This window comes from Anabrus simplex, chromosome 1 (genome assembly GCF_040414725.1).
Source record: "Anabrus simplex isolate iqAnaSimp1 chromosome 1, ASM4041472v1, whole genome shotgun sequence".
In the NCBI taxonomy this organism is placed as follows: Eukaryota; Metazoa; Arthropoda; class Insecta; order Orthoptera; family Tettigoniidae; genus Anabrus; species Anabrus simplex.
This window is the reverse complement of record NC_090265.1, coordinates 335,963,777-336,208,472: the sequence shown is the minus strand read 5'-3', so window position 1 is coordinate 336,208,472 and position 244,696 is coordinate 335,963,777. Positions and strand designations below refer to the sequence as shown.

At 40.2% G+C, this 244,696-nt stretch overlaps 2 protein-coding genes across 2 annotated transcripts; both read right to left on the bottom strand.

Moving 5' to 3' along the window:
- Nucleotides 1-1,137: 1,137 nt before the first annotated feature.
- Nucleotides 1,138-197,818, bottom strand: LOC136865932 (GTP-binding protein Rit2). Its single transcript, XM_067142483.2, has 6 exons — nt 197,541-197,818; nt 173,075-173,335; nt 138,182-138,417; nt 40,100-40,191; nt 26,104-26,296; nt 1,138-5,842 (listed from the first exon to the last, which is right to left on the bottom strand). The coding sequence occupies exons 1-6, from the start codon at nt 197,603-197,605 to the stop codon at nt 5,496-5,498; spliced, it is 1,194 nt and encodes a 397-aa protein (XP_066998584.1). The 5' UTR covers nt 197,606-197,818; the 3' UTR covers nt 1,138-5,495.
- On the bottom strand, nt 197,658-198,760 carry LOC137498565 (serine-rich adhesin for platelets-like). Its single transcript, XM_068226398.1, has 2 exons — nt 197,744-198,760; nt 197,658-197,663 (listed from the first exon to the last, which is right to left on the bottom strand). The coding sequence occupies exons 1-2, from the start codon at nt 198,758-198,760 to the stop codon at nt 197,658-197,660; spliced, it is 1,023 nt and encodes a 340-aa protein (XP_068082499.1).
- Between the last annotated feature and the right edge of the window lie 45,936 nt (nt 198,761-244,696).

Here is a 244,696-nt window from a genome sequence, read left to right as displayed (position 1 = left end):
GATTTTCGGCGACGCAAGGACGGAAAAGGGCTAGGATTGGGAAGGAAGTGGCCCCAGCATTTGCCTGGTGTGAAAATGGGGAACGACGGAAAACCAACTTCAGGGCTACCGACGGTGGAATTCGAACCTAACATTTCCTGAATACAAGCTCACAGCTGCGCGACCGTAACCGCACGGCCAGCTCGCTTTGTGGTCCAATACATTATTACCGCTTGTTAGAAAGCTCGAACTGAAGGAAAAGGCGCATCGCGTTGCGCCCACTATTCCCACTTACGCTTAAATTGAGTATGTTGTGAGTGTTGTTAAGGATTCCATGAACCACCTTACCCGATCTTATTCACCATCATTCATTTCATCTTCATTACCTCCTCAGCTGAGGTTGGAGTCACGAAGAGCATCCCGACGGAAAAATATGTCATAATATATAATCTCACCTCACCCACGATCCCGTATCAGGAAACGGGACTGACACTTGCCCTATCGTAATCAGATACAGGCTGCCCAGTTGCTGTCTTTACACAGCTGTAATGCAAAACCGGTAGTGAATTGGACTATACGTCTAAGCTTTGTTATCTTCCTTATCACATCCCGAATCACTTTCTTGTTTGTTGCCATTGTTGCCTCTGAAGAGGGACTCACCCTGAAGATCTCAATATATATTGTTACGTGATAGATTTGGAAAACATGGGAGATGTAATATTGTGAAATAATATGCTATTGGAAGTCAAATCTTATTTTCAAGGTGTAGTTTAGAACTATGTTCTTCTATTGTTATATATGCACATGGGTTTCCGTTTTCAAAATCTGAGTTTAGGAAAAGCCTAAAAAAATTCTGAAGACCAGGAATGGGAGAATATTATGTAGGACTAATCGAAATATTATCATCAGAAAATAGTTAATCTCAATATGTCAAGCACTTTGAAATACCTGCCGCAAATGATCTTGCAGCTACGTGCACAAAATTGAATTTTCAAACAAGTATAATATAGAGAATCATCGTTCTTCGGCAACCAGTTTTAAATTACGTGTTTAAAAATTCATTCCATTATTTCTATGTAATCAATGTTAATAATCTGACAGTTAGTTTAAGTTACAAGTCCAGGAAATAAACATTTATATATTGTTTTATTTATGCATACGTATAAAAATTGATCACAAAGCATTGGTGTCAAGATCATTTGATTAAGTCGAACGATTTCAAAAAGGAGAAAACACACTTACGCGATTTGAGAAAAATGTACTGACATCTGTTCACATATAAAATAATATAAAGAACTAACAAAGTATGCACATATACTATATGCAATTGTAGAAAATGAAGTAAACACCTTAGCAAAATACTGGCTGTTTGAAGTCCATGTAATTACCCATATGAACCTTTGCAGACAGCTCTTAACATAATAATCAACATTATAGGCTATATTATAAAATAGCTGTCATGATCTTTAAGATTAATACGCTTCAACGATGAATTGTATTACATAGCAACGGTAACAAATCCGGTAATAAAGGTTTTCTTGAAAATGAAAATGAATATACACATTCTGTTTCCAGTTATTCGACCAGGTCAGGAATGGAAAGAATTAAGCTCCCATCTAGCGGCGAGGATAGGAAATGTGCCGGCTGCCGAAGCCTGTCGCATTCCTATGGGGCAATGATAAATGACTGCCAGATGAAATGTTAATGGAGAGTGTTTGCTGGAATGAAATATTACAGGGAAAACCGGAGTATCCGGAGAAAAAGCTGTCCCGCCTCCGCTTTGTCCAGCACAAATCACATATGGAGTGACCAGGATTTGAACCACGGTATCCGGCGGTGAGAGGCCGGCGCACTGCCGCCTGAGCTACGCAGGCTCAATAAAGGTTTTCTTAATCGTCTAATTCAAGCTGAGCAGCAATTCGCAAATTTATTAAAATTGCTAGTAATTTACATTAAAATGTTTGTATAATATCTATCATAACAACGAATGTTGGAAAATAGTCAAATGCCGTGAGAAAAAATATATGTTATGTACCAATTGTATGTTAGCCAATAAACAATTGCCATGAACATAATATTCTCAATTTGGAATTATATTAATAAATTGTCTGTAAATGAAGGGGAGAGCTGCCTACAATGTACATGGACTTTTACTTTTTAACATCTGTGTAAGTTTACACAATGAATAGAAAACATGAATAATTAAAAAAGGAATAAAAAGTGAAATTTTTTAAATGATGTTAACATACACATCTATAAACAACTGAATTGTTATAATTCTTATATACCGTATAACAAATTGATGATTTCTCAAAAAGTGTGCTATGAGAAGAATTGTCTTTATGCATTACACTTAATATTATTACCTTGTACTAACCCTACAGTTTGGTCATTTTATCTTAAACATATAGTTAGCTCACATTATATATAAAATCTATTCTAGAGGAGGAATTCAGTGCCATGGAAATCATCCCTTTCTGGCGAGAAATCCTTTGCTCTTTACAGCAGAACATTTCTCGTCTTATAAAAGTAGCAAATTTCCAGTTTTCAATTCTTATAAATACGCAACGCAAAATATGTTTTCAAAGGATGTTACATGCAGTATTTTATTTAACACAGAATTTTATTAAGCATGAGATCATTTTCATGGTGGACTTAACTTCAGAATTATGAGTACAAAATGCATCCGCACTTTTCTTTTAGAAATCCTGGAACAGTGAACTTCCTTTCCTTTCGAAGACATACTTAGCTTTGCGTTATCTTTCCTTACAAACTAAATCTTCTCGGACGAGAGCCGGAGACTTGATATTGTCACATTATAAATATATTTTCTTAAGTATTCCTTATACACCAGTTAATCAAGAAATACATGCGACATTTCATCACTTCAATGAGTTCAAATTATAGGTAGAATGTATACGTTACAATCTTGCTCCCATAAAATTTATTACATTTTCTCAGTCTCGTCTAGGAAACATATTTACTGCCCGAATATTTGTGCTGTGATGTTGCTTCTTGTTGCTAATGAGTGACTTCCTTAATGCTGAGTTTTTCAGTAATCAAAACAAATGGTTCTTAAAAAACAGCCGCAGCTTTCCTCTACCACGAAGCCCATAGTCAAGTTAAATATTTTCAACACAAATATTTAGGTAGTAAATGGAAAATTAATTTGATAACTTCGAATAATATTTTTCTCTTTTCTCGTCCAGAAACTACTGAGATCATTTTTGAAAGAGTATCTCAATACTCTTAAATCATTATTAGTACCACACTTAAAGACTGCCTTACAAAACTAATATTTTAGATTTAACATAAAAGTTTGATACAAAAATTGACAAAATATAAACTTAGGAAATGAATAAGTAAACAACAGATAAGAAAATAAATAAATTGACATTTTTCCTGAGAATAATGTAATTAAAATTAAAGTGAGTTTCTTTAATTCAACATATATAAAATTACATTGGTGCTTCATGTATTGTTATTTTGAGCTTGGACGTGGTATAGCTGACTGAAATTCTTATAGCAATATACTAGAATGAAAACAGGTATAGCATATTTGTGACTAAATAGAAATATTTATTACTATTATTATCATTATTATTATTATTATTATTATTATTATTACTATTATTATACGAGAATGTGTGATTAAATCTTTTTGATTGCTTATTTCTACATATTTTTAAAAATGCCAGTTTTACAAATCAAATGGGGTATTCATAATTTACTATTTTAGCTTAGGCTTCCTTAAGTCCTTTACCGTGCAAGCTTCTCTACGCTGACGATGTCATGTTGGCCTCTGAGACCCAGCTTGATCTGTAATGTCAAACTTAAGAATAGAGCGATCGGCTGGTGCAATATGGCCTGCGTCTCAACGAAAGGAAGACTGAAGATATGACGTCAGATCCATTAGCAATCGGAACCATTCAGGTAGATGGCGAGAGCACGCCACGAATGTCATATTTTAAGTAGCCTGGATTCTCAATCACTGATGGTGGCCGACTTGTCGAAGAAGTCAACGCAAAGTTAACTGCAGCCTGGATGAAATGGCTAACAACGACTCGAGTCACTTCTGAGCGGAAGATAAAAAGATTGTCTCAAAAAAAAAAAAAAAAAAAAATCTGCTGTACTGTTGTCCAACCTGTTGCACTGTTTGGCTGTGAAAGTTAGTCTACTGCGGCTGAGTTAGATCACTGACTAGGTATAATGGAAACAAAGGCGGTGAGGTAGACAGCAAGTGTCAGTAAACTGGATCGCATCTCCAATGAAACTACCATGGAAATATTTGGCATTACATTGATTCAAGATAAAGTGCACGAAAGCCTTCTGCGATGGTTTGGACATGTACAAAGGACAGGAGCCGAAACTTTAAAAGTCGTCGATAGGAGACCAAAAGGAACGATCAGAATGGATTAGGACGGCAAATTAAGCTAAATGGAGACAAGGAATCCATGTTGCAGACCCTGCCATCAGGCGGAACAAACGCTGAAGCAGAAGAATATGTAACCATCGTGCGTGTAAGTCACTGTAGATGTTAAATAATAACTTCAGCTTGACAGCAGAAGCTGGTGAAACAGTTTCAGTGGCTTTATAGTAAGATAGAATGTTGAAGAGATTATAAAAGCACGTTTCACTAAACCAGAGTCACTGTTTGTGAGACTAGAAAATGAAAAAGTACATATTTGAAAATCAAATTAAGAGAAATTGTCATTCAATCGCACATTAATTGTATCGATTTAAGATTAGATTATGTTCAATCGTGACTTGTATTTTGTTTGCCTATAATTAGTTGAATTAACTCCGTTGATTTAATTGCAGATAGGCTCAAATATGTCTCAAAATATTAACACCATTTGTTTTGTGAAAAATAGGCTTCGAAACAGTTAGTCTCATATCGCCTAATTATCCTTAGGTGTTTCCTTAAACTCCAGTTTGTACGTCGTGATTTTCATCAAAGATTACGAATAATATGACAGCTCTTCTCTGTAAAGGTTGAAATAACGACAGACAAGCTTACTCATATTCTACAAAATGGTAGGACAATTTTGAAAATTATCTGATAGTTTTTAGACATAAAGTATAAAGCTATCCATAACAGACAGTAGCACTTTATACCCTTATGTAATTCAAAGTAATGAATTTAAATACATCTTAGGTGTAGATTCACTTAACCCCACTTACCACATTTTAACCTAACCACGAAATGCACAGGATATCTAACTTTAAAAGTGATAAAATTAAATATCTCTATTTAAGTCAGTCTCCATTATCCTCCTTTATTACAAATTTACATTTCCTTCAAGGAAGACCCAGGAGTTAAAATTACAGTGCGGTCCAAAATGTTATTGTTCAGATGAAAATATAATCATTTTGGTCTGGAAGAATTTAAACTTTGTATGTTTTCTTGTTTTGATATGGAAAACATTATTCTCAGTTGAATGTCACCATAGATATATAAAAAAATGTCTTTGGCAAAGTATCACTTACAGAGAGGGAATACAATTACATGTTTCCTACAAGACGTGAAGATTCTCACACGACTTAGATTTGGAATCTCTCGACCACACTTTCCCTAACAGTCCCTTTACTTTGAGACTTGTAGATGTCCTGGAGCCCCTGTAGGGTTTATGTCCTCCCGCGGGTCCAGTTCCAGCTGCAACGCCCCCCAAAGGTGATTTGTTTCTGTTCTTCTTACGAGAGCAGCTCCTTTTCCTGAAGAGATCCCTCGCACGTTCTGGATTCTCCAGCTTGAGACGGATCTGAGTCAGGATGCCAACGAGCAACTCGTCAACGTTGTGGTTGATTCCCACTGAGGTCTCAATGAACTTGCAGTCGTATGAAGTTGCCATGTTCTTGCCCTCTGTAAAGAAGCAAATAATTCCTTTGAAGAGTGAAATAACATCATGTTTCTCTCCTTAAATATTATCAAATTATTTTAGCACATTTTAATCACTACGTTTACGACCACATCTGCGTCGTTCCATTTTAAAACGACGTATTAAAGTTGTAACGTTAGCAGTCATTTTGTTAGAGAATCTCTGAATATATCACTACAACGATAAATACAAATTGATTGATTCTTTAATGTTCGTGATCATTGTTTGTGACGGGGGGATGTAGGGTGTTCTTAACAGCCTGCCCATTAATATACGCCAGAAAAATTTGGCGTTGGAGGAGAATGATGAGAATTCCATACTCATCACAGCAAAAGAATTGATCAATTTTAACCAAACTAAGAATAACACACTCTTTATCATCTCCGGTAGTTAAACTAGAAAAAGTTACAAGGAACGTATCCAGGAGGTAGACTGCTGATATCAATCATCTTTATGGAGTGTGGCTGATAAATTCAATGATGAAAACGAGGATGTGGAGTTTGTCGAGTTTAATGCATTTATAACAAGACATTTCAATTAAAAGACACAACAATGAACAAGAATACATGTGGGAAGAAGAGAAAAATAGAGAATAAAAGCGCATGTAATTTTACAGTTTCAATTGAAATGCTGGACACAGTAGGTGAAGAATATGTATTATTATATTATTTTGAAATGTTATGTATCTGTCTTAATAATATTTTCAAGAGCTCAGTACATCACTTGTTCAGACACTCGTGTGGTAAAGTGAAACTCCAAAACATTAGCTCAATGATGCAGCAATTTCCATTTTACATGATTCCATTCAATAATTGAGAAAATAATAAACTTAAGGGACCCAGATTCATCTCTCAGTTATTTATAACACCCAACCATATATTTTATAAATTGGTTTGCCCATAATTAGAACTTAAATTCTCTCAATTGTTGCTTCCTAATTTCTAGAGGCTTCTTTGACATACTGGCATTATTTCTTGATTTCTTGAATCTCGAATCCCACGAAGTTCTGATTTTTAATTTAAATCTAATTAATACTTGCGTAACGAATGATCAATTTTGTGTATGAACTATGACTTATCTGCAGAAAAAACGGATATTTGTTATGGTATGTAACAAGCCATTTTTGCGTAATTATGTACAAGGTAAAGAAATATGTTTTGGATATGAACTATTATTTGTCCGCATACACAAGCTATTTCAGTAGGAAGTTATTCACGTTATGTACAATACAGTTCAGCATAAAAACGAAGAACAATATTTTGTTGTCGAGAAGAATGAATTCATTTTAATCAATATGTATATATTCGTCAACTTGCACTCTAACATCAAAGGTATTATTCGATCAGCCGTCTGATTAAAAAAAGGCAAGCTTGTGGTTTCATGTAACACTCTATACTGTAATAATTGCCATGGGACCTCCAGTTTTCCATGGAATCCGAACCACAGGAGCAAAATTTTCGTTTCGAATTTCCCTCATGCAATCGCCAGGGATTTGAAATGCGACCAGCGAGAAGCGATATAACGCATTTAAGTCCCTTTAGCTGTTCGATTCTTAGAATATAACATTCTATTAACTCGTTTTTCTTTGTTTGCTATTGGATTTACGTCGCACCGACACAGATAAGTCTTATGGCGACGATGGGAGAGGAAAGGGCTAGGAGTGGTAAGGAAGTGGCCGTGGCCTTAATTAAGGTACAACCCCAGCATTTGACTGGTGTGAAAATGGGAAACCACAGAAAACCATTTTAAGGGCTGCCGACAAGGGGTTCGAATTCACTATCTCCCGAATACAAGCTCACAGCTGCGCTTCCCTAACCGCACGGCCAATTCACCTGGTTTATCAATTCCTGTTAGGAGATATAAGTCGAGTAATTCAACTATTAATTCCTCTTCAGACTCCGATAAGGAAAATATTTTAATATTTTATTATATAAGCTAACAGAAGATGTTGCTTTCGTTATCGAAATCCGGCCAGTTTTTATCTGGAATTATTTCGTTAACTTCTTCGTTTGTAGGAAATACAATGAATTATTGACTGTTTAATAAACGCCGCATCTAAGGAATACACCTCCATCTTGTCAGTTTCAAGCCGTTTATGTCGATTTAATTAAATGTTAATTTAGTTCCATCTTGTATAATGTTCTATGCATGAAGCAATTTCTCTAATTAATGTCGCTAACTAGCATCGTTAGTGAATGAAAGAATTTGTAACATTTGTTCCCTAGACACGAGTAACTCCCAATTAATCTCTTCCAGGCCAGTGGGGATGAACATACTTCAGCAGTCTGGCAAGAAGCGGACCGCCACACAGCTACGATACCCAATAAACTTCAGTAAGTCATTACAGATTGGCTTTAGAGTGAGCTATACAATTTCCGGAACATCAAAGTAAAGAGAGCTTTCCCAACATCCTTTTATTTCTTCATTTTATGTCTGTTACTACCATCCTTTCTTTTTATTTATTCAATTATTTGTTTCCTTCAGGAAACGATTTCGTTTAATATAATATGATTATATAGAAATTATTGATTGATTGCGTCGGAAAGTTACGTACGATTCAATACTTGAATCGATATATCTCTACAACAGCGGTCTTGAATTATTTTTACCTGGGGTCTGGAATGATTGTAATAATGCAATAAATGGGGCTCTGGGGTCCAAATATTTGGCTGATTGAGACAGCTGCTGGTCTTACTTACAGTGTTTTGTTATTCCATGTTCGAAGCCCACTGTAGGCAGCCCTGAAGATGGTTTTCAGTGGTTTTCCGTTATCACACCGGGTAAATGCTGCAGCTGTACCTTAATTAAGGTCACGGCCACTTCCTTTTCACTCTAACCGCACGACCAACTCGCTCGGTAAATATAAGTACTTGACCTCAAAGACTATCCAGGGATTTTCTAAGCCGCGCTATCGCGTTGTATGTGGGATTTCCTACGAACAAGCCCGACACTACATAGGAAAATGGGTACAAAAGAAACAAATGGAAAACTGGAAAAATACTCCAGGATGCAGGTTTGCAAAGGAACTGATAAAAGGGCCAAACAAGAAGCATACTAAAGAACTGTTTGAAACTCAGCAGAGAAAATATAAGATGGGTAGTAGGACTGTTGATAGGACACTGCCATCTGAAAAAACACCTACATAGAATTGGAGTAATAAGAGACAATATGTAAGAAATGCAATGAAGCAGAGGAATCAGCTGAATACATACTTTTTGAATGTGAGGCGCTGGGTAGAATCAGACTACGACTACCAAGTGAAGCGAGAGAAAAAATCCAAGAAGATCCAATAAGAACAGCCTGCAGCTTTGTGAAGGGAGCAGGTATATCTAGGTGGGAATGAAGGAAAAACATGGTAGCAAAAGATCTTAGAGGTCGACGCTAATTATGAAATAATATTTAGAGGCCCCATGAAGAAAAGAAGAAGAAGAAGAAGAAGAAGAAGAAGAAGAAGATGATCGCGTTGTATTCTGATATTTTATTGACACTGGCAGATTTAAATCTACCTGTAATTGATAAGAAATATGTTGCCATTTTTATTAGTTCGGTAAACCTTTTTGCCTTTTAGTTCCGTCGTCTATTCCATGCTTTAAGGCTTTAAGTTAACTAAACTTTTCATAATGAACAATTTTCTACGGAACCGGTGATTTCCGATTAAAAGAAGATCTTCTTCACTATGATGTGATCTACTCCAGTAAAGGATACAAATTTAGGTTCTAATTCTGAAAATTTTCAGTACGGCGTTTTGTACACTCATGAGCAATTGAATTAGCTGCCGCAGTGGGGAAATGGTGCTGTGATCAACGATCAACCTGCCATGGCAAGTAATAGCGAGGACGTCAGACCTCGTACGAGCTGTATTGAGTAACAGTTGACTACAGACTGGTTAAGAAACGAGACCTCAGCGTATTTGAACGCGGCCAGACGTATGGGCGACTCTATTTTTGAAGTCGTGCAGACACTGGGCTCTCCAAAGGCCTCACTCAATATTAAGAGTTGAGTACGTGGATTCGAGCAAAACCAGCACCGCCAAGGTCAAATCTCATGATGTACGACGCGTTGATGATAGGTGTCGCCGTAGGCTAGCTCGGCCCATACGAACGGGCAGACGTCCCACAATGCAACTGATCATTCATCAGTTCAATACCGGACAACAACGACGTGTGAGAGGGCCATACCATCCAGAATCATCTCCTCACCATGGGGCACAGAAGCAAGCGTTCCACGAGGCTCAACATCCGCACAAGGAACTACGACTGACATGGGCAAAAGAACACCGCAATTCGACGCTCGATAGGAAACCGTCGCCTGGACAGATGAGTTGAGGTACCACTTGGTATATACCGATGACCGGGTAGAAATGCGTCACTAACCATATGAGACAATGGATCCCTCTTACCAGCAGGGTAGAGTTCAGGCTGGTGATGGTGGTATCCTTGTACGGGAAATGTTCGCGTGGGATGAAATGCGACCCCTGGTCCCTCACCGGCGAACAATACAGGAACCTACTGGCAGAATATGTTCTCCCCTTTTTTCGCTTTCAGCACTCTGCAGGTGACATGTACCCATTTGTGTGAAACGCACACCGTATACATAGATGGAACATCTCGCTATTGCTTTAAGTTTTCATATCAAATATTTTGAATTTATGGATTGAAGGACAATTTTTACAATCCTTCGGTATTTTGTGCTCCACCTAACGAAAGTGTAACAACGAACATTATTTTCTTCCAGGTTATTATGGATTAGTATGCTTCCTGCAACATGGCCTTTAATCCATCATACGTTCTAATACACTTTGACAAGGCTGCTGTGACTGCTATGATCAAAACATGTGAGTGCACTACTCTTGTAGGTTGTAGATTCCATCTTAGGGTACGTCCAAGATGCGCGCTGGTTGTCTGAGTCAGACAGTCGGCGCTGACTGTCTGACACCGAGCGGCAGGTGGGATGTGGCCATTATGAAAGCTAGTTGTCAGCACAGACAGAGCTGCCACAAAAGAAAAGGTATGCAATACAACTGATCAGTGTAGCATGGAACTAACAACAGAACAGGCTGCAGCTCTATTGCTGCTAAGTGACAATGTTGAAACTAAGTTGAAACGAATGAGAAGTAATATACATCCAATTAATGAATTGTGATCTATTTACTGGGAGTACAAACACCTTTTTCCACAGTTACTTGCCGACGAAAACAGATTTTTCGAATATTTCAGAATGAGTTCGGATACGTTTTATTTTATTTTGTTAAAAATTGAACATAGACGATGTTCCTATTGGAATGATCTTTAATTCGCTTATCCCATATCGGAGAATTAAGCTGATCTTTTGAAATCAAATCCTCGATATCCATCGTTAACAAAATGTGAAACACACTCAACACGAAAATCAACAGGCTGCGCGGCAGGTTGTCTGAAACCAGAATGAACGAATCATTCCGGTAAACATCTGAGTCAGACTACCAGTGCGCAGGCTTCCTGCGCGCAGGTGCATTATGGCCAGTCCCGTTTAGCAACAAAGGATATACTTATGCCGACTCGGCGCCGACTGTCTGACTCAGAAAACCAGCGTGCATCTTGGACGTACCCTTACTCAAGCATGCTGGCGGTACAATGTGCTGGACTAGAGAAAGAGTACAAATAAGACTGTAAGATTCGTCGTTGGCTCATGTTAGCTTCAGGAAAAATTTATTTGAACCAAGAGGATGTAGGGGATTTCTTCGCGTTGGAACTGGCTGAGGTGCAACAGACATCCAGAATTGTTGAATTTGTAGATCTTTAAGTGGAAGAGTACACGTACATATTGGAGGATGCGGTTTTCCCTTCCGTACAGGTGCATGTGTTCCGTGCACAACAAGTGGTTGTGAATCATTTCATAAACATTTTAGTTCTTACTTTCACACCAGTCACCCGACATTGTGCACGTTTGTTAAACAACTTCTGAACAAAAACTGAGATGTGCATGACATTTCTGAGCACTGACGGAAATAAACGACATGTAGGCCAAGTAAAAATACGGCAAAATGTAAAAAATATATAGAAAAAATAACTTAATTGTATCGAGATAGTTAAATATCTCGTTTAAAATATGTTTAAAATGTGCTGAACTTCAGTGGTTTCCATGAACCTGCAACGCAAATTTCAGGGTTTTAAAGAACATTTGTTGTACTTACGAGTATATCTATATATATAAAATAAGAGTTTTGTCTATACATTGCTCAGAATTTGAAAAGAAAGGTATTTTTGTATCGGTCATGTCCACAGTAACAAGGAAATGCACTATTTTACTTTTCCGCAATTTCTGTCTGTCTGTCTGTCTGTCTGTCTGTCTGTCTGTCTGTCTGTCTGTCTGTCTGTCTGTCTGTCTGTCTGTCTGCCTGTCTGTCTGTCTGTCTGTCTGTCTGTCTGTCTGTCTGTACACGCATCACTAGCAAATGGCTAAAGAGAATTTAATGAAAATCGGTATGCGAAGTCGGAGAATAAGTCGCTACAATCTAAGCTATAAATAATTTTATTTACGCTGATAGAAATGGTAGTTTAGGAGAAGGCCTAAAATTTAATGTTCAAATATATATGTTATTAGTGGTCTTATCTTAATAAAAATTGGTATGCGGAGTCGGGAAATAAGTCGCTACATTCTAGGCTATAAAAGTATTTAATTTACGCTGAATGAAATGGTAGTTTAGGGGAAGGCCTAAAATTCCTTCTCAAATATTTATATTATTAGAGGTCGTATCGATAAATACTACAAACAAAGTTATATAGAATTAAATTTCCGACCATTTATACCTTAATACATTTTTACCGTACCGGCTATGATAACACAGATATTAATGAATTTGTATTTTTGTTGCCAAGTCCATATCAGCGCCGAGCCACGGGAAAATGGGTTAACATAATTTAATGAAAATCGGTATATATAGTCGCGGAATAAGAAACTGCAGTGTAAGATATAAACAATTTTATTCACCCTGGATGAAATTGTAGTTCAGGGGAAGGTGCCTACAATCTAATTTTTAAATAAAAGTACTACATAACAAAAGTTACAGAGAATACAATTCCCGATCCTTTATATTTTATTCAGTTTTACTGTACCGACTATGATAAGAGTGATATTTCAGAGTCGGAAGAAAACTAAATGTGAAGGCCTACAATATCGAAAGCGCGTAACATTGATCAACAATAACATTACATTGACCATTGTTAGTTGTGATGTTATTTGTCTCCTATGCTGCCTCTCAACTCCGATAGATGGGATTACTGCTGCGTACCGAGTATAATAGCCTGACTGAATATTGGCGGGAAATAGCCGGGGAGTTAGAAAACTTTCTACTTTAGCTTGCCATTCCTCTCGTTCATACATTTTCTGATACAGCTGGTACGTAACACACTTCTTCTTCTTCATAGTATTCCAGTTATTCGATCCCTTCTCTGACGCGCTGTTTTCAATGAGCAGTGTGCATACTTAAGGCAGAGGCTGACTTAGCAGTAGTATGGCCTGGTCTAGAATAACAATTTAGGCCTATTCCAAATTATAGCACCACAATTCACTAAATAACTCGAAATTCAACCCTGAAAAGAGCCGTTTCTTAAGGAAAGCTTCTTCCGGTTCACTTTAATTAAATTCGACATTAATTTTATTCCAAATTATCAGTGAAGAGGGGGTTTGTCCTCTGGCTTGGAGGGAAAATTTGCCTCCAAGTCAGTCAGATTTTTCCGCCGCCAGTGTAGTGAAGTGATATTTTCCGATTCATCGGGTTCTCCTAGGAAGCAGATTAGTAAAAGGGCATACTTTTTGACCTGCGAGTCTCCACTATTCGACCTTCTCCCCGCCGAAAAAAGACGAAGAGTGTTCACGAATCACGGCTGTCTGCGGCTTGGTCATTCCAGCTCTGGAACTTTGGACTGTTAGATCGGCAGTGTAGTCCTGTACGGCTCCATGGCTAAATGTTTAGCGTGCTGGCCTTTGGACACAGGGGTCCCGGGTTAGATTCCCGGCAGGGTCGAGAATTTTAACCATAATTACTTAATTTCTCTGGCAAGGAGCTGGGTGTATGTGTCGTTTTCATCATCATTTGATCCTCGTCACGACGCGCAGGTCGCTTACGGGAGTCAAATCAAAAGACCTGGACCTGGCGAGCCGAACTTGTCCTCGGACACTCCCGGCACTAAAAGCCATACGCCATTTCATTTTTTTTCTTCAGTGTAGTCCTGTTCATTAAAAGTGGGAAAATGTGTGGTGTTTCATTTGATCGAGTATTTCATTTGAAAGCATTGCTTTTAATCGCGCCATTCCTACTGACGTCATTGTATGTTCATTTCAGTTAGGAAAACCACGAATACAGTCTTTCTGATGATGCAAAAAGGCAGATGGAGAGTGAGTGTCTACCATTAAGTTATAATGAAAACTCACCAACCTGATTGTGACTGATGGTATGCAAGCGGGTCTACCATTACAGTGAAAATTCCCCAACTTAGTCGTCATATGAGAAAATATGTTTGGTGATTTCCCCGTCGCGTTTCTAGGGTAACGTTAAGAGCTATGCAATTTAATACAATCTTGCTCACAAGGTGTACACTAGAATTCCGTATACAATGTAGAATTTCGTAGCGAAGCACGGGTACATCAGCTAGTATAACTCATAATGTAGACGTTTTAGAGAGTATGAAGTTCATTACTTAAGAAATGCAGAGTTAAATTAAATTTCCCACACATAGTCTACTTTGGGTGAGCAATATCCAGGTATGAAGACCGGCTCCTCACAAAACAGTGTGCAGTTTCTGGGTTGGATTATTATACCTACAGAAAATTGGTGTGCCGTTTCCGTACGAAATTGTGGGGTTACTGACATCGAGCAAAATTGAAGACAGATTTTATGGAAGTGAGGTCAAACTAAAGAATTAACAAGAACGACAGCACTAAAGGAACTTGGCCAAGAATTCGTCACTGTCTTAGAGACTAACAGTGAAACACTACAACATGAAACATTCTTATCTCACATTGAAACCAAACGGTTCACATCTCTCTTTACGAGCATAAGAATGCCGACAAGGCAGAAAGAAAAACTCTGTATTGTAAACAATAGAATGTCGTAATGCCAAGAACAACAGGGATATATTTTAACTGAAGAATTTAATGTCTTCCCTGGGAAAGATAAGAAATTAAAAGACTAAAAGATTGATATTATAATTACTACTATCAACAAACTTTTATTGACATACACGCATGTCTGAATTAGCACTATATTCTTTTTAGTGTGCATATCAATTTACGTACTCGTGCATTCGTACGAAGTTCCGAATTAACGCCGATCTGGAGAACAACGATTCGATAAACAATCGGTATAGTGAATAGAGTGGCCAGTTTAAATGTTATAAAATAGAATTAACCACTTGAGATTAAAATCCCCGACCCAGACGGGAATCGAACCCGGAGCCCTCTGAACCGAAGTCCACACCGCAGATCATTTGGCCAAGGAGAGGGACAATACTTAAAATAATAATAATAATAATAATAATAATAATAATAATAATAATAATAATGCCGGGCTGAGTGGTTCAGACGGTTGAGGCACTGGCCTTGTGATCCCAACTTGTCAGCTTTGATCCTGGCTCAGTCCGGTGGTATTTGAAGGTGCTCAAATATGTCAGCCTCGGTAGATTTACTGGCATGTAAAAGAACTCCTGCGGGACTAAATTACGGCACGTCGGCGTATCCGAAAACAGTAAATGTAGTAAGTGGGGCAAGAAGCAAACAACAACATTATTATTATTATTATTATTATTATTATTATTATTATTATTATTATTATTATTAAGACCAAGGGGAAGTTGTTGAAGAATTTCACACCGGGTCGTTTTCTAGCTTTCGTATGAGCATCTATTAAGGTTCATATTTCAATCACCGCAGCGTCTTGTGTACATTTCTTCCCAAGCCTTCACGTGCCCCGCTGTTACCATGGTAGGTTTGTCAACACTCCAGTTAAGACCTAACTACGCACGCACACACACACAGACACGAGAAGCAAGAAGCATGTTTCATCCTCTACAGAGCAAACACGAGCGATACGGATTCGATAGAGATTTAGAGTTGATCTTGTGAATAACAGACGATAGATTAACTCACGTGACATTTACTGGAGCCTCGCTAGTGGTTTTACTAAACAAGATTAACCCACCAGGTTGTGAGCACACGTGCGCTACATAATTGCACTAATGAGTTATAATAGCATGTATACTGTGTGTGTAACTAACAGCCTCTGTAGCTTTCGGATAGAAACACCGTAATCTAATTTATGTTCCAGGCCATGTGATTAGAATACTACCGGGCAAGTTGGCCGTGAGGGTAGAGGCGCGCGGCTGTGAACTTGAATTCGGGAGATAGTGGATTCCAATCCCACTGTCAGCAGCCCTGAAGATGGTTTTCCGTGGTTTCCCATTTTCACACCAGGCAAATGCTGGGGCTGTACCTTAATTAAGGCCACGGTCGCTTCCTTCCAACTCCTGGCCCTTTCCTATCCCATCGTCGCCATAAAACCTATCTGTGTCGGTGCGACGTAAAGCCCCTGGCAAAAAAAAATAAATTAGAACACTGAGTGAGCAAGCTAGTTATAAGTAGTTTTGTATTTGAGAGATCGTGGGTTCGAGCCTCGTTGCCGACAGCCATGGAGACGGGTTTTCCATTGCTTCCAATTTACACAACAGGGTGTACCTCAATTAAGGTCACAGCCGCCACATACTTATTTCCAGCCGTCTCCTTTTCCATAGTCGCCGAAAACATTAAAACTTTAGGGCGACGTTAAACAGGTGGGCCCTAAATGAAAATGATAAGAACAGTCGTAATAGGATGTGATTGATGAACAGTTAATAATAATAATAATAATAATAATAATAATAATAATAATAATAATAATAATAATACCCGTGTGGGGATTTACCGGTTACCTCCATCGGGCGCGTCCCATTGGAATTGGGGAAGCTCGCTGGCTCTGCCGCCAGCAGAGTCAGAGGGTAGTAGGGAAATAAAATACCACCGTGAAAAGAAAACTGGTCCCTTGCCAGGGTTACGGCGAAGACTGGTAAATGACCAGAAGCCAGAAAACATCTTGAGGCAACCTCTAGGGCCAACAACCCTAGTTGTAAAAGGATGGGTACCCGTCCAAAGCAAAGTCAAGTCAAAAAGCATGATGGCACAACATTTCAAGAAACATACCCCAGGGGATAAATCTTCGGATAAATCCCTCGTCATGAATGCCACGGCGCACGTCTCGTTCGGATTCTCGGGGAGACTCGACATCATGCAAGAGACGAGTCGGAGCGTCTCGGTGTACCCCGAAGAGTCAAAAACTCAGGCCAAAATCTAAAACCTTTCTAGCAACTTTCAACATAAATTCACTTACACAAACTGGCAAGCTGAAAACCCTCACCAAAGCTCTTCACGAAAATCAGATATCCATAATGGCTCTACAGGAAACAAGGTACCCAGATGAAGAGATTTTTGAATCCGAAGGCTACCGATTTTTCAAGAGCAAAGCGCAAAGAGGAATCCTCAATGGAGCTGTGATGCTTGGAACCGCGTTTGCTGTTAGAACCAAGATCCTTAAATCGGTTGCAAATTTCGAACCTGTGAATGACAGATTGTCTATACTCACAATTAAATGCGCGAACAAAACCTACGCCCTAGTTAACGCACATGCTCCTACAAACGATAAGAACAAGTCTGATCCAGACGAAGTTGATAATTTCTGGGACCTACTGGATGAAAAATTAAACAAAATTCCCAAACACCATGTCAAGCTTCTTTTGGGTGACTTCAATGCCCAACTAGGTCGTGAACAGAAGTACAAGAAAGTTATAGGAAATTACCCTGCTCACAAAAGAACCAATCCCAACGGCAAAAGACTGGTGTCCATTTGCGAAAATCACAACCTGCAGGTCATGTCGACCCACTTTCGCCATCTACCCAGAAAGCAAATGATTTGGCGTTCTCCCGTCCAAGCTCTCGGAGAGTTCCAAATTGATCATGTTGCAATCTCCAGGAGAAACAGTCCTGAGATGATGAATGTCAAGGTAAAGAAAGGCATCAATGTGGCCTCAGATCATTATATGTCTCTTATCAAATTCAAACCAATTCCCGCAAACACAAGGAAGACAACTAAACAGATCACACGCTTCGACAATGATAAACTTCGGCAAAGGGTCGAGGAGTTCCAGGAGAAGGCTAGACCAAATGACTGTGACTTTAACAACGCCAAAAGTCTCCTTGTTGAGGCCGCCAAAGACGTTGCAGAAATCAAGAGAAGCAAAAAGCATGCCTGGTGGAATAATACCTGCGAATCAGTCCTCCAAGAAAGACTCAATGCGTGGAAACAGTACTACTCTACGAAATCAGAAAATGATTGGGAAATCTACAAAATCCAACGTGCCCAAGCAGCTAGGGTATTCAGAACTGAGAAACGTAAATACGAAAAATCTCTCATTGAAAAGATAGAACAAAACTTTAGAAAGAATGAAAGCAGAGAGTACTACAGAGCCTTCAAACGCAAACTCACTGGCTATAAACCAGCATCTCTATGCTTTGAGTGAAAGGACGGCACACTGGCGACGTCAAATGAAGAAAATTGCAGCATTCTGGCAGATTACTTCAAGAATTTACTTAATTGCTCTAAACCTCAAAGCGCCATTGACACCAAGGAACCCTTACTCAGGTACCCAGATTCCAGACCACCCGACAGAGATGAAATCAAGCGCCACATTGCCCGTCTCAAAAATAACAAAGCGCCGGGGGAAGACTCAGTAGTAGCAGAACTATGGAAATATGCCCCAGAGGAATCACTCGATATCTTGCAAAAGCAAATAGAAGAAATTTGGAACAAGGAGACCCTACCCGAAGATTGGAAAATAGCTTTGATCCACCCATTACACAAAAAAGGCAGCATGAAGAACATCAACAACTACAGAGGAATATCTTTGCTACCCGTGACTTACAAAATTCTATCACTTGCCATCCTGGAGCGTTTGGAAGCACAAGTCGAACATCAAATAGGCGAATACCAAGGAGGGTTCAGAAAAGGTCGTTCAACAGCTGAACAGATTCAAAATCTCAAAACGATCATCAGATATTGTACACTAAGGTCCAAGCAGTATGTGTCTGTCTTTGTGGACTTTAAAAAAGCGTACGATTCCATTGACCGGGAAGTCCGGCTAAACATCTTAAATGAATTTGGAGTTGATTTGAAACTGCTGGCGTTAATCAGAGCCACCCTGACCGATACAAAATCCAAGGTGAAGTTCTACGGATGTCTCTCGCATTCCTTTGACATCAAAACAGGAGTCCGACAAGGTGATGGGCTATCCCCGATACTCTTCAACTGTGTTCTTGAAAAGATCATCAGAACCTGGCGGGTGAGATTACAGGAAACCAACTACAGTCCATTGAGAATAGGAACCAAATCCAAGGGGATCGCAACAGACTGCTTAGCATTTGCCGATGATATTGCTGTTCTCTCAAACGACATAGAAACCGCTAGAGCTCAAGTTGGAATTTTAAAGGAAATTGCCGAACAAACTGGTTTGCAGATATCGTTTGAGAGAAAATAAGTAATGACTAACATCAAAGAGGCTCCACCAAAACTCCATACAAAATACGGGGACATCACCCGAGTAGACAAATTCAAATACCTGGGTGAAATCATCATGAAAAATGGACTGGACAAAGAAGCACTTCAGGAGCGAGTACGCAAACTGGAAATAGCCTACCAAACATCCCGCACAATCTACAACAAAAAATGCCTTTCCCAAAACACCAAGATACGTCACTATGAAACAGTTCTGAAGCCAGTAGTTCTATATGCAGCCGAAACCCTGTCTCTAAATGCCAACAAAGGACTCCTTGAAGAACTGGAGAAAAGAGAACGGAAAATTGTGAGAGGAATCTTGGGATCAAAGTACAGAAATGGAATCCATCAAAAGAGATCCAACAAGGAAGTCTACAGCAAAATAGAGAAAATTACCGACACAATCAGAAAAAGACGGGCACGATTTTATGGTCATCTGAAAAGAATGGACGGAAAAAGTTAACTAAAGAAATCTTTCACTTTTTTGATTCAAACCCCAAAACCACAATTCCCTGGTTTAGAAATACCAAAGAAGACCTGCAAATGCTACATATCTCAGCTGAAGACGCCCTCAATAGAGATCTCTTCCGCAAGAAAATATTGACTAACGGGCTAAACCGAGACGAGCAACCGAAGAGAAGACAAGGTGCCCCTTGGACAGAGGAGCGTAAGCAGGCCCACTCACAAAGAATGAGGGAAATTTGGGCTCTAAAGAAGGCCAAGTTCAGTGTCAAATGCAACAAGACTTAACGTGGTCCTTGATGGCCCCAGCGAATTATATATAATAATAATAATAATAATAATAATAATAATAATAATAATAATAATAATAATAATAATAATAATAATAATAATAATAATAATAATAATAATAATTCTTTTCTCGGCATTTACCGTCTCAGTGGTGACTGATGGATTTGGTAGTAAAACTCTTCATCTACCAATTAAGCACATTTAAATGCCAGGTTATTTTTACCAAGAATGGATCTCTTGCCCTTGAGCCTAAGGGGCCAGGGCTTGAACTACTGTGCTGTATGCCCCTCGATTATTATTATTATTATTATTATTATTATTATTATTATTATTATTATTATTATTATTATCTCATTGTTGAGTATGTAAGACGAATAAATTTTAGAGTCAATAGCAGCTCTGTTGTAGTGTTATTGTTGCAACGGACAGCGTGACTGATAAGTGAAGTTTCTCTTTCTTGCAGTCGAGGTGATTGGTGCAGCATAAATCCTTACAACTCCGTAAAAATTGAGAAGAAACAAGAGGAACCCCGCCAGCCAAACATAACTTAGTGCCGGCCCCGTGGTGTAGTGGTAGCGTGCCTCCCTCTTACCCAGAGGCCCCGGGTTTGATTCCCGGCCAGGTCAGGGATTTTTACCTGGACCTGAGGGCTGGTCCACTCAGCCTATGTGATTAGAATTGAGAATTGAGGAGCTATCTGACGGTGAGATGGAGGCCTCGGTCCAGAAAGCCAAGAATTACGCCCGAGAGGATTCGTCGTGCTGACCACACGACACCTCGTAATCTGCATGCCTTCGGGCTGAGCAGCGGTCGCTTGTTAGGCCAAGGCCCTTCACGGGCTGTAGTGCCATGGGGTTTGGTTTGGAATTAAATTAGTAACTATACTAAATACATGGATAAAATGAAATATAGAATTTTCTTCTACTTTTTCTACCGTTTTTCCCACACCTGTGCAGTCGCGGGTGCGAACTGCGTCGCACGTGTGGATTTGGCCCTGTTTTACGGCCGTATGCCCCTCCTGACGCCAACCCTATATGGAGGGATGTAATCACTATTGCGTGTTTCTGTGGTGGTTGGTAGTATGGTATGTTGTCTGAATATGATGAGGAGAGTGTTGGGACGGACACATACATCCAGTCCCCGAGCCAGAAGAATTAATCAGAAGCGATTAAAATCCCCGACCCGGCCGGCCGGGAATCGAACCCGGGACTCTCTGAACCGAAGGCCATTACGCTGACCATTCAGCCAATGAGTCGGACAAAATGAAATATCGAATACAGAAATATAAACACTTCCGTAGAAGACTGGTGGCCTGTAGTAGCAAATGCTGCTTATCTTTATGATTATTAAAAAAATTCAACCAAGCAATGAAAATAAAATAAATATGCATACCTGTTGCTTTATAAAGCAGAATCTTACAGGAATATTTCTTTATAAGGAATGTTTTAGTGTATACGCTACAATGCCAATATTTTCACCTTGTTGACATATTTTGATAACAACAACTTTAGCATTTCCTGGATGTTTTACGTGACGAAATGCTATGGTCGCTCGTCTGTGAACACTGGTTTTGGAAGATAGATTCCTATTTTCCTGAAAGTCTGTCCTTGGGCTTTGTTTATTGTCATTGTCAATGCCAGTCTTAACGGGAACTGCAGTCTTGTCACGGAGAAAGACATGTTGGGATCTGTAGAAACTAATTTAATTCTTGGCATGAAAACAATGTTTCCCTTTCCAGAACGCTTAATAACTTCTAATTTTACAGACCATTCCTTTCTGTCACGTACTACAATGCGAACTCCATTTACTAATCCTGGACCCATGTTCATGTTTCTGATGAGCTTAGCAATTGCACCAACTCCTTAGGATGAGTATGTGTTGCACCCCTGAACTTGTAATGGAGTTTAAAATGCCTAGCGGCATGTTTCGCGTCTCCATTGTGATGACTGAGTAGATATTGCAGTACACCTTGAAATCTCCAGGTATTAAACATAGCATTCCATTGTTTATTTCCTAACAACTTTCATTGATAGGACGCATAATAGCCCGGTTCGATTACTCATCTAAGGAATTAGGATTAATGGAAGTACCAAATATCAATTTGGCGACAGAGTTTTCCTGAATATAAAATTGTTTGGAATGTTGACGCAATTTCCTCCATGGTTAGACTGAAATGATACCAATTCCAGTAGCCATTTAGAAAATGCATGTTCATTTTCATTATCATGGATACTTTTGTTATTCAACCCCTTAAAAGCCATTCCTCGCTTAATATCGAAGGCGCAAGAGAGCAACCAATTGATGTACGAAGTTTTGACCAAGAAATTGATGTACGAAGGTTTTTATTTTAAAACTTTGTACACCAATTGATTTCGGAGGAATGAATATTTTTTGATTTTGGAGTTAAAACCCATTTAAACCGCTCAACAATGGAATGCTTGAGGATTTCTCTTATTTAACATCTAGGAGCAAACATTACGTGAATTTTCAACTGTTAATGGCAAACTGTTTTGGGGGAATGAATATTTTTTAATCCTCATTTTAGTCTCTTAAGGGTGGAATTTTTCGAACATTCTTTTTGATCGCCAAGCAACTTCCTACATTAGAGGGGTGTCAGTGACGTGGTGATGAGTCAGTGAGTGGTGTTTAATTGAACATTTATTTTAATTTTCGAATATTTAAATTTATAAACAAAAGTTCTGAGTTTTTAGCACGTATCCGCACTTCTTGAGTTTATAACGAATCGAACGAGCCATCTCACATGCTTACAGGTGCTGTGGTACTCCCACAACTTCGTGAAAACGATATGTATTGAAATGTATAAGACACTGATCCTAGAACAATATTAAAGCACATTTAGCGTATGAAAGGCATTTGCCGGGTGAGGAACGAAGAAGCGCTAGCGAGGGAGGTTTCAGTTTAGCACGCCAGGCTCACAAAGGAAAAGTTTGGACAAGTAGCCGGAGAGGAAGAAACGAGACATGGTGAGGGAGACGGAGATGTTTGAATTTGTTTTGGTAGTCTCCGAGCGCCATCTGAGGTCCGACAATTATGAGGGATTGCAGTAGTGAAACTCTCTCGAAAAATGCTAATATTTCCATTATCAGACCGTTTGGAGCAAATCTAGAACAAGGAAAATTTCATGAAGCAATTTCGGCCTACAACCTGTGATAATTGTGCAATTCTTAAAGAAATAATGAGAGACTATATGGTTTTACAGTATTTGTATCCGAGGAATTTTATTCCTTTCATTCTATGCCTTACTTTTAATAAATATATTTTACCTCTCTTTGTCGAATATTTCTCATTCACATTTGTGTATTCAGATTCCTGTCAACCTAGATTAAGATTTATTAGCTAGATTTAGAGGCCCATCCGAACGTTCCACAAACCTGAACCGATGATTTTAGCCAGGGATACTTCGGGACTGGCGGTCGGGTACAATATATAATATAGATACAGGATTATTAAATACCAGTACCTGTAAGAAGATGCGTATTATTTACACTCATTAGTGGGAAATGAATGGGAAAGGTAACCACGTCATTCTCACTTTCCATGCTAGAAGTTTAGAAATTGGTATATCAACCTAGTTCACAAACCCAGCAATTGATTTCACTAATTTTACAATAGCGTGCCGCGCTAAGATTACTATTTAAGATTTGAAAGTCACAAGTTTTATTGAACACTTGTTTAATGTGCTTCTACGGGTTCCTGCATCCTTATTTTCTGGTTGGAGATTCTCAATAGTCACCAGAATTAGAGACGTTGTCAACTGAGTGGCAGTGGAGATGATGGCTTCATTAAATATTTATTGTGATGTAGTGTTATACTCAGTCATTTAATTAACTCTTTCCTCCCCAATATATATTTTGAGTGGTGTCTTGAACATGGTGTTACAAATATACTTGGCTTCACCCTGTGGTGTTCATCGTACAGTATGTCTGGGTGTATATCGGAGCTGTAACTTCGCCGACATTAGCCGCGGTGAAATGGTACGTGTCATAAAAGAGGATCATAAAGCCAGCTCTAACAGAACCTTAAGGTCGTAGTGCGATATGAACGATGCATTGCAGCAAAACATACTGCAGATTATTTACCGTGAAAGACACCTGTTTCTTCCCACTAGCAGATCGGTGGCGCCGACTGCGCTAAACCTCTTTACGGACGACTACGCAGGCGGAACGTTGGACTGTAACAGGGACTGTCTAGAAAGGTCTTTATGATTGCTGTCATCTTAAACTCATGATTGAAGGGGATTTCACAATTTACGTCATCTTAAACTCATCACTGAGCAAACATAATGCGTTAGATTAGCTTCAATGTCGTAAAATTGAGTGAAACTCGTAACTTGGTGCAGTTTCATTTTAGGACTGTGGACCTAAACCACATACCAGCGCCACTGTGAATATTAAATATTTGACAGGCCAGAAATCGAACTAGGGCCTCCGAGGGTGAAGATAGTAGCCCTTATCAATACCCTACTGAGGTGGTAGTTGGACTATAAAGTTCGAAACTTTTTAAAAATTGTGCTATAGCGTTAAACTCAGTCATTTCATTAATAATTTTCAACCCAATATAGTTCGAGTGATGTTATGAAGTATTTCATGAAATGTCATTAAATTTTGCATCTTGAACATTGTGCTACAATTACTTACTACACTCAGCCTTTCTAACGTTGAAATATTCAGGACGTTGCACGGCATCAATAAGCTCATTCAACATAGAATCTTATTAAAGTTCTTCAATTATGTGAAAGAGGAATATAATTTTAAATCCATTAATCAAAATGTCCTAAGAGTATGATTGGTTTTAGAACATGTATAGAAGCAGAGGAAATTGATGAGATAAATCATGATACAAAAGATACGAAAACACACAGAAAAATCACAAAATCTAAGAAAATCAGAAATAAATTAAAGAGCCAGGAGATGTAAGAAGAAATTGTTCTTTGGCTGCCTCATATGAGTGTTATGAAATGATTTATGTCCTCAGTTAAAGTACTGGAAAAGTAAATGAACATAAACGAACGATACTTAACCATAATTCTTTTTCATTCTGACAAAATACCATGTGAATATTCAATATAATTTAAAACAGTATAGGATTTTAATCTTGTAAATATAAATCTTCAAAAACCTGATGAACCCACTACTACACTGGGGAGAAACTCCGGTAATTTCGCGATTGAAAAAGCCTAAAATCTTAAGAGATTAAATGTTTTTAATCATAAATCTTGACAACATTTATACAGGTGTCACGTGGCATCGTTTGGTGTTATAATCCAGAAATATCATGATATCATATCGATGGCCTAGAATGAAAACCTCGTATCTCACAAAGTTCTTCCTATCCATTATTTCCCTTAAGACTGGTCACGCCTCCCAGCCACACATGAATATGCAGTCCATCAGAACAATGTTCGTTGTGTTCTTTATTCTATGCCGACGTGTGAAGGAAAATGAACCTTAGCGTACCGTACTATAGGAAGGTATGTCTGCGTGACGTACTTACTAACTCCTAGAGATAATTTTTATAAGGTTCATTTTCCTTTACGCGTCAGCATAGGAAAATAAACCCAATGAACATTGTTCTGATGGACTGCATATCCAAATGTGGTTGGGAGGCGTGACCAGTCTTAAGGGAAATAATGGATAGGAAGAACTTTTTGAGATACGAGGTATTCAATCTAGGCCATCGATATGCCATAACTGGGCTGTAAAGGGTTTTAATATAATGTATGGAAACATGATTTTACACGGTTAACAAAAAAATTATGGTAGTTGACCGTAATTGTGCTGTAAATTACAACTTACTAACGAAGACACACATAGGAGGAGCAAGATAAGAAAGGAAGGAAATAGTGAGGGTACATACCTTCAGTTGTGACGGTCCGACTGCGTACCAGATCTGTCTTATTGGCCACGAGAATAACGGCCTTCGAGCTGACAGAGTCACTCTTCCACAGACTCTGGAGGATCTCTTCTGCGCAGAGCAGGCTGGCCCGGTCGACTGTGGAGTACACCACACAGTAAGCGTGGGGTTCATACGTGGTGATGCAGTTCTCCGGCTGCAACAAGAAAAATGACCAACATGTTCGGAATCTACTTGATCTCAAAACTATTTTTCTTTATTAATTTATTACATTTCTGGTGTTAATGTGGAAATATTCGAGGCCAATGTCTACCAACAATTTTGAGTACTGTTATATCGACTAACAAATGGACGAATATGTTGTAAAACACATCACATGGTGAAAATGTCTACCAAAATGGGTTAATAATTCACTGAAAACAGTGATATTTGAGGTTTGGTGTAGAAATAGTCACTAACAAACTTTTAAAACCTCGGCTACGATGGAATGGTCACGTTCTTTGCACCGGGAGCAATTCTGTTTCTAGAAGAGCACTGATCTGAGCCTCCCTGCTATCGACTGTGAGGTTAACCAAAGAAGCGTTGGCTATACACGCTACGTGATGACCTGATCATGGTAAGACTTGAAAGACGCTGCCGATATTCTAAAATGCAATTAACGGTGGAAACAAATTGATCTTTACTAAGGTGGAATTAGCGTTAGGAAGGAGAATACCAACACCGTTCGTAAAGAAGTATTATTAACTCAGAAATACTATTATAAGGACAAAAAGTCCATGATAGTAGTGATACTACTCTACTAGAAAAAGACCTACACCAGGCGTCTCCGAAGTGAAGAAAAGTCTTAGCAAAGCAGACACACTTGACCAGTAAGCACATGCACACAGGGATTTGGAAATCATTTGCAATGTCCTTTGTTTGGAACAAACTGTTTTATGGAAGTCAAAGCCGGACGTTAGGAGAAAGCAAAACAAGATAGCCGTCTTGAAACGGTAAACTTGTGGATATGGTGCAAAACGACAGGAATGACGTGGAATGACTCCAATTAGAGAAGTAAACGAGGTTAGAATTAAAGAAGTAGAAATGGGAGTTAGGAAAATTTATTGGACATATCATTATACACATCATTTTCAGATGTTTTTAAAGGCAAGGTGTTGGGGAAGAAAAGCGTACGACGAACGAAAAAGTCTCTCTGTAACATCAACAGCAGAATAGGGTATGAAATATACACAAGGACGAAAGGAGCTGAGGAAGAAGAAGGGTTGTGTCAAAAATTCGCAATCTTTAAAACAAGAATGAATGATTCGTTGAAATATATTTAACATCATATTTGGATATTTCAAGCATCACTTATCAGTAACAAAAAATAGGAGTCCTTCCAAATGAACCCAAAGCGTCTTTCCACAGTGGATAAGTAGCTCTCTATTAAAAACAAAAAATAATTTGAAGAACAGAAAGACGTGAGACAGAAGGGGCCGAATACCAAATACCTTCTTGTGAAACTCAGACCATTGTATAGTTAGGTTTGGACTAGAGAAAGTTTGCTATATACCTTCATCAATCTAACCTTCGGTTTTTACAGTATGATACTGACAACTATGAGCGATGCTAGTAACACAACTCTTTACGCAGACAGTCTCTGTTATGAATGGTCTGAGACTATGACTTTAAGAGTCGGGTAGTACGAAACATACAGACGTTGTATTTGTGTGCAAGACTGGTAGATTTTATGAATCCAAGTTGGCAAGTCGATGCTGGATCAGTATGGCGGTATTTGAGAGAACCCGAATATCCCTGCACGCAAAAGGACTCCTTTGGCACAAAATACGGGACCTGGAATCTCTCAAAATCCGTGACGTAAAATCGAGACGATTATTATTATTATTATGAAAGAAAAACATTCAGCGAATGGAAACTCAAAATTTATACTAAGGAAACTAAAACCATGGCAATATGTAGGCCCAGTGAAACACACGCATCAGATATCAGGATAGGCAAAGAAACCATTAAAGTAAACTAGTTTTTCTGCCTTGAAAGTCTGATCATTTTCAGAAGTTAAAAGGATAGTAATGGGTAAGAAGGTTCTTCAAAATAAGGATTTGCTGACCAACAAGCATAACTCATAGAAAAATCGGAAGAACTTCGTAAAAATGCTTATTTTGAATGTGCTTCTCTACGGGAGTGAAAGATAGACATTAAGTAAACGAATAAAAGGCAGGCCAGAAACAATAGAAATGTGGATATGGAGGAGAAACAATCGTATAAGCTGGACAGTGAAGTACTGCAAGAAGTAGGAGAAAGAAGAAACCTCATTACTAAAATCGAGAGAAGGAAGATAAAACCCATTGGTCACATCGTACGGCACAGTGACTTCCTCTGCAACATCCTTGAGGAAAGAGTGGCTTTGTAGAGAGAAAGCAGACGGCCAAGAGGGAGCTAATTTAGCAACTTACTCTACAGGATAACCCAACGGCCGTAGCCGTGTTGAAACACCCGATCCCGTGAGATCTCCGAAGTTAAGCAGCATTGGGCGTGGTCAGGAGTTGGATGGGTTGCCACGCGCTGTTGGTGCGGGGTAAGGGAATGGAGGAGCGGAAAGGAACTGGTCACCCTACCGCACGTAAACTCCGGCTCAGGAACACCTCTGCGGAGGTTCGTACCTGCCTTCGGGAAGAATAACCCTTACCTTACTCTACAGGATGAGTTGTAGATATTATTCCGAGCTGAAAATACTGGCTCAGTACAGAAACATATGACTGACGCGGCAAAAGGCTTGTCCTTCAGATTATTATTATTATTATTATTATTATTATTATTATTATTATTATTATTATTGTATTTGTGTATTCTTAGAAGTGAAAAATCTCCCCGGCTACAAAAATAGTCTCATGAGATCCCCCTTCAGCAAGTATTTCAGTTATTTTATTTCTTGAGTATTGTATTAGTGGGGCCAGTTTTTATTGTATCAAAATGTCACTGACCATGACATATACAGTATATCTGCCGCACTTGAGGAACCAATGGTACGCACCGAAGTAAGACAAATACTCAGACAACGTTCTGTTTACTTAGAGACACTCGTTTACGACTCTGAAATTGAAATCTGTTCCCATCCATCCTAGCAAGAGAGCGCGATGGCAACCAATTACCAATATCTAATGGAATCGCTTATTCTGTTTGAATTCAATTGTCTTTGTAGACATTCTTCTTGAAAGTCTACAAGACCAAAGGAGCTCTGCGTCTGAGATTTTACAATCTCGTCTGTAATTATGAAGCAATTATCTGAAACAAGAGAATACTCAAGGACTGCGTATACAGAATAATGACTAATATTATATGCAGCAATAGTAATCAATGAAATTTCTGTTCTCACGAATGGTTCATCTCAGAAGTTGCAAAAGTCGATTGGCCATCAACCCTATTTGGTTAAAGGGACCAGTACATATTTCGCTTAGTAATAATAATAATAATAATAATAATCATAATAATAATAATAATAATAATAATAATAATAATAATAATAATAATAATAATAATAATAATAATAATAATAATAATAATAATAATATAATCTCAGCTGCGGTGTGCAGGCATCTTAATTTGAAGCCAACTGGCTGCCTGTTCGTCAATTTCGACGTGTTGTTTTACTCTAGGCCTATAAGACGTCAAGACGTCATAGTAAATCGAATCTCCCTCGGACGTCTATGGCTGAGTTTTTAATGAATTTTGTCGGGTAAACACCAGATGTGTCACTAGAGAACTTTTACATGCCGACATCGCATGATATGGAGTGTCGAATGGACGTTTTTCTGCTCTTCAAACTTCCGACTACCTCTGACGGATAAATCCTGTATATTTTGTTTTGTTTTACTATTTGTTTTACGTCGCACCGACACAGATAGGTCTTATGGCGACGATGGGAGAGGAAAGGCCAAGGAATGGGAAGGAAGCGGCCGTGGTCTTAATTAGGGTACAGCCCCAGCATTTGCCTCGTGTGAAAATGCGAAACCACGGAAAACCATCTTCACGGCTCCCGACAGTGGGGTTCGAACCCACTATCTCCCGGATACGAGCTCACAGCTGCGCGATCCTAACCGCACGGCCAGCTCGCCCGGTAGGTAGGTAAATCCTTGCCAGGGCTACAAATTCTAAATATCTGGCATTGTGCTCAAGCTTTTTGTGTTGTCGTGATTCACAATAGGTCTCTCTAGTTCAGAAACAAACGTTCGAATCTCAGTGATAACTTCGGTTGTACTGGGTGAAGTTTCTCATGGTGTAAATTTACTCAATGAATTTTCTTATTATTCTTTTCTTGTTCTTCTTCTTAGGCTGGGGATCCGTAAGCCGACATTCTACCACTTGTTTTACTCGAAGTAGTCCACCTCCTGCATTCAGACACCCTGCATGTTGACCTACTCATTTAAACAAATATATGTATCCGTCCCGTAAAATCAGTCCTGTGAAACCAGTCCAGAGGAAGCGCATCCTGTGTCCTCGGCCTAAAGAATTTATACTTGGGCACACTACTATTTACAGTTGAAAGACGGTAGCTAATTACTATGCCACTAGCAGCACAATTTGAAGGTGTGCTCCATAGACATGTTTTGGTTTCTTCCGCGAGAACTGTGGGTGGTTGAGAACTTAGTACCTGCTATACACATATTGCTTTGGTCTCATTATTATTCTATGCTGAAAGTTTCGTTGCTAGTCTTGCCGACAACTCTGCAATCTTCCCTTGTTAGAATACATTTACTCAGGGTACTTTCAAAGATGAGACTTCTTTATCTCCTTCAACAAACTATGCAAACCTAAATACAAGATTTATCCTAAACTCTGACAGTGTCAGCCTACATGATTACAACTGAGGAGCTATCTGACGGTTAGATGATGGCCCTGGTCAAGAAAGTCCATAATAACAGCCAAGAGGACTCGTGCTGACCACACGACACCTCGTAATCTCCAGGCCTTCGGGATGAGCAGCGATCGCTTTGTAGGCCAAGGCTCTTCGGGGGGTGCTGATGCGCCATGGGGTTTGGTTTTGGTTCTGACAGTGTAATTGTGTGAAATTACAATCGAGATCGATCACTGAAACTTGAAACACAATTATGAATACATCGCTCCACTAAGCGATGGCGTCGAGGTTGTCCAACCCCAAAATATGGGCTAAATCCACCCGTAGTTTAAACCTCAAGGAACTGGGGGTAAAGATTCATTGAGTAATGTGGACAATCTTGGAGAGAAACTTCATCCTGTACATGTCATTACCGAGATTCGAACGTCGGTTTCTGAACGAGACAGACCTATTGTGGATCACGACAACACAAACCTTGAGCAAAATGGCAGATAATTAGAATTTGTACACCTGGCAAGGATTTACGTTGATTCTCTCTTAATTAATACATGTATGGTTTTGTATAATTGAAATGTAAAAGAGCAGCTATTTTAGCAAAACCTTCGTCACAGCGAAGACTTATTATTATTATTATTATTATTATTATTATTATTATTATTATTATTATTATTATTATTATTATTATTATATGCTAATTGCTTTACGTCGTACTGACAGAGATAGGTCTTATGGCGACGATGGGAGAGGAAAGGCGTAGGCATGGAATGGAAGTGGCCGTGGCCTTAATTAAGGTACAGCCCCAGCATTTGCGTGGTGTGAAAATGGGAAACCACGGAAAACCATCTTCAGGGCTGCCGACAGTGGGGTTCGAACCCACTATCTCCCGGATGCGAGCTTACAGTTGCGCGTTCCTAACCGCACGGCCAACTCGCCCGGTACGAAGACTTCTAGTATTGATATATTATAAATAGGAGAATTGTATAAAAATGGAAGTTCTTCACTACTCCATTTAAACTTACTTCGTTCGATAAAATTATGAAATAAGATGGAAGACGAAATTTACAATGAACACCAGTGGCGCCCGGTGTAAAGTGGGCAATCTGTATTATTGAAGACGTACATTGGCGTTCTGTTACTGATACTTGGCCTGAGTAAAACATTAGTTGGTATAGTTGGTTAGTTTGTTAGCTAGCGTATTCTCTGTTTCTGAGACCTGCTACTTTTTTTTTTTTTTTTTTGCTAGGGGCTTTACGTTGCACCGACACAGATAGGTCTTATGGCGACGATGGAATAGGAAAGGCCTAGGAGTTGGAAGGAAGCGGCCGTGGCCTTAATTAAGGTACAGCCCCAGCATTTGCCTGGTGTGAAAATGGGAAACCACGGAAAACCATTTTTAGGGCTGCCGATAGTGGGATTCGAACCTACTATCTCCCGGATGCAAGCTCACAGCCGCGCGCCTCTACGCGCACGGCCAACTCGCCCGGTACTGAGACCTGCCACTGATCATCAACTTATCCCGGTGTCCGGTACCTTGGTTAAACGCTCAGCATACTGTTCTTCGGTTCAGAGAGCTCCGGCTTCCATTCCCAGCCGGGTTCGAGATTTGAATTTCATGGTGGTTAATTACATTGTTTCGGGGACTGGATACAGTCGAACATCGATATCTCGAACCTTCATTGCTCTAATTTTTAGTACCTCGAAGTAACTTCAAATTCCCGACCGTTTGTGCTATTCTTCACGTGTGTTTATGTCTCTATTACTCTAAATTCGGTTACACGATTTTCTCGATTTCTCGAAGCAAACATTTCCTCCCTTGGAGCATAAAGTACTATGTAACTCGAATTTTGTACAATTTTCACTGTGCAATACAGCATTTGTAGTTTGTGAGGAACACTTAACAAGTAAAGAAAGGGTTACAGTGGCGTTGGTAGCTAATATGACGGGAACCGAAAAACATACTTCTAATGATCGAAAAATCTGCGCAGCCTGGGTGTGAATTCATTATCGGTCACGCAAGAAAACAACCCCAGAAGTCGTGAATGACGAGCTCGATTTACGAATCTTCGCTGCGTGGTTTCGAACCTACATACAGAGTCAGTCGAATATAAATGATAGTGTTTCTCACAGCAATAAATGTTGTTGAAAAGTATGTGGAAGAAAAGAAAGTTAACAGTAAAAATATAAGAGAATTTTTTTCCAACGGTGTTAACGGAGGTATATTTCTTGTTTCGCTACTGTATGTAGTGTATTCTATCTTCTAAAAGTTATTTTAATCATCATCATCATCATCATCTGTTTACCCTCCAGGTTCGGTTTTTCCCTCGGACTCAGCGAGGGATCCCACTTCTACCGCCTCAAGGGCAGTGTCCCGGAGCTTCAGACTCTTGGTCGGGAGATACAACTGGGGAGAATGATCAGTACCTCGCCCAGGCGGCCTCACCTGCTATGCTGAACAGGGGCCTTGTGGAGGGATGGGAAGATTGGAAGGGATAGGCAAGGAAGAGGGAAGGAAACGGCCGTGGCCTTAAGTTAGGTACCATCCCGGCATTCGCCTGGAGGAGAAGTGGGAAACCACGGAAAACCACTTCCAGGATGGCTGAGGTGGGAATCGAACCCACCTCTACTCAGTTGACCTCCCGAGGCTGAGTGGACCCCGTTCCAGCCCTCGTACCACTTTTCAAATTTCGTGGCAGAGCCGGGAATCGAACCCGGACCACCGGGGGTGGCAGCTAATCACGCTAACCACTACACCACAGAGGCGGACAGTTATTTTAATAAAGGTCATAATTAAATCGTTACCGTAAAATACGAGTTTGTAAGAATTTTTTTAAAACTGTAAAAAATACTGTACAAATGCAGTACAAGCCCGTAGATACATATAATTCAATTATGCGCTATATATGCTCAAAAACGGTATTCTCTACATCTCGAATATTTCGTTAACTCGAAATATTCGATATATCGAGGTTCGACTTTATTTGTAATATCCCTGCAACTCACACACCTCGCACAACACTATCCTCCATCACAATACCACGCAGTTTACACGGCAGATGCCACCCACCCTCATCAGAAGGTCTGCCTCAGTAGGGCAGCGCCAGGCTAGAAGAAAACACACGAAATGATTATGTTATCCAGGTAATATCTATGTTTTATGGATTTTGTTGTGGATTGCCCTTTTGGTGAATATATGACTTTTTTTGCCTCAAGTTGTAGCAGAGTCTTTTCTGCTCATTTTGTTGTATCATTTGTTAAATTATGATGGATATACATATTTTAAAAATAATATTGAAAAGTAGCTTACATTGATTCATTTTTATCTCTGAGGCACACCATACTGCAACACTTTTTTTATAAAGCTTGTCTCAGAAAGTATTTTATGTAGAAGGTATAGACATGGTATATTCATTTATTTTAGCTTGGCAGGATTGCCAAAACAGGTGACATGGTATATTCATTTTAGGTTGGCAGGATTGCCAAAACAGTAATGGAGGATATTTTTTTATATTTGTCGTAATGAGTGTGCATCTTCTCAGTATTTTTACTTTCAATATTATTTGGTTGTGGTGTGAAATATTTATAAGTTACTTAGATTCGTATATTATACAACAATGACTAAACCAAAGGGAGTGTTCAAGAATCGGCATAATAAAATCCTACAGGAACTTGGTGTTTGAATAGGTAAAAATACTGTCAGATGTTTCGAAGACCTGGATCGATTACGGACACAAAAGGCAGAAATTGCAGTTCAGAACATGACCAAAAGAGCTAGGAGAGAAAGAAGAAACAATAAACTTGGTGTGGAAGATAAGAAACAGGATCCAGACTGTGGAGCAGGGTGCTTCTAGTAATTGTATGAACATTTATTACTATAATCATGTGTGTAAGTTTTAAATCCTAATTTCTGAAAAACATGTTTTTCTTGTACAAATGAGCCATTCTCTCAGAAACTATAACAGATAGACACTTGAAATCTTCAGATATATCTAAGTAACATCTGTTAGTACAATGGATCTACACTCATGTAAATTGCTTTGATATCTTGGGAGTTACATAAATAAACGTTCCAAAATTTTGGAAAAAAAGTAATTTGTAAAAAAAAATAATAATTGAAATACATTTCCCAAGTACCTGTAAGCTATCATATTGAGTGTAGATCAGTGAACATCATGAGTACTCAATAACCTTCAGTAAAAATTTCAAATCTCTACCTGAACTAGTTTGTGAGAAAATGGGTCATCAATATGGTAAATTTAACATTACTGTATACGCATAGGGCTTTTAATCTCCCCTTAAGGACGTAAGTTTAACCCAGTTCGGTTTTCTATCTTTCGATTTTAGAGAATGATGCTGGTGTTCCACCGAGAGCGGAATAACGGGTTCACGACTTCGTAAACTTTGTTGGAAGTACCTCCTCTCTGTTGCCCAACTCTGGAACTTGCTCATAGGACTCCATTGAGCCATGAAAGACGTTCTCAAAACTTGGATCGTTTGTTGTTAAGGCAAGAAAGTGATTTTTATATTCTCCACATTCACGCAGCCATGTAACATGTTACTGCTGTTCAAGTTCTCAGGTGGATAGTCTCAGCTGTAAGAGACGTGGCTTTGTCTAACTGTTGCAGGATTGATGTCTGAACAGCACACACTAGAAACAGAACACTTCAACCAGAATACTAGTTTCATCGATTAATAACGATATTCTTTATGATTAAATATAATCTCTCTATATAAAAATGAAATTACAACTATGTGTCTGTTTGCCTTCTGAAATGATATCACGTATAAACCGCTGGGCAAATGTTCTTATAATTTCAAAACCAATCACGAGCGCTAAAACCTCCAAAACTTCTCAAACGTCCGGGAGAAAAGAAATAGAAATGCATGTCTTTTGTTATATTTTTAGTTTATCATTTTAAAACATAATAATCATTTGAAGGTCAGCCTCTGTGATGTAGTGGTTAGTATGATTAGCTGCCACCCCCGGAGGTCCGGGTTCGATTCCCGGCTCTGCCACGAAATTTGAGAAGTGATACGAGGGCTGGAGCGGGGTCCACTCAGCCTCCGGAGGTCAGCTAAGTAGAGGTGGGTTCGATTCCCACCTCAGCCATCCTGGAAGTGGATTTCCGTGGTTTCCCACTTCTCCTCCAGGCAAATGCCGGGATGGTACCTAACTTAAGGCCACGGCCGCTTCCTTCCCTCTTCCTCGTCTATCTCTTCCAATCCTCCCATCCCTCCGCAAGGCCCCTGTTCAGCATAGCAGGTGAGGCCGCCTGGGCGAGGTACTGGTCATCTTCCCCAGTTGTATCTTCCGACCCAGAGTCTGAAGCTCCAGGACACTGCCCTTGAGGCGGTAGAGGTGGGATCCCTCGCTGAGTCCGAGGGAAAAAGCCACCCTGAAGGGTAAATTTGAACCATGGTACATTCAACTTGGCTAAATTTGGAAAATAATGTTACCAATCACTTACCTGTAGCACTTACTGTATAATACCAGTTGAGCTGAAGAATGAAACGGCGTATGGCGTTTAGTGCCGGGAGTGTCCGAGGACAAGTTCGGCTCGCCAGATGCAGGTATTTTGATTTAAGCCCGTAGGCGTCCTGCGCGTTGTAATGACGATGAAAAGATGACGAATTCGACACGTACACCCAGCCCCAGTGACAGCGGAATTAAACCAATTACAGTTAGAAATTTTCGACCCTGCCGGGAATCGAACCCGGGACCCCTGTGACCGAAGGTCAGCACACTAACCATTTAGCCATTCAGCCGGACTGATACCAGTTTAAAGCGTTGGCTTACCATTTGGTATACTCATCTAGCAAAGAATTGCCTCTCATTCTATCGGAAGAAGCTGTCTTTACCAGAAGAGTTGGCCGTGCGGCTAGGGCGCGCAGCTGTGAGCTTGCATCAGGGGGATAGTTGGTTCAAACTCCACTGCCGGCAGTCCTGAAGATGTTATTCCATGGATTACCATTTCCACACTAGGCAAATGCTGGGGCTGTGCCTTAATTTAGTAATTTAGGCCACGGCCTCTTCCTTTCCTGTCCCATCGTCGCCAAAAGACCTGTCTGTATCGATGCTATATAAAACAAACTGTATATAAAAATATTTTTGAAATGCAAAATAATGTAAAAATTAAAGATCCACTGGCTATAATTATGATATCAACAGCCACCTAAAATTATTTTTGTATTCCTTTTCTTTTTCTACTTTTCGTCTTATTATTATTATTATTATTATTATTATTATTATTATTATTATTATTATTATTATTATTATTATTATTTCTTGTATTTTATCAATTATCTGGGGTCGGCATTTGCCTGAATTGAACCCAGATTTCCGGTCGGATGTCCTTCCTTACTCCAATCCTGTGTAATGAGATGTTTTCACTTATGCGTTATTTTGTGGTGGTTGGTAGTGTCTTATAGTGTATGTAAATGAATATGTGTATTAAGACAATCACAAGCACCCAACCCGCGAGCCTGGTATGAAAATAGGAAACCACGGAAAACCATCTTCAGGGCTGCCGACAGTGGGGCTCGAACCCACTATCTTAGGATCAAAATATCTTCATTCATAATTGAATTTTCGAGCTCTCAATAGAATGTGATGCATTCTCCTGCGAAGCCATATTTCAAATGCTTCATTTCGGCTGATTGTCGCTGCGTTTTGTGTTCTAGCGTGACACCCGTATAACACTACTGACTACTGTAGTTACGCGTTGCTTGTTTCAGTTTCAAATGCAGAATTTTACAGCGGAACAAAAACCTTTGGCACGCACAACCTATTAAGGGGCTCGGCCTGCCAAAGCGACTGTTGCCCAATGAGATGATCTGAAGGTAATGGAGTTCCACATAATCAGCTTGGTTTTGTTGACCGGGTCTGCTGCTATTCAAAACAAACAACTCTTCAGTTAAATTCATGAGGTCATGCGAGCCAGTCTAGGATTAAAATCCTTGGACAAACTGAGGCCCGCAGGTAAGAGGCAGGTACGGTATACCTACACCACGGGGCTGGGATATAATAGGTAAGAAACATCCTGTTGTCAATATACTGTATGTTTGATTTTTATCCACTACATAAAGATTTTCATAGTCGAAAAACAAATTAAAAACTGCAGCTAAATACAGAACTGTATAGCCTTTCTACGTTCATCAACAGACGTTGCCCACTACATTGAAACTTACCGAGCTCGACAGCTGCAGTCGCTTAAGTGCGGCCAGTATCCCGTAATCGGGAGATAGTGGGTTCGAGCCCCACTGTCGGCAGCCCTGAAGGTGGTTTTCCGTGGTTTCCCATTTTCACACCAGGCAAATGCCGGGGCTGTACCTTAATTAAGGCCACGGCCGTTTCCTTCCACTTCCTAGGCCTTTCCTATCCCATCGTCGCCATAAGACATATCTGTGTCGGTGCGACGTAAAGCAAATAGCAAGAACATTGAAACTTATGAATAGCTCTTAAACGAACGTCTCGAAGTAAATCTGAAGAGTGCATTGCTTCACAAAGTTCTTTTCAGAGGCGTACTGATCTTTTTGAAATCCATTTCAAAGGTATACAATACCATGCTCATAGTTGGTATGTTATACAATATGAAATCGATTCTTGGATGTTCGCATATTGGTACCATGAGATAAGAAAAATACCCATAGAATGCCAGAGGAGAATAAGGATAAGAAAGTACACGCCATCAACGAAGTATCGCTTCGTACTGAACTTGTAAAGAGAAAACACTAGGGAACTCTGAAACAACAATGTGGCTAGAACCACAATTGTGCTGGTTTACAGACTCGGCCACAGTGTAGTTAACCGCTGACACGTCTCTCAAGTTTATTTCACCAACTCTCAAGAACGTCAGTGTCAGTGGAACTAAACATACAATCTGAATGACGTTAACCTCATCTCAGGAAGCATTATCTAGAGAAATTGCTATTATTTTTGTTGCTCATTTTCGCGTTATAAAGTTACTCGCTTCCCACCAAGGTGGCCGTAGTTCGTATTCCAGCTTCTTCAGGTGTGTTTTTGAAATAAAAAGGTGTTTCTCACTGGTTTGGATTCCTAATAAAACTGAAGGTCCCGGACTTATATTGGAGGGGTGACAGAAGTTTCGTTATTGTCGCTTACCGGGACTATCCTCTGTATTTTTTCCTCTCATTTTTTCACAGTTAGGATGCAGAAAGAACATGCTTGGATATTACCGTACATAAATTATAAGAACCCTAATCCAGTACCAACAGTAAAAACGGATATGAGGGGCATTGGCTTGAGGCTAAACGACGTTCATGAGCGTGCAGAATGGCGTTTGACGACTCCACCTGCGGGACAACGCGAAGTAAAATGAAAATAATAATAAGAAGAATGTAGAACCAGCTAGTTACTATTTCAAACTCCGGCGATGGCACAACAACTACACGGGTTATCCGGAAACTTCTGTAGCCACATGTAAACAGAACTGATGACTGAGGATGTTATAAAATAATTGCATGGCCCATATCAATACCTCAATCGCAGTCCATGCTTCCGGTCTGAGCACAAGCGATATACCAAACAGGAATACTAGAAGCGTGATCTACAGGAGTTTTCACACTGGCAGAATCTACTTATTACCATTTATTTAATTTTCCTGTGACATCCATAATCCATTATTTGTATACCTAGGTACATAGGGTGTTCCAGAGGGAATGTTTTGGATTTTGAAGTATATTCTTTGCGATTATCCTAATGTTTTGTATTTTAGAAGGCAATTTGTCTAAAGGTCAGTGAATTAAGACCTTATAACACATATTTTCCCACGTCCATTTCTCCGGCAGAGAGGCACCAGACTGAAGTCCTTTCAGTATAAAATGTTGCCATCTCCCCCGTCCAGGATTAACTCGTTTTGGTTCATTAGATGACCGAGACTCTTTTAGCATGAGCCGATTCGATTGGTCTTTCGGTACCATCAAGGGGTATAAAATTCAAAATAAAGAAGTAATTTCTCAACGCAGTTGTCAATTATATAAGCAGTCACAAGATTTTTTTTGCTATTTGCTTTACGTCGCACTGAAACAGATACAGTAAGTTTTACGGCGACGATGGGACAGGAAAGGTCTAGGAATGGGAAGGAAGCGGCCGTGGCCTTAAAACACCAATTATGAGAAGTTCACACTTACCGACATCTCTGCACAGGGATGGTCAATGAAGGTAAGTTCGGATTCTTCTCCATCTAGTAGTACTGATACGGACTTCTCTCCGAACTCGTCATCTAAAACAAGAAATGAGAGCAACATCAGCAAAAGACACCTATTAGTTACCAATCATCAACTAATTAACTACATAGTTGGTTTACTTCCTCGTCCAGTTTATCCAGAACGCCCAATCAAAAATACTGACATTTCCAGACTCAGAAGACATAAACTCGATTTAATGTATGTATGTATGTATGTATGTATGTATGTATGTATGTATGTATGTACGTATGTATGTTGGATATTCAGCCCGAAGTCTGGTTTGATCCTCCACAGCTCCGCAAACAGCTGTCATAAGTAGCCTACGTATCACTGTAGAAGCATACTAGGGAAACGAGGTGTGATGTTTCCCGCTGCTTTCCTAACTGAGCCAGAAGTTGCTATTACATATCAATCTGCCAAACCCACTGGAATACATGCATCAACCTACACTATGAGCGACATTTTCACACCATTCAAAACAGGGACTGGCTGCATAAGGAATGGTATTATTGGCATCACTCATACCCGGGTCTCTTTGAAATATTGCCAAAACCAAAGCTGAGACAGGTCAATGAAAGTAACAAACTTGTTCTAGCCAATACCAGAAGACATAGTGCACTGTAAACACCACATTTCGCCAGCAAAGGCATAATATCAAATTATTATATTTATACACGCTAATATAGAAATCAGGGGCTGCCTGGCCGAGGCGGTAAACGCGTGGGTTCGAATCCCCGTCAGGTAGTCGTAAAATTTAAGAAATAAGATTTCCACTTCCGGAGGTGCATATGGCCCTCAGATTCACTCAGCCCACACCAAAAATGAGTACCAGGTTAATTGTTGGGTGCAAAGGTGGCGGGGTATAGAGCTAACCACTCTACCCCATCACGTGCCGAGGTTAACAATAGTGGAAGCTTTTTCCTTCCACTCCTCCAAGGGCCTTCATGGTCTGTACGGAGGTGACTTTGCTTTTAATATAGAAATCACCATTACGCAGTAAAATAAGGGGACATCATCCCTCTTCTCGTAAATGTCCAACTGGACTCATCTCCAGCTACAATGTTATAAATCTGCCTACAAAGGGCAAGGTGTCTCTTTTCTATAATTTATTCTAGGGTTCTGTTGTATTCCTTACTGACTTTAGAAGTGTTAAAGCTTAAAGGACAACAAGAAATTCAAATATCCTCAGCGTGAATTTTTTTTCACGAAATGAAGACTATGCTGTTTCGAAACTGGTGAACAGCAATCCTTTTTATAATACTAGTAAATCTTGTGCATGTAATTGCATTTATTTTTATTTGATGTACCTTCTGCGTGGGTGGTGAGGGGATGATAGTCGAGAGGCAACGTCACTGGCTTATCTCAGTGACCACGGCAGCACTTGGAATTATCGAAATAAAATGTAGTGTCTCTGATATTCGGATTCCATGTGCGATCACGATATTAGCAGTCCCGTAAAACTAGACGTTTGCTCATTTGCTTTTACCTACAACTATTATTGTAGGTTGCCCTAAAGAGCGATTCTTTAACGTGCCAGTAGATCAACTAAGACGGCTAACATGTATATTCGCACTTATGAATGTCAGTCGAGTGCGCAGGTGTTCAGTACCACATATATCAGCATATAAGGCAAACGCCTATGGAACCGAACTATGCAACTGCTCTTGAATTTTAATTTACTATCTCACAGTACTGACATTCTGAGAGTCGAAGCGTGGAATGTTCGGAGTTTGAATCGTTGTTAGAGAATCTGAAAAGGGACATGGATTGGATAAAGTTAGATGAAGTCGGTATAAATGAAGTACATTGGCAGAAAGAGCAAGATTTTTGATCAGGCGACGACACAAAATCAAACATGGGAATTGTAGAAGTAGGTGTAATAATTAAGAAAATATAACAGCGGGTAAGCTACTATGACCAGCATAGCGAACGGATTATTCTTGTCAAGACTGACACCAAACCAATGTCCATCACATTGGTACTTGTCTTAAGCCTATCAGTTCAGCGAATGGTGAAATCGAAAGAACATGATGAATACATTATTCAAGAGGAGATGAGAATCTAATTGTGTTGGCAGGCTGGAATGCAGTGGTAGGCCAAGGAAGGGAAGGTGGAGAAGACATGGAGACATTGGGAGATATCAAATAGACTCATTATGATTAGGCAGAGATTCAACAATCAGGTGTTGGATTGAAGGAACTTCCCAGGTGCAGTCGTGGACTCTAACCACAACTTAGTAGTCATGAAATATCATCTGAAGTTGAAGAATTTGAAGAAAGAGAATGCAAGAAGATGAGATCTAGATTGTTTCAAGAAGCATGCTGAACAAGGACTACATGAAAAGGCTGAAAGAAACACAATAGACGACAAGGAGAACGTCCAGAGGAATGAGATTATCAGGGCTGCTGGAGAAAAGTTAGAAAGAAAGGCAAGATCAAGTAAGTATTAATGGACAGCTCAAGGGATTCTAGACCTGACTGACGAACGGAAAAAGAATGTAAAAGAAAATGGGCAGGGCAGAAAATAATACAAGGGATTACAGAATGAAAGAGATAAATAATGCAGGACAACTAATGGAGAATGGTTGAAAGAGAAGTGCTAGGATTTTGAAGATTTTTATGACTGTAGGGATAGGTAGATGCTGCACATAGGAAAATCAAGGAAACTAGGTGCATGAATACGGAGAGATCAGATGGAAAATCACTTTTAGGGAAAGAAGGCAAGACAAAAGATGGCAGGAACATATCCAAAAATTGTATCAAGGATAAGAAATAGGTGATAAGTTTCTGGAACAAGAAGAAGATGTAGATGCTGATGAAATGGAAGACCCAGTCTTGAGGTCAGAATTAGACAGAGTTTTGAGAGACCTTATTAGTAACAATGCACCTGGAATTGATGACATACCCTCATAATTTCTGACTGCTTTAAAGGCGAGCTTATTATATTTATGTGTATATGTAACAGGAGAAGTGCCATCCAATTTTACAAATAGTGTTATTATACCTGTTCCCAAAAAGCAGGTGCTGAAAAGTGTAAAACTACCTCACCATTAGTTTAATATATCACGCCTGCAAATTGTTAATACTCAAACAATATCTCACAGTATACCACTAGAGAAATGCATCCTGCGCATGTTGAGCACAATACATAATGATTTGAAGAACAGTAGGAAATAGATGCTTATACCAAAATAATGTTTGGAAACTATCTCACTTCTTGTCACACTTTGTATGAATTATTATTCTTGTAATCACATAACCTTTTGGTGGGACTTTTCAGGGATCCGCCAGCCTACAGTCTTATTTTTTAACAGTTAAGGAGCCAAAATAATACAAGTATATAGTAACATAAAATTGCATTTTGAACTAAATAGAGGAAAACTACGTACAATTGTAAAACTAATAATTTGGAAAGTTATATATGCTGTAATCTAATGCTAAGAGAAATGCACACTTCCTCAGATAAAATCGGAGCTGTGTCAAACACTGTATTCCTCATCCTATGCTTATGGTGTTTTGTAATAAATTATTATTTAAACACACATCTGCTGAATACACATTTTTCAGTAAACTTGTGTAGTTATGCAAGGAAAGTGACAAGCATCGTTTAGAGCAACCTTAACGAAACTTCTAATTTAAATTCGTTCTGACGAACAGAAGGCGAGCTGCTTTATGTTGCCACGTTAAGCGAGGAATTCGAACAGGTCGTCTGGGTCGTAAGTTCCTTCCGCGTAACTTACTGTAAATCGGATACCGTGACTCCTATTGTTCTTCAGAGGTCTTGTTGCGGTAATCGGGCACTGCGGTACGACGACGCAACACAGAAATGACCAGATATCGTTCGTAAAGGTTGGGTTGGAATGCGCCGAGTAGCCTGTCCAATCCGCCAAGTGAACTGACCTGTCTCGTTGTATCGATTCCATAACATGGCAATACGACGAAAAAATTCCACCCTTCCTGGATCAAGGTGACTGCTGTTCCAACGTCATTATGGTGTCACAGTATGTGCTCGAACTGTTCATATGACAACTTCATCCTGTTTACCTCGCTACGACACATCTACACATGGGTGCTCACTTTGTTTTGAGGGGTCTCCCAGCACTGCACTGCTAAGACGATAGAGACAGTATGACTCAGATATCACCTGCTTTGAATACACAAGGTCCAGTCTATGCAATAAGACCACTGGTATCAATTGTGCCAAGAGTACCGTAACATGCCAGACGTTCAAAAACATGTTCCCATAATTCTTTTGGTCAATATAGACACGTTACAACGACACAGATACGTTTTATGGCGATGGTGGAGCAGGAAAGGGATAGGGGTAGAAAGAAATCTACCATGGCCTCGATTAAGGTACACCTCCCGCATTTGCCTGGTGTGAAAATTGGGAATCCCGGAAAAACCATCTTCAGGGCTGCCAACAGTGTGGCTCGAACCCACTATCTCCCGAATTCAAGCGGTGCAGCCACTCGTTGAGTAGTGCAATCTTTGGTAATAGGTAAGCAATAATGATAACCGACATCGGGGGTCAAGTGGCTATTGTTCTAGCCTCATTTACTTAAGGTTGTGGGCTCAATTCCGACGGAGGTCGACGGGTTTTTTAAGGTCAGAAAATCCGCAGTGCGCTATACCATTTATGCCCGCATGTAGAAACACACTAAGGAACACATCAAGTGTTCAGTAGGCAAAATTCCTTGGGCATTCTAATTTATACGTATAGTTCCTACTCCACAGATAGGAGCGCTTAATGCAGTTAATTACAGTAGCAATCTGGTAGTGAGAATATAACATTGACACACGAGTCGCCCCGGTGGCAACAACTCAGAGGAGTTGTATTTCGGCAGTTGAGATAATACTTTATTATTATTAATAACAATGCAGTTAAATACTTTGTAATTAGATTTATGGTGTTCATTACGAAAAACAATAAATAAAGATACAACAGAATAAAATGGCTACTTGTCATGTGATGAGATGGAATTTTTAATCTGTGTATTATTACCGACGATATGCAAATATTAATGACGAAACTGTTATCTCTATTATGATTCTACGTACAAAAAATGCAATACGATTACTTCAATTTATAGTTCTTGAAATTTATAACTGAAGCTTCCTCCAAGTTGTTTCCCGCAGTGCACAACATCTTGCCCTGATTTGGTCCATCACAGAAAAAGAATCAATGTTCTACTACCAGAGATCCTGTGGGAAATATCTTTCAGATCTTCATCTAATCTGAGCGCTGCTTTAATACGTGTCGTTTATTTCCTAAGAGATTTCTTGCACAAAAATCTTGTCTTCATCACCTCCACAGTTATTACAAGCACGGCCTATTTTTTTTTTCATCAGACGCGTCTTTATAATTTGCCCCGTTACATGCCGTTTCCTTCTAGATTACTCACCACAGTACAATATATTGTCTTATTATTTGCTGTATTCTTCCTCCCAGGGTACAGTAACACTTTTATATACTATAATATATACCTTTATTTTCTCCAGATCTGTAGTTACTGAACCTAATGATCTCTACGGAGAAAATAAGAATACAAATAAAAACAAACTAAAATACAAAAACGAAACAATGGCAATATGGCAAACACCGAGCGAGTTGGCCGTGCGGTTAGAGACGCGCGGCTGTGAGCTTGCACCCGGGAGATAGTGGGTTTGAATCCGACCGTCGGCAGCCCTGAAGATGGTTTTCCGTGGTTTCCCATTTTCACACCAGGCAAATGCTGGGACTGTACCTTAATTAAGGCCGCGGCCGCTTCCTGCCCATTCCTATCCCTTTCCTATCCCATCGTCGCAAATAGCAAAAAAGAAAAAAATCTGCATTAATTGTTAACATGAATATTTCCCTCGCGCGGCTCTGAGTATGAGGTATTCCAAATTTCCTTTTATTTCCGATGCTTGGTTCTTGGGCGACCTCAGCTCACTAAGGGGTGTGCATTAAGTAAGTTCAAATATCACTTAACAAGCATCTCGAACCAGAGTCTACTCGTGGTAGAGTGGCCATTTCCTTTCTTTTCCTGCACCAGCCGACAGAATGCCGTCAAACTTCCTCTTGACCACACCCAGTCTCGGGGGAGATCCAGTGTTTAAACACGATTAAGTTGGTGATAATACACCATTTGATGACTAAGCAACAGCTCGTTCGAATGAATTTCATGGCTAACAACTACAGAAGTCATTTCGGACAACAACAACAATAATAATAATAATAATAATAATAATAATAATAATAATAATAATAATAATAATAATGTTAATGTCCGCCTTCGTAGCGTAACGGTTAGTGTTATTAGCTGCCGGGTTCGATTCCCGCTGCTGCCAGAAATTTAAGAATGGCAGGAGGGCTGGTATGTGGTTGAAATGGTACATGCAGCTCACCTCCAATGGGAGTGTGCCTGAAAAGAACTGCACCATCTCAGGATGAGGACAAGAGTTTACTTTATTATTATTATTATTATTATTATTATTATTATTATTATTATTCGGCCGAATGAGTTGCATTCGGGAGTTGGTGGACACGAATCCCCAATGGCTTTCCGTGGTTTTTCTAGGAAAATGTTAGGGCTGTAGCCTACGTTAATTAAGGCCATGGCAGATACCTTCCCAATCCTAGCCCTTTACCATCCATGAGCTAGAGCGTGTTAAGCAACTTGCAAAGTAAAACGCACAGTAATTTTCGCCAGCTGATATGCACTCTAACATTCTGGGACCGAGAGGACGTTGACCATGTTCGCTTTCCGCGTACAAGTTTCACTGTTGGAGATAATCCCCAATATCTGCGGTTTCTATTACACTACAGTAATCCTGTTCCATACAGCAATGTATCAGCGGACTGTGGCGACAAAGTAGCGAGGTGTCCCTTGTGCTTACTAGCGTTGTGGGCTTAGTTGAATAAGTTAACCTGTATCCTATTAGCCTCGAGTTTAATTCATTGTGAAACTTCTCCTTACTAGATTTTATTTTAGACGTTTTGAAAGGTTCATCTCAAGCTGTGTTAATACAAGTAATTAGCTTGACCGAATGAGCATCACTAGTTGTTTAGACACATGCCTTTGTTGCGGAACATTGCTGACTCGAATCCTAGTAGAAGTGTTGGATTTCTATATTTTGCTTTACGTCGCACAGGCGCAGATAGGTCTCATTGGTAACGATGGGGGTAGGAAATGGCTAGGAGTGGGAAAGAAGTGCCATGGCCTTAAATAAGGTACAGCCCCAGCATTTGCCTGGCGTGAAAATGGGAAACCTCGGAAAGCCATCTTCAGGGCTATCGACAGTAAGACTCTAACCAACCATCTCTCGAATGGATGTTCACAGCTGCGTGACACTAACCTCACAGCCATCTGTTGAACATTTGAGAGTACTTAAATTACAAAAAACTCAACATCGTAGCCATACTGCAGTACTGAATCCGGTGATATGACTGAAGTCACACCGACGTATTGTAGGCTGGAGGAAGTGCACGAAAGAACTGCCATACTGAAATACTACATCCAATGAGATGTCCGAAGATAAACACGCATCCTGTTTGTTAGAGGAGCGGGCCACCCTACAAAATGTAAATTATGGCTCAGAATTTCCAATGATTGAGTCTTGCCTAGCTCGGCGTGCCGGTCTCAATAGTTCAGACGGTAGTGCGGTGAGCTCAAGTTGGCGGGTTCGTACCCGACTCAAAGTCCCATAAATTACCACTACCTCAGTACATTAGGAAAGAGGCCAGGAAGAAAAACAATGTTATTGGACTTAGGTCTCCACCACACGAAATACTTTTACGGTTTTCCGAGACTCTAACATGCCGGACTTAAAACGCTCAGAAAGCTCGAATGTTTTAACATTTGCAGTCGATGGAATTAAATTACGATTTCCTTTTGGGAACTTACATTTTGATATGATTAATTAATTTTACAAAAAATGTTACTACACTTTGTGGACGGCAGATGAAGAAAGAGCAAGCCCCACATACACAGAAGTGTCCCCGTCTCTGTTTATTAAATATAAGATCATCATCATCATCATCATCATCTGTTTACCCTCCAGGTTCGGTTTTTTCCTCGGACTTAGCGAGGGATCCCACCTCTACCGCCTCAAGGGCAGTGTCCTGGAGCTTCAGACTCTTGGTCGGGGGATACAACTGGGGAGTATGACCAGTACCTCGCCCAGGCGGCCTCACCTGCTATGCTGAACAGGGGCCTTGTGGAGGGATGGGAAGATTGGAAGGGATAGGCAAGGAAGAGGGAAGGAAGCGGCCGTAGCCTTAAGTTAGGTACCATCCCGGCATTCGCCTGGAGGAGAAGTGGGAAACCACGGAAAACCACTTCTAGGATGGCTGAGGTGGGAATCGAACCCACCTCTACTCAGTTGACCTCCCGAGGCTGAGTGGACCCCGTTCCAGCCCTCGTACCACTTTTCAAATTTCGTGGCATAGCCCGGAATCGAACCCGGGCCTCCGGGGGTGGCAGCTAATCACGCTAACCACTACACCACAGAGACGGACCATTAAATATAAGATACTGTACATAAAAAATCTGACGCCAGGAAGGGCGATCGTTCGTAAAAATAGGCCAGATACACATGCACTGCCGACTGCAAATAATTGGGAAAAGGACAGGAATAATAATAATAATAATAATAATAATAATAATAATAATAATAATAATAATAATAATAATAATAATAATAATAATAATAATAATAAGGAGAATAATAATAAGAAGAAGATGAAGAAGAAGTGAGTTAAGCACTAAGTTTGACGATCTCAAATTTTGCTGTCGTTGACACCAGATAAATCATTGATTCTTAGCCAACGATTTGATTCACAGTCAGCTCAGTATAAATGTAGTGACAACAGCCAATAGTTTTACATGAAAAGCAAACCATAACGAGGTGACTCTTTATTTCAAAAATCCCATCAGTATTCATCGCGATACGAACCGTGGCCACCGTAGTGAGAAGCCAACGACAATGGCCTTGGCTTTTATTCCCAAGTAACGAATTTAGTGAACCACCACGTACCTAATGGTTTATTAGCATTTAAATTGAATAATGGGATTTATTCTGGTATAGTAAAACGTAGCCACGATTTCACTGAGCTACCAGGCCCCTCCCCCCCCCCCCCCCTACCGGATCATTAGCATATAAATTGAATAAAGGACTTACCCTGGTATGGTATATTAAATTGGCAAGTTGGTCTGCAGAAAGATATCTGATATGTTATCATTATCATAAATAGCAGTGGTGCTGATAATCCAGTAATGGGAAAGAACTTCATAATGCTTGTTTGAAAGCTGAATAATACCCTAGTTTCCTTTCAACTCATCTGCCATTTATAGTGTTTGTTCGAGGACTGGGCAACCTTCCAGCAGACGATCGATCCCCGAGGCTCAATTGCAATGTCAATAATAAACACTCCTAATTACAGTGGATGGATGTGGATCCATAATCCTGGCCTCACCACTGATCTCAGTAACTCGACGGTCTGGAAATAGCAGGAAGCAGACTACGAAATGCTATAACTGGTACTGTTTATTATAGGAGGAATTGCAGTAATCGTTTTCTTAATTAAGATAAACTTTAATATATTGGAGATTTGTCACAGTAGATATACCGGCACGTAAAAGAACTCCTGCGGGATAACATTCCAGCACCTCGGCCTCTCCGAAAACCCCAACAGTAGTTAGTGGGACATAAAACCAGTAACCTTATTTATTATAACTGAGATTCTGTTTCTATGGCGCTCGAAACAAGACAAATAAGCTAATAATAATAATAATAATAATAATAATAATAATAATAATAATAATAATAATAATAATAATAATAATAATAATAATAATAATAATAATAATAATAATAATAATAATCTACCACTATTCTCCCACACCCTGTTAACGACGTGGTGCAGTCTGTCATACATGTGGACTGGCTCAGTTTTACCGGTGGAAGCCCTTCCTTACGCCAACGATATGTGGACATAATTATATATTCGTAATTGCACGTTTCTGAGGTGTTTGATAGTGTCGTGTTTTGCGTGTGAACGAAGAAGTGTGTATTTTAAGATGAACACAAACCCACAATCCCCAAGCCAGAGGAATTAAACAGACGTGGTTAAAATGTACGACCGGGCCGGGAAACGAAGCCAGAGCCTTCTGGACCATAGTTCTCAACGCTGACCATTCAGACAAGGAGCCGGATAATAATAATAATAATAATAATAATCATCTTCATTATCATCTACCACTTTTCCTCCCATACCCTGGTGGCGACGTGGTGCAATCTGTGTCATACATGTGGACCTGACTCAGTTTTACCGGTGGAAGCCCTTCCTGACGCCGGTGATATGTGGAGAGATATATTCGTTATTGCACTTTTCTGAGGTGTTTGTTAGTGTTGTGTTTTGCGTGTGAACGAAGAGGTGTGTATTTTAAGACGAACACAAACTCACAATCCCCAAGCCAGAGGAATTAAACAGACGCTCCTAAAATGTACGACCACCGGGTGAGTTAGCCGTGTGGTTAGGGGCGCGCGGCTGTGAGCTTGCATCCGGGAGATAGTGGGTTCGAACCCCACTGTTGGCAGCCCTGGATATGTTTTTCCGTGGTTTCCCATTTTCACACCAGGCAAATTGTGGGGCTGTATCTTAATGAAGGCCACGGCCGCTTCCTTCCCACTCCTAGGCCTTTCCTATTGCATCGTCGCCATAAGACCTATCTGTGTCAGTGAGACGTAAAGCAAATAGCAAAAATAAAAAATAATAAATAAATAAATAAATAAATAAATGTACGAACCGGCCGGGAAACGAAGCTGGAGCCTTCTGGACGATAGTCCTCCTCAACGGTGACCATTCAAGCAAGGAGCCGGATAATAATAATAATAATAATAATAATAATAATAATAATAATAATAATAATAATAATAATAATAATAATGGCCATGTTGCAAATTAAAGGCTGCTTCGACAATTTTCTAAACTTTGTCAAACGTAATTCCTATCCCATATTGATTATCTCTTTAGCAATAGATGCCCTACGCACCATTCCAAAGGCAAACTTTTAATCGTTCCCCTGTGGACAAGGTTTTCAATTAGCAGTAGGTGCGGGTCGCTTTAAATGATATCAAGAGCAATGCGCATTTTTGACCTTGAAATAGAATGAGTTGTGCTGCGATAAAATGTTTCGGGTTTCAATGGTTGAAAGGGAGTTTATTTTCCACAATTCTAATTTAAATCACCACAGGGACTGTCTAAATGAGGTGATAATAGGTGTGCTACGTTCACCCTGAATAACTTGGGTTTGACTTTCCGTTATAAATCGAAAAATTTTGAAACGAGATTTCCAATTCAGGTGAGGGATATGCTCCTGAGGTTACTCAACCTACATCAAAACTGAATATCCGATTAATCCAGGACACACAGGTGGCCAGGCATACAGCTAACCACTCTGTCCTATTGTTTACAAATAGTGGATCCCTTGACCCTTTCCATGAGCCTACATGGCCTGTGCAGAACCTACACAGATATTAATAACAGGGAAAAGTTGGCAGAACACACAGTTATCTAACCCACCAAGTGTCGAAGTTACGAATAGTGGAAGTCTTTACTCTGACTCCTCCAAGGGTCTTCATGACTGGTGTGGATATTGCTTTGTTTTTACCTTGCTTTGCCTGCATTGAAATGCAAATCCACAGTTGTTTCCAGTCATTTGACCGGGTCAGGAATGTAATGAATGAAGCCCCATCTAGCGGCGAGTATAGGAAATGTGCCGGCTGCCGAAGCCTGTCGCACTCCTCTGGGGCAAGGATAAATGAATGATTAATGAAATGAAATGATATTGGAGAGTGTTGCTGGAATGAAAGATGACAGGAAAAACCGGAGTACCCGGAGAAAAACCTGTCCCCCAGTACAAATCTCACATGGAGTGACCGGGATTTGAACCACGGTATCCAACGCATTGAAATAAAGGGAGATATATATTACAACTGTGTCGCAGAAAATTTGCTCATAGCTGATGTTGAAATATTCTAAATAGTAACATTGAAATTACCTTAAGTAGCTTAGTAGCTTGAGTCGTTATATTAAAGTCCCTATTCTTATTTTACGGAAATATGGAATGGATCCCAATTGTTTGTAATGAATGTAATAGAACGTCGGTCGTAGCTGATAAGACAGGAAGCGTACCTACCTCCTATAATTTAATAAGTAAAAAAAAGAAAGAACAGGAACATCATGCTATTTAAGAATTCAATCTCTTCTCGTCCAATATAAAATGACAACTTTTTCTTCTTCTACACTCAAAAGAATTGAAAAGTGAGCTTGGCGGTTATGAATATTCCTCCCTCCTTTGATATTACTGTAATTCAATATACCGTCATAAATTCTACACAGTGATAACCCGTGCGGAGCTCGTGAATCAGGAATGAAAAACCGAAGAGTGGGAAAAGCAATATGTGTATTTCTTTTAATAATAATAATAATAATAATAATAATAATAATAATAATAATAATAATAATAATAATAATAATAATGATGATTCCAGGTGGAGTAGCTCAGGTGGTAAAGTGCCGGGCTTCTGAGCTCAAGTTGGCAGGTTCGTACCTGGTTGAGTCCGGTGTTCTTTGATTGTGCTCAAAAACGTCAACCTCGTGTCGGTAGATTTACTGGCTCGTAAAAGAATTCCTCCGCGAAAATATCCGGCACCTCGTCGTCTTCGGAAATCAATAAAGTAGTTATTGGGACGTAATGACATACAAGTGATTAATAATAATATTAATAATAATATCAATAATAACTTTTACTGCTGCGGTGTAAATCATCAGTTGATGTACTGGTGGTAGAGAAAGTACAACTGAGCAACCATCCTCTCAGTCGATAGACTCTCTCATGCCATCCTATCCTGTGCTAACGTTTTCTTCTTAAACTTCCGAAAACGAGTTAGAAATGTATAGTTTTTTTTTTTTTTGACAGTTGCTTTACGTCGCACCGACACAGATAGGTCTTATGGCGACGGTGAGATAGGAAAGGGCTAGGAGTGGGAAGGAAGCGCCGTGGACTTAATTAAGGTACAGCCCCAGCATTTGCCTGGTGTGAAAATGGGAAACCACGGAATGAGCAAGAACTTAAAGTTCTTTGAAATAAACAGTTTTTTAATGCTATTTGTTCGGGGCGTCGACTCATGTGGGTCTTTTGCTCCTACTGGCACCATATTGTATGAACCTGCGTGTAATTGGAATGGCGGTAGTGTGGAATGTTGTGTGTTTTGTGTAAGGAAAGGAAGATTAAGGACGTCACAAACACCCAGACCCCACGCCAGGGATATTAATCATTACAATTAAAACCCCCTGACCCGGCCGGGAATCGAACCCGGGGCCGCCAGGTGACAGGCGGACGCGTTGTCCCATCCACCGCGGCGCCGGACGAAATATGCAGTTACTCTCAGACACTGAAAGTCGTTTAAGTGATATAACTAGTGATTAAATGAGCTGATTGTATGACTTGTACACTATTCCAGAGTGTAGGCATTAAGCAACAAAGCATTACTCATTATTCCATAGAATACAATGTAAACAGGCATCTTAATATTTCAAAATTTTCACAGTAGACTATAATCTAGTCCGCCTCTGTGGTGTAGTGGTTAGTGTGGTTAGCTGCCACCCCCGGAGGCCCGGGTTCGATTCCCGGCTCTGCCACGAAAATTTGAAAAGTGGTACGAGGGCTGGAACGGAGTCCATTCAGCCTCGGGAGGTCAACTGAGTAGAGGTGGGTTCGATTCCCACCTCAGCCATCCTGGAAGTGGTTTTCCACTTCTCCTCCAGGCGAATGCCGGGATGGTACCTAATTTAAGGCCACGGCCGCTTCCTTCCCTCTTCCTTGTCTATCAGTTCCAATCTTCCCATCCCCCACAAGGCCCCTGTTCAGCATAGCAGGTGAGGGCGCCTGGGCGAGTTACTGGTCCTTCTCCCCAGTTGTATCCCCCGACCCAAAGTCTGAAACTCCAGGACACTGCCCTTGAGGCGGTAGAGGTGGGATCCCTCACTGAGTCCGAGGGAAAAACCAACCCTGGAGGATAAACAGATTAAGATAGATAAGATAGATAGACTATAATCTAAATTGTCCTATTGCGATCTACGGGAATATACCAGATTTTCTTCTCGTAAGTGCGCATTACTCTAATATTAATGCTAAGAGGTAGGAGTTAAAGTACTCGTAACTTTAGAGAGACGTGTATCTGTTTTATTCCAAGACGAAAGATTCCTACACTATCGCCCACTTTTATAAACCTGGTTTTGTGGAGTAGTTTAGTTTATGATATGATGATGACATGTCTTTTTCTAGCCTTCAATGGTGGTAATATGCGGTTGCCGATGTAAATTTCCTGATACAGAAGTAATTGGCTGAACTTACGTAAAGTCCATGAATACAAGTGCAGCAGAAAGGAAGGACACGTTACCAGTGAGATTTTTGGATGATGAATACACGAAAATGTTTCTATACTATTCCAAAAAAAGGGTCCACTTCGACGATTTTAGAACGAGTTTGAATGATATTCGCTGCAAATTGTCCTAAATGATGCTTGCCAATTCCTGGCAAAATAGAACCATTCAAAATCAAAACAAGAAATATTCTATTACGAAGGACGACATCTCAGGAAGAGGTGCAAAGTTTGACGATGATTCTTGTATACATGAATTAACCGAGCTTTTATGTCAGAAAATGTACCCAAGTCCGCCTCTGTGGTGTAGTGGTTAGCGTGATTAGCTGCCACCCCCGGAGGCCCGGGTTCGATTACCGGCTCTGCCACGAAATTTGAAAAGTGGTACGAGGGCTGGAACGGGGTCCACTCAGCCTCGGGAGGTCAACTGAGTAGAGGTGGGTTCGATTCCCACCTCAGCCATCCTGGAAGTTTTTTTTTTGCTAGTTGTTTTACGTCGCACCGACACAGATAGGTCTTACGGCGACGATGGGACAAGAAAGTGCTAGGAGTGGGAAGGAAGCTGCCGTGGCCTTAATTAAGGTACAGCCCCAGCATTTGCCTGGTGTGAAAATGGGAAACCACGGAAAACCATTTTCAGGGCTGCCGACAGTGGGGTTCGAACCTACTATCTCCCGAATACTGGATACTGGCCACAAGCGACTGCAGCTATCGATCTCGGTCATCCTGGAAGTGGTTTTCCGTGTTTCCCACTTCTCCTCCAGGCAAATGCCGGGATGGTACCTAACTTAAGGCCACGGCCGTTTCCTTCCCTCTTCCTTGTCTATCCCTTCCAATCTTTTCATCCCCCACCAAGGCCCCTGTTCAGTATAGCAGGTGAGGCCGCCTGGGCGAAGTACTGATCATTCTCCCCAGTTGTATCCCCCGATCCGATGTCTGAAGCTCCAGGACACTGCCCTTGAGGCGGTAGAGGTGGGATCCTTCGCTAAGTCCGAGGGAAAAGCCAACCCTGGACAATGAACAGATTAAGAAAGAAAGAAATGTACCCAAATTTATTAAACTTCATCAATCTTTGTCCGTCTACATAAACATAAATTTCTTGTGACTTTTTTTTTTCGCAGGAGACAACTATAATTGAATTTAATTAACTTCAAATGTTAAATTATTTAAACTCATTAGGTCTTTTCAATAATGAGTTTACCAGCGTTTCTCCCCAGTCTGGTAGCGGACTCGTCATTTGGATTGTTAAACCTTTCCAAGAAGCTGGCGGCTAGCGCGCCGTTGAGAAACCACAACAAAGTTCCTAACTCCACTTGAACAAATGCCTGCCTTGGATATATCAAAAGTTTCCTGAAGGAACTCATAAGTTAAATGATGAAATTGTGATAATCCTTTGCTTTTTTTTTACATAAAAAATGTTAAGTTCCTCTAGAAACCCATACTTGATGAAATTCAATTCAAACATTTGGATTATATCTCAACATTTTCCAGAAGGAAACCAGAACTGAATTTCACGAATTACGAGTTTCTTCTTGGAACTTAATTTACGATATAAAATACCAACGCCAACGGCCGTAGCCGTGTTGAAACACCGGATCCCGTGAGATCTCCGAAGTTAAGCAACATTGGGCGTGGTCAGGAGTTGGATGGGTTGCCACGCGCTGTTGGTGGGGGGTAAGGGAATGGAGGAGCGGAAAGGAACTGGCCACCCTACCGCACGTAAACTCCGGCTCAGGAACACCTCTGCGGAGGTTCGGACCTGACTTCGGGCAGAATAACCCTTACCTTAAAATCCCAAAGCAGGCTTTTATACAAGTGGAGTTATATATCTTCCCTACTGAACCATCATTTTATTGTCCTATTTAAAAGGCTTGCAGTGGTGTCCCAAAGGCGAACTAGCTACCAGCGTCTTGAAAAGGTGTGGAGATCCAACTGATGAGCCCACTGCTACACTGAGGTGAGACGCTGATAAATTCACAATTGAAAAGGTTAAAGAGCTTGGATATTTCAGTAATTTATTACTCAATATCATCACCAGTTCTTACAATCATGTCCTTCTCATGATAAACTTAATTTTGATCATGCTTTCCCTTAAACTTGCAGTTATGAATCCATTCCGGACTACAGCACGCTACCTTCCGTGTACTGAAGTTCAGAGGTGACAACAAACTAATCCTGAAAGTCATTTTAAGTAACTTAGAGTGTATATTATAATAACTTGTAACCAAGAGCATACCCAAGTATAGGCCTAGTCAACCTTCTGCTTGAATTTCCCTCAGGAATAGTGGTGGTTAACCTTCTCCTTTAGCGCTTGCTGCTTTTAATACTCAAAACTTCACCAACGGGCAACCTGACCCAGAGAATATTTATTACATTCAATAAAAACAACCAGATCTATCAATGAAGAGTATTTATTTGCCGTTGTAGACGTCAAAAACTAGAAGTGATATTGATAGACCAGGTGTTCGAGAGATTCACAGAATATTCCAAAGAAATGTTTTTCTGTCAGAAGGTCAAATGAATGAATCCGTGGGGCTAATTGAGAAATCAAATAACGGGTTGAAATTAGAGGACAAATTATTAGGCCTAATAGAAGAAATTTTCCATAATTTTAAAGATATACTTGTGAACAGAAGGAGATAGCCTACCTAATAAGTTTTAGGAAGAAGTGATATCGGTACTTGTGAGTTATTGAATGAAAACAGACTTCGCCTCGAATAACAAAAAAGGGGGGGAACTGCTCACCCCGGGTTCTACACACTGAGCTAGTTGGTTACGCCATACGGGTCGTGTAACGATAAGCTTAAATGAAGTTTGAGCATTATCGTTGACAGCTCTGAAGATTTTCCGCTTTTCCTCATTTTCATACTAGAAAATAAAATCTCCAGCTGTACCTTAATTTATACCATGGTGGCTACATTCCCTGTTCTGGCCCTGTTCTTTACTGCCGTCACTTAAACCCTTAAGACGTTATTGAAATGTTAAACACCTAAGAATGGACTTTTCAGGGTTAAGTCAAGTTAAGTTGGCTTACGTGCGTAAATCATTTTGAAAAGTAACTTCAGGACACAGAAGATGAAGACGAAGAATGACCTTATGAGGTGATAATTGTTCATATATCATCGGTGGATCTGAAGAAAAATGTAAGGCAAAATGGGGGTATTAATGTGCTCACATCTGCCACTGACATGAAGAGTGCAGGCACCGTCATCAACACTGGCTGACTGATAACGACCTTTGCTGCGTTATCGATGAGAAGTACTTAGATACCTCGGAGGATGAACGTATGCGGTTGTGAAGCTGAAGGAGGAAACATGAAGGGATAGTGTGAAAAAGCATCGAGGTCAGAAGGTAGTACTTTTTAAACGAAAGTGGAGCGGAGGGGAGGGAGTCAGGCAAAATGAAAACGTTGAGTCATATAATATGTAATGTGAGCCATAAAAGATGACCTAGAATATCCTATATAAATATTTTGTAATCCTTCTGAGGTATTAATTAATGCTGTAATATAGAAATAAATAAAATGTGAAAGGAATATAGCAACGTAATGAAAAAAAGCAATATTGAAAATATGGTATAATTTTAAAGACGTAACGTACACACATCAAAAGGAGCCTTGCATCATCCCTGTGTCATTTAAATACGTTGTTGTCTTAATCTGTCCTATGAAAACAGAAAAAACGACCTTTAGGATATTTGCCAACATACTCACAACTGCACCACTATTGTGGTAGCATTGTGTGTTTTAAGCAGTGTAGTGAGTATCTACGATGGTGCGACGTGCGATGTCCACAGATGAAAGTGTTTGCATAATCACATTTTGCCAAGAGTGGTCAACAGCGGCAGTTTCTCGATGTGTGGGCCGTGGTTCGAACACGGACGCTGTACAAGGAGGCATTGCCTTCGAATTTCAGCTGGAGGCACCCTGAATGCAATGCTACCTTTCTGAATAATGATCTTCGGGCAGCAAGACGTCGCCACGTTTCAACTCAAACTGGGAGAAACAGGTTGTACAAGGCACAAGTTCAGTCTCGACGCCCATGTTAAGGCCTAGCTCTTAGACATACTGTAGACATCATGGCGAGCAGTAGAGATGGGCCCAACATTCTTCAGAATTATCATCAAGTCCTTTTCACCGATGAGTGTTGTATACGCTTCCTTCTTGACGATCGTCAGTAATGTGTTTAGAGGCTATCTGATCAGGGGTCAGGTCTCAGTATGTGAAGCAAGATGGTTCTTCACTGGTGGTTTGGGGTGGGGACACCCTACGCCACTCCTTGTCGTGCAGAGTTATGCCACAGTACAGAGATATCTTCCGACCTATAGTGGTACCAGCATTGTGGTTCTGGTTAATGACTTTCTTCGTGATCACGATATTGCTCGACTAGAATGGCCACCTATTACCATGGACGTGAACCCTATCGATCACGATATTGCTCGACTAAAATGGCCACCTATTACCATGGACGTGAACCCTATCGAACATGCCTGAGTTAAAGAAGGTTGTTTATGGACGTCATGACTCGCCTAAACTCTGCGAGTTCTACGCAGTATCACCATTGCGGAGTGGAACAATGTGGACCACCCTTACTTTGATAAACTAGTGACTGGAATGAAAAGACGAATGCATCAATGCAAGGGGATGTGTTATCTGGAACTGAAGGTACTGGCGTGCGGTGTATTCAGTAACACAAACCAAGAAAGCAAAGTTGGATCTTGTAGAGGCACTCATTAGTTGTGTTGTTGGGCTAAAATTAACGCTGATATGGTATCTCTGTACATCTCTCCTTTCTATGTCCGGCTCCATGGGTAAATGGTTAGCGTGCTGGCCTTTGGTCACAGTGGCCCCGGGTTCGATTCCCGGCAGGGTCGGGAATTTTAACCATTGTTGGTTGATTTCTCTGGCACGGGGGTTGGGTGTATGTGTTGTCTTCATCATCATTTCATCCTCATCACGACGTGCAGGTCACCTACGGGAGTCAAATCGAAAGACCTGCACCTGGCGAGCCGAACATGTCCTCGAACACTCCCGGCACTAAAAGTCATACGCCATTCCATTCTTTCTATATTTTTTTGGCAAGGAGTCAGGAACTCTTTGGTCGGAGTTGACGGAAAACCTTTTTTTGATGTGTGTAAATTCTGATTTTGTAACATTCATGGTCAAATAGAGAGATCATTAATACGGAAAAATGCCTGAATCACTTATGAAGTATAGAAATGTTTTATCAGTTCCTGCATGTAGAAGGTGTTTAGCCGAACATAAAGAAGAGAGTAAACATTTAAGTAAACCCAAACCCCATGTTACTACAGACCTTGAAGGGCCTTGGCCTACCAAGCGACCGCTGCTCAGCCCGAAGGCTTGCAGATTGCGAGGTGTCGTGTGGTCAGCACGACGATTCCTCTTTGCCGTTATTCTTGGCTTTCAAAACCGGGGCCGCTATCTCACCGTCAGACAGCTCCTCAATTCTAATCACGTAGACTGAGTGGACCTCTAACCAGCCCTCAGGTCCAGGTAAAAATCCCTGTCCTGGCCGGGAATCGAACCCAGGGCCTCCGGGTAAGAGGCAGGCACGCTACCCGTACACCACGGGGCCGGCAAACATTTAAGTATACATTCTTACAATGGAATCAAGATCAGTGGGAAGCAATGCAGGTGACGTGATAATTACTGAAAATTTAGAAGACCTTCAATTACCTTCGAACAGCATCAACAAAGTAAACAGGAAGTTCGGACAAAAAGTCAACATTCATGGGAACCAGTGTCTGTCTGCTAGGTCATCAGCCCAGAAGCTGGTCGGATCCTCAAATAGCACCACCAAAGGCTAAGCATTTATAGGGAAACTGCAAAAACCAATGGCAGAGCCCAAATGAGGCGTACTAGGCAAGATGAGGAGTGAGGTAGTTTGCCATTGCTTTCCTCACTGGGCCAGCCGGTGCTACTGCAGCACGACTGATCCTATGAGCAACACCTTTCATAACACTCAGACACTAGTTGTGCCCCAAATGCCATTACTCAGCAGTAGAACCAGTAGATAGAAAATAACGAACGCTCTTATCACTCTTGGCGGAAACACCATCGAAAGGGTGTCACATTTCAGTTACCTAGGATGCTAGCAAAATAAATGAATGGGATTGGGATGTATAAGTCAAAGACATAATAAGCATTAGATGAAGTGTGTTCCTGAAGCTAAGACATCTTCTGTACAACTGTGACCCCTAGTTCGAAACTCGTCTGTGTCTTGTGAAGTGTCATGTGCCATCGAGTTATTTCATCTTAAGGTTAGTCCTGTGGATTGGAAAATATATGGATATATCTTGGAAAGAGGCAATGACATAGTATAGAGAAGGTGAAAGCATTATATTTAAAGAAAGTGCTTTGCCTATGAAAATACACTCCATCACGCCTCGTATACCAACTGTCGAGGGAATTATTCTTTGTGGAAGAGTTGCGTTTGAAACTACTACTCCCGGCCACCCCAGCGTATAGGGAACTCTTATAAGAGCTTCAACAAAAACGGGACAGCATATGATGGTACTTTTACCTATGTGATGCGATGATCAACCGCAACTGGACTCAGGGAGGCTATGAGTTGAGACACGTTGTGACCAGACTCTCAGTCCATGGGTTTCACCAACGTCTGTGTATTGAAGTGAGTTTCCATGAGCCAAGTCCGGACTGCAGGTGTAAAAGATGCGGCAAACTTTGTGAACGCTATCACGCACTTACGTGTAAACTGAGAATAGAATCCTTAACAAAATTCTGTACAGACGATTGTTTATAAGAATTTTGTTAATGCACATCTGTGCGTAATAAAACATTTATTATTATTTATTATGAGTTACCGGTGCTGTTTTACGGTGTCAAAGGCTTAATCAACGAACCGACCACAGACCTTTGAAATGTGAATGTATCGCAATATATTGAAGAACCCAAGGGTAGACCGAGTCGCCAACAGGTTACGTCATGCGCGGCATTACGTGAAGATTTAATCCTGGTTGACCGAAAGAAAGAAGCCTATTTCTGTCACATAGTCAGAATTAATAAGTACTACTCATTGGCTGAATGGTCAGCGTTGAAGCCGTAGCTTCAGAGCGTCCCGGGTTCGATTCCCGGCCGGGACGGCGATTTTAATCACGTCTGATTAATTCTTCTGACCCGGGGACTGGCTGTTTGTGTTTGTTCCAACACTTTCCTCTTCATATTCAGACAACACACTACAGTACCAACCACGAAAGAAACACGCAATAGTAATTACATCCCTCCATATAGGGTTGCGTCAGGAAGGCATCCGGCCGCAAACATGGCCAAATCCACATGTGCGACACAGTTTGCACCCGTGACCCCACACATGTGTGAAAAGTGGATGAAGAATAAGAATAAGTCAAAACTGACGAATACAGCCTGATACTACTTATCACGGAGGGTAAGATAGATTGGGAATGTGGATGTCGTCAGAAAAGATTATCCAGGAAGCAGACCTTCCTAACGTGGTTCGACATTCACGATACGGAAACTTTGATACGGGATACATAAAGAAGGAAAAATAACTTTTCAGTAAGGATACAGCAATATATATATACGTACATACTAAACAGAGCAATCAATCGTGATTGGTTACCTGTTGAAAAGTTCAAGTAGGAATACAAAAGAGATCGTTCCTTCAATCTCACCCTCCCCCAAACTCGCATTGTGCCCGAGAAGAGGATGATGTGTTCAAGGGACGGAAATGGGATTGTGTGTACCTCGCAGCAAGAGGCGCTTCCAAAAGAAAATTGAGAGCTCAATCATAGAGAGATGCGAGAAAAGGAATTGTACTGCGCACTTACTGGAGTGTCCTGATGACTTTTTTCCCCCTTAGGTGACGCCTTCGTGCTCACAACAGCTGACATTTACAGCGACAAAGTATTCCTGTAGTTTCACGTGAGCTTAAACTCGGCTACCGTACTCCATAATTGAACAACTAATTGCACGAGAATATTAATCCTAGTTATTTTGGATCTAATTAAAAAAAAACAGTGAGAGTGTATTTACAAGTACGGAGCCAGGCATGCGGCTAATATATTTTATTTTTAAATATAATTATGGCAAATGAAATGAATTGCAACATTTGTGTAGTTGATGATAGTAAACACAGGACCTGCATATGAACCTCAGAGACGCCCTTTCATTTCTTAAATCACACCTTACATTATTCGGTATTCAGGCTGCGTCTCTCCGCGAGGAGCCAGTAACAATGTCATGAGGTTACGATGCTTCGTAAGACTATTTGGACTCCTTCAACAGTTTGGTTCCTGGATCTTCCAGTTTATTTGGAACATGTTCAACCATAATACGCCTGAAAAATTTACAATAATGGTAATCAAATGTGAAATTGAACGTAACAGTGTTTTTGAATGTGGAACTCAATAATGGTTCAATTAAATTTCCAAGATCAATTTCTAGCCTTTTCCTGGTAATTTAAAACAGACCCTATGATACTATTCATAGTGGATTACCTACGTTCGTATTGTTGGTGAATACATATACTATATAACCTTCCGAAAAAAGAGACGGTTTGTGGTATATTCTGTGGAAGTAACAGGTAGATATATAAGGGTTAACTTTCTGATACAGAAGGCACTACGCCTTTACCGTCTGGAATAGGAGATATATTAATTTCTTTTACTCAATAAAACAGCGCTCTGCCTATTATTTACATTGTTTTCGGTAGTATCTTCGCGAATGATTAGTAGAACTTATTGATCAACACTGGTGGAAAATGAAATCCCAAAACCAAAAAGGAGTTGTGCTAGATAAACGAAATTTGGGCGGCGTGTTTGCACATCTGAAAGATGACGGCTATTCAGATTTGCGTGCTAGTCGATGAAGAGTGGTGCTAGTAGCGCCACTATGACCTTGGAAAGCAAGTTTGCTTTAAATACTTCGTGAGCGTTAGTCATCGTCTGGTGTTGACGTTGTGAGGCGGGTCTGAGATAAATATGCATTTAAGGAGACAAAGAAGGCGGTATCAACATCTTACTGAGACTGAACGATGCCGTGTAAAAGGGCTACGAGATGATCTATATTCTTCCCACGATATTGCAGAAAGACTTGACAGGGATGTATCCACAGTGGATCGGTGTTGACAACACGGGAAGGCATTGTCTCAAGGAAACCTGGATCTGGCCATACACGGGCCACTACGAAGAAGTGGGACCACAGTATTCGCCGCATAGCTGTGGTGGATCGTACTGCATCTGCAGCCATTAGAGCTTCAGTTGGCACCAGAGTGACCCAGCAAACTGTAAAAAATCGATTATTTGAGGGACAGCTCCAAGCCAGAGGTCCTGCCACTAACTCCGATCCACTGTAACTGCGACTTCAATGGTTTCAATCTAGAGCTCATTGAAGGGCGGAGTTTCGATTGGTTGTAATCTCACATAAGAGCCGTTTCTGTCTTGGTGCCAGTGATTGGCCGTGGGTTGGTAAGGAGGAGGCCAGAGGAGCACTTGGAACGAAGCTGTCTGGGGAGTCAACACACTGGAGGAGCACTTGGAACGAAGCTGTCTGGGGAGTCAACACACTGGAGGAGCACTTGTAACGAAGCTGTCTGGGGAGTCAACACACTGGACCTACACCAGGAGTATGGTTTTGGGAGTGATTTCCTTTGACAACAGGAGCACTCTCGTCGTTAACCCAAGAAGTTTGACGATGGATTTGTACGTCAGGCTGGTGACTCATCCGGTTGTGGTGCCATTCATTTGCAGAATTTAAAGGGGTGTTTCCTGACAAAATAACGCTCATACCGCTGCTGTCACCCAACGTGCTCTACAGAGTGTCGACCAGTTGCCTTGGCCTGTGAGATCACTAGATCTTTCGCCCATTGAGCACGTACGGACATTATTTGGTGACAAATCCAACTTAATCCAGTATCAGCGTTAACCGTTGCTGATTTGAATGACCAAGTGCAACATGCATGGAATGCCATACCATAAAATGACATACAGCACCTGTACGACACAATGCATGCATGCTTGCATTCAAAATTGTGGTGACTACAGCGGTTATTAATGTACCATGTCACATGTCTTCTCACGCATTCCTGAACCTGTGACATGGAAACGTTTTCTTACAATTGGCTTTACGTCGCACCAACACATATGGGCCTTATGGCGACGATGGTATAGGAAAGGGCTAGGAGTGGGAAGCAAGCGGCAGTGGCCCTAATTAAACTTCGGCCTCCAGCATTTGCCTGGTGTAAAAGTGGGAAACCAAGACAAACCATCTTCAGGGCTGCCGACAGTGCGGTTCGAAGCCACTATCTCCCGAATTCAAGCTCCGAGATGCGCCCCTCCACTCATGGAAGCTTTCAAATAAATGTGTTACCTAGAAAATTCCCTAGCGTAAATTGCGTTCCTCTAAACTAATGTCTTCTTGGTGTTGGAACTTAATTTTCCGCCATTGTATATCCTTTGTCTAGGGAATCTGTCCCCAATGAGACTTTCTCCTTGAGTCATCCATAAACTCTCTTTCGCTTTCTTATGACCAGTCCGTAGCACGTAATCTACTTTCTTAACTTCATTTAATAATATGTATTGGTTTTCATTACCTTCACCCTTTGCTCTTAGTCTTCGAGTGTTATCGAAGATTGTTGTGGATGATTCCCTCTTGGTTAACTCGACTCTAATTCCCGGTTCAGACATGAACTGATATTAAGGACCGATGCGTAGTGCCCTAAGCCCCAGCAAACATAATCGTGTGGAAGCTGTCTGGCTTCATGGCTAAACGGTTAGCATGCTGGACTTTGGTTCAAAAGGTCCCGGGTTCGATTACCGGTGGGGTCGGGGATTTTAACTTTCATTAGTTAATTCGTATGGCTCGGTGACTGGGCGTTTGGGGTGTATTCAGCATAACAATTCCTATCTTCACTGACGGGCAGGTCATCTACACGGTATCAACTCAAAAGACCTGCACAAGGTCTCTCCGGGAGCCAAACTCCATTAAAAAAGAACCATAAGGACGTGATTTTCACTTCAAACATTCCAAATGGTTTGACAGAAATTCGAACTGCAGCCATCTTAGTGAAAGGCCGGCCAATTTTGAATCACCGGTTTTTAATTATAATACCCCAAGATCATGCATTCTGCATTTGCCAAATGAAGAAAACCCCTAACTTTTTACCCAGGGAAAATACAGTGTTTATGTACACGTCATTTTACACTTTGAAAAAAAAAAAAAAGCTCTGACTTGATTAAATGGCTGTCCAAGTTTTGCTAGCCTATGTATTAGCTTATCGCTCATTTAGATATTCAGAGAGTGTAAAGGTAATGATTTGTGCCGGTATCTTAACATCTCTGGACATTTAATGGACTACCAGTAAGCACAAAGAAATCCAGTGCTGCGTAACCATCGGACACAATCTTCGCTCACTTATCGCCCTGATTTACTGCAGTAAGAATTCATTTTACGATTCTAGGCTAATCCTTTGTTTTGTTAGTCTGTCATGCACGTTGTTAACCCGTTTTATTTGCGCTTCACAGATGTCAATGACCGTGTACCGAGAAAAAAATATTCAAGATGTCTGAAACAAAATATCCAATGAGAAGTTTCGTTGTGGATTTAATTTTTTCGTAATGCAAGTTTCGGCGTAGAGATATGACAACCAGAGTTGGTAAGTAATTGATTTAAAGTAATCGAATTACTTGTAACGATTAGATTCTTGGTAATTTTTACTTGTAGTCGTTTCTTTTTATAAAATGTAATTTTCTTTTGTAATTTACTCCTTGAAATGAAATTTTAATAGTTACATTATAGCAATCACTACATTCCAATAATTGATATACATCTTATCGAAGCAGAAACGGGAAACATAAATGATGTTGAAGATAACGTTTCAGTGCTACTACAGCAGAACCAGTGCTAGATGCGGTACTTTATTTACCTCTCCCGTACTTATGAAGATATCATAATCATGCCAATAATATCCTTAAAATTAACAACAGGTATTCCTTCATGGTGTAGGGGTAGCATGTCTGCCTCTTACCCGGAGGTCCTGGGTTCGATTCCTGGCCTCGCATCGGTAGATTTACTGGCACGTAAAATAACTCCTTCGGAACAAAATTCTGGCACACGGGCGTCTCCGAAAACCGTAAAAGTAGTTAGTGGGACGTAAAGCCAATTACATATTATTATTAACGACAACTATTTGATTTGAGAATTTGAGTGGCCTCATGAACCAAACAAATTATAAATTACTTGGTATTTCAGAAGGCCTATATTATCAGCAAGAAAGGCCTAGTAATAACGTAATATTTTAGACCATTTGAATTTAGAACATTGCAGATCCGTTTTCATTAATAATAACTTATCACGAAGTGCCAAACATATGCATCAGCAAGACCAGAGTGTTCTAAACATCCATCAAAGCCGTGTGAAATTCGTTTGGAGAAATGTAAATGTTGTTCTCGTTTCAAAGGCTTGGGATCTTATTTGTTGAGAGACTTTAGTGTTGTGTGTGCGGGAAGTTCGATAAACTGTGCTATATTTCAGTCTGTAGTAGAGTCAGTAATTACACTCGGGTCTGGAATTAGGATAGATGTTCTAGGATTTGGTGAAAGATATTCTGCCAGAACTATTTTTGTAAACAGTACTTAATCTTCTGACGATATGGTTTCTTTTAAAAGAAAAAATCAGACAACAGAGGGTCTCTGAAGCACACCAAATGATTCGACTTGCCTTTCGTAACCATCCATGAAGTACAGCTTTTTAAGTGTTTGCCTTCTATACCCAAAGTTGATGGTTCGATTCTCGGCTCAGTCAATTGTTAAAATGTATTTAAACATGTAAGACCGTAGTTATTCGATATAATAACAGGTTACACTACCCTTTTAGGGCAAAACTACGCACTCCAGTGCCGCTGAAAATGTGCAGTAATTAAATGCACGTTAGAAAAATATTATTATCATATTATGGATGGCGGGATACAACGAACCTATTTATTTATTTATTTATTTATTTATTTATTTATTTATTTATTTATTTATTTATTTATTTATTTATTCTTCTGAAGCAGCCAGGCTGAGTGGTGTCTCAGACGGTTGAGGCGCTGGCCTCCTGACCGCAACTTGGCAGGTTCGATCCTGGCTGAGTTCAGTGGTATATGAAGGTGCTAAAATACGCCATCTTCGTGTATGTAAAATAACTCCTGCGGGAAAAATTGCGGCACTTCGGCGTCTCCGATAAACGTAAAAATAGTTAGTGGGACGTCAAGCAAATGGCATTATTATTATTATTATTATTATTATTATTATTATTATTATTATTATTATTATTATTATTATTATTATTATTATTATTATTATTATTATTATTATTATTATTATTATTATTATTATTATCTTCTGAACCATAGTTTTCTGAGAGCTATAAGTTGAAGTTGAAGAAACAAGTTAAGGAAGGTGGTAGCTCCATTGTGTACGGTTTCATATCATCCTCCATACTGCGATCTTGAAGTCCCTGGAGATAAGCAACATATCGGCCGAATAACACAGGCGGGTTGCATGCCAACAAGGAGCCGGAACACAAAACGTCGCTAGCCTGCTTCATTTATGGGACATAATCCAGGAGCAGACACATAAAATACTGCAACTTTACGACAAACTGTTTCATGGGCAGAAGGTGTTCTCTAGTAACGATCGTCTGATCGAATTCTCATCACAGCAAATGGAATACTACATCAATTTCAGCAGACGTAGCTGAGAAGGTCAATATGTGGCACCTGCTGTTCTTCCACATTGTTTGTTACTTATAACGAAAAGAAATAAACTTACACTGATAGAACTGAAAAGAGGAAGTAATCTATTAGCTGCAGCTCTAAATGGCTCCTGGCTTTTATCTTGTGAGTAGTCTTTGTGTAAATAGATTTAAAAGTTGGACTAGTGTATATTCGCTGTGGCATGACTGTTCCTTATCTTGATGTTTTACTGGAAATATGCTTTCAGCTTATTTATTCGTGTCAAGTACGTATCTGTTCACTGAATTTAAATGGCATTACGTCCACTTTTTACGAAACTGAGGTTTTTACATACATTTATTGTACATTCTACGCCTTTTCCTGGGTGCAAAACATTATCTTCAAGACGCAATAATAAGTGAGCCAATCAGTTTGAGGTAAACGGCACCAAGTCCAGAAGGCGTACAAAAATTTTAAAAAATGAAAGAAACATACAATTTTAAGAAGCAGATGTTAACATAGTTTTACTATTTTGTAATAGAAGTTTACGAAGCTATTGATTAAAATGGATACTTGAAACAAACACTTAAAAGTATTCTTTCAGCATACTTGTAACAGAGTGCCGTTTACCTTTGGAGCATAGACCTAGATTCTTAGTAAAGAATAAAAATGGCCAACAGGAAACCGATGGGAAGCGAACCTTCAACCTTCAGATTTTGCACCCATTGCTTTTCCGATTGAGCTTTGGTGGTCTCGGTTGAATTATGTGTCGAGTCCCAGCAAAATCATCTTAATATCAATCCTGAGCATATTCCTGTGTGAGCATCAAGTTTTATTTCCTCGAAGCAGTACTGAAGTGGCCTTTAAACCAGCGGTATATAGTGAGGAGATCTATATAACAGCAAGCCCTCAATAAATCTAAAACCACCTCACTACATATCCTAATAGGAAGCATGCAACTGAATCCTTGTCCATTCTAATATCCGCCAGCAAAACCAGAACAGCTGAATGTTATAACAGGATGATAATAATTAAGCAAAAGGGAAGTAAAACTGTTCTGTAAACGAATATGTCTAACAATAGCGTAGTGCTGCACCCTACTTTTGATCTTAGCTTGCCAAGACGTCTGCTGCCCAACTAAATGACCAGCAGATACTGGAGAATCATGTGATCAGCGTAACGACATCCCCAATCATACTGCTTGGGTTTCTGACCGGGTCTGCAGCCTCCTTTATCAGACAGCTCCTCAGTTGGTCCACGAGCTGAGTGAACTATGTTTCAGCACGTAGTCCAGAACTGATATTTCGGGACTGGCTGGAAAACGAACGTGGGGCCTCCTGGTAAAAGGTAAGCACGCTACACTACGGAGCTGGCTGATGAATATGTGTACAGAATGTTAATGTTATAAGTGGATAGATTAAGCTAGAAAAAAATTAAAATCTTAACCGCTTCAATCCATTAATACGACTGAGTGACTGACGTCCTCTTGTTCTTGAGGATGGCTTAGTGGTATTGGGGAAGATGGGATTAGTGCAAATATTAAGTGTCTAGAGGCTGAGGTTTGCATCTTTTATCTGCACACTCCGGTTCACTCATCACTAGTATTTTAAAGAAATAAGGAAGTTTTCACTCTACTAATTTTCAAAGCGATAGTTGTCAAGGATACTTTAAAGTTAGGTTTATTTATATGATAGAGTAAGCGAATCTTCTAAGAAACACTTCATAATCGAAGTGAGAAGTGTGGGTTGAGAGTCTGATCCAACACCAGGGTAATGTCCGCGACTGTTGGCAATCAGAGTGCACTTCTCTATGGATATTGACGATCACCCGTACTTTCACGACCGCTGCAATAACACAACATATCAGACAGTGACTGGGTTATACACTTGTTCAGTCGCTTGTCTCCTATGATCGAGGTCGTGGGTTCAATTCTTAATACAATTGGTTAGCATTTAAGAGTAGCCTATAAATGCGAGGAAGTCGTGTCAGATGATGATCTACTGATTCGTCACAGATTCCCTGTAAGTGCAAAATTTCAGCTGTTCATCGTATCCTAAAAGAGAGTGTAGTTGAAGAAATATAACAGTTTAGGCTGTAGGCCGTCCTGCTCCAAACGCTTGACTGAATATTATACCCCTCATTTTGAAGAGCCTACTCTTTCCAAAGATCAGTAGTGGATTGAAGCTGTCTCTTCCCTTAGTACTGTTTCCACCCCCCCCCCCCTTCTTTGCACCTTCCTGGATGGAGAATATGAAGAGGAGGTTGGTTTCCAAATCCGGAGCACGATGTACTTTTTCCGGTATTTCAGTAAGAAAGGGATATTGTTTTCTACAGCCGATCATTTTGGAGCTTTTACTATAGAACCCGACTGACTAAGGTAATACTAATAGTAATGTTCTACAGACATCTGTTCAGGATGGATGCAACCTGACTAACGAAGTAGATTTTTAATGTGTTGGGCAACAGACATAACGTCTCGGATAGATGGTTCAAGGAAGTAAGGAAGGACCTCAAGAGCCTGGGACTGAATCAGGAGGACATATCTAACCGATCAAAATACAGATCGGGGATCAACAGCTCTAAGGGCTACCACGATGAGCAAAAGCAGAACAGCGGCTGGACAGAAGAGAGAATACAGGCGGCAAGAGAAAGATTGCAACGTTTTTGAGCTGCAAAATACGCTTCCAAAATGCCTTATAGTTCCTTGACGTGGTCTCTAATGGCCCTAAACGGGAATAATAATAATAATAATAATAATAATAATAATAATAATAATAATAATAATAATAATAATAATAATAATAATAATAATAATAATTGTACCGGGAGGTACACCTCTACGCCGCACATTTTAATCTTGCGCCAATTAGGACTCCTCTACGGGAGAAACACTGAACTTGGAACTAGACCTACTTAAACTTTTCCTCAGAAGATGTCACTATCGTAATTTTGTGATTATGAAGGTGCCAGTACTGTGTGAATTTCAACTTGTTTTGTTTTCCATTGATCAAGAAGTGTGGACATTCTCTCATAGATGTCACTACACAAACTATGATCTTGCACCCTGGTGCGAAGTGAAAGAACCTTTTTTCGAAGAAATTTTATATTCATAAGTTTTTTCTTTACTAAATTTTGTTCATTCATCTTTGGGTTGGCAATATTTATCTTTTCTTTCCGCCAGTTTTGAATTCAGCCAGTCCCTAATTTCTGTAATTTATTTTCATCCTATCACGTATTTCTTCGATTTTGAGTGTAATTTTTGATGTTAACCAATAAAACGCCGTGGGTGTGTCTTGATTATTCAGGAAAGGTCTCGAACCTTCCCCGAGGGTTTATAAACTGCGGATTTTCACGTCTCTTGGCCATTTGATCAACATCTAACTAAGTGTGTGTATGTGAAGCAGTAGGCGGGAGGTGCCTCTTTCATCAGGCAGCAGTACTTCGACAAGGTATGGCCACTTAACATCTTCACCTTTTGCTAGCTCCGCAGTTTAACCCGAGGGATAGGTCCGAAACTTTTCCATGTAACCTACTTTTCTAAATATGTAATTTTTGCCGGCTTATGTGAAACTTCATAAAATCTTTAACTGCAAATTGGGGATAGAGAGTGCTGTACCCTCTCGAGCTCCCTTTCATATTGGTTTGAGGTGACTACGTTTCGTAACTGGTTTTCTTCCTTCCTGTAATGTCTTAAATTATTCTTATACGAGTCACCTCCATAGTTTGGGGAATAGCCCCTGTTTCATCGGCCTAGTGCCTAGGTTTTAGAATGAGTATTTAGGAGTGCAAGTACACGCCTCCATTAATTTTGGTATTTTGGGCCATTAACTTAACCTGTTCTTTTTCCGCTAAGGCCCAGTAGGTTGGGTACAAGATATCCCCGTGTCATTTTTGTAAGTTGTGCCTTGATGGCAATTAATTGTAAAGTCTGGTATTGCCTTTAAGAGGCTTGAAAAACTGAGAGAGTGTCAGCTCTTTTCAAGTGTTGTAAAGGACAGGTATCGTGCTGAAAATGCTGGTACCAGGTCTAAAAAATCTGAGAATGAAGCACATATCGAAAGAATGCAGAAAGCAGTTTTGTTGGTCATGTGTTACACAATCAGATTGTGTTCGTCACAGCAATACGAGATAGGTTACTTGATTTTATAATCCGTATTTTGTATATTGAGTTACACCACATTGTCTAAATAAATAAATAAATAAATAAATAAATAAATAAATAAATAAATAAATAAATAAATAAATAAATAAATAAATAAATAAATAAATAAATAAATAAATAAATAAAATTAATATTTCAGTAACACGGGGTTTCGTGAAAGAAGAGAGGAAGGCCACACGACATAAATAGTTGGAGAAACGTAAACAAACCCTCTCGTTTCGCATAAAAGAATACTGGGATAAAGGAAAAGGCAAAAAATGTTGATTCTGTTGTCCTAAGTGACTCATTGAAATATTATAATAAGAAGAATTAGCGGTGAAATATGATGTGTTGAATTAGCTAAATAGGGTACTCAGCCATCTTTTAGTTTCGAACAGTAAATTGCATGGAATACTGTAATACTGCGAGCTACTGAAAAACGCAATTTATGACACCACAGGGCGCTGGAATATGACTTTATCACAAAACTATTATATTCCTGGATTCCACATCAGAAGTAGTCTACTATATTACATTTTATTCACACTCAGAAATTAATTTCGTGGCATGACGGTCATAAAAGTTTGCTGAGGCTTTTATGAGTGTTCACTTAATGGCATGTTTAAAAGTGTAGGTAACGCCGTTGCAAGCGAATCATGGGGATGAAAACAGTGGTTTGAGTTTTAAAATGTTAGGTAGCTTCTTCCTTGTTATTTTACTTACAGTTTAATGGAAGCGTACCTTAATCAATGAATGTTCTGCGCGCTAGATGTTGAAGTAGAATAAGTATTAATTGGAAGCCCTAAGAAGGAATTCAGAAAGTAACACCTTGAGATGCACACTTAAAACCTTTCCATTTCATACAAGGATATGATGCTGTTATTCTAGAACTGTCAGTCAAATACAGCAATGGCTACCAACGCATGGCAGAGATGAATGATTTACAGTGCTAATTAGTCAAGGACTACACGATATCCCGCATATTTTTTGGCTTTAAATACATTTAGTTCAGGTTTGTTTGTAAATGAATATTCAATCATGTGTAATTGTAATAATAATAATAATAATAATAATAATAATAATAATAATAATAATAATAATAATAATAATACTAATAATAATAATAGCAATAATAATAGATATGATAATGATACCGTTTAGGTAGTAATTATAATTTTATGAAATTAAATCGGCTTAACTTCTGTCATATGACGATAATACTGTAGAAAAATGAGAGATATGCTCTAACATTAGAAGCCAAAGCATCAGGATTTCCAATGAAGACTCGCAATTCGAATTACATTCACTATGCTAACGTCTTACGCGATGTTCCATTTCTAACTGCAATGCTGAAAGGGACATGACATATCAAATAAGAAGACTAGTGCTGGAAAATGGGCGGTGGCTGAGTTAGAACCACTGACGTAGGTCATTTGGTCTTAGAGTATGTCGCGTGGAGTTTAGAAACATGTAAATGTGCATCACTTTGGTTTTAACTTTTTTCAGGCCCGCCTTTTGTGAATGTTATCAATACACTATTACCAGTCTTCATTGATTTGATGCCCTCAGACACTTACGGAATTAAAAGCCATACAATAAATAAAATCGATTCGATTACGTCTTCTTGAGCGCCTTTAGATATAGGCCTATCTACCTCCACAGCAGTAGACGTACTCAGCTCTCTTTCACTCAGCTTCGGATATTTTGGGCTTGTCCGATTACTTATGACTCATTATTTATTATTGTTTTAATTTGTGGTATGCTTAAACCTTCTTTAAATTAAAATATTGAGGCATTCAGGAAATTTTCAGTGTTCACACTATTTCACAATTTATTTTTCACGCACCTAATAAAGTTCTCACAAATATTATTACAGGATATAGGTAGATCTCGTATAGACAAAACTGACACCTTACGGTACGTGCTATCATTTCTCGGTCTCGAGTTATACTTATTATAACACTAGTTGATGTACCCGTGCTATGCTACGGAATTCTGAGAAAGACTGTCTTTGTGGTTTTCCCAACTGAAATCATCATAGATAATTACAATGACGCCAGTAAGAACGTAGCAATTAAAAGCAATGTTATCATATAAAATGCTCGATCAAATGAGAAACCGCACCTTTTCTCACTTTTGACGAACAGTACTACGCTGTCGATCCAACAGTCCAAAGTTCCAGTGCTGGAATGATCAGAAAGCAGACATCCACAAATATTCTGTCATTATTACGTTACATATGCACACTGCTCATTCTAATCAGTGCCTCAGAGTAGGGACTGAATAGCTGGAATGCTATAATGAACCAGTGTGTTACGTACCAGTAATATCAGAAAATTTATGAACCAGAGGAAAGGAATGGCAAACTAAAGAAGAGAGATCTATCTCCCCAGCTACTTCCGTCAGTATTCAGGCAGATTGGTATAGACCTACTCGGTACGCAGCAATAATCCTGTCTGAGATGAGTGGCAGCAGAAGTCACAAAGCACATCACAACCAACAATAGTCAATGTAATGTAATTGTTGATCAATTTTATGAGTTTCCCATATTGTAGGCCGGCACATTTAGCTTTCTTCCTATTCTGTGATATTAGGCCATCTTATAAAATTATGTATAGCGTAGACTGTAGTTTCTTATTCCCCAACTTTGCATATCGATTTTCATTAAAATTTGTTTACTCATTTTTTCGTGACTCGGCGCTTATATGGACTTAGCAACAAATCCAAATTCATGAATATCTCTGTTATAGCCGGTACTGTAAAAATGTATAAGACATAAATGATCGGAAATTTAATACTATATAACTTATCGATAGGATTTAAGAATTACATTTTTTATGCCTTCCCCTAAACTACCATTTAACTCAGCGTGAATAAAATTATTTGTGGCCTAGATTGTAGCGACATATTCCCCGACTTTACATACCGATTTTCATTACATTCCCTTCAGCCATTTTTCTCATGATGCGCGTACAGACAGACAGACAGACAGACAGACAGACAGACAGACAGACAGACAGACAGACAGACAGACAGACAGACAGACAGACAGACAGACAGACAGACAGACAGACAGACAGACAGACAGACAGTACGGAAAATTAAAAGTGCATTTCCTTTTTATTGTGGTCACGACCGATACAGAAATACAATTATTTTTAAATTCTAAACAATGTACAGACAAGAATTATTTTTATATATAGATACACAGTAAGCTCCGATTTCACCGCAAAATGGCGGATGCGCGCCCCTCATTATCTAACATGGAATATGATTGGGTAGACCCTTTGGACCTTCTTTTATTCAATATTTTAAAAAAATATTTTGACTAGTTTTTCAATTTTGAAACTATTGAAGTGAACCTGGTAAACACAGAGATTTTTTCCGTGGGGCTCAGGACTTGAACGAAACGATAGACGCAGGGTCACGAAAAAAGGCGGTTGAAAGTCCAGCAATGTAAAAATTAATGTACTCTTATCGGAGAGTTGTAAAATCGGATTAATATGCAATAATAATAATAATAATAATAATAATAATAATAATAATAATAATAATAATAATACTCTCAGCTGCATTTCGCAGATATTTTCATTCAACGAATTTTAAGGATACCTGAGTATCAATATCGACGTACCGTTTTTTTACATTATCAGGGGACAGAGAAATCGGGGGACCAAATACTGAGTTTCGGACTTGTTCGGTAAACATCCAATGTGTAAGCGGAAAAAAATTTACATGCCAATACCGTAGGACATGAAGTACCGAATGGATCTCTACCGGGTTTAATCCCTAGATCTCAGAATCTAGAGCCCACTGCAATACAGACGAAGCTATTGTTATTAAGAAAATGAACAAGGAAACCGACACATCCTCGATAGATATCACTGAACGAAGACATGTGTGGGATAAACCGATTGTAAGATTATAATATTCGACATACTAGGGAATGAATTACTGCTTCCCAGGTAATGGTGACAAACTTCCATAAACTGCCACAATTTACTGTTGACATGTCCAACTTAATTATTACCACGATAATAATTAGAAACTATTTTTCACACAGCTAACGTAGTTTCTTCCACTTAAGTTAGTACCGGTACTTCTCTAGGTGTCGATAAGGTCTTCACAAGCACACATTTCATAAACTTGCACGCTATATGTTATTAATTAGTGTTCCAGTATCGCAGAGTAAAAAGCAACTCAATGTTCCCTGCTCTTACATTCTATTTTAGTATCTAAGTAAATAATAGTAGAACAAATATGTCGAGAATTACTTCAACCTTATGTGAAGGGATTGAAGAGATATGTTGAATTATTTGGAGCAGATAAGAGGTTGCCTAAAGTGCTATATGAGATAAAAGGAGTCACGGAAATGTAGAGTTTAATAGCAAGTCAACCGTGTTGTTTACTATTCATTCTTATTTATGAACTTATAGTCTAAACGGTAATGTCCAAACCATGTACCGTCACTCATAAAGACGAATGAGCGCATGGTATTGTACAAATTCCTCTCGCCGGGCTGAGCGGCTCAGACGGTTGAGGCGCTGGTCTTCTGACCCCAACTTGGCAGGATTGATCCTGGCTCAGTCCGGTTGTATTTGAAGGTGCTCAAATACGTCAGCCTCGTGTCGGTAGATTTACTGGCACGTGAAAGAACTCCTGTGGGACTAAATTCCGGCACGTCGGCGTCCCCGAAAACCGTGAAAGTAGTTAGTGGGACGTAAAGCAAATAACATTATTTTTAAGTTCCTCTCAGGTACATTTTTCTCGGAAATAGCTCAACCTATAGGCCTAATGTTGTTGTGGGTGTCCACAGCATTTGTATCCAAGTGGAATGTGCATTATGCTTTGATAATAATTAAAATGAATTGTGATAAATAATAAATGTGAGGAACATACAATACTATGCACTCATTCTTTTTCTGAGCGACCGTACAGTACACCTTCTAACAAAAAAGAGAAAAAAAGAAGAAAAGGAATGATCGTCTGACAAAGTGTAAACATGTCGTACAGTTTTTAGGACTTATTTGAATGGCTAGACTCTGTGAAGAAGAAAACTCTTCTTTAAGTAAGAAGGCCGTCGAACAAAGTGGTCCCATGTGCCACACCGTGTCGTATCGTCCGTAAGGTCCAACCCCAGTATGGCGGTCGTGTATTGGTGGGCTGGTCGTGAAACTCTTCACTACTCCCAAGGCTCCAGTCAACTAACAATGTCCTCCTCAGCTAGACTTGCCGTTTGTTTAGAATGTATATGAATACTTCATGTAGTGAGAGCCAGATGTATCCTAAATGAAAATTATATACTTATAACTTATGACAATCAATAAGTGAATAAACAATAATATTAATTTATCACAACGATATTTAATAAAGCACAGCATAACCGTACTGGATATGGAGGTCCTCGGATGAATGGAAGGTACATGGTTGCACCGCGGCGCTGAATGTAAAACTGGTTAGCTCTATGGCTGACTTCCCTTGCTTCAAGAAATCAACCCGGTACTAATTGTTGATGTAGGCTGAGTGAACCTTAAGACCATGTATCTGCCTGAAGAGGAAGTCTCGCTTCTACATTCTCAACTTCCTGAAGGGGAATCGAACCCACGTTGCTCTACGTGAGTCGATCATGCCTTTGCAGCTCGGCTAGGCAACCCCTCGTTATTTAATACAAAGTAATATTTATACAATAGTTGTCATTAGCAGACAAATTGAAGAATAAAGCGCATACGTTTTGTTGCACAAAGTAAATTCATTCCCGTGCGTGTCATCAGAAAATCCTTACTGCACCTTACCTAGCCACTAACCGGGATGGAGTGGTTACTTCAATGTCTACCGACTTTATCTTTTCAGAAATGGAACTGATACACATTTTAGTTGCAGGCTGAGTCAACACGAGAGATACATGGCAGTCCAGTTTCATCTTAAGAACTTGACAGAAAGATGGAACGAAGCCTCATTGAGGATTTTTCTCATATACAGTACATAACACAACAAAAGTTAGGAATACTATCCAAAATCCAAAAAATCCCCCCCCCCTCCCGAAGAATAGAGTTCATTAGAACATGTAGTAATTAAGAGATATCTCGGGACTGGTCCGGTAAAATGAAAATCAATGCATAGCTAATAAGAGGCCATTCTAAGTGGGCTGTGAGGGCTGAGAGCGAATCCGGAAGGCAAGAGAAAGAAACGGAAAGGAGTGCCGAGTATGGAAAACACATTTTATGAGAAATAGAATTAAATAATTAAAAACATCTTTAGAAATCAACAAAAAAAAACCCGTCCTTTATCATGCATTTAGGACGACACCTGACATTTTATAAGAATTAAATAATTTGAAACATCTGTAGAAATCAACATTAAACCGTCCTTTATCCTGCATTTAGGACCACATCTGGCATTTTATAAGAATTAAATAATTAAAACATCTGTGGAAATCAACATTAAACCGTCCTCTATCCTGCATTAAGACGACAGCTGCCATTTCTTTAATTTCACCAACTTTGTGACATCAGGGAAATTTGTTTGAGCAGAGTGAATGCGTAACCCTTCTTCCAATGTAACATTGGGCAACCATGACTCTTATGACTGAGAATGCGCGATTACAGAAGTATGCAGAGCCGAACATAGGAACTAATTAGCATGGATACGTGAAATCTCTTTTTGTTCCTTAAAATTCAAAGAGAACACCTAAAGTACTGTAAGATATATCTTTCAAAATTGTGATACATTGAAGCCTCTGACCGGGCGAGTTGGCCATGCGGTTAGGGGCGGGCACCTGTGGGCTTGCATCCGGGATATAGTGGATTCGAACCCCACTGTCGGCAGCTCTGAAGACGGTTTTCCGTGGTTTCCCATTTTCATACCAGGCTAATGATGGAGCTGTACCTTAATCAAGGCCACAGCTACCTCCTTCCCACTCCTAGGTCTTTCCTATCCAATCATCGCCATAAGACCTATCTGTGTCGGTGCGACGTAAAGCAAATTCTAAAAAAAAAAAAAAATATATGCGCCTCTGAAATTTGATTGGAACTTGCTCCAAGTTTACGGAAAAGAGCGCTATAAAAATGCTCAATTCGGATGAAACTTCTTTGATTTATCTAAATCGATTGTAGAATATTGTTTGTGTGATTGTTTGAGGACTTCACAATAGCTATGAGTGTTCAATCGAACAAGTCACATGACTTTAAAGGAATTTCTTTACTCTCTCTTTTCTGTCATGTTCCGAACAATAAAGTTCTGTTCTTAAAGCTAGAATTCCCTCCCACATATCGGCGATCAACACAGTTTTGCCTTGCAATGAAACATTTAAAGCGTTCAAATGGTTTGTATTATCGGCTAAGAAGGCATGTTTACATCGCTACAGCGAGAAGTTCAGCGCTGGCAGACACGAAGCATCGTCAGTGATCCCTAAGGCTGATGACATACGGAGCGGTTTTCGCCGAGTCGGCAGCCCAGTCGGCCGCCGAGTCGGCGCATGTTTCTATTGTATCAGATGGGATGAAACAGACAGAGCGGTGCTCGCCGTCAGGCGGCAGATTTGCCGACTCGGCCTGTCGTGTAGCTGGCGGTGCAGCGAGCATTTTGAAGACTTTGTGCGCGCTCTAGCGCCATAGATTTAATACATTCAGCTGAATCACGGCCGACTTGATGCTTCGCTCTAGTCGGGCGTGGCTGAATTTACGCGGCGATTGCATCATTGGTAGGTATTCTTGTATTAGATATCATGAAGTATCTTTGAAATTCAATAATATACACGTAAAAGGACATATAGAGTAAGTAGACTTTTGGAATAAGAATAAGAACAATCCTTTATTTTTCGGTAATTTTAGCTAGCTTCCTCACCTAACGTCACGCTCACTAATGTGTTTTGTCCACTGCCTGCTCGATACCCACCCGATGACTGCTTATAAGCAGTCATTTTAGATGCAGTTCGAGCAGGCAGTGGTTTCGTCACAGTCGGCAAAAACCGCTCTGTGTATCAATCACAGGCGGCGGCCGACGCGGCTGCCGACTCGGCAAAAACCGCTCCGTGTGTCATCAGCCTAATCCTCAAACGCTGAGCTGAAATGTCCTGGCTTACGTTAATACCTTGAACATATTTACAATGGTATTTCAAATTTTTGTTCTCGTGTGTACGAACTTAAATTATGCTGAAACTTAACAACGTGTTTACACGATGAAAGTGGTTGTGAATATGGATACGCTTTTCTTTAGATGTTACTCTCCAGTATATATCTTTACCACTGTTCCACCTGAAATATTCTTTGTATCATAATGCTCAAAGTGAGACTAAGCTCCGTTTAACTCCCACATTATCATTTCTAAATTTATGGACTGTGTTTTTTAAACAAGGAATCGTACCAAATTGAGATATCTGAGAAGAGCTGGTATGATATAACTTAATACTCTCCATTTCATACAGTATTTTACACATTTTATTTATCACTAGCAAATGTACCCGTGCTTCGCCACGGTATTCTACATTGTATACGAATTTCTCCGTAAATTACTGTAAAGAGAGTGAGAAAGATTATATTAAATAGCACGTCTCTTAGCACTATCCGAAAAACAAAACAGGGAGGACGCCATACATTTTTTCCGATGTAAGGTAGGCATTGAGGAAGTTTTGACAATAATGGCAGGCCACACGCCTTATTGCCACACAATCGAGTACGGGAGTTTCTACTATAACGGCAGGCTCACTTCGCAACCGCCATTCACAGTAGAGATGGAGTTTTCATTATAAAGACAGGCCCCTTTCCTAATGCCAGTTACAATCGAGTTGTAGATATTTTATTATAATCGAGAAATGTAGCTCTATCTAACGTGTCAACAATCGAAATACGACAATAAATCATAGGACCATAGCTGTAGATCTCTCTAAATTGAACTGCAATTTTGCTATCAGTTTTGAAATACGACTTACCGTTTAGAAAAAAACTACCCCGAAACGAAGGTATGCACCGTCATAAAATGCATCCATACTTCGATATTTTCTGGGGCCAAAAGTTATACACTTGAACAGCTTGGAATTTTTCCTCAAAGAACAGTGTCCAGATTTTGGGATTAGCAATTGCATACATACGGATAAATTAAGAAATAAGGTAATACAGTTAAGAAAGTTGAAAATAATAGGAAATGGGATTATAACTGAGGACAGACAGATAGGACAGATACGTGAATACCAAGTGGATGTATTGGAAAATAAAATACCCCTCAATAAATAGTGATGGTGTGAGTTACGGATATAAGAAGGCGGTGACAGAGGAGAAATTTAGGCGCATGGATTCTTAGATAAACGGTTAAGAGAATGACTTAAGCCTAAAGAGGCAAGGCAGAGGCAAGAAATTAAAGCGGAAAACAGAAGTAGAATAGAAATGCAGTAAAAATTATAGCAAATACCAGAAAACACCTTACGGTGTGAAATACGGGCAGTACTGTTCAAATACTAGTGATATCTGAGGACAATTGTTACCTCCAACGCTATTACACCAATATACCGCAAAATGGCTGCTTTAATGTCTCTCTTGATTTCTACCCAAGGAACAACCACGAGTTTACAGGGATGATGACGAAAATTGCAATACGTTACTTCCCTGCTAGCAAGCAGTCAGGGACGTTGCCATGGTAACCTGTAGGTTCGTTGTCGGTCAATCGGGCACTCAATGCAGAGCATGATACCCGCAGAAAATAGTATTTTTCTCCGTCATTTGAAGAGTAAGCGAAATTATGAACATAACAAAAGTTGTTTATAATGAAGAGACGTTTCACATACAGTCCATGGATTTTACAGAAAATCAATAGTGTAAGAGGAAATGGAAGATAACTGTTCTGGTTTTCCCACAAACTCCCCGTCTATTCAGACTTTTATAAAGTCATATGCATATGTAAACTTCCCTCGGGATGAGTATACTCTAAATATAAAGTTTGGTTGGAATCTATCGAGCCGTTTCGCCGTGATGGTGGAACAGACAAACAGACAAACAAACAGACACGAAAAATAAAAACCACTGACACGACTTGAGTTGACCTAAAACTGATCCATATCTGAAAAATTGGCAAAACAAACGAAATTACAGACAGTGGATCCCTTACATCTTTATTTATATAGATTAAGGCTAGCCACTTGGTGTAGGGGTAACGTGTTCGTTGCTCGGAAGACCCGAGTTTGATTCCCAATTTGCCCTGGGATTTCAATTCCGAGCTGAGGACTGGAATGGGATTCTCTCACTTGTCAGCTTCGTGAGTCCAACTGGGGAGCTGTCTAATTTGGGAAGCTCACACCAGGAAAATGCTGGGGCTGTACCTTAATTAAGGCCACGGCTGCTTCCTTCCAACTCCTAGGCCTTTCCTATCCCATCGTCGCCATGAGACCTATCTGTGTCGGTGCGACGTAAAGCCACTAACAAAAAATAATAATAATATGAGAAGCAACAGATGTGGTGAAGGAAGGCAAGAAATAGGCTGTAAATGTCTTCGAGCTGACGATGCGACAGGTATCTACAGGTCACCTGGATGCTGTATTAATGAGCTGCATGGGAAACTTATTTATTTTGCTTGTCATCATTGAGTCGTCCTCATCTTTTCTTGTCTCATGTAATATACGTCATGGGTTATTTTCTTCATGTAGTAGACCGGAGTGGTGTTTGGCTCCTGGACTGAATCGTCAGCGTGGTGTTTTCGTTTCAGAGGGCCCCGGTTGGGCCAGATATTTTATCTTTGTCGGGATAATTCCTAGAGATCCCAGACTGGGTGTTTGTGTTCATCTTAATACACACTTTTCAATTAGACTCAACACAAATACCACATTACCAACCACCAGAGACACGCAGTAGTCAATATATTCCCTCACATAGGGTTGACGTTAAGAAGGTCGTCGGGCCGTACAACTGGGACAAATCCACATGTGGTGAGGATACCAAAGTAACTGAGGAAAGGCCATTAAGAATAGGGAGAAGAAGAAGAAGAAGAAGAAGAAGAAGAAAGCATCACAGTCGGGTTAGTGCGTGTGAGTGCTGTGATACCCCGGGTGGTTGTGTTGTAGGAACTGTTATGAAAAATCTCTTGTCACTGAGCTGAAACTGGGCAGAGAACAGTCGAGGCCAATTTGTTAGGTGCTATCTCGATTATCGCCTGAAGTTGGAGAGGAAAAATCAAGAATAATATTTCTAGAACAGCCGAGCGTGGCATTTTAAACCCTTCTTTTCTCCGATGAGGCACATTGTATAAAATTAACGGCTGATAAAAAAAAAAAAACTTCAATAGTGGGTAGACACTAAATCAGACACCTCCATTTACTGTAGGTTGACACCAGGTTGACACATTAGGTTCTATGATCATGATTCCTGTAGTAACTGCCAGGCTGAGTGGCTCAGACGGTTGAAGCGCTGGCCTTCTGACCCCAACTTGGCAGGTTCGATCCTGGCTCAGTCCGGTGGTATTTGAAGGTGCTCAAATACGTCAGCCTTGTGTCGGTAGGTTTACTGGCACGTAAAAGAACTCCTGAGGGACAAAATTCTGGCACCTCGGCATCTCCGAAAACCGTAAAGGTAGTTAGTGGGACGTAAAGTAAATATCATTATTATTTCTAGTAACTTGTGATTTATATTTTAATAGACTGCAAAGGCTACATGAAGGAAACAGAAACAGACTGATCTAATCTTGAGGAAATAACTCAGTTATGAGCATTAACAGATGACGGAGCTAACCGCTAGGGAGTTACACTTATTTCATTAACACCAATGACTTCCGGATGCACATTAATTAACGTCATGGTAGTAGATTCGTAATTGGATTTAACGCAGAGTGCTGAGGATGCTTCTGACATAGAATTTAGCGCGTTCACAAACACAGCAGGCAGGACGTACTATGATGAAAGGGCGTTAGTCGCGAGACGCGTGTATTTTTATCTCCTTCATATTTATTCGAATTTTATTATGAACATTTCAAACGACTGTATATTCATATTTCACTACCGCGTTATATTTCAAACGGAGTTTCAAGTTATTAAAACGTGTCGAGTATGTACAGTACATGCAACTTTTACGTCTCACGTCCTATGATCAAGCACATAACAGTTCGTCCACCTCATTTCCTCTAATTTAAGTATACATTAACATTATTTTCATGTTGTAGTTGTGTACAAGAGGGCCTGGAGCCCTAACTTCGCCAGGAAAAAAGACGACTTGCTTACTTACTTACTTGCTTCCTTAAGTTTGCCCATTTCTGGCTTAGATATCATTGTATACATTTATTTTGCAAGTAAATGAGTGAGGAAGAGGTGTTTTTACAGAAACTCAATGTGATGAACAGGCGCTGGAAGTTGGTGAGTGCCTCCCGGCCACGTCAGCGATTTTTTCCTGGATCTGAGGGCCTTTTCGAGGTCCGCTCACCTAAGTGATTACGATTTAGGAGCTATTTGACAGGGAGATGGCGGCCCCGATCTAGAAAGCCAAGCATAACGGTATAAGCATGCTGACCACACGAAACCTCGTAATCTGCAGGCTTTCGGGCTGAGGAGCAGTCCCTTGGTAGGCAATGGCCCTTCGGGACTGTTGAGCCATGATGTTTGGTTATTATTATTATTATTATTATTATTATTATTATTATTATTATTATTATTATTATTATTATTATTATTATTATTATTATTATTATTATTATACGTGCGTTTTAACTGAGCCACGGTGGCCTTATCATTTCTCTTCTATTGGCTGGGAACATATCACGCTTGTGGGTTAGATTGCCTGCGATATCCATTTGGCCAATACTGTAGTGTATTTAACATCATATTGCCAATTTACAATTGTATATGAGGCGTGCCAGGCAGTGTAGGTGAACTCCATTGGGGCTTATTTCGGGAAAACACACTTTAAGCGATTTTTGTGCTCGGCAAATTCTATAGCTATTCGTCTATCTCATTTCCTCAGATTTATTATTATTATTATTATTATTATTATTATTATTATTATTATTGCTATTTAAGAATTTGCTTTATGTCGCACCGACACATATAGATCTTATGGCGACGATGGGATAGGAAAGGCCTAGCAGTGGGAAGGAAGCGGCCATGGACTTAATTAAGGTACAGACCCAGCATTTGCTGGTGTGAAAACGGGAAACTATGGAAAACCATCTTTAGGGCTGCCAATTATTATTATTGAAAATCCACAACCTGTTTCCAGTTCTTTGATCGGGTCAGGAATGGAATGAATGAAGCCCCATCTAGCGGCGAGGATAGGAATTGTGCCGGCTGCCGAAGCCTGTCGCACTCCTCTGGGGCAATGATTAATGACTGACAGATGGAATGAAATGATATTGGAGAGTGTTGCTGGAATGAAAGACGACAGGGAAAACCGGAGTATCCGGAGAAAAACCTGTTCCACCTCCGCTTTGTCCAGCACAAATCTCACATGGACTGATCGGGATTTGAACCACGGAACCCAGTGGTGAGAGTCCGGCGCGCTGCCGCCTGAGCCACGGAGGCTAATATTATTATTATTATTATTAATAATAATAATAATAATAATAATAATAATAATAATAATAATAATAATAAGTCAAGCAGGAGACCCCTTGACACTTGGTGCGCGTGGTGGATGCTGCCAGAATTATTATTATTATTATTATTATTATTATTATTATTATTATTATTATTATTATATACATCTTCATTGTTATACCCAGCGATTAATCCGCAAACCTCTCTGAATTAACTAAGTGCCTCCACAATCCTCTATTTACAGCAGCTGGTTCTGAGATTTCGTTTAGTTCCACACCTCTAATCAATAACATTTTAGTTTTTGAGTCTTTCGAACATAAAATGCAAATTTATGAAAGCAATATTTAACGTTGCTTAAAGATAAAACAGTTATTCTAATAGTACCTGTACAGTAGCCGGGCTTCTCTAATATAAGTTCAAACATATACCATTTATTAAGGTATTGAGCACAGAATTTCAGCTTTGAAATATATTTTATGCACTTGTTCACAATATCACCCATTCATATTCAGTGACAAGTTAACTCAACGTAAGCAATTTTGTATTATACAATATATAAATATGCAGGGTTGGCGGCAGGAAGGGCATGCGGCCGTAAAACAATGCCAAATCCACATGTGCAACCCAGTTCACAGCCGCGACCCCACACGCGTGGGAAAAGCGGTAGAAAAGGAAGAAGAGGAAAACAATATAAAGATATGCATGGTATAGAAGTGATTTGATAGAATCTGAGGATGTTCTAGAACGAAACATGTCATTATGTTATAAATCAAACTCAGGTTTCCGTTATGATTAATAGTGTGATGTGTTGGGCGTATGAGAGGTGTATATTCGGACAAAGACAACGATCGCGTCCAGAGTGAGGGGGCTTAAATGACCGTCCCAGCGCGAATCAAAACCAGGACCCTGCGATCCGAACGCTTCGACTCTAAAAAAAAAAAAATCAGTCAAGTAACCGAGCATTGAGGGACTGTAATCTTGAACTCAATCTACAATCACCGTCCAATCTGCTACAATGATTACAAGAAGTACATCCTTTCAACTCACTGATCACTATACAAAATGGGGCTGCACAACCTCTTCCATTCTAATAATGTTATTGTTTTTTACGTCCCACAAACTACTCTTACGGTTTTCGCTGAGGTGCCGGAATTTTGTCCTGCAAGAGATCTTTTGCGTGCCAGTAAATGTACCGACACGGGGCTGACGTATTTAAGGCGATCGGTATGGTCTAAACTTCAATTTGTACAACTTACATAATGAAAGCCGCAAAGGAAGAGAAAAGGAAAGAATGAAATAAATCTTTTACATAATAGTTTGTAGAAAATAATTTCTATTATATGGAAATGAAACAAAATATTATGTGGAAATATGCAGCATTGGACATTTTATGAGGAAACATTATTTTCTCTTATACACCTGCTGCCGCATCAAGTCAAGCAGGAGACCCCTTGACACTTGGTGCGCGTGGTGGATGCTGCCAGATTGATATTGCATATCACAAGCTGCGTCTACCTCCTGGGAGAAGGAAATAGAAAATACTCCAAGATGCCGTGCATTGTAAGAGTCCACAGGTGACGTGGTAGGGGTGTCCAGAGCTTTCCACTTGCTCTGTGGAACGTACTCTGTCGTATTTGTACCAATCGCTGAAGGGTTATGCTGGTGAGATTAAACACAGTTGAGCCGGAAGTTACTGCGATATACAGGCTGTTTCTAAATTACACTGGCAAGCCTTGGAATTGGATAGATAACTTCTTTCAAGCACTTTCTGTACAGGAATCTATGGCCTATGACGCTTCGTCTCAGCTCGAGGGGGACTTCGGGACTTTTGTCATTAAATGATCTTACATGGAGGGACTGAAATAATTATTTTTATTTTATTTTATTGATAAATAGGGTTCCAGAGAGCAAGAGTTCTGTCAAGAGGGACAATATATAGAAAATCACAACAGTGATGGCTTAACAGGCAAGGTTTAAAAGTGAAAGAGTAATAATATTGGTTTGACATATGCTTTGAGTATCACTGTTTACCTAATAGACAGGATTATATTAAGTAAGTGGATTATTATCAAAGTAACAATACAGGAGGAACAATTTCTGACTTTTAAGGTGTCTTTGGAAATAAACAAAACAAGAAAAACAACAGTTACACATTTATAGTGCCTAACAGGTACTTCTTAAGCTTATTACGAAATGGCACAGTTTTAGAGATGATTGCTATATTGTCAGGAAAGCTGTTTTACTCAGATATCAGTAAGTGTGATGAATATGTATTTTTTTGTGTGCCTTGTCTTAGATGCCTGGATGTCAGTGACTTTAGGAAATTCAGAGTTGGTGAACATTTTATTATCCAAGGCTTTATGAATAAGAAGTGATGCATTTAATGAGATCAATTTCTTAAGAGGTAATGTATTTGTTTCAGAGTAGCCTACATTTTATTTCGATAGATATGTGAAAACTGAGTGAGAAAATAATGAATTTTATAGGTATTCATGGGCCCAATCATACAGAATTAATGTAAACAATACAAACCGAATGGAAGCGAAGAAGTTTCACTTCACTGTTAATTTAGCAGTAATTACTTTACTGTGTTATCACTACAATGGCTGACTCGTTGGCTGAATGGTCAGCGTACTGGCCTACGGTACTGGCCGGGTCGGGGATTTTAACCTTCATTGGTTAATTTCAATGGCCCGGGGGCTGGGTGTTTGTGCTGTCCTCAACATCCCTGCAACTCACACACCACACATAACACTATCCTCCACCATAATAACATGCAGTTACCTACACTTGGCAGACGCCGCCCACCCCCATCGGAGGGTCTGCCTTACAAGGGCTGCACTCGGCTAAAAATAGCCACACGAAACAAAATCACTACAATAAGCACTGGAACACCCATTCGTTTAATTCCAGACAAATGTGCCGACAAGAGGAAGACAGCACAATAGTTGGAATAATGATACTGAGCAGAAAAGTCAACGAACTAGATGGATGTAGGAAAATGAACTTGATGGTAAATGATACCGAACTCAGATAGTAATGAAATGGAATAAATGCACAATACCTAGCTCAGGAAGTCAACAAGTTGGGTGGTAGTATTAATGACATAAAGCCCTCTTGCACTGAAATAAAGCGTTCCAACAACAAAGAATAATGTTATTTATTTACGTCCCACTAACTACTCTTTTACGGTTTTTGGAGACGCCAAGGTGCCGGAATTTAGTCCAGCAGGAGTTCTTTTACATGCCAGCAAATTTACCGACACGAGGCTGACGTATTTGAGCACCTTCAAATACCACCGGACTGAGCCAGGATCGAACCTGCCATCTTGGGGTCAGAAGGCCAGCGACAACAAAGAGTGTTTGAAAAATAGGTTATCTATCCGGCCCCAAAGTTTTTCTGTATATACATGCCAACATCTGTTTTCTTGCTATTGGTTTTACTCGTACTTTGCATCACTGAGACTAGTCTTGTGGCGACGATGGGATAGGGTGGGAACGAAGCGACCGTGGTATTTACTAAGGAACAGCTCCAGCATTTGCCTCGAGTGAAAATGGGAAACTACGGAAAACCCTCTTCAGAGCTGCCGACGGTGAGGTTCGAACCCACCATCATCCGAATGCAAGTTGACAACTATGTGAACTGAACCACGCAGCTAACTCACTTGGTATGCATGTATGTATTTACTTTTTAATTTATCACGTTATTCACGGCATACCCCATTACATGGCAGTAATATTACATGCTTTGAGTAATCATATTACAAAAAATAATTTAACTTTCTAACTACATGTGAGACACATTGCTATTATAATGTACAGTGCGGCTCCTTGGCTAAATGTTTAGCGTGCTGGCCTTTGATCACAGGGGTCCCGGGTTCGATTCCCGGCAGAGTAGGGAATTTTACCCATCACTGGTTAATTTCGCTGGCATAGGGGCTGGGTGTGTGTGTCGTCTTCATCAACAATTCTTCCTCATCACGACGCGCAGATCGCCTACGGGGGTCAACTCAAAAGACCTACACCCGGCGGGCCGAACTTGTCCTCGGACACTCCCGGCACTAAAAGCCATACGCCACTTCATTATAACGTAGGTTAATTGAAATTAAAATTAAAACTACATGAATTTTTCACAGTTTTCCAGACTATCGAGTTCGTGAAACGTAACAATTGTTTTATATAATTTTTGACCAAGCTACTTTTACTCATTGGCCGTGGCTCTGAACCAAACATACATTTAATTAAATTGCTTCTTTCCCTTTCAAGCAATTCACAGTGAAATAATAAATGGTCCACTATTTGATCACTGTTTTTATGTAAGTATATATGTATGCATGTATGGTACTATCTAAAATTCGTGCGGAGAGTCGAACTCTCTTCTCTGCTGTGTTGCTTAGGGCTGTGTACACACTGTACTTTACCGAGCTTCATAGCTGCAATCGCTTAAGTGCGGCTAATGTCCAGTATCCGGGAGATAGTGGGTTCGAACCCCACTGTCGACAGCCCTGAAGATGGTTTTCCGTGGTTTCCCATTTTCACACCAGACACACCTGTACCTTAATTAAGGCCACGGTCGCTTTTTCCCACTCCTAGCCTTTCCTGTCCCATCGTCGCCGTAAGACCTACCGGTATGTGTGTTGGTACGATGTAAACCAACTTGTAATATAAAACAAACTGTACTTTAAATATTGACAGAGATAATAATTGATGTCATGTGCAATAATAATAATAATAATAATAATAATAATAATAATAATAATAATAATAATGGATATACGCTGAAATTACTATTTTTAAGGTTTTCAGAGAAGACAAGGTGCCGGAATGTTGTTCCACAGGAGTTGTGTTATATGTTCGTAAATTTATCGACTCGAAGCTAGAGTATTTGAGCATTGAACCGGGATCGAGCCCGCCAACTTAGGTTCAAAAAGCTAATGCTGACCTCTGAGCCACCCAGCCCGGCCATCTTACTACAGATCCACAAGCTCTCAGTTTATTATTTTGTACACCTGCAGGTATACTAGTCTCTTGACCAAATGACCGTATAAAATAAAATGAATATAAAGGATGGCCGTTTTCTTCTTAGAATGCTAATCAGATTAGCTCGCATTCTCTCTCAAGATTATACTTATATTCCATAGCAGACTCGTGTGTTCGTGGTGACATGTTGGTTACGCCGAGAGTGAGAGAGAGTGGATCTAACAGTCCACGTGGAAAGCAGCTCAACCAAGCGCTAATGCATATTTGATCACCGCCACCGGACGTGCAATATCTCCCGAGAGAGAGCTCCTTCGGACATGCTGGTTGTTCTCGACTGGATTAGTTTCAGTTCTACAACAGTAATTCCTCTATCAGATATAGGATCATCTGAAGTGAGTGGGATGTCGGGAGGAGACACACGTATTAGGAGAACCCGTAAGTGAAGAACAGAATAACGGGGCGAATTAGCCGTGCGGTTAGGAGCGCGCAGCTATAAGCTTACATCCGGGAGATAGTGGGTTCGAACCCCACTGCCGGCAGCCCTGAATATGGTTTTCCGTGGTTTCTTTTCACACCAGGTACATGCTGGGGCTGTACCTTAATTAAGGCCACGGCCGTTTCCTTCGCATTCCTAGGCCTTTACTATTCCATCGTCGTCATAAGACCTATCTGTGTCGGTGCGATGCAAAGCGCATGGCAAGATAACAGAATATGTCTATCCTCATAACGTCGCTTAAGAATAATACCGCGTATCCAGCAATGCTCTTCCTATCCATTATTTTCCTTAGGACAGGTCTCAACTCCAAGGTACTCATGGATATGCAGTCAATCATAACAATTTTCGTTATGTTCATTTTCCTATATCGTCGTATAAATGAAAATGAACCTTACCATACCGAACAGCATGTTTGAATGACGTATTTGCGCACTCCTGCAGTATAATGTATTAAAGGTCCAGTTTCCTCCATATGTGGCTGGGACGTGTGACCAGTCTTAAGGAGCATAATAGATAGGAAGGGCATTGTCAGGTACGCGGTATTGTTTAATAATAATAATAATAATAATAATAATAATAATAATAATAATAATAATAATAATAATAATAATCTTGGCTTTACTTTTAAGTTTTCGGAGACCGTGAGGTGCCAGAATTTAGTCCCGCAGGAGTTCTTTTACGTGCCAGTAATTTACCGACAGGAGGTTGGCGTATTTTAGAATCTTCGAATATCATCGGACTGATCCAGGATCGAACCTGCCAAAGTTTGGGTCCGAAGACCAGCGCTTCAACCGTCTGAGCCATTCAGTCCGGCAGGTATTGTTTCTTAAGGGATGATATGTATGTATGTATGTGTGTATGTATGTATGTGTGTATGTATGTATGTATGTATGTATGTATGTATGTATGTATGTATGTATGTATGTATGTATGTATGTATGTATGTATGTATGTTGACGATGGGATAAGACAGGGAAGGAAGCGACCGTGCGACCTTGCCTGGTATGAAAATGAGAAAATACAGGCAACCCTCTTCAGCGCTGGCGATAGTGGGTTTCGAGCCTACTATCTCCCAAATGCACGCGAACAGCTGCTTGCCTCAAACTGCGTAACCAACTCACTTTGTATATTTCCCTTCTCCGTTAGATATTCGAGATGATTAAGTAATCATGTGGAATTTCCCCCTTAAAAAAAGTCCCACTATCACATATGACATGGCTGAGGAGATAAATATATTCCCCCATGGCACTACAGCCCTTGAAGGGCCTTGGCCTACCAAGCGACCGCTGCTCAGCCCGAAGGCCTGCAGATTACGAGGTGTCGTGTGGTCAGAACGACGAATCCTCTCGACCGTTATTCTTGGCTTTTTAGACCGGGGCCGCTATCTCACCGTCAGATAGCTCCTCAATTCTAATCACGTAAGCTGAGTGGACCTCGAACCAGCCCTCAGGTCCAGGTAAAGATCCCTGGCCTGGCCGGGAATCGAACCCGTTGCCTCCGGGTAGGAGGCAAGCACGCTACCCCTACACCACGGGGCCGCCCGTAAATATATTAATCTTGCATAAATAAACCCGGTAATTCATACAGCCCATTAAGAGTACAGGAAAACAATACAATCCTAAAGCTTATTTGTTTACCATTAAGATTAAAATGTCAAAATACCCTATAGGCAGTGATCGGTTTTATAGCTTACGATGACAACAATTCCACAGTCAAGGTCGAGCGCCCCCGTGAAGAGCCAAAACAACGGTGACACTAGTGACTGACTTGTAGATCGTTCAGTTTGAAGCGAACGTCGCATATGATCAAATAAAATGACGCTGGTCGATCCGAAGAGCGGACCGCACACACGCATGATAAAACGAAGAAAAAGAAATATGGAAAGTAAAGTTCGACTTTACTTCATTTTCGGAACAAGAGATTCGATCAGGTTCATCTACAGAATAAATCCGCCATTGAACTATATTTTTCTAGTATTTAGTATAGAACGTGAAGACAGTATATTCGTAATATCAAATCTCTATTAGAAATTTAACCTCGATCGTATTAATGTGAACCCTATTCCTCATGCGTTAGACGCGTACCTCTCAGGGTGCATGCACGGGTGTATTGTGCAGCGCAAGATGCATAAGACGACTTCGCTAGGTTGACCAGAGTGCAGATCCCCCACTCCTCGATTTTGAGCAAAAGCTCTGTCTCTCTCATTCCGTACGCCTGTCTTTCTCGCTCCGCCTGTTTCCCCCTTCCTCACGCGTTCTGCAGTGCTCAACCATTCGAGCCGAGTTGAGCCGAGCTTAGCCGAGTCGCCCCGAGACAACGCTGGTCCGAACCGAGCCTAGTCGGACCGATGCACGGTGCACAGAACCTCTGCGCCTCGTTTTGCACGCGTGAGATTTTGGGCGTTTGAGAGGCCCTGAATTAGACCTTCCATGGCCCAGTGAGATCTAATCTAAATCTAAACAAACCCCATGGCGCAACAGCCCCGAAGGGCCATGGACTACCAAGCGACCGCTGCTCAGCCCGAAGGCCTGCAGATTACGAGGTATCGTGTGGTCGATACGACGAATCTCTCGGCCGTTAATCTTGCCTTTCTAAACCGGTACCGCCATCTCACCTCAGATAGTTCCTCAATTGTAATCACGTCCGGCTCCATGGCTAAATGGTTAGCGTGCTGGCGTTTGGTCACAGGGACCCCTGGTTCGCTTCCTGGCAGGGTCGAGAATTTTAACCATTGGTTAATTTCGCTGGCACGGGAGCTGGGTGTATGTGTCGTCTTCATCATCATTTCATCCTCATTACGACGTGCAGGTCGCCTACGGGAGTCAAATCAAAAGACCTGCACCTGGCGAGCCGAACATGTCCTGGGACACTCCCGGCACTAAAAGCCATACGCCATTTCATTTTAATTGTAATCAGGTAGGCTGAGTGGACATCGAACCAGTTCTCAGATCCAGGTAAAAATCCAGGTAATCGAACCCGGGGAGACTTAATCTAGGTACTACAATTTTCTAACATTCCATCTCTTTCTGTTGAATCTTTGAACGTACCACAAGTTTCATTAACCCGATCGGACAAAGCAAACCATGAAGTCGAATTATAAACTCTATCGTTTTGAAACGAAAGGCCCTAGGTTATTTATTTAACATTCAACACCATGCTTGTAACATATCTTCAATATGCACTCTTGTAGAATCAAGGCTTATCCGCTGACCCCAAGGAACTAAATGCAAGCAGGTTATATATAGAATATAAACAATCTGGAGGAGCCTGTCCTGCAATCGCGTTCTTTCTATTTCCAGCCTTCTGGAGCATATCCAAAGCGATTGATACACAGTCCAGGACTAGGTTGTGGAAACTCGTGAACTACTGTACGTATCTAAATTTAAACTGTCACGTGTACAAATTTAGATGGATCTTCTCAACATAGTATTTAGGAAGTTCTAAAGAATATCATCAAAGAACCTGTCAAGCATGCACTGCATCACAAGAGAAGTTTATGTTAAACCCAGCTGGCCTTGAATCTGCAGGAGCGAGTATCGTTGCAATAATTTCTGCCAGTACTTGTGTACTCTATGCTCTCAGATTCTAGAGCGATATTTTATTACGAACAGATGCTGAAGAGTGAGTATATCTTATTAAGACAGTCATGGAGAGAAATATAATTACTGTCGCACTCTCAGCGTTCGTAATATGAAGGCTGGCATGCTTTTAAGTCTCACTCACTTCTAAATGAGAACGATCAACAGTCCCCGAGATACGTATGTCGTCTCTAATGGTCGTACTGGAATGAGGGAGAGAGTGTGCCTCTCGTCGACTCTACGAAAACGATATGGACTTATTTGGTTTTTTTCTCTCTCTCTCCCTCTCTCTCACACACGTTGATGTACATTACGAGAGTGATTCTACTGTATTTGCATTTCACTCCTCCGCCTATACCCTTAGATAACATAATAATAATAATAATAATAATAATAATAATAATAATAATAATAATAATAATAATAATAATAATAATAATAATAATAATAATAATAATAATCTTACCGAGCTCGATAGCTGCAGTCGCTTAAGTGCGGCCAGTATCCAGTATTCGGGAGATAGTAGGTTCGAACCCCACTGTCGGCAGCCCTGAAAATGGTTTTCCGTGGTTTCCCATTTTCACACCAGGCCACGGCCGCTTCCTTCCCACTCCTAGCCCTTCCCTGTCCCATAGTCGCCATAGGATCTATCTGTGTCGGTGCGACGTAAAGCAACTAGCAAAAAAAAAAAAAAAAAAAAAAAAAAAAAAACAAAACTTTATAATTTCTTCAGCTTATCCCAGTTATTTCTAGATCGCTGGAGCCGCCAAGGCTAATTTTCGTTTTGGCTGCGATTTAAAGCCGGATGCCCTTCCTGATAAGACATGATTTTTAACTGTAGCCTATGTATGTTGGGTATTCAGCCCGAAGGCTGGTTTGATCCTCCACAGCTCCGCCAACAGCTGCCATAAACAGCCTAGGCGTCACTGAAGAGGCATACTAGGGAAGTAAGGAGTGAGGTAGTTTCCCGTTGCTTTCCTCACTGAGCCAGAAGTTGTTATTACATATCAGTCTGCCAAGCCCACTGAAATGCATGCACCAACTGACCCTATAAGCGATATTTTCAAACCATTCATAACAGGAACTGGCTGCATAAGGAATGGTATTACTAACATCGCTCATACCTCAGTCACTTTCATATTGTCAAAGCCAAGGATGAGACTGAGACAGGGCAAGGAAAGTAACAAATTTATTCTAGCCCATACCAGAAGACATAGTGCACTGTAAACACTATATCTCGCCAGCAAAGGCATGATTTTTAACTAGAACATTGTAACTCAGTATCGACCGGGATTCGAACCTCTGTTGGCCAGGTAGAATGCTGGCAGCTAAGCCACTGGGCTAATCACACATCATAATAATAATATAACGCCTATGGTCTCCGTAACCGGGAGTAGGCATTTTTATCTGACAACGTTTACGCTGATCGGGATGACAATCAGGCAAAGTGGCCGTGAATATTGAGGGACTCATCCCACCGACGCACCAGGTTGAAGATCCCCGTGTGGTAAAACACCGTGTCCGTAACCGCCTGCTGCACATCCTGTCTGACAGTAAACGTTAACACTTGAATGCCTTCTTGAGGGGACCAAAGGCGTGATAATCGCATGGGGGGAGATGAGAACTGTAGGCCTCATCCACCGCCTGCTTGTTGTTGTCCGAAATGGATGAGTCTGGCCTACCAGATCGACCGGTGTCTTGTGTCGAGACGCGACCCGCACGGAACTTGGTGCACCATTCTTGACAGCCATGCTGCCTCATATACAGTCTTCATTCTCTGGTGGATGTCCACGAGTGTTTGTCCTTCGACAACCAAGAACAGTATAACAGCATGTTTGAATGCATTTGGTAATAACGTCGCCATAGTTTATGTGGCCGCATTTAACACATGCACGTCGGCACAACACTACTAATACTAAAAATGTTTTCTTTCCTCCCCTGAAGAGGGAGGCGGGCCATCTCTCAGGCAGGGAGATTTGTTACGGTGATGGAGATGTTCGGTGAACGTGAGGGGGTTGGCGGCCGTGGCCTATACTAGGAACTGTCCCGTCATTCGCCTTAGTGCAGGAGAATGGAAAACCAGGGAAAACCATTCCCAGGACAGCCAACGGTTGGGGCCAGCCATGAAGTCCAGCCCTGTTCCGTCTCCCGAATGCAGAGGCGTAGAGCCATGGTAGAGCCGTGGCCATCCCTCCTCTGTTCGGTTGGCCGGCAGAGTGCAGAGCTGTTGGGCCACGGACCAGCAGTGGCCATTTGTTGGCCGAGATCCACGCTGCATCTACCGACGGACTGCCACACTAATCCCTTTGCCTATATGTCCGTGCTTATGTACCCGCATCGGAGTCGCACTGCGTTGCATGTTTGCTGCAGCAACGCTCTCAGAAGGAGACTTTTTGATCACGCCTTATATTTTGTACGAGATCCATTTTTTTGATTAGCTTTTTAGCTTAGACATTTTAGGGAATTTTTAACCTGATTTGATGGACCTAAGGATGTGTACGGATGTTGAGGTATTGGGGAGCTCCGACTCTCCCTTCGCACCCGATGCAGGCTCCCCAGAATCCGACAGCCTGTTTACTTCAACCGAGGTCGACGGTGCGGGATAGATCTGCTTACAGAAAGCTCGTTGAAAGTCATAAATGGTCCGATACAAAGATCAAGATCAAAATCACAGAAGCGGAGAGAAATAGGAGGAGTGAAAGAATGAAGAGGTATTGGGAAGAACGAAGACGTGCTGAAAAAGTCACTCGAGATCCTAAGGGTCGAAACGAACTAAATAAATAAAGGTATGTATTTAATTGAACGAAACTTGAAATTAATTTTTCAGTTTTTGTGAAGATTTTGTGCGTTTATATTGTGAATTGTGTTTGTAGAGGATGAAATTTTTTCACACTATTTCCTTGCAAAACTTGGAGTAGCATTGTGAATTCACGGTATATGCTTTTGGGCCATAATGTTGGCTATTATAGAGTGACCTGGAATTGTACGATAAATCTGGGCATTGAAGCACCTCATCGATCGTTAGGAACAGAAAGAGGAGCAATAAACGCCGATTGACCCAGCAGTGTCCTGCCATTAAGATCGTAATGATTACACAGGAACACTGACCTCGTTTAGTTTGATGCCTAATTTTATTCTCCTCCCGCGCTTCTGTTTTCATGTTTCTTGTGAGGCTGCCCGTATACCAGGCCCCTGTTCTTATAATAACCTAACACGCTTTGTTGCTGTCATCAAGAGAACAGACTGGTGCCACAAATAGGCTGGGTGCGGCGGGTGCTATGGCAGGCGACCACTAAACTCTCCTCTGTTGCATAACTTGAGCTAAAAAAAAAAAAAAAAAAAAAAAGAAAGAAATGGCAAATAGTACAAAATAGGAACGCGCTGCCAGAGACTGTTTGACTTGACGCTGTCAGCAGATATTGCAGCGTAGTATATAGGCCTATCTAGTAATAAGATAATCAAAGTCCATAACTATCAAGCAATTGGAAGGAAATATATGGCACTACTTTAGGCTTCCTCTTATTTAGTAGTCCCAGGTTCTGTGTTGACATTTTCTATGTCTATTAGTCGTACGTTTAGTTAAGCCGAGAGACAATACTGCGAAGGATTTTTGAACCCAATTTGGTGGGTCGACCATACCTCAGTCCAGTGGTATTTAAAGGTGCTCAAATACATCAGCCTCGTCTCCGTAGACTTACGGCCACATAAAATAATTATTGCGGTGCAAAACTTTTGCCCCCCGCCCCCGGCGCCACTGAAAACCGTAGAAATAGTTAGAGGGATGAGAAACAAATAACATGATCATTAAAGAGGTACCGAGAAGAGAGGCTTCAGGAAAGTTTGATTAAGGGTTTTACTTTTAGCTGTAGGGTTTAAAACGTAATCATTACATTATTTGAATGATGGAAACTGTGATTATGATGACACTTTGATGATACATATTGCATTAAGGGACTAATATAATAAAGAACGAAGGAAATAAATAAATAAATAAATAAATAAATAAATAAATAAATAAATAAATAAATAAATAAATAAATAAATAAATGAATAAATAAAATGAGAAAGTAAAGGGAGATATTTGTAAAACTTGTGGAACTTATGGGACAAATAAAGGGAAAAAGGAAAGCGATGTCCTCCGAGGGCAGCAAGTACTAGAAAGTTATCTTACTGAGCGAATTGGCCGTGCGGCTTGGTCGCCTAGCTGTGAGCTTGCATTTGGGAGATGGTGAGTTCGAATACCACAGTTGGCAGACCTGAAGATGGCTTTCTGTGGTTTCTCATTTTCGCACCAGGCAAATTCTGTACTTTAATTAAGGTCACCGCCGCTGCCATCCTATAATCTTATCACTTTTCCATTCTTGCATCCGCGAAAACCTTCGATGTGTTGTTGCGACCTTAAACTACCAGTAGCATAGTTATTTGGGAGTGAAATGAGTTCCAAAAGTAATAAATGAATCTGTACTTAATCCACACGTAAATATGTTTTGAACTAGCTTCATTAAGCGCGAATGTAAACACTGAAGAAGCTGCAATAACCTCCGCGTGCAGTGTTACTAAAGAAACGAGCAAGAATTACGAAAGTCGATCTATTTATGAACAGGGTCTTTCTCTCTTAGTATTGCGGTGATCTATTGACATATTTTGTCAGACGACAAGGGCAACCATACGGAAAGAAAAATAACCACACTCATGATGAAATATGTTACGAATGAGAGAAAAGGAGGACTGTACTGCCTAGTTAGAGATGAATGGACCTTCTGTCTGTTTGTTTCCGGAAGAAAGAGCTTGTCCCCATTTCTGTCTCTGCAGCCTCGTTTTAAACAACGAATGGTGCTGATTTATTTACAGTATCACTTGCTAACAACTTTAAGAGGAGATTATATTCTCCGGGCAAACTTCCAAGGTACATATTAATTCTGAATGATTCATTAATTCAGATTGGGAAGAGATTTTTGTATATAACAAGCAGTGATTGCATAATCGAATTTCAGACGAATACTGTTATAAATAGTATTCATGCATCGTTATTTACAGACCTTTAAAAGATCAGCATGCTCTGTCCAAATCCACTTCTAGTGAGACTTTTGAGTATACTATGTCATGGTAGAGATACTTCACTGTAGTGATGGGATATTACATTCATATTACTGAATCGATTCATTCGATTTCTTACTGAACTGATACTGTGATCCGATACACGGCACATTAGTTACCGTTCCAAATACATCTGTGTACTGGTAGGTAGCTGCAACAACAATCAATGCTCACTGCTCCCATCTGGTCTCCATTCTACACTACCTGACAAAAAATTCAAGAACCAGGAAGGGGAGGAAGAAAGGAAATGGAACTTTGTGTGTTGAGAGAGTATGTCATATTATTTCAGTGATTGCAAACTCGAGTCAAATTTACAGAGAACTTGGTAGTACGAGCCGGCTTATCAGTATAACGTTGCACCTTTTCCGGCCTGGATTAATGCACTGATTCGGTTGGGAAGGGTGTTATAGAGCCGTTGTATCCTCTCCTGAGGCAAGCTGGCCCACAACTGTTGTAAATGGTACTTGATATCCTGGATTCTGTCACTGAGACGGATTTGATGTCCGATACTGAGTTAAGTGTGAAAGTAAATGGGGTCATCATGAACAATATTAGATATGCAGACGGCACCCTGATTATTTGTGACAACCATTGAGGATCTTCAAGGACTGTTCAGTAGAATTCATCTCAGTGTATTATGATACTGTCTACACATCAATTACCACAAAATCCAAGTTCACGGTGTTTAGCAGAAACAACCATGGAGGCGCCTTAATTTCATTAAATAATCAAAATATTGAAAAGCCTCCGTGGCTCAAATGGCAGCGCGTCGGCCTCTCACCGTTGGATACAGTGGTTCAAATCCCGGTCACTTCATGAGAGATTTGTGCTGGACAAAGCGGAGGTGGGACAGGTTTTTCTACGGGTACTCCGGTTTTCCCTGTCATCTTTCATTCCAGCAACACTCTCCAACATCATTTCATAGCATCTATCAGTCATTAATAAATCACTTTGGGAGTGGCGACTCCATCGTACTAACAGCCTATATATGATTCATTCATTACGTCCCTGAGTTGGTCAAAGACTAGAAAACAGGTTGTAGGTTTACATCCAATCAAAATATTGAACGAGTTAAATCACTTCACATCTCTTAGAACCACCATAACAGACAGTTTGAACCCTGAAAACGAGTTCAGACGCCGTATTGAGATTTCCAGATCATCTTTCCAAAAATAAAAATAAAAATAAAAAAATAAATGTGGGAATTATTTGATGATGGAAAAATGAAATAAAATGGCGTATAGCTTTTAGTGCCGGGAGATCCCAGGACGGGTTCCGCTTGCCAGGTGCAGGTCTTTTGATTTGACTCCCGTAGGCGACCTGCGCGTCGCGATGAGGATGAAATGATGATGTAGACAACACATACAATCAGCCCCCGTGCCAGGGAAATTAACCAATGATGGTTAAAATTCCCGACCCTGCCGGAAATCGAATCCGGGACCCCTGTGACCAAAGGCCAGCGCGCTAACTATTTAGCCATGGAGCCGGACATTTCATGATTATAATCTAAACCTCAAACTCAGGTAAGAGCTGTGGAATGTTGCGTCTGGTCAACACTGCTCTATGGAATAGAGACCTGGACTATCAAAGCTTCTTCCATGAACAGGTTAGAGGCGTTTGAAATCTAGTTACATAGGAGAATGCTCTAAATACCGTGGACAGATTTTGCAACCAATTATGAAGTGTTAATGAGAGCTAGGGCTGAGCGTGTGCTAGAAAACACCATCACAGCAGGAAAACGGCTTATTTAGGCCATGTTCTACGAGTACGGGCTTCTACACCTAACATTATAAGGCAAGACAGAAAGCAAACGGGGAGTTGGTAGACCACCAATGTCATGGCTCCAAAACGAAGACTGGGCTTGCATCAACAACACGGAACAGCTCTCCAATTTACCAAAAATAAAAAAAATAAAAAAAGGGGGTGTTTTCTCCAGGATGTTCGCCAACGTCTGGGGGACCAATTATTGCACTTGAAGAAGAAGAATCACTGGAAATGTTCAAAATTACGTAACTGAATATAGTCCTTTCGTGTGTTGATCGTCTTAGTAAGATCGGCAATAGCACCTGTCCGAGCTCCGACAGCAGAGATTCAAATTTGAGTGTGGAGAGTTGTAATTTCATCCTCAGATAACGGCTGCTTAATAATAACTTGTTCTCCATAGCTATCAGAAAAAATAACATTAATTGGAATAGATTCCAGCTTATTAGAGCCTTCGTGGCTCAGATGGCAGCGCTCTGGCCTCTCACAGCTGGGTTCCGTGCTTCAAATCCTCGTCACTCCATGCGAGTTTTGTGCTGGACAAAGCAGAGGTGGGGCAGGTTTTTCTCCGGGTACTCTGGTTTTCCCTGTCGTAATTCATTCCAGTAACACACTCCAATATCATCTCATTTCATCTGCCATTCCTTGTCCGACTCGTTGGCTGAATGGTCTGCGTACTGGCTTTCGGTTCAGAGGGTCCCGTGTTCGATTCCCGACCGGGTCGCGGATTTTAACCTTAATTGGTTATTTCCAATGGCCGGGGGGCTGGGTGTTTGTACTGTCCCCAACATCCCTGCAACTCACACACCACACATAACACTATCCTCCACCACAAGAACAGGCAGTTATCTACGAATGGCAGATGCCACCCACCCTCATCGGAGGGTCTGCCTCACAAGGGCTGCACTCGGCTAGAAATAGCCACACGAAATTATTATTATTATTATTATTATTATTATTATTATTATTATTATTATTATTATTATTATTATTATTATTATCTGTCGTTCATTAATCATTGCCCCAGAGGAGTGCGACAGGCTTCTGCAGCCGGCACATTTCCTATCCTCACCATTGGAATTGGATATTCCAAAGTATATTCATGTAATGAAAGCTAACATGCAATAAAAATGTATTGTTACTCTCAAAAAGTGTCATGGTGATAGCTTCTTCTTCTATGTCTGGTGTTAAGAAATATATTAAAGAAATTCATCCGTGATGACATTGTAAACATCTTTTGTAATGACGAACACTAAATGCACGTCAGATTATCTCAGCAGCACAAAATGGATGGAGGGAGAAATTAATCAGTTTTGACGCTTGCTTTTCATGTCCTGCCCTTCATGTAATGGGAATTCTTTTTCAACGTGTGCCGTCAAGGATATAAAGGGATGTTCCAGGAAGTTAAAAGTGTCGCCCTTTTCTATTAATTTCTGAAATGACAGGGCGCTAAAATGGATGGCGGTTCTTGTTCCGAGAGAGCACATGCATCTGTTTTGTTAAATTGAGTTTCAAGTTAGCGAGCTTCTCAGCACATAATGTAATGAAGTGAGCGACACGACATGGTGTGATCTCCAGCTATTCAGCCTGCAATCAAGTTTCAGGCGGCGGATTACATTACACTAGCTCCCTTCTATTAGCATCATTACTCATCCTTCATCGACTGTCGCTCATCACACTGTTTCTCTCCAAAAATGAGTAGTGCCGTCTAGATTCCCAAGAAGAAGAGAAGGAAATTCAGAGAAATCTCAGAAGGAACTTGTTTGCGAAGAGGATTTTAACAAGTCATTATGTATTCGAGGTCTTTGTTTGCCACGAGAATATAGAACAATGCGAAGACCCGACAAAAACAATTTAGCCTCTGATCTCAAAGCCCTACAGGAAAATTAAAGAGAAAGAAGAAATTTAATTTCAATTACAAACTTATTTTAAGTGAGTCATGAAGTTTTGACGAGGAAGAGGTGGTACTTTATTAACTGAATTCTCCCCTGTATGAACCTAGTTCACTGACAATATTAACAAGACAGATGTTTTGAGTAATGTTCCCCTGTGGGTGGGGGCGGTCGAATAACACCCACGGTATCCCCTGCCTGTCGTAAGAGGCGACTAAAAGGGGTTCAAGGGACTCTGAACTTTGGAACGTGGGTTGGCGACCACGGGGCCCTTAGCTGAGTCCTAGCATTGCTTCCACTTAACTCTTGTTCTTTTTCCGATCCAAACGGTATTACGTATGGAGGCCTAGGGAGTCTTTCATTTTCACGCCCTTCGTGGCCCTTGTCTTTCTTTGGCCGATACCTGCATTTTTCGAAGTGTCGGATCCCTTCCATTTTTCTTTCTGGTTAGTGTTATATAGAGGATGATTGCCTAGTTGTATTTCCTCTTAAAACAATAATCACCACCACCACCACCACTTTTGTGTAATGAATGATTCAAACAGCAAGGCAAAACTCTTATTTCATTCTGATACAAATTTTGTGAAGCCTTGTTGGCTTACCTAACATAAAATGTATTGTGTGTTTCCGATTCAGGATCACATTATAGAATAATTTTTTTTGCAAGCTGCTTTACGTCGCACCGACACTGAACTTTCCTTTTCACTAGGTACGAACTTCTTGGGACTCAAATTCTTACTCCAAATTCCTGTATTTAAGAGGAATATTACTCGTGATACATTTTCAAGTTTCTGTACGGCTTATGAATAATAATTACACTTTACACACTTTACTAAGGAGATTTACTATGTCTTAATACGTAGATGCATTCTTCAGTGTTGATATTCATCATATAGGAAACAGTTTTATGGAATTAAAGAGACTTCTCCAAAAGTTTCTGAAGAGACCGTATCCAAAGTGGTTGAAAGCGCTACTACGGAGTAATTCTTTTACAATATCAGGTGGTTGTGAAATTGTAAAAATTTGAAAATATATCGTATCTTCTGAAGCAATATATAGACTTTGGCGTACGTTTACGACACTAAATTATGTTATGGATAATCATGCTAAGCCCCAAGCTATTAGGAGCTTACTCGAAGGAAAGCATTCTGCATGGTGTTACTTCTGTCAGTAATAATTAACTGCAAATATCCATTAGTAATTATATGGTCAAGTCCACATGATTTAGATGTGCTTACCTTGTATCCAAGATTCTACAGATATGCTCATTGTCCACCAAATTAAGCGCTTCGATTGCACCAAAATATCAACATAATCAATCTATTTCGTTAGTTTTGTGGTTTGGAAGTAAGTTGTAACTCAGGAGATAAGTAGATTATCTTTGGTAATCTGAATTAAATATGAATAACTTTGCTCAATATTCTTTCTTCGAAGGATGGAAAACATTCTGATATATTTCAATGTGTTTAAACAGCAGGGATTATCATCATTGAAAATTATAATTTCTCTCCTCTTCTTGAACTTTGATAAAATAACTTCAGACTTTATCGCTGCGATAATGTTGGTGCTCCTCCTTGATCGGGTACATTAACATCCGGGTCTTGAATATGTGGAAGTCAAATCGTAACGATCGTTTGAAGATGAAATTTAATGTCCTCTTCCAATATTGAACTAGATTTACTGTAGTGTATTTGTGATTTTGTGGAACATTAATCCATTTCCAAACAACACTAGTTATCATGCACGGTATTTTAATTGAAAATGCACAGCCGTGACTATATATAATTACATTGTGATTTTTGTAAATTAATTTTACGTACGCACGTAGCGATAATGTATTATTATCCAAGCCTATATTGCTTTTATAAATTAGGTCATCTTATTCAAAGAAATCAATTTACTGTGCTTACATTGTATTACAATTTCTTCTTCTTCTCTTCTGCTAATAAGTGAGATGTTTTAACGTCGCGAGAAAATAGAAATCACTTTCCACGTTCTTTCGTTAGTAGAGAAGAACGTAGCTCGGAAACATTTGATAACGCGTTGAACAAGTGTGGCGATTCTAATTCTACACAAAACGAAATATTTCAGAATGAAGTCGTTTCCGGTGTACGAACACTAATTCTCATCTCCCAGGATCGTTAGCGGAAAGAAATCTTTTATAATGCTAAAAGACTTCAGCCGAAAGGAGTCTAAAATGTAACTCTAATGTTGTTGGTTCCAAAATGAATAACATGTAAACAGATAATCACTTTCCCTGGCATTGTATATGAAAGGGTTAGGAGCTAGGGAGTCATATCATTTTCAGATCTATGTCATCGAGCCAAAGAATCCTGATTTGCATCAATAGGCGCAGGGAAATGTTCATAATATGACGTACAACACGTTCCCTGTTACTGTGCAGTTCATGTATTAGGCGATAAAAATTAGAACGGTACATTTCGAAATAGTACTAATTTCAATGAATTTATGCACGAACATATTTACTGATGCAGTCTAAACTTATCGACCACCTACAATACAGAAGGAATTTTTATAGGGATTTTAATGTCCATATTAACGTCGTATGTGGTTCGTGATGTGTCCTACTTCGTGAAGCATGGACAACGGCTGAGTGACTTATAAAGTGGTTCTGAGAGAGGGAATGTCAATTTCCATAGAGTAGGAGTTGATATCTCGGAGATATTCTGAGTCATGGCCCTCCTTGTGCTCAGGCGGCTAGGACTATACAATCCACAGATGGTTCCTAACCCGTTACAGGAGGGATCCTTATCACTAGGATTATGCGTTACGAAATGGAATTCGATAGAGAGCTATCAACATTTATAGGGCTTGTGAAATAAAGAAAGTAGAACTGGCTGAGTCAGCAAAGAGGATGCGTCTGGATGTGGTAGGCGTTAATGATATTCGGGTAAGATGAAATAACGAGAAAGGGAGAGAGGTGATTATGAAGGGTTCTTAACAGGTGTTAAATGGAAGGGCAGAGAACGGGGTAGGACCGATCATCAGGAATACTATTGCACGCGGCATACTTTCTATTAAGCACGTAAATATGCGAATGATGTGGGTAAATATAGCATTTGGAGGAATCTGGACGATGATAGTCTCAGTTTATTCAGCATGTGACTATGGAGATAAGGGTTACGTTGACAAGTTTAATGAAGCACAGTGATAACGTAGTCAGGGATAGAATAGTGCTAATGGGAGATTTGAACGAGGGAGTTGGAAATAAGACTGAAGCATGTGAGAAAGTGATAGGTACACGTGGGAAAGATATGGAAATTAATATAAATAGGGTGAGTTTTCAGGGGCTTCTGTGCTGCTATAGGATTAGCAGTTACGAATACATTGATAATACAGACCTCTATCTGATCTGTAGTGAACTAAGTATCTCTCATCCTATGCTAGATAAAGTGAAATCTCTCTGTAGAAGAATAAGGGTAGAAGATCCAAACATTAGACAGTAAACAGGTTCATGCAGTAGAAAGAGAGTGGGTAGTAACAGGAATGCTGTACTAGAAACAGCAGGGGAATGCCTAGGAATAACCGTATGTAAAGATGAAGAAAATACCGAACATCTTGGTCGAATGGTGACATGAAGGCACCTTGTAAACGGAAGAATGAAAGCTTATCAGAAATGGCTGCAAGCTAAGACTGATGTAGACAGGGGATTGTATGTAGATGAAAGAAACAGAGCGAAACGAATATTTTTGGATTCAGGAAATAGTCATGGTAAGATTTCGGTAATGACCATGAAAGTCTAGTTCAAGCAGCATGGAAACTTTTCTGGACAGTAATAAATCATTTTAGAAAGGGAGGGGGGAAAAGGAAATGAATAGTTTTGAGTAAATCAGGGGAACTCATAGTAGATCTCAGGGAATCAATGGGCAGGTGGAAGGAATGATTTGAACATATTTTTAACGTAAAAGAAAATACTTCGTTTGGCTCGGCGAACAACCGAGCTTATGGGGAGGAAGACAATGATATTAGTGAAATTATCCTTGAGAAAATTATAAGGATGGTAAATTAATTCCATTATCATAACGCGGCGGGAATATATGAAATTAGACCCAAAATGGAGAAATAAAGCGTGAAAGCAATGAATGATGAAGTGGCTGCGAAGAGTAACAAGATTATCATGTAATGTTAATAGGCGTAAGGTAGTTTCTGATTGGACGAGCAGTAGTTGCACAAGAAGGATTGCAACAACTATGGAGATATTTCATTGATCAGTGCCAGACTAAGTGGCTCAGACGATCGAGGCACTGACCTTTGGCCCCCAACTTTTCAGGCTCGGTCTTGGCTCAGTCCGATGGTATCTGAAAGGGCTCAAATACGTCAACCTCATTTAGGTAGACTTACTGGCACGTAAAAGGAAATGCATAACAAATATATAAGGGGTATAGCAATATGGCAGTAAATAAGTAAGACATTATTACTGATTATAGAAGTATATAGATGAATCAGTTGCAAGAAAAGTGCGGCACATTCACCTGATCTGAGATAAGGAAGAAGGAGTGTAGAATAGCGCACGAACATGATGATAATATGGATAATTGAGTTCCATATTCGTCGACTTCATTGACACATTCCGTTAGTTCTTCTTTTTCTGTTCCTAAAATAATGAGTCTTTCCTTACTAAGGTGAGTGTTTAAGGGCGACAACTCCGTGTTATTGTCTCTCAGTACGTTAAGAAATGGCTGTAGAACAATATTCTGACAACTCGGCGTCTCTTTACTGGTCTACAAATCCAAGAATAACAGCCGCGAGGAATCGTCGCACTAATGACGCTTCATCTCACAATCTGCGCTCCTCCGGGATGAGCAGCGGGCTTGTGGTAGACTAACAGTCATTAGGACTATAGCGCCATGGAGTTTGTCTTTCAGCTTGTAGCTTTCTGTGACTGCTGGTATCATGATCATAGCCACAGGACCTCCAAGTTTTGCGTGTAAAGTGAACCACAGGAGCGTAACATTTCAAAAATCTCACATGTATTGGCCACCTTGGTGAGAAGCCAGTGACGATGCAACACGGCTATGATGTCGTTATATTCATCCACTAATTCACTGAACGGACTTAAATATTAGGGCGACAAGGGGATTCTGGATATGTACCTCTCTTTCGTATCCATATTTCGTAATTTCTATATTGATTTTATTGCAACGTCTTTCCGTGCTCTTCATCTTAATCCTCTTAAGACCGAGCTCGATAGCTGCAGTCGCTTAAGTGCGACCAGTATCCAGTAATCGGGAGATAGTGGGTTCGAGCCCCACTGTCGGCAGCCCTGAAAATTGTTTTCCGTGGTTTCCCATTTTCACACCAGGCAAATGCTGGGGCTGTACCTTAATTAAGGCCACGGCCGCTTCCTTCCCACTCCTAGCCCTTTCCTATCCCATCGTCGCCATAAGACCTATCTGTGTCGGTGCGACGTAAAGCAACTAGCAAAAAAAAAAATTGTCTTTCAGTGTCTCCTTAAATCTTCAGCGACTGAAGGGACGATGGCCTAGCTAGGATTTGGCCATGGAGGGTAAGAGAACCAGCGGGACGTCAGGTGACGATGGCTAGACTCAATTTTTAATTATTTAAAATAATAATAATAATAATAATAATAATAATAATAATAGTAATAATAGCTATTAAACGTACCCGAGTGTGGGAGTTTGGTCGTGAGAAAGGAATTCCTCAACGTGCAATTAAATCTATCGACATGAGTTTCTGATATTTAAGAACTTCTTTGACTTAAAGCATTTGAAATGAAAAGAAACTAGACGTTGCTCTCGAGAAACTTTGCAAGGGTGGTCACTGGTGGGCTTCACACCTCCTTGTCTTCCTATTATCCGTTACCATAGGCTATACCCATCGGTTCAGCGTCTGAATGTGTTGTAGTATTGAGGTATTGTTTGCAGAATGGGCGACGTCTTCTATGTGGGGTACTGTATGCAGATTTAGTAAAGCATCTTGCTATGTGCCAGTTGCAAGAAAGTGTAAAGACAGCACAGACATACAGTCCTTGATCCATGGAGATTACCTAATTCCGTTTAATGTGCTACTACCCAGCCAGGGATTAAGAAACCAAGGATCCCTTTTGCCAGGCGATAACACACTACCGCTCAACTTGACAACCAATTATGGCAAAGAAAATGAACATTAAAATGTGGTTGGCCGTATGGGGACATGGTCTCAACTTCCCTTTTTAATGAGAATACGTCGTGCGAATGGCGGTGCAGATGGTCATGGACCCATTCCTGGAAATAATATCGATGTGTGTATCCACTGGTCAATCAGTCAGTAACGCGAGCATTGGTACGTAATCAGGCAGCGTCTTCGCGTTTACATTTCTTTTTCTCCCTGCAGGATCTGTTCTCTTAGGAATTGGTAAGTGGCATAATTTTCTAATCACCATGACTTGCTCGTTCTTCTAATCGTTTTTTCTCGAAATTCTATTTGTATGAATTTACCAAATGCCTCGATACTGTGAAGTTTTCGCATTTTTCTTTAGTAAATTCCATCTCACAGTTATTATAGCGTACCAGTTCTGTAACTTTTTACTTCACTTAGAAAATCGCTTAACGCGTATGTCCCCTGCGCACTCTCGAAGTAGACTGCCCGCGTGGAACCGAACCCTCAAAACCTACATCGATTCCTCGATGTGAATTCGAATATTTTCGATAATCATTCTTGTTGATGGACGTGTAATCTTCTACCTTGCGTATGTGCGTACGCAACTCGACTGTACCGTGAGCGGTATTTTATAACTTTTTAAAATGTTCCATACTCTCGGGTCAATTTTTTAAACTGACATTCCGATTTACAAACGTATTCGCATCAAATAGTCTAAATTTACGAAGTTATCTACGGTTTCAGCTGTGAGTTATATATTTTGCTTCTGCAGTTGTGAAATAATTAAGGGATCAGTACCATGATCGAGGGATGCAAAAATTCAACGGTAGCTCTAGTGTGCCTAGTGTGACCTAATTCGGAGTAACCATTCAAAATTAATAGGAACGCCCACTCACATTGGCTTGCAAATAAGTGCTGGGGACTACAGGGCAGGGTAAGTACTAATCCAACTGATAAGCAAAGAGTAAATTGATTTAGCACAGCAAATAGGAACCTGGACAGATAAACCCACTCATGACTAACAACACAATTAAATATACACTGTTGTAATGAGCCATGTATGGAGTTAAACCGACTCAGTTTGCTTCATATGATTGGTCCTGTTGAGTTCACCTAACAGACAAAATGATTATCGCACTCTGCTGCAGTATCACGCGTGTTATCCATTACGTCCTCATCACAATCAGTTCCATGACGGGTGGATAAAGAACAAATATTAGAAACAAACTTAAAGAAAAGGAGCCTATTTACACGCCTATATAAATATTCATCCAGAGAACTGGTGTTCCGTATCATTTTTGGACTTAATCACATAAAACATGCTTACAGAGAATGATTAAATCACTGAAATGCAACACAGTTCATCACAGGCAAACATCACACCGCTATCCAGAGGTACATGTCACAGAAACCATGGTTCGATCTACTCTGACTTACTCGCCGACATAGCCTACCACCTCAGTTATCGCAACGAGACTTGGACATGCATCTTACCCGAGAGATCTGTTCAGAATCAATGTTGTAGACTCCCCAAATTATATTTTAGATCAATGAGAAGAGGATACACTAGATAAAAATCACAAGTAACTAATTTATATCAATTATAAAACGGAAAGTACCACTTTCCACGTCTGATTCACCGTTGTTAAGCAGCTATGATATCCATATATACCAAGCAATAGCCAAGTTTTAAAAGTGCAATCAACTTGTGATATATTCAATTTCTCCAGTCTCTGTGTCAACTATCGTCACCTAGCTCAACTTCCTATACCGCAGCCTACTATCAACAAGTAGTCATTATTACAAGTGATAAGCTTTAACAGCTTCATTTCAAGTAATACTAATCCCGTATTGACTATAATCAATCAATGGATATTCAAGATAAACTTAAATATTATAATTAAGCGGTCCGCCTATTCAATACAAATTATAATTTATTATATCTAGTACATGTTTCGTCTCCTAAGGGACATCATCAGCTAATAATAAATTAACATTAATATATCAGAAATAAATATTAAAATTAGAAAGACACCTTAAAATTTTTGACATTTAAAATAAGATCTTAAAAATTTTGTTAAAATTGTAAGTCAGAAGACAGATAAAACAGTTAAATTGTCCATACATCTCTTGTTGATATTCTTGGAAAATACCAGTTTTGCTTATAAAATCTTAAAATATCATTTGCTGTAAATAGCACACTTGATTTGTATCTCTTGGTGAAAGATTTGTTGAAACTTAATAAGCATTCCTTAGATGGTATAATAAAATTTAAATGCTTCAGAATTTAAAGTCAGATCGGGGCCGTGATGGTAAAGTTCTGTGTGGTAATGGATATAATTTTATTCCTTATTATTGGCCCCGATGTGCGGAGAAGGACTCACTTCTACCGAGGTAAGTGTGCATCTCTAGTCATTATATCATGACAGACCCCATGACGTGAAGACGTTGCTCCTGTAATAAACGCGCAGAGTTGGTTGCATGGTCTTACAGACCGAATGCCAATATATTAAATAAAAGGTACTGCTATCGCTTGTTCATGGCGATACTGACCATTCATATCATAAGTTTATGTATTAATTGTCTCATTCCAAGTTACAGGTTAATGAATAAATTGGGACAGGAGAGCGATATATCTACATATCGTCAACTAAGAAGCAATAGCTCTTCCTGTTCATTATGTGCCTTAAGACAGGTCACGCCCCCTAGCCACCACGCAGTCCATGGAACAATTTTCGTTGTGTGCATTGAACGTTACCAAAATGAACACAACGGAAACTGTTCTGATGGACTGCATATCCATACGGGGCAGGAAGGCGTGACCAGTTCCTAAGGAAAATAATGCACAGGAAGAGCATTGTGAGATACGAGGTATTGCTTCTTAGGCAATGATATATAAAATAATGTATGTATGGGACGGAAGACGTCGATGTTTGGTTCCTTAAAATTGTAATAATAATAATAATAATAATAATAATAATAATAATAATAATAATAATAATAATAATAATAATAATAATAATAATAATAATAATAATAATAATAATAATAACCGTGCCCGGTCAGCTTACGTGGGGGTTTAGCTCTGAATTTAGTAAGAGCTAGGCATAACCCTTCGTAAGACACTGGGGTGGGGGCCCTCAACCCCGACACGGCGCGTCCCAATGGCTGATAGGGGAAGCTCCTGCAGATATGCAGGACAGGTGCGAATAAGGCTTCGCCAAATAAGCACCCGCGGATCAACTGAGGTGTCAGAAAAAATGGTCAACGGCTTCAACGGCAGAAGAGGACATATCCCAATGGCAGAGAGGGCGGAAGAACCGACCCAAATCCACTTTGCGTCTGACTTGCAGCAAGCGGCAAAGTGGTCAGCGTCTGTCTCCAATGGAGCGGCTGAACATCACATCACCTGGCTGTAGGTTATAAAAAGCAAAAATCAACTATGAAGAGTTCTAAAACTGTGCCTCGGAAAATGCCGCTGCCTGGGGTACGCCAGGGCATCTCTGGAGCCACCGCTAGAGATGACAGCATGCGAGCCGGTGGTGGTGGGAGCGTAAGCTGCTGGCCTCCCATCGGGTCACCCGAACAAGCTACAGTAGCTCAAGACGATCATGGCGGAACACAAGAACCTGATTATCATACCGCACCTGGTGCGAGTGCTTTTGTGCCAAGTACGACCTCTCGTATCAGTAAGCCCAAAAAAGGCATTAAATGGAACAATGATATGAATGAATTTATCATGCGGGCCTATCTTCGAATAACTCGTCTTGAAACTGAAATTGCAGGATATAGGCAACAACTACACGCAGCCTTTACAAATCAGTACCCAACAATGAAAGTTACTGAACAGCGCGTTGCAGATCAACGAAGATCAATCATCAAGAACAATTTGATCCCGGGTCCTGTTCTTAGTAGAATCAGACAAGAAGTAACACAAGAACTCTTTCCACATCTTGAAAGTACCGAGTCTGACTCAACGGTTAACAGTCCACCTGATACTGATATAACAGTACATACAAGTACTCCCGAAGTGATACTTTCAGATAACTCTGACCTCCATGACAAGACACATGTTGAATTCTACAAGGCCCTTCTAGAATATTCTGGTACCGATCCCACACAAAGACCCATACTGCCAAGGCAGCAATCATCCAAAAAGTTTGCAAAAATCATTGAAGATCTTAATTCGAAAGTCTTGCCAGAATATCTGAAAGAACATCAGACGTTCCCTTAAGTACATACTGCAATATACTGTGCAGCACTTGCCGCAGTACGACTGAACAATGGAAAGCCATTTTTGCCTAACAATAAGTCTGTCAAGAAAAAATTGAGAGAACCACCTTGGGCAAAACGCCTGAAAGAACACATCATCCAAATCCGCCAGGGCGTAAATCGCCTGCAGCAATATAAGAATGGAGTCAGAGGGAAACGCCTAAATAACAAAATTATTCGAATTCTGAAAATCAGTTCAAGGCAGAGTCTGGAGGAACCTGGAAGCACAGTAGCCTACTGCAAGAAACCCTCGAAACCATGAAGAAAAAGTTGGCCGCATTATCCAAGCGCCTCAAAAGATACCAAAACACCACAGAGAGAAAATCACAGAACGCAATGTTCGAAAGAAATGAGAAACAGTTCTACAACAATCTGAACGAGAGAACACAAGATGCAGCACAAGATGGAAATACGCCCAGCGAAGAAAAAATTCACAGCTACTGGTCGGGAGTATGGTCGAACCCAATAGAGCACAATGCGGAAGCCCATTGGATCAGTGAACTGAAAGATAGAAGTAATGAAGTGAAGCATATGGCAACCAAGGCTGTTGAGATCGGAGAAATACAACAGAGCATCAAGAAACTGCAGAACTGGAAGGCCCCAGGCATTGATCGTATACACAATTATTACTACAAGAAATTTACATGTACTCATTTCCTTCTGACTCAACATTTCCAGAAATTCTTAGACAACCCGGCAACATTCCCAGCTTTCCTGTGCACTGGCATCACATATCTGAAACCAAAGGATGAAAATCTGCAAAATCCAGAGAAGTATCGGCCTATAACATGTCTATCTACTCTATATAAGATATTTACATCTATAATAGCCAACAGAATTCTGAAACACTGCGAGGAAAATCACATCATTGCCGAGGAGCAAAAGGGTTGCAAGAAGAATACCAAGGGGTGCAAGGAGCAACTGATTATCGACACTGTGGTCCTGGAACAAGCACACCATAAATCCAGGAACCTATACACGTGCTTCATTGACTACCAAAAGGCCTTTGATTCAGTACCACACACTTGGCTCATACATGTTCTGGAACTATATAAAGTTGACCCCTCAATCATTCACTTCCTTAAGACGGTAATGGCAGACTGGAACACCTCACTTCACGTTTCTCTAAGAAACTACAGTGTTGCAACAAGACCCATACCAATACGACGAGGGATCTTCCAAGGGGACTCACTGAGTCCATTATGGTTCTGCATGGCATTAAATCCACTATCCTACCTACTGAACACAAGTGGGTATGGATTTAGCATTAAGAATAAGCGAGAAGAGCTATTCAAAATCAGCCACCTACTCTATATGGATGACATTAAACTGTATGCCTCTACCAAACCCCATCTCCAACATCTCTTCTCAATTACCAAGACGTTTTCTTCAGATATAGGCATGCGGTTTGGATTGGACAAATGCAGAACCCAAACTGTCATCAGAGGATCCTACTCAGCACAAGGGACACCTTTGAGTTTAAGCGACGAATCCATACAACAGCTGGAGGAAGAAGAAATGTACAAATACCTCGGTTTTCATCAGAGCACTCGTATGAAACACCCCGACATCAAGAGAAATGTCACGCAGCAATATATAACGCGTCTCAACAAGGTACTATCATCAAAACTGACAGCTAAACATCTTACCAAAGCAGTCAATACGTACGCCGTACCACTGCTCACATACTCCTTTGGTATCATAAAATGGACCCAAACAGAACTTCAGCAGTTACAAACGAAAACAGCAGTTTCACTCACCCGGTACCATATGCACCATCCTAAATCTGCAACCGAACGTCTTACACTCCTGAGATCAGAAGGTGGTAGGGGCTTCTTATCCATTGTCAATTTACATAGCAATCTGATATCAAGTCTAAGAGAATATTTCCACTCGAGATCTGATACATCGTGTCTTCATCATGCTGTTTGCAGAGCCGATATAAACTATACACCTCTCAATCTGTCGTCGCCAGAAATGCCTGTTTCTACCCCACCTACAAAAGAGATGAATATGGCCATGTGGAAGCAAAAACCTCTTCACGGGAAATACCCCCATGAACTGGATCAACCTCATATCGACAAATCTGCGTCGCACGCTTGGTTGACCTACTCCGGTCTTTTCCCAGAAACAGAAGGATTTGTTCTGGCCATCCAAGATCAAGTAATTGCTACACGGAACTACCGTAGATTTATCATGAAGGATCCAACAGTTGTCTCAGACAACTGCCGCTGCTGTTCCAAAACTACAGAGAGCATATAGCACGTCATCTCTGGCTGCCCACACTTGGCCAACACCGATTATAAGCACCGACATGATCAGGTAGCAAAAATCATTCACCTGAAACTTTCTGTAAAATGTGGATTTCTTCAGTCATCAACTGCATATTGGAAATATACACCTCCACCCATTCTTGAAAACTCTTCATATAAACTACTATGGGACCGAGAAGTCATAACCGATGTCACGCTCAGCAACAATAGGCCAGATATTATTCTAATCGATAAATCAAAAAGATCCGCATCCCTTATAGAAATTGCTTGTCCAAATACCTCCAATCTGCAAACAACAATAGCCACAAAGATATCAAAATACACAGAACTGGCAATAGAAATACAACGCCTGTGGAAACTAGAATCAGTCACCACAGTTCCAATAGTAATATAATGTACCGGTGTTATTCCAAAATGCTTGCACAGCTCTCTGGCCGCATTAAACCTGCATCATCACACATACGTAGAACTACAGAAAGCCACCCTCCTGAGCACCTGCCACATTGTGAGAAAGTTCCTAGGAACGACTTTTCCTCTGACTCACGCCAAACAACATGAAGTTCCAGGTCGCAGTTCCAGTAATACTGAAGAACAGATTCCCAAAACGGGGACATAAGAAGTCTGAAGTTGTTTGTATTTATTGTATAAATGTATATGTTGTAAATATTTCTGTTGTAAATATTTGTACATATATGTACCTGTAGTTTCATAATCAAGAGGGTGACTCCTTGCTTAGGCCGAGTCAGCCCATTATGTTAGCGGCACAAGCCGAGCCTTCCTAAATTGATAATAATAATAATAATAATAATAATAATAATAATAATAATACTTTGGTTTAAACTTAGATGCAAAAAATGGAAAAATCATCAAAAAGTGCATTACTATTCACAAAAAATAAGACGTCACAACAGGATCATTAAATTCAAATGTCCTTATAGATCGAAGACACTTACTTGAACAATAAGGAGGACATCGTAAGGAGGGGGGAGAAACCCTCCTCAGCAAAAATGAACGAGATATGAGCACAAGAGAAGGCAAACAAACGCATCTGAGTAATAAATTGACTTATTGACAATTAATAAAATAAAAAAATGTCGTCCCAAAGTCCATTTATTTTAATTTATGATTAGGTAAGCAAAAGTAACTAATGGGTTCAGTTGGATTTGTCTGTTATTTGTATGTTTGTTACGACGTCCAGTGAAAATGGAAAAATATATTCTTATGCAACGCAGTAATTTAAGTTGAGAGTACGAGTGATTGTAACTTAAGCTACCAGTGCAAATTTTTCGATTATTGTCGTGGGGGTTTAGAGGAAGAGCCACTGATAATCTACTCTTATTCGGAGCCGAGAATCTTGTCTCCCTCGAATTCTGTTACTTTACATGCCGCCAAATGAACCAACAAGGGGCTGACGTCACCTTCAAATGTTACCGACTGAGCCGGATTGAACCCGCTACCTTGGCTCAGAAATCCAGTGCTCTACCATCTGTCCCCAGTAATCGTGTTTCTCATACTATGTTGATTTGAAGACGAAACTGACTCGTGCAAGATTCGAAATGAGCATCGTTGTCGGTATGGAGTAAATCTACATAATACGAACATTCGCCGATCATTTATTTTAAACAGATATCTGACAATTAAAATAATACAGAAGTACCTTGCTGCTCTGAAAACAAACACTGTCATTTATTTGGACAATAAGTGTCTTAGTGCCTCTCCATTATGTCCAATAGTTACAGCATCACATCTCTATGTCTGCTCCAGTTAGCGTGAACAGGTACTTGGAGTTAAAAAGATAGCTCCACGGTAATGGCCGTGGCAATGGCGTGAAAAATACTCGGCGCGCGGGTGAGCGAGCAAAATCAGAAGGCCTTGACTCGACTGATAGGGGACATTAGCAGCACTAAATCACTGTCCCAGTTAACAGCAAGTACCGCGTAGCAGTTGGAGAGGGGAATGGACGACAGAAGTACCATACATGTGTTATTCACGTGATAGCGCACAATAACGTCAAAATATGTCTATAACGAGTAATTAGAAACTAGTGAAGTGATATGGTAAGGAAGATAATTATGAAACAGAGTTAGAAGATGAAATTTCCTAAATTCTCCAGGGGAAGTAATAATAATAATAATAATAATAATAATAATAATAATAATAATAATAATAATAATAATAATCAATTACCGAGCAAGTTGAGCCAGCGGTTTTGGTTGCGCTGCTGTGAACCTGCATTTGGGAGAAAGCGGGTTTGAACCCCACTGTCGGCAGCCCTGAATATGGTTTTCCATGGTTTCCCATTTTCATACCAGGCAAATTCTGAGACTGTACCTTAATCGCAGTCTCGGCCGCTTCCTCAACAACTCCTTGCCCTTTCCTATCCTTCGTCGCCACAAGGCCTATCTGTGTCGGTGCGACGTAGAGCAACTTAAAAATATACGATGCAACTGGGAGATATCCCGGTGGTAATATCTGCTTACAGTAGTATAACAACGAAATTAAATTAAAATAAATAAATAAATAAATAAATAAATAAATAAATAAATAAATAAATAAATAAATAAATAAATAAATAAATAAATAAATAAATAAATAAATAAATAAATAAATAAATAAGTAAATAAATAATACAGCAAACTATGGCATGGAAACGCACGTGTTTACCTCTCTTTAATTCTTGTTTGAACAAATGGGCAATTTCGATACAATATCAGTAACATCCTTTGGGAAATTTATGGCTTGATCAACAATAACGTGTCCAAGCACCGAATTATCTAGTAGCCGAATTTGCATGAATGGCAAACGCGACGAAATTAAATAATTTGATCCTAACTTCCACGCACGCACCCCGTACTATTTTTAGCAATTTTTTAGTAATCCCCGTTTCTTCCTCTTACTGTCGCTACATTTGTTTATACCGATTTTCACACTTCTGCTTTATAGGGGTCATTACAGTATGTTTCATAAACCAAGCATAATTTGTTTAAATTGTTGCCATGTTTATGATTTTTCCCTGGTAATATTGTTTTCTCACTTTAATGAACCTTCCAAATGCTACAATTTAATCCTCATTAATTTTTTGTTGCTTTCACCTTCAATATTTTTAAAGCTTCAAAGTTTCAAAATGTCGAAATTTTACAGAGATATTCTACATATCGTAATATTTTTTCAACTGTTACAAAACCATTACGCACAATGCAAATACATTAATTCGCTTTAAAACTTTTAATATATCTATTTTTACTTCCTACAATGACAGTCTTTCTAAATCTGACGACGTATACCATAACACTTAAATAATTAATGCATGTTTAACCACGAAGAGATTTCTGGAGTTAGTCCTTGTCGTATGCAGTGCTATAAAGGTGATTTTTGAGCTCGATAGCTTCAGTCGCCTAAGTGCGGCCAGTATCCAATATTCGGGAGATAGTGGGCTCCAACCCCACTGTTGGCAGTCCTGAAGATGGTTTTCCGTGGTTTCCCATTTCCACACCAGGCAAATGCTGGATCTGTACCTTAATTAAGGCCATGGTCGCTTCATTCCCACTCCTCGCCCTTTCCTGTCCCATCGTCGCCGTTAGACCTATTTGTGTCGGTACGACGTAAAGCAACTTGTAAAAAAAGGTGATTTCTGCCATTCAACTGTTCAACTTAAACTGGTGGAGCTGCAGGCTGTTTAAATACCCGCACTTTCGTTTCATCGGACTAGATGCCTACCCAACCATATAATATATGCGTGATTTTGAAGATGTTAACACCTATACATTTTACATGATATAAAAACAAGAAATTTCATAGTAATGGAAGAAGAACAAAGATAATTTCCTTTACGTCGCACCGACACAGACAGGTCTTACGGTGCGATGGGGTAGGAAAGGACTAGGAATGGGAAGGAATCGGCCGCGGCCTTAATTAAAGTACAGTAGAGCACCAGCATTTGTCTGGTGTCAAAATAGGAAACCACGGAAAACATCTTCAGTGCTGCCGACAGTGGGGTTCAAACCTACTATCTCCCGAATGCAAGCTCACAGCTGCGGGATTCTAACCACACGTCCACTTGCTCGGTTAGAAGAATATAAAGAGGGAAGTTAAATAATTATGAAACAAAAATGCGCGACTTAAAATTTACTTACGATTAGTATAACGTAATAATTCATTGCTATTGCTTAGAATTTTGAAAGTACAGAAATTAACTTCAAATACTCCCTTTCACGTAGCTTAACCCAATTGCAGTGCAGTCTCACAGAAATAAACTCAAAATCTACAATCTTAGCTAAATAAACAGAAACAATTTGCAGAGTTCGTCACAAAAATCTGCAAAACTTCCTGGTGAAGGGAATTCATATTATATTACACATGGTAAAATAATGATGGGGGGTCGACGGGGTAGTATGTGGTCCTGTGGGTTCACTTCTTGCTGGTGGAAGTGTACTAATAAAGCACAGGAAATGCCATTTATTCCTACCAAGTCCGATACATGCACATCCATGCCGTGGCCACTGGGCAACGGGTGCACCGCGTGTACACGGCTAAGTCATGTAAGGGCGAAAAAGCGAGTTCCAGACGCTTCAAAATGGGGACCCACCAGCTAAGGGAGACACCCCCGAAAGAAAACATCGGTCCTTCAGGATTACTGGGGGTTGGCGTCGGGCTGACAACCCAATCTGTAAAAAACTCTCGTTACGAAATCTGAAGAAGAAATAGCCGACCTAACCTCTTTACGGCGACCTCGCAAACGTGTAAAGGACTTGAGAACTGGTTCGTGGAATGTTTTAACTCTTTACCAAGCTGGAAACCTAAGAAAGTTGCTCGATCAGCTGGATGAGTATCGACTAGATGTTACTGCTAATCAAGTATTGAGATGGATTGGTGAAGGAGTGATACAGGGAAAAAAATCACATGGTATTTAATGCAGTACCAGAAGGAATCAAGAAAGTTGGCAGACCAAAGTTAAGGTGGGAAGAAGGGGTGTGAGAGGATGTAAAGATAACTGGAATCACTGGAAGATAACTGCACTTAGCAGGAGAGAATGGGGAAAACATCTTCAGAAGGCCAAGGCCCACAAAAGGCTGTCGCGCCAGTGATGATGATGATGATGATGAAAATAATGATAATAATGACGAAAATGATGAAATGTAAAAGAGTATGTACAGTTTTCGATAACATATATATACATAACAACTTGTAGAATTTACAGCAAAATCGTTCCAGTAGTTTTTGAGTCTATTAATCTCAAATATACCAATATCCACTTTTACATAACGGTACTGTATATAGATTGCTGAAATGATGCTAGCATGTAATTTATACTATAAACTTCATCTAGCGAGGACGCAATATAATCAACATCTAAAGCGTTCCTGGTCCACTTGTTTGCAAGATCACGGGAAAATAAGTGATGTCATGGGACACAGTCAGAACTGCCAACTTGCAGTAACACGGTTTCAGTACTATACCTAAACTTGGTTAGTTCAGGAAACGATTATCGGTTTTAATATTTCCCTCAATAAGCTCAGTACCTATATGGTTCTCGCTTAAGTACAAAGAAAGCATGATGTTCTTATAGACCAAATGAGTTGCCGTGCCACCACTGTTTCTGCTTCTGCCAATAATAATAATAATAATAATAATAATAATAATAATAATAATAATAATAATAATAATAATAATAATAATAATAATAATAATAATAATAACAATAATAATAATAATAATCATCATCATCATCATAATACGTAGCCGTAATCATAATACGTAGACTTTTACGACCACTAAATAACATTATGATAATTATTTGGGGATATTAGGTCGTGTAATATTAAATACCAGCTGACGCGTTTCGATCCTGCGACCGGGATCGTCTTCATAGCAGTAACAAAGTATAATGACAACTGTCATTCCATAGTAACCCGACTCAAGATAGAGAGACCCTGTTAGAAATATAATTCACTCCAGGGCCTCCAGAGTACTATAGGAGCCTGTAGATCGGTTTATGTTGGCCAAACATGTAGGAAGGTAGCAACAAGGGTTAAAGAACATCGCAGGCACTTACGTCTTTGCCAGCCAGAGAAGTCTGCTGTGACAGAACATGCCATACATAATAACCATAAAATAATTTTTGATGCAACTTCTGTCATTTGTAAGGAGAAACATTTTATTCCTAGAATCATTCGTGAGGCGATAGAAATTGCTAAATGCCAGAATAATTTCAACAAAGGTGACGGCTATATACTGAGTAGATCATGGCTACCCTCCATAGTTAACTCGTCAACATCTTTCTCCGTGACTCTAGTGACGGTTGCCATTATGCTTTGTTACTGCTGTGAAGACGATCCCGGTCGCAGGATCGAAACGCGTCAGCTAGTATTTAATATTACACGACCTAAAATCCCCAAATAATTATCATAATAATAATAATATACTTATCGCCTTAGATAAAGTATGCAGGCATTTTGATTTGACGCTGTCTGCCATTTAGCTTCTAATATTTTCTCAACTGCTTTCCATATACCTTAATGGGGTTGAGGGTGCGATTTGCGTCGTGCATGGGGATCTGGACCAGTTTTACGTCCTGATATCTTTCTTAAAGTGGAATGTATTCAGCTATTACGTGTTTCTGTCATTGTGGTGTTTTGTGTATAAATTGAGAGGTATTAAGACATAAGCCAAATATCATCTGTGAATCCAAGACCATTCCGCTGACCGTTTATCCAGACAGCAGGACTCGAGAGAGCTGCTAATATACAACAAAGTCTTTGCATGTACTGAATATGAACCGAATCTAGTTCAGGAAGCATCCACAGATCATTTGAAGTACGATTTTTAACATGGCAATGAAAAATTTAATATTTCACACATATATAATATCAGTCATTCGGCCTGTAAACGTTGTCAAATTGTGGGAAATATACGTCATCTCTCGCCAGGTAGATTGTTTTAGTTGATCAGAACAGGCTGCGTCATCATTACTCCCGAAGAATGAAGAGTGGGGGTTTGTATCTTCTGTTCTTACAGGATGAATGGATCATAAGAAAGTTGTTTTAAACATGCTACGCATGAGAAATTCCCTGTGGGGAAAATATTGCAAAATATTGAGGCCACAAATTTTCACGGACTAGTAAAATAGCTAAAGGGATACCTAACTGCCTACACCAAAAATGAGTACCAGGTTGATTCCTCGGGGAGGAGGTGGCCGGGAATAGAGCTAACCACTCTATACTACTTATTGTCGAGGTGATGGGTAGGTCGCCCATGGCCCAACATATCCTCGACCACTCTCGCCGCTAAAGCCATAAGCAAAATAAATACATTTCTATTCCTCCAAGGGTCTTCTTGACCTGTACTGAGACGGAAATGCCCCAGCTATAACATGTTTTTGAAGTTGTTCTTACAGGGACGAGTAATATGACACAAGTTGTTTTCTATAAGTTGGGGTCAGTTTACAACATGGAATACTCGAAGTTATTAACAACAAAAATCGAGGAAGAAAGATTTGTACTGGAAGATGTTAGAGTGTGTCGGGATATATGTGCAATGGGTTGTCGATGTTACAGGGCACAATAGGCAGTCAGAACTGTCTGGATGAGGTGAGCAAATAATTTAGAACTCTAATTTTCACATAATAATAATAATTTCGTGTGGCTATTTCTAGCCGAGTGCAGCCCTTGTAAGGCAGACCCTCCGATGAGGGTGGGTGGCATCTGCCATGTGTACGAACTACGTGTTATTGTGGTGGAGAATAGTGTTATGTGTGGTGTGTGAGTTGCAGGGATGTTGGGGACAGCACAAACACCCAGCCCCCGGGCCACTGGAATTAACCAATTAAGGTTAAAATCCCCGACCCGGCCGGGAATCGAACCCGGGACCCTATGAACCGAAGGCCAGTACGCTGACCATTCAGCCAACGAGTCGGACTTTTTTTTCACATTAATTGCAGGCATAGAAGGTGTCCGGACAATATTAGTAGATCATTAGATGATCTACATTGTCATACGGCGCTGTGTTATTATAGCAGCTTCTTTCCTTATTATCAGGGAAAGTCCGCAGGCTATTACGACGGAATGTCTCCACACATTCCAGACGGATGGCTGCGACGCACAAGGCGTGACAGTCCCGTCATACACGCACATGAAGCTATAAGATCGAACTTTATTCGGGGCAGCATTCTACAGCATTCTGTCCTTCTCTGTTAAATTACTGCTTTAACATCAAAGATCCAAGGCATTTGTTGCTGAAAAATAGTCACTGGTCAGTCATTTTGGATCAAAGAACTTACCTGTTTGAATATACAAATGATCATCTGGCTACTAGGTGGACACTTACGCTATGGTTCTAGTTACAGCGGACAGCTCTAGGAGTTCAAAAACCTCAACCTTTATAATGTATAGTATCGTTAACGATGGGCAATTTGAAAAATGTGTGTCCTGTTCCACTCATTGATCTGGATAATGTGATTTCGTTCGTCCCTGTGTGGCCGGGATTTTAGCATGTTAATGTACTTGTCGGAAGATTACAGTCGGAAGATTGTGTGGTAATTTAAAGGATGCAGAGATGAATAAACTATAACTTTTAAGGTCAAGTAATATTGTTGTTTTACTCTTCCAATTAATAGGAATTTAGTGATTGACCATGGTCCGAAGTAATTTTCGCTAAGCATTCCAAGTAATTTCCCAGTTCTTTTTGATTATAACTAAATCCATTAATTGACCACTTGGTGGTTGTGTCTATGAATGCTGACATTGGTCATGTTACCACCGAAAATTTTAATAATAATAATAAAGAACATATTTATAAATTCTGTTTCCTCCAACTGGAGTCTGTTATTTACAAATCATACAAATAATTCCAAGGACACAGAAATGATTGGCATTTAAAATTTAAAAGGTGACAAAAATTTTCCTAAAGATACAATTATCCATCTCCTACTGAGTGACATAAAAATGTGCTTTTTTCAGGATTTGAAGTCTTCTGAGAGTAAATAGGACCACTCGTTTGGTGAACGAATTGCCTAATATCCACTTCCTACAGAATTTTACAAATATATTGTTCCTCGGGCTTTGATCATAAGTTCAATGACCTTGATATTTATAAACGACATTTCTCTCGTTAATACGAAACTGTCAATTCGTAAATGCTGCACTTTTCGTTGTGAACTTCAATACGCTCACGATTTTCCCATCTATGAATTGAATCTACAATAGTGGTAGACGCTGGGCCAGCTTGCATGGATATGATGTCAATAATAATAATAATAATAATAATAATAATAATAATAATAATAATAATAATAATAATAATAATAAAGTAAGTGGTTGAGTAACACTAAATAACCATGCGGGCGGCTGCGTGGTTTCGGTCATGTAGTTGGCAGCTTGCGTTTGGAGGATAGTGGGTTCGAAACCTACTGTCGACAGCCCTTAACGTGGTTTTCCGTGGTTTCCCATTTTTACACCAGGGAAATGCTGGGGATGTACTTTAATTAAGAGCCCGGCCGCTTCCTTACAGATTTCGGAAACGAAGAGATGCTGGAAACTTTGTCCTGCAAGAGTTCTTTTACGTGCCGGTCTATCAAAATGAGACCGGCGGATCTGAACGCGCCATCCTGGGCTCAGAGAGCTGCTTTCTACCGTCTGAGCCACATATTTAGGACACTGTTTAAGCAATTTCGCACACTAGGGCTACTGATGTAACGGTTTATCTTTTTCACATCAACATATCGTTTAGTAAGCATTCACATCGGCTTAGTGAAATGTAGGAAATCCTCAAAATTATAGAACTCATATGTAACATTTAGTGGGTGAGTCCACTGTCTCAAGAGAGCCATAGTTATGGCAAGAGTATTGTAGGGGAAGTGTGTAGGCTAACACCACATGATCGTACTCTGCCCAGCAGCTTTGCACAGTATACAGAGTACTTGGATATTCTTAATGTAAATAAATGAACTGGGACGACTTATCTAGCTATAGGAAAGTGCTATCAAACGAGAAATAGTTGCTGTTCAACTAAGCGATGTTACGATCAACATATCCTATTAATCATATGAAAAGTAAAGTAGTAAAATGCACTAAGTTTTTGAAGAGGTCGTTCTGTAACCGGTCTTGTTTATTTGGATGCATAAGAAAACTGTTTAATATTATGATTGTAATTTTGTATGCACCTCAAACTTATCAGAAATGTGTGCATTAAGTTTGCTAACATTTTTAATACTCATCTGTGCATCATCGTTTTGGACAGGCTTCTAGTTAACTTCTAGATATGAGACAACTTCTTAACAATTTCTTTAAATCTTGGTAATCAAAGAACCCGGAGCCTTCAAGTTGGCATTTTATTCATGCATAATTATAGCATGGAACGTTTTCGATGGACCACAATATTGCAACAAATTGATATTATCATTTTTGCACTGGCAAAACCGTATGGTACGATAACCTGTCCCGCACTATATAGGCCACTCAGCATGAGAATTCCGTGATGTTACGTGTATACTATAGTCATCTTATGTGACATGAATGATTGAACGAATGAACAAAACAAATATGGGTGATCAGCAACTGTGGAAGGAGTAACTTTTTACAGTAATCATTACTAATACATTCAGTTAGTTACATGTTACAAAAACAATTAAAATATGATTGACATACGCTGTATATCCCATAGATCCTTCTGGACACATCTTTCATATAGACGAAGGCTTTTGAAGTATTTCTTACACTTATAAATTCTCCTCGTGCAAATCCTTACTACTAGCTGTATGAATCTTCTCTGTTTACACCTTCCTTTTATTTATTTTCCCACATTACTCTGATAATATTAGCCTACATAGTTTTGCTGATTTCCTTGGTTTCTTCTGTTCTCTGTTTAATGACTTAACAAGATTGTGAATTTCAAATTCATTCTCAGTTTTATGAATCTCTTGCTCAAGTATATACACACTGCTGTGCAAAACTTAAAGACGAGATAGATAAAGTAACATATCAACTACTCTATGGAAATGAATGAAGTTCGGTAACATGTTGCCAGAGGTCTCTCGTACGTACATAGAAATCTGGCGTGAGGTAAGCGCGATTATAGCGCTAAGGGGGTCTGGCCCCACAAAACGAGGCAGTTGAAGGAACGGGATAAGACAGTGTGTGTCAATTAGTGAAATATTACGATGCATTGTCGTGGTATTATTCATTACAACATGGCCCATTCGATTACTTCACAGGGGGAAGAATCATCGGGAAATTGGAAGAAGGACGAAGTGTAACGAGTGTAGCCCAGCATAGTTTTTCGTGCATGGAGAGCATTCCAAACCACAGGCACTGTTGATTGAAGGAGAGGAGGGGTTCGACCACGGTCAACTACACTAGCAGATGATCGCTACATTGTGCAACAGGCAAGAAGAGACTCACGTCAAACAGCGGGTGCAATCGCAACCACATTTAACAGGACTACAAGGCACCATATCTCATGCTCCACAGTGGCAAGGTAATTGCATGGGGGCGGTTTGTTTACTCGATGACCTTTACGTTGTGTTCCGTTGACACCCTCACATCGGCGGGACAGTTTGCGATGAAGCCAAAAGCATCAGGTCCGGACAGACGAGCGTGTTCTTCTCAGATGAGAGTAGATTCAGTTTGAGTAGTGGTTCTAGACGTACCCTCATCTGGCGAGAGGTGGGAACACATAATGCAACCAGGAACATTGTCAAAGATGATCATTTTGTTCGTCCAAGTGTTATGGTGTGGGGAGGTATAATGTTGCATGGGCGTACCGACCTCCAAATCTTTGAACGGGGTAAACTCACCGGTCGACGTTATTGTGACAGTGTACTCCTTTCCCATGTGTGTCTTTTCAGGGGGTGCATTCAGCCCTGACCTCATTTTTATGGATGACAATGCACTACCACATCGAACAGCGCAGGTGGAGGAGCTCTTAGAATGAGAGGATATTCGGCGAATGGACTGGCCTGCACATTCCCCCGACTTAAATCCCATTGACCACGTGTGGGAAATTTTGGGCAGACGTACTGCAACACATCCACGTGCACCAATGACCATCCAGCAGTTGTCAACCGCGCTGGTGGAGGAATGGAACGCCCTACCACAACAACTTCTTACCAATCTTGTGGCCACCATGGGAACCCGTTACGGAGCAAGCATCGCAGTCCATAGTGATCACACACCCTCTTAAGAACCATGTACCTTCTTTTGTGATGTTCATGGGACCATCATCAGTCGCAGTGACTTACGTGTAATTTATTATCTCTGTATAAAAGTGTCATTTCTGTTCGTCTCATCGCATATTCCTTTCATTTGCCTACCGTACCATACTGTAGCATTTCTTCCTATGTATGGTTTAAGTTTCATCATGCTATGTTACTTGGCAGTGACACAACATGCGAAAGTTTCTTTCTTCCTTAAGTTTTGCACAGCAGTGCATATTTTTCCGATTTTGTTTCTCTGCAGGCTTTTCGTAGGTGTATTAATTCCATATCCTTATTGCATAAAATACATTGATTTCCCTTATTTTCTTGTCTTATGGCTTTTATTGAAAAATGCTCCACTCAGCCATAAAACGTTTCCTATTATTTCCCTTTCAATTAACATTTCAGTCCCTACAGTCACATTTTTTACTTATTTTACAGAATTCCGCTCGTGTTTCCTTGTTATTATATTCTGTCCTTATTGTTTTTCCTTCTATGACTTTCGTTCTTTGAACTGCCATATTAAGAGTAGCTAGATGTTAAACCCCGGTCTAGAAAGCCAAGGATAACGGCCGAGAGGATTTGTCGTGTTGACCACACGACACCTCGTAATCTGCAGGCCTTCGAGCTGAGCAGCGGTCGCTTGGTAGGCCAAGGCCCTTCAAGGGCTGTAGTGCCATGGGGTTTGGTTTTTTTTAGATGTTAAACCATACATTCGTTTTTGTAGGACCGAGAGAGTTGGCTACGCGGTTTAGCTCATCTACCGGTAACTTCTTGTTTGCGTTTGGGAAACTGTGGGTTCGAACTTCACTGTTAGCAGTCCTGAAGATGGTTTCCATTGGCTTCCCGTTTCACGCCTAACAAATGTTGGGACTGTACCTAAGTAAAGCCTCGGTCACTTCCATCCTAAGGCTTTCCCTGTCTTATCCCATCGTCGCCATAAAGCCTGTCTGTGTCAGTGCGACGTGAAGCAAATACACAAAAGATCTTGTAGGCACAACTGCGATATAGTACTGGAAATTTGTTCTTTTCAGGAGCTGATTATATCTCTCGTGTCCTGTCGCCCTTATGGAGCCCGTTAACTCTGCCCGGAGAGCAGTAGATTTGTGTTCGAGTACTGAGGCTGGCCATATTTTCAGCTACTTCGTCATAGAATAACGACCGCTTTTCTTTTTTTCAGAATCTATCCTTTCTAGAGCTAAAAATACAATTATTTACCGTTTCCGGAAGCCAAAGTATGTACACATTAGTTTCAGAACTGTGACCTTTCCTCTGACAGAGTTCGCATTAACTTGCATAACACAGAACTAATATTGAGTTGTGACGTCAACCCGTTATTGTCAGAGACTATTGCAATTGACTTGTGGGTTGAAGTCAACATTTGCTGTTGAACTCATTGTTTAGTTACTGGCATTGTCTAGAGGGCGCGCGTCCGTCATTTCAAACCTCAGTTGTCCATTTATGACGTAATTGAAGTACATATTTGCATGCATAAATAGATTTTCATTATAGACTTGTACCTTTCAGTATACAATCAACAAACTTCTATTTACGAACTGCCCATCGCCCACGATGATTCATTTACAGATAACACTCTGGTCTCTTCTGCTTCCTGTCTCTCAGGTTTTCTTTTATCTCTTCTGACTCACTACAAGCGAATAGGTGATTTTTATACCTAGCTTACCCGTCCCTTTTCGTACAATGCGAGAGCTCCTCTTTTCTTTCCAATGAAACGCACACCTTTATCATGGAGTTCATTTTAATTACCTTTATTACTTCATTATGATTAATTTTTACTCATTTTACCCACTTTTTAATACGAGTAATCATTAACTTTATTAGGTTTTACGTCCAACTAACTTTTAAAGATTTTGGAGAATTTGAAGTTCCGGAATTTTGTCCCGCAGGAGTTGGAGTTCTCTTACGTGTAAGTAAATCTACTGACATATTTGAACACCTTCAAATACCACCGACCCGAGATGGGATCAAACCCGCGAAATTGAGTGAGTTGGTTCCATGGTACTAGCCCCGTATGTGTGTGCCTGCATTCTGGACAGTAAACGTTCCTTCTTGCATATTACCAATAATAGTGTTTTATGTGTGACAGCACCAAGCGAGTAGCCGCGTGGTTTGGGGTACGAAGCTGTCAGAGCTTGCATTCGGGAGGTAGTGGGTTCGAATCCCACTGTCGGCAGTCCTGAAGATGGTTTTCCGTGGCTTCCCATTTTTACAAGAGACAAATGCTGGGGCTGTACCTTAATTAGGGCCATGGGCGCCTCTTTTCCGCTCCTAACCCTTTACTATACTACCGTCGCCGTAAGATCTTTCTGTGTCGGTGCGACGTAAGGCAAATTCTAAAAAAGAATAAGTATGACAGCACGCCCACTTTTATGGTTTCAGTTACTATTACCCCACGTAAATGATGGCGTTTGATAAAATCTCTTCAATGGCATAAACTAATAGAAGAACTGAAGCTTGCTAGACTTGTCAAGTTATACTTTACAGCTTTTAATAAGAGGTAGTGTGAATTCCAGATTCTCTTGCTCCCTACTTTTAAAATTGAATCTTTTCTTCAGTGCTATTTTATTGGCTCGTGAAGTCTGGCTTAAGACTGCGATCGATCATTTGTCTTCCTTACGGTGAACACCTCAACTTCCCGGTCTTACACAATATAACCTCACCATTATAAAGGCCTCGTATTTCACGGGGGAGCGCCCGCGAGAGGGCCACGTATTAACCTCAATAATGAAACCTCCGCATATTATATTGGAGTTAAACCGGTATTTCTCAAATAGGGTAGGATATTTCCATAGTGGGAGAGTAATAATGAACACAAGTAAAGCAATAGCCATATTGATATAGTATAACACAAATTCTGGAATGAATGTTACTGTATCAGAACACAAATTCGGTAGCTTAGTTTGTTTGAAAAGTTGGTGCATTGTGTATTTACTTCTTTAGCCATGTGACGAATCACAGAAGAAGATATAGGCCCTGTTTGGAAGACGTCATTAGCGTTACCGAATATATTATTATTATTATTATTATTATTATTATTATTATTATTATTATTTGCTGGTGTTTAACGCCGCACTAAAACATCGAAGGTTTTCGATGGCGGAAGAGCGGGAAAGGGCTAGGATTGGAAAGCTAGTAGCCGTGGTTTTAGTTAAGATACACCCCCAAAATTTGCCTGGTGTGAAAATGGGCAACCATAGAAAACAATCTTCAGGGCTGCCGACACAGTGGTGTTCAAACCCACTGTCTCCCGAATGCAAGCTCATAGATGCGCGACCCTAACTGCACGGCCACTTGCTCGGTCGATTCATTTCATTTTTGCTTTCCTCCTGCTTTCATAGAATTCGACTGTTCCCTAGTCTGTCTGGGTCTATTCTCTTGATTTGTCCATAACATTTTAATCTCCGATTACTAATGTCTCTGCGAATATTCATATCTTATTTTTTCTTGTTTGATTCTGAGTATTTCGGGCCTAGACTCTTCCTTTCAGTATAGAGTTATTTTTTCTCATTGTTTTTAATATCTGCATCATGTCCAACATGTTTCATGTTTTTCTTCCATGCAGGCATTTCGGTTTGACAAAAGTGTTGTAATATCTTAGTTTTGTTGTTTCGAACTGCATTGTTTTTGGTGTGGTTAATCAATATGCTGTTAGCATTTTTTTGGATCTCAATTTTTTAAGTTTTTCTTTCGAATCGGTTTTCATAAATTTGAATCACCGAGGGCTCGAATTATGGGTCTCGTTTGATTTTGCTCTATTTGGTTTCCATGTAATTTGCTACTTGTTTGTTGCAGGTAATACACTGTTTAGTTTATTCAAATTATACGTAGGTAGATCAACTTTGTCCGCTGTTTCTTTTAGGATTTAGATCAGTTTTAGTGCTGTAGGGATGTTTAGTTAAGATTTCTAAGTTGTCTGTAAATGCTAATTCATTATTATTATTATTATTATTATTATTATTATTATTATTATTATTATTATTATTATTATTATTATTATTATTATTATTATTATTATTATTATTATTATTATTGCCAACGGCCCTAGCCGTGTTGAAACACCGGATCCCGTGAGATCTCCGAAGTTAAGCAACATTGGGCGTGGTCAGGAGTTGGATGGGTTGCCACACGCTGTTGGTGGGGGGTAAGGGAATGGAGGAGCAAAAAGGACCTGGCCACCCTACCGCACGTAAACTCCGGCTCAGGAACACCTCTGCGGAGGTTCGGACCTGCCTTCAGGCAGAGTACACCCTTACCTTACCTTATTATTATTGTTATTATTATTATTATTATTATTATTATTATTATTATTATTATTATTATTAATACTGTTGGTTTTAAGTCTCACTAACTATATTTTCATCGTTTCTAGAGCTGCCGAGGTGCCGTAATTTTATCCCGCAGGACTATTTTTTGTGCCATTAAATCTACCGGCGCGAGGTTGATGTATTTGAGCAACTTCAAATACCACCGAAATGAACCAGGATCGAACCTGCCAAGTTGGACTCAGAAGGCCAGCCCTCTACTACCTGAGCTACTAAGCCCGGATTTATTGATAATATTATTTTCATTTCATTGATCGATACGGCCATCTGCTTAGTCCTTCTGTCACGCGGGCTAAAGCCCTTCTTTTTGCACTCTTGCTAAGAATCCCTAAGTCTTCGGTTTCACCTTTCTCGCTCTTTCACCGAGATGTTCTGTGGATCGTTCATTCGCTTTTCGGTGTAACCCTCATTCTTAAATGTTGTTCTGTCCTGTATCTCTTCCTCCTTAACACCTACTTCTGCTTAGTCCTTGTGCACCTGTGTAAGCCAAGTATCGTCATCATCAACTGGGGTAATCACATAAACGGTATTGTAAATAAAGGGTGAAGATCTCTGCACATTGTTATGAGGGTACTTAGGGGTTGTAATAAGGATGTAAAGGAGAGGGCATATAAGGCTCTAGAGTATGGTTCCATTGTATGGTACCCTCACCAGGATTAATTGATTCGAGAACTGGTAAAAATTCAAAAGAAAAGCAGCTCGATTTGTTCTGGGTGATTTCCGACAAAAGAGTAGCGTTACAAAAAATGTTGCAAAGTTTGAGCTGGGAAGACTTGGGAGAAAGGAGACGAACTGCTCGAATAAGTTGTATGTTCCGAGCTGTCAGTTGAGAAATGGCGTGGAATGACATTAGTAGACGAATAAGTTTGAGTGGTGGTTTTAAAAGTAGGAAAAATCACAATGTGGAGATAAAGTGGGAATTCAAGAGGAAAAATTGAGGCAAAAATTCGTTTATAGGAAGAAGAGTTAGGGACTGGAATAATTTACCAAGGGAGATGTTCAATAGATTTCCAAATTCTTTGCAACTATTTAAGGAAAGAGTAGGTAGAAAAGAGGTAGGGAATCTGCCCCCTGGGTGATTGCCCTAAAAGCAGATCGGTGGTGACTGATTGATTATTATTATTATTATTATTATTATTATTATTATTATTATTATTATTATTATTATTATTGAAACTTCACTGAAGTTTCCTACATTTTTTATAAAAGTTCTATATTGATTTCAAATTATGACGCGAATATTTCAGTTTAATATTAAAGTTTTCATCCCAGGAAAAACGTCGTAAAATATAATTTTTAATTTAATTTAGGTTAAAAAGATCTTGATATATTTTTTTGTAAAATCCCATGATTACTTTTACGTCTCATCCTCGGCCGACAGTGGAATTTAAAACCGAGAGAAGACTTCGTGTTTATTCTTCCTCCTGTCGAGCGACTGTAATGCTGCACGGGCTCGCTCACAGTTAGTTTGCTCTTGTTGGAGAAGCATGTTATCTCTATAGACACTCATATTTGTTTTGCAGTGTTGATTTTGGGTTAATGTCTTAAAGCAGCAAGTAATTCTGCCAAGATCTACTTTCGATCACGTGCTGGATGTTTACGTATTAATAGCTGTTCCACAGTGTTCAGATGGAATACTGCAATACAGTGAACTGTATGGTATTAAAAGGTAGGTTTCTTCATGCACTGGCCTCAATAGTGGGATCGCCCTTCTTTTCACAAGATAGCGTGTTCGATCCTGGTGTAGGTCGACATTTTAACTCATGCAAGACAGAATTACGAAAACTCTGCACCATTTTAAAATCTATAACAACACGTAAGTAATATATATATATATATATATATATATATATATATATATATATATATATATATATATACACAAGCATATTATTTGTACTGCAATGTGGTTAATTGTATGATAATAAGGTGTAAGACATTATACTTTATATAATTATTATCATCTTTATACCTTTGAAATATTCAGTCGAGCTTTTTTCTAGAGTTAAATAAGAAAAACCACTTAAAAGCTTGTTGAGGGATTAAAACCCACTGCTGTATCGAGTCCATGGATATTGGTTACAGAGAGCGGTTTAGTAACGATCTGAACTACCCTAGTTAGTTCTTGCATCTCTCTACTTCCTTCGAATGGAGTAGGCGGAGATTCATAAGAGGCTTTCGTGGTCTTATGGATTTTAATCAGGAGGGTACTTTTTTTTTTACAATTTGACGTCACACTGACACAGATAAGGCTTATGGTGACGATGGGATAGGAGAAGGCTAGGAGCCGGGAGGAAACAACCGTGGTCTTAATTAAGGTACACACCGAGCTCGATAGCTGCAGTCGCTTAAGTGCGGCCAGTGTCCAGTATTCGGGAGATAGTAGGTTCGAACCCCACTGTCGGCAGCCCTGAAGATGGTTTTCCGTGGTTTCCCATTTTCACACCAGGCAAATGCTGGGGCTGTACCTTAATTAAGGCCACGGCCGCTTCCTTCCCACTCCTAGCCCTTTCCTATCCCATCGTCGCCGTAAGACCTATCTGTGTCGGTGCGACGTAAAACAACTAGCAAAAAAATTAAGGTACAGACCCAGCATTTTCCCGGTGTGAAAATGGGAAGCAACGGAAAACCATCTTCAGGTCTGCCGACAGTGGGGTTCGAACCCAATATTTGTCGAATGCAATCTGACAGCAACGTGCCCCAAACCACGCAGCCACTCCGGTCAGTATCTACGTGTGGTTAATACCTCAGGCTCGAGGACTAAGAACATTCTTTATCTATGTTTGTTAATACACATCTCTTCATATGCATACTACCAGCCAGAACAGAAACATGCAATAGTGAGCACATTACTTCATGCTGTAAAACAGTTATAATTCCATATATGCGACAGTAGAGTTAGCATCCCATCAGGATGTGGGAAGAGCGAGAAAGGATTATTATTATTATTATTATTATTATTATTATTATTATTATTATTATTATTATTATTATTATTATTATTATTTAGGATGGGAATATATAACTTGTTGCAAAGAAGATGAGGCAGCCCAAAATTCAACATATCGTGCAACCGTTTATGTAGTCCCTTTTGTATAAAGGGATGTTAAAGTACACAATATCAGCGGATTTTCACTCCATTATGCAGTGCGATGTACAGACACATATTTACGACATATTTACAAAAGCAACTGCAATAAAAATTATATTCCCCTCAATAAATGTAATAGTGTCTTCATTATGATATGTGCAACATAAATGTACTGTATATACCTCTTCTTTTTTGTGCAAGTTGATTTAGTTTGTTGTTCATTTACACAATTGACTGTTTTCTATGGTCATCTTATTTTAATTTATTTAGTGAAATGAATATGGATACCTGCGTAACTTCAATCTGAGTCTCCATATGATTTTAACTGGAAAGTGAATAGTTGATATTTTCGATAGAATGCAGACTTATTTTGTTCTTACTTTATCATTTTCAAAGTGTGCGATTCGTTGGCTGAATGGTCAGCGTCTTGGCCTTCGGTTCAGAGGGTAACTGGTTCGATTCCCAGCCGGGTCGGGGATTTTAATCGCTTCTGATTAATTCCTCTGGCTCGGAGACTGGGTGTATGTGTCCATCCCATCACTCTACTCATCATATTCGGACAACATACCACACTACCAACCACCACAGAAGCACGCAATAGTGATTCGGGTTGGCGTCAGGAAGGGCATCCAGCCGTAAAACAGGGACAAATCCACATGTGCGCCGCAGTTCGCACCCGCGACCCCACAGGTGTGGGAAAAGCGGTAAGAAAAGTAGAAGAGAGGAAAAGAATAGATACAACCCGTCTATTTCGTACTAATTAAATATCACATCAAGACGACCGAGCGAGTTGGCCGTGCGGTTAGGTGCGCGCGGCTGTGAGCTTGTATTCGGGTTCGAACCATACTCTCGGTAGCCCTGAAGATGGTTTCCGTGGTTTCTTATTTTCTCACCGAGCAAATGTTCGGGATATACCTTAATTAAGGCTACGACCGCTTCCTTTCCACTCGTGCCCATGGTCACCATAAGAACTATCTGGTGCCGGTGCGAGTAAACCCTCGTGTAAAAAAAATCATCAAGGAGAACTTAACTGTCGTGGGACTTACGGTCAGAGCCACAAGCGCGGTACATCTTTACTTTGCAACAGACTCGGAATCAGTGAAGATGTCATTCATACCGTTGCGTTGCCCACAAAACACAGACAAGATCGATCAGGATATTGAGACACCACTTCGACCGCATGATACGGCACTCAGTGCGCCACAAATCACATTCTTCTTCTTTTATGTGTTTATTTTATTTGTGTATAACACCTGGAGACTATTACAGTATTCTGTATACTTGTGGTCACCTGTAATTTTAGACAGATCAATAAAACAAATAAAACTGAAATGCTACAGACAAACTATCTTGTCTACAGATCATCATCATCATCATCATCATCATCAGTGTTCTGCCATACGGCAGGTCTTCACATGGCAGCTCTCCACACAATCCTGTCTCTTGCCACCCTCTTTGTTTCCTCATACTTGTATTCTATCCTGATACTGTCCAGCATCTGATATCTTCTTCGTCCTCTTTGTCTTTTTCCATTTACCGTTCATTCTATAGCATCTATAAGCAAGCAATCTCTCCTCATCCAATGACCAATCCAATTGTGCTTTCTCTTCTTGATTACTTTTAATATATTTCTCTCTTCCTCAACTCTTTTCAAGACTTCTTCATTCTTTACTTTTTCTATCCATTGTATACTTTCCATTCTACTCCAAATCCACATCTGAAATGCTTCCAGTCTTCTTTCCTCAATGTCCAAGTCTCAGCTCCAGACAGTGCCACGCTCCATACAAAGCACTTCACGAATCGCTTCCTCAAGTCTCTATCCATGCCTCCACAAAAAAGTCTGCTCTTCCTATTAAATGCTTCCTTCGCAATCGCAGTACGAGTTTTCACCTCTCGACTGCACCTCATGTCCTCTGTTATTACACTTCCCAAGTATTTGAAAGCATCCACCTGTTCTATTATTTCCTGTCCTAACTTTATAGTTGTCTTCACTTTTCTTGTTTGTCTACAGAGCTTCAGTACAATAAATCGAAGGATTACATTTTCTAGCTTAAGATTACTGAAGTGCACATGAATCTAGGAGTTCATTTTTAGATCTAAAAAATCTTGTCACAATTTAGATTCGTGCAGAAGGGAAAATATGTACTTACCAAGTGATGTGTCGTAGGCATGCAGGTACTCTGAGGTCATGAACTGGTTGATGAGAGAACTTTTGCCGACACCAGCTGAGCCTAACATGACGACTCTGTAAGGTGTAGGGCCTGGGTTACTGGTGCTGGACTCGCGACTTGAGGCCAAGGAGGCTGTGGCACTCGTACGTGCGGAGCCAGGGTAAGAGCTGCCGCCTGCGGCTGGCGTAGGGTTCACTGTAGTCAGGTGCTCCGTACTGCAACAACATAGGCAATTATCAGACAGTGGAAACATAGTATTTAGGGAAAATGATTTGTGAAGGTTGGGACAACTGAATAATATATCAGTTCTTAACACAGAGATAAATGGAACAGTTTTATATGCTTCTATTTTCTTTATGATGAAGGGGCATTGTGGTTATTAGTTCCATGCACTGGCTACGTGCTTTAATAATTGTGCTGCACAAGTGTTTATAAATACGTAGTTATTGTCAACTTACTTAATTTACTTAATACTCCTCTTATTGGACATATGAGTTCGTTCTTGAGAGTTACGAGGTTTCCATTCTATTTCAGTGCAAAATAAGAGACTCTAGTATAACTTATACTGCATAAAAGGTGTAAATAACTTAATTTTTACTTCAAGACAGACTTAATTTAGATGACTGCAACAAGTAATTTGACAAATCGACGTTTTATTAGTTGTTTAATTTTACTATATAAGTATTATTACAGACATCTAAATACAAAATATTTCATCATTATCAATAGCTGACGAGTATTTCACACCAACTTCTGCCTACTCAGATATATGTGATTTAATAAATGGTCGCTACAGAACAGTATAATTATGTTTTCTATTTTTCGTCAATGAGCATGTTGATATTCGAAGTTTGTAATCTTCGGTACAGATTTTTCAATTTCAGAAAAATGTACGTCTTACGAGGTTTTCATCCTTAGATATCAATACCTAGCATGGACTTGATATTTTAAGTTGCGTTCCACTTAGATTTGTTGGTCAATCAATCTGAGATGGTTTAAGATAAACCATCATACATTACGTTCAAAGGAAACGTACACTAAGTATGTGCTGAAATATTAACAAAATATGATCAGAATCTCAGTGGTGCAGTCAGTTTGGTATTGTCTTTCTCTTCCTAAGATAGTGGGTTCGATCCCGGGTCAGGTCTGTGGAATTTGAGGATGTATAAATGTGACAACTCCATGCTATCCATGGACTCAGGCACGTCGAAAAAACCCTGTCGGACAGAATTTCGGCTCTCCGTTTGATCTTAAAATCCACAACAATTTAATGGAATTTAAAGAAGTGAAATATATTATTATTATTATTATTATTATTATTATTATTATTATTATTATTATTATTAATATTTTATTAATTACTCTAGTTCATCCGACTATTACACAAGAGTCTTGGAAAATAAATCAATGAATATAGGCGCAGTTTTATGATAATCTCTCGAAAACGTTATTCGTGGCACTGAATTCCTACAATTGTCGAAACAAAGATAGGTATGAAACCCAATTCTACCGGGCGAGTTGGCCGTGCGGTTACGGGGCGCGCAGATGTTATTTCGCGTCCGGGAGATAGTACGTTCGAGCCCAACTGTCGGCAGCTCTGAATATGGTTTTCCGTGGTTTCCCATTTTCACACCAGGTAAATGTTGGGGCTGTACCTTAATTAAGACCACGGACGCATCCTTCCCATTCCTAAGTCTTTCCTATCTCATCGTCGCCAAAAGACCTATGTATGTCGGTGCGACATAAAGCAAACAAAGACCAATTCTAATTCTTCCAACGAGGAGTCAAACCTTGTAATATATATATATCTGATTAAGAGCTCTCTCTTGCCGAGACGACTGCTTCCTAGCCACATGGTCAGCTTATATTGGATTCTCACGTGATCAGCGTGCGATATTTTGGTATCTTCATTTATATTCCTTGATTTCCCTGAGAGCATCCACTGTCGTCTATACCAAAACGCCGTTCACAACCTTCAGTCCAGGGATCATTTATTTTAAGCTGGAATTCGAACACAGGTGAAGACAGACGAGCTATCCATAAACCAGGGAGCTGACTCAATGTCCTCTTACCAGTCTACAACATGCTCTGAATATGGGGGACTGTTCGCTGATACTAGATTATTTCCAGACAGAGCACGAGAAAACTGTTCACACAGCATGAAGCCAACTTGGTCACCCACTGACCTGCTTTGTCTGGTCATGCTCTGTTATGATACGAGTAAATGTGGGGCTTCTATTGCTCACAATATTGATTATTGTAATATGTTGTGTATTCATATACAGTTATTGAACACTGGCCTAATAATTGTACCTGTTTTTCCCCTTTCGTCTCTCGAAAGCTTTATCCAGCTGAGCGAGGTTTAGAGAACTTGAATGGGTGATTCAACTCATCGTGCTGGTTTGGCATTAAAGATGTCTAGATAGAAGAGTTGATTTCTTAAGTACTAGAAACAAACGCCGGTGGTTTCGGTGGGGGAGAGATATGCAGGATGAATCCTTGATGATGTTACAAACTTTCAGGAATGAAATGAAATGGCGTATATCTTTTAGTGCCGGGAGTGTCCGAGGACATGTTCGGCTCGCCAGGTGCAGGTCTTTTGATTTGACGCTCGTAGGCGACCAGCGCGTTGTGATGAGGATGAAATGATGATGAAGACGACACATACACACAGTCCCTGTGCCAGCGAAAATAACCAATGATGGTTAAAATTCGCGACCCTGTCGGGAATAGAACCCGGGACCCCTATGACCAAAAACCAGCACGCTAAACATTTAGCCATGGAGCCGGACTTCAGGAATGACGGCAAATGGATCCACTTTAGGTAGGGAACAGTCGTCCGGAAACATTCAGGTCAAAAGTTATTAATAATACAAATTGTTTAACGCCCTCCGTTCCGTTCTTAACAAACGCCGATGTGTCGGAATTTCGTCGCGCAGTAGTTCTTTAACGTGCCGGAAGTCAACGACATGGAGTTATCACCTTCCAACACCCTTAAAAGACACCAACCTTAATCGGGTTTGAACCCTTAACTTGGGATTAGTAGACCAAAACCATATCCACCTACACCACTGCGACCGACAGTCAAATGTTAAGGCAAAAATAGATCTGATACCTCCGACTGTACTGTACACTACATGACTGTGTTAAGAGATCCTCTTCAGTCTCGACAGGTGTCTCATACACAAGGTAAGAATTCTTGCTGCCTGCGACACTGTTCAAAAGACACCGGGGATACTCGGACGGGTACGACAGAACGTTATGCCATGCCTGCATTGACGTAGGGAGACGCCATTTCGAACATTTGTTATAAATGGAGCAGCTTGTGAAACTTGTGTAGGTAAACGGACTTAAATGAGTAGAATTTTGCTTAACTTTCGACTCGATAATTATGATTTCTTATCTCAGATTGATCCATTTGCCGTCCTGCATCATCCCTGAAAGTTTGTAACATCACCACGGATACACCCTGTATACAGTACATTGATCAGCTGAACAGCACAATTATTCAGGCACTTAACTCAACCCCTTTGGCATACCAGCGTCTATTTAGTTATTGTTAAAAGACCTTAACATCTTATTCTCCCTAGCGTCATCCAATATTTTTGGAGTTGGCACTATAAGTGGATATTACAGCCAGATACCTTTCTTGATGTCAACACTACGTGGAGTGTTTTCATTAAAGCATGTTTCTATGGTGATTGGTAGTGTTGTGTGCAAATGAAGAGATGTGTACGAAGACGAGCAGAAATACCCATTCCCCGAGACAGAAGATTTAACTAAACGCGGTTAAGATCCCTGGCCTGGTCAGAAATCGGAGCTGGGGCCCACTAAACCGAAATCTGCTATCGTGACTATTCAGCCAAGAACTTAGACCTACACACTACATTGATGATAAAATTGTACTTATAACCATATTTCCTGGACCTCTAAAATCTTCAATTCTCTAGGAAAGAAAAAATGTAGTAGCTTTATGTGACTTAATTTTCTGAGCATTAGCCATGTAACCTACTGTTTTAGGTAAAAACTGAACCAGAGAAAGGCGATATTTTGCAACAAAATTCACATTGGCATTAGTTAGGATTGGAAGAGCGGCAAACTTCGCGCGAAGCTAGTGCTAATTTAACTCAGTTGTAAGACGTTATAACACGATAATCTCAGATGATGATGATATTGTACTCCCTCCGTTACCTTCAAACCGAGGAAATCCACGGGCAACTACCTCACTCCTCATTTCCCTAGCACGCCTCTTCAGTGATGCCTAGGCCATCTATGACAGCTAATGGTGGAGCTGTTGAGGATACAACCAGCCTTCGGGATGAGGACTGAACATACATACCTTCTGAAGGGGTACCGTGCTACTGTTTCCAATCTCGTGAATGGAATTATACTGTATAGTTTCTGTGGCTGAGTTAATGTAATTTTATCGAATGACACTGAGTGTGGTACTAGAAATATTTTAACTTGCCAGCAATAATGATACGGAGCGCCGATATTTTTGACCGCTCTTCGAAAATCAACTACTTCAGCCGGGATTGAACCTGTGAACTTTGCATCGCGAGTCTCACCCTACCACTTATCCACCGAGGCAGCCATATTATTATTATTATTATTATTATTATTATTATTATTATTATTATTATTATTAATAGCAATCATAATCGTTCTTAAATGCCACGGACCTTGGCCAGGATCGAACTCCTATCTTAATTGGCAAGGGAGGCTCAACGATTCTGCACCAATGGGGTTGCGTCATTGATCTCTATCCATGGATCAAACATGAAATAATTTAACCATCAAATTCAGAAACATATTGTGGCCTTTGTTCTTACAGTAGGTTACAAATGCATTCCTTTTACGTAGTTCTTCTCTCAGTTATAGATTCAGATTATATCATAAATAATATAACAGTGTAGGTTATAAAAAATGAATAAATATGAGAACAATGTTAATCGTTCCACATAACGATGGGGATATTAATTTTCATTACTGAGAACAGATTCCTACATTGTCATCAGTGATAACATTTACTGATTCATTCAAATAGCTTATGAAATCACGGCCAACAGTCCCGTGTCCTAAATAGGGTAACTAAGCCGAACTATTGTGTGTATTGGTAAACGTACAGCTAATTAATTGAAACTACAATCAAGAAGGAAGTAGCTATTGCGAGAAATTTAGATACCATAATAATTTTTGGCGGGAGTTAGGGAGACAGTCTGGAGATACATTTGAATATTTCTGTCATTTTACTGAGAACATATGGTTCAAGAGTCTTTTAGTTAACGAATCGCAAAATGTAAATTTTACACATTGACATTTTTTCTCCAGTAATATTCCATTTAACATTACAAAACTTAATGTAATTCTTTATCCTTTAATATTCCTTTTGACTTTACAGAACTGTTAGTGTAAAACAGTTATATTAGAACATATGAGACCGACATTTTTGATCGCAGGATTATTTCAGGTAGTTGGGATTGTTATAAACTAAATATGTGCATAAATATAAATTCATGTTTTTAATTACAATATATCTCCGAATATAAATTATGTACAGAAAAATCACTATAAAGTATTTTTTGAACACGTTATCTACTAAAGTCCAAATTTGAAAGAAAAGTGCAGTGGATTTTAAAGAAAAAATGGATTTGAGAGTTTCAAACGAACTCATTTTAAAATGATATTTCCAAGAGATTTTGGGAATAACTTTTCCATTATTTAGGATACATTTCTGAAAATTTCATGAAAATCCATGCATCAGCTTAAAAGATCTATTTATCTCCAGACTGTTCCCTTAAATGTAAAAACCAGTTTTGAGGTAGTCGAAAGAGAAATTTTGTGTAGGATTGTAACCTGAGCGCTGTAGTGATTCGTCTTTATGTGCTATGGATATTTCTTTCAATTCCACCAAGTAATAATAATAATAATAATAATAATAATAATAATAATAATAATAATAATAATAATAATAATAATAATTTAACATCTCTATCTACAGTACCTATAGTTACTATGAGACATCAATGCATTCAAATTTCGTCCTAAATGAATTATTTATGGTCCCCGAAGCCAATGGTGTGGAATATTTGTATTTATACATCATCAAATGACGCCGTCTTCACATGGAATTGAACTTGATTGGGAACTTAGGGACAACTACTAATGCACTGGGCCAATGAGATCGCTTTCATTGCCATCGTCGTTATATTATTATCGTTATTAAAATCTCCAAGTTAATGTAAAGTATATAGCATGCACTATAACCATGCATCAGCCTCATCCAAAATCCGAAGGCAGAAGCTATTACAGTTAACCTGTTTCAATTAAAATAAAGGATTCACGGGATATGGTCTCATTTATTTAGGTCAAGTGAGCTGCATCACGCGTGATGAACATTTTAAAGAACGACGCTGTGTGTTTCACAATATAAAATACAGCAGCTTGCCATAAAGCCGTCGGCTCGGATTGGCGCAAATAACAGCTTTATGTACCATTAGCGGATTGCTAGGGAAGTAGATTTCACTGTCGAAAGTACGGGTAATGGACTGTTCCCGGGAAGTACTTCATGGATGAGCGCAACTGAGAATTAGTACAATTGTTTGCCACATGCTGACTTTGAGTTCAATTGTCATAACGAGCTTATGTCCATTATTCCTGGTAATTTTGTTGGATCATTGCGCGGAACGATTACATATGACAGTGTTAGCACAAGTATAACTGATGACATTCTGTAACTTCTTATTGCACTAGAGTCATTATTAGACCAAAATCATCTACATTGCTTACGTTTGCCAAATAGATTTATCAAACAATATCATAAAACCAGATAGGATAATAGTGATTATTGAGCTACTGACATTGAAGAACTTAAATATTATCAATTACGGTATATTTAATGTAACTTTACTTTGGTCAATTTGATTTAATTTGATTTAATAATAATAATAATAATAATAATACTTATACTAAAGAGTTTAAGTATAATCAAAACATAAACCTTTTTACGTTTGTGATTGAGATGGATGTCACTGCTGGCATGAGAAAGATTTGTAATTTTCTTTCATGCCGTTTATTTCCTTCCAGACTTCAATAAATAAACATTAAATATATAAATAAATATATAAAACAATCACGAGAGGAATTTAATGTATAGTAAATTACATCATTGGTGAGTAAAGCCGTATAATGCATTAATGTGTCAAAAGAACTGACATACAATATCTGCAATGTTAAACGACAATACAAATTTGTCATTGCAAAGATTTTGATTATAATGATGATAATGATTGTTGTTTAAAGGGCCTAACATCTAGGTCATCAGCCTCTTTTGCAAAGATTTTACAAGTCAAAGAAGTGAAATTAATGTTCGGACGATTAATATTGTAGGTCTTTTTGAGAGTATCATATTTGTTATTTATTTGATTTAGTTTGTTACCACAGAACTGAAACACAAATTTGAATATTTTCAGAAGATTCACGTTACAATCAATCATTGAATTCATACTTGTTTGTTATTTTACCCCTTCCGTTTGCATTTTAATTTCAGAGCAGCTTTCAAGTTAAACAGTTGCTATGACCACACTCGTGTACCTCTCTGGCGTATTGCACTCCACTGTATGTCGACTGCTGTACTGTGGTATGCAAGTGCGTGACATGACGAACGATACACTCCAACGACTCTCAGCCATTCTCGACCTATCCACAGAAAACTTACCTATCATTTTTATAAGGACCGGACTTCTAGGTAATAAAAGAGAATGCTAAGTAATATTGTCTAATATAGTCTAGCCCACATAACGGTTCTACGATGAGATGTGCATGGATATTAGAGGTAAGACCTTTGATAACCCCTACTATTTATGCAACTCGTTCTACTTACGCGTAGGCGGGCTGACGACACTTTCTACTGCCTTAATCAGTTAGCATTCAATATGAGCATGGAACATCTGAATGTGCACTGTAACAAAGGACTGAAAAATCGATCACCACATTGAAAACTATAGAAAGGGTGCTGAAGAATATCTCACGCGAGTTATCATTTCTTGTATTTCTCTATAGATGACCTGTGGCGCACTAATTTGGTCGCTGGTATCGTGGTCCCGAAGGAGCGGGTTCAATGCTGTGTGAGGTGGGTGATATTTGAGGGTATTCAAATACGGTAACTGTGTGCTTATTTTATTCTGAAGAATAAAATAATTTCTGTAAGAAAAAAAACCAGTGGATTCTCATAAACGTCACAGGAGCAAAGGCAACCGTTCTGAAACTGCTGGTCACCATGACGAGACACTTCGATGTACAGGATTAAATAATCATTAACCGAGTCATCCAATTCAGTATCTATTCTACGACATCATCTCTACTGAATCAGTTAGAGACCTGATACTAGATTAATTACCCTATATTACCGAGCTCGATAGCTGCAGTCGCTTAAGTGCGGCAAGTGTCCAGTGTTTGGGAGATAGTAGGTTCGAACCCCACTGTCGGCAGCCCTGAAGATGGTTTTCCGTGGTTTCCCATTTTCACACCAGGAAAATGCTGGGGCTGTACCTTAATTAAGGCCACGGCCGCTTCCTTCCCACTCTTAGCCCTTCCCTGTCCCATCGTCGCCATAAGACCTATCTGTGTCGATGCAACGTAAAGCAAGTAGCAAAAAAAATACCCTATATTCATTTTATTAGGTATAAATTGCATTATTGAAACAAAATAGATTATTGTAGGTATATTTTTGACTTTCAGAGCACTTGACTGACTTTTTTTTTACGTAGAATACCTTTACGTCTTGTTCTATTATAGAGTCCTTCAGCAAAAATCAAGTTGCCTTAAAACAATGTATACCAGACTTCCTTCAACAACTTACAACAGTAAAACGAGCAAAAATATAACTGACTAAAAGGAAAAAGAGGTTAAAAGTGTATACCTGACGTCAGATGGCACAATACTGAGCGTCGAGCGCAACGCGTCATTTTGTGGTGAAATCGGAGACCGTGAGGCGAATGGAGGAGGATAGGTTACCTAGGAGAATAATGGACTCTGCTATGGAGGGTAGGAGAAGTAGAGGAAGACGAAGACGACGATGGTTAGACTCGGTTTCTAGCGATTTAAAGATAACAGGTATAGAACTAAATGAGGCCACAACACTAGTTGCAAATCGAGGATTGTGGCGACGTTTAGTAAATTCACAGAGGCTTGCAGATTGAACGCTGAAAGGCATAACAGTCTATAATGATAATGTATGTATGTATGTATGTATGTATGTATGTATGTATGTATGTATCGGAGACCGAATCGTACGGTAAAATATGGTCTCGTAAGAAAACCAAGGTAATTTACTATCTGATTTGCATACACTTTCTGCATGTTTTTAGGCCTAATTTTGAGCAAAATACAAGCCAATAGTATTTTTTCACCATTGATTGTTCGTCTGTGGCCGCTAGTACTGTGCCAAGTGGTAGAGGAGAATAGATTCAAGATTCAAGATTCAAGATACCCGTCTCCCTTAGTCTCGAAAATCATAGGTTAGGGAGAGGGTATTGTTTATTGTAATCGTTTCATAATTTCATAATTTGTGATACATGCCGTATACAAAATTAGAATGTGTAACTTAAATAACTATTGTGAATAGTGTTAATAATTGTTACATGCAATGAATGTTCATATAATGCAGGTGCATAGAAATTGAACAGAGAAAGAATACTATAAACTGACTGTTGGAGTTCCATTCATATATAGTATTATGGCAGAAAAAAACCCACAACATCTATTTATAGTGATATCTTTTCAGATTATCAAAGATAATATTGCCTTTTCAGGCTGTTAAGAAAAGAGAGAAAACGGAAATTATTGTTCTACAATACATAAAACTATTAGAACTAATGTAACGAGGTAGTTCCTTGCTAACCCTTAAGCCTATGTACCTAATGGCTTTAGACTTCAACGGAGTTATATTGTCTAGGTTGCCTTAGGCACAATTCGGTTCCTGGCTGACATGTATCACATCCTTTCCTTCCTTCAATTTCCTGCTCCACCTTCCCCTAATAATGTTAAATAATTTTGCAATTCTATCCGGGTGCATCCATTCTCTGTTCAATAACCTTACAATTGTATACAACTGATTTTCGTTCTCAATTTTCTTTACATCCTCATCGTCTATGAATTTTTCTCGTATTTCCTTTGTTATAGGGCAATCTTTTATAAGGTGTGCCCATCCCATCTCTTCAGAGCATATTAAACATTTATTTTCATCCCTGTTCCTTCTATATGCTTTATTTTTATGTATCCCCATTAACCACCATATTATACCCCTCATTCTCTTTTTTGTTATAAACTCTACATTTATTCTCATTCTCCCATATATATTACAAAATTCTTCTAATGACCTCTTATTTCTACATTGTGTATCAATGTCTTGTTTTTCAATATCCTTAATTCTTAGAATTATTGTTTTTACATATTTTCCACTTCTCTATACATTCTTTTTCCCAGTAACATCCCATTCCAATCGTTTCTAAAATATTCCGTACCCCATCCACCCAGTATCCTTGGTTCTGATGTTTCATTTGGTGTTGATATGCTATCTGTAAAATTTCGCCCCCTTCTCGCAACTTCATTCTCAACCAATACTTTATTATCCTTTTAATAATGTCCACTCGCAGACTTATATCTTTGCACAGCATTCTCACTTCACAATTAGCTGTACAGCTGGGTAGACCCATAATTGTAGAGAAGAATACATGAAAATAAATATAGAATTCTTCAAAGTCGAGTTAGCAAGAACGTGTTTATCGTGACTGCGTGTGTTTGAGCATTCGGAGCTAAGGGAGCAACATCACGGATGTGCTCGATATTCCGTGTACAGTGCCTCTGTGTTTCGTTGAAATTTATACAGATTCCTGGTATTATTTTAATAGCGAAAAGAAATTAGATTAGTGTCATCAGTTTCCGGGGCTTTCACTTTCTACAGTCCATCCTGTTTTAAACATGAGGAACTATATTACTATACCTGTTGTAACCCCCTTGCAATTAATTTTCTGAAAATTGAGTGACGTGTCGAAATTCTGACTTGAAAGGTATGAATTTAATCGCCAGTCAATAAAATGATTGGGACATAATCTAGGAGCCGTGAATAAAAAACGACGGGCGCAAAAATACTGCATCACAAAAGAGACCTCTTTCAAAAGAATTTCATGCATCCTTACGGATTTAAAATAAAGGATTTTCACCCCATGTCGTTCACGTTTTCCTGGAAAGCGAGCCAGAAGAAGTTTCATACTAATACGGTATGCGTTTACTACAGCCTTATTCGTAGTTCACGAAAAAGCTATACCACCACGCGTCCTAAAACCTATAATTTCCAGCAATCCTGCTTGGCAAGTGGTTTACCATAGTATGATATCTGTCCATCTCTTCATAATTTCGGATCTAAATGTGGCTGGGCCTAATACTCTTTCACTTTTCTTTCGATCTCCCTTAGTTACAGGTTTGAAAAATTATTCTTCAAAACTTGGTTTGCAATTTAAATATCACAATAAATTAACTTTTTATCTTAATAAAGAACTCCGGTAGAAACGAACCTTTATTAAGAATTTATGTTAATTTTTCCGCATAAACACCAAATGTGTCACTAGAAGTCTTCTACATACCGGCATCGCACGAAATGAAGTACCGTCTATCTCTGCCGGGTATCAACCCACGATACTAGTATTCAGAGGCTGGTGCTCTACCACTGATCTACTGAGGGAGTTATCTGAGGGTTCTAATTGCTGGACACAACATCTCCTGTGCACTTGATGAATGCAGTCGGTATTGTATACTTATAATACACCTTATTACAACCTTGAACGAACAGTAGAAAGTAACAAGTACAAAAATAGATACGGATTGCTTATCGGCCTTTCATTTTCAATTGAATCAAATTAGGACCTAGAAAACAGCGTTCATTAGATGAATGCCAACTCCCAACTGTGCACTCGTAGCCTTGATCTGAGATTGGAATATAGACATCATTACCACACAATTGACTGTCAATCAGATCCTTAATGAACCTCCCGCTTGCCAACCTTCTATCTCCATGTAAATATTTTGTTGTCTTCCGTCGTTTCAGATCGTTGAATAACAGATTCTCTAGACTCGTTTTGTCATCGATATTCAGGATACGGGACAGAATTTCACACGCTAGGGTAGGAGATAACCATGTGTAGTAAGGAATATCATGTTCCAAAAGTGAGTAACAAACCAAGTCTAGCTTTGTTATCATAAACTGCGAACTCTGTGGTTCTACACGCAATTTAACCGAGAGAGGTGTGATTCATACTCAAAGGTGTGTAATCTGTACACTAACATCTGTAAGTAGGGTTTGCCTGGCCGAGGGAGTAAAGGTGTGCTTGACTCACCCGGAATGACGTGAGTTGAATTCCTCGACATGATGTCGAACATTTTTGAGTTGACCAAAGTAAGTCGGAAAGGATAGATGAAAGTGAGGAGTTTGGCACAAGTAAGCGGACGCAATGTCAGGTCTCAGCCAAGGGCCCTACGGTTGCCAACTTACGCTCCCAAGTTGAAGGGTCGCTGGAGTCCCTTTTAGTCGCTTCTTACGACAGGAAGGGGATACTGTGGATGTACCTAAGGGAGATGGGTAGTGGGAACTTTTCCAGATACCATCATGGCATATACGGATATAGATTTATTACATACTAGCGTGCACCCACTTTTTTGCCCGCATTTATTAATTCAACCGTTCAGCCGTTAGATATTTATAAACAATTTATTTAAATAAAAAATAATATTTATTAGTTTTAAGTACAGTGAATGAATTATACTATTTTCTCATAATATTTTTACTTTCAATGCTTAAGATACAGGGTTGGTGGATGATACAAGTAATATTAAAAGAATACAAAAGACCATATTATACAAACAACAAATTATTTTTTCTTATAGAGCCTCCGAATAAACTATATTAAGTATTCTTCCATTTGGAGATATGATTTATAGTGTGTTTGCCTTTCGAAATCATGGATAACCCACGTGCAGTTGACAGCTCATTTCTTGGAACAAGAATAATCAATCGTACATATATTTACTGAAAATTTTCTAACCTAGATATACTCAGGTGCTGGGCCCGAAATGTAGGAGTAGCAAGCCTGCCTCTTACCCGGATAACCCTGGTCCGATTTCAGGCCAGGTTAAGGATTTTTACCTGGATCCGAGGGCTTATTCAATGTCAACTCAGTCTACGTCATTACAATTGAGGGCTATGTGCCGATGAGAGAGCCACCCTGCTCTAGAAAACCAAGATTAACTGCTGAGAGGACTTGTAATGACCACACTACACCTCGTAACCTGCAGGACTTTGGGCTTAGCGGTGGTCGATTGGCTTCGGGGCTTTTGCGCCGTGGGGTTTGGCTTTTATTTAGGTATACCTATATTGTGAGACACTACTTCAGTGGGAATTTAAACAAGTCTGTCAGTGACATGAGTACAATGTTTATCAAATTACAGTTCAACGTTTTAGGAGCTTAGAATGATACGGCTGTATCCTCGACAGGTAATAAAGCATGGAACGACACTGATATTACCTCTACTCTTGTCTGTCTCTCTGTATGGCTTCGTTGTTAGTGACAGTTGCGGTCAGTGATGCTTGCATCCTGTCTTCGACAGTTAATCGCAACGAGAAGGAGAAAATGTGCTACATAATGTGTTTTGATCTGGAAAACTGGAGTATTGCAATTCAAAGCACGTTGGTCCACATGGATACACTCGGTTGGGAATTATCCATGACCTTTTCCTCAGTTTGGGTAAATCAGTCGAATTTTAGGTGGAATTGATAGATAGCTTTATCATGTATTTTACCAATTAGTGAATGTACTATAGGCCTGTTCATATATATATTCTGTTTGTTTGTTTGTTTGTTTGTTTGTTTGTTTGTTTGATCATGTTTGCTGTTTAAAGGGGCCTAACAGCTAGGTCATCGGCTCCATATATATTATATGGCTGGAAATATAGTTATGCTTTTCGAACCTTCGAACAGTGATAATTATTTCAAATTGTCTGTTTCTATGGCAAAGCCTAAATGTATAGTCCTTGGTGCGCTACCTATTGAATAATATCAGGTAGGTTTCTTATAGATGATCAGACTATACAAGAACTGCTATGAGACAGAATTCGGTCCTTCAGCTGTCTCTTAAAAATAAAGCAATTGTAGCTCTCTCTATCTGCCTGAATCTGCGTAAAGGTGCTGTAAACTTAGTGACATCATGCCATAATACTGGTGACTGGTTTTCTCCAGGAGTCTCTGTTTTATACATGATAACTTGCTTACTGTAGACTCATCCCGCTCAGTATCTGATCCATCCATCGCAGTGCTGCACGTTCCCTGGGTGTTCCATTGCCACCGGCCGCCTGGCAATGTGAACAAAGTGTCTTCGGTTGATAAATGTTGGCATTCGCCCAAGGTATTCAGAGCAATATCCTATAGTATCACATTTGTAGAGAGTCAGTTCTGCGGTGATAAGCCATTTTCATCGCCTAAGTTTCCGCTGCACAGGTCACAGTATGCATATAAGTGTTCGAACCAGGCAACTGAAGATAGTCGGAGCAAATATAAACATTTACGTAATGTTATTTTGACTTTAATCAGATGTTTCATGTTTGGGGTCTCATTCTGCGGATGTTATGGCATCAAAAGTTGCCTTCGGATAAGCCATGTTTTGATCACACTCACGCACTACTCTGGCACATTAAATTCAATTGCAAGTTGACTATTTTTAGGAGCAAGGTCGTGACGTCATCAGTACCAGTATACACACTTTGTATACCGTAACTCTTCCAGTCACTGCCTGTCTTCAGGGCGTGTGGGTGTACCGTGCGATACTTAAATATACTAAAATGCGTTTTCATAGCTCAACAAATACAAACGCTACTTAAAAATAATCTGCACGCTTATCGAACATTTATTTTAATTCATGAAATCCCCCTGTGGGTGGGGGCAGTAGAATAACACCCACGGTACCCTCTGCCTGTCGTAAGAGGCGACTAAAAGGGGCACCAGGGGCTCTGATCTTTCGAGCGTGGGTTGGCGACCACGGGGCCCTTAGCTGAGTCCTGGCATTGTTTCCACTTACTTGTGCCAGGCTCCTCACTTTCATCTATCCTATCCGACCTCCCTTGGTCAACTCTTGTTATTTTCCGACCCCGACGCTATTAGGTTTGCGAGGGCTAGGGAGTCTTTCGTTTTCACGCCCTTCGTGGCCCTTGTCTTCCTTTAGCCGATATCTTCATTTTTCGAAGTGTCGGATCCCTTCCATTTTTCCCTCTGATTAGTGTTATATAGAGGATGGTTGCCTAGTTGTACTTTCTCTTAAAACAATAATCACCACCACCACCACCACAATTCATGAAATACTGCTCAAATATGTTTAAACCAAGAAATTTTCTGTAATTTTTAAACACAAATTTCGTATTTTAATAGAAATCGACTTTCAACCTATTAGATCGTGTTATACGTACATAGTACGTGTTGAAGATATGTTAAGTAGTGAACAAAAATGGCCAACCGGACACCAGTGGGATCCGAAAACACGACCTAATAGGTTGAAAGTCGATTTGATTACAATGCAGTCGTGAAAATTCAAATTCATTCGCATTTTAATTTTAGTTAAAGGGTATTTACACTATAAATGCTACAATTCATTTAATATTTACAAGATTATATTGCTCTAATCCCTAAAAGATTTATAAGAGCAGCACACCAAGGAATATATATTCCTTTATAAATTATACTCTGGTTGACTAAAAAATTGAAGAAATGGTCGGATATCACTGTAACTTGGTACACGCACACATCATCGGCAGGTATGCAAACGATTAGAGTTACAATTCTCTGTGACAAGTAGAACGGCCACCAGAGGTTCAGTTTGTTACCAGGCCTGGTAAGGTATGTAAGGGGCATGAACAATGTCAGTTGTTGAGTAATCACTGCGAAGAACACGGGGATGCCGCGTACTCTTATGAGACAGTCTTATCATCACCTGACAAAGAGTTTGAAAAGTGCCTCATTGTGGGTCTTCATTTGGCCGGCTGGTCGATTCGTGCAATGTGCAGATTTGTGGAGCATTCGGACGTGACAGTGGCCCGATATTGGACTGCATGGGGACGTGAAGGCAGGCACACTCGTCGTAAAGTTTCCGGTTGACCAAGTCTGACCACCACAAGGGAGGATCGCCGTATTGTGCACCAAGCACATCGTAGTCGCTTCATATCCGAGCTCGCCATTCGAGAAGAAGTAATGGACTCCCTGCAACAGTCTGCGTCGTTCCGCACCATTGGTAGAAGACTAGCAGCAGGATTAGGGAATTACCGTCCGATGCGTAGGCATCCACAACACAGACGGTTGCGTTTGGAGTGGTGCTGTGACCGGGAAGGATGGACTGCTGACGAATGGCGTCGCACTGTGTTCAGAGATGAATCGCGGTTCTGTACTACCTCGAATGACCATCGTCTGCGAGTATGGTGAAGACCTGGGGAGAGGTCCCAATCTTCTAATGTTTTTGGAGAGGCAGAGCGGTGTTACTCCTGAAAAATTGGTGTGGGGAGCCATTGGTTATGATTTCAGGTCACGGCTGGTAGTGATTGAGTAAACTCTGACGGCAGAACGGTACGTCACGGACATTCTGCATCCTCATGTGTTACCTCTCATGCAACAGTACCGTGGTGGCAGTTTTCTACAGGACAATATTCTTCCGCACACGGGACGTGTCCTTAAGAACTGTCTGCCTAATGTTGACGTACACCCGTAGCCAGCAAGATCCTCAGATCTGTCCGTGATAGAGCACGTGTGGGACCGGCGCTCGGACGTCAACTCCGTCCCAGTGCCATTATCCAGGATATCAAGGACCAGCTTGCCTGAGGAGAGGATACAGAGGCTTTATGACGGCCTTCCCAACCGAATCAGTGCAATGCATGCATCCAGGCCAGAGAGGGTGCAATGCAATAACAATTAACACCAAATAACCTTTCATCACGTGAAGTTTCATTTCGTTCACTCCTCCCATTCTCTGTACTTAATTTATTTCAGGCAATGCATTTTGTTCTTAATCGCTTTCTTTAATATTATTTTTCTAATTCTGGATCTACTAATTATTTTTTAAAGTTAAATTACTTGTATCAAAGACTATTGCACGTTTGTTATATGAATAAACCACACCACATCCAGATATCTTGCATTGATTTTAAATCATGATGAAATCGACGTAGAAAGGTCTCGCTCTATCTTATGTTTGCGTGATGTTGATGTGACTACTGACGTACAGACACCTTTACAAATATACTTTTTGATATAGTAAAAACATTTTTATCAGTTTAAAGAGGAAAATATATTCGTTTTAGAAAACAATATATTGAAAACTGCAGTTCTTTGACTCATAAATGTGTACTGTACCCCATCCCTTATGAAGTCAAATTTGAATAATGAAGTAGGCCTACAGACATCGTTCAGTCCGGCTGAGGCTCCCTGGCTAAATGGTCAGCGTAGTGAGATTTGGTTTAGAAGGGCCTGGTTTTATTCCCGACAGGTCCAGGAATTTTAAATTCCTGTGCTTAATTCATTTGGTTTGGAGACTGGGTGTTTATGTGTCTTAATCTACACCACAGTGAACTCTTGAACTTAGTAGAATAATGGCTTCAACAGAAACACGCAATAGTTAATACATCCCTCCAGATAGGGCTGGTGTCAGGAAAGCCACCCGGATGTAAAGATCGGTAAAATTCACATCAAGTGCCGACCCCAATAAATTCATTAAAAAATCTTTGTTTTTGTTTTTGCAAGTGTTGCTTTACGTCGCACCAACACAGATAGGCCTTATGGCGACGATGAGATATAAAAGGACTAACAATGCGAAGGAAGCGGTCGTGGCCTTAATTAAGGTACAGACCCAGCAATTGCCTAGTGTGAAAATGGGAAACCACGGCAAACAATCTTCAGGGCTGACGACAGTGGGGTTCGAACCCACTATCTTCCGAATACTGAAAATTGGCCGGACTTATAAGTCTGAAGCTACCGAACTCGATCAGAAAAAAATGAGAAGAACTTTCTTCAACTTCAAGGGTCAGGAACGGTTATGGATAAATAATTGAAAGCATTTGCTGAATGTTGTGCGGAAGGCTGTATTTGCTTGGCAGCACGTGGTGGAGGACAATGCTTGCCTGTGCCACGTGATAGGAAATGGTTACAAGCTTGGCGCACAATCTGTACTAGGGGAGTACAGGCCCGTATTATTGATTTAAACCGGTCGCTTTCAATTCGTGAGGACCATGCCGAAGGGGATCAGAGTCCGCTGTAAAGGTACGCCATTTGTGGTAAGCTCTGTAGATAAATATTGTATAGCAAGGAGTATAAGTCGTTATAAGCTTCCCCTGTCAACATTTATTGCATACATAGAACAATCATGTGCAGTTCTATGTGGATTCAGGTGACATGTACGATTATACTACGTATATTGCCATTCATCATCATAATCATCATTATCATAATCATAATAAACTTTCACTTCCTGGCGAGTATAATGATACCTTACAAGTGAATCAAGGTCATAGTTTATGTGTTCTTAGATGGATGAAGAAACCAACTCCAGGACCGCAAGATCCCGAATGCTGCTAGATCAAAATTAACAAAACTCCGTGTTGTTAAACAACCTGGTGGTCAATTCTATTCTGATTGTCTCGTTCATTTTCTGTGATCTTTTTTTTAAATCAAAATCACGTCTTTTTATGCAGGATTCCTGTTAAACTGTAGATATTACTATTTATGGTCAATGGGGTGAGTGACTCTGATGGTAGAAAACTGACCACATGAGCCAAAGATGGCGAGTTCGATCCCAGCTCAGTCCAGTAGTTTTGAAGGTGCTCAAATACGTCAGCTCGCTTCTATAGCATTACTGATACGTAGAAGAACTCCTGAAGACGGAATCCTTTGCAATGTGGATTTATAAATGGCTACTCAGGATACCATGACTTGATTAGCTGACTAACCAAAACGTATTGGGACGAAAGAGCTGTTTAATAGCATCAAACAAATGATTGTAGAAAACTTCAGGATTATCACGAGGAATGATGAAAAACACCGAATACAGCAGCTCGTCATAGAACGGAAGAACTCCGAGAAGGCAGAGGACGCCGACGGATCTCCTGGTTAAGGAATCAGAGGATGTCTTCCGAAGAACTGTTCCGCAACGCCACCAACAAATCTGAAATCACCATGAGAGCCAACATGCGGAAAGGATAAGGCACTAGAAGAAGAAAATTCCTGCTGTGCAAACTTCTGGCACCTGGGAAATCAAAACAATGTTGTGAGATGGACAGCAGACAATGGTACGAATATAAATGGGATGAAAAGTCAAGTCGTAAGTTTCACAAAAGAGGAAACGTCTTATCAGTTCTAATTATTGTATTGATGGGGTGAGAGTTCTTCATGTGGACCACTGTAATTACCTAGATGTTAATATCAAAAATGACTTTCAATGGGGTAATCATATTAATGAAGTTGCTAAGAAAGGTTATGAGAGTTTTCAGGAGTTGTAGTAAAGATGTAAAGGAGAGGGCGTGTAAGTCTCTGGTAAGACTGCAGTTAGAGTATGGTTCCAGTGTATGGGACGCTCAGTAAGACTTCACGATACGAGAAATGAAAAAAAAATTCAAAGGAAAGCAGCACGATTTGTTATGGGAAGACTTGGAAGTAAGGGGATGAGATGCTCGACTATGTGGTATGGTTTGAACTGTCATTGGAGACTTGGCGTGAAATGACATAAGTAAACGAATAAGCTTCAGCGGAGCTTAGGAAAGATCATAGAATGACAATACATTTGGAATTCAAAAGGAGAAATTAGGGAAAATATTCATTTACAGGACGACGAGTAAATTAAGGGATTAGAATAAATTATGAAGCGAAATGTTTGATAAATTTCGAAGTTCTTTGAAGATGTTTAAGAAAAGCTCGGTAAACAACTGATAGGGACGATAGCCCTAAATGCAGATATTTGATGGATTGATTGATTGATTGATTGATTGATTGATTGATTGATTGATTGATTGATTGATTGATTGATTGATTGATTGATTATAAAGGGCTAGGACTTGAAATCTGAAATCATTATGTGTACCGACGGTGGGGTCTGAACCCACCATCTCCTGAATGCAAGTTTACAGCTAAACGACACGTACCATGCAGCCAACTCTCTCTGTTGAAGTTGATGAGGAAAATGTATTATTAGAGTATGATACAAACTGGGAAGAAGATGAAATAAAAGATACATTAGGAAAATGAAAACTAATAGAAAAATTAATTATTATACTAAGAGATAACAGAGTCTTAAATAAGAATACAAAGAATTCATGCACATTGTTGATTTTTTGTTAGTTGTTTAAGGCCAATGGCACTACACGTTGAAACATTGGATCCCGTGCGAAATTGGGTGTGGTCAGTACTTGGATGTTTAGCCACGTGCTGGTGCCATCAGCGGAAAGGGACTGGCCACCCTACTACTCCTAGTAGTGATCTCTGGCCTAGCTGAGGGCAATAAATAGGTCGCCAGCGTCCAGAAGGCATTTAGTCCTTTTCCTTTTTAGTGATTTAACGTCGCACTAAATCGGATAGATTTTCGGCGACGGGATAGGAAAGAGACAGGGCTGGGCAGAAAGCAGCCATAGCTTTATTTAAGGTACATTCCTAACATTTGTCTTGCGAAAATGTAGAAAACCATAAAAATCATCATCATCAGAGTTGTCGGCGGTGGTGTTCGCATTCACTATCTCCCGAATGCAAGGTTACAGCTACGCAGCCAAAGCACCTCCACACCGCTCAGGTAATAGTTGGTAACTACAGTACATTTAATTGCAACATCCAGTATTCAAATCTGTGTAACTATATCGTCGTTGCGCCTGCCGAAACCTGTATGTGATAACATTTATGGACAAATACTGACCCGCAGCACGTACATCATGAAGAGCGAGAATGTCTTGATAATATTCGCACGATGTTGAACCTTAGATAACAGAACCTAACCGGCCAAAGTTATCAGCTAAAATATTTCACATAGCAATTTTTGCAGGCGCAACGATGATATGTAAAATTAATTTACCACCATCTTAATTATCCATTTGTATTCATCCTGGAGGCACGGTCGTAGTGATTAATAATAATAATAATAATAATAATAATAATAATAATAATAATAATAATAATAATGATAATAATAATAATAATAATAATAATAATGGCTCCTTGGTTGAATCGTCAGCGTTGAGGCTTTCGGTTCAGAGGGAATCGCGTTCGATTCCCCGCCGGGTCGTGGATTTTAATCGCGTCTGATTAATTCTTCTGGCTCGGGGACTGGGTATTTGTATTTGTCTCAATACTTTTCTCTTCATATTCAGACAACACACTACATTACCAACCACCACAGACACACGCAATAGAGATTACTTCCCTCCACATAGGGTTGGTGTCTGGAAGGGCATCCGGCCAAATCCACACGTACGACACCGTTTGCACCCTCGAGCGCACAGATGTGGTAAAAACGGTATAATAATAATAATAATAATAATAATAATAATAATAATAATAATAATAATAATAATAATAATAATAATAATAATAATAATAATTGTAATAGCTGCTATTTTGACGTCCGTTGTAACTGTTAACGGTATTAACTTACACCTAGGATCTGAGTGTTTATCCTGAAGGTGCTCATTAATGTGCCAGAAACCAACAGTATGGATTTCTTCTTCTTCTTTTACCCTCCAGAGTTGATATTTCCCTCGGACTCAGCGAGGAATCCCACCTCTACCTCCTTAAGGGCAGTGTCCTGGAGATTCAGACTCTGGGTCGGGGGACACAACTGGGGGGGGGGGGGAATGACCAGTACCTCGCCAAGGCTGCCTCACCTGCTATGCTGAACAGGGGCCTTGGTGGGGAATGGGAAGATTGGAAGGGATAGACAAGGACGAGGGAAGGAAGCGGCATTTGCCTGGAGGAGAAGTGGAAAACCACGGAAAACCACTTCCAGGATGGATGAGGTGGGAATCGAACCCACCTCTACACAGTTGACCTCCCGAGGCTGAGTGGACCCCGTTCCACCCCTCGTACCACTTTTCAAATTTCTTGGCAGAGCCGGGAATCGAACCCGGACCTTCGGGGGTGGCAGCTAATCACACTAACCACTACACCACAGAGGCGGACCAGTATGGATTTAAAATCCTTTTAAATGCCACCTATCTGAGCCGATATCGGATCCACTGTGTTAAGAACAGAAGACTAACTTCTAATTAACTGTTGCACGTAAGTTGTTGAGGTAGCAGACTTGATCGCATCATATTAATATCATGAAGGTAATGTTAAGACACTCTCAGTTGAAAAGAAAAAAAAAAGGATCTTCTCGCTGGCTTCCGCTGTAAAGTAGAACTTTGAAGGTAAACAGAATAAGAAATAAGGAAGAAACTTGTAAACGGAGTAATAAGGAAGAGGTAGAAAAGAGAGACGCTTCCCCAGGCGTTTTTAAGACGCACGTGTCTTAAGGCAGATAATGCAATATTTTGTTTAGGAGCGCAGGAAGAAGAGTTTTAGAGAATAAAGGGAGCAGAATGGGAGGTGAGGTGCTTGGTTAAGAGTGCCACTGGAGAGAATGAGCAGGATTGTTTTATTCGTCAGTTCAATCTCCGTCATTCTCACAAAACAGAGCTGTACTGAGAGCAACCCTCCATGCGTACAGATCGATAACAGAAGCATGTTACCCCTCAGTTTCAACTACCCTTCCTACTTGCTACAGGGGTTAACAAAAGTTTAGTCACTTCACTTTGCACTACGAAATCCACTGCTTATTATGGAACATATTTCTTTTATAGATCTCTGCATAACCGAAGCGACAACAGGAACAATTTAACTATATACTATAGTCATGCACTAATGTTTCCTATACGATTCAACAGTTTTATCACAATTAATACAAATGTTTTCGACAAGGGTATCCTTACTCCATTCGCAAGTTAGGATGAACAGCATTCAATTAGCGAACAACACACATTTTTAGTGTTTTCAATTTGATTGTTTAAAATCAATCAAATATGTATTCCACTCTTCAGTAAGATTTACCTAGATGGGATGAATAAAGCCCAGATCCATATATGGGGAAACAATGTTTACAGTATGTCTTCTGTGCGGTCTAGAAAAATAATGTTACTTTCAAATACGTTTCTCCGACTCATCTTTGGCTTTGAACAGTATGAAAGTAACGGAAACACTAGTGAAATTTTATTATTAAATTTTACATTTATTAATTCATGACGCCAGTGCAAGTGAAAAGTGATCAATGTAGCTGCATTTTATTCCTTGTGAATATATGTATAAATATAGTAATACATGTGATATCGTCCATTAAGGACCTTAGTCAACCAACATGACTGCTTCTTGGTCACATGTCCTGTAGATGGACTTCCACGTCGTCAGCTTCACGATATCAGCCGTATTGCTTTCTTTCATGACCAGGTCAGCTGCCTCTCGTATTAGACAGCTATTCAGCAGTTCACAAGGCTGAGTATCCTGTTGCCATCCTCAGTTGATGATTGAAATCCTTGGACTGGCCGAATATCCAACACGAGCGCTCCCTTTTCTAACGCCAACCCTATGTGTATTCACTGTTGCATATTCCTGTGGTGGTTGGTAATGTGATATGTTGTGTAAATATGTGATTTATGACGAACAGATACCCAGCCTCCGAACAAGAGAAATTAGCTAGACGTGGCTTAACTCCCCAGCCCGGCTGGCAATCGAACCCAGAGCCATCAAAACCAAAGACCACTGCGATCACCATACAGTCAAGGAGCAGGACAAACAGTTACTTTAGCAACATTCGGCCGAGATCAGTGAGGAAGTGAATAATTTAGATAGTTCTGTCTAAATTAAATCGTTGGTGTTGGAGGTGAGGTCTGTTTTTGTAACTTGTCCAAAATGTGTGGCGGAATCTCCATCTGAAATTGCCTTTGACCAAGTTTTTCCCGCATAGGCTACTCCACATCAGAAAAGTGATGGAGTGATAGTTGGTATTTGGTTCAAATAACACACTATTCTACTATTTTTAAGTGAGTTGTATAGACAAGAATCCCCATCGATGGTATCTTTACCTTGTCGTGGTGGTGGGGCTTGTGTGGTCAAAAGATCCTGAGAACTATGCCGGCGGTAGCTTAGCTACAGGTACGGCCTCCCTTGCCGGACAGGTCGAAGGTGATGATCCAGACTAAAAGGGATACCCTGGTCCTCCAGGTTGGGGGTTGGGCATAGGGTTGACAACTCTATCCTGTTAAAAAAACTGTTGAGAAGCCGCAAAGAGTAAGAACAAACCAGACGGATAAAATTGATAAACGACCTAGGCGAGGAAATGGTTATGGATTGGTATTAGCGACTTGGAATGTGAGAAGCCTACTCCAACCAGGGACAAGAGAACCTAAGAAAGTGCTAGAGGGGCATCCAGGTGGAAGACGATGTAGAGGTAGACCAAGAAAGCGATGGATAGAAGAGGTGGAGGCTGATCTACGTACGATGGAAGTCCGGAGATGGAGGACCAAGGCAATCGACAGAGAGCTTTGGAAGAAGATTGTTGCGGAGACGAAGGTTCTGCAAGGACCGTAGCGTCAAGGAGTAAGTAAGTAAGTATAGACAAGAAAGCCACAATGGGGAAAAACTCTACAGTTTCAAACCATTCTACTATCCGGGAAAGACGGAGAGTTTGTGAGAAAATATTAAGATAAACTCCCCTTGTTATAGAATATTCCACTACCGCGTTTTGCGTATGAATACTGAGCACTAATCTTTTATTTCCTAATTACCTAACATAAAAGTATTCAGTTCCTTACAAGCGATTCACATAATCTGCTTTTTTATAGTGCATCCCTAAAATAATTATTTTAGGATAATGCGTCTGTTGAATTTACTCAACAAGCAATAGAGTCTCCTCCGAAAGCACTAGAAGTGATGGCAGCACTGGCCTCTTGACGTGTCCAAAGATCTCTCGGAACCTCATTTGTGGTTCAATCAGCTTGTCACGTTTTGCATAATCCTCCCCTCTTAGTATGTTTGCTTCTGGGGATCGAGTTTGATGAGAATCGAACAAACCAGAAGTCGGAAGTTGCATTTAAATGTTTTCTAACCTATTTCTCATTTATTTCTATACCCACTTCAATGTAAAAATGCAGTTTTACTGACGTTTGTTCATAAACTTTCTGATAACTTTGTAGGGATTATTACTGGTGAAATTTCGCTATAGAATATTTCATAGATTAAATAAATATTGTTAAGGAAGCACTAGATTCCAGTAAAGGGCACTGAACAACAATATCAGCTTTTTCTCTTTGGTCTTTTCCCCAGTTTATTGGGGTTGACACTTGTTATAAAGCTGGTCCAATTTTACAGCCAAATGACCTTCCTGGCTCCAAAACAGTGTGGAAGATTGCATTCATTATTGAGTTTATCTGTGACGATTGGTAGTTTGGTGATATGCATATGGATGAAGAAAAGTGTTATAAGACGAACACATTTACCCAGCCCAGAGCCACATCAATTAACGATACGCAGTTAAATCCCCGACCCGGCCGGGAATCTAACCTGGAGCCTCATATACCGAAGGCCACTACGCTGGCCATTCATCCAAGGAGCCGGACTTTAATAATGCGGTATACATATTTGGTACGTCGGTTTTGCTGAATGCTCAGCGTACTGGCTATCGGTTCAAAGGGCCCCTTGTTCGATTCCCAGGTGAGCTGGGGACTTTAACTGGGTTCGGTTCATTCCTTTAGCTCGGGAGTGAGGTGTTTGTGTTCATCATAATACACACTTCATCTACATACAACACACTACACCACACACAACTACAGAAAAAACTCAATAGTGAATACATCCTCCACATAGATTTGGCGTCACGAAGGAAATCCATTCGTAAAAGCACTTTAAAGCCAATCGTAGATAATTAAGAACAGGTCAGTGAATAATAATAATAATAATAATAATAATAATAATAATAATAATAATAATAATAATAATAATAATTCCAAAATTCCCAACACCTTGGCTTGGGATTTGGACTCGGCCACCTTGATGGGAAGCTACCGATGAAGCCACTCGGCTATCATGCCACTTTTCTTTTTATCCTGTTGGGTGGTCCGGCTCTCTGGCTGATGGTTAGCATAGAGGCCTTCGATTCAGAGACCTCGGTATTGATCACCGCCTAGGTCTGGGAATTTAACTGCGTGCAGTTAGTTCTTCTAGCTCCAACACTGGGTGTTCGTATGTTTGTCTTAATACTCATCTTCAGTTACATACAAGAATTCACACAATGAACCAGCCGCAATAGAAACATGCAATAGTGAATACAACCCTCCGCGTAGCGTCAGCAAGGAAAGGCATCTGCCGTCAAAGTGGGCTAAATCCATACCAAATGCCGACGCCAAGTATTTGGGGAAAGTCAAAGAAGGAGCATAATAATAATAATAATAATAATAATAATAATAATAATAATAATAATAATAATAATAATAATAATAATAATAATAACATTGGTAGGGTAACCTTTCTGATAATGTGAGGAGTTAGAAATATTAGGTTTTAAGCCTCATAAGCTTGGAAAACATGTCATTAGGTTGATCATCTTATATTTATCTTTCACTACAAAAGAAATCCATTGTCACGGCTCAGGTTTGTCAATACGTATAAGTGGATCTCATATTCCAGTGACGAGACTCGGTCTCTGGAGGATGTTTCCAGCTAACTCATTGATTCCATTTCCCAGCTTTGGAGAAGAAAGCACTTTCTAAGAAAAACACTCAAGGCGTCTAGTTGAGATCAGAGTGGCATTGAGCGTCTCTTGAAGCCCCCAATCCCAGCGAAGATTGGACCGCTTGTTATCGCCTGCACAATGCATTTGTTGTATGTTCTGTGAAAAGTCGCACCGTTCACCTCTCATTTCTTATTTGGTTTGAGAAACGAATTAAATAAGCATTATTCAATAGAAAAGGCATTTCATATTTCCATAATCATATCTTGGGTCACAGAACTTACAAACTTTATAATGAGACGTTCCTTTTTCTATTGGTTTTGCATCACACCGACATAGACAGGTCTTATTGTGACGATAAGATGGATAGAGACAGGACTGAGAAAGAAGCGACAGTGCTTTTAATTAAGGTACAGTCCTAGTATTTGCCTGGTGTGAAAAGACAGCCATCTTCAGAAAGTGCCGTTACAATTACAACAAATTCATCACGCAATCAATAAGCTTAATGTAAAGTTATTAATCGTGCAAGTTTTTTTATTTCATTCTATGACGTAATTGCCTTCTTCCCGCACTCAAAATAGTACAGAAAATGACAATGTATCGTACTGCAATTACTTAGAAATCATCTCAGATTGATTGAACTTTGCTTGGCAGTAACATAAAAACGGATATTCAAAGAGATCATGAATCAAGGAACACCAAAATTAACCTTGATAAATTGTTTCTACGCCTAATTTCACTACCGTAGTTCCATACCCATCTAGGCCAAGGTCGGCCAGGGCTGTAGTGCCAAGGGGGACTATTATTATTATTATTATTATTATTATTATTATTATTATTATTATTATTATTATTATTATTATTAGATCCTCCGTGGCTCAAGCAGGCATAGCGCCGACCTCTCGCCGCTGGGTTCCATGATTCAAGTAGCGGTCACTCCATGTGAGATTTGTGCTGGACAACGCGGAGGAGGGGCAGGGTTTCCTCCCGATAATCCAGTTTTCCTTGTCATAATTCATTCCAGAAACACTTTCCAGTATCATTTCATTTCATCTGTCGTTCATTAATCTTTGCCCCAGAGGAGTGCGACAGGCTTCGGCAGCCGGCACAATTCGTATCCTCGCCGCTAGATAGGGGCTTCACTCATTCCATTCCTAACCCAGTCGAATGACTGGAAACAGGCTGCAGATTTTCATTATTATTATTATTATTATTATTATTATTATTATTATTATTATTATTATTATTGCTAGTTGCTTAACGTCGCACCGACACAGATGGGTCTTATGGCGACGATGGGACAAGAAAGGGCTAGGAGTGGGAAGGAAGCGGCCGTGGCCTTAATTAAGGTACAGCCCCAGCATTTGCCTGGTGTGAAAATGGGAAACCACGGAAAACCATTTTCAGGGCTGCCGACAGTGGGATTCGAACCTACTATCTCCCGAATACTGGATACTGGTCGCACTTAAGCGACTGCAGCTTTCGAGCTCGGTATTATTATTATTATTATTATTATTATTATTATTATTATTATTATTATTATTAGGTATATTGCATACAAGGTCAACGGATGCGATTTACAGCACACTTCATTAGCCACAGTATAGTGTTCGCCGCTATGAGTAGCTCAGACTATAAAAGCGCTGGCTTTCTGAGCACAAGTTAATGGGTTCTATCCCGGCTAAGAACGGTGGTACTTGATGTTGCTCAAATACGCCAACCTCGTTTCGGTTGATTTACCGACACCAAAATGAACTCCCATGGGACTAAATTCCTGCACCTCGGCGTCTCCGAAAAACGCAAAATTAGTTAGCAAGACGTAAAATCAATAACATAATTAATGTAATATTGTTGATAGTGAAAGGTAATTGTATTAAATGAAAATTCATGAGATAAGAGAGTACTTGATGACGGATAGGTTATTCGAGTTACCAGCAAACTGCGCGAGTTGCAGAAGTGTTGGTGTGGAAATTACTCTGCGGCCATCTGCCATGAATGTCAGCTCATAACTTCGCACACACATACACTTGTCGGGCAATGACTTCTCTTCTCACAGGAACGTACGCTGAGAATATGTGCACATATTAGGGGGACGAGAGGGGAAACTAAGAAGCTTGCTGCCGTAATAACATCTCGAAAATGACGCTTTTCATCGAACAATCTTTAAACGCTTTTAGATCAATCTAAGTAATTCGCACTTTTCATTATTATTATTATTAACAAAAATACGAGATTTTTCGGAATGTACAATTACTGTTAATAAAATATATGCAGTTTATTTAAATCTTAATATGCATTTGTATTTCCTCATATCGAACCAAAATTTATTTTTGAACTTGCCTTACGTTGCACCGTCACACGTAAGTCTTACGACGAGGATACGATAGGAAAGGGCTAGGATCGGGCAGGAAGTGGCCGTGGCCTTATTAAGATACAGCCTCCAGCATTCGCCTGGCGTGAAAATGGGAAAAACACGGAAAACAATCCTCAGGGATGCCGTCAGTTGGATTTGAACCCACTATCTCCCGGATGCAAGCTTACAGCTACGTGCCCCAAACAACGTGGCCACTCGCTCGGTGAACCTACATTTGTATGGAATTTTAAAAATAAATGAACAAAGTGCGAAGTGTTATTGTGCATTCTCTTAGTGTTCTCGACATTTCCGCACTATTTCTAGTTTTCGAAATTTTTTCCCCCTATCGCCTCTATCGCAATGGATATTACGCGCATGAATCATATTTGAAAATATAAACGAAATAATATGTGGAGTATGACAAAGTAAATTCAAGGAATGGGAGAGAGAATAAACATACAATTTACGGCCAGCTAACTACTGTTATAGTTTTGGGAGTCGCCGAGGTGCCGGAAATTTACCCCGTATGAGTGTTTTACGTATCAGTAAATCTATCGACACGAGGTTGACGTATTTGATAATAATAATAATAATAATAATAATAATAATAATAATAATAATAATAATAATAATAATAATAATAGGCTAATCATGTTATTGGGTTTACGTCCCACTAACTACTTTGAAGGTTTTCGCAGACGCCGAGGTGCCGGAATTTAGTTCCGCAGGAGTTCATTTTACGTGCCAGTAAATCTACCGACACGAGGCTGACGTATTTGAGCGCCTTCAAATACCACCGGACTGAGCCAGAATCGAAGCTGCCAAGTTGGGGTCAGAAGGCCACGGCCTCAATCGTCCGAGCCATTCAGCTCTGCTGACGTATTTGAGTACCCTCAAAATACCACGGGAGTGAGTCGGTATCGAACCCATCAACTTAGGTTCAGAGAACCAGAGCTCCACTCTCTGAGCAACTGAGTCACTCCTATTTTTGACCATGGAGTACTCTGTTGAGCTCCACTCTCTGAGCAACTGAGTCACTCCTATTTTTGACCATGGAGTACTCTGTTATATTGGTTGATAACAGTTCAAAAACAACATGACATCGCAAAAAATAGTTGTACCCATCGGAGTGGGCCGTAATATCCAATTAACATTATCGGTGATGTCTAATTAAGACGGCCACGGTTCAAATTTCGGACAATGTACGTGGTATTTTTGAAACGATAATTTGCGCTCCTGAGGTTCGGATTCCAAAACAATAGACTTCCATGGCCGTGATCGCAATGTTAGGAGTTATTTAGAGCTAAAAACCTGTTTGCTTTGTACCCTTCTCTTGCATGTAGTTCTTCATATATCTCTTATGAAATGTTACTCCGCGAGAAGGGGCTAATCGCATTTATCCTCGACACACAAACATTCCATCAAACTTCTCATATTTGCAGAAGAATTGGATCTACTTTATTATCTGTGTATGTTGCAATATAAATGAGTTAATCACATTACAACATTCTAGCGCGTGAAATAAACAACAACAACAACAACAGCCAAAGTAGGGGACTGCCTGTAGGGGTGAAGTACAGTGGGGACTTCGAGGGCCCTGGGACCGCTACGGTAGCTGTGAAGGCCCTTCAGGAACTCTGAAAAGTGGTGGCAAAAGGGGGCTCTGGTTAAGACGCAGCAGGTCGTTATGCTAATTAGGTTCCAAAATGGGTAAAAAAAAAGTAAATAAATGTAATGTAAATTTTATTCTTATACCAGTTGCATAGTATTATTTGAAGTAATTCCACATACTGTATATGAGTTGTCTATGTTTGTAAGTATAGGAGATATTATAAGTAGATTTTTGTAAACAATATAAATTTATTAAGGTTGATCTGTTTGTTTAATAGAAAAAATTGTTGGCATAAATAGTATATTATTGTATTCTAGAAAAATTTTATTTTCTTCTCTTGTTAATTTAAAATTTAGTGCTTGACAATAATGTATTTTAGTGTACCATTTGCCACCGAGGTAGACACCTCATTTGTAAATAAAGAGATTTTGATTTGCTTTGAACTACCACTACTACTACACCACACGATTTCATTTCGTCCCTGAAGGGTAAGACGGGTTTCTTAAGATCTGACGCACCTTCGCGGTTTCAGATACTGTATTGATGTCAACAAATTTACCTAGAGTCCAAAATCCACATTCTTATTACTAAGACATGGAACAGGAAGTAGAAGGCATAGTTATTGCTCTACTGGAAACAATGTTAAGCAATTTGAAGACCATTATCGATGCTTTGGTGTAATCTGTAGTCAATGACATAGGCTGTTTTTTTCTACTTGTGTAACGTCGCACTAAATGAATAGAAAGAACAGGAGGGGAGGACACTATGTACAGACCTGGATTGTGCCAGTCGGGGAGAGACAACAGTCACCGAACTTTTCTTGATAACCATGTATTATTTTGTGCATTCTTCTGTATGAAATTTTCACAACATTATAGGCTACGAACAGATAAATAGATTAGTCAACAATAAATCGTTTGTGTTTCAGTAATAACAGTGCTATTCTGATGAATAATATGACAGGTATAGTTCATCTCACGTCAGTTTGCTCCTTGGCTGAATGGTAAGTGTAGTGTCTCTCGGTTCCGAGGTCCCGGGTTCGATTCAGAGCTAAGCTGGGAATATTATCTGCGTCTGATTAATCCTTCTAGATCACAGGTTAGTCACTGATCATTTGCATAGAATACATCACACAAGCAGCCCTCACAGAAACACGAAAGTGTGAGTACATACCTCCACGTAGGGCTGATGTCAAGTAAGGCATCTGACCCTAAAATTGGGCTTAATCAACATGTGGTGTCGCACAGCACGTAATTAAGTGTCCGTGATGCCCAGATTCATGTACAGGAAATGACATACGGACCTACACAGAATACCCAGCATGAAGTCGAAAACAGTTTAACGTCATATGTTAATGATATTGTAATTATTTTATGCGTTTCTGACATGAAAAGAAGATCATTACTTTTTTTACTGCGTGTATTCAGACTGCTCTAGACCAAATATTTGGAATTATTTACATGGCCTTTCGAACGTTTATTAGCAAGTGTGCAATTCAGAAGACCGAGCTCGATAGCTGCAGTGGCTTATGTGCGGTCAGTATCCAGTATTCGGGAGATAGTAGGTTCGAACCCCACTGTCGGTAGCCCTGAAGATGTTTTTCCGTGGTTTCCCATGTTCACACCAGGCAAATGCTGGGGCTGTACCTTAATTAAGGCCACGGCCGCTTCCTTCCCACTCCTAGCTCTTCCCTGTCCCATCGTCGCCATAAGACCTATCTGTGTCGGCGCGACGTAAAGCAACTAGCAAAAAAGAAATGTAATTCAGAAGAAAGCACGTTCAATTTAAATTCCTGTGAATGAAGGACATTTGCTAGTATTTTTGGCGATTAACTGTTTGCCTGACATTTATGAACTACGACGCTTGGCATAGCGCCTCTCATATAAAATAGCCATTTATAACACATACTTGGCAAAAAGCTGTCTCGGTAGTGATTGTGGCTGGAATATGGATAATGGATTTCATAAATGTCCATTTCGCAGAAATCGTTTGCATTGAAAGACTAGCTCTGGGTATTTGGTTATGCGAGTGTTACACTGCGTGATTGTAGCGTATTCGGCGATATATCTAGAAAACATTCCTGTATCCTAGTTCTTGCCAAGTGATGCACGCCCTTTTAGTGTCAAGGTATAGAAATATGTTAACTGACAGTTCGTAGACAAATGCACGTTTACACTGGGATGGGGAAAGTTAGAGATCTCGGAGAAATCCTGTGTCACGTTTTCCGACACAAGTTCTTAAAAGAAGTCACTAAGGTTTCAACCTGGGATGCAGTGATAATAGGCCGACGAATTACAATATCATAAACAGAGAGCCTTAAAATGACGTTTGAAGATTTAGGGTCAGTCTTACTTTACAGACTTAGTGAGTTGGCTGCGCATTACGGGTCGTGTAGCTGCAAGCTAGCATTCAGGAGATGGTGGGTTCGAAGCCCACCATTGGTAGCCGTGAAGGTAATTTCCCGTGGTTTCCTATTCTCACATTTTTCAAACATGGGAAGGTAGCATTGAAAAAAAATATTTTAAGTTGCTTTACATCTCACCGACACAGGTCTTATGGCGACGATGGGACAGGAAAGGGCTAGGAGTTGAAAGGAAGCGACCCTGGCCTTAATAATGTACAGCCCCAGCATTTGCCTTGTGCGAAAATGGGAAACACCGGAAAACCATCTTCAGGGCTGCCGACAGTAGGGTTCGAACCCACTATCTCCCACATACTGGATACTGACAGCACTTAAGCGACTGCAGCTATCGAACTTGGTCATTGTAAAAAAAAAACAAGTGGTTTACATAGATACTGAATATCTTACGAAAGCCAGAAGAGAAGTGTCACTTAGAAAATCTAACACGAAGTTATAATTGTTTTTTCTTTACAATTGGCTTTACGTCCCACCGATACAGATAGGTCTTATGGCGACTATGAGATAGGAAAGGGCTAAGAGTGGGAAGAAAGTGACCCTGGCCTTAATTAAGGTAGCCTACAACCTCAGCATTTGCCTGGTGTGAAAATGGGAAACCACAGAAAACCATCTTCATGGCTGCCGACAGCGAGGTTTGAACCCACTATCACCCGAATACAAGCTCACAGCTGGGTGACCCCAACCGCACAGCCATTTCGCGCGGTATTATCAATTTCATACTATGTCATGTTGGGCAGAAAGACAATGTTTTCCAAAATGGTCTCTATCCACTTCACTGCCTGTCGTCCCTCACTACGATACAAGGTACAGTACAAGTACTGTATATTATGGTCTGCAGAGAAAATACGTTTAAAATTGTAGTAGCAGCAGCAGTATGAAAGATGATTAAATTGAGGATCTAGATGGAAACAGAGAATTTTAGGGGTACTTAGAGATTCAAGGGAGTCTTTCAAATGATATGGCGTATGGCTTTTAGTGTTGGGAGTGTCCGGGGACATGTTCGGCTCGCCAGGACTCCCGTAGGCGACCTGCGCGTAGTGATCAGGATGAAATGATGATGAAGACGACACACACACTCAGTCCCCGTGGCAGCGAAATTAACCAATGATGGTTAACATTCCTGACTCTGCCGGGAATCGAACCCGGGACTCCTGTGACCAAAGGCCAGCATGCTAACCATTTAGCCATTTCAAATATAACCGTTTATAATGACAATTTAAATAATACTGTACAATTATAATTATGAATATAATCCCTTCAAATTTCGAAGTTGGCATCATTTGATTATTAAAACAGCTTATCCTGTGTTATGGCTATTCCAAATACTAATTTTTAAAACAAATAGTAGTAAATTCTGAAGAGAAGTAGGCTTATGACATTGGAAAGGAGTGTCACAGACATGAATGAATCGAAGCTCCTGCCTAAAGAGCTAGTGAACTTTGAAATTGAGTACTGTGCCATACTCAAGTTGTAATTACGGTCATTTTACGTTGTCAGAGAGAGCGAGCATCCATCATCTTGTGTGTAAACATTTGGTTGGTAATTTGAGACGTATGTTGATTTTGCAACTGAGCCTGCTGTGTGTGGTCAGTGTGCGGCAGCAAGAGGCAGTCACGAGTGGTGATTGCTGTAGGGTTGAGAATGAAGCATACTGAGCAGAATGAAACACACTTACCTGTGGCTGGAGTTGCTCGACGTGACACTGTTGTTGCTCCTGGAGCGCCGACTCTTAAGGGAGTCACCACGATTTACCACTCCCTTGCCTGTGATACTGAAGTGTCTCAGTCTGTAGTACTCCTCCTCGACCCCCGTGTTGGGCATGCTGGCCACACGAGACCGCTGCTGTGGGAGGCACAAGTAGTTTGGTCGGCCACTGTTGGAGCGACTGCCTGGGGTTTTGACGGACTGGGACCGGCTGTGGTGTGGACTGCCGTACCTGGAGTCACACCCAGAACTGTCATGTCGCTTAGAGCTAGCCCTCATGTTCATAGTTACCAGTCAAGGCGAAACTAGAACACTTCTATCCATGGAAAACAACTATGAAACAATTCTCATGCTTTTGCTCCTAAAGCCATCAGCATACAGGCTTGTTGGATCCCCACACAACGTCATTATTGGTGGTGATTATTGTTTCAAGGAAAAGTACAACAGGTCAACTATTCCCTCTTAACATACTAGTCAAAAAGAAAAAAGTGATGAGTTGACTTTTCAACAATGCACGTATCGAAAAAAAAAGGAGAGGTCTGGAAAAACTTGAAAATGAAAGATACAGATTTCACAACCTTAATACCGTCGAAGTTGGAAGAGAATAAAAGATGGCGCAGGGAGATCAGATAGGAAAGCTGAAAGTGATGATCCTGATACACGTTAGTGGATGAAATGCCAGATTCAGCTAAAGGGTCCGGGCACAATTTGTTAATTTCTTCATTTTATAGAAATATTTAGTTAGTTCTAATTGCTTACTGGCTTAAAAGACACTATGTTGCCGGAATCTTATCGTGTAGGATGTCTTTATCGTGCGAGGAGCCGACGAAATGCATTTCTCATGCTTCATCGAGAGTCCTCTTTTCATATCCTTATTTTGTAGTATATCAATAGGGTAGATGTTCACTGATAGACACTCAGATGTAAAGCAAGAGATCAAACTGTATAATATTAATGTGTGTGTTCCTTCGTCCTTCTGCCGTTGACAAGAGCCGAGTATAGCCTATTCTTTTCCTCGGGTAAACTAGAGACTTCGTGTTTCCTTTCTGATGATAGCAAGTGATTTTAATTTCGCAAGGTACCATTTTGATAATCAGCTTAGTTCAAACAGCGTGATACAATGTTGCAAGAAGTGCTTTAATTTTCACACGAATATTTCATAAATGCACACATCAAATAAACACAAAAATTATTAATGTCAGCCAATGAAGGAGAATGAATGTTTATTTTTGAAAATAGAACATAAGTTTATGATTTGATGAGGACTGATAAATTGTATACAGAATGTTAGACTTGAATGACAGTTATATCAGTACAAACGTTTGAATGGAAATGGTAAAAATCTGATAACTGAAGTTATAGCAACTTATATAATTATGTTATGTCTCAATACTTTGTTGTCTGTGCCGGAGAAAGGCACAGGACTACTGCTGTTTATTGCTTATTTGTCTTTTTGTTTGTTTGCTCGATGGTTTCACATACGAGAATACAGTGGGCTGTGTATTGTTGGGAGATGAGAAGAATGCACATGCCAGGTGAAGCACGGGACGAAGGGGTTTTCACCAGCAGAGCCAGTGACGCAATGGTTACCATAGCAACTCCGCTACTACCCAGGCGACTTTATATTATTTTCTACTGGCAGATCTTCGCTCTTGTCAGTTGTAATCCAGCACACCGCAAAGTGTGAGTCAGTGTTTTTGTGTAGTAGATATAAGCAGATAAGAGCCGATCTGTCTGGGCAGAACAGGAACTTCGTACTTGCAGGCCACATTCCTCATTCTTGCATTTTTCTCATCTCTACACAGTTAGAAAGTACTAAGTGCTATAGCAGCACCACGGACCCCTTAAGGAGCAGCTTTCACAGCATGCACACGTACTGTCCATGCCCTGAATGTCCTGCTCCAGCAAGAGTCTACCCATACTTCAGCAGCATACTATCGCTTTTAAGGTACTATAATCCTATTTATTTTATGATCATTAGCTCGAGAACTAATGATTTACTCACAATGTGAATCATAGGGGTGTGACTTTCCATTTCAAAAATTCCACGTGCATTGACCAAGATTCGAACATTCGATCTCCTTAGCGATGCCACCACTATCACGCAATCTAGCTATTGTAACGTTAAATGATAGATATGGTATGTAAAGCTGAAAATATCAACCCAGATTGATGACCAAATGGAAAAAGAAAGGAAAAGAACATTCTTCATATCATTTTAATGGATAACATTCAATGTTCCATAAGTAATAAGTATTGAGAGAAACAGTAGTTTTGCTCCTGTCTGTTGGCACAGGTCATAAAAAAAATGTGGCTTACACTGAAGTCTAATTTAAAGCTATAACTGTTCGGTAGTTGCTAAGGTAATGCGTGCAGCTGAGTAATGACATTTAGTGCGCCTGGATGTTGTGAATGGTGTTATTTAGAGGGTCAGTCGTGCTGCAAAAGCACTTTCTGGCTCATTGAGGAAAATGATAACAAATTACCTCACGCCTCATCTTGCCTAATACGCCTCATTATAGCCCTAACACTAGTTTTTGTGATTTACTCTGTATCTGCGGGTACGATCTGAGGACTCAACAAGCCTTTGGATTGAATATTTCACAGGCAGGTAGGCGAAAGGGGTAATGTATAGAAAGTGGAGTTATTAATAGGAAGCAGCTCACTCCTGTTTGGGATGTGCCTGAAAAGAGCTGCACCACCTCGGGACGACAACATTATTTCATTTTCCACTAAAAAGGCGAATTCCAAGATAAAATTTAGAATAAATATTGATACTTACTGACAGGTCAACTGCAGAGTAGATAAAACACCACAGAGATAATAATAATAATGATATTAACTTAAGGTCGTGATAACTACTTTTACGGTTTTCGGAGACGCTCTGGTGCTGGAATTTTGTCCCACAGGAGTTCTTTAACGTGCCAGTAAATCTATCGACATGAGGCTAACTTACTTTAGCACACTCAAACACCACCGAAATGAGCCAGGATCGAACCTGCAGGCTAGTGCTATATAGTCCGAGCTACTCAGCCCGGCATAGACCATTATTCACTCGTCTAGTACCAGCGTTTCTCTGAAGAGGTACATTATTTCTGGTAAACTTGAAAGGTCTGCTCTTGCGACGGCTTTGATTCCCATTACGTTTTCTCAAACAATTGGAATTGCTAACAGGATATTTTGTCCCATTCCGAATGGTTTAATGTTTGCTCTCCGAGCCAGCGTCGCTTATTGCACCCCCCCCCCTCATTATAATTTTAATTGCGGGACAATAACAGTTGCAGTCTGCCTACAAAAGAATGAACTCTATAATTCATTTCAGGTTATGACAGTTGATCCCAATTACATGCGCCAGGTGCTCTTGATGGCAGATAATTTCGTTCCGAAAAGTGTGCTCAGTGGTGTGTAAATCAGAGCACCGCTTGCACCGACAAGCTTTATATTTATACTTCATGTCCAGTATACCTGTATCCCATGCTGATGTTGAGTATATGGGGCTAATGACCCCTATGTTCATACCTATAAAAGAGGCTAAATATAAATTATACTTTGCTGAAGAAGGTGAACATCCTTATTATTTCTTCATATGAGGAGGACCCCTGCGGGTGGGGGACGCACATGTAGAATACACCCGCGGTATCCCCTGCCTGTCGTAAGAGGCGACTAAAAGGGGCGACCAAGGGCTGACTGAATTAGAACCATGAAACTAATTTTGAATCGTACCATCACGCGGGGAACACCATAGGTTGCCTGTACTTGCGAGTAGTACCACTAAATTCGGCACAATATAGGTTTGTGATTAGTAGCAGTAAAAGCCTGGCCTGGTGGATTCCAGTACCCGTGCGTCGTACCCATGTGTGCAACACCGCGGGTCTGGGCGTAGCCTGTGAGTTGTACCACTATATGAGCAGCACCGTGGGTCTGCGTTGCCTGTGATTAGTACCCACTATGTGAGGAACACCACGGGAATACCGGCGCCCGTGTTTAGTACACCTAGGTGGGGAACCTTCTCGGTTTGCGTTGACTCTGAGTTGGGCCATTGTGTGAGACACACAATAGGTCTGCGTTACTTGTACGTATTGCAATACTTGTGAGTAGTACCATCTTTTGTGGAACACCGTGAGTCTTCGCTACTTCTGATTAATACCCCAACATGACACATACCATGGTTCTATTTTACTCGCGACATGTACCATTCTGTGGGGCCTTAGACGTGGATTTTGCACCCCCTCTAGACACCAAGCATCATTGTGCTTTATAAGTGGTTCCTTGGTCGGTAATAATGTTATTTTCGATCTGTATTGAGTCCGATCCACTGGTTTTTGTTTGTTTGTTTTGTGTTTTGTTGAGTTCCTGTCCATCCATTAATTCTTCATGCCATATTTTATTTTTATTTTGGTCAGTGGATGCCTTTGCAATTTTTTTTCTTTCATTGCGTACCATTAGGGGCCGATGACCTTTGATGTTAGGTCCCTTAAAACAACAAGCATCATCATCATATGAGGAGGTCGGGACACCATGATTAGCAGTCCTGTGAACTTTGGGTGAGGTTCTTGTGTAGCCTATTTTATTTCCTTTTGAACTGTGAAATCATTTTCAATTGGTCGAACACAATTTATAATGGAAACTTTTAATGCATAGGATATGGAATTAAATATATTATTAAACATAAAATTAAATGTCTCATCCAGTCAAGTACTACGGACGGTGAACTTGTTCATGTAATTGAATAGAAAATCGAGTTAATTCTTATTAATTGGATTTTTTGAAAAAACGTCATTTCATGTTTAATATGAAAATAATACATACTAATCAACCAGATTATCCTATTGTTCTTAAGAGACTCTGAGGGTTGCCGGAATTTTGTCCTGTAAATGGAGTTCTTTGACGTATCAGTTAATTTATTGACACGGGTATCTTACGTTTAAGCACTATCAAGTGGCGTCATCAACTAAATGCCTTCACTTTTTGTTTTTAAGCTTGAGATAACATCGTTCTTCCCCTCTGCACCAATGCTCAGACAAAACCCAGAAGTTTATTTAAGATATTTGCGTTTTGGTGAAGAGATAGCATATGAATACACAACACTGTTCTGAACTTCACATAACGGTTCTTTGTCTGAGATGCATTATTTTCTCCCTTCGATAAAAAGTCAACATGGAACGCTATTCTTTGACGTCTTATTTCACAATTTGCTTGAATAAATCACTTAAAGTTTTACGAAATTCCTCATATATAGTTATTTTCTGGAATGGACCAAAATAGTAACATTTAATTAACAACTGGAAGAGTTGCAGGCAAAAGCTCACCAACAAATCTGTCGGTTAGGTCATCAGTCAAGAGGTGGTTGGAATTTCAATGAGCACAACCAGAGGTTATGGCAATTACAAGGAAATTGCGTAAACCGACGGGGGTCTAATAAATCTATTATTCCAAATAATTACATTTCCTTAAAATATACATGTTAATCTCCTGATGGTTTATCTCTGGAATAAAACCTATACCTCAGTATGAGAAAAATGCCCGTTTTTTGGGGATACTTTGTTCTTTTTGACAAATATACTATACTATTAATACTATTTAAGAAAATACTAGGTAAACAACAGGAAGGGAATCTGCCACCTGGCCGACGGCCCTAAATGCAGTTCAGTGGTGAATGAATATCGGAACAACATTTTGAAAAACTTCAATAACCAATCGCATCACACAAAATAATATTTTCTGAACCATAAAAAAATCAATAATATGGGGTAAATATTTTTAAAAAATTCCTGGAATAGTTGCAGAGATATTGAATATATTCAAAAATTCAAGTTTACAGGTGTATGAAAACCCTTAAATGTTATTGACCTCACCGAGATTCGATATCTCAAATTTTGCACATTAGATCGAGCTCATACCAAACTAACGGTAGCCAATTGCTTCGATTATTATTATTATTATTATTATTATTATTATTATTATTATTATTATTATTATTATTATTATTCCTCTACTACTACTAGTATTAATCATTGCTAAACTAAACTAAGTAGCTGGTCATGTATGCTTCACGTATGCCTTATAACCTGGATGGTTGTAGTGTTTGTTGTGGTAGGTATTTGTTTGTAATTACTTGAGGCGGTCTATGTTGGGTATCATCGCGGGGAACCGAATGGAAGGGAAGTGGGGATAAATAACATTTTGTATGCAGGAGGTTTGTTCCGAAAGAACTTTTAGACCCAGAGCATAATGTTGGTGAGGAAGACCGTTACCTCGCGGTAATTCCAGGCATAATTCTGTATGGCGTAGCATAGATCTTTGATATCCAGGAATTAGTCTTCCTCTTGATTGGATTGGATTTAGTTATTATTGACATAGTTAATGCCGCAGTTAGTAGTTACCAGACGATTATAGCGATGGCTAAATCCAATTAACCTAGTTAAGTTCGTATCGACGTGTCTACGCTAACAGCTTAATATATGGAGAAGCTGCAACTTGCTGATATAATTACAAGTTCCTGTGTTACAACATAAATCTCTCAATTTTCTTAAGTTCTTGCAAGTTTTAAGCTCATCTATTGAGGCTCATGCAACAGGAGAGAATGTCTTGGATATTTCCTAACATACCGCACATCCTTGGCACTAGCTGTTGCTTAGGTTGGGAAGTTTATTAATTCATTAATTGGTTACGAAAGATTCTCTTACTGTTAAACCACGGGTCTTCGACGCATTACCATAGTCACCGGCCATCCTGAACACATATATAAATTCTTTTTACAATTTATTTTTTTAAGTCTCTCCGACACAGATAGAATGGAAAGGAAGCGGCCGTGGCCTTACTTAAGGAACAGCCTCAGCATTTGCCTGGTGTGAAAATGGGAATATCTAAATTAAGACGTGATTAAAGAAGAAGCTATTTCAACGAAGCAATACTCAGGTATTTTGAATTGTAAGTTGCATTCCAGTTTCACGAGGAACGCTGTGCATTTGATGAATAGTCCTGTAAAAATAAACAAACTCAGCTTTAAGAACGTAGTTGGGATTAGCCAGACTTAGTGTCTCATACAGTTAAGGCGCTATTTTTCTGAGCCCAAGGTGGCAGATTCGATCCTTGCTCAGTCCGGTGGTGTTTGAATGTGCTGAAATACGTAAGTCCCGTGTCGGTAGATTTACCGGCACGTAAAAGAAATCCAGTTCCTCGGCATCTCCGAAAACCGAAAACGCAGTTAGTAGGACGTAAAACCATTATTATTATTATTATTATTATTATTATTATTATTATTATTATTATTATTATTAGGACGGGATTAAGTATGGTATTTAAGTGCAATGAATACATAGAAATATGTTATGTAACGTTGAGAACATGATCTATCTTCTTCTTCTGCCGCTTTTCCCACACCTATGGGGTCGCGGGTGTGACTGCCTGTTGTACGGCAGGATACCCTTCCTGACACCAACCTTATGTGGAGGGACGTAATCACGTAATCTGTGGTAGATGTTGTGTTGCCTAAGTATGAAGAGAAAGAAAAGTGTTGGGGCAATCACAAACACCCTGTCTCCGAGCCAAAAGGGATTAATCAGACGCAATTAAAATCTCTGACCCGGCCGGGAATCGAACCCGGAACCCTCTGAACCGAAGGCTTCAACGCTGATCATTCAGGTAAGGAGTTGGACAAACATGATCTCTCTAACTCTTTTAAAAATGAAAGTGCGTAACTTTGACAATGCTTTCCCTTTTCCAGCTTCTCGATGTTGGCTTCTACGTTTTTTACTTGTAGACGCCAAAGAGAGAGAAAAACGAACCCTAAAAAGGAATCGAAAATGGCTGTTTGATGGTTATTATCTTACAGTGATGAAAGGAGTCTGGCAATAGACTAAAGCTGACACGCAGTACTCGGGAGATAGTAGGTTCGAACCCCACTGTCGGCAGCCCTGAAAATGGTTTTCCGTGGTTTCCCATTTTCACACCAGGCAAATGCTGGGGCTGTACCTTAATTAAGGCCACGGCCGCTTCCTTCCCACTCCTAGCCCTTTCCTGTCCCATCGTCGCCGTAAGACCTATCTGTGTCGGTGCGACGTAAAAAACTAGCAAAAAAAAAAAAAAAAAAAAAAAAAAAAGCTGACACGGCGAGGCTGCGTGCGCTCATAAACGAATATCACACTGATCAGGGCTGGCTGACTGTAGATGAGATCCCCTCGTACTCATGTGAAAATAACCCTCGAGATGTATCGGGAAGGCTTTGGACAGCGTACTCGGACGAGCCACTGCTGCAACGTTAGTACAAATACTGGTTGGCACTGGTAGATGGCTAAGGATTTCGTAGCAATTTATGTAAAGGATTAAATGGACAGCGTTCCTTGTGAATTTAGAAAGCATAATACAATTCTAAAAGCTGTAGTATAGCTTTGCGGCGAGCAGCCTTCATCGCCATTTTTAATCCAGCCCGGCACTTCCTGAAATGTTGAAGAACCTGCTCTAAACCTTCCTTATTTATGTTACAAAACCAATAAAAATGAATTACTACGTATTTGATAGTATTTTGAAAAATAAAATAACCGTATTATTATCACTTCCGAAACCCTTTCTCCTCTCCTTGAATACTGCCCACACATGAGATCCTGCGTTCATCTAGACACCTTGTGAAACGAAGCACCATTGCTCAGGTACTAAGAGAAACTGGGTACACTGTGCATGAAGTGCACAGCTTGCCGGTCGATGGTAGCATCTGCAGGATAGATATGACAGCCTTCAGTTCGGATTAAATCTCATACCAGTCAATCTAGCGAGGTCATAGGTAAAAAGAAACGAATATACGATCCGACCTTCCCATTTTACTGCCGGGAATACAGAGTTCGGAACATGGAAGTAACAGGCCTGCTGAATGGAGCAAGTGGAACAATTTCTAAGACTTTTGAGAAATTCTCGGCGATATTCAACCCTCCTGCATCAATGAAAAGCATGCGTCGTCTTCTGTTTTGCAACGTTCTCTTTAATACTAAGACACCACTTGCATCAACATATAAATTGTATTGATGTACGTTCTCCTTTTGGGCAATCTCCTCATGGAGGAAGGGTTGGCTCTAGTATAGAATACATTTGTGTATATAATAAACTTTCTTAACACCCCTTTAATTGCTAATAGCGTCAATGAAAATCGGAATCCTAGAAATAGGAAAGCTTTTGCCCTACAAAATAATTTTAATTTTAGATATGATACTGTATAGGCTTTTGGGCTTATGCCATGTTAAGAAAATAAGTGAAGTTCTTTACGTTTCGCAGAGAACTGTGCTCTGCGTCATCAGAAGAAAATCTCGACTGTGCATGAGAAAGGCTTCTTAAACAATGACTTTTTGAAATCTAGACGTTATAATAGAAGTGGAAATGGTACGTTCATTCGTCACCAGATGGCTCCTCGGACGTGGCACAGCCCTAGCGTTCGATGCGGAAGCTGACCGAACCATCAGGCTATGGGGTAACCTAACATGTGTACGTAACATATGACATTGACAGGTGTATGACATTGACACAAGCCTGGAATGAAACATCTGGCGATGAGGAACGTACGTATGTGGAAAACACCGAGACGAAATAATAATAGTGAAGGGACAGGGAAGGGAACTACCTACGTAACTCCTTAATGCCTGGCAATCAGGTATTACTTAATTGATAGCCAGTGTCCCTATTAACATTGTTAGGATCTCTACGTATTTCCCCCCCCCCCCTCGTAATTTTTGTTGTCAGTGGTGGATCAGTCTGGAATGAACTTTCTGACTTTTACAATACAATACAATACAATTCTAACGTGTTGCTATTTCGTAAGCCAGTTGATGCAGAACGTTGTAGTTTCCACGAATTTGTAGATGAAGTCTAATTATTTAGGTCGGTAGTATTGTCATAACAAGTATGATTACTTGGAGTGCACTACTTAGTTAACCATTAAGTAATTCATTAAATGAATGAGGAATGACTCGCAGATTCTACCATTTCAAATCATCTTCTTCTCCTACCTCCACTTTTCCCACATCTCTCTGTGGGGTTGCACATGCGAACTGCGACGCATATGTGGATTTGGATCTGTTTTACAGCCACATGTCATTCCTGACGACAACCCTATGAAGGGAGGAAATCACTATTCATTGTTTCTGTGGTGGTTGGTAGTGTGGTGTGTTGTCGGAATGTGAAGGGGAGAATGATGAGACAGACAAAAACACCTAGTCCCCTAGCCAAAAGAATTAACCACAAGCGTTTAAAATTGCTGTCCCGTTTGGGATTCCAACGAATCGGACTTCTAACATTTTAAATATTGAAAATGAAAATTCACAGCCTGTTTCCAGTCATTTCACCGGATTAATGGAATGAATGAGACCCCATCTAGCGGCAAAGATAGGAATATTGCCGGCTGCCGAAGCCTGTAGCACTCTTCTGGGGCAATGATTAATGACTGACAGATGAAATGAAATGGTATTGGAGAGTGTTGCTTTGTCCAGCAAAAATCTCACATGGAGTGACCGGGATTTGAACTATGGAATCTAGTGGTGAGAGGTCGAAGCGCTACCGCCTGAGCCAAGGAGGCTTCCTCTAACATTTTAAATATTATATGTATATATTATATATGAAATACAGATAAACTAGTAACAATTGCATTTTCAATAATTTCTAAAAACAATTATGAAGATCTAGCAGTGTGATTTAAACAGGTATAATATTTGTTCACGTCAAAAATGATGTGAAAGGAAATCATAATTTGTATTCAGACCATAAGAATTACTTAGCAGATGTACAAATTTAGTTCTAGGTGCAGCGAGTACAAGCCCGGTTGCTTGCCTGAATAGTTAAGGTAGTGGTTTTTGGTTTCGAGGACCCCAGCTTCTATTCCTGGCCAGGTCAGGGATTTTAGCCAGGTCTGGTTAATTCTCTGGCTCGGTGTTTGAGTTCTGTTCGACTTAATGCACACCTCTTCATTTACCACGCTACCAACCACCACAGAAACACGCAGTGGTATAAGACATCCCTCCATATACTGTTAGCGTAAGGAGAGGCATCTATCAGTAAAACTAGGCTTAATCCTCATCTAGTGCTGACCCAAGTAAATGGGGAAAATTCCAAGAAGAAGAAGAAGAAGTAGAAGGAGAATGTGTTACAAAGATAAAGGTTTCGTTATTTCGACATTGACGTCATAAGACATTAGACCTACAAACACCCTCTCCCCCCATAAGATGACGGAGGGATGATTATTTTTGTACTGAATGGGTTTTCGTAACGTGTCAGATACCTTCCTAACATGCATTTCCCATACTCAGCACTTTGACATTATGAACGACTGTACTGCAATCTGATAGTGAAATCTTTGAAACCTACATCAATTACACCATTCAGCTGTTAAAGGAAATATGAATGAAGAAATAATGTATTTAGGAGACTTTAACGAAACAGTGTTAAGATATTACGATTTTCATTACTGCGATGAAACATCTATCGATTGATCGATGACTAAAAAAGGGTGATTCAAGTGCCCCACAGTTGAATCCGAGTACCATCTGAGTTGTGAGACGCAGAGAGTAAAGGCAGACAGCTAGGAACAAGGAAAGCCAAATAAGATGGGCTTGGTTCCAGTGTTGGAGAGCACACAGCTCATTGATCACCTCAGGCACTAGAGACAGAGGAGGAGATAGAACGAAGTCTTATGAGTTTTCTAAACTCTGCTGCGACTACGGCAGTCGAGCAGCGAGCGTAACTTACGAGTCACATCCAGCTTATTGATGAGAGAAAGGGGAAGAAAGACCAATTCCGAACAAGACACCACTATCGTACAATTCAGAAAAGTCCTTTCCGTGCGGTCAGTAGCGTGACTTACAAATTTGGACTTTCGTACCCTGAAAATATTGTTTTCCGTGAAAATTAATATTATATATTTTGTATCAAGAACCACGCATTCTTTTACTTCCTTTACGGTGGTTTAAACAATAGTGTCCACAATTTGATTATATAATTTTAAAGATTAATACGCAGACCAAAAGAAATTATTAACATCCCATTCCCTCTGCTTAAAAATAGTGATATTTCTTACATAATATTCATATTTATACTTATTCTGAATATGCTATGCACCGTACTAAATTAATTTTCGTCTGAATTGTTGAAGTTCCTAAATTAATTACTTTCATGCGAGATTCGCTATAAAAGCCATCTAAACCAATGTAAAATATTAAAGGGCACAGATTTTGATGTATAATATATATCTGTAGTTTCGGAGCCCTACTTTGGCTGGTGCACGTCACATAAATCTGAAAGGTTTAAAATCGAAATAATTTCGAGGCAACATGTGCAACGGCAGTGTTCAGTATCTTGCATTCGGGAGATACTGAATTCGAACCCCACTGTTGGCAGTCCTGAAGGTGGTTTTTCGTGATCTGCCATTTTAACACCAGAAAAAAATCTTGGGATGTACCTTAATGAAGGTCACGGTCGCTTCCTTCTCACTCCTGGCTCTTTCCTATACCATCGTCGTCATGAGGCCTGTCTGTGTCGGTGTGACGTAAAAAAACCCACCACTTATTTTTTCCTTTGCGAAAATGAAATGATCATAAATACGTCGCTGAGAGACGGCTACTCATCAACGGCTGTTAATTTCAAATTGACACCAGCCATAAGACATAGCCTGTACGGTTGCTAGGTAACATTGTCTGGTCATTCAACCATACCTTACATCACAGCCTGTACGGTTGCTAGGTAACATTGTCTGGCCACTCAACCATACCTTACATCACAGCCTGTACGGTTGCTAGGTAACGTTGTCTCGCCGTTCAACCATACCTTACATCACAGCCTGTACGGTTGCTAGGTAACATTGTCTGGCCATCCAACCATACCTTACATCACAGCCTGTACGGTTGCTAGGTAACATTGTCTGGCCATCCAACCATACCTTACATCACAGCCTGTACGGTTGCTAGGTAACATTGTCTGGCCATTCAACCATACCTTACATCACACCCTGCAGGGTTGCCAGGGTTACACTTCTGTCACACATTTTGTGACGCTAACTTTCGTAACGCAAATTTTCCTACCACTTCCAGCCACAAGGCATATTCTTATCAAATTTTAAGTGTTCATTATCTCACTTTATGGAGGGAGGACCAACGTATTCATTAACAAGAGACTGACCTCCATATGATATGATCGGGTGATACAATAGAGCTGCCCTCTTAAGGTACAAAATTTGCCGTTCCGCGCGTCTAACTGTTAGTGTAGCCCTGGACTTAAGCGTATCAGTAATTTCTATAAATATACGGCAAAAGGAAATCAAATAGAGAGCATTAGAGAAAATAGTGATGCGAAAAAATTCTTTAGTATAATGTCGCGACATACTGATATTAAATGGTTTGGTTTCAACATTATTAAAACACATTTGACAGAAAAGAGTCGCTTATTAGAATTCCAAAATGTCCAAAATCACTAATGTCGAGCGTCAAATGACTTATGGGAAGCATCTGAAATTTGTGAGGCGAGTTCCGCACTGCTGAAGCACAACTACTGCCCCGCTGGCTGAAAACGATTTGGAACTCATGGGTTTAAAGATGTGTACATTTTTTTAGAATTAAGAAATAAAACCTCAAACCCACACAGATGAGGTACTTTATTTCGATAGTACATACCATGCGGTAAACATATCATACTTTTCTTAAGTCCCGTGGCTTACCTTCAACACAGCCCTGTTCGATTTAAAAATAATATTCTCCACTGTTTTCATTAAAAATAATTGCAGTGTCGTGCATTTATAATCATTAATTTCCAAAACCTACCTCTGTTAATAACTTGTCTACCACTGTGCTTGAAGCATATGTTTTATTTATTTTTCCTCAAACGGTTGAGGTTGCCAAATTGACAAAGAAAATCATCTGTACTAATGTATAAAGGGAGAGTGTGAAATTGTGGCTATGTAACGGGTAATCTCAGAAACTACTGGGACCAATTCTGAATTTTATCTTACCATTTGAAATATATCCGAGGCAGTAAAGGCGTGCTCGGTTCGCCCAGAAGGACGTGGGTTCGAATCTCCGTCAGGAAGTCGTAAAATTTAAGAAACGAGATTTGCGCTTCCGGAGGTGCATATGGCCCTGAGGTTCACTCAGCCTACACCAAAAATGAGTACCAGGTTAATTCCTGGGGTCAAAGGCGGCCGGGCGTAGAGCTAACCACTCTACCCCATCACGTGCCGAGGTTAACAATGGTGGAAGCCTTTACCTTCCACTCCTCCAAGGGCCTTCATGGCCTGTACGGAGGTGACTTTGCTTTGCTTTATTTGAAATATATCGTCGTTCCGGGTGACATAGGTTCTGCATCATCCCGGAATGTCAAGAGGTTCCCGTAAGAAGTGTGATTTGGGTCTTTTGGCACATTAGCATAGGCTTATTCAGGCGAAATATCAAATTTGTGGTACAAGGACGAGGCAAAGCTCATTTTGAGCCTCACGACGTGACGAACAGAACTCGACAAGTCCGTAGAGAACCGAAAATCACGTTTTAAGGCCCTAAAACTAACCGAGACATTGGCACCACACTTACCCGCTGGAGGAATCATGTGAAGAAATGACCTGCCGTAACAATGTCGATGTCAGCTCAAGGGTTCTGGAATACAGGCCTGGTGTACGATATTGGTCCATGCGTGAATGTAGGCAAGGCCAAGGAGAGATGCTGTTTTGTCGGGCTGAGTGGCTCAGACGGTAGAGGCACTGGCCTTCTAACCCCAACTTGGCAGGTTCGATTCTGGCTCAGTCCGGTGGTATTTGAAGGTGCTCAAATACGCCAGCCTCGTGTCGGTAGATTTACCAGCACGTAAAAGAACTCCCGAGGGACTAAATTCCGGCACTTCGGCGTTTCCGAAAACCGTGAAAGTAGTTAGTGGGACGTAAAGCCAATAACATTATTATTATTAGATCCTGCTTAAACACTTTAGAGTTAATCTGCGAATCTGATACATTTAGTTAACACACAGGCTACTTACTATTAGGCTATCTTTTAAGAGGACTATGCAGCGAAAGGTAATGTGAGACAAGTCAGAACGCTTGGGACCCTTAACATTGAATATGCTCCTAAACGGTTAGTCCTACTGAACAACGGAGCGCACCAAGTGTACCTGAAATTCGATTTCCCCACACAGAAGTTTATATGAATGTTTTTCGTATCTTTAATTGTTCCCGAAAAACTGAGTTTTGCTCTGTTTTGGAACATGCTTTAATCATGGTCTCTTTGTCTTGGTTTTGTGACTGTCAGCAGGCAAGAGGGCTGACATTATAATGAAAACTCTCCAACTCGATCGTGACCGGCGGTAGGCAAGGGGGCCTGCCAATATAATTGAAATTCCAAAAACCTGAGGCAGAGAGCTATGCAATTTGATTAAATCTTACAACGTGCAGACTACTTAGGATGAAAGTCTATATACAATGTAGAATTCCGTAGCGAAGCATGGTCACTGCAGCTAGTACAATATAAATTCAGAAATCTTGGACCAATTTAGAATAAAATGATATAAAAATCTAATGTCATTGCAAAACAATCGTTAGAGACAAAGAAGAACTAGATAGATAAAAGAATGCTTTCAATTATAGAGTGATGTCTCTAGATGATATTGAGGGTTTCATTTTATGTATGCCCCAGCTCACAATATTCTCATTCGGCACATCATTGTGTCGTAAGTAGGTGACCAGTAGTTTGGGAATGACGCCCCTTGCAGCCAGAATTAGCCCTACAACATCGACGTCCTCGAGGTTTTATTTATTGAAGTAATACTTCAACTTCTACTTCAACGGGCTGTTGCGCGTGTGATTCAAATTTGATTGTCGGATCAAGGATGAAAACATTTTTTGCTTTCGGGTTTGAAGGCCATCATGTTGATTCGTCTTGTTTTAGTGTCAGCAGTGAGTCAATGGACCTCTTCATGTACTAGATACCCTTATCCTCGTAGCGTATAGGCCAATGAAGACCGGATGTGTTCAGCCACCTCAACGCACCTGTTTACCCGTCGAACCCACACACTGGGAAATATAAGCCGAACTCTTTTTTTTACATCGACTTACCATCGCTGATGGTGTCTATACAGGTATAGAACTGTTTCTTAGATTAATTTTCAGCTTAACGTCGGCTCACGGAAATATGGTTTAGCATTTGCCACCATACATCTCACCTCCGGAGAGGCCTGGTGCACGCACGCACGCACACACACACACACACACACACACACACACACACACACACACACACAGAGAGAGAGAGAGAGAGAGAGAGAGAGAGAGAGAGAGAGATAAACCATAAGAATTAACCAATGAAGGTTAAAATTCCCGACTCGGCCGGGAATCTAACCCGGTACCCTTTGTACCGAAGGCCAGCAGAGTAACCATTTATGCATACAGCCGAGCCATAAATAGATTTTCCTGTGTGATTTTCTTTAGTCAATATTGCAGATATGCCATCCTTAAAGCATCTAAGTATCCAAGTAAGTGTTAACGTCTGCCTTTCGCGTGCTCTGAAAAAGTAACCTAGCCAATGAGGTAGATAACAGCCCTTTTAGAGAGTTAACCCTATAATGCCCGTCTTGACAAATTTGTCACACGACTTTCAGATGCTATCAGAAGCTATAATACATCTCTTTTATTCTTCCCGGTCCACAGTTGAAGAAATACCCACCAGAGTGTGTTCACGACTGTGTGACAAATGTGCTACACTGGACATTAAGAATAAAAGAGATGTATTATAGCTTTTGATAGCATCTGAAAGTCGTGTGACAAATTTGTCACGCCGGGCATTATAGGGTTAACGGTCGGGGATATCGGAAAGTGGATAAATGAGAACCCCTTTCGCCTTCTCTAATCTAATATTTGCCACAACAGCACCTCACAATTTGCCTCCCACATTCACTTATAGGCCTACATTTATATTACGGTAAGATAAACTTCGCCTTTTCTACAAGGTTTCATTACTTCCACACACATAACCTCACTTCCACTATAATAAACATTCTAGTGTCACCACAGCTGCCGTTACAACGATCACACTGCATGCACCAAAATTATTGTAGCAAATTTATAGTGTCAAACGTACGATACGCAATTAATGTTTATGGTTCATACAAAATACCAGTTACTGTTGCGTTGTGAAATGCAATCATAAAGAACGCTCGTAAAAGGTCTAGTCCGTCATTACACACGTTGGAGTAGATAGTTATTAATTTCTTACCCTGGCCGAAGCTCGTAAATTATAACCTGGCTGTTGTAACTATGACACACCATGCTGCTGAATTCTCCGATATAATAATCCAGTATATCCGTTAATTTACCAGCTGGCTGCGTTCAGCATTCACATCCTTTGCCGAAGGTTGAGACATCGAATCCTACACAATGGTAGGATTTTTGACATGTTAAATTTTGGTCAGTAAATTTTCTAACCTGTTTAAAAAAACCTTCCCAGGGCAGTTTAGTATATTGTCCGATATCTGAACAATTGATGAAATGAACTATATGTGCTGTTCCTATTTAATGAATGTTTTAATATTTTTAACAATGACACTTTACCAAACATATTTTGAAAAATTGTTACCCATTTACAAAAATATCAAAGTAGACAATACAGAAAGGTAGAATTTTTTTAACAATCTTAGGTAAAAGCTTCCAGTGTCCTTAAATTGAACCCTTTCAAGGTATGGTCCAGGATTAACACCTTTTGGACAAGAAAAACATTAAATTCACCCGGGTATTGTGCATAACCCCTACTGAACGTTGTAGGGTTCTTTCAGTAGCATAACCCATCTGCTAAGGCAATCCGTAAATGCACGCCGCTGATTAAAATCGTCTAGTGAAGCAAATGTAGGATATGTCGTTTCTATTAACCGAATGGAATCCGAATAACAAGGACGTAATTTTCATTTCAAAAGTCTCACAAGATGGACCGGTCAGACATATATTAGAATCTAATTTTACTATAATAGTAATCCGAGGATATATTACATAAGTTGATACAATTCTGGAGTTACTCTTAATCGAACTTCAAGAACCTCCAGATAATTTACTGACAAGGCTACAGTTCAATTGTAAAATACAATACAAGAAATAAACAATGATATTGATGGTTTTACGTCCCACCAACTACACCGAGGTGCCGGTAATTTGTTTTGTAGTTCTTTTCCGTGCCAGTAAATCGACCGACACGTATTTGTCGTATTTGAGTACCTTCATATACTACCGGGCTGTGACATTCAAATCGGAAAATTAAAATACAACGTTAACAAATACAATAACTTCCTGAAAACTTCAGAAAATGATCTAGACAATCTTATGAGGCCTACATTAATACACAGTAAACAAGTCCCGCAAGCTGTTAAAGTGAAATGATTGCCGATTATTGCTTATAAACGCAGCTAATGAGTAGTATGTAAAATTACTGTTTACGGTGAAGTTCAAGCTCCGGAATTTTCTGGAATTAAAGTCATTTGTTCATTGTATTGGGAAACAATGCTAAGCAATAAATTCAAGGCAGTAGTAGCCTTTATCTTCTCTTTCAGAGGCAGGGTATAATTTTTCTTTTGTACTCACGAGAGTAAGTAATCGAATCCTGAAATACAATCAAATACTGAAAGTCACATGTTTTCTTGTGGATACAAGAAGGAAACCTGTTAATAATAATTTCATGAGGCTATTGCTAGCCTGGTGCAGCTTTGTAAGGCAGCCGCTCCGACAAGGGTGGGCGGCATCTGCCTTGTATGGGAAACTGCGTGTTAATTTGGTGGATGATAGTGTTGTGTATGGTGAATGAGTTGGAGGAATGTTGCCGAGACAGACAGACAGAAATTACGGAAAAGTAAACAGTGCATTTCCTTGTTACTGTCGACATACATACCATACAGAAATACCATTTTTTTTCAAATCCTGAACAATGTACAGACAAAACATTTTTTTTGCTAGGGGCTTAACGTCGCACCGACACAGATAGGTCTTATGGCGACGATGGGATAGGAAAGGCCTAGGAGTTGGATGGAAGCGGCCGTGGCCTTAATTAAGGTACAGCCCCAGCATTTGCCTGGTGTGAAAATAGTAAACCACGGAAAACCATTTTCAGGGCTACCGATAGTGGGATTCGAACCTACTATCTCCCGGATGCAAGCTCATAGCCGCGCGCCTCTACGCTCACGGCCAACTCGCCCGGTACAGACAAAACTGTATATAGATATCGTCCTCAAGTCACCTTACATGACTGGCAGGGAAGTTGACTCATTCATACATTCAGTCTACCTTAGCTTTTGTACCGTCATTACAGATAGCCTCATATCATTGCTCTCGCTCCATGGTTATCACTCTCGCTACTTTTATAGATAAGTTATCCTGAGTCCATCTAGATTAAAAAATGATGATGATGATGATGATGATGATGATGATGATGTCATTTACCAAGCGAGTTGCCTGTGTGTTCACATTGTGTAGCTACAAGCTTGCATTTGGGGGACGGTGGGTTCGAACCTCATCATCGGGAGCCCTGAAGAATTCTGCGGTTTCACATGTTTACACCAGGCAATTATTTTTTCAAAGGGATCGAGTCGATGGGAGTCCCAAGGAGAAGATGGTTAGCCCTTTTACTCATCGGTTTCCGAGTTTTGCCTGATGGGACAGAAAAAGTAGCTTGGTGCTTACACTGGCGGGGGTAAAATCACTCTCTCCTTCCAAAGGATTGATAGGTCGGATCTGAAAGCCCCCATCGCTGGGACAGTTGTTAACAAAGAAGAAAGTTCCTTTAAGAATCATAAATTTTGTGATCAAGTTAAGAAATAATGATTGTAAAATTAGAAAATGCTGAAAGTTATAATTTGTTATAAACCACTTAAGAATAACATTCCTAACACGGCCAGAAATCGAACTCGGGGTGCTCTGAAATTAAGGCCATTAGGCTGACTATTCAGCCACAAGAAGGAAGATTCAGTACTAGTAAATCCGCATAAATGCAAATAAATAAATAAATAAATAAATAAATAAATAAATAAATAAATAAATAAATAAATAAATAAATAAATAAATAAATAAATAAATAAATAAATAAATAAATAAATAAATAAATAAATAAATAAATATCGAAACAAAAGTGCTTTATTGCAGAAGCACTGGGAGATGAGTTTTCACTTCCAAAATTCCACATGCGTAGGCTGGGATTCACCTTGGTAAGAAGCCAGTGACTCTGTCACTCATCCATTATGCTCCTCTTTATCTGAATGTAACTGGGAATCAATTATATTTCTGTTCGTAGCCCGCGACCTCACCAGTGTGCTGGAAAAGAGTCAGAAGAAGAAGAGGAAGAAGGAAATGAACACCGAGTTCGATAGCTGCAGTCGCTTAAGTGAGGCCAGTATCCAGTAATCGGGAGATGGTGGGTTCTAGCCCCACAGTCGGCAGCCCTGAAGATGGTTTTCCGTGGATTCCGATTTTCACACCAGGCAAATGCTGGGGCTGTACTTTAATTAAGGCCACGGCCGCTTCCTTCCCATTCCTAGACCTTTCCTATCCCATCGTCGCCATAAGACATATCTGTGACGGTGCGACGTAAAGCAAAAAAAGAAATGAACATACCATCTCTGCTTGTTACTGTGAATATTCCTCACACGAACCCTACCGAAGCTTACCAAGCAATAGACCAAATGCAATCACAGGGCCTGTGTTGAGAATCAAGTAATTTTGTAGTGTCCCATCACGAGCACCATAACTTATCAAAGCTGTCTGTATGTTCTTTAAGATAAAATGACTATCAGAATGAATAAGAATCCTTGCATGAATGGTCAATGTCGAGGGGCCTTCGGTTTAGAGAGTACCAAGTTCGATTCCCGGCCGGATCGGCGATTTTAACCGCGTCTGGTTAGTTCTTCTGGCTGGGGAACTGGGTATTTGTATCTGTACCAATACATACAAAACACCACTACCGCACTACCAAACACAACAGGAACTCGCAATAGCGAATACACCCCCCCCCCCGCATGGGCATGACGACAGGAAGGCCATCCGCCATAAAACAAGACAAAGTCTACGTGTGTGACACAGTTTGCACCCTTGACCCCACAAGGCTGTGGGAGAAGCGGCAGAATAAGAATACTGCCATGATTACCTTGGTCTTGGTCCTAATGTGTTTCTTAGGTGACTTCAGGCTGGGAAATTTATACTATCCTCATTTCTTTTCGAAGAGTGTGTTACATAATACGTCTGGTCACCCAACTTCCCTTCGTATTAATGACGTTATACTATGACTCAGAAGCCCACTGCTGTGGCGGGAAGGAATATCGATCAAGGGGGAGAACAGGGTTGAGGGTGTACAGAGTTCAAGTATGATTCTCTGACGAGGGGAAAGTCATTAAGTGCGAACCTGCATTAATATTTAAAAAGCAATAGATGAAACACAGGGTGAAGCAATAAAATATTGACAGAAATGGAATTTAGAAATTCATATTTCAATCTAAGAAACGAAGTGTAATGGTTATTCCTGCTAAACAAGGGGCATACTGTTTCATATGGGATATGCCATTTTTTACCAAATCAATCAACTGTGCTTTGTTCTGTTATTCATCAGATCAGAACTGGTAGGAAGGGCAACAACCAACTTACGTAGAAATGAAGGATTAGAATGAAAAATGATTTACGGGGAACACTGATTGTCTGTTATGAATTCACAATGCTAGAAAATTTACTTAGCTTCCAATTACTAAGATAGAAGTTAATAACTTTCCGCTATGGCGCAATCATTTACACGTTCCTCTTTTCTTTGCTTAAAATCACATTGTCGAGCTCAGGCTCTGTTGGCCAATATTTACGGTGTTTAATCAAGACGGATTCGTTCCAGTCTGTTTACCGGTGAGGTAAGGAAATTCTTTAAAAATAGGTTTTGGTATCTGTATTATTATTATTATTATTATTATTATTATTATTATTATTATTATTATTATTGCCAGACTGGTTACGTTCTCCTCCAGTGCCTATGGTTGCATGGTCAGCAGTGCTTAATTATAACGAATATACGTCAGTGCATTTACTGCCATGATAAACAAATACTATCTAAAGTAGGAAATAATTGATAATCGCACCAACCAAGTGTTCCATCAGATCAATTCAAAGATATTTTTGTTTAGTATGTCTAGCTGTTTAATCTCGCTCTAACACATCGAAGGTTTCTCGGCGACGCAAGGATGGGAAGGGACCAGGATTGGGAAGGTACCAGCCATTGTCTTAATTAGAGTACAGCTTGGTATGAAACTGGGGAAACCACGGAAAAACATCTTCAGCGCTGCCGACAGTGGGATTCAAACCCGAATGCAAGCTCACAGTTACACGAACCGAACAAAACAGATGTAATTCTTTAACTAAAATAGATTGGGTTTTATTATGTATCCTATATCTGAAAGAAGTGGTGCATGAACTTAAGAAAAACATTTATTTTTATCGTGGTGCTTTTGTTCATTAATATAGGAGTTTAAATATTGTAGTTAGACATATTTAGAGATGATTTTATTATTGAGGAAGCTATAATCTCCGTAATCAAACGAAGGTTAAAATCATATTATTATTATTATTATTATTATTATTATTATTATTATTATTAATTAGTTAATAACTTTCATGATCTGTTCATTCGTGATATTATCCAACAACTAATTCCAGAAACGAACATCTACTCAGGAAATTATAGCAGGCCTATGTCCAAATGGGAAACTAAGGGCAGACAAGCAGGTGTTTACAATATTACAACTCTGAGGAGGTTTATAGAACTTCTACTTTTGATACATTGGCCTTGGAAAACGTAGTGGTCACGTTTACCCGCAACACAGAACAGTTGGACGTTAACTTGCAGTTCTCCGATCGAACACCTGCCATTGAATAGTGGTATCTCATTCTAGTGAAGGTTGTGTGATAGAATTCATTGACTCAGCTAAGGCCAAAGTCAAGAGGTTGAGATAGTACCTTCCCAGCTGGTTGGTCAGGATTTTAAAGTTTGAAACGATATGTTCTGCGGCTCGGGAATACAGCTGAGTGGAGATGTCTCACTCTCAGTCATCCTACAAGTGGCTTTCCGTGGTTCCTACTTCAACACTAGATTAACGCTGGGATGATAGTTAAGACGACTTCCTCACTTCGCCAACCGTATTAGATAACTACAGATATACAAACATGAATAGACATCAACTCGTACTGTTTATCAGAAAAACCTGCACGTCGGATTGCATAGCTAGCTGGTCAGACAGTCGCCAAGATTTTTATCTTTAGTTTTAATTTTGGCTTTAGGTCTTAACGACCATTTAGCCAGCTACAATTTTGTATGTTTCTGATTATTAATTATGAATTGACAATTTTTTTTAGTTTCTGATTATTAATTATGAATCAACTTTGATGAACTTATACATTTAAGACGAACACAAACACGCAGCCCCTGAGCCGGAGAAATTAACCAGACGATGTTAAAATCCCCGACCAAGCTGGGAATCGAACCCGGGATTTCAGTGACCAAAGGCCAGCACGTTAATCTCGCCAAGATTGTGCAATCGAATCCCGGTGTAGACAATTGGAACTAGAAGTCCCTCTATAGGAGAAATCAAAGTCAACTGTTTTACTGGAACTTCAAAGAATATTTTTGACATACATTTGTCTTACAGCTGGGAGTTACCTGAACATTTGTGTAACGAAGTAGTGTCATGTAATAACATGCGTGATGAAAGTGTAGCCTAACAACCGTGCAGGCTGTCTTACGGCTGGTAGCCTAGCAACTGTTGATGTATGGGCCGTGACCGAAAGACATACAAAGCACCTATTGATGATCACTTGATTTTCCCATAGGGAAATTTGACACTATTTTTTCAGGGCAAAACTCCGATACTCCAGTACCGATTTAAATAGTTACGGCAGCAAGTGAAAGGAGATGTTATATAGTGTTCGCTTCGAATCGCAAGATCACGTGTTCGAACCCGGCAGAAGTATTCAGATTTGTGAAGGGTGTTAAAAAGTCAGTTTGACACTCCATGTCATAAGATGTCGGCTTGTAAAATAACTCTCGTGACTCGTTTGGTGATTACCTGAAAAAAATAATTAAAACTCAGCCACGACATTCTCTGTAATATGGTAGAGTTAAATTAAACATTGAAAGTGACATTCATGGAGTCTAACTGCCGTCAGATAAAAACGTCCGCAACATGGTAGCAGAAACCATATTATTATTATTATTATTTATTATTATTATTATGAGAGTTAAAATTTATTAGTCTATACATAATATAACTTCTATTCCCCGAAAACATCACGTGAAGCAACAACAAGAGAATTGTGCCATTTCCCTAACTGTGGCATGCTGCTTCTCCTGATGGGAGCAGAATAGTTGTTTTCCATGTTAATAGTATCAAATACATGTCGTCCCCTAATAACTATAATATTGCGCACAGGTACTTACTTCATCTCGAAATCATGTAGCTCCTGTAGTGTAAGGGTGTTAGCAACGTCCAACAGCTGCTTCATGTTGTCCTCTCGTTGCTGCTGCTGCTGTTTGGACAGCCCCGGTTGCTTGCCTTCAACACTGACACACGCCACACTGCAGTTTTTTAGCAGGACTGTTGACACTGTGGGACTACCTATCACTGAGTTATGTTGTACTACGAGCGCTGTGGATTGCTGATGCCTCGCTAAAGCACTGCTTGCTCCCGCCAGACTCAACGGGTTTGTGGTTGTATTCACAACCGGCTGACTACTTATATTAGTTTGCGAGGATGACGCGCCGGCCTTTTCCGACACACCTCCACCGGCACCACCACACCGCTTCACGAGAACACTGGACGAAGTAGCTGCCAACACCACTCTCTCCCCTCCAACTTCCCCTAAATCTAAATTTCTTCCATTGGTCCCTACTCCCAAGGCAGACGACTCAAGCACGTCTTGGCTGTCTTCCACAAGCGCTACGGGTGTTAACGAATCGTTTTCGGAGAAGAAATCAACACGTAAATCTGGGGGAGGGGTATGGTTTATGTTATTTTGACCCAGTGCTTTTCTAGGAAGGATGACATTTGATTTTGGTTTCTGTTTTTTGGTTGGGGAGGCAGACGCGACTACATCATCATCTGCCATAGAACGGTGTACGGTCGCTTTTGTTTTCTTTAAAGTGAATGTGTAATCATTTTCATTATCGTCATCATCATCATCTTCTTCAGTTTTAATAAAAATAAACCTCTGTTCTTTTTGGCAAGCTCCAAGGAGAGGCGTGGGTGGAGGAGGTCCGGGGTGCATGTCCTCCGAACTGGACCCAGAGAAGAAATCATCCTCTCTATCGAGAGATACTGTGGTGCCCAAGACATCATCAATATAGTTGAAAGGTTTTTCGTTTTCAGATTCATAATCACCGTCAGTCACTGTTACCATGGTTGCTACTGTGTTGGCGGAGTCCGTGCTAGTGTTTATGGTGTTGTTGGAGGAGTTAGATGTCGTACTGCTGCCCATGATGACCACTTTAGGCACAGGTTGTTGATGTTTGGTTTTATTGGCACGGCTCCCACCTGCCGATTTGAAGTGCAGGCGTCTTAAAGCAGAACTAGCAGTAGAGATAAGGTCACTGTCGCCGCTAGATTGAGTTGAGCTGGAGTTTGACGTGGAGGCTGGGCCCGACCGCTGAAATACTGTCATCCTGCTCTTGTGAGGGGATTTACTGGCTCCCTGAAACAATAAAAAAACACAGCAACATGAGCTATGATCTTTAGACGTGATACAAATTAACAAGTAACATTTGTATGTAAGTCCTGTGCGAATTAATCAGAACATGACAATACAATACATATTTTCACGGTTTTTCACTTATTCACCTACTACCTTCTGTTCGTAACTTCATCCGCACTGTCATAATTGATGAAAATAATTTTAAGCAAACTGGATAGTATACAAATGTATGGGAGATTCCATGTCAAGAAAACTGCAAAAAAAAAAAAAGAACTTTATTTAATTTAGGAAATTTTAAAACAGATGTAGAAGAACGTCAGAATCAAGATTATGTTAACATTATTTTCCCAGCGATCACATAAAATGTCGTTAAAATCTGCGAACGTTGAGTCTATGCACCCATCGATCTTGTTTGAGAAATGCATTATTGTGTGTAGTTGTCTGCAGTTGCAGTTATTTATGTTTTTTTTTGCTAGTGGCTTTACGTCGCACCGACACAGATGGGTCTTATGGCGACGATAGGATAGGAAAGGCCTAGGAGTTGGAAGGAAGCGGCCGTGGCCTTAAGTACAGCCCCAGAATTTGCCTGGTGTGAAAATGGGAAACCACGGAAAACCATCTTCAGGGCTGCCGATAGTGGGATTCGAACCTACTATCTCCCGGATGCAAGCTCACAGCCGCGCGCCTCTACGCGCACGGCCAACTCATCCGGTATTTATGTGTTTATCATAGAAATCAGTCCCATATTAGGAACCTCTATCACCTCATATTAAGCACCACCACATAGTAAGAATCCATTTTCAATATTTAAAAAATTAAGTTATAATTATTAAAAACTAGCGAATGTACCCGTGCTTCGCTACGGTATTCTACATTGTATTCGAATATCGAAGTAAATAGTGTACATGCAGTAAATAAGATAGTTTTAAAATTGCATGTCTCTTAGCGTTATCCGAGAAAGAGCATGGGGAGGTCCCCGTACGTTTCCAATGTAAAGTGTTTGTTACGGATTTGTGATATAACGGCAGGCTCACTTGCCTACTGGCATTCACAATCAGGTTGGGAAGTTTACATTATAATTGCAGGCCCCATTGCCTACTATGCGGACAGAATCGATTTGGGGAGTTTTCGTTAAAATGGCAGCCCCCTTTCCTACCTCCAGACAGATTACAGTTTTTATTATAATGGCAGGCAATTACCCTACTATCACTCGAAATTGAGTTGTGCAGTTATCATTATAATGACAGGCCCCTTTTCCTACTGCCAGCCAGCGTACTGCCAGTCACACCAAGTTGGTGAGTTTCCATCAAAATAGCAGGCCACTATGCCTAATGCCAGTCACATTTTAGATGAGTACATTTCTTTATAATGGCGGGCACCCTTGCCTACTGCCAAACACAATCGGGTAGGGGAGTTTTAAACAAAACTGCATGCTCACTTACCTTCTGCAAGTCAAATCGAGAAGGGAACTATTCATTACAATTGTAGGCCTTCCTTACTAATGACAGTTACACAGGAGTTGGAGAAGGAACCCTTTCCTACTGCCAGTCAAAGTCGGTGTGGGGAGTACTGATTACAATAGCAGACCGACCCTTTCTCGATCGCTAAATCGACATCAGTGAATATATATAGATCGACATACGAAAGTATATGCGTGTTTACAATATTGAAGACCTTCATTTACAGATTAACTGCTACTAAACGTACGTCATATCGACAAAGGATTATACCATAAGACACGCCGGATTTAGTGGCCTAAATGGCTGGTCCAATGATATGTCATCTATTCTTGGGTCATATTTAGAAACGTGGAACAGGGTAAAGGTTTTGTAAGATCATCTCACATTACATTACTTTTCGGATAATAATGTGACAGCTACATACGTAGCATTTGGCTCACAAATGGCTACTGAGTGGGCCAATTTTCGTGAAGAGTTTGATGATTCTGTATTTCATATAAGTAATTGAAAGTATGAATAATGCATGTGAAAATTCCAAATTGACTTAACATCGATTAATAGAGAAAAATCAAACGTAAAAGGGATACAGATACGGCATAAAGTCATAAGACCAAGGTTGTAGATCATTCCAAATTGAACGGAGATTGTGCAATCCGTTACGTGATAGGAATTTCCGAAGGTCTGCACCATCATTAAAATTGCCTGCATATTTCGATATTCTTCGGGGATAAAAAATGAAAAATTTAATGATATAGGATTTTTCATTCGTTACAGGCTAAAACGTATAATTTTGTCAAATTTCAATTATCTTCTTATTCTTCTGGCAGATTATGCCACAATGTGGATTTTGGGCGAGGCGGGTAAAAATTAGGACTTTCAGGAAATCAAAAATTATGGAGATTGTTATTATTACCCCTTAAACGGAAAGCTGTACGAAAATTTCGCCAAAATAGTCAGTGTAGAGGTACACAGTCGTTACGATTTGATTTATATAGATAAGGAATCTGCTCCATGTAAAACACCTTTTGGGCTATGTCCGCTGGACTTAACCTGCAAAAGTGACCATTCATGATATCTCCCTTATTAATCCTCCTGACGAAAAAATGCACATGAAAAAAAAAGGTTTAGAGGCGGAATTCCATCAGGTTTGGTCGATTTCCAGTCAGGTTGGTCTTGTTCTGTATATATTGTGGAAGAGTAAAATCACCATTTCGGTTCCTTATAAACCGCCAGTCCATTCCGGAACATGAAATGTTATTTACGTTTTAAACCTACCTTTGGACAGGTGGAGGCTAAATATAAATTTTGTTTCGAATGTCTTCAGTAGTTTTCAAGTTGTAAGGAATACGCTTTACACGCACCCGCTCGTGAGTTAAGTCCGATGGGACTTGTACAGAAAAACGGTCCTTTAATGATATCTCCCTTATTGATCCTCGTATCGAAATGATGCACATGAGAAAAAAAGGTTTAGACATTAATTTCTACCAAGGTAGGTAGACTTCCATAAACTTTTGTTGTGTATATTTTTTGGAAGTGCAAAATCACTGTTTCGGTTTCGTATAAACCCCCAGTTAGTTCAGAGATTTAGAAACAATATTTGCCCTGAAACCTATCAAGGACAGGTGTATTCTAAATACGAATCTTGGTGGAAATGCATCCAGTAGTTTCTAGCATTCACGTACATACGGCGTAATTAAGGAAGAAAATAATACAGTTAAGAATGTTGAAACTAATAGAAAATGGATTATAAATGAGGACAGTCGGATAACGACAAATAAATAAATGCCGTGAGTTATGGATATAATAAAGCGCTAACAGAGGAGAAATTTAGGTTCAGTGATTCTTAGGTAAACAAATATGAAGATGACTAATGGTGTTATTACTTAATCTATTCGAGGGCGGTTATAACCTCCAACGATATTCCGCCAATATCCCGCAGATGAGCCGATTGATGCCTCTCTTGCCATCTACCCAAGGAACAACCACGAATTTAAAAGCATGATGAGGAAAATGGCAATACGTTACTTCCCTACTGGCATGCAGTCAGAGACGTTGCCATGGTAACCTGTAGGTTCGTTGTCGGTCTGTCGGTCACTAAATGCAGAGCATGATACCAGCAGAAAATTGTAAATTTCTCCGTCATGTGAAGAGTAAGGTAAATTATGAACATAACGAAAGTTGTTTATAATGAAGAGACGTTTCACGTACGGTAAACGAAGTTTACAGAAAATCAATAGTATAAGAGAAAATAGAGGAAAACCACTGTGGTTTTCCTATAAACACCCCGTCTATTCAAAGATTTTAAAATTATATGCATATCGGAACCTTTCCTGGGATGAGTATACTCTAAATATGAAGTTTGGCTGAGATCTATCCAGCCGTTTCGACGTGATGGTGGGAAAACCACTCTGGTTTTCCTATAAACCCCCCGTCTATTCAAGGATTTTAAAATGATATGCATATCTAAACCTTCCCCGGGATTAGTATACTCTAAATACAATGTTTGGTTGAGATCCATCCAGCCGTTTCGACGTGATGGTGGAAAAACCATTCTGATTTTCCTATAAACCCCCCATATATTCAAATATTTTAAAATGATATGCATATGGAAAACTTCCCCGCGATGAGTATCCTCTAAATATGAAGTTTGGTTGAGATCTATCCAGCCGTTTCGACGTGATGGTGGGAAAACCACTCTGGTTTTCCTATAAACCCCCCGTCTATTCAAGGATTTTAAAATGATATGCATATCTAAACCTTCCCCGGGATTAGTATACTCTAAATACAATGTTTGGTTGAGATCCATCCAGCCGTTTCGACGTGATGGTGGAAAAACCATTCTGATTTTCCTATAAACCCGCCATATATTCAAATATTTTAAAATGATATGCATATGGAAAACTTCCCCGCGATGAGTATCCTCTAAATATGAAGTTTGGTTGAGATCTATCCAGCCGTTTCGACGTGATGGTGGAAAAACCATTCTGGTTTTCCTATAAACCCCCTGTCTATTCAAGGATTTTAAAATGATATGCATATCAAAACCTTCTCCGGGATGAGTATACCCTAAATATGAAGTTTGGTTGAGATCTATCCAGCCGTTTCGACGTGATGGTGGAACAGACAAACAGACAGACAAACAGAAACAATTTTATTTATATAGATTTTTACACTCGTTCTTCACCCCCTTTCCATCCCCGCCCAAAGGAGTCCTATGAGTGCCTTACACAACAGTATATTTTTTTCCCAGATATTAAGTCTTATTTGTACCTATTTTGGTTGACAGCTATGCCCAAACGTACATGCATAATCTCACTGCTCTAGAATCCTGGAGCTGACGTTGCCATGGTTACGGCAGTTCATTTCTTTATCCGATTCCTAGAGCAGGGGTAGTGTGGTGCCAATATCTCCGTAACGGTTGGTTTTAGGGCCTTAAAACATGGTTTTCGGGCCCGTAGGGCTTACCGAGTTTTGTTCTTTGCGTCAAGAGGATTAAATTGAGCTTTGTCTCGTCCTTATACGACAAATTCGATATTTTGCCTATAATAGTATAAGAGAAAATGGAGGAAATCCGTTTTTCCTATAAAACCCCCGTCTTTTCAAAGATTTTAAAATGATATGCATATCGAAACCTTCCCCGGGGTCAGTATACTCTAAATATGAAGTTTGGTTGAGATCTATCCAGCCGTTTCGACGTGATGGTGGAACAGACAAACAGACAGACAAACAGACAAACAGAAACAATTTTATTTATATAGATGTATAGTTTATAAATAGTCTATGTATTACACTCTAAAAATGCATACAAATAAATGAACATCCAATCTATACTGTTCGTAGATACGAAACTCGGGTATTCTTGAAAGTATTAAAATAAACAAAACAGAGCCCAATATTAGGCTACTTTTCTCTAATGTAACTATTTTTCGTAACTATGAGGCCCGTATGTCAGTTATCCTTATACAAACAAAAGTAAACGTTTTATTTTCACGATTATAATATATGATACTTAATTATATGAACATTTACAAAACTATTAAACATTAAAGTGTTAATTTTAATTTTATTCCACTCTGGAAAATATCAATGCTTTTAGTTTCGGCAGTTGAATAAATTGCATTATGACGTTTATGGGACCGTGAATGATAAGGAATTGCGATTGAGACAAATTGCGTTAGCTGTAGGTCTACTGGGATTGCAAAGATGTGGATTTCCTTGGAAGAAACGGTCTTTCTTCTTTCTGACACTTTTCCACTTACCTAGTGTTGGTACTTGTATGAATTTACCCCAGTTTCATGACCGGATGCCCTTCTTGACGCAAACAGTATCGAGTCTTTCTTTGGTGATATGTAGTGTGATGTGTTTTACGTAAATTAAGATCCGTATTAAGAAGAACACAAACACCCAACCCGAGCTAGACGACGTAACTATAAGCAGTTAAACGTCCTCGACTTGGATGGAGATTGAACTCGGCGCCCTCTGTGCTGACCCTAGGCTGGCTATTTAGCCAAGAAGCCGGACTGAAAGTAATTACTATTGTAAGATAGAACTCCCACAAAAAACCTCCAGCTGCTGAGCAAGCGGGTACCAACGCAATCAATCAATCAATCAATCAATCAATCAATCAATCAATCAATCAATCAATCAATCAATCAATCAATCAATCAATCAATCAATCAATCAATCAATCAATCAATCAATCAATGCTTTTCCAACATCGCAGTGCAGTCGCAGTTGCGAATCTTCTCACATACGTATTAGCTAGGCCAAGTACTACTGTCGCATGGCCATTCTGCCACCAACTTTATAAGGAGCAATGTATTCTACAGTATTATTACAGTAACGCTCAGAAGTATTCAGACAGCACGAGTTTGTTTACATACGCTCTCTAGGTACAACTCACGGACTATCTGACCTTCACTCACAGTACGCACTGCAGCAGATTAGATAGGAAAGTTACTTACAAAGTTTACGTGTCGGATACGACCACGCCAAAATCGTGCCGCTATCGACCAAGTGGATTAAGCACCGTGCCGCATGCGACCAGTCAATCAATCTATTACCACTGATCTGCATTTAGGGCGGTTGCCCAAGTGGCAGATTGCCTAATAATTGTTTACCAAGTATTTTTCTGAGAATATGGAAATTTATTGAGCGTCTTCCTCGATAAATTATTCCAATCCCTAACTCCTCTTCCTATAAACAAATATTTGCCTCTTGAATTCCAACTGTATCTTCGTATTGTGATCTTCCTACTTTTAGAGACACTATTGAACTTAATCGTCTATTAATGTTATTCATTTCATAACGAGATGTTGTGCACAATTTGCGGTTACAGTAGTTCGCTATTTGAACAGTACAAATAACAGTTCCATTCCCTACCCGGTAAGCAATGCTATTGGTTCTGATTTACCCTACTTTATCTTGGATGATGACGTGGCTTATTAAATGAAAATAGGTGCGATGAGTATGGTATGAATAATAGCCTTTCGAAGACTAAATTGATGTCAGTAGGTAAAAAATCCAAGAGAATTAAATGTCAGATTGGTGATACAAAGCTGGAACAGGTAGATAATTTCAAGTATTTAGGTTGTGTGTTCTCCCAGGGTGGTAATATAGTGAGATTAAATCAAGGTGCAGTAAAGCTAATGCAGTGAGCTCCCAGTTGCGATCAACATTATTCTGTAAGAAGGAAGTCAGCTCCCAGATGAAACTATCTTTACATCGGTCTGTTTTCAGACCAACTTTGCTTTACGGGAGCGACAGCTAGGTGGACTCAGGATATCTTATTCATAAGTTAGAAGTAACAGACACGAACGTAGCGAGAATTCTTGCTGGTACAAACAGGTTGGAACAATGGCAGGAGGGTACTCGGAATGAGGAGATAAAGGCTAATTTAGGAATTAACTCGATGGATGAAACTGTACGCATAAACCGGCTTCGGTGGTGGGGTTATGTGAGGCGAATGGAGGAGGATAGGTTACCTAGGAAAATAATAGAATTTAAAGATAAGAGGTATAGAACTAAATGAGGCCACAGCACTAGCTGCAAATAGAGGATTGTGGCGACTTTTAGTAAATTCACAGAGGCTTGCAGACTGAACGCTGAAATGCATAACAGTCTATAATGAAAACGTATGTATGCATGTATGTTCTAAAGTCACTTCCGGTCTAAATGCAGTTCCAGAAATACAGCCTAAGATCGCTTGGCTCTTTACTTGTTTTCGTTTTTATTCATATCTTAACGAAAGGAACGTATTTACATAATTATTTCTGTAATGTATTCTTTGGTTCAATAACTTCAGGTGTTTTTGAGATATACAGTCGTATTTTCTCTTGAAGCCCATACTACTTTTATCCAGTGGTCTTTTCCTCTGATATCCCACAAGGAAATGAAGCAACTATGACACAGAAATTCATGAACAATGCAAAATATATATGCTATGGTGTAAGCTATGCACAAATCGCATTAAAAATAATTAAAATTGGTTTAGGATACATACGTGAAATGCCAAATATCAGTCAATTCAGTACAATGAAAAACAATCGCAGTTAACACTTAAATCGCCATCTATTTGATTTTCTTTTGTATGGATCGGGGCAATCACCTTGGAGACTCCAACAGTAGTCAGCCATAGTATGCGGTTACACCTTCCTTGGTATCTTTCTTCCATCACCTTTGTACCTTGGTGGAACCCCTCCCCTTGTTCCTCACTAGAAGCACCAAGATTGTCTGGAAACCGGTCTATGTGACTGTGAAGAAAGTGAACTTTACTGCTCATAATAGAACTCAAATTTTTGAGGTTTCAAAATATGTTTTGTACCAGTTCTTAATAATTTTCAGCTTTATGGTTGCCGATAAAGTTCTTAACAATCAAGACAAAGCTGTTCCAGGCAGATGATTCAGTATCAATCATCGAATTCATGAAATTTTGATCCTTATCGAGCTGGAACATTTGAGGGCCATTAAAGATCCCAGCTTTTAGTTTTTGCATACTTAATCCAGGGAAAAATCTGCAAAATGTATTTGAAACAATCACCAACTTTGTTTAGGACACTAACAAATTGCGTCATAAGCCCCATATTTTTATGGATGGGGGGGGGGGAGAGAATGATTTTCCCTGTCAACCAGTGGCTCTTTAATGATGTTTAATGAACTCACATTCATATTTTCTCTTGAAGCCCACACTACTTTTCTCCAATGGTCTTCTTTTCCTCTGATATCCCACAAGCAGATGAAACAACGGTATTTAGTGTATCCACTTTGCTGTCCTAGTAAGAAATTCACCATCTTTAGACGACTGGTGCTCACGGTATCGATGCTTCTGCAAGAAAATTTTCATATTTTCATATTGTTCTTTGACTTTGGTTGAGTGATCTATTGGAATAGATGCATAGTAATTTCCAATATACAGCAAAAATACATTTTATGATTCTGCTGAAACTGCCTATAAAAGTCGCCAATCGTCTGGTTGGAATTCAGGTATCCCCATTTGGAGAAAGAGTATACTAGATCTTCATCTCGACTAAAATAAGGAAGAAGTGCTGCCTCTCCTCTCCGAAAAAAAGTTATTTTAGATTCAGACTTTAAACAGTTTTTTTCTTTTAGTCTGGATATCAAAAGTTCAGAGTCTTGCTTTGACAGGCTTAGGTCTCGTACTAAATCCAATGATCCTGGGAGAACTGTATCCGTGTAGAAGTACTTCCTTCATATTCACTGTCACTGCCTACACCTACACTACACCCCAAATCCTGCATATCTTCAACATTAGACACTGGAAGACCAGGAAGTGCAGTGAACAATGGTATGGGAACATTTTCGCTGTGCGGCAGAGGTTGCCTTGCTGATTCCAAATCAGGATATTCCCATTTACGTTTCTTGTAACGATTGAGACCTTTCACATTCACAACACAAAAATAGCATGCATTGTGGTGATTTTTTTTTACTCTCACCGCACCATAGGCACACTAAATTTTAGACCTTTTCTTCATTTATTTGTCTAATGACGGAGACTTTCTACACATGTTTTACAAACCACATGGGGAGCCCAAGACTTATCATGGGCTCTGAGTTTTATTCCAAAATATGCCAAATATGTTTGTTTCACAAAGTGTATAATATGTTTTCTATGTTTCTCCTGGCTACATTTGCCAAAAAATGTAGCAGAATACATTAGGGTCATTCAAGCAAATTCTTCGTGAAGATGATATTGATGATGATGATGATGATGTTTGTTGTTTAAAGCGGTCTAACATCGAAGGTCATCGGCCCTCTTCGTAAAGAGCTCGTACCTAACAGAAAGTTGAAAAAACCCAAGTTACTTACAACGATATAGAACAAAATAATATTCAAGTAATGGCTACAGAGAGACTTACAGTTTTGTAAAGACTTATTAAGACTTATTAATATTTATTAAAATTATTTTCAAATCGAGAACATTATTAATTGAACACCCTGTATCTCAAAAACTAGAGCCAATCCCTAGAAACTACCATCATTTACGGAATCAGCACCCTCGATATTCTATAAATTCATTGGAAAATCCTTGGCAACAGAAAAATATAAAAATAGAACATTCTCATAATTAATATAGTTTATTTACCTAAAATTCGTAGCTCATATCTCTAGGATGTTTTCAACATGGAGTTGCTTGCCTGAAGGGGTAGAACTGTGGATTGTCTTATGTTAATGTTTCTACATCCTGCACTTAGTTGTACTGTAATAAAATAAATACAACCGGGCGAGTTGGCCGTGCGCGTAGAGGCGCGCGGCTGTGAGCTTGCATCCGGGAGATAGTAAGTTCGAATCCCACTATCGGCACCCCTGAAAGTGGTTTTCCGTGGTTTCCTATTTTCACACCAGGCAAATGCTGGGGCTGTACCTTAATTAAGGCCACGGCCGCTTCCCTCCAACTCCTAGGCCTTTCCTATCCCATCGTCGCCATAAGACCTATCTGTGTCTGTGCGACGTAAAGCCCCTAGCAAAAAAAAAACAAAACACAAAAACTTCAACAAATATTCTGTCAAAATATTCATGACCACTATCGTGTTTTTCTGTGGTTGTTGGTAGTGTAGAGTGTTATGTGTAAATGGAGAGGTGTGTATAAGACAAATTTTAGGTCCTAGAGCCGTAGGAATTAACCAGAAGCGGCTAAAATATTTAGTCGGGCTGGGAATCAAAACTGGAGCTTTGAACCGAATGAGCATTCAACAAAGAAACTGGATTAGTAAAAAAAAAGTAAATGTCACCAAGACATAGAACTTTGTCATCAATTCTGTCATTTGAATTACATTTCATATACCAGTACTGCTTGAATTATATCAACGAATTTTCGCTCTGAGTACTACATGTGCTGCGGGTCAGTATTTCAACATCGTCACATAACAGTATTTCAAGGCGCAGTGACGATATGAATTATAAAACGTTATTTTCGTATAATCCGAACACATTACAGCCCACAATTATCTCGGTTCTGTTGTAGTTCGTTCACCTATTGTCTCACACGGTGGAATTTAGTATTACAGCAGACACAAAGTTACCAGCAAAGTGGCATGGGCAGCAACATTCAACACAGAATTATACCAAACATTCCTGTGACAGTACAGGCTGACATCGCGTAGTGGATGATATTATGTAACTAAGTGAATTTCGATAATGTTGGAACCATTATCACGTATATCCACGTTAAACACATTAGAGGAAGAATTTAAATGATCAAATTTCGCAGTGAATGGAAAGAATATAATGTAACGCGCGTCATGTGGACATTAACGTTCTAAACGTAAATCGTTAAGCTAGTACTACAGTAAGAAAAAAAGGAACATGGAACACAGATCACATTGTCAGCAGCCAAAGAAGAAAAACATTCTCCTTCAGCTTTATACACTCAACCGAAGTTCTAGCAATATTTGTGTAAAGGTTTACAAGACATACATTCGACAATTTGAAAATTTTATAGAAAATGCAGGGGTGGTAATCTTGTAAGTAAAGTAGCTGAAAGTATGTGGAAATGCTGTGGGTTCTAATACTCTGACGTCCCATTAGCTGCTTTGACGGTTTTCGGAGACGTCGAGGTGCCGTAATTTTGTCCCGCAGAAGTTATTTAACGAGCCAGTAAATATATCGACACAAGGCTGACGTATGTGAGGACCTTCAAATAACACCGATCTGAACCAGGATCGAACCTGAAAAGTTCAGTTCAGAAGGCCAGCGCTCTACTGTTTGAGCTACTCAGCCAGGCATCACGAATAAAATTAATATACAACATATAATCCACCTCTGTGGTGTAGTGGTTAGTGTGATTCGCTGCCACCACGGAGGCTCGGGTTCGATTCCCGGCTCTGCCATGAAATTTGAAAAGTGGTACGAGGTCTGGGCGTGGTACTGGTCATCCTCCCCAGTTGTATCCCCAATCCAGAGTCTGAAGCTCCAGGACACTGTCCTTGAGGCGGTAGAGGTGGGATCTCTCGCTGAATCCGAGTGAAAAACCGACCCTGGAGGGTAAACAGATAAAGAAAAGGAAGAAGATACAACATATAAGTATAGGAGACAACTAGATTCGGATTTAAATTATGAAACAGAGGAAGCGCTGGTAGGCTTGTGGCCAACTTGTGAGAATGCATCCACTGGCCAGGTGTTCTAAGGCTGATTCACTGAAGTACCTTTGGATCTTCTCGCTACCATGGTTTCCTAGTTGTGAGGGAAATAAAAAGGAAGTTCAACTACGCCTATATGTTCTAATTAGAAAACAGTCTATGCGGGCTTCATAAGGAAGAATTAGCATCTAACTTTGGATACCTCGACCTGTGGTGTAGTATTTCGTAATAAAATATTTATTGTTTTAACGATTAATTCTTCAACTTTTGCTGTAATGTTCATGAATGGAACAATCTGCCACTAGACGTTAAAACATTCGAAGTAATTTGATTGTACATGCACAAAATATGTGATGAAAAGACACAAAGGGGAAGCCAGAAAGACAAACACTTTCCTACTCTCTCGTTCCTTTCTCTTTTTCATCCACACCTCGTCTATATCATTCCTCTGTAACTTTCTCAACTCGGGTGAAAACTCACAGTACTGTACAAGAGTAACTTTTATTTCACGTATAATTAGAGTTCTGCTTTGCTTCGTAATTATCTTTTCTTTTCTTTTCTTTTCTCTCCTCCTTTCCTTCTTTTCCAACTTTAGGGCTTATGTATCTCTTAGAAACTGTACTATTTTTCTGTAAAATTATGCTAGTGGCTTTACGTCGCACGGACAGAGATAGCTTTTATGGCGACGATAGGATAGGAAGGTCCTAGAAGTTGGAAGAAAGCGGCCGTGGCCTTAATTAAGGTACAGCCACAGCATTTGCCTGGTGCGAAAATGGGAAAGCACGGGAAACCATCTTCAGGGCTGCCGACAGTGGGGTTCGAACCCACTATCTCCCGGATGCAAGCTCACAGCCACGCGCCTCTAACCGCACGACCAACTCGCCCAGTTGTAAAATTATGCTCTTTCTCCTTGACTTTTGTAATATTTCAAGTAAAAGTAATTACTGTTACCTATAGTTTAATAGTTCTACGTAAACTAAGTTTATGTAATGTTACATTTTTAAGACTTGTAGTTACTTACTTATCAGCCTAATTCTGTTAGTACCGGGCGAGTTGGCCGTGAGCGTATAGGCGCGCGGCTGTGAGCTTGCATCCGGGAGATAGTAGGTTCGAATCCCACTATCGGCAGCCCTGAAGATGGTATTCTGTGGTTTCCCATTTTCACACCAGGCAAATGCTGGGGCTGTACCTTAATTAAGGCCACGGCCGCTTCCTTCCAACTCCTAGGCCTTTCCTATCCCATCGTCACCATAAGACCTATCTGGGTCGGTGCGACGTAAAGCAACTAGCAAAAAAAAAAAAAAAGACCTATCTGTGTCCGTGCGACGTAAAGCCCCTGGCAAAAAAAAATCTGTTAGTGGGTTAAGCGTAAGACAGGGACAGCTGTCTCTAACTCCGCCAGAATAAATAAATTATCATCAATCTATCTATCTACCTACCTATCCATCTATCCAGTATAAACTTTTCCAACAAAATTGAGTAGTTCTATTTTCCCAAGTAAATTATTATTTAGCTTATGGCTAGTACATAACTCTACATACAAATATTAAAAAATATAACAAACAATATAACACTTTAAACTATCAACCAATCTCTAAAACAGTTCATAAACTTATATCCAAGCTGTCCAACCATTGTACAACCCCGTCAGAAGCACATTCGGTGACAATATGACGGATGGTCTGTTTCTTCTCCCAAGTAAATGACACGTTGATAAGTGTAGATAAACCACCATGTGACCAAAAGTATGTTTTCCGATTAAGGTATCTAAATAACATTCATGAAATTCAATCGTCAAACATAGTGTTTCGTCCCATTACGGCATGGGCTCATCAGTTAGATACCGTACATTTCCAAGACACTGGCTGGCTAACACGCCGGTAGCGCACTGGTGCGAAACACTGCTAAATTTTGACGATTGAGTTTCCTGAATTTTATTTAAACCTCCACGTGTTTGTACTTGGTCGTGTAGCCCATGGTCTACTTTATGTAGTCGAAGAAAATCTAGAGTGAATGTAATGAAGGAGATTTCTTAAGGCCCCAATCAAGTTAGTAACCGAGTTAGTTGGCTACGCGGTTCGGACCATTTACCTGTGAGTTTGCAGGTCGGTGTCCCTGATGATGGTTTCAACAATCTCTTGTGATAATAATAAACACTCATCTGGAAGCGTTTAAACTCTCCGAGTACGATTTATTTAGCTAGTAGCACTAATACAAACACATTAGATAACAGTTTTCACTCTCTAACGCTTTCACACTCATAATCACACCGCTTCCATAGTTCTTATTACACAACCTGCAGTACTTTTCGTTGTGCACTATCATCATACACCGCTGTCCGACTCGTTGGCCGAATGGTCAGCGTACTGGCCTTCGGTTCAGAAGGTCCCGGGTTCGATTCCCGGCCGGGTCAGGGATTTGAACCTTAATTGGTTAATTCCCTTGGTCCGCGGTTTGGGTGTTTGTGCTGTCCCCAACATCCCTGCAACTCACACACCACACATAACAGTATCCTCCACCACAATAACACGCAGTTACCTACAAATGGCAGATGCCGCCCACCCTCATCGGAGGGTCTGCCGTACAAGGGCTTCACTCGGCTAGAAATAGCCACACGAAATTATTATATACACCGCTGATGCTCGTTCTCGGTAGCACAGTATGCTTGCATCAGTAACTTATTCATTTCTTCAGTGGTTGATTAATGTAAGTACTGTGCGAGGTTCTAAGAAATGGCATTATCCGTAACAAGCAAGCCGAGTGAATGACATGAAGAGGAAGCAGAAATGAAAACGATAGTTAAATACGACGACAGTGTTCATTTACAAGAATCTAACATCAGTATGACGTCTTCGGGCAAAGCAACAGCGCTGCTATCCTCAGGTACTAAAATTGCCAAGGTGCGCACCTGGACTCTGATCTGTTAAAACATCCATCCTATGTGTCGTTTGAATTGTCTCAGTGATTTCTACAAGTATATATCAAAAACAGATAAAATGAAAACTTGAGAAGACTGTCGTTGGAAGAAGTGCGAAAATATTTTTCCTTCGTAAAATGTCGTGGCTTATGGACAATAAATGGCATAAGAATTTGTGAATGTATATTTTTATAGTGGCTCGCTAGAATTCCAAAAAGTTCAAAATCAACAACGTTGAGCGTCAAAAGGCTCATTGCAAGCGTTGCGAGGGGAGTTCCGCGTTATTGGAGTCCCAGCTGAGCACATACTGTCCTAGTGGTGGAAAATGATTTGGAGCTCATAGACTTGAAGATCAGTAAATTTATTTAATTCAGAAATAAAGTGCCAACAATAAAATTTCGAACCATACTGACAAGGTACATTACGACAATATTTCCCACGCAGTACGGCCATGAACACCACCACAGCAATAGGTAAATCATCTTGAATATCACTAATACGACGCCTTTATTATAATTTCAAAAGTAATTCACCCCTTCAAATGCATATTACGAAATTTCTTCTTTAATTCTGATGTTTTTATAACGACCGAACTCATGATACTGTATATCACAGAGTGGTGTATAAATATTCCATCGATTCGATTGCAGCTGCTCTGACGTGTTTGTTATGTATAAAATGCGTGTAGGTTGAGCGTTACAATGTATTCTGAACATGATTTATAGAACGTAATCAGTGTTTACATTTAACATTTATTTTATAATCTGTTACGATAATTTAATTGGTGCTGTTGGCTAACATTTTGAATTCGAAACAGACTTCATTGAGTGAACATGCTTGTTATATGCATAATAATCTATGTAACGTGATTTCAGTAGCATGTGGTGTCAGAATGATGATAATGTATCAATTGAAGGCGTGGTATAGGCAGGTACCGGCTGAGCACGTCAGTGGCTAAGTTACGTGCAAGATTCGGGTAAAATGTTTTGTTTTATTATTACCTAGTAAATGCTGCATTTACATATGAACCCTCACACCACACATTAGTGTCTCACAGACTCCACATACATGAGTTATCATTTATATCTTTATCCGGGTATAAATGCTATTTTCTCCTTCTCTCTCTCCCATTTGAAGTTCGTTGGCACTACTGCAGGACGCTTTCCGACGTTCTTCAAAATCCTGAGCATTAATCAGCGAGTGCCCTGTCACACATATTAGAAAATAATTATATCGAAAAGTTTCTGAACGGCGTCCTCTAGACCCCAGTGTGCAGTCTATATTATCATGCAGTACTGTAGGAGTGTTTGTACAGAATGAAGTAAAGCCACTCCCGAACAGGCCATAAAGTCCCCTGGAAGAGTGGAAAATAAATGCTTCCATTATCCGTAAGCAGGATACAGTTGTTAGCGCTATACACGGAAACTTTGCACTAGGAATTAACCTGGCGCTTGATTCTGAAATTCAAAGCTGTGTGGCTCTTCAAAAATTTCGGCCTACAGATGGGAATCGAACCCAAATCCTTACTGCTGAACCGAGCATAGTTTTACCAGATCGGCAAGGCACCTCTGACATTTGTCTGGTGTGAAAATGGGAAAAGAGGGAGAAGCGTTTTATGGGCTGCCGATGATAAAATTTGATCCGAATGTAAACTAATATCTGTACGAGGTATCGTGTAGTCAACTCAGCAGATCACTTGGCTTTGTACTCCACACATTTCACAAATAGTCACCAATACTTGAACGTGATATGCAGTTGCGAACGGCCGATGTACATATGTATGAACCACTCGGAGGACATGTTATGTGTACGGAGACATCCGCAAATAAATAAATAAATAAATAAATAAATAAATAAATAAATAAATAAATAAATAAATAAATAAATAAATGAATAAATAAATAAATAAAATAAATAAATAAAAAAATACTGGTCAGCATTTAGGGCTCCCCTCTACTCCTAATGACGTCAGAGTGATACTATTCGCGAAGCATGTAGTCTAAGGCTGCCAAGCCGAGGCAGTAAAGACACGCTTGGTTCACTCAGAAGGACGTGGGGTCGATTCCCCGCTAGGGAGTCGAATAATTTCCACTTTTGGACCAGTACATGGTCCTGAGGTTCACTCAGCCTGCACCAAAATTGAGTACCAGATTAATTCCTAAGAGTTTCCCTGGAAACGTGTGAGGCCTTCATTCAGCAACGCCTGGAGCATTGCAATGGATACAAAATCTAGACCTCCTTCTTTAGTCCAGTCCAAAGTGATGTAAATGCTTCTTTTTTTTTTTGCTATTGGCTTTACGTCCCACCGACACAGATATGTCTTATGGCGAAGATGGGACAGGAAAGGGCTAGGCCTGGGAAGGAAGTGGCCGTGGCCTTAATTAAGGTACAGCCTGGTGTGAAAATGGGAAACCACGGAAAACCATCTTCAGGGCTGCCGTCAGTGGGGTTCGAACCTATTATCTCCCGAATACTGGATACTGGCCGCACTTAAGCGACGATGTAATTGCTGACAATAATGAGAAGTTATTCGTATCTCTTGCTGCTGTGTATATTATATTAGCCATAATATAATCAATCTAATAGTGTTATGATTATAATTTTTCTTTTTCTTCTAGGTTCAGCATTTCTTGTAAAAATATCCTCATTTTTATTCATAATTACTTAATTTCTATTATTTTGGTTAGTACCGGGCAATTTAACCGTGCAGTTAGGTACGCGCAGCTGTGAGGTTGCATCCGGGAGATAGTGGGTTCGAACCCCACTGTCAGCAGCCCAGAAGATGGTTGTTCGTCGTTTCCCATTTTGACACCAGGCAAAAGGTGGGGCTGTAACTTTATTAAGACCACGACTGATTCCTTCCCACTCCTAGGCCCTTGCTATCCCATCGACGCCGCAAAACCTATCTGTGTCAGTGCGACGTAAAGCAAATAGTAAAAAAGTCGAATATACCAAGTATCAATAGGCTACAGATTTTAAGGGACACAAGGACGTCAGAATTTATTCCCCTCAGGAGTTCTTTAATGTGCTGGAAGCCAAGGGCACAGGACAGTGGTATTTCACCACCTACCCCTGCGAACCATGTGACCTTGCGCCGTGAGGAGGCTTGCGCGTCCCAATGAAGCATATAGCCGAGCCGCAGGTGCAATCATATCGGATGGGTATCTGTTGAGAGACCAGACTAACGAATGGTTCATCGAAAGGTGATTAGCAGCCTGTCGGATGTTTCAAGAGCGGCAGTCCAGATGACTGACTGATATGGCCTTGTAATAATACTCAACATGGCTTAGCTGTGTTCATACTGCTACACGGCTGAAACCAACGGGAAACTACATCCGAAACTGACTCTCGAGGACATGCAGCTACCTATGTATGAATTATGTACTGGTGATGGCTTCCTACCGTGTAACATATTCCGGAGGTAAAATAGTCTCCCATTTGGATCTCCGGGTGGAGACTACACGACAGGGGGTGATTAGCAGGAAGATGGATACTGGCATTCTGCGAGTCGGAGCGTGAAATGTTAGAAGTTTGAATCCTTGTGGTATGTTACAGAATCTGAAAAGGGAGGTGCATAGACTAAAGTTAGATGTAGTTGGTATAAGTGAAGTACGTTGGCAGGAAGAACAGGATTTTTGGTCAGGCGACTACAGAATTATCAACACAAAATCAAACAGGGGAAATGCAGGAGTTGGTTTAATAATGAATAAGAAAATAGGGCAGCGAGTAAGCTACTACGAACAGCATAGTGAAAGAATTATTGTTGTCAAGATAGACACCAAACTAATGCCCACCACAATAGTGCAGGTCTATAGGCCTATGCCTACTAGTTCAGTGGATGATGAGGAAATCGAAAGAATATATGAAGAGATAGAATATTTAATACAATATGTAAAAGGTGATGGGAATTTAATTGTGATGGGAGATTGGAATGCAGTGGTAAGCCAAGGAAGAGAATGCAATACAGTAGGAGAATTCGTATTGGGACAAAGGAATGAAAGAGAAAGTCGGCTGGTTGAATTCTGCACTGTTCATAATTTAGTCCTTGCTAATACTTGGTTGAAACACCACAAACGACGACTGTATACGTGGATGAGACCTGGAGACACTGGAAGGTATCAATTAGACTTCATCATGGTTAAGCAGAGATTCAGAAACCAGGTGTTGGATTGAAGAATTTTCCCAGGAGCAGACGTGGACTCTGACCACAACTTGTTTTAATGAAATGCGATCTGAAGTTGAAGAAATCGAAGAAAGAAATTGAAGGAGATGGGATCTAGAAAAGTGTGTGAGGGATTGTTTCAAGGAACATGTTGCACAAGGACTAAATGAAAAGGCTGAATGGAGCACAATAGATGAAGAATGGACAGTTATGAAAAATGAGGTCAGTAGGGCTGCTGAAGGAATGTGAGAAAGGAAGGAAAGATCAATAATCAGTGGACAACTCAGGAGATACTAGACCTGATTAATAAACGACGAAAATACAAGAATGCAAGACGTGAAGAGGGCAGAAAGGAATACATGCGATTAAAGAATGAGGTGGACAGATAGCGCAAGATAGCTAAGGAAGAATCAATGAAGGATTAGTGCAAGGATGCTGAAGGTTGTATGGTCCTAGGAAAGGTAGATGATGCATACACGAAAATCTTAAGAAAATAAATTTGCTCACTTCAAACCTTGATATGTGAATTAGAAAGATGTTTCTGAAGACTTTTATCTGGAGCGTGGCATTGTATGGAAGTGAAACATGGACGTAACTGGCTTAGAAAGAAAAATAATAGAAGCTTTTGAAATGTGGTGTTACAGAAGAAAGTTGAAGATGAGATGGATAGATTTAATCACGAATGAAGAGGTACTGAATCGAACTGGTGAGAGGAGATCGATTTGGCTAAATTTGACGAGAAGAAGAGATAAAGTGATAGGACACATCTTAAGACACCCAGGACTTGTTCAGTTGGTTTTTGAAGGAGGTGAAGGTGGCATGAACGGTAGGGGCGGACCAAGGTATGAACATGACAAGCAGATTGTAGTAGATGCAGGATGCAATAGTTACGTAGAAATGAAAAGGTTAACACGGTATAGGGTAGCATGGAGCGCTGCATCAAACCAGTCTATGGACTGATGACTCAAACAACACACCCAAAATGCCACTTACCTTATACAGTATTCAACCTCCTATGTTAGAAACAAAAGTGCGACTAACGGACTGCACCACTGATGTCCACGTCAAGTATCCACCAAATTAAGGAGCTCTGTCTAGTGATGTGGTAAGTCAATGATCAAAAATGATGTTTAAAATTATTGTAATTTACGTTGTAGTGCTAAATATTAACGTGAGTTGAAAATATGTTACTTCATTCAATTAGGCTTACATTGGTTTTGAGGACACTGCTTTAGGGAAATGTTACATTAAAAGGCTGTAAACACCTGGTGCAGACTATTGTGCTAACACGATGATAATAATCAGACCTTGTTCTTCACCATCTTTCCCCTCGTCCTCCTCCTCGTCATCGTCATCATCTGTACCTTCTGTCTCCCAGCGTAGGGTTTGTCTGCCACTTCCTATCATCAATGAGCTGTTTGGATTTATATAGTCCTCTGCTTCGGCTTCCTTGCGTCATTCACTCTGTAATGTGTCCACAACATATTAGGACTTGCTACTGAATGGTATTCACCGCCAATTCCACCTTTAATTCTTCTTGGATGGTTGCATTCCGCACTCTGTCTCTGCTGGTCTCATTTACTATCTTCCGAAGGCACTGCATATCTACAATGCACTTGCTTTTATTCCTTTGAGAATAAAATTACTTTAGTAAAATGGAACATGTTTCGTCCCATTGGGCCATCTTCAGCCATGATAGTAACACAAAGCATACAAAATATAAAACAACGATACATTACAATTCACACGTTAAACAGCACTGGGTAGTTCTTGACATGTTCTGTCCAATGCCGATTAAAAACATAACGATTGCCAACTTGTACGCAATTGCTCTTGAGCATGTAGAGAGGCTTTCTCCAAAAAGAAAATGTGGCCTACAAGCAAGCTGGTAAGATTGGATTGTCTAATAACTCAAGTTTTCAACTATACTCAGTTATTATAATTCTAAAATTCGACCTTTCCAGTTTACATGAAGGTCATATTTTTTCAAGAAAGCTTGATAAACGACTTTTGTAACCAGTTCTATACATTATCAACAACAATTGCATGCAAGATGACAACTACCCAGTGCTTTTGAACGTGAACATTTTAACGTATGCTTGTTTTTTGTTGTTGTTGCTAGTTGCTTTACGTCGCACCGACACAGATAGGTCTTATGGCGACGATGGGACGGGAAAGGGCTAGGAGTTGGAAGGAAGCGGCCGTGGCCTTAATTAAAGTACATTACCAGCATTTGCCTGGTGTGAAAATGGGAAACCACGGAAAACCATTTTCAGGGCTGCCGACAGTGGGGTTCGAACCTACTATCTGCCGAATACTGGATACTGGCCGCACTTAAGCGACTGCAGCTCTCGAGCTCGGTTATGCTTGTTTTATATTTTGTATACTTTGTTTTACGATTATGGCTGAAGATGTCCCAATGGGACGAAACATGTAATATTTTACTAACATAATGCTATTATATGCCTTTGTTGCCGGAACCTAGTGTTTACAGTGCACTGTGTCTTCTGGTATAGGCTAGAGCAATTTTGTTACTTTCATTGATCTGTCTCAGTCTTATCCTTGGCTTTGACAATATGAAAGTGACTGAGGTATGAGCGATGTTAGTAGTGCCATTCCTTATGCAGCCAGTTCCCGCTATGAATGGTGTGAAAATGTTGCTCATAGGGGCGGTTGATGCATGCATTTCAGTGGACTTGGCAGACTGATGTGTAATAAGAACTTCTGGCTCTGTGAGGAAAGCAAGGGAAAATTACCTGACTCTTCATTTCTCTAGTATGACTCTTCAGTGATGCCTAGGCCATCTATGACAGCTGATGGCAGAGCTGTTGTGGATCCAACCAGCCTTAGGGCTGAGGACTGAACATACGTACATAGAATGCTATTATGATAAAAGCTTTAACAAATTGCTTTACGTCGTACCGACACAGATAGTTCTTTGGCGACGATAGGACAGGAGAGGTATAAAAGTGTGAAGGAAGCGGCCGTGGCCTTTATTAAGGTTCAGCCCCAGCATTTGCCTGGTGTGAAAATGGAAAACCATGGAAAACCATCTTCAGGGTTGCCGACAGTGCCACTATCTCCTGAATACTGGATACTGGACGCACTTAAGCGACTGCAGCTATCAAGCTCGGTAAGAATAAAAGCAAGTGTATTGTTAAGATGGAATTTTTACCTGAAAATACCATAACGCTGTTAATACGGGCTTAAATATGACATTTCTCTCTTGTAATATTCCATCTCTGAGCCGGTCACTCTGTTTTCATGTTTCTCCAGCATTGTCCTGGTTTTAGCACCATATGTGTCAAGAGGTACGATAACCGTCATGTGGATTTGAATCTTGCTTTTCTGAGAAACTTCTTTCTTTAGATGATGGAAAATTATGAAATATCAAATCTAGGGGACGAAAGAGTGAAAGACATTTCGCTGTAAACATCGTAGGAGTTCAATGAAATAACGCTTAGATCATAATCAAAACACGCAATAGTTTATAATTAGGCCATCTTATTTTATTTGACGCCAGCGAGTCATCATCAAAGTTTAAAAATAAATTCCTTTCCACATGCTTGTCAGACACTGCAGGGTTTCACGTACATATAGCTGCTAATGGACTTCACAACGTACAGTGGGTAAAATAAGTACTCCTACACTGCTTGTGCGTCTTGCCACATATCATTAATAAAATCATAAATAATTCATGCCCTAGGACATGAATTATATTTCTTAATGAAGTGTGAAGAACCACCTACTGATAGAAACTATGCAGCCTTTACAAAAAAACAAAACGAATATAATTTTATGTCAATAAATTAATATTCATACATGGTGAAATACTGTCCTCAAACACACACAGTTTGACAATCAGTACTGCATATGCATTTCCTGGGCACCTGTAACTGCTTGAAGCATTCGTGAAATGGAGCTTACAAGGTTCGATGTGGTTTCGGCATCAATTTTCGACCATTCCTTCTTCAGATGAGGGGCTGCCTGGCCGAGGCGGTAAAGGCGTGCTCGGTTCGCCCGGAAGGACGTGGGTTCGAATCCCCGTCAGGAAGTCGTAAAATTTAAGAAACGAGATTTCCACTTCCGGAGGTGCATATGGTCCTGAGGTTCACTCAGGCTATACTAAAAATGAGTAACAGATTAATTCCTGGGGGCAAAGGCGGCCGGGCGTAGAGCTAACCAATCTACCCCATCACGTGCCGCGGTTAACAATGGTGGAAGCCCTTACCTTCCACTCCTCCAAGGGCCTTCATGGCCTGTACGGAGGTGTCTTTGTCTTGTCCTTCTTCAGATGATCGATGACGTCTTCTTTCGACGAACATGTCCGTTTCTTTACTCTCCGTTCCAAGAATGCCCACAGGTTTTGCTATGGGGTTGATGTCTGGGGACTATGGAAGCGTTGGAAGTTACTCGCGAACATTATACAGCATCCATTATTTTGTTATACGAGTCGTATGCTTAGGAGCGTTGTCTTGTTCAATCAATCACTACTGATCTGCATTTAGGGCAATCGCCCAGGTGGCAGATTCCCTATCTGTTGTTTTCCTAGCCTTTTCTTAAACGATTGCAAAGAAATTGGAAATTTATTGAACATCTCCCTTGGTAAGTTATTCCAATCCCTAACTCCCCTTCCTATAAACGAATATTTGCCCCAATTTGTCCTCTTCCAACTTTATCTTCATATTGTGATCTTTCCTACTTTTAAAGACACCATCCAAACTTATTCGTCTACTGATGTCCTCCCACGCCATCACTCCACTGACAGCTCGGAACATACGGAAAACAAACGAGCTGTCAAGATTTAATTTCGCTGCATTGGCCAGCCCAATTAACACTGAGTATGTTCACATATGCTGTGGCAATCATATTATCCTTAACAAAAACCAGTTCTCCTACCCCAGCGTAGCTCATGCATCCTCACACCATGACATGACCTCCGCCATGCTTGACAATTGGTACAATGTTCTTAGGGTCAAATTCTGTTTACGCCACACTTACTTTCGTTCATCAGACTCAAAAAGGTTGAACTTGCTCTCATCCGAAAATATAAATTTCTTCCAATATTCCATGGGTTTGTTGAGATATGCACGAGCAAACTCCAGTATGTTCACACTACTGGGCTGGTTAGTGATTAGTTTCTTTTTTTTGTCATTTTGCCTTTGAAGCCAACTTAGTGAATGTACTTCCTTATGGTTTGACTTGTTGCTTCCTTATCTGTTGCTGTTGCGATGTCTTCAGCAAGCATTCGAGCGCTCACGCACGAGTTCTTACGCGCTTGTTGTACTACATATCGCGATTCTCGGTTCGTTAGAGCTGTAGGGCGTCCAAGCCTTCCGATATTCACGGTAGATATTGTTCGTTTGTATTTATTCAGGACGTACTGGACATCACCATGAGAGATATTCAGTTTTTTGGCAATGTTTCTGTTACGAAGTCCCTCTTGCCATTAGGAATCTACTTTTTTCCTTACCGAGCTCGATAGCTGCAGTCGCTTAAGTGCGGCCAGTATCCAGTAATGGGGAGATAGTGGGTTCAAGCCCCACTGTCGGCAGCCCTGAAGATGGTTTACCGTGGATTCCCATATTCACACCAGGCAAATGCCGGGGCTGTACCTTAATTAAGGCCACGGCCGCTTCCTTCCAATTCCTAGGCCTTTCCTATCCCATCGTCGCCGTAAGACATATCTGTGTCGGTGCGACGTAAAGCAAATAGCAAAAAAAAAAAAAAAAAAAAAAAAAACTGTTTTCCTTCACAAGAGTCTTTAACTCACCCGATCGACGTCCCATTTCTGTTACAGGCCACGGCATGTCCAAGGAGTACGATTAGGAGTGGAATGGTGAGAAGGAAAAATTGTCATCTGGTTAGATCTTGGGGCCTTCAGGAGGTTTCCACGGGAAGGGCCGGTCGAGTCATCACTGGGAGGGTGGCCTTCTTCTCACCAGGGGTGATGACTTGGCCGGACGGTAGGTTATTATGTGGTGTTTTTTCTTTTTTTTATTGTTTATAAACTGTGGTGTCCTTTTATTTCTTTTATGTATATTAACTATGTCTGTTTGTTTTAAAATTAGTAGTAGTTCGTGTGTGTGGCTTAAGATGAACGATGTTATTTTTCTCCTTCAACGGATCGATTGGGTATTTGTTTACTGTGATCTTGAGAAAATAATAATAAAGAATAAAGAATAGAATAAAGAATAAAGAATAGAATTTCTGTTACAGGCATTAATACTCATGGTTAGGGCCCGGATGTTTATGCAGTATTAGGTTAGAATGCAAACTTACTGAAGCGAGTGACAAGTAGTCTACCTGCACGATGGTAATGCTATGAGGTTTGCATAACCATTAGGAGTTCTGCCCATTACAACCCCTACTGGTTATGCAAACCTCATAGCATTACCGTCGTGCAGGTAGACTCTATTGTCACTCGCTTCAGTAAGTTTGCATTCTAACCTATTACTGCATAAACATCCGGGCCCTACTCATGGTTATACTATATACGCGATGAATGATTTGTTTTGAGTCGTTAATCGGCGACGTTTATGTACCATACATGACTACGAGCTAATATTGTACGAACACCTTTTTGTGTGCCGCTAAACAATGTTATAAATCAAGCAATATAGTGCGTACACCCACGTCACAATTAATTACGTCAAACAGTAGTGCAACTGTAGTGTTAGTATAAATCGCTTGCCGATAATTTACGTTTATGTATAGTTTGAAACCATATATATACGAATACTTATTTTACCCACTATAGGTATCACGCTATTATCTGGGAGAGGTCAGACGACATATCACCATAATGATCTAACAAATAAAACAAATTTGAACTGTGAACTGACACATGATCATGGAATTAGAAAACCAGGACTTCAACTACATGTCGGTTTGGAAGTGCGGTTGGTTCACATTCTTATTTTACAGAAGTAGAACGTACCCGTGGCTGACGGTCCGATACATAGCGATGCCACTGACTTCTGTTGGTACCCTTCGCTGACGTGCAATCTTCACTCACTCTGGTGTCCAGTCTGAATTAGTAGGACCTACCAAGAACTGGCCAAATGTCTAGCCGAACTGCGCTCGGCTGGCGGGTGCTCTGGGACGCGCACTTTAAGATATAAAACCCGTAATTCGTAGAGAACAATTAGATTTACACATATGACCTTCTTTGTAGAAAAAATAATTTTTAAGTACATGTGCTGGAATTCACTTGGTGAAAGGATTAACTTTGGTTTTTGGCAGATAGATCATGCGCAACTTCAGTAAATGCAAGAAAATATTAACGGCTGCCATTTAGAAAAAGTTAATTATTGAAAAATGGAAATAGATTTATATTTTGACTGAATATCTGAGTTACAGTATATGCTGGCCCCTTGGTGTAGGGGTAGCGTGCCTGCCTCTTACCCAGAGGCCCCGGGTTCGATTCCCGGCCAGGTCAGCGATTTTTACCTGGACCTGAGGGCTGGTTCGAGGTCCACTCAGCCTACGTGATTAGAATTAGGAGCTATCTGAAGGTGAGATAGCGGCCCCGGTCTAGAAAGCCAAGAATAACGGCCGAGAGGATTCGTCGTGCTGACCACACGACACCTCATAATCTGCAGGCTTTCGGGCTGAGCAGCGGTCGCTTTGTAGGCCAAGGCCCTTCAAGGGCTGTAGCGCCATGGGGTTTGGTTTTTGGATCTGAGTTATATCCGTGCCATATTTCAGCGCAATTAGTCGAGGAATTTAAATGTGAATGAGCTAGAAATGAAGACACATCGTCTGATTTTAAACTAATACGCGTTTAAAAAATAATTTCGCAAGCATTATATATACATAGGTGAGTATCTTGAAAGAAAGCATAGCAGAATGTACCCTTCGTTTAGTTCCACACCCCTTCCAATTATATAATTTAAAGCCGCGTCTAACCATCGTCGTCTTGGTCTCCCTCTACTTCTCTTACCCTCCAAGGCTTAGTCCATTATTTTCCTAGGTAATCGATCGTACTCCAATCGCCTCACATGACCCTTCCGCCAAAGTAGATTGATACGTACAGCTTCATCCATCGAATTTATTCCTATACTAGCAAATGTACCCGTGCTTTGCTACGGTATTCTACATTGTATACGGATTACACGTAAGTTACTGTTCACGCAGAGAGTAAGATCTTATTAAATTGTATATATATATATATATTTAGCGTTATCCAAGAAACACCATCTAATGGATTCTTTTCGATGATCAGTCTCCTGTTTTTAGTGGTGTACATGGTTGGTCCTATGACATTCTCTCATATCCTATCCATTTATACGTTTGAGTCAGAAACTATGAATAGGGTGACAGATGGATACAGTTTTCACACATTGCTTTATTTTTGTGTACTTACGTGGCAGTTAGAATAATAAAATTTGGCTGGCATATGGCTACTGTTTGTACCAACGGGCTACACTCTGCGGTACTGTCGAAATATTGACAGCAGCCCTCAGTGCTATTCGATGACGATTGTAATCTTCAACGGTATTTTGCAAATATCCTGCAGAATGGCAGCTTGACATCTCTGTCGCCTTCTACTCAACTTCAACCACGAGTTTACAGGAATGATGACGAAAGGGGCATTATGGTATTCCCTGCTGGCAAGCAGCCATGGTAACCAATAGGTTCGTTGTCGGTCTACGACAGAGCAGGAAAAACGCAGAAAAGCAGTAATTTTCTCAGTCATTTGAAGAATAAGCGAAATTATGGAGATCACAAAAATATTTAAAGTAATTCATATGAACATCAAAACCTGCTCCTGGATAAATATACTCTAAATATGAGTTTTTTTAAAATTATTAGCTTTACGTCGCACCGACACAGATAGGTCTTATGGCGACGATGATGCAGGAAGGGACTAGGAGTGGGAAGGAAGCGGCCGTGGCCTTAATTAAGGTACAACCCCAGCATTTGCCTGGTGTGAAAATGGGAAACCACGGAAAACCATCTTCAGGGCTGCCGACAGTGGGGTTCGAACTCACGATCTCTCCAATAATGGATACTGGCCGCACTTAAGCGACTGCAGCAATGTGAAGTTTAGTCGAGATTTATCCAGCCGTTTTGCTATGATGATGGGACAGACAGACAGACAGACAGACAGACAGACAGACAGACAGACAGACAGACAGACAGACAGACAGACAGACAGACAGACAGACAGACAGACAGACAGACAGACAGACAGACAGACAGAGACACGAAATTAAAATCCACTGATATAATCTTGAGTTGATCCAAAAGGGATAAATATCTGAAAAATTGAAAAAATTAATCCAAATTACAGACATCGGACCCCCTGGAACTTTATTTACATAGATAAATGATATATTTGAAATAATTGAGATTTCAATCGAAAGGCTTTGAGTCAGGGGTTTGCCCAATTCAAGAGAATCAGGATATTCCAGGTCTCATTTTTGCGGAGGATATCTTTCTGCTCACACTCTCTCCCGCTAGAATGCAGGGAAGTATAAACGAAGTGGTAAATTACTGTAACGAGTGAAGTTTAAAATTAATTTTCAGAAAACCAAAAAATGGATATCAATTGTCAAAGAATGAGAAATGGTTGGATGGGTAGGACGAGATTAGAAGTTGTCAAGAAAGTAGAGTATTTGGGTATAATATTAAGTGGAAACAGAAAAGGGTCAGAACAAACAAAAAGAGCTAAACTAAAGCCTATGAGTTCACTGACAGCTATTAACATTTCGGAAAAATAGATGCCGAACACTGATTACAAAGCGTATAAAAATGTTTGTAATGCATTAGTTAAATCTAGGGTGTTGTACGGAGCACATATCTGGTGGGTTGAAGGGTAAGTTTATACACTTGCTAAAATAATTGTGGGGCTACCCAGTTGTACAGCTAACTGAGAAGTGAGAATTGAGCAATCATGCAGTTTGCAGGCATATATTGCTAAGGTACAGTAGGTATGGGTTATACTCCCCGAAGGCAGGTCCGAACCTCCGCAGAGGTGTTCCTTTCCGCTCCTCCATTCCCTTCCCCCCACCAACAGCGCGTGGCAACCCATCCAACTCCTGACCACGCCCAATGTTGCTTAACTTCGGAGATCTCACGGGATCCGTTGTTTCAACACGGCTACGGCCGTTGGCTATATTGCTAAAAAGATAATCAAATATTGGCTGAGACTGAAGTTGGAATCAGATGGCGAAGTGTTACAGATAGCCCACCAATACCAAATGAAATATCAGAACCAAGGATACTGGGTGGATTGGGTACGGAACATTTTGGAAACAATAGGAATGGGATGCTACTGGCAAAGGGACTGCATAGAACAGCTAGGAATACTTTTTAAAATAGTTCTAAGAATTAATGATAGTGAAAAGTAAATTGCTTCACATTGTAAAATTAGAGGTCACCAGAGAAATTTTGTAATGTACCGGTAATTGGGAGAATAAAGATAAATGGACTCGTAGATAACATAACAAATAAGGAAATGAGGGGCATAATATGGTGGTTAATAGGGTACACAAATTAAAGCATACAAAGAAAATAATGAAAATAAATGTTTACTATGTTTACTATGGGCACACCTTATAAAAGATTGTTTAGAGGCAAGAGAAGAGAGATATGTATACATGAAGAGGATATGAGAAAATTTGGTAACTAAAATGAGCTGTATATGACTGTAAAGTTATTGAACAGAGATTGGATGCATTCGAGAAGAATAGCAAAATTATTCATCATTATTAGGGGAATGTGGAATAGTAAATTGGCTGAAGTAAAAGAAGTGACATATGCTAGTTGGTAACAGAATTGTGCCTAAGGCAACCTAGAAAATATAACTCCGTTGAAGTCTAGAGCAGTTAGGTACGTAGATTATACTGTAGTTATAGCGTATAATTAATTTGTCGTCGTAGTTACTGCGTGTCTTTTATTTTTCTTTCGACAGGGAATATTAATATTCATTTCAGGCGTCGGATATGATACTTTGCTAGTTGCTTTACGCCGCACCGACACAGAGAGGTCTTTTGGCGACGATGGGATAGGAAAGGGCCAGGCGTTGGAAGGAAGCGGCCGTGGCCTTAATTAAGGTACAGACCCAGCATTTGCTGGTGTGAAAATGGGAAACTACGGAAAACCATCTTCAGGGCTGCCGACAGTGGGATTCGAGCCTAATATCTTCCGTATGCCAACTCACAGCCGCGCGCCTCTAACCGCACGGCCAACTCGCCCCGTGGATATGATATGGACGGACTGAGGATGGCTACTGTGTTGACCTCTTTAGCGGGGGGGGAGTCATGTTTTTGGGGTATCTGATAATCCCTTATAGCATGTCCGAGAAGTTTCATTTTTTCTCTGTTCAATTTCTAAATCACTTACAAATGTTAAATTTTGATACGTGATATTGAGTCGTATCCTGCCGGCCCATAATAATAATTGGAATATTATTTGACCCAATATGTAAAATTTATTCATAAAGGTTACAGTCTAACATGTTAAAGCATCGTATCCCAAGATAGTTGATATCGGATGTTGAGCAAGACAGTAAGTCGGTGGACATTGCTTCATATTTCCGTATGACAGTGAGAAAGGGTGGCGTAACCTAGCGTTGGCAAGGATCGACACGTGTATTAGATGCTGACCAAGCAAGATATTTCAGCCAATAGGAACTTAAGGATTTGGCAAACATGGAGGCTACACCGCGCCAAATCTTAAGTCCAGAATGACCAACGTGCTCAGTTGCTAAAGTCAGTTTCTGTCGGTAATCGGTTTTCCACAGTTTCAGAAGTCAGATATATTTGGAAATGTAATATAAAAATTGGTGGAAGAGATTTGCTAGTGTTTGAGCTGTGTTTTGTAAATATATCACAATAAATATTGTGTCATCATATACGATGAATTTTCTGATTGGTGGTTGGTTCAGACACCCGGGAACCCCAGTATTGAAATGGCGTCACCGAAGCCTCCTCAGTAACCCAAGCTCTGGAGAGCGTCACTCTGTGTTAAATGCTTGGATAGTGCGGAAGCACAAACTCTGAATTGGTGATCGTGATTAACGTAGTGTTATTCCAGTAACAGTAACTGGTTCTAAATAATATTTTAAATTGTGCAGTTGGAAGATTTTACTGTTCTTGAGTAAATGGAATAGTACATTTTGACAGAGTTTACTTTCAATATATAAAGACGGTGTTTAGTGACCGCTGTGTAGCAAGTATAGAGGAGTCGTGCTATTGTTTCACTACTTCGCGACTGGCGCGTTTCGCGAGGAACTTCCTTAACGAACCGTGTGCTGCTTTTCAAACTGTATTCTCACCCTTTAAGTGAAGTGTGTATTACAAATGTATCAGTGTGTTTAGCTGATCTTGTAAAGAGAAAGGGTATTTCGGCTCGTAGGATTGAGCAGCGAAGATATTGTCAACCAAAGTCTTCTGTGTTCCAGTGAATTATTTTCCAGCAAGATGATGGCGATGCATACAGAAGAAGGAAGTGCATTCCCACATGTTAATGCTGTGATTAACATGGAGTAAATCCCTCAATCAGCGGGGATGTAAGCTGCTATCCTGGTATCTCGAGAGTCGTCGGATGGAATTCAGTTAAGACGCATGTGTTATTTATGGCGTGCTATGTAAATTATGTTAAGGTACTAGGGCAGTGTAGATAGAATTTTTAACTTCATGTAAAGTAAGCCTGACGGCATGTGTTTGTTTAATTTTGTCACTATGATAGATTCGGATACGAGAATAATGCATGTTTATTTTATTTTCATTTTGCTTTATGATTAGTTGATTGGGAAAATGAGGGATTGATAGGATTAGTTGTTGATTATTTATGCATGTTACTTAGTGTAGGATATTCCGAGTTTTCCTTATATATATGCTAGAAGGGCTAGATTGACAGGTTCATCTTTATACAACGTTAAATACGTATTATTTCATTTTATTTTCGGTTATTCAGAGAGACAGGTATATATATTCTGCATGATGCATGATTTTACGGAAGCTGACTGAAGGAGCTGCAGAACGACGTTGTTAAAATTAGATCTTTAAAGTTAAGTTGGATTCTGTTTTGCCTGATGGTCTGCAAAGGACACGAACTGAGTCTCATAATGTGGAAGGCCAATGGGATTTATGAGAAATAAGAGACAAAGATTGCATGCTGAATAATAATGTATTGGTGCAGGCTGATTGTATGCCTGACAAGAGAAAGAATATTGTGCAGATGTGTGTGCCTGCCAAGTGTTTTCTGAGTGTATATTGTGATCAGAATGGACAGTATAAATTCCAGACTATTGAGTCTGATGTTGTTAAATGGCACAAGCATGCTAAGAAGGAATGAATATACGTGAGTTTCCGTGTAGCCGGCGAAAGACGTGATCTCACGGCAAGCTGATTTTTGGCCTTGTGATTATTAGTAGGCGAGAATGAGACGATATTTTCTTTTGACAGCCTCGGGAGACAAAATCCAAACTTTAGCATAGTGTTGACTTAAACATTTCTTTTCAGCTCGTAATCTACCCGGAAGTACATGACGGATGACCGCGCTGTTGAGCGCTCAAATGCAGCAGAAGGAGGCAATGATGCCCATTGCTTTCTTCATGATATCAAGGGTTATTTATATGTTTTTCCCTTACAGGATGATGTTTTACATTGTTATGTGTGGTTGTATACCTTGTCTCGTTGTTTTAAAGGGAACAGCCCGAGTGCTGAAGTATTGGTGGGTAATCTAGTTCTGTCAAGATCTTTTGCAGTGAACCGGGATTCACGTTAGAATCTGTGTAGCATTTAAGACTTTACTCGATATCCGATGTATATACATGTGTTTAGTTTGATTATTTGAATTGTTGTAAATATAGTATAGGATATGCCCCTAGTATTTTGCATAACTTACATAGCATCCCATTGCGTCTTAATTATTTTTCTTTTCGTCGTAACCTTTCTTTATAATGTAACTTTTATTTAACGGTAACATTGCGGCGACTCTCGATTTAACTTAACTTTGGAAACCGTATCGTTGTGATGCGTTAGTGTGTAACTCCATACGGAAATACCACATTTCAGTGTTTGCGTACACCTTTTACCATACAATATAAACAATGGACTATAAGAAGAAGCTCAATCTTGATGTATATAAGTGTTCTTTGTTGAACTTGATTTTGATTTCAAATTTTGTATTATCATTCAAGTAACGTTTTAACTTCCATTTATTTTCTATATTTTGAGTTCATTTTGACATATTATTATTCATTGATTTAGTTGTTTTCTCGTAATATGATCGGGGATATTTATCAATAAATCCATCTTACACCCTATGATTGTTTCTCATTCGTGTTATACCTCCATTTCCTGTCATTGATTGATATTTTAGAATAGAACTTCGACTTTTTATCCTGACCCAACCGACAACCAACCCGCACTCTGCCCAACCCTGAGTTAGTCGGAGGTTCATACAGGAATGGAGGCATCGTCCTAGAGGGTATTTACCCTTGGGTACAGTACAATATTTTCCGGACACCTTATTCTTTATTTGTGTTTTTACTACATTACATGTTTTTCAGTTATGCTATATTCAATTTTGTAAACTGCATGTATCAAAAGTTCTGATCACAATAATGAATACCCTCTCCCGGATCTATAGTTTCCGAGATTATGATATATAGGTATTGTCTTAAATCTCCTGCTAACCCTATGGTTGTGAGTTTTTCTTTACCCTATCAGCCACGGGTAGTACAGATAATGTTAATATATTTAGCCTTCCATTATTTGATCGAATATTAAAGAATACTGCAGTTAAGAACAGTGTCTTTGAATTTTATTTAGCGAATATCATAGCGATGGACAAAATTATCCATACATAGATTTTATGACTATCCACTGATACTAAAATTTACAACTGAAGCTCTTTACAGCATGCTTCAGTTTATCGATTCACCGCATGTTTATTCTCTCTGTCAGATAGTGGGTAGAACTTCTCCGAGGTCCATCTTTTGCATGTGATAAATCCACGAAGACGAGCAGCAGCAGAAGCAACAACTAGAGCAGAGAAAGGACTGAAGAAACGTTTACACAACACCTTTCAGTAGATTTACCTGGAAGCTATAAAATAAAAGTACTCTGATTGTGAAAGTAGTCCACGCTCTTACTCGTGGAGATGATATAGAGATTCAGAGCATTTTGTTTTTCCTCAGAATGTTTTCGGACACCATTTTAGAAGTTAAGAGGAAGCTGGAAGACACCAGCGGTCTCGAAGCCAAAGCAAGTAGGTTATGAGAACATAACCACTGAGCTGACATGGCTTACACAAGAAATCTTTTCTTTTTTTTATTTGCTAGTTGCTTTACGTCGCACCGACACAGATAGGTCTTATGGCGACGATGGGACAGGTAAGGGCTAGGAGTGGGAAGGAAGAGGCCGTGGCCTTAATTAAGGTACAGCCCCAGCATTTGCCTGCCATGAAATTGGGAAACCACGGAAAACCATTTTCAGGGCTGCCGACAGTGGGGTTCGAACCTACTATCTCCCGAATACTGGATACTGGCCGCACTTAAGCGACTGCAGCTATCGAACTCGGTCCACAAGAAATCAACCAAGGAGAATTCGTTCAGTCTTGACCTAACTGACTAATACAGTAAATCGCAAAGAAGGCTACCATTCAGAAAGTGGGTGGGTGGGTGGGTGGGGGGTAGGAGCTGCGCTGTGTCTCCTTTCGGACGCGCACAGTATCGAACAATCAATTTGCTGATGCCTCCGAAGATTCAGTCATCTCGGTGACTCGGTCGCAGACTGATCCTCAAAACAGATCAACAGTCCTTGACGTCGCCTTGGAGTTGGATGAGGGTATCTTACTTCCTTGAGCTAACGCAGGAAGCTTTCGTAGAGGTGATGGCCCCACCCCGCCATCACCCGTGGCGACCATCCAGTAAGTCGATGCGCTTTGTCGCCCCCGGAATCCTTTCGGACGCGCACCTCATCCCACGTAATTGCTAATATCCCCGAAGTTTCAGCCCTTCCCGACACTCGGGACTGGATCCCCAAACAGAGAAAAACCCTGTTCTGAGGAGCAGTGACCTCGTGTCGAGTTCGGCTGTCACCCCAACGATATTAACAAGTACAGTGGGGGAGTACCAACTGCGATTGCAGCAGGTTTCCCCGTAGTGATGGCCCCTCCCCGCCATCACCCGTGGCAACCAACCAGAGAGTCAGCACGCTTGATCGCCCCCGGAATCCTTACGGACGCGTGCTGGGTGAACGGGGAATAGCGGAAACCTTTTTTACCCTTCTTATATTAACTGAATGCGGACTGCACAGTAACCGACCTGTTCAATAATAGTATGTTTCTGTCGTGTCTTGGTGTTGACTGTGCACCGAAGGTATTGTGACTATAGAGCAGAATGAAGGCTCCTCGTGATCACATTTTTTCCCACCAGATCTTGAAGTTACGTTACATTAAGAAATAAGGTCGTAAGGAAAATGAACCGAGTTTCTGTCGTATATTATATTGTTTCCTACCGGAGGATTGTTGAATTGGGCTGTAAAACTCCTGCTCTCGCTTTCTGTTCTGGACACATATTTCTTTAAGGATATCAAAATATCAAATACTCTAGTAGTGTTACTGCCTCAAGTCTGTAGATGGTGCGTCACGCTCTTTGAACAGTGATTACTATGTGTCGCATGCATTACAAGCAATCCTTTCCTCATCCATTCATACGTTTTCATGGCAATAATAAGTTCGTACGTTTCCTTAGAAACAAGTCCAACATATCAAACTTCCAAAAACTGAACCGTAATATTATTTACAGTTATTCAGAGCACTTTCTTCGTGATATACAGGCCGTAGTGATTCTTTCATCGACCCGAGAGTCCACATGCATATCCCATAAAATCAAAATATTCCCTTAAATAGCTACATTAAATGTTCCCCCCTCACCTTATATTAGAAGTGGCAATCATAAATAATATGTTCGATTTAACGTAATTTTATCGTAATATCTACAAGCTTGAGTTCTCGCTTATTACATTTAATTTGAATAATCCTTCAGTAGCCGTAAATTATCCATTCCTTTCGGTAAAACATGTGAATCTTATTTTTAAACAATAACATGATATCCCCAGGGGATCTTAACTTGGGATCGTGTGTTAGTGACCACTGGGACCTTTTGTGTCCTGGAATTGTTTCGACTTACATGCGCCAGGCTCCTCACTTTCATCTATCCTGCCGACCTCTCTTGATCAGCTCTTGGTCACTTTCTACCCCGACGGTATTAGGTTTCCAAGGCCTATGGAATCTTTCATTTTCACACCCTTCATGGTCCTTGTCTTTCTTTGGCCGATACCTTCATTTCTCGACGTGTCGTATCCCTTCGATTATTTTCTCTCTGGTTAGTGTTATTTATAGGATGGTTGTCTAGTTGTACTTCCTCTTAAAACAATGGTCACTACCACAAGAGCACGACATAATTAACCTCGTCACTTTTTATTCCACGCTTTCAAGATCTACAGGAAAGATTCTAAGTAGGTTAATAATATTTTTGCGTTTTGAAGTCTTAAATTGAGTATTTTTTAGCGTTTATAGAGTTTTGAATGAGCTTTTTCTATTGTTCTGAAGAAAGACAGAAAATATGAGTTCATTCATAAGGTATAGTAATAACGTGAAAATAAAAATCGCATTTGCATAGAGCTAACAGAACCGAGCTCGATAGCTGTAGTCGCTTAATTGCGGCCAGTATCCAGTATTCGGGAGATAGTGGGTTCGAACACAACTGTCGGCAGCCCTGAAGATGGTTTTCCGTGGTTTCCCATTTTCACACCAGGCAAATGCTGGGGCTGAACCTAATTAAGGCCACGGCCGCTTCCTTCCCACTCCTAGCTCCTTCCTGTCCCATCGTCGCCACAAGACCTGTCTGTGTCGGTGAGACGTAAAGCAAGTTGCAAAAAAAAAAAAAAAAAAAAAAAAAAAAAAAAAAAAAAAAAAAAAAAAAAAAGCTAACAGTAAATTAAGAATAAATAATGTGCAGTAGTGTACATTCATTTTTAATTGATATTTAGGGCCTCTGTAATAAACCCAAACCGTCCACCGGCGTTTCACTCTCCCAGACCTCCCAGACGGGAAGAAGGTGCATAGTTTACCTTGCAAGAAGCGTGCACGTGTTCGAACTAGCATCAGTAGCCAGTCTGAATCTTAGCTGTCAACATGGTGAGGCAGTTATCATTGCAACACCGTATTTTCGTATGTAAAAGTTATGTTTAAGTACGAGTCGGCTCGATGGGTACGCGATGCATTTATTCAGCAATTTCTTCTGTGAGCTGTGAGCTTGCATCCGGCAGATAGTGGGTTTGTATCCCACTGTAGACAGCCCCGAAGATGGTTTCCCATTTCACACCATGAAAATGCTGGGGTTGCACCTTATTCAAGGCCACGGCCTTGGATGGGACATCCTTCCGCACCCGCCGTATTGCCCCGACCTGGCGCCATCTGACTATCACTTCTTCTCATCAATGGGGCACGCGCTCGCAGAGCAGCACTTCAGCAATTTAGAGGAAGTTGAAAAATTACTCGACGAATGGTTTGCCGCAAAAGACAGGCAATTTTTCTGACATGGTATTCATAACTTTCCTGAAAGATGGGCGAAGTGTGTAGAAGCCGATGGCCAATATTTTGAATAAACTAAACATGAAATTCCGTTTAAAATTACCTGTTTTCTTTACTAAAAGAAACTAAAAAAACTCATGCATACACCTGGTACTGTCGCTTTGGTGACATAACTCTTCATAGTACTCTAGAATTCGGAATTGTATTACGGTTGCATTGCTCAATGCAGCAGATATTTTGTACCTCTTCTGAAGATGGCATCCCCTTAGTCCATTTGCTCTTAAATAACATGTCACACAAGGGTAGTAATGCGAAACACTGATATATTCACCAGAGTTTCATATCCAGAGAATTCAAGTTCGACTCCTGGCGTAAGAATGCTTTATAATTTTGGTCCGAGGGCTGGAACAGGGATCATTCAGGCTCGTGAGACCAACTAAGGAGTTAGCTCGAATGAGAGACAGTGGATCCAGGTACTAAAGCCAAGCAATACAGCTGAGGATATTGTCATATTAGCTCACGCTGCTCCCCAAAATTTACAGGCCGTCTGGCAGGGCTGCAGTCGTCTTGACAGGTCAAGGGTTTTAATGGGCAGAATGCATCACCTACTTCAACATTGAATTTTCACGAACGCTTTCATATCAAAATCGAGTCTCTACCTATTAGGTCGTGTTACATACATATAGTACGTGTTGAAGAGATATTAAGTACAGAACAAAAATAGCCAACCGGATACCAGTGGCATCCGAACCCACAACCTCCCGACTTCGCGTCGGTTGCTCTACCAATTGAGCGACGGTGGCCTAGGTCATATTTGCTCTGTTGGAAAGGTTCTGAGCTATACGTCTGGCACTACTGACATCGCACTGCAAAGTGCGTGCAAGTCGCTCGTTGTGGGCTAAATCAATGAATACTAAATGTTCACGACCGCATTGCAATCGAAATAGACTTTCAGCATATTAGGTCGTGTTACGTACATACTGTGTAATACGTGTTAAGTACAGAACGAAAATGGCCAACCGGACACCAGCGCGATCCGAACCCACAACCTCCCGATTTCGCGTCGGTTGCTCTACCAATTGAGGTATGTTAATAATTACGTAATTTAATTTACACCGGGCGAGTTGGCCGTGCGCGTAGAGGCGCGCGGCTGTGAGCTTGCATCCGGGAGATAGTAGGTTCGAATCCCACTATCGGCAGCCCTGAAAATGGTTTTCCGTGGTTTCCCATTTTCACACCAGGCAAATGCTGGGGCTGTACCTTAATTAAGGCCACGGCCACTTCCTTCCAACTCCTAGGCCTTTCCTGTCCCATCGTCGTAATAAGACCTATCTGTGTCGGCGCGACGTAAAGCCCCTAGCAAAAAAAAAAAAAAAACATTGTTTAATCTGAACATATCCAAAATTTATTTGGAAATGTACTGTATCATGTGTTGGTAGAGTGGAGAACCCAAGTTGTTGCTCGTATTAACTCATACGAACTCTCTTTTCATTGTAAGGTTCATTGATTCTGTTCCTAACCCTTGCAGACGATTTCTTTTACTTGAAGTTATCGACCACTTGGACATGCTCGAGAGGGATGCAATGCAATTGTTGTAGGAATAGGACGACAGTCGAGGGTCACTGTTGTCCAAGTTCTGTCGATCATGGTTCGGAGAGTAGACAATAATAATAATAATAATAATAATAATAATAATAATAATAATAATAATAATAATAATAATAATCTCTTTAACATCCAGGGTTGGTTTTTTCCTCGGGATCCCACATCTACCGCCACAATGGCAGTGTCCTGGAGCTTCAGACTCCGGGTCGGGGGATACAACTGGGGGAAGATGACCAGTACCTCACCCAGGTGGTCTCACCTGCTATGCTGAACAGGGGCCTTGCAGGGGGATGGGAATATTGGAAGGGATATACAAGGAAGAGGGAAGGAAGCGGCCGTGGCTTCAAGTCAGGTACCATCCCGGCATTGGCCTGGAGGGGAAGTGGGAAACAACGGAAAACTACTTCCAGGATGGCTGAGGTGGGAATCGAACCCACCTCTACTCAGTTGACCTCCCGAGGCGGAGTGGACCCCGTTCCAGCCCTCGTACCACTTTTCAAATTTCGTGGCAGAGCCGGGAATCGAACCCGAGCCTCCGGCGGTGGCAGCTAATCACACTAACCACTACACCCAGAGGTGGACAATAATAATAATAATAATAATAATAATAATAATAATAATAATAATAATAATAATAATAATACAGAGTGAACGTTATTTGCTTTACTCCCACTAACCATCTTTGACAGTTTTCGGAGACGTTGAGGTGCCAGAATTGTGTCCCGCAGAAGTTCTTGTACGTATCAGTAAATCTACAGTCACGAGATTGACGTATCCGAGTAACTACCTCCAAATACCACCGGAATGAGCCAGGATCGAACCTGCCAAGTTGTAAACAGAAGGCTAACGCCTCGATCGTCTGAGCCACTCATCCCGGCTCGTGGAGTAGAATTCTGCTGGTTTGGCGGGTGGGAGGACAAACCCAGACCAAACGCGTCACAGCCCTAATGAGCTTTGGTCTGCCCAGCGACTTTTGCTCAGCCCAAAGGCCTGCAGATTAAAAGGCCACGCGTGGTCAGTGTAACGAATCTTCTCGGTCACAATTCTTGATATTCTGTACCAGGATTACTATCTCAACGTCAGATAGCTCCTCATTTATCTCATATAGGCTGAGTGGACCTCGAAATCAGCCCTCAGATGCAGGAAAAGTCCTTGATCTGGACCGGAATAGAATCCGGGGTCTACAGGTAAGAGGTAGGCTCTCAGTTTTAATTCCTCTTTGAGAAAGTTTTATCTGGCTAGAAAATACACCAACAAAGCTGTATAATGTTGCTTTGGTTACTTCAGAAGCTCTTAAGAAGAGTTGTAACTCTTCCAGAGTAGCAAGATCTTAACTGATAAGATTCTACCAGATAATTCTGTAGGTGACGTAAAATACATCTTCAGTAGTTATTGAAATTTAGGAAGGTATAAACTACTTTAAGTGATGAATAAGATAGCCTCACCCAACTTATTTTGTTCTAAGGAACTTTCGCTCTATGTAAGGAGAGCTCTGACTTGCGTGCCTCCAGGGCAATCCTCCCAGTCCAATCGTGCACTGCGGATACATGGATCACCATGTGGGGTATTTTAGCTCTGTAACCAGTCCTGTGAGGGGCTAGGGTTGATTTACGATGCTACTTTCCGCAAGAGCTCCGCACGTACGGAAGGTAAATCTAATAATCTCGCGTCCGTTAGCTTCTACCCAGGCTAGGAACTGTGTGCAAGCCTTTCTTCAAGGGCATTACTTCAAAGCCATTATATTCAGTCTGTGAAAGAAGCTCTGACATAGGAACATTTACCATTACATCCTTTTCAAACGAAATCGGATTGTATAATATTTCCTTTCTACCATTCCACGATCTAGGCTATTACTTGACTCCTTAATTAGTTCTAAATATTGTCAGTGACGATTGAGTCCGACTCATTGGCCAATTGGTCAGCGTTGTTTAAATTAATTCTTCTGGTTCGGGGACTGGGTATTTGTGTTTGTTTCAACACTTTCCTCTTCATGTTCAGACACTACACTACCAAACACCGAGCTCGATAGCTGCAGTTGCTTAAGTGCGGTCAGTATCCAGTAATCGGGAGATAGTGGGTTCGAGCCTCACTGTCGGCAGCCCTGAAGATGGTTTTCCGTGGTTTCCCATTTTCACACCAGGCAAATGCCGGGGCTGTACCTTAATTAAGACCACGGCCGCTTGCTTCCACTTCCTAGGCCTTTCATATCCCATCGTCGACATACGACCTATCTGTGTCGGTGCGACGTAAAGCAAATAGCAAAAAACACTACCAATCACCACAGAAACACGCAATAGTGATTACATCCTTCCATATAAGGTTGGCGTCAAGAAGGGCATCCGGCCGTAAAACAGGGCCAAATCCGACACAGTACGTACCCGCGACCCTACATGTGTGGGAAAAGCGGTGGTAGAAGAAGAAGAAAATTGTTAGTGATGATTGAGACGTATTCCGTGATACTGACAGCTAACCTAGAAATAAACCATACAGTGCTGAGTGTTGCATGATTAATCCAGGACACGGATGACAAACCTTTTCCGACTAGCGCGTCGATTAAGGTCATGCTTATTACATTTTACTCTCAAGTGTGCCACCGGTTGTTTTATTTTAAAATTACCATAAAACCCCCTCACTTCAGTTCATTTAGGTATTATATTGCATTATATATAACTCCGTTCGACTGTACGTTTCATGATTTTATTTTGCAAACATCACTGAATATTGCATTTCAAGAAATACTAAGATATATTTTTGGTTTAACGCAATAAAATATGCAAAAAAAAAAAATTAAAAAATAGGACCATAATGAATTGTGACATACTTCTTTATTAAAGTGTCAAGTTTAAATATGCTATGTTGGTAGATTTTCGACCTATTTACTATATGTTAAGATCATTAAAAATTGTAATATGTTGTGCAGGGTACCGCAGAAGTATCATAGGTTCGCCATCCCTCTCCTAGGATATTCCCGTGTGGTTGCTTCTGTTCCCATTTCTGTTACAAATTCATGATAGTTTGAAAGTATGAAACGGGCTGGGCTTAGCGTCGGGGAAACAACTAAGAGGACCTTTAAACCCTTGATTTATCACTACAAGTCCATATTAATGTCGGGACGGTAATCAGTATACTCTGCGACCACTTCTTCTCGAACCTTAGTACTAAATTATAACAGATAAACACACCAGTTAAATCACCACAAGAGAGATTATTATCAGGAAGTATTTACAGTTGATACCAGTATGGAAGCCCATAACATGAAATAATAATAATAATAATAATAATAATAATAATAATAATAATAATAATAATAATAATAATAATAATAATAATAATAATAATAATAATAGCTTAGATGGATATATGTGGCAAATGGAACAGCTGTAATATTCTCAAGTGAAGTGATATGGCTCCGCCTCTGTGGTGTAGTGGTTAGTGTGATTAGTTGCCACCCTCAGAGGCCCGGGTTCGATTCCCGGCTCTGCCACGCAATTTGAAAAGTGGTACGAAGGCTGGAACGGGGTCCACGCAGCCTCGGGAGGTCGACTGAGTAGAGGTGGGTTCGATTCCCACCTCAGCCATTCTGGAAGTGGTTTTCCTTGGTTTCCCACTTCTCATCATCATCATCATCATCATCATCATCTGTTTACCCTCCAGGTTCGGATTTTCCCTCGGACTCAGCGAGGGATCCCACCTCTACCGCCTCAAGGGCAGTTTCCTGGAGCTTCAGACTCTTGGTCGGGGGATACAACTGGGGAGAATGATCAGTACCTTGCCCAGGCGGCCTCACCTGCTATGATGAACAGAGGCCTTGCTGGGGGATGGGGAAGAGTTGAAGGGATAGACAAGGAAGAGGGAATGAAGCGGCCGTGGCCTTAAGTTAGGTACCATCCCAGCATTTGCCTGGAGGAGAAGTGGGAAACCACGGAAAACCACTTCCAGGATGGCTGAGGTGGGAATCGAATCCACCTCTACTCAGTTGACCTCCCGAGGCTGAGTGCACCCCGTTCCAGCCCTCGTACCGCTTTTCAAATTTCGTGGCAGAGCCGGGAATCGAACCCGGACCTCCGGGGGTGGCAGGTAATCACGCTAACCACTACACCACAAAGGCGGACTTCCCATTTCTCCTGCAGGCAAATGCCGGTATGGTACCTAACTCAAGGCCACGGCTGCTTCCTTCTCTCTTGCTCGTCTATCTCTTCCAATCTTCCCATTCCGCAGCAAGGCCCCTGTTCAGCATAGCCGGTGAGGACGCCTGGGCGAGGTACTGGCCATCCTCCCCAGTTGTATCACCCGACCCAGAGTCTGAAACTCCAGGACACTGCCCTTGAGGTGGTAGTGGTGGGATACCTCGCTGAGTAGGAGGGGAAAACAGACTCTGGAGTGTAAACAGAAGAAGAAGAAGAAGAAGAAGAAGAAGTGGTATGCCTTACAGTTTTTCACTCTGTCGAAACACGAAATGTAACACTATTAACGTACTTGAAACAGATGAACAATTGTAAGTAGAACAACGTATTTCTTTTTAGAAGAAGATCCTCATGTTCTATGAAACCACTTTAACCATGTGTATATATGTTTTATGTACAATATTGCTTACGTTGCGTGAACATGTCAATGATTGTGAATTGGTGATGATATGAACAAGTGAGATGAATTACGAATGTAGAAGTCCTTTATTGGAACTTTAATAACTCCCGTAGAAGCCAAGTGACCTGGACTTATTCTAACACTTGTTGCTAGAGAAAGCGTTTTAAGTAAAGTACAGGAAACTTTCTGGCCTATCCTATCGTCGCCATAAGACCTGTATGTGCCGGTGCGACGTAAGAAATAGTTTGTCTTGTGAGACCGATGGCCGAAGGACGTCTGCCTTATGAGCTAAGCAGGTCCAATGTACGTGTGTTACAACGGCTCATTAGATATACCGTAGGTAATGGGACTCAATAACAGTCATGTGAAAGCAACAGAAACTTGGGAAGGTTTAGACACGGGTCGGAGGATCCGCTACAGCAGAGTGATACATCTACACTATGAGTGGTGGCCTGGACTACCCAAAGAATTGCCGTGCATGTACACGAGCAAAATATAATATATAAAAAGTTGTAAAGTCACAGAAAATTTAGGAAAGCCGCAGTGGAAAACAGGGAAGAAAATCTAAAGATGTGAATAATTTCCATCTGCTTAACCAATGCTGTGTATATACTAACGAAGAATAAAAGTGATTCAAATCTTACAATAGCTTGAGGTACAAGGATTTAACTAATAATTAATCGCAAGTGGAATAATTTTCAGCAATAATATGAATTAGTGTAAAGTACAGACTTTACATTTCATGTAGATTCACAAACATGAAAAGAGAAAATAGTCAATCAGCTAAAGCGATTCAAAAAATTATAATAGTTTCTTAGAAATGGCAAATTTTTTTTCATATGAAGCAATTCTTCTTAACATTTTTTAAGTAAAGGGAGCCCATACAGTACTAGATCTAGGGAAATTCAATAGAAATACAACAAAAATTCCCTCGACCATAAAACATTACAAATTAATTCAAAAAGGAAAGTACAATTTTGACATAACCATAACGATATATAATAATATATAATACCGTATACGATAATATATAATTTCGTCCGTCTATTTCTAGCCGAGTGCAGCCCTTGTAAGGCAGACCCTTCGATGAGGGTGGGCGGCATCTGCCATGTGTAGGTATCTGCGTATTACTGTGGTGGAGGGTAGTGTTATGTGTGGTGTGTGAGTTGCAGGGATGTTGGGGACAGCACAAACATCCAGCCCCCGGGCCATTGGAATTAACCAATGAAGGTTAAAATCCCCGACCCGGCCGGGAATCGAACCCGGGACCCTCTGAATCGAAGGCCAGTACGCTGACCATTCAGCCAACGACATAAGTAAGATGAATCTTAGGGAAAGAAAATTGAAGGAAGAGAAGTATCGAGACGGATAAAGACTAAGCAAGAAAAAGTGAAAAGCCGGACATGAAAGTGACGTCACACGCTAAGTGTGAATTTAGAGTTAAAACTCAAACTTACGTTATAATGTGCAACATTCATTACAACGCTGAATTTTGAGGATTACACAAACGTAAGTTTCATAATGTTGATACGTAGGGGTTCTTAGGGAATGTCCAAAAATGAACACTTGGAAATTCTTAATCTTGAGAATAATGAAAGTTAATTGATCGTAAAGTTCGCCACATGAGTGGCTATATTACTCTTTCCCATGCTGCTGCCGCACAAGTCCACTAGCCGTGCTCATACATCACCAACCGAACTTGATAGCTGCAGTCGCTTTAAGTGCGGCCAATGTCCAGTAATCGGGAGATAGTGGGTTCGAGCCTCACTATCGGCAGCCCTGAAGATGGTTTTCCGTGGTTTCCCATTTTCACACCAGGCAAATTCTGGGGCTGTGCCTTAATTAACGCCACGGCCGCTTCCTTCCCACTCCTAGGTCTTTCTAATCCCATCGTCGCCATAAGACCTATCTGTGTCGGCGTGACGTAAAGCATATAGCAATTTAGCATACATTAACATATGCTATGAATGCACAAACGAAGAGAAATAGAGAGCCTGAAGGACCACATGTTGAAACAAACCATAG

What these genes read in the sequence shown, in the direction of transcription:
- LOC136865932 (XM_067142483.2), bottom strand. Translation starts at nt 197,605, where the DNA reads ATGAAGCAGCTGTTGGACGTTGCTAACACCCTTACACTACAGGAGCTA. An exon ending in TGCCTACGACACATCACTTG is followed by an intron (nt 40,192 to 138,181) that starts GTAAGTACATAT and finishes TTCTTGTTTTAG; the next exon opens with ATGACGAGTTCGGAGAGAAG. An exon ending in ATCCCTGTGCAGAGATGTCG is followed by an intron (nt 26,297 to 40,099) that starts GTAAGTGTGAAC and finishes TTCTTGTTGCAG; the next exon opens with CCGGAGAACTGCATCACCAC.
- LOC137498565 (XM_068226398.1), bottom strand. Translation starts at nt 198,760, where the DNA reads ATGACAGTATTTCAGCGGTCGGGCCCAGCCTCCACGTCAAACTCCAGC.